At 47.4% G+C, this 250,671-nt stretch overlaps 1 protein-coding gene and 1 long non-coding RNA gene across 5 annotated transcripts; both read right to left on the minus strand.

Moving 5' to 3' along the window:
* Positions 1-71,375: 71,375 nt before the first annotated feature.
* LOC142310103 (uncharacterized) lies at positions 71,376-76,969 on the minus strand. Its single transcript, XR_012754084.1, has 3 exons — positions 76,734-76,969; positions 72,135-72,221; positions 71,376-71,978 (listed from the first exon to the last, which is right to left on the minus strand). It is a non-coding gene; the product is annotated as an uncharacterized LOC142310103 (long non-coding RNA).
* Positions 76,970-89,617: 12,648 nt separating this feature from the next.
* On the minus strand, positions 89,618-236,188 carry RALGAPB (Ral GTPase activating protein non-catalytic subunit beta). Of its 4 annotated transcripts, none has more exons than XM_075349916.1 (30): positions 235,986-236,188; positions 235,567-235,769; positions 215,415-215,578; positions 213,984-214,170; positions 212,791-212,922; positions 212,389-212,570; positions 180,439-180,587; positions 178,094-178,310; positions 174,774-174,809; positions 169,326-169,527; positions 163,859-164,026; positions 162,951-163,065; positions 162,722-162,866; positions 161,016-161,080; positions 141,865-141,991; positions 132,039-132,160; positions 130,731-130,913; positions 129,770-129,924; positions 128,855-129,042; positions 128,614-128,720; positions 114,233-114,385; positions 111,022-111,231; positions 110,762-110,920; positions 110,484-110,646; positions 109,779-109,901; positions 109,558-109,691; positions 101,512-101,620; positions 101,184-101,262; positions 100,952-101,100; positions 89,618-93,331 (listed from the first exon to the last, which is right to left on the minus strand). In XM_075349916.1, exons 1-30 carry the CDS (start codon positions 236,169-236,171, stop codon positions 93,138-93,140), a joined length of 4,506 nt encoding a protein of 1,501 aa, XP_075206031.1. In that variant the 5' UTR covers positions 236,172-236,188; the 3' UTR covers positions 89,618-93,137. The 4 variants fall into 4 exon arrangements, with proteins under 4 accessions (XP_075206031.1, XP_075206030.1, XP_075206033.1 ...); XM_075349915.1 differs by having other exon boundaries at positions 132,039-132,172; XM_075349918.1 differs by lacking the exon at positions 174,774-174,809.
* Positions 236,189-250,671: the final 14,483 nt, after the last annotated feature.

Raw genomic sequence — 250,671 nt, forward strand, 5'->3', positions numbered from 1 at the left:
GCCTGGGCGTCCACGGATGACAACAGTGGTGGATGATCGCCGCATACTTTCTTTGGTGAAGAAGAACCCGTTCACAACATCAACTGAAGTCCAGAACACTCTCAGTGAAGTAGGTGTATCTGTCTCTAAGTCAACAGTAAAGAGAAGACTCCATGAAAGTAAATACAAAGGGTTCACATCTAGATGCAAACCATTCATCAATTCCATAAATAGACAGGCCAGAGTTAAATTTGCTGAAAAACACCTCATGAATCCAGCTCAGTTCTGGAAAAGTATTCTATGGACAGATGAGACAAAGATCAACCTGTACCAGAATGATGGGAAGAAAAAAGTTTGGAGAAGAAAGGGAACGGCACATGATCCAAGGCACACCACATCCTCTGTAAAACATGGTGGAGGCAACGTGATGGCATGGGCATGCATGGCTTTCAATGGCACTGGGTCACTTGTGTTTATTGATGACATAACAGCAGACAAGAGTAGCCGGATGAATTCTGAAGTGTACCGGGATATACTTTCAGCCCAGATTCAGCCAAATGCCGCAAAGGTGATCGGACGGCGCTTCATTGCACAGATGGACAATGACCCCAAGCATACAGCCAAAGCTACCCAGGAGTTCATGAGTGCAAAAAAGTGGAACATTCTGCAATGGCCAAGTCAATCACCAGATCTTAACCCAATTGAGCATGCATTTCACTTGCTCAAATCCAGACTTAAGACGGAAAGACCCACAAACAAGCAAGACCTGAAGGCTGCGGCTGTAAAGGCCTGGCAAAGCATTAAGAAGGAGGAAACCCAGCGTTTGGTGATGTCCATGGGTTCCAGACTTAAGGCAGTGATTGTTTCCAAAGGATTTGCAACAAAATATTGAAAATAAAAATATTTTGTTTGGGTTTGGTTTATTTGTCCAATTACTTTTGACCTCCTAAAATGTAGAGTGTTTGTAAAGAAATGTGTACAATTCCTACAATTTCTATCAGATATTTTTGTTCAAACCTTCAAATTAAACGTTACAATCTGCACTTGAATTCTGTTGTAGAGGTTTCATTTCAAATCCAATGTGGTGGCATGCAGAGCCCAACTCGCGAAAATTGTGTCACTGTCCAAATATTTCTGGACCTAACTGTATCACACTCACACACAGACACAGACATATAGAATACACATACAAATTAAACGGACATATAAAAAAAAACAAACGTGGGCTCCGCTGTATTTATACCGTCCAGCCGCGGTAAACACACAGCCTGGTATTCTCAGGCTGGGGAGGGCGATGGCCAGGGTTAATGCCCCCCCGCCCCTGCAGCCGAGAATATTATCCCGCAGCTGCCCTGGGACTGTCGCATCCATTATGCAGCAGTCCCGGAGTGTCCCCGGCTCTTCCAGATTGCCGTGATGCGGTGGCAATCAGGGTAATAATGAGTTAAATGGCAGTGGACTGCTGCCATTTAAGTCCGAGTTTAATCATGGCAGCGTCTATGAGACAGCTTTCATGATTAACCTGTAAGTAAAGTGAATAAACACACACTGAAAAATCCTTTACTTTAAATAAAAGACAAAAAGCCCCTCTTTCACCCCTTTATTACACCCCCCAAACACACAGCTCCGGCATAATCCACGGAGGTCCCACGATGCTTGCATCCAGCCGCATCTGACACACTACTGAATGCAGCCTCGCAACGAGCCTGCAGGGGTAATTGCAGGTCATTTCCCATGGTCGGTAATGTGCTCACAGGGACTCTATCTATTGATTGATCTGTCCTCTATCTATCCCTCTATCTATCCATCTATATCTATCCATTATCTATTTATTTATCTATCTATCCCTCTATCCATCTATCTATCTATCTATCTCCTATCTATCCATCCCTCTATCTATCTATTTATCTATCTATCCATTATCTATGTATCTATCTCTATCTATCTATCCTTCTATCTATCTATCTAATCTATCTATCTATCTATCCATTATCTATTTATTTATTTATCTATCCATTATCTATCTATCCCTCTATCCATCTATCTATCTATCCCTCTATCCATTATCTATTTATTTATCTATCCATTATCTATCTATCCCTCTATCCATTATCTATCTATCCCTCTATCCATCTATCTATCTATCTATCTATCCCCCTATCACTCTATCCATCTATCTATCCATCGCTCTATCTATCTATCCATTATCTATCTCTATCTATCTATCTATTTATCTATCTATCCTTCTATCTATCTATCCTATTTATCTATCTATCTATCCATTATCTATTTATTTATCTATCCATTATCTATCTATCCCTCTATCCATCTATCTACCCCTCTATCCATCTATCTATCCATCGCTCTATCTATCTATCCATTATCTATTTATTTATCTATCCATTATCTATCTCTATCTATCTATCTATCTATCCTTCTATCTATCTATATCCTATCTATCCTTCTATCTATCCTTCTATCTATCTATCTATCTATCCATTATCTATCTATTTCTCTATCTATCTATATCAGAAGGAAATGACCTTTTTTCTTTTTTTCTCTTTTTCAACATGCTTTATTTATATAAAAAACGCAGTGACCAACCTGCGGAAAAACCGCGGCAAAAACGCGGCAAAAAAACGTGGTAAAAAACACGTGCATTTTCCCCGCGGTTTTGGTGCGGTTTTTTACCGCCGGTGCGTTAATCTTCAACTTCCAGAAGTTTCTGAAGAATTTTTCTTGAGAAAAATCACTTTTTTAGTGCGCACATAGCCTTAGATAACTACCTTCTGGGTCAATTATCATTTTCCGTGCTTCAAATCTTATTAAGTCTCTTATAATGAGAGCCACACCTGATTTTTCTTTTTATTTGAAGATAGGATTGTTGGGAATGATTTATGTTCAAATTTGGGTGTTTTTTCTAGGGCGAATTTTATTTCCTGTAGTCCAATTATATCTGCATTGAATTTTTGGATGTCCCTCCATATGAGAAACCTTTTTTGTGGCGAGTTTAACCCATTGACATTGATAGTCAGGAATTTTGTGGTCATCTTGGTGGTTGATAGCTTTTTTTTGGGGCTTTTTCTCTTGGTGAGGTCTAGACATTTGATATTCCTCCTGCTGGGGATACTTTTTGTCATGTTATTGATCATGTCAGGTGAACTTGAGGTAACTATTTTAAACATAAACATGGGGTGTAGTTACAAGGTAGATATATTGTGGGAGATATATTACAACAAATTTCTCCTTGTGGGCTAGTGTTTTCTGCCTATTAGGGTGGTCCCGATTCAGATAAGGGACTTGAGTGAGGGTGCACAGATCTCTTGGAATCAAATCTTTTCCTTCCCAGCTTGGGGATGCAATTTTCAAGTCTTTGAGCAATTTCAGCCCCTCTTCCGGCTCTTCGATTGATATGGTTTTTTGCTTAAATGTGAAGATCAGATTATTGTTTGGATGGCCTCAGCGGTATAAGATGTCATTTTTCCTCAGAGCATCCGTGATTGGCTTATAATCTCTTCTCCTTTTCAAAGTCTACTTTGAAAGGTCAATAAATACTTTTAAGTTCTCGTAGGGGGATGGTAAAGTTTTGTTGTTTCGTAAAAAATCCATTAATTTTTCTTTTGTTCTATAGAACGTAAATCTCGCAATGACGTCACTGGGGAGAATGTCGGTTTTGGGAGCCTGTGAACGCGTTCAAATGAATACTCCAATTCTGGGAGGGAGGGTAAAGCTTTTTCACTATGTTCTTTACATATGTCATAAGGTTTGTGTTTTTGATCTTTTCTGGTATTCCTCGAAATTTTAAGTTACTTCTTCTGTCTGTATATTCTCTATCTATCCATTTATTTCTTAGGAGTTTTACCTCCTCTTTTAGCTTGTCTTGTTCTGTTTGTAAGTTCTTTGTGTCCTTTGAGAGTTCCTCCACTTCCCTTTCAGTTTTCTCCGATCTTGAGGCTATCATTGGCACAGAGGTTTTCATGTCATCTAAGTCAGTTTTAAGTGATTTGTTGTAAGCTCTGAAGAGGTTGGGGAAGAATTCCCGGTCCAGTGGCTGGCCAACATTGTAGTTCACCATGAATTCTTCATCGTTTGAATCTCTTCAGGCTTCTTTTTTGACTGGGCTCAAATTGGAAGAATTGCTCCTCTCTGAGTCTGTGTCATCAGGTAGATTTATGTCTTGGGCAGGGTTGTGCTTGTTTTCTATTTCTTTTCTTTTCTTCTTTGTTAACTGGTTGCAAGAAATCTATGAGACTTTGTATTTATATGTTGAGTTCTTGCTGTTGTGTTAGGAGTCTTGGTGGTGGATGTCCCAGATAGATAAAAGAGGGAGGAGACCCAGGCTGTAATGGCTCTTTAGGGCTGCATCATGGGTTCAGGCCTCCTTGTAAGTATTTAGATGAGTCCTAAGAAGTCCCAAGTAGGGAGAAAGTGCTCTCTGTGCACTCCTGCGGTCTGTCCTGTTGCTTTTGTAGGGAGATGAGCCTTTAAAAAGGCTAAAATCCCTGTTGCTGGTGATTAGAAGCAAGAGCACCAAGTCCCTGTATCTTCACATGGGGAAGCAGGCCACGCCTCAGTTTTCTTTATTTTCATGACTCTGAAAACTGTAGATTCACATTGAAGGCAACAAAACTATGAATTAACACGTGTGGAGTGAAATACTTAACAAAAAAGTGTGAAACAACTGAAAATATCTTATATTCTAGGTTCTTCAAAGTAGCCACCTTTTGCTTTGATTACTGCTTTGCACACTCTTGGCATTCTCTTGATGAGCTTCAAGAGGTAGTCACCGGAAATGGTTTTAACTTTACAGGTGTGCCCTGTTAGGTTTAATAAGTGGGATTTCTTGCCTTATAAATGGGGCAGGGACCATCAGTTGTGTCGTGCAGAAGTCTTGTGGATACACAGCTGATAGTCCTACTGAATAGACTGTTAGCTGCTTTTTTCTTGCCATAATACAAATTCTAAGTAAAGAAAAACAAGTGACCATCATTACTTTAAAAAATGAAGGTCAGTCAGTCCGAAAAATTAGGAAAACTTTGAAAGTGTCCCCAGTGCAGTGGCAAAAACCATCAAACGCTACAAAGAAACTGACTCACATGAGGACTGCCCCAGGAAAGGAAGACCAAGAGACACCTCTGCTGCGGAGGATAAGTTTATCTGAGTCACTAGCCTCAGAAATCGCAGGTTAACAGCAGCTCAGATTAGAGACCAGGTCAATGCCACACAGAGTTCTAGCAGCAGACATCTCTAGAACAACTGTTAAGAGGAGACTTTGTGCAGCAGGCCTTCATGGTAAAATAGCTGCTAGGAAACCACTGCTAAGGACAGGCAACAAGCAGAAGAGACTTGTTTGGGCTAAAGAACACAATGAATGGACAAATCTGTGCTTTGGTCTGATGAGTGCAAATTTGAGATCTTTGGATCCAACCACCGTGTCTTTGTGCGACACAGAAAAAGTGAACGGATGGACTCTACATGCCTGGTTCCCACTGTGAGGCATAGAGGAGGAGGTGTGATGGTGTGGGAGTGCTTTGCTGGTGACACTGTTGGGGATTTATTCAAAATTGAAGGCATACTGAACCAGCATGGCCACCATAGCATCTTGCAGCGGCATGATATTCCATCCGGTTTGCGTTTAGTTGGACCCTGATTTATTTTTCAACAGGACAATGACTCAAAACACACCTCCAGGCTGTGTAAGGGCTATTTGACTAAGAAGGAGAGTGATGGGGAGCTACGCCAGATGACCTGTCCTCCACAGTTACCAGACCTGAACCCAATCGAGATGGTTTGGGGTGAGCTGGACCACAGAGTGAAGGCAAAAGGGCCAACAAGTGCTAAGCATCTCTGGAAACTCCTTCAAGACTGTTTGGAAGACCATTTCCGGTGACTACCCCTTGAAGCTCATCAAGAGAATGCCAAGAGTGTGCAAAGCAGTAATCAAACAAAAAGGTGGCTACTTTGAAGAACCTAGAATATAAGACATATTTTCAGTTGTTTCACACTTTTTTGTTAAGTATTTCATTCCACATGTGTTAATTCATAGTTTTGATGCCTTCAATGTGAATCTACAATTTTCAGAGTCATGAAAATAAATAAAACTCTTTGAATGAGAAGGTGTGTCCAAACTTTTGGTCTGTACTGTATATCACACCAACACATTAGTTTTACCATATCGTGAACACGGTGAATAAAATACCTCCAAAACAATCGTGCAATCATACTTTTGTTTGCAATTTTTCCGCACTTGGAATTTGTTTGCCATTTTCCAGTACAGTATATGGTAAAACTTATGGTTTCATTGAAAGTACAACTCGTCCCTCAAAAAAAAGCCCTCACGTGGCAAAATTGATGAAAATTAAAAAAGGTATGGCTCTGAGAAGAAGGGGAGCAAAAAAAATAAAATATGAAAAAAAGGAAAATCGGCCGGGGTTGAAGGGGTTAAAAAAGGTCTAGAATGCAAAGGCGGCAAGAAACACAAAGCATAAAAAGCCTCTAAGGGGAGTACTTTCTGGAAAAAAGGAATAAAGTTCATGGTTGTAGTATTCCAATCTGTGACGTAAGTAACTTAGGGGACCGTTCACCAAATTTTTCATGTTGAACTCGACACGCAATGTAATAAGTGCTGCAATGCAGAATAAAACATTTTGTTAATATTTTTTTACTTTTGCTTTTCCATTACGGAGATATTCGTGATCAATGTATTTGGCACCTAAACATCTGAATTCTGTTTTAATATGATCCATACTAGATATGATGGATACAGCACGATCCATTTGACATCCATTTTTTCTCCATTGACTTATGTCTGGTGAAAAGTCTAATTTACGTCAGGTGTTTTCACTGGTTAAAATACTGTAGCATGTTAGATCGATCTTATTCTCACCTACATATCCATTTAGCTTTTCCGAAAAACTGGACCATATTTTTATTTCATGTGATAGTTTTTTTCATTGGCTTGTATGCTGCGTGTCTGTTTTTTTAATTATCTGTTTGTCATCTGTTATTCATGTACACACAAAAAAAAAATCAGTAGGAGACCCAAGAGGGGGTTTCCAAAGCCTGTCATAGCAACCAGACTAGAAAAATTGAAGAGCACAGATGGTACCCGTGTGCTGTTCGTTGTCTTTGCATACCTATTTACTTGAATGGGCTAGATTGGTTTGCATATCATACCTGAGGAAAACATGACTTTGCATGAAAAATTGAACATTAATAACCCTACAGACTATACTATGTCCATGTGTTGTCTGTGAGGACCACTGACAACACACAAACAGTAACTTTACAATCTGGCTATGAGACCTCAACATCACTAATCCTATAGTAAGTAAAAAGAAATACAGAAATACCGAGAAAAATTCTTTATTTGGAATAAAATACAAAACCACCCTCTTTCACCACTTTATTAATCCTCAAAAACACCCCTGCAGGTCCGACGTAATCCACACCAGGTCCCACGATGGTCCTGGCTCTGCTACATCTGAGCCTGGAGAGACTGAAAATATGTCTGATCTCTTCAGGCTCCAGGAAACGCTGAAAAGAAGAACCTGTCTGGCAGCAATTATGTCACTCAGTTCATCGGAGGTCATACCCGGGTTCCCATGGTATGACCTCTGGTGACCTAAAGCACTCTGGCTTCAAGTGCGGGGCCATGCCCAGCACCCAGTCATCCCTTTAACACTGACAGTGCCAGCCAAGGGTTGGGGAGTGCAGCTAACAGCCCCCTGCCGGCAGTGTCACTGTTAAAGTGCGGGGCTGTCCTGCACTCCCCGGACTGCATTGTCAGTGTTGATGGGCTGGCGAGGTGTAGTGCACAGCCCCACACTTTAACAGTGACAGTGGTGGCAGGGGGGTGAGGGCCAGTTGCTATCAGCGGTGACATAACTCAGGGAAGGATGACCATGGGAACCTTTCTGCTGTGATCGCAACTTACCTGAATGATGTCACCGCTGAGCGCGGCTCATTCTCTGCCTGCAGTTACAGCATTCGGTGATGTTCCATGATCACGCTCTGTGACTTCAGATATGTAGCAGAACTGAATCGCCATGGGACCTTTTGTGGATTACATCGGACCTGCAGAGGTGTTTTGGGGATAATAAAGTGGTGAAAGAGGGTGTTTTTTTGTATTTTATTCCAAATAAAGGGTTTTTTCAGTGTTTGTGTTTTTTTACTTTAACTTACAGATTATTGATGGAGGTGTCTCATAGACCCTTTCCCATCACTAATCTAGGGATTAGTAGCACCTGTGGGCTGTTATTAACCCCTGCTATTACTCCAATCGCCACTGCATCAAGGCAATTGGGAAGAGTCGGGTATAGCGCCGAGCTTGTCCCATCTAATGGATGGGACAATATCGGGCAGCTACAGGTTGCTGTTTTTAGGCTGAGATGCGGCCTAATAACCATAGGCCTCCCTAGTCTGAGAATACCAGCCCCACCGGTCGGGCTTTATCATGGCTGGGTATCAAAATGGGGGGCGGGCCGGACACCTTTTTTTAAAAATTATTTATTTAAATAGTTTAAAAAAAGCCGCATGCGGTTCGTCTTATTTTGATACACAGCCAAGATAAGCGCGTGCCTGAGCGCTGCAGCCAGTAGCCATGGGCTTTATCTGTGCTGGGTATCATATTATGGTAAGGATCCAATGCCATTTTTTTATTTATTTTTACTGCACGATCTAGACATACACAGTGCCTGCGAGTAGAAGTGTCAGACATGCTGTCACTCAGTGTGGGAGTGCATCTGACTGCAACCAATCACAGGTGCCGTGGGCAGGGAAAGCAATGCATAATTAATTATCGGCTCTGGAAGTGAATGCGTGACCTGGAAGGCGTATACAGCTATGACATGGAGCCTCGGTGAGTATAGCGCTCACTGCCATTCACGCATCCCTTCCACCATGATTTTTAATTGCCAGATTTTGGTCCCCATAGACTTTTATGGGGACCAGATTCTGGACCAAAACTGGATTTAAACAACAAATTAACAGGGGCCTGCCAGTCCCAGTTACAGTGCCTTGCGAAAGTATTCCGCCCCCTTGATTTTTTTCAACGTTCTCCCACATTTCAGGCTTTAAACATAAAGATAAAAATTTTAATTTTATGTGAAAAATCAACAACAAGTGGGACACAATTGTGAAGTTGAACAAAATTTATTGCTTATTTTATACGTTTTAAAAAATAAAAAACTGAAAAGTGGGGCGTGCAATATTATTCGTCCCCTTTAAGTTAATACTTTGTAGCGCAACCTTATGCTGCGATTACAGCTGCAAGTTGCCTGGAGTATGTATCGAGACACTGAAATTCTTGCCCATTTTTACTTTCTTTTCTTTGCAAATAGCTCGAGCTCAGTGAGGTTGGATGGAGAGCGTTTGTGAACAGTAGTTTTCAGCTCTTTCCACAGATTCTCGATTGGATTCAGGTCTGGACTGTGACTTGGACATTCTAACACCTGGATACGTTTAATTGTGAACCATTCCATTGTAGATTTTTCTTTGTTTTGTATCATTGTCTTGTTGGAAGACAAATCTCCGTTCCAGTCTCAGTTCTTTTGCAGACTCCAACAGGTTTTCTTCAAGAATGGTCCTGCATTTGGCTCCATCCATTTTCCCATCAATTTTAACCATCTTCCCTGTCCTTGCTGAAGAAAAGCAGATCCAAACCATGATGCTGCCACCACCATGTTTGACAGTGGGGATGGTGTGTTCAGGGTGATGAGCTGTGTTGCTTTTATGCCAAACATATTGTTTGGCATTGTGCCCAAAAAGTTTGATTTTGGTTTCATCTGACCAAAGCACCATCTTCCACATGTTTGGTGTGTCTCCCAGGTGGCTTGTGGCAAACTTTAAACAACACTTTTTATGGATATCTTTGAGAAATGCCTTTCGTCTTGCCCCTCTTCCATAAAGGCCAGATTTGTGCAGTGTATGACTGATTGTTGTCCTATGGACAGACTCACCCACCTCAGCTGTAGATCTCTGGAGTTCATCCAGAGTGATCATGGGCCTCTTGGCTGCATCTGTGATCACTCTTCTCCTTGTTTGAGATGAAAGTTTTGATTGACGGCCGGGTCATGGTCGATTTGCAGTGGTATGATACTCCTTCCATTTCAATATGATCGCTTGCACAGTGCTTCTTGGGATGTTTAAAGTTTTGGAATTCTTTTTGTAACCAAATCCAGCTTTAAACTTGTCCACAACAGTATCATGGACCTACATGTTGTGTCCCTTGGTCTTCATGATGCTCTATGTCAGGGGTCTCAAACACGCGGCCCGCATGCGGCCCCCAGGCCCGTGCCCCTGTTCACTATCGCGGCAGGTGCAGGGGCCGCAGCCACTGTCTGCACTTTATGTCAGATGAATGTGGTGCTGGTGCTGCGCTCTCGCGCCGGCAATACAATCATCTGACATAAATCACTGACAGTGACACTGCACCTGCCGCGATAGTGAACAGGGGCACAGGCCTGGGGGGCGCACGAACTACCCTGAGGGGCCGCATGAAGCAGATGTGAGGCAGCAGAGAGAGCGCGGGACAGGTGAGAAGAATGGTTTGTATGTGTGTGTGTGTGTGTGTGTGTGTTGGACGTTAACCCCTTAGCGACCTATGACGTACTGGGTACGTCATGGCTCCCTGGTACTTAAGGACCCATGACATAACCAGTACGTCATGGCGAAATCGCAGCCCCGGTGGCTGCGATCGCTGCAAATACCTTAGATTCAGGGAGGAGGGGACCTAAGGAGGGCTGGTGTCTCCTCCCCGGACCTACGGAGGCTGTGATTGGCTGAGCGGCGTTCGTCAGCCAATCACAGCCACTAATGTTTCAGACATTGAAAATCGCTGAAACATTGAAATCCAGCCAAGATCAGGGCAGCTGTAGCCCTGATCATTGGCTGGAGCTGGGTGACCTGTGTTTCACCCGCCCCCAGCTCTGATTGGAGAGACCGGCCTTGTGACCGATCTCTCCAATCACTGTGGATCTGGGACGCAGACCACTCCCCTCAGCTTCACTCCGGCGTCTGTGAAAGGTGAGGGGAGCTGCTGACCCATTACTACAGGATGGGGACAAAGTGCACACATTACTATGAGATGGGGACATTACTATAGGATTGGGACATTACAAGGATGGGCACAATACTATTGGATGGGGACATTATTCCTATAGTATGGGGACATTACCATAGGATAGGGACTAGGATGGGCACATTACTATAGGATAGGGACTAGGATGGGCACATGAATATATAATGGGGACAAGGCTGGGGACATTACTATAGGATGGGGACTAGGATGGGCACAGTACTATAGGATGGGGACATTACTGCAGGATGGGGACAAGGTGGGCACATTACTGTAGGATAGGGATATTACTACAAGGGGACAAGGATGGGAAACATTACTATAGAATAGGGATAATGCTGGGGGGACATTACTATAGGGTGGGGACAAGGTTGGCACATTACTAAAGGATGGGCACATTACTATAGAATGGGGACAGTACTATAGGATGGGGACTGGTGGAGGAAGGTTGAACTAGATGGACCTAGGTCTTTTTTCAACCTTAGTAACTATGTAACTATGACATTGCTACAAGGGGACAAGGATGGGGAACATTACTATAAGATGGGGGACAAGGATGGACACATTACTATAGATTGGGGACATTACTATAGGATGGGGACAAGGATGAACACATTACTGTACTACAAAATGGGGACAAGGATGGGGAACATTACTTTAGAATGGGGACAAGGACGAGCCCATTACTGTGGGATGGTGACTAGAATGGGGCACGATACTACAAGGGGACAAGGATGAGCACATTACTGTGGGTTGGGGCATGATACTACAAGGGGACAAGGATGAGCACATTACTGTGGGATGGGGCACAATACTACAAGGGGACAAGGATGGGCACATTACAACAAGATGGGGAACATTACTAAAAGATGTTGGTCAAAATTTCTATATAGTGCTAATTGTAAGACTATTAGTTACAAGAAAGGAATAAAATGTAAAAAAAAAAAATGTTTATATTTGAACAAAGAATGTGCACGTTTGCTATAATGAACAAGTGAAAATGTTCAAAATCAGTGATCCCAAGGTGTGTAAAAAAAAAATATATATATATATATATATATATATATATTATATATAGTACCAATAAAAATGTCACTTTGTCCTGCAAAGAATGCGGCCCCCCAAATTATTTTTTTTCCTCTGTGCGGCCCATACACTCAGCCGAGTTTGAGACCCCTGCTCTATGTGCTTTAAACAGAACACTGAGACTATCACAGAGCAGGTGCATTTATATGGAGACTTGATTACACACAGGTGGATTATATTTATCATCATCAGTCATTTAGGACAACATTGAATCATTCAGAGATCCTCAATGGATCTTCTTCTGGAGTGAGTTTGCTGCATTGAAAGTAAAGGGGACGAATAATATTGCACGCCCCAATTTTCAGTTTTTTATTTTTTAAAAGAGTTTAAAATAAGCAATACATTTCGTTCAACTTCACAATTGTGTCCCACTTGTTGATTCTTCACCATAAAATTTAAATTTTTATCTTTATGTTTGAAGCCTGAAATGTGGGAGAAGGTTGAAAAAATCAAGGGGGCCCCGAATACTTTCGCAAGGCACTGTATCTGCGAGTCCGCTCATCTCTAGCCATAACACAGTATACAGAGCTGAACTACTTTCTGTGCACTGCTGCACTGTGAAACAGCTGATCAGCTGGGGTGCTGGGATTTGGACCACCTCTGATCTAATATTGATGACCTATCCTAAAGTCATGGAAAACTGTCCTCTCACTATACTGCCCACTCTCTATACTAGGTCTATCATCACACTCCTCATCCTCGGCATACTGTCCTCTCCTTACTGTGCTCTTACACTGTCCCTCCAGGCTACCTTCTTTTTATTCTTCTTTCCTGCACTCTAACCAGTCTCTATTCTGTGGCCCCTCACTCTTTTCTCTGCCCATATAGTCTCCTCACACTATTCCTCTCAATAGTCTCCTCACACATTTCCTCTCTCATACTGTCTCCTCTTACATCCCCTCTGCTAACCATGGTGTCTATTCAATTATTTACCCCTTGCTCTCGATACTGTCTCTTCACAAATCCTCTATTCCCCATACTGTGTCTGCACCCATTCCACCCCCTTGCTCACCTTACTATATATGCATACTTCTCCACTCGCTCTTCATACTGTGCCCTTTGTTAAAATCCCCCTCCACTCACCATACTGTGCTCACACCAATCCTTTGCCCCTCGCTCCCCATGCACTTATACATTGCCTCTCTCTTTTCTCCTCATACTGTTTTCTCATACATCCCCCTGCTCCCCATTCTGTGTTTGCACCCATCCCCCCTCGCTTCCCATACTGTATCTGTTTATTAATAGGTTATTTAGTTAAACATGGATAATTAAATAAATAATTAAAAATCAAAAAAATAGTTTAAAAGATTAGAATAATGATCTAAAACTCATGGCCTAATTATTGGATGAAGTCCTTTGAACATTAGCTGGTGACTATACCCAACCTAGTAAACATCACAATAGAATTTCTGATCAGCAGATGGGAAGGCAGAGAGCAGGGCTATGGTCTTTCTGGTCTTTTTGCAGCGGCCAGAACAAGACAAAAACGGGCTAATTAGAATGAATTCTTCTTGTCACTGGCCCGAGCTGACCAATTTGGATGATGAATCATCTTCTCATTCAGAACGGTAGAACATTGTGAATACATATTCGATCACCATCTCACTAGCGATGCCTCCTTTATGGCCATTATAGAGTGTGATATCCCCAAAAATGTCCCCACTCAGATACACAATGAGTATGGTTTTCTCACTGTGACACACCTGCCCCCAACACTTTCACCCCACATGTACAGTATGATGTTTCCACAGTACCACCAACACAGCCCCCAACTCAGTTTGGGGCCCTCATAGTCCCCCACATCAACTCACACAGTATAATGACCCCTGCAGCCACCTACTCAGTATATGGGCCTCCACAGCCCCTGACACTGTATGGGAGCCTCACTCACAGAATGAAGCCCCCACAGTCCCTAACACTGTATAATAGCACCCACAGCCACCTACTCAGTATAGTAACACAGATCAGCCTCCCACTCAATAGATTGCCATACACAGCTCCCCACTCAGTATAAAGGCTCACTTAGTGTCATTACTGGTACCATGTATGATCAGCACATCAGGACTTGACCAAAGATTGCTTAACTTTTTCATTTCAGTATATACTCCTGTCCATTGCAAACTGAAAACAAATATGATGCTTAAATTTGCTGATAGTCTCTAATTTTCAAGATCCAGAGGAGGTTGTAATTACTTATGACACCTTTCATGCAGGTTTATAGAAAAATGCCGTCTTTATTATTTGTTCATCATTATTGTATTGTTAGTAGCTAGTCTATTACATCATCTATTTAGTCTATGGAGCCTTCAGCATTCTATCATCTTAGGGTGACCAATCAAAACGCCAACTCAGCTCCGATGACATCCTAATTACAGTTGCATAACCTACTTTTATAAATGCTTTCTGTTTAAGTTATACAGATTTAGGATTTCTTAGCTTAGTTTCTTATCCTATTGACATATTTCTATATGTTTTTTTCAGATATGCCTCATTCTTGCATTAACAAAGAATATAGCTTTTGCTACGTATGCAGAGAAGTCACTTTTACATTACACAGGCGAAACTTGACCACCATGAAAAAGAAGACCTACAACCTGTATTTTGGCTGCAGAATAGATCAGGACAAGAGTTGTGCCCCACTCATTTGCTGCAATAGATGTGCATCACATCTTACCCTTTGATTGCATGGGAAGAGGCAATTTATGCCTTTAGCAGACCCAATGATCTGGAGACAGCTAACCAATCACCCTACCAATTGCTATTTGTGCATGGTGCCCCCATTAGGAAAGGAGTTTCAAGGAAGAAGTGTACATTATAGTATCCAAACATTCCATCTGCAATGCGCCCAGTACCACATACAAGAAAATTGCTGGTTCCAAAAGCACCAGAAATATTTTCAGTCGCGTCAAGAGAGGAAGAAGAGGGTGCTTGGTGTCATGAAGTATCTTCCTCTCATGACCCAGTCTTTCTGTCAGCAACCTTAGCTGAACCACACTTTATATCACAACTTGAACTGAAGGAACTTGTTAGAGATTTGGATCTGCCCAAGAGTAAAGGCCACTTTACACGCAACGACATCGCTAATGAGATGTCGTTAGGGTCACGGAATTCGTGACGCACATCCGGCCTCGTTAGCGACGTCGTTGCGCGTGAAACGCAGGAACGACCGTTAACGATCAAAAATACTCACCATATCGTTGATCGTTGACACGTTGTTCTAATCTCAAATATCGTTGCTGCTGCAGGTACGATGCTGTTCGTTGTTCCGGCGGCAGCACACATCGCTATGTGTGACATCGCAAGAACGAGGAACAACATCGTACCTGTGGCCGCCACCAATGTGGAAGGAAGGAGGTGGGCGGGATGTTACGACCGCTCATCTCCGCCCCTCTGCTTCTATTGGGCGGCCGCTTTGTGATGGCACTGTGACACCGCACGAACCGCCCCCTTAGAAAGGAGGCGGTACGCCGGCCAAAGCGACGTCGCTAGGCAGGTAAGTATGTGTGACGGGTGTTAGTTATGTTGTGCGCCACGGGCAGCGATTTGTCCGTGACGCACAACCGACGGGGGCGGGTGCTTTCACGAGCGACATTGCTAGCGATGTCATTGTGTGTAAAGTGGCCTTAAGGCTGAGCTCTTGGGTCCCAGGGTACAGCAGTGGAATCTCCTAACGGACGTTGTTCGGATTTCTTTGTTCAGCAAACATGATAAAGATCTGGTCCAATTCTTCTTCATGGAAGGTGATCTTAACGCATGCAACATCAACAGTTTAATGGAAGCTCTGAAGATGTCATAATCCAGAGAAATGGAGACTCTTCATTAACTTGTCCAAAACAAGCCTAAAAGACGTCTTGCTGCATAATTTCAATGTGCTACCTTCAATTCCAGTTAGTTATGCACTCCACATGAAAGACACTTATGACAATATGAATCAGCAGTTGAGGTGCCGGAACCAATATTTGTGGCTGCTCTGTGCTGACATCAAAGGTGGGTGCTCTCTTCCTTGTTCTCCAGGGTGGATACACAAAGTACTGCTGCTTCCTATGTGAGTGGGATAGTCATGCAAGGGACCGGAGGCCTGCTGCTAACATTTTTGACAGATAAACATGAAGAAGGTTTATCAGTGAATATCCTATCCATGAGAATTTTGAAGCCTGTAAGTCCTTGGTGAGACCGTTCCAACTATTATAACCATATTATTTAAAGAAATGGTATATGTGTAATGGCGGTCGTTTACACCAGTTATCTACACATTAGATAATATTGGAGGTATAGAGTGGAGGGCGGTTCCCTGTACATGTGACCTCCAGTATAGTACTGTGGTGACATAATAGTGACCCAGTCTAGATAGTGTTTTGTGCACTGTACCCAAACCAGGGTCCATTTGAGCTTGGTGACCACTGCTTTGGGTATTCTCATTTTATACTCACGTTTTTAAGAGGTTTACTCGTTTTAAATGAGCACCATTAAAAGTTATATTTTATGTTTAGTGTGTGGTTGCACAATGTCCACACATCTTGCTATTTAAATAAGCATATCAAATTAAGGAAAAGTTCACACAGTGCGTTTTTGTGCGTTTTTCGGGTGTGTTTTTGCTCAGAAAACTGCATGAATTTGCTTCCCCAGCAAAGTCTATGAGTTTTCATTTTTGCTGTCTGCACACAGCGTTTTTTTTAGCTGCGTTTTTGTGGGCACCACAAAAACGCAGCATGTCAATTATTTTTGTGTTTTTCACTGCGTTTTCCACCCATTGAGTTCAATGAGATGTTCAAAAACGCAATGAAAGCCGCAAATTGCAAATATAGCTGCATTTTAGTGCGTTTTTATGACTAAAAACGCAGCTATAAACGCAAGGGGTGGGTAGTAAAGTGACATGTACAGGAAGAGGATTCCTTCTGTCAGTAAACACAGAAGCATGAATCCTCCCGGTACCGCCACCGCTGCTTCCATTTCCCGCCCGGTGCTATGTCCGTTCCCGTGCAGGAGGTGGAAGCGGCTGCTAAATCAAAAGTGAACAGTAGAAAAATCTCATACTCACCTGTCTGCAGACTCCCGGTGCCATGCTCCCAGCTCCTCTTCCCGGGACCGCCACCCCCGCTCTGGCTGTGTGCCGGCTCCCAGGCACGTACGATAGCTGCAGGACCTGGCGGTGATCACCTGATGCGGTCACATGACGCATCAGCTGATCGTAAGTCTCGCGGTGACGGATTCCCTGGCGCTTGCAGTCAGTTCATGACAGCTGCAGACAGGCCGGGGGGATCTCCGGAGTTCAGGTGAGAGCACACGAGATTAGCCCGGGATGTCTGCAGCTGTCATGAACTGAACCGCAAGTGCCGGGGAATCAGTCACTCGGCGCTCGCTGTAAAGTCCAGGCAGTGCAGGTACCTGAATCCAGGCCTGGCATTACTGGAGATTCCTCCGGTAGCCAGTCCAACGCTGCACAGACATGTGTAGTTTTGTTTTGTTTTTTTTGTTTTTTGCACTGATGCATCAGCTGATTGTATAAACGGCTTTTATACAATCAGCTGCTGTGTCGTGTGATTCAGGCCTTGAACCTGACACATCATCTGATCGCTTTGCCTTCCAGCAAACTGATCAGATGATATTGGATCCGGATTGGACAGCGCTGGACCCTTGACCCAGGATTACTGCGGAGGGGGGTTCTTTATTTCAATAAAGATGGAGTCACTAATTGTGTTGTGTTTTATTTCTAATAAAAATATTTTTCTGTGTGTTGTGGTTTTTTTTTATCTTTACTAGAAATTCATGGTGGCCATGTCTAATATTGGCGTGACACCATGAATTTTGGGCTTAGGGCCAGCTGATAATATACAGCTAGCCCTAACCCCATTATTACCCAGCGAGCCACCCGGCATCAGGGCAGCTGGAAGAGTTGGATACAGCGCCAGAAGATGGCGCGTCTATGAAAGCGCCATTTTCTGGGGTGGCTGAGGACTGCAATTCGCAACGGGGGTGCCCAGAAAGCATGGGCACCCTGCATTGTGGATTCCAATCCCCAGCTGCCTAGTTGTACCTGGCTGGACACAAAAATTGGGCAAAGCCCACGTCATTTTTCTGTAATTATTTCATGAAATTCATGAAATAATTATAAAAAAAAAGGGCTTACCTATATTTTTGGTTCCCAGCCGGGTACAAATAGGCAGCTGGGGGTTGGGGGCAGCCAGTAGCTGCCTGCTGTACCCGGCTAGCATACAAAAATATGGCGAAGCCCACGTCATTTTTTTGGGGGGCAAAGAAATCCTGCATACAGTCCTGGAAGAAGGATGGTGAGCCTTGTAGTTCTGCAGCTGCTGTCTGCTCTCCTGCATACACTAGTGAATGGAGCATGCTGAGCCTTGTAGTTCTGCTCCCCCTGTCTCTCCCTCCAGCATACAGTCCTGGAAGGAGGATGGTGAGCCTTGTAGTTCTGCAGCTGCTGTCTGCTCTCCTGCATACACTAGTGAATGGAGCATGCTGAGCCTTGTAGTTCTGCTCCCCCTGTCTCTCCCTCCAGCATACAGTCCTGGATGCAGCATGGTGAGCCTTGTAGTTCTGCAGCTACTGGTTGCTCTCCTGCATACACTAGTGAATGGAACATGCTGAGCCTTGTAGTTCTGCTCCCCCTGACTCCCCCTCCAGCATACAGTCCTGGATGGAGCATGCTGAGCCTTGTAGTTCTGCAGCTATCTGCTCTCCTGCATACACTAGTGGAGAATGAAGAACATATTGAAGAAGGAAATGACATCAGACCTTTTTCTTTCTTTTTTTTTTCAACAGTCTTTAATGGCAATGTTCACGGATAAAAAACGCATAAAAACGCAGTGAGCAAAAACGCAGCAAAATGCAGCAAAAAACGCGGTAAAAACGCATGCAGTTTTGCCGCGGGTGCGTTTTTGTGCGTTTTTTTGCGGCAAAAAATGCACAAAAACGCAGCGTCAAAAAAACGCAGTGTGTGAACTTAGCCTAACAAAAAACTTTGTAAAAGCAATGGATAAAAATGCAAAAGCAGTCAAGTATTTCACTGATAAACTTCCAAGGTTGAGAAAAGCAAAGATAAAAGGAGTCTTTATTGGACCTCAGATTTGTAAGCTTCTTTAAAGGCCCCTTTACACACTGAGACTTTCTAGCGATCCCACCAGCGATCCCACCAGCGATCCCAACCTGGCCGGGATCACTACAAAGTCTCTGGTGAGCTGTCAAACAGGCAAACCTGGCCAACGACGCAACAGCGATCTGGACCTGCAGAACGACCTAGCTAGTCTTTGGGGACGTTGTAAAGCAGCTTTTTGAAAGGGAAGTCGCTAACAAAGTCGCTGTAAAGTCCTTATACACACTGAGACTTTGCTGCACAGCGGGAAACAAAGGACCAAAGAATGGTCCTGAAGGATTTGTAGCGATCAGCAACTTCACAGCAAGGGCCAGGTCGCTGATGTGTTTCACACACTGCAATGTCGCTGGGGAGGTCGCTATTGCGTCACAAAACCGGTGACGTTACAGCGATGTCGTTTGCGATGTTGCAGTGTGTAAAGCCACCTTAAGATAGGGAGTTTCTCTGTTTTTTTGCAGGCTGCATTCGCATTAGTAACTACTTTTTTGAGAAACTCAAGAACAGATAACTATAAAGAGTTGGTGAAAAATCTCTTCAAAACATATAACGATCTTGGCGTTAAAGATTTATTTCTACATCTAGATTGTTTTCCACTAAATTGCAGAGCTATGAGCAATAAGCACAAAAAAAAAGTTGTGTGCGGACAGCAAAAATGAAAACTCATAGACTTTGCTGGGGAAGCAAAGTCATGCAGCTTTGAGGCCAAAAACGCACCCGAAAAACGCGCAGAAACACCGCGAAAAACGCATTGTGTGCACATAACCTTAGAGATTTCACCAAGGCTATAAGAATGATGAAAATAAAAAAAAAGTGCTGAATAAAATGTAGGTGGTTTTATTCTACGCGTTTCGAAGTGTGTCCTCACTTCTTCATTAGGAAACCTGGCAATGAATCAGTGAATTTCCTGATGAAGAAGTAAGGACATACTTTGAAACGTGTAGAATAAAACCACCTACTTTGTATTCAGTGCTTTTGGATTTTTGTCATTCTTACAGCGCGTAGAAACGTTCAATTTTTATTTGGTTCCTGATTATCCCTGGCTTTTGAGCGTGTGGACTCTACAGCAACTGCATTAGGGTAAGTTCACACAGTGCGTTTTTCACAGTGTTTTTGCGCAGTTTTCGGGTGCGTTTTTGCTCAGAAAACTGCATGACTTTGCTTCCCCAGCAAAGTCTATGAGTTTTCATTTTTGCTGTCTGCACACAGCGTTTTTTTTCAGCTGCGTTTTTGTGGTGCCACAAAAACGCAGCATGTCAATTATTCCCACGTTTTTCACTGCGCTTTTCATCCATTGAGTGCAATGGGATGTTGAAAGACGCAATGAGAAATGCAAATAGGTGCGTTTTAGTGCGTTTCTAAGACCAAAAACGCAGCTATAAATGCAGGAGGTGGGTAGTAAAGTGACATGTACAGGAAGAGGATTCCTTCTGTCAGTAAACACAGAGGCGTGAATCCTCCCGGTACCGTCATCGCCGCTTCCACCTCCCGTCCTGTGCATGTCAGCTGCCGTGCGGCGTCATGTACGGGCGGGAGGTGGAAGTGGCTGCGAAAACAAAAGTGAACAGCAGAAAAAAAAGTCATACTCACCTGTCTGCAGGGTCCCGGTGCCATGCCCGCTCCCAGCTCCTCCTCCCAGTACCGCCGCTCCGGGTGTGTGCAGTCTCCCTGGGTACATATGCCTGCAGGATGCAGGACCTGGCGATGGATCACCTGATGCAGTCACCTGACGCGTCAGCTGATCGTACGTCTCGGGCTGACGCCAGCGGCCGGCCGGTTTAACCTATCAGCGGATGCGTCAGGAGACTTCATCCCTGATTACCGGCAGCTCCTGCAGCGATCGGACGGGATCAAACTCCGCTCCAGGAGCTGCCGGTAATCAGCACATAAGTGAGTTTTGCACCGATGCATCTGCTGATTGTATAAACGGCTTTTATACAATCAGCTGCTGTGTGATGTGATTCAGGCCCTTGAACCTGACACATCATCTGATCGCTTTGCCTTCCAGCAAACCGATCAGATGATATTGGATCTGGATTGGACGACGCGGGACCCTTGACCCAGGATTACTGTGGAGGGGGTTCTTTATTTCAATAAAGATGGAGTCACTAATTGTGTTGTGTTTTATTTCTAATAAAAATATTTTTCTGTGTGTTGTGGTTTTTTTTATCTTTACCTGAAATTCATGGTGGCCATGCCTAATATTGGCGTGACACCATGAATTTTGGGCTTAGGGCCAGCTGATAATATACAGCTCGCCCTAACCCCATTATTACTCAGTGAGCCACCCGACATCAGGGCAGCTGGCAGAGTTGGATACAGCGCCAGAAGATGGCGCTTCTATGAAAGCGCCATTTTCTGGGGTGGCTACGGACTGCAATTCGCAGCGGGGGTGCCCAGAAAGCATGGGCACCCTGCACTGTGGATTCCAATCCCCAGCTGCCTAGTTGTACCTGGCTGGACATAAAAATTAGGCGAAGCTCACGTCATTTTGTTTTTAATTATTTCATGAAATTCATGAAATAATTAAAAAAAAAAGGGCTTCTCTATATTTTTGGTTCCCAGCCGGGTACAAATAGGCAGCTGGGGGTTGGGGGCAGCTCGTACCTGCCTGCTGTACCCCACGTCATTTTTTTTGTTTGGGGGGGCAAAGAAATCCTGCATACAGTCCTGGAAGGAGGATGCTGAGCCTTGTAGTTCAACAGCTGCTGTCTGCTCTCCTGCATACACTATTGGATGGAGGATGCTGAGCCTTGTAGTTCGACAGCTGCTGTCTGCTCTCCTGCATACACTATTGGATGGAGGATGCTGAGCCTTGTAGGTCTGCTCCCCCTGACTCTCCCTCCAGCATACAGTCCTGGATGGAGCATGCTGAGCCTTGTAGTTATGCAGCTGCTGTCTGCTCTCCTGCATACACTATTGGATGGAGTATGCTGAGCCTTGTAGTTCTGCAGCTGTCTGCTCTCCTGCATACACTAGTGGAGAATGAAGAACATATTGAAGAAGGAAATGACATCAGACCTTTTTTTTTGTTCACTGATAAAAAACGCATAAAGACGCAGTGAGCAAAAACGCAGCAAAACGCAACAAAAAACGCACAAAGGTTTTTTTACGTTTTTTGACGCGGGTGCGTTTTTGTACGTTTTTTGACGCAAAAAACGCACAAAAACGCAGCGTCAAAAAAACGCAGTGTGTGAACCTATCCTTATATGTCTAAATACTGTTTATGTGTCTCACAAACTTACAAGGTGAGCATAATAACTTTATCACCTTTCACATGTTTTTGCGTAATACCCTATTGCACTTTCTATCCTTAGCTCTTATCTAATATCCCCCCACAGCTCCTCTATGTAATATTGCCCCCACAGCTCCTCTCCATTTATTACCCCCACATAGCTACTCTCAGTAATATTCCCCCTACACAGTTCCGCTACGTCGATTACCCCCACATAACTTCTCTTCATAATAAACCCCACACACAGCTCCTCTCCATAACATTCTGCCCCACACAGCCCCTCTCCATCTATTAACCCCCACACAGCTCCTCATCATAATATCCCCCCAATCAGTTCCTCCCCAAAATGACCCCCACCTGGTTCCTCTCTATCATATTCCCCTCCATACAGCTGCTCTCCATAATATTCTCCCCACACATCTCCTTTCCATAATTTCCTCCCCTACACAGCTCCTATTCATATTATTTCCCACATAGCTCCTCTCCATAATTTCCCCCACATAGCTGTTCTCCATAATATTCTCCACATGCAGTTCCTTTCCATAATTCCCCCTTACACAGGTCCTTTTCATAATTCCTCCCTCACACACAGCTCCTCTTTATATTTCCCACCAACACACAGCTTCTCTCCATAATATTACTCCCCCCCTCACACTCTGCAAACTGTGCCTCCTTCACAATCTTTTCCCCTGTTGCTCCATAATGTGGCCTCACAATAGGATATTTAATCTTTGGCTTCTCCTGGAATGCATACTTTTTCTGTCACGTCTTTGCTCCATTTGTGCTGGGGGGTTGACAACAGTAGCAGTGTGATGAGGTCACAGCGTGGAATGATGACCTCATCATGCTGCTGCACGTCTAGACAGGGGATAATAAGCAGTGCTCTGGTCTCCCCCAGTCTCGGCACCAAAGTGTTTAACTTTATTCATATCTGAGAGACTCAAATACAGTTTAATAGATTTGATTTTGAGCAGCTCCAGGGCTATCGGGTGCTCGGTCCCGGGAGGTGTACTGCTGGGAGATGTCACTGGGTGGCCGTTGCCTGGTTCCGTGACCCTGGGGGCCGCTTAAAGGGGGTTATATACAGGTGAATATTTATTAAAGTTTTTGTCGTGACGCCACTTGCGGGTTGCGGTTATGGAGAGGGAACCGCCGCTGCACAGTCTCTCACCGCTGGGGCTGGTGTTAATGGCAGCCTGGATGTTGCGGCCCTCCGCTAGTAGGGCCTGGCCCCAGGTGGGAGGTGATAGAGTTTAGGCGCGGAAAGAAGGTAGAACACACAAGGGATTGCAGTGTAACTGGTTTCTTTAGTCACAGCGTTGTTATGGCTGGTATCCCGAGGAATGAAAGAAGTAAGGCTAAGCAACACCGTAATAGAAGGTGCTCTGGAGAAAGTTCAAAATATAGTAATAACTCCGGCACTCAAAGAGAATTATAATGTAACTAGAAGGTGGCCCGATTCTACGCATCGGGTATTCTAGAATTTACGTATTGTGTAGTTCATGTATGATTTTTGTTATATATATATATAGAGAGAGATGTTGTTGTGTGTAGTTACCAAGTGTTTGTGTAGGCGCTGTACATGTTCTGGGTGTTGTCTGGGTGTGGCGGGGGGTGAGAGCGGTGTTGTATGTGTGTTGCGTGTGTTGCGTTGTTTGTGGAGCGCTGTGTGTCTGTAGCGTTGTGTGTGTGTTGCGCGGTTTGTGTGTGTGTGGTGTGTTTTGGGGGGAGGTATGCTTTGTGCAATGTGTGTGTTGTGCGGTATGTGCGTATATTTGTGTGTGCCGCGGTGTTTGTGTGTTGGGTGTTGTGTGTGTGCAGCGTTGTCTGTGTGTGTGGGTGTCTGTGTAGGGCAGTTGTTTGTGGTTCCCAGTGTGTGTGTGTGTGTGTGGTGTGTTGTGCAGTGCGCGCGCGCGTGTGTGTGTGTGTGTGTGTGTGTGTGCATCAGCCTCTCTTCTCTCAGCCTACCTCTCCCAGCCTCCCTCCTCCCAGCCTCCCTCAGCATCAGCCTCCCTCTCCCAGCCTCCCCAAGCATCAGCCTCTCTCCTTCCAGCCTCCCCCAGCATCAGCCTCCGCCAGCATCAGCCTCTCTCCTTCCAGCCTCCTCCAGCATCAGCCTCTCTCTCCCAGCCTTCCCCAGGATCAGCCTCTCTCCTCCCAGCCTCCGTCCTCCCAGCCTTCCCCAGCATCAGCTTTCCCCTCCCAGCCTCCCTCAGCATCAGCCTTCCCCAGCATCAGCCTCTCTCCTCCAGGCCTCAGCCTCTCTCCTTCCAGCCTCCCCCAGCATCAGCCTCTCTCCTTCCAGCCTCCCTCAGCATCAGCCTCCCCTTCCCAGCCTTCCCCAGGATCAGCCTCTCTCCTCCCAGCCTCCTTCCTCCCAGCCTCCCCCTCCCAGCCTCCCTCAGCATCAGCCTTCCGCTCCCAGTCTCCCCCAGCATCAGCCTCCCCAAGCATCAGCCTCCACCAGCATTAGCCTCTCTCCTTCCAGCCTCCCCCAGCATCAGCCTCCCCAAGCATCAGCCTCCACCAGCATCAGCCTCCCTCGTCCCAGCCTCCCCCAGCATCAGCCTCCCCCTCCCAGCCTCCCCCAGCATCAGTCTCTCTCCTCCCAGCATCAGCCTCTCTCATCCCAGCATCAGCCTCTCTCCTCCCAGCATCAGCCTCTCCTCTCTGTCCCCAGCATCAGCCTCTCTCCTCCCAGCCTTCTCCAGCATCAGCCTCTCTCCTCCCAGCCTCCCCCAGCATCAGCCTCCCCCAGCATCAGCCTCTCTTCTTCCAGCCTCCCCCAGCATCAGCCTCTCTCCTTCCAGCCTCCCCCAGCATCAGCCTCCCTCTCCCAGCCTTCCCCAGGATCAGCCTCTCTCCTCCCAGCCTCCGTCCTCCCAGCCTTCCCCAGCATCAGCTTTCCCCTCCCAGCCTCCCTCAGCATCAGCCTTCCCCAGCATCAGCCTCTCTCCTCCCAGCTTCAGCCTCTCTCCTTCCAGCCTCCCCCAGCATCAGCCTCTCTCTTTCCAGCCTCCCTCAGCATCAGCCTCCCCTTCCCAGCCTTCCCCAGGATCAGCCTCTCTCCTCCCAGCCTCCTTCCTCCCAGCCTCCCCCTCCCAGCCTCCTTCAGCATCAGCCTTCCCCTCCCAGTCTCCCCCAGCATCAGCCTCCCTCTCCCAGCCTTCCCCATGATCAGCCTCTCTGCTCCCAGCCTCCTCCAGCACGCCGTGCTCCTCTGCCGACACTCACACACCCGATCGCATCCACTCACACACACCCGATCGCATCCACTCACACACACCCGATCGCATCCACTCACACACACCCGATCGCATCCACTCACACACACCCGATCGCATCCACTCACACACACCCGATCGCATCCACTCACACACACCCGATCGCATACACTCACACACACAGACACTGACGATCTCGCACATACGCGCTGATACTCACAACATCCGGAGATACCACATGCCTCTGGCCATGTGATCCTCCGTCAGGTCCTGGAAGGTCACAACAGCACAGTATCGAGGCCGAGAAGCAAGCGATATCGCCGGATGCTGTGAGTATGTGGATGCGATGTGAGGTGTGTGTGAGGTGTGTGTGAGGTGTGTGTGAGGTGTGTGTGAGGTGTGTGTGTGAAAGTGAGTGTGATCTGATGTGTGTGTATGTTTGTGTGTGTGCTGTTATGTGTGTGCGTGTGGATCTTCCGCCGCAGCAAGACCTTGATGCGCTTGTAACCATGCGAGCATGGTTACCAACGTATCCACACCACTCCCGTGCGAGCGGGGGCCGGGGGGGGGTGGGGGTGGGGGGGGGAGTACAGTACTCACCTCCCTGACAGCCGTGTCAGTTCGGGGAATGCGCGGGGGGAGGGAGGGGGGGGGAGTACAGTACTCACCTCCGTGACAGCCGTGTCAGTTCGGGGAATGCGCGGGGGGAGGGAGGGGGCGGGGCCAGAGCTAGCGTGCAGTGCGTGAGGGGGGCGGGGCGTGGCGTGGCCGAATTGCCAATGCCTGCAGGGTGCCGGGGCGAGAGGCCAATCTGTGGGGGGGGGCGGAGTCTGGGCGAGCGGCTGGCCAATCCGTGTGGGGGCGCAGCCTGGGCGAGCGGCCAATCGGTGTGGGGGGGCGGGGCCATGGCGAGCCCAGCGGCCAATCAGCTTTGTGTCACCGTAAGGACACAATTTTGGAGCATGACAGACAGATAGACAGACAGACAGACAGACAGACAGACAGACAGACAGACAGACAGAATAAGGCAATTATATATATAGATAGTTCTTTTATTCAGAGAAAATATATTATCTTTTTTTCTTTTTTCAAAAAGAGCAAACAAAACGTTTCGGCTATTTGCCTTCTTCGGTTAAATATGGCTCTACATAACAGAGAAACAAATATCAATATCGAGAATATAAACACACCAAAGTACTATAAAAATAATACATGATACCATCACGGTAAGTAAATCGTGTCACATACATATAGACAATCGATCAAGAATTAGACATACAGTTAGGTCCAGAAATATTTGGACAGTGACACAAGTTTTGTTATTTTAGCTGTTTACAAAAACATGTTCAGAAATACAATTATATATATAACTAGAAGGTGGCCCGATTCTACGCATCGGGTATTCTAGAATTTACGTATTGTGTAGTTCATGTATGATTTTTGTTATATATATATATATATATATATATATATAGATGTTGTTGTGTGTAGTTACCAAGTGTTTGTGTAGGGGCTGTACATGTTCTGGGTGTTGTCTGGGTGTGACGGGGGGTGAGAGCGGTGTTGTATGTGTGTTGCGTGTGTTGCGTTGTTTGTGGAGCGCTGTGTGTCTGTAGCGTTGTGTGTGTGTTGCGCGGTTTGTGTGTGTGTGGTGTGTTTTGGGGAGAGGTATGTTTTGTGCAATGTGTGTGTTGTGCGGTATGTGCGTATATTTGTGTGTGCCGCGGTGTTTGTGTGTTGGGTGCTGTGTGTGCGCAGCGTTGTCTGTGTGTGTGGGTGTCTGTGTAGGGCAGTTGTTTGTGGTTCCCAGTGTGTGTGTGTGTGTGTGTGGTGTGTGGTGTGTTGTGCAGTGCGCGCGCGCGTGTGTGTGTGTGTGTGTGTTTTGGGGGGAGGTGCGCACTCCCAAACGTGCTCCATCCCCCATGCAGCGCACTCCCCATCGTGCTCCATCCCCCATGCAGCGCACTCCCCATCGTGCTCCATCCCCTATGCTGCGCACCCCCCATCGTGCTCCATCTCCCATGCTGCGCACTCCCAAACGTGCTCCATCCACCATGCTGCGCACTCCCAAACGTGCTCCATCCGCCATGCTGCGCACTCCCAAACGTGCTCCATCCGCCATACTCCGCACTCCCCATCGTGCTCCATCCCCCATGCAGTGCACTCCCCATCGTGCTCCATCCCCTATGCTGCGCACCCCCCATCGTGCTCCATCTCCCATGCTGCGCACTCCCAAACGTGCTCCACCCGCCATGCTGCGCACTCCCAAACGTGCTCCATCCCCCATGCTGTGAACTCCCCATCGTGCTCCATCCCCGATGCTGCGCACCCCCCCATCATGCTCCATCCCCGATGCTGCACACCCCCCATCGTGCTCCATCCCCCATGCTGCACCAGCATCAGCCTCTCTGCCCCCAGCATCAGCTTCTCTGCCCCCAGCATCAGCCTCTCTCCTCCCAGCATCAGCCTCTCTCCTCCCAGCATCAGCCTCTCTCATCCTAGCATCAGCCTCTCTCCTCCCAGCATCAGCCTCTCCTCTCTGTCCCCAGCATCAGCCTCTCTCCTCCCAGCCTTCCCCAGCATCAGCCTCTCTCCTCCCAGCCTCCCTCCTCCCACCCTCCCCCAGCATCAGCCTCCCTCTCCCAGCCTCCTCCAGCATCAGCCTCCCCCAGCATCAGCCTCTCTTCTCTCAGCCTACCTCTCCCAGCCTCCCTCCTCCCAGCCTCCCTCAGCATCAGCCTCCCTCTCCCAGCCTCCCCAAGCATCAGCCTCCACCAGCATCAGACTCTCTCCTTCCAGCCTCCCCCAGCATCAGCCTCCGCCAGCATCAGCCTCTCTCCTTCCAGCCTCCTCCAGCATCAGCCTCTCTCTCCCAGCCTTCCCCAGGATCAGCCTCTCTCCTCCCAGCCTCCGTCCTCCCAGCCTTCCCCAGCATCAGCTTTCCCCTCCCAGCCTCCCTCAGCATCAGCCTTCCCCAGCATCAGCCTCTCTCCTCCCAGCCTCAGCCTCTCTCCTTCCAGCCTCCCCCAGCATCAGCCTCCCCTTCCCAGCCTTCCCCAGGATCAGCCTCTCTCCTCCCAGCCTCCTTCCTCCCAGCCTCCCTCAGCATCAGCCTTCCCCTCCCAGTCTCCCCCAGCATCAGCCTCCCTCTCCCAGCCTTCCCCATGATCAGCCTCTCTGCTCCCAGCCTCCTCCAGCACGCCGTGCTCCTCTGCCGACACTCACACACCCGATCGCATCCACTCACACACACCCGATCGCATCCACTCACACACACCCGATCGCATCCACTCACACACACCCGATCGCATCCACTCACACACACCCGATCGCATCCACTCACACACACCCGACCGATCGCATACACTCACACACAACCGATCGCATACACTCACACACACAAACACTGACGATATCGCACATACGCGCTCACAGTCACAACATCCGGAGATACCACATGCTTCTGGCCATGTGATCCTCCGGCAGGTCCTGGAAGCTCACAGCACAGTATCGAGGCCGAGAAGCAAGCGATATCGCCGGATGCTGTGAGTGTGTGGATGCGATGTGTGTGTGAGGTGTGTGTGAGGTGTGTGTGAGGTGTGTGTGAGGTGTTTGTGAGAGTGAGTGCGATCTGATGTGTGTGTGTATGCGTGTGTGTGTGCTGTTATGTTTGTGCGTGTGGAAGTCCCGCCGCTGCAGGACCTTGATTTACTGGTAACTATGCAAGCATGGTTACCAGCGCAATACGTCCCCCGCTCGCACGGGAGACAACACCAGCATACGGCGGCGGCGTACGCTGATGTGGGCTCCCGTTGGTGAGGGGGGAAAGGGGGGGGGAGTACAGTACTCACCTGGGATTCGTGGCTCCGTGACCGTGTCAGTTCGGGCAATGCGGGGGGGGGGGGGGCGAGAGCTAACGTCTATTGCGTGAGGGGGGCGGGGCGTGGCGTGGGCGAGTTGCCAATGCCTGCAGGGTGCCGGGGCGAGAGGCCAATCTGTGGGGGGGGCAGAGCCTGGGCGAGCGGCTGGCCAATCCGTGTGGGGGCGCAGCCGGGGCGAGAGGCCAATCCGTGTGGGGGGGCGGGGCCATGGCGAACCCAGCGGCCAATCAGTTTTGTGTCACCGTAAGGACATGTCACGGTGACACAATGTCACCGTGACACAATTTTGGAGCATGACAGACAGACAGACAGAATAAGGCAATTATATATATAGATATGGGCTGAAAGTGCACACTCCCAGCTGCAATATGAGAGTTTTCACATCCAAATCGGAGAAAGGGTTTAGGAATCATAGCTCTGTAATGCATAGCCTCCTCTTTTTCAAGGGACCAAAAGTAATTGGACAAGGGACTCTAAGGGCTACAATTAACTCTGAAGGCGTCTCCCTCGTTAACCTGTAATCAATGAAGTAGTTAAAAGGTCTGGGGTTGATTACAGGTGTGTGGTTTTGCATTTGGAAGCTGTTGCTGTGACCAGACAACATGCGGTCTAAGGAACTCTCAATTGAGGTGAAGCAGAACATCCTGAGGCTGAAAAAACAGAAAAAATCCATCAGAGAGATAGCAGACATGCTTGGAGTAGCAAAATCAACAGTCGGGTACATTCTGAGAAAAAAGGAATTGACTGGTGAGCTTGGGAACTCAAAAAGGCCTGGGCGTCCACGGATGACAACAGTGGTGGATGATCGCCGCATACTTTCTTTGGTGAAGAAGAACCCATTCACAACATCAACTGAAGTCCAGAACACTCTCAGTGAAGTAGGTGTATCTGTCTCTAAGTCAACAGTAAAGAGAAGACTCCATGAAAGTAAATACAATGGGTTCACATCTAGATGCAAACCATTCATCAATTCCATAAATAGACAGGCCAGAGTTAAATTTGCTGAAAAACACCTCATGAAGCCAGCTCAGTTCTGGAAAAGTATTCTATGGACAGATGAGACAAAGATCAACCTGTACCAGAATGATGGGAAGAAAAAAGTTTGGAGAAGAAAGGGAACGGCACATGATCCAAGGCACACCACATCCTCTGTAAAACATGGTGGAGGCAACGTGATGGCATGGGCATGCATGGCTTTCAATGGCACTGGGTCACTTGTGTTTATTGATGACATAACAGCAGACAAGAGTAGCCGGATGAATTCTGAAGTGTACTGGGATATACTTTCAGCCCAGATTCAGCCAAATGCCGCAAAGTTGATCGGACGGCGCTTCATAGTACAGATGGACAATGACCCCAAGCATACAGCCAAAGCTACCCAGGAGTTCATGAGTGCTAAAAAGTGGAACATTCTGCAATGGCCAAGTCAATCACCAGATCTTAACCCAATTGAGCATGCATTTCACTTGCTCAAATCCAGACTTAAGACGGAAAGACCCACAAACAAGCAAGACCTGAAGGCTGCAGCTGTAAAGGCCTGGCAAAGCATTAAGAAGGAGGAAACCCAGCGTTTGGTGATGTCCATGGGTTCTAGACTTAAGGCAGTGATTGCCTCCAAAGGATTCGCAACAAAATATTGAAAATAAAAATATTTTGTTTGGGTTTGGTTTATTTGTCCAATTACTTTTGACCTCCTAAAATGTGGAGTGTTTGTAAAGAAATGTGTACAATTCCTACAATTTCTATCAGATATTTTTGTTCAAACCTTAAAATTAAACGTTACAATCTGCACTTGAATTTTGTTGTAGAGGTTTCATTTCAAATCCAATGTGGTGGCATGCAGAGCCCAACTCGCGAAAATTGTGTCACTGTCCAAATATTTCTGGACCTAAGTGTACATGAAAAGGTATACATATACACGTGTATACACATATATATGTATACACACACATATATATATATATGACAATTTTTTCTTTTTAGATTTATTCATTTGTCCATTACCTCTGGCAATGAGGGGTACAATTTGGACTCACAACACTGTTATCTTGATCTTATGATCGAAGCATAATCATCTATATAAAAATAGAATACATATGTATAATTAGTAATTATGCTAAAGACAATTATTTGTCAGGGAACCACAAAATAAAATAAAGAATAAAAAAGTGTGTCATTGAAAGACTATGAGCACTGCTGTCAATCATGTAAACTCTCATCATAAACACCATATGCATAAATAGAGACACATACCTCTATGACTCTGGCATATAACACACAACTGTATGACAAATCGCCCAGAAATTACAGGGGACATCCGGTCATAAAATGAAAGATCTAATGTGAAAAATCAAGGGTGCTGTTAGGAGTGAATGAGCACTTTAAGTGGAAAAACAAACAGTGAAAAGGTATAGTTACCATAAAGAGTTATAGGAGTATAATGGGCTGTAAAGGAACAACAAGAGATGAGGAATTTCTATCAAGAAAACATCAGACAGAACGCACCCATAAGATCCATTCGTTACCTGCTTTACCGGTGATCAGGAGAGGAGTGAGAGAAAGAGTAACCCTGCACGGGTTTAAATAGCAATAGGAGGCGGGTAAAAGAATCTACTTCCTCGTTGTGGAACGCAAGCGGTGCAGGAGGTGAAACGCAAGCTGCGCATGCGCATTAGAATCAGGAACAGCGCGTATGCGCAGTGTGATCACAAAGAGAATAGTGACGCAGACAGCTCTGGAAAAGCCGCTCCCGAGATTCAGCGGGTCTGGAAGAAACATTAATAGCTTGTCAGGGAACCGGAAGAGAATACTATACTATAGGATAATTATAGTCCACAACCATGACTATTAATATTGGATAAATCTTATATCAATACATTTAATAAATAAATTGATCAGATAGTCAATAACTCAGAGGCACAACACATTGTATTATATGGAGCCAACCATACTGATACTTGTATAGGGGGGCATGGACAAATACATGAACATATACAATCAAGTGCCATCACATAACATATATATATATATATATATATATATATATATATATATATGCACCTCTAAATATACATGCATTCAATAAAGAGTATAGAACCAAAATACATTAAAATGTAAGATATAGACCAATATGATGTCTCTTCAGAGACATAGATGTATAAAAAATTGAATTATACTGACAAGTCATATTCCCACCGAATATTTAACCGAAGAAGGCAAATAGCTGAAACGTTTTGTTTGCTCTTTTTGAAAAAAGAAAAAAAGATAATATATTTTCTCTGAATAAAAGAACTATTATATTATAATTCTCTTTGAGTGCCGGAGTTTACTTATTAAGGTATCCCGAGGAAGGCTGGTCCTCACTACTGGTCCCCTTAGTCCCAGTGCCGGTGTGGTAACCTGGTGACTTCTTTCCCCTGCACCTGTCTCAAGTTAGTGGGTCCCTGTGGCTTGGAGCGTCCGTATGGCGGGCAGTTTGAACCCTGTAGGGTGGGTGTTCTGGTCCGGTCCCTGGTTCTCCCATCACTGCTGGTGCCCCCGGACTTTACGGTCAGTGAGGTCCTGGATGGTCCCCTCACTGTGCAGATTTTATCAGGTCTGCCTGGAGCATTTGCCTGACCTAGGGCTCTGTACCACGTTGGTGCTATGGTTTCGGGAGTACTCCACCGTACTCCACCAGCAGTCACACGCCTGTGCCCTCAGGTCACCGTTACACACTCCCGTCAGTACGGTTACGTCCGTCTCTTCTCACTTCCACCTACTGACTGTCTGACCCCTTCTCCCTAGTTGTCATCTAGTGGAATAGTTCGGCTCCACCCCTAGGTGGCCATCCATTGGATCCAACTCTAGTCTGTCACCAGTCTTTTGGAATGGGGAAATACAGGGATTATATATGTGTTTTGGTGTTACTGTCACTGGTCTTCTGGAATCCTGGAGGTAGGCCCTGTGTGACGCCCTGGCAAAACCAGGTAGTCACACAGTGAGGCCCCCGCACAACACCTTCCCACACAGGGTTACATACAGCCGACCTGAAACCCTAGCTACCCCCCCTTAGGGTAGGACAGACACACCAGTGGGCCGGACCAGGCGGATGAGAAATGCCCACCTAGGGGTCTAGAGAACCCCGGGGCGGAAGAGTCAGTTAAGTTAAGTGAAGTTCAAGTGGAGTGGAGGTTCAAGTTAAAGCCAGAGTGGAAAGTCGTCGGGGTTGGAGCCCCGGTGTGCTGGCTAGCTGGCAGACGGTGGTCCGTATCTAACAGGAGACAGGAAGACGGCTGCCGGAGATCCGAGGTGGACCGGGACAGGGTTGGACCCGCCAGTACGGACACCGGAGAACCGACCCAGAGGGGGTACTTGGACCCTGAAGCCAGGACCAGAACCAATGGCCTAGCTAATTAACCAATTGAGGGCAGGATTTTAGATCCTGTCCCAACCAAAGTCCCAAAAGCAGACAACCACCCACCGAGAGGGATAGGGCATCCGCCAGGGCTCGGTAGATCACAAGGGTCAGCGTCAGCGGGCAAGGCTCCCAACAAAAAGGACCAGGAGCGGACTTCCGTGTTTCACACCGGGAAGTCCAACACAGAAAACACTGAGTGCAGAGGAAAGTGAGACAGATCATCAGCCCGGGTGTGGGATCAGTACACCCGACCATGGCGGGCGGCCACCAGCACCTTGGTTTACCACTGCACTTGTGTGATTTATTCAACCGTGAGTAACCTAACATTCCCCGGTCTGACCGGTTGCGCCGGCCCCTTCAATCACCATCCCGGCATAGAGACACTTGGCCCCGGGGCATTCATCCCTACCCACGGAGGGGGTTAACATCCAGCTGCCATCCCATCGCTCCCGGGAGCCCCACAACAACAGCGGTGGTGCCATACTTCACCACACACCGTGGGTGGCATCACAAACAGTTTACGGCAAATTTCGTACAAATACGTCCCCTTTTATTTGAAGTGTCTGCGCACCCCCGGGTCCGCTACAATCCCTCGAGCTACACTGCGGATCCGGATCCGAGCAGCCCGGCTGCTGGCACGGGGGCGGCACACCTGCATCTTTGACAGGATGCAGTACCTTGTAGCTCCTGATGGGTTCAGGGGCACTACAATTTCATGAGGTCAAAATAATTGAGAAATGGGTCATTTCATAACTGAACCTGGGGTTTATTAAGGGGAGATATGCCGTTACCAATATCCGAAAGACAATTCTAGTGGTAGACGCGGTTAGACTGGGTCTCACTGAGGGAGGGGCTAGACCTGCCCTAGTTACACTTGACGCAGAAAAAGCGTTTGATAATGTAAATTGGAGGTGGTTAGACAGGGTAATGGAGGCCATAGGGATTGTAGGCAAGATGAGACTTTACATTAGAAACCTTTATGCCAACTCGGGAGCTAGGGTACACACTCCGGGCTTTCTATCAGACGTGTTCCCTTTGATGAAGGGAACAAGACAGGGTTGCCCATTATCTCCTCTTTTATTCAACCTGGCAATCGAGCCGTTGTCAAGAATACTACAGGGACAAAATAGCTTTAAAGGAATCAAGATAAGGGGTTCAGAAGTAAAGACAGCGCTTTTTGCTGATGACATCATACTTTATATGGGGGACCCCGGTGCGGATTTGCCACAGACTCTTGCCTTGATTGAAAAATTTGGCTCATTCTCCGGTTTCAAACTGAACAAAAAAATGTGCGAGATCATGTTCCTAAAGGGGCATCATGGGACAATGGGGGGACAAATAAGGTATGGCTGTCTATGTGGAATTCCTATAGCACAATCTTCAATTAAATACCTGGGAGTGCATATAGGAAGATCGGTGGAAACAATCTATAACTTGAACTATGGACCGCTAATCAGGAAAATTATGGTTCAATTAAAGGGATGGAAAGGTCTGCCACTTCCATTACTGGCAAGATGCCACCTGATAAAAATGATGAGCTTTCCTAGGCTGCTGTATCCCTTCCAGACAATCCCGCTATTGCTAAAACTAAAGGATGTGAATAAGCTCAACTCCGCGTATACAGAATTTCTGTGGAGGGGAAGGAAACCCAGAATAAAGCTGCGTACGCTGATGAAGTCAACAGAGGAGGGAGGTCTAAACTTTCCAGATGTCCAAGGGTATAATCTTGTATGTATCATGAGGCATGTAATTGATTGGGTGAGAGGAACGAGTAGGCACACAGATCATGCGATGGAAACTAAATATGCGTCACCGTGGGATCTGACGTCCATTCTGCACTCCCCACTATCCAGGGTTGAAGGGCACATAAGGAACTCAATTATATTCCGAGACACCATGCTAACATGGAAGTCGGTAAGGAAAAAACTGGGGCTCTCATGGAGAGTGTCCAAGTACTTGAACCCCTGGGCATTCCCAAATTTTCCCCTGGGACGAGAAAACAAGTTATTTACTAGATGGAAAGAGAGGGGAGTCAGTAGAATGATAGATGTCATGAATGTGGAGGACAGGAGGTGGATGACAGGTCGGGAAGTGTTGGATAAGTACAACCTTAATAGCTCAGATATCATCCAATATGAACAATTGAAACATGGAATAATAGGAGACCTTGTTGTGGTTGGAAGAGAGCTGAACAGAAGTTTGATTGATGAATTACTGGAATGTGATGTAACAATTATAAATGTCTCTAAAATTTATCGATCGCTAAGGGGGGTGCTTATTTCACGGGAGGATAGTCGGACTTTAACAGCGTGGGGGAAACAATTGGGAAGGGAAGAAGTGATGGATGATATACTGAGAGGATGGGTACAAGTGCGGAAACATATTACCAATGAGAGATGGAGAGACACTCAATTCAGAATTCTACATAGGGCCATTATGGGTTTCAACATACCAGGTAGGGATAGGTGGTGTCCCAAGTGTCAAAAAGAGAAAACGGATATGCTGCATGGGCTATGGGAATGTGAGACAATCGCTAGGTTCTGGAACCAAGCCAGACTATTTGCCCAGTCAACATGGGGAATTTTCAGCAAACTAGACTTAATGGTATGGATTTTCCACTCCTTTGAGGGAGGAGTAGGAGGAGGACCGAGCACGCAGGAAAAGAGGAAATACGCAATAACGCATGACATAGCCATGATAGCTAAGCGTTGCATCTTAAAACACTGGATTCAAAGGGAGGGCCCATCCATAAAGGAGGTTATGGGCGAACTACACAACCTTCTGAAGTGGGAAAAACTAGAAGCGGAGAGGGATAAAGATGGGTTGACAGCCAGGTTTTTTGTGAGATGGAGACATTTTATTGAAAGCCAATTCACACAGGGAGAAGTAATTAACCTGATGGCACCTTTTGTTCACTCGGAGTGGTATATCCTGAGCGATATCCAGGACAGCCTGGGTAAACTGAGAATCACCTAGGAGGGGGCTCTGGCGGGAGGGGGAGACGAGACGGTTGGGAATACCAAGGCACGCTAGCAAAATTGAAATCATTCAGGGACGACACAGAGATTTAACGAATTGTATTGCATATGTTATATTATATTTCATTACCTCTGTTTTGGTTTAATGTTACTGTATACTATCTTAAATCGAACAGCAACATGGAACTCAAAATTGGGGTATCACCCACCTCTATGTCACATTTTGTCAGACGAATGTTCTTCTTTTGCAATGATACTTGTCATGTTTTTACAAATTTGAAAAATCAATAAAAAACGTTTTGAAAAGAAAATATTTAAAACAGTGATAATCGACCCATGTTCTAATTCATAGAATTAACAGTGTTAACTGATATTAGTCACAAATGAAATCAGGCAAATGTTTCGTGCAAGGTGATCCATTCTGGTCTGCATCTGGGGCCAAGTCCTGAAATCTTTTCCACTGATGAAGAGAGAGAAAAAAATGAGTCTTTTATGTCATTCTTTTTTCCTTCAACATACTTGGCCTTTAACCATATATTTAACTTAAGACATCAGAAAACTAAATGTCTCCATATCTTGACTATCAAATCACATCTAAAAGATAAATGATACCAAAAACAACTCCTTTGTTGTCAGAGAGAATTTTTAATCCTGGTTTCTCTCCAAATCTCCACTGACCATTTGCTCGATGTAGCCACAACTACCTGCTCCATCCGTAAATACCTGCATGGAATCTGCTACCTGAATCATGTCAACAACCAAGACTATTAAATTTAGACAAAAATTGCAACCAATCAACTATATCTTCTTTAAAAGCTGTAGTCAATCTAATATGCAATATTAAGGATTTGATCAACCTAGTTGAAAAAAATCTCTTTGAAAAAAACCCTACCCATTGGTATATTTCTCAAAGCAAATTTCAATACCCTATGTAAAAAAATGGAAAATGCCTCAAAATAATAATAAGAGAATGAAAAACTCAAGACATTGATAAAAATAAAGTTTTCCCTCAAGTTGAAATCCCAAAGAATTACATTTACAGGGGTGAAGAGGCAAAAACCTAAAGGCAGATTTAAAGGGAACCTGTCACCAGATTTGGTGGTGATAAGCTGCGGCCGCAATGGAGGCCTCACTGTGAACGACGTTGGACGCATTATGCACGAGGCTTGGCAGGAGGACGTAGATTGCAGAAGATGGAGGAGGCGCCGGACAGGAGAGCAGCGACACCCATCAGACCAATCCGCCTCCTAGGTGAGTATTATAAAAGTGTTTTTTTACGTTATACAGAGCGGCCTGGGCTCTTATATACAGAATTCTGGAATACTGTATATAAGGGCTCACTGGTGGTGGCCGCAGCTTATAGGGGCCAAATATGGTGACAGGTTCCCTTTAAATGTCAGCTTTGGCTAGTAAAGCCCTTTACCAAAATGTCTCAGGATTGACAGCACTTGATCAAAAGGTGTGTATTCCACAGAGGCCATAGATTTGTCAACTATGTCATTTAAGGATGTCTTTTGGTGAATACAATAGGTGGTGTAGTAGTCTAAAATCACTACCTTTCTTCTAAAGGTGAAAATTTAATATTGACAAATGTTAGAACACTAAAAGGACCTGCGATTCTTCCATATTCCAACTCGTGTAGTAACTTGTCCTTGACAATATTCTTATATAACTGCACTGCCTTCAAATTGTCTGACAAGCATTAGCTCTGCCCTTTAAATTCTGGAATAAAAAAAACCCCGTCATTAAACCCATCAAAAATTAATTTTAGCTTTCTCCTTGTCTGGGAACTGCACGGGCCAAGGACGCATTTGTGACGCCCTGGCTTATCAGGCCGTCACAGGGTGTTTCACAATTTTCCTTTCCGTGCAGCATCCATCTCTCCTTTGGTTCCAGGTGTCACCCAGTGATGTGCTAAGACCAGCATGCAAATCTCAGTCACACAAACACCAGTGGGGAGGTCCAGGAGAGAAGGGGCTGCCCACCTTAGAGTCAGGCAGACTGGGTGGGAGTTTCTCCCTGTTTCCCAGGCCTACAGCCCACGGCTCCGCATCCCTTCACTACCGAGCCCCGGGACACCTTCTCCCTGCCCACAGAGAGGTTAACATCACAAGCTGCCATCCCATTGCTCCTGGGTGCTCCCCCAAATGCAGCAGCGGTGGTATCCCACATTACCATGACACATGGGTGGCGTTGTGGCGCCCTGGCCTAGCCAGGTCGTCACAGATAACATACAAACACCCCCCCCATTAGACAGGGACACCAGCCAAACAAAAACCCTTGTTGCCTCCCTCCAGTGTCTGATGTCCACACCAGGTGGGGTGGAGCCAAGTGGTTGGCCACACCCACCGAGGAGTTCACAGGCCTGGAGGCGGGAAAAGTGACAGATAGAGTTTGGAATTTGAAGTGAGAGGAGTGAGCACTTGGGTGTCTGGGTTTGTGGCCCAGGCACTGACAGCAAGGTTGGCAGACGGTGGTGGCTGTCTGCAGGAGTGGTGGAGCAACGCGGAACCGTAGGACCGGGGTCGGGCGATGGCCCGCCGGTACTGACCGGGGAGCGAAGTGAAGCCAGCACACACAGGCAGGGCCATCGGACCCCGACCAGGCTTGGAGCCGCCGACAATAGTCAGATCCGAATGTGACTGGAACCCCAGGGGTTTCACAACAGCAAAAGTCCCGATTGAAGGCAACAGCCCACACCATGAGGGTATACAGCTACCGCCTAAGGCTAGAGACCCAAGGGCCAGCGCCTGCGGGCAAACGGGCTCCTCCGGTACCCATACACCGGGGAGCGGACTACCGTTGGGAATCCATAGTAGTCAGAAGGAGAACATCAAGGTGCAGGGAAAGACAGCCGCCATCACCTGTCCGGGGAGAGACACTGCAGCCGGCTGCAGGACCCGTCCATCCAGCCGTTTGGTTTACCGAGGACTTTGTACCTTTCTTGCTGAGTGAGTACACCCGTGCCATCCGGCACCGCGCCGCGCTGTCCCTGCACCTCACCGACCCAGCTTCCCCGTCGCATCATCGGGCCCCGGGACCACCGACCCCTACCCACGGAGGGGAAAACAACATCCCAGCTGCTCCCTACCATCACTCCCGGGATCCCCGTCACCAGCAGCGGTGGTGCCCATCTTCACCACGACCCGTGGGTGGTGTCACGGACTAAATCCCCCAAACCAACCACCCCTTTCACTCACGGGCGAGGAGCGCCACTCGAGTCCCCGTATCCGGCCCACCGTTCGAGCCATCGAGCAGCCATCGCAGCAGCGCCGGACCCGAGCGTTAGCGAGCACAGCGTAGTGGCGTCCTCCCCGCCCGCGACAACATCACGAACTGTAAATATACCGTCCCCTGTACATATCCCCCCTTTATTGAGTGGCCGCATGACCCCCGGGTCCGGAGACCCCTCGAGCCACTGTGGATCCAGATCCGAGCAGCCCGGCTGCTGGCACGGGGGTGGCACACCTCACATTTTTATTAGTCTCGCTGGCGTCCATGCTTTTTTGTAATGGTTCTCTAGCTGATTGCACTGATTGGCTTTTTTGTAACATCTACATATGGGATGAATGCCCCACAAAAGGAGCAGCCCTCATGCTTGTACGGACAGTTACTCATCCACTTACATGAAGATTTATTAAATGGAAAGCTAATACTTTTTTTGAGACCACTTTCTTGATAGTATCAAGTTGAGCCATAAACTCACGTCTTTTACCCAACACTTTAAGGATGGGTGAACCACAAACTTTTGCCTGATTATTTCATCATAATTGTACCAAGCCACATCATCAAAGTTGTGGTATGCTTCAAGTACAATAACTACAAGCTGAAACAATCCAAAGCATATTCTGTGTATTTTTCACCAAGCACAGCCCAATCTTTAACATAAATTTCCCCTACACCAGTTATCAAGAAAGGGTAAGCTTACCCTACAAATAAAAGTACTGACAGGGTTAACAACTACTGAAGCTGAACTCTGAAATTTAACCCAAACCCCAGCAGGTGAACTAGGCTCCCTAGCTTTAGCAAAGAGTTCAGACATTAACTGAATAAATACAAGTATTAAATATGAATTACTAGCCGGAACATTTAAATTAGACATGGACAGTTTCAACCCTCCGAGTCACTTCACTGCTCCTTCCTGGCGATCCCACGCTGTGATAATCCTCTTCAGTGCTACAAGACTCTGCAGGAGGTGAATGTTGGTGCTCTCAACCACCTAAAAGTGCTGCCTCCACCTAACCAACTCCTTCATTTGCTGACGCCACTAGGCACGATGCTGTAGATCATGCCCTCTGTTCCTGAACTATCTTGGCAGGGGAAGCTACTGATCCACACCGGAGCTGTCCCTCAGGTGAAACAGACAATCCCCTTCATACTGCATGCTTCATGCTGCACTTCCACTCTGCCATCTACAGGCATGTGACCGATCAGGTCCTCATCTCTGTCTAACTTCCTGTTAGGGCCTAATTCTCTTCCAGGAAAATCGCAGCTAAGAGGAAGAGGATGAGCTGGATCAACAACTCGCTGTTCTGAGAGGAGGCAGAGAGTTGTTGATTCGGCTCCTCCTCTTCCTCTTAGCTGGAATTGTATAATTCATCTCCATTCTCTGCTCCACCTCCTCAGGGCTCTGCTTTCTCCAATTTTGCTTCATCTTTACACCGACAGATAGGGGGCGAGATGAGGAAGTGGTGTGAGAGTGGGAGACGCTGAAAGTTCGGTCGGTTAGGTATGAGGAGATCCAAGATAGGGCCAAGTCTGTGATGCCCAGAGATGAGAGAATCTGTAGTAGGAGGGAATGGTCTACTATGTCGAAGGCAGAGGACCGGTCCAGGAGGAAGAGGAGGATAGAGTAGTGTTGCTTGGCTTTGGCGGTTAGTAGATCATTGGTGACTTTGGTTAGGACAGTTTCAGTAGAGTGATGTGGTCGGAAGCCAGATTGTAGCTGGTCAAAGAGGGAGCAGGAGGAGAGGTATGAGGACAGTTCAAGATGGACATGCTGTTCCAGTAGTTTTGAAGCATAGTGGAGAAGGGATATGGGGCGATAGTTTGACACAGAGGATAGGTCAAGGGAGGGCTTTTTGAGGATTGGTGTAATGGAGGCATGTTTAAAGCATGAGGGGAATACACCTCTTGTTAGTGATAGGTTGAAGAGATGGGTTAGGGCTGGGATGAGGACTGCGGTGATGTTGGGGATGAGGTGCGATGGGAGCAGGTCCAGTGCACAGATGGTTAGATGTGGTCTTGAGAGTAGAGTGGAAAGTGTGAGGGGGGCAGCTGATTTGAGAGCTGCAGAGATTGTAGTGTTGTATAAAGTTGCAGCAGCATCTGCATCGTGTAAAAATGCAATGTCTGTGAGAGGGAGAAGGGACTGAGAAATTGTGTGTAAATCAAGGTGTTTGATATTTCTGCGAGGGTGTGAAAGTTTGTGGAGGGGGGGTTGCGTACTTGGAGAAGAAAGGGAAGAGAATGTGATTAGGTTGTGGTCAGACAGGGGGAGAGGTGAGTTAGACCTTGGAGTAACCCTCGACTCTGCTCTATCCTTCAAGCCACACATCCAAGCCCTCTTCACCTCATGCAGACTACAACTCAAAAATATCTCCCGGATCCGTGCTTTCTTTAACCAAGAATCAGCAAAAACATTAGTACATACCCTCATCATCTACCGCCTCGACCACTGCAACCTCCTGCTCTCTGGCCTCCCTTCCAACACTCTTGCACCCCTCCAATCTATCCTAAACTCTGCGGCCCGCTTAATCCACCTCTCCCCTCGCTATTCCTCAGCCTCGCCAGTCTGCCAATTCCTTCACTGGCTTCCCATCGCCCAATGATTCCAGTTCAAAACATTAACCATGACATACAAAGCCATGCACAACCTGTCTCCTCCCTACATCTGTGACCTAGTTTCCCGGTACCTACCTGTACGCAACCTCAGATCCTCACAAGATCTCCTTTTCTAATCCTCTCTTATGTCCTCTTCCCACAATCGCGTACAAGATTTCTCCCGTGCCTCCCCCATACTCTGTAATGCTCTATCTCAGCATATCAGACTCTCCCCTACCATGGAAAGCTTCAAGAGGAACCTCAAGACCCACCTCTTCCAACAAGCCTACAACCTACAATATAATGGATTAAATTTCGGTCTGGTTGAGCGCTAGTGAAATAGTTAGTATTTTTTCTAAAAAAATATATATTTTTTATTTATTTTTTAAATTTTTCTTCAAAGAACCCCTTCAAAAAACCCCTTCAAAAATCCTCCAAAAAGAATTTCTCTAAAATTCTTCCAAAAATTCTCTCAAAATTTTTTTCAAAAACGCGTTGTATAAAACAGGAGTTATCCTTTTTATTACTATTATTAATAAAGCAAATCACCTACAAAGACTGGCAGCTCATTCACTAGCGCTCAACCAGACCGAAATTTAATCCATTACAACCTACAATAGGCCTCAGTCCAGTACATCACTGCGCAACCAGCTCTGTCCTCACCTATTGTACCATCACCCATTCCCTGTAGACTGTGAGCCCTCGCGGGCAGGGTCCTCTCTCCTCCTATACCAGTCTGTCTTGTACTGTTAATGATTGTTGTACGTATACCCTTTTTCACTTGTAAAGCGCCATGGAATAAATGGCGCTATAATAATAAATAATAATAATAATCTTTTTCCAGTGAGTCTTCATCTTCCATCACCTCTGAAGCTGCAGCTGGGACCGACTACTCTAGGCACCTCTAGCCAATCTTCATTGCCGGCAGACTCCGCTCAATAGACTAGTTGCTTCAGAAGGTCTTCCAAGGCGCTAGTTTTCTTACAACTGCTGCAACAAGTCGAAACTGAGTTGTTTTTTTATGGAGGAATTCTTCCCACCGCTGGCCTCAGCTGCCCAATCTCAATAGAACACCATATCCCTGGTCAAGGGAGGAAATAAATCCAGAACATGCTTGTGAAGCTGCACAGCTGACCCATAGATGATCTTCATATGGGACGTACCACTGACATATAATAGAGGAAACAAAGGAAGGAGAAGGATAGTCTATTATACTCAACTAACCAGAACATTCAAGAGGAGGCATATCATCCCACAAAATATTCATAAGGGTCTGTGCGACTGTGTCCCCGAGCTAAAATGCTCCAGGGCTCTTGGCGTTACATGAATAATAATGGTACTATGGCTTGTTTTTTGGCACATGGTATCTACTGTCTTGCATAGAACTGTATGTAAATGTACAGCATTATTCGCACACAGAGACTTGGTATGGGGTGCAAACAGTGAAGCAGATGCATATATACATATACAGTATATGTGTATTCATTAGATCTAAGTAAGCTGTGGAGGGTGAGCCAATGTTTCCATAGCTAGCATACAATACAGAATAGTCTTAGCTTTATTGTATAGCCATGCACATGTGTGAGGGAAGTCTCAGCCTGGATGGACGTCGTCTGGTTGCTTGGTTACCAGATCCGTGTATTCCTTGCACGTGGTGCTGGTTGTTATGGAAACGCCTCCCCTGGTATCTTGATACTCAGCAGGTCTATGGCGCTTTGCCTCTGGCTTCTGTAGGAAGAAAAGCAAGAAGGAGGGGAGGAGAAACAGAGGCAATCACTGAGAAAAAGACAGACTTTTACAATATAAACCAGGCTATGTCCTTCTCTGACCGCAGTCACAGTGGCCCTTATGTATTTTATCAAGATTTCATTATAGACATAGACTCCAGTGTTATTGGGCAGGTTTTAGTTCACTTTACTTTGAAAAGTTTCATTTTCTTTGTATAGGAATTGTATTCAGTCTGTTCCAGAAACCCCGAGTAATTTTATCTAAATAGTCCTTCGCCATAAAGGGAACTTTTATGTCCCTAAATGATATTAACCTGCAGATACAGTGGGGAAAATACATATTTGATACACTGTCGGTTTTGCAAGTTTTCCCACAAAGATTGGAGAAGTCTGTAATTCTTATCGTAGGTACTCTTCAACTGTGACAGACAGAATACCCCCCAAAATCCAGAATATCACATGGTTGATTATTAAATAATTAATTTGCATTTTATTTAATGAAATAAGTATTATATATAAGAGAAAAATAGAACTTAATATTTGGTACAGAAACCTTTGTTTAAAATTACAGAGGTCAAACATTTCCTGTAGTTCTTGACCATGTTTGCACACACTGCAGCAGGGATTTTGGCCCACTCCTCCATGCAGATCTTCTCCAGATCTTTCAGGTCTCGGGCTGTCGCTGGGCAACATTGAGTTTCAGCTCCTTTCAAGGATTTTCTATTGGGTTCAGGTCTGGAGAATGTCTAGGCCACTCTAGAACCTTGAAATGTTTCTTACAGAGCCACTCCTTTGTTTCCCTGGTTGTCTGTTTTGGGTTATTGTCATGCTGGAAGACCCAGTCATGACCCATCACCAATGTTCTTATTGAGGGAAGGAGGTTGTTGCCAAAATCTCGCAATACATGACCCAACCATCCTCCCTTCAATATGCAGCAGTCGTCCTGTCCCCTTTTCAGGAAAGCACCCCCCCCAAAGTATGATGTTTCCACCACCATGCTCTACGGTTGGGATGGTGTTCTTAGGGTTGTAATCATCCTTCTTCTTCCTCCAAACACAGTGGAGTTGATACCAAAAAGTTCTGGTCTTATGGTCTCATCTGACCACGTGACCTTCTTCCATGTTGCCTCTGGATCATCCTTATGGTCATTGGTGAACTTCAATGAACTTCAAATGGGCCTGGACATATGCTGGTGTGAGCAGGAGAAATTTGTGTGCCCTGCAGAATTTTAAGCTATGACTGTGTAGTGTGTTACTAGTGGTAATCTTTGAGACTGTGAGTCCAGCTCTCTTCAGGTCATTGACCAGGTCCTGCTGTGTAGTTCTGGGCTGATTCCTGATCTTTCTCAGAATCCTAATTACCCCACGAGGGGAGATCTTGCATGGAACCCCAGACCAAGAAAAAGTGACAGTCATCTTGTGTTTTTTCCCCCAATTTTTAATAATTGCTCCAATAGTTATTGCCTTTTCACCTAGCTGTTTGCCTATTTTCCTGTAGCCCATCCCAGCCTTGTGAAGGCCTACAATTTTGTCCCCGATATCCTTAGACAGCTCTTTGGTCTTGGCTATGGTGGAGAAGGATTTCAGTCATAGAGGTGTTCCTGGCGTGGTACAGTCAATGCTAAGTACACTGTGAGCTGCAGCTGTAAGCATTCCTTAGCATTTTGATTGACAGCTTGGTCTGCAGTGCATCTGTGCAGAGCAAGCTGTCAATCAAAATGCATGGGTGTGCTTACAGTCACCACTCAAAATGCTGTGATCAGTGACTGTAGCTGGGCATACCTCTATGATTGAAAGCTGGCAGCACCTGTGAGGCATAAATTTAATTTTGACCTGGTAGTCGTGCTTTAAGTAAGGTGACCAGACTGCATTGTAACACTGTTAACCACTGAATTACCCTATATCTGCAGGCTAATAGTATTTGGTAATGTAGCGCCCCACGAGGCAGGTGGTTAACCTACTCATTGTGGGTCGGGTCAGGCGATGTCATGGGTGGCCTTGCCTGGTTCCGTTGCCCCGAGGCGTACAGCAAATGAAGGGAAAGTGGGGTGGTTGGGAAAGTTTGTTGTGACGCCACCTGTGGTATGTGGCCAGAGATTTCTTGCTGGGGCAGGTGGTATGGCAGGCGGGATAGTGTCGCTCCCCACAGGCGGAGCAGGCCTTGGGTGGATGATCAGAGTGTTAATGGCGGTCAGCGCCTAAGAGTGAGGCGGCGACGCCGGTAAGGACAAGCCGACACAGTCTCTGCGGGTTCAAGGTTTTTTTACTCACAACCCCAGTGGCCAGCCCGGTGATACCGGACACTGCCGTGATGGGCTTAGGTCGATCCTGGATTCGTGGTGCGGTAGTCTGTGGGCCCTTCCTTGCTGCGCTTTGTAATGCGGGTCCCTGTGGCTTGAAGCACTTAAAGTCCCTTCCATACTAGGTAGAGTACTGTTCCCTATGCCAGTAGTGTGGATCTCCTTGAGTCTGACCATGATCGAGGCCCCGGAATCCTAGGTGCCACTTGGCTCTGGAAATTTTTGTGGTCAGAAAAGCATAGAAGCTCTCTGTCTGGCAGAGTCTGGTGATGCAACATAGAACTGCACCACCCTAAGGTGCTGCACCCTGAACTGCACTGGTCCCAGGGTAACTGACACGGCATCCTCCACAGCGACCGTTAAACTCCTATGTCCCAAAGGAGCTAAGGAGCTACTGGGAAAGATGTCCGCTCACTGACACTCCTGCTGGAGAACTCCATATATTTCTGTGTGTTTCATTCCTAACTCTCCCTGGTGGCCGCTCCCCCCCCCAGGTCTTAAGCTAGCGGATTGGGGCCCCAGTTCTGATGATATCCTGTAAATGCCACACTATTAGAGACCCTTTTAGTACCCGACCCTAGCCCAGTCCCCAGTGTGGAAAAGGGCAACCTGTGTGTGTATGTGGTTGTGTATGATGAAACCGGCATTGACCTTCCTTGGATCCATGATCAGTACTACACCCCAAGTGGAGTGCAGTACCCTGTGGTGACCAGAGCCTCAGGGGCGCCACAGTAACATGACAGGATCCCTTTAAAAGGATTATCCATTACTTAGATAATGATGACATACAATAACCATGGGATAGGTTGTTATTAGTGATGAGTGAATACTAAATATTCGGATTCTGGTTATTCATACTGAATACCTAGTACTTTTCCAGTATTCGTCTCAAATAACGAACCTAATGCAAGTCAATGGGATACCTGAGCATTTTTCTTAATGAATACTGGAAGAGTACTAAGTATTCGGTACGAATAACCCAGACCCAAATATTTAGCATTCATCACTAGTTATTATTATCAGGTTTCACATGCGGCACCTACACCAATCAGCTCTTTGCAGCTACCCCATTGGCTGGACATATACAGAGTGCAGAGGCAAGAGTGCACAGCTTTGTACACTGTATAGTGACCATTCTTGGGTACTGGACTTTAACTCCCATTTATTTCAATAGGAACTGTTATCATCAATATACCCATTAATATAATAAGATCATTTTTAGAAAGGTTATTGCAGTGTATTGTCAAGAGCATTTTACTCCACAATCTCAACTTTTACTATAAGCAACAGAGCCTTGGACTGGAGTGACAGCATATATGCTTGACTTCTGCTCTATTAAAACTCCTGTTCACTGACGTAGTGGAGTAAGGGATGACGTGAGGTACAGGTCCCCCATTCTAGCTATCAGTGGGAGCCCAAGCTGTAAAACGTTGCAGACACACGCACACTGATTATAATACCGATCCCCTGGCACTGCTGTATATACTGATAGACCACAGCTGCATTTTTTCTTACATTTTTATTGTGACTTGTGAAGAATTTATACATTATTTCTCTCTGTTAGTTGCTGTTGTTGGTGTTCAATGGTGATATGTCGTGGGTATGTCATGCTCAGAGATATACAGTAGCGACGAAAAGTTTTGCATTTTTATTAAAAGTACTAGCTGTACTATCCAGCTTCGCCCGGGTTAATAACTGCTGTTAACAAAATAGAATGTATTAACAAAAATGTATTCTGCACACAAAAACCACAAAACAAATAGATAAAAATGTAATTATTAAATTGTTGCCTATATTAACCAATCAGAGCTCAGATTAATTAACTGTAGCAAAATATAAGCTAAGCTGTGATTGGTTGCTATTGGCAGCCTGTTAAATCTCCAGGCAACAGAAAGCCCTCCCCCCTGACAGTATATATTAGCTCACACATACACATAATAGACAGGTCATGTGACTGACAGCTGTCGTATTTCCTATATGGCACATTTGTTGTTCTTGTAGTTTGGCTGCTTATTAATCAGATTTTTATTTTTGAAGGATAATACCAGACTTGTGTGTGTTTAGAGCGATTATGTGGCGAGGTTGGTGTATGTGTGGTGAGATGTGTGCTGAGGGTGGTATATGTGTTCAAGCACGTGGTAGTGTGTGGCACATTTTGTGTGTGTTCATATCCCCAAGTGTGGTGAGTATCCCATGTCAGGGCCCCACCTTAGCAACTGTACGGTATATACTCTTTGGCGCCATCGCTCTAATTCTTTAAGTGCCCCTTGTTCACATTTGGCAGCTGTCAATTTGCCCCCAACACTTTTCGTTTCACTTTTTCCCCATTATGTAGATAGGGGCAAAATTAATTGGTAAATTGGAGTGCGCGGGGTTAAAATTTCGCCTCACAACATAGCACCCAGCGCTGCCCGGGATAGTAACTGTCTCTCTGTTTCTCTCCCATTCTCTGTCTGTCTCCCCCTCGGTATATATCTCTCTGTCTCTCTCTATCTGTTTGTCTGTCTCTTGCCCTGTCTATCTCTTTCTCCATCTGTCTCAATATCTTTCTCCGTCTGTCACTTTCCCTGTCTGTCACTTTCCCTGTCTGTCACTTTCCCTGTCTGTCACTTTCCCTGTGTGTCTGTCACTTTCCCTGTGTGTCTGTCTCTTTGTCTGTGTTTGTCTCTTTGTCTGTGTCTATCTCTTACCCTGTCTACCTCTGTTTCTTACTGTCTGTGTCTGCCTCTTTCCCTGTCTGTGTCTGTCTCTTTCCCTGTCTGTGTCTGTCTCTTTCCCTGTCTGCATTGTGACACGCCAACATACCATATAAGGGCTTGGCTGCGCATTCTTCTGAAGTTCTGGCTGCACTGTGGCTCCCAGCTCCATTCGCTTTAATGGAGGCAGATTTTTTGGCGAATAACTGTAAAGCGCGGGGTTAAAATTTCCCCTCGAAACATAGCACGCTCTCGGGGTCCATATGTGTGAGTGTGCAAAATTTTGTGGCTGTAGCTGCGACGGTGCGGATGCCAATCCCGGACACACACACACACACACACACACACACACACAGCTTTATATATTAGATGATTACTTCTGTCTGCTTGTTGTGATGCCATTCTGTGATGAATAGAAAGTGCATGAAGTTGTCATCATACAAGTTCTTAATTTTAACCAAAATGCTTTTGAATACAGGTATGGTCATTTAATTAAAGAAAACTGACTGCCAAAAGTTTTACATATATTATGTATTGATCACAACATTGAGAGTAATTCATTCTTTACAATGCCATAACTTAGTATTTTGTAGCATAACCTCTTGCCTAGTTGCCAACTGCTGCCGAGAGATGAGACATGGAACCTCCACGCCTTAGCTGACAATGTATGTATTTTGCCTTAGGGCGGCGTTACACGATACGATATATCGTGCGATATGTCGTCGGGGTCATGGAATTCGTGACGCACATCCGGCATCATTAGAGATGTCGTACCGTGTGACACCTCCGAACGACTGTGAACGAGCAAAAATACTCACCTTATTGTTGCTCGTTGGCATGTCGTTCATTTCCATAATGTCGTTCCTCCTTCTGCGCTCCGCTTGTTCGTCATTCCCGTGGCAGCACACATCGCTACGTGTGACACCCCGGGAACGACAAACACAGCTTACCTGCGTCCCGCCGGCAATGCGGAAGGAAGGAGGTGGGCGGGATGTTACGTACCGCTCATCTCCGCCCCTCCGCTTCTATTGGCCGGCCGCTGTGTGACGTCGCTGTGACGCCGAACATCCCTTCCCCTTCAGGAAGAGGATGTTCGCCGCCCACAGCGACGTCGTTAGGAAGGTAAGTATGTGTGACGGGGGTTTAACGACTTTGTGCGACATGGGCAATAAATTGCCCGTGACGCACAAACGACGGGGGCGGGTGCGATCGCTCATGCGATCGTACGATATATCGTCTCGTGTAACGCCGCCCTTACACTCATACCTAGTGCACCACGCTGATGGGGCATTGAAGTCACTGGGGTATTCAAGACATCTTGAGGGATTTCGCTCCATTCCATTCACACATTTGCAAACAATTCATCTTTATTGCTATGGGTACAGGCTCCAAATCGTTGCACTAACTCAACCCAAAGGTACTCTATAGGGCAAATCAGGTGATTGGCTTGGCCATTGCTACAGGCAAACATTTTTCTTTGCTAATCAATTTTTGTCTAAATAGGATGCGTGCTTAGGATCATTATCTTGCTGGAATTTCCAGCACTTGTCTACTTTGGTTTTACCATGTGGCAGCATTACATTCTCCAGTATATCCTTGCACTTAGTAGCATTCAGAATTCCATCAGTTCTATGCAGAGGGTCAATGACAGATGCAGAAAAGCGGCCCCAAACCATGACATTGCCACCACCATGTTTCACTGTAGGTGTGTGGTACCTTACATCTTTACATTTTCAAATTGGGCGGTGTATATATAGTGCTTGCCATCACTATCAAACAGATTGAACTTGGATTCATCCGACCATAACACCTTAGACCAATCTGTCTCTTTCCATTGGCTGTGTTCTTTGGCAAACTCAAGTCGGATCTTCCGGTTCTTTGCACAGATGAAAGGCTTCTTGACTGGAACTCGTGCATTCAAGCTTAGCTGTTGCACCACAGTTTGGCGTCCCAATTTAACCCCATATTGTTCTTTCATTTTGTGGGAAATCTGTACAGTATTTTTAAGGACGTCAGATACAGGCTTTTTCCTAATAATGTGATCAACTTTGGAGGACGTTTTCCATGGTCGTCCACTTCTAGGTTTGTCGGCTGTTCGATAACTTTCTTTTTCTTCCTTTGCTATCCCTGACATTTGACTCTGAGAACAGTTGAATTCCATAGGTACCTTTTTGACTTTTGCCTGACTTCACTCTCAGAATAATGAGTTTCTTGACATCTGGTGATAGATTTGGCTTTGTTTTTGCCATGTTTTAGCCGAAAAACACACAACCAAAAAAATAAATACATTATAGGCAAAATTAGATTACCCATGACAAAAAAGGCAAAACATTTGTTCCAACAAATGCGGAAAACAAACACATACAGGGATAAAACAAGGTCAAACACAATTTTCATCCTTAGAGCCGACAACCGTTTGCTTCTGGTTTACTAAAATCACCAGGAAAATGGCATCACAACAACGAGACAAAAGAAATCCCACCTTTAACAAAAAGCAAAATTTTTGGTCGCAACTGTACATATTGTTTTGAAATTCTTTTTTGCTTTTGGAAATGTATGAATATTCCTGTCTCACACTTCTAGTACTAATTTGACAATATCAGACTGTGTAAGAATTAATACAATTGACATGGGCTATGTTAAAATCCTAAAACCCAGCTGTCAATGTGTTCTACATTTTCAAGAAGAATAACAGAGAAATGACAGAATGCATAGTTCTAAATAAAAATATTCTATTTTGTTGTAATTAAAGGAACTTGCTGAAGTCACGAGAACAGGACTAGTCGAAATATTAAACTGAAAACATTAGCAAGTCCATTTTTAAAGCTGGTCTTACACTAAAGGGTGCTTTACACGCTGCGACATCGCTAGCGATCGCACCCGCCCCCGTCGTTTGTGCATCACGGGCAAATCGTTGCCCATGGCGAACAATATCGCTAGGACGCGTCACATATACTTACCTTCCTAGCGACGTCGCTGTGAGCGGTAAACAACCTCTTTTTTAAGGGGGAGGTTCGTGCGCCGTCACAGCGATGTCACACAGCGGCCCGCCAATAGAAGCGGAGGGGCAGACACCAGCCACATTAACGACATGCCCACCTCGTTGCCAGAGGACGTAGGAACGCTGTTGTTCGTCGTTGCAGGGGTGTCACACGTAGCGATGTGTGCTGCCTCAGGAACGACGAACAACCTGCGTCCAGCACCAGCAACGATATTTAGAAAATGAACAACGTGTCAACGATCAACGATTAGGTGAGTATTTTTGATCGTTAGCGGTCGCTCGTAGGTGTCACACGCAACAACGTCGCTAACAAGGCCGGATGTGCGTCACGAATTCCGTGATCCCAGCAATATCTCGTTAGCGATGTCGTTGCGTGTAGAGCGGCCTTAACAGTTTTACAAAGCCCTGTAGTGAACCACTTCTTTTTCTCAGGTAGTGTATGTGCTGGTAAAGCTGAAAGATAAGTACAGACACTTTCAGATCTCTTTTTCCCTTGTTCTATGACCAAATGTCACGCTTGCTGGGAAAGACAAGCGTGGCGGGAACGTTCAGATTTACGTGTGTCTAACATGCAACAAAACAACTAACAAAAGGGACACCGGGGGGACACAATAACAGTGGGTCTGGAACTAGTGAGAGTGGATGGTGGGACACCTCCTGTCCTTACCTGCAGCTATCCTTAGGCGGGCTTTGCACACTACGACATCGCAGGTGCGATGTCGGTGGGGTCAAATCGAAAGTGACGCACATCCGGCGTCGCAGTCGATATCGTAGTGTGCAAATCCTTTTTGATACGATTAACGAGCTCAAAAGCGTCGTTATCGTATCATCGGTGTAGGGTCCGACATTTCCATAATGCCGGTGCAGCTACGGTACAATGTAGTTCCTCGTTCCTGCGGCCGCACACATCGCTGTGTGTGAAGCCGCAAGAGCGAGCAACATCTCCTACCTGCGTCCAGGCTGCTATGCGGAAGGAAGGAGGTGGGCGGGATGTTAAATCCTGCTCATCTCCGCCCCTCCGCTGCTATTGGCCGCCTGATGTGTAACGTCGCTGTGACGCCGCACGACCCGCCCCCTTAGAAAGGAGGCGGGTCGCCGGCCAGAGCGACGTCGCAGGCCAGGTGAGTGCATGTGAAGCTGCCGTAGCGATAATGTTCGCTACGGCAGCTATCACAAGATATTGCTGCTGCGACGGGGGCGGGGACTATCTCGCTCGACATCGCAGCATCGGCTTGCGATGTCGCAGCGTGCAAAGTACCCCTAACTCTCATAGCCAGGCCTTATACAGTCTCCACAACTATCACCAAACAGGACACTGAGACCCTGAGATGAGCCTGCAGGTGTGATAACTAGTGGAGGGAAGGTGAGGTACTCTAGACCCCACTGAAGGCCATCATAAGAGAAGGTAGAATTGTGACACGCACTCTTATATAAAAGTCATTGCTTTATTATAAATGCGTAATAGGTGAGCGGGTCTAAGACCAGATGCTGGTACTCTGGAGGGCGACAGCTGTTTCGCGCTGTTGCGCTTCTATGGGACCTATAGAAGCGCAGCAGCGTGAACCGGTTGTTGTCCTCCGGAGTACCAGCATCTGGTCTCGGATCCGCTCACCTATTATACATTTATAATAAAGCAAGGACTTTTATAGTACAGCATGTAGCACGATTCTACCTTCTCTTATGATGATCTTTGCTGGACTGGTTTCCTTCTGGTGAGCACCATTGTACAGAGCCTTGGTGGTTATTGTCGCTCCTCCTTTCCCCCACAGTATTGAATCAGGTAACCTGGTGGTACGGTATCGCATCTGTTTTTTTTTGTTTGACACTAGACCCCACTGCTGCACTAACCAAACACAAGGCAAGGTAAGACAAACAGGGGGATAAGCAACAAAAGGATAAAGCCTGAAAGCAGGAAAGGAAACTTCCTCTGCAGAACCTTCCTCCAAGGTGGCCAAAGGCCAAATGACTTTGTATTTTCAGCAGGGACTGCTGGGTAACACCATTATTTAAACCTGAAGGGCGTGAATACAAAGTAAGTGCAGCTGAAACTCAGCAAGGAACTGCTTGGAAAAGTTGCAAGAGAAAAACTGGCATTTAACCATTTCAGTACTAAGAGAAACGAAACCCATTTAAATGTAGAGAGGCTCAAGACCAAAGACTGTGACTGGTCTCTAAAAACAGGGAGACAAACGGGACACCAAAGCTGTGTTTCTATTGATGAGGTAGAGACCCTCTTTCTAGACCCTGTCTATCCGGTTTTGAACAGACCCCATAGGGCATATCTGTTGTTTGTAATTAATGATTTTGCCTACCACCACACCTAAACAAATCTGATTTTGTAAAGGCGTGTGGACTTTTTCAATTTCTTGAACTTTAATATAAATGGTCTCTTTATTTTTATAATACGTGTTTTAATTGCCCACTCTAGATACCAAACATCCCATAGCCAAAACTACCGTTGTTGCCATATATTTTCTACCTGTCATAAACTTTTGTGTAGCAACTTCACAACTTAGAATTTTAGGTTTTATTCATGTACTTTCCAATTTGGTTGAGCGTTATCCTATCCGATCCTATCCCAATATGTAGTAGGAGTAAAAATAATATTAGAAAATGCCTCCAATTAAACCAATTAGAAATGTAGTATAGTTCTCCTGATAAGCTATGTGGCTTTCCTCATGTGCAGGGCATTGCAGCTTAGGTATCCATGAATACAACTATTAATATAGTGACAGTCAGTTGCTCCTGGTCATAACAAACTAAGCAACTTCAATGCCCTGCACATAAGGTAAGCGACATAGCTAATCAAGGGAACAATACTACATTTCTAATTAGAGGAATTTGCTAATATTATTTTTAATATTATACCTACTACATATTGCGATAGTATCCTGGAGATAGTAATACCTGTTTGAGGTTTTTGCAACTGTTTTATTAATCACACAGCATACTGCTGGCAATTACGGCAATTACTTTCTGTGCATATACTTACATAACCACTTCTTTATTTATGGTTAGACATTTCTTGTAAAGGGTAGGAGAATTTGAAACCAAGCATTGTTTCATGGTTCGCCTCCCTGTCCACATGGCTAGGGGGCGGAGCCTTCTCCAGGGCCTCACTTCCGGAGCCTGGATGCCTTAAAAGCTGACATTTCCAGTGACCCAGCGCCGGCTATACTGTCAGGCTGCCAGCAGGGGGAGCTGGAGTCCTGCAGGGAAAGACACTACACAGAGCTGAATGAGCAAGGAGGGGAACTCCCAGTGTGTGCTGATACAGTGTCTGCCAGCATCAACCGGACAGCTGAAGCTGTGGGGCATGCGGGTGGATGGTCAGATGGGTCCGGGTCATACACAGTACGGGCAGCAGGAAGACCGGGGGAACTAGCAATGGAGGAGTCAAGATCAGGCCGAGGTCGGTACCAGAGGAAACAACATAGTGGGGAGGTAGGAGAGGGGGGGAACAATCGGGACTAATGTGGGAAGGAAGGAGGTGGGACAGAGGAATTGTAGAACAACTAGGGGACAGAACACAGATAGAGGCTTAGGGCACAGAGAGGGAATGGATCAGGATCACACTTACAGGGACCAGCACTCACAGGCAAAGCAGCGCTAAGCTTATAGCCGGCACTGGTTCACTGGAAATGTCATCTTTTAAGGCATCCAGGCTCCGGAAGTGAGGCCCGGGAGAAGGCTTCGCCCCCTAGCCATGTGGACGGGGAGGCGAACCATGACACATTGGTTACGTTTGTTAAATTAAATTAAATATTACACTTTTGTCCAGAATGTATACTAAAGCCCAATATGGCACATGCTACAGATGTGGCAGTGTGATAAAAAAAACTAACATCATGGAGAAGGATGTGGTTGCTGCTGGCAGCATCTCTGACACCATTGGTAGTAATGGCAGCAACCACCCCAGAAGTAGTAGTACAAATACAACACGCATTTGGCTTTCTTTGCAAACTCTGGCAAGTGCAATGGCGAATAGGAAGTGTAGGGCATAGCAGAGTTTATGTCCCATCCCTAAACTCAATCACAGAATGATGATGTAGCCTCTGACAGCAACACTATGAGCTAGAGTCAGTGATCTGCTCAGTCCACCTTCTCCGTTGCCATAATGTTTAGTGTTGTGTAGAGTAAACTTTTCAATCTGTGCATGATACCTGTTTCTGTTCTATCCCAGAGTCCAATAACCTGCAGAACCCTGGCGGCTAAGAGTGGCTTTACACGCTGCGACATCACTAGCCAATGCTAGCGATGGCGAGCGTGATAGCACCCGCCCCTATCGTTACGCCGATATTTGGTGATCGCTGCCACAGCGAACATTATCGCTACGGCAGCGTCACACGCACTTACCTGGTCGGTGTCGTCGCTGTGACTGCCGAACAATCCCTCCCTCAAGGGGGAGGGACGTTCGGCATCACAGCGACGTCACTAAGCGGCCGGCCAATCAAAGCGGAGGGGCGGAGATGAGTGGGACGAACATCCCGCCCACCTTCTTCCTTCCTCATTGCGGGCGGGAGGCAGGTAAGGAAAGGTTCCCCATTCCTGCGGCGTCACACGTAGTGATGTGTGCTGCCGCAGGGACGAGGAACAACTTCGCTCAAGCGACAGAAGCGATAATTGGGAGCGGACTGCCATGTCAGCGAGGAGCGATTTTGGACGTTTTTGCAACGATCCAAAATCGCTCCTAGGAGTCACACACAACGAGATCGCTACAGCGGCCGGATGTGCGTCACAACATCCGTGACCCCAACGAGATCGCTGTAGCGATCTCGTAGCGTGTAAAGCCCGCTTTAGGAACATACTACACCAGAATAATTTCTTCCAGTTGATATTTTGAAAGACATGTACTGTCAGCCTTTGTTTTTTGGAAGACATGGTGCCGGAGGAGATGGACAACATAAATCTAATGCCAATCTGTGTTGAAGGCTCTGCAAGCCGAGGTAGTAGGGACACTGTTCTTGATAGTAGAACTTTAAGCCAGGGGTGGGAATCAAGCAGTGGCAAGGCGTGCTGGCCATTTCACACTCAGAGGAACCTGTCAGCCGAATCATAGATGATGATAAAGATTACTCTGATTTGGACAAAACCAGGAAACCAGACAGGTGTGACGAGTAGTTGAGGTCATCAGAGGCGGAGGGGACTAGCATCCATGACATACCTTGCTGGCACATTGCGTTAAAAGAATCCTCTAAGCAAATAAAGGATATTTTTTCCAGCTTCAGAAAGGGAGTCATAATTGGATTACTCCCAAGAAAAGCTCTATTACCTGCTCTGTGAATCAATGAGCAAACACCTACCACCAGCACAAAGTACCAGAATACCTCTCTGCAATCTATACAGACACGACGTTTCCCCTGCATTAGGGCCACAACATATAGCTCAGGTGGCAGCAGTAGCAGCAGCACCTACAGTGGATTTGACATGATGGAACAGATGTTTTTTCTGCCATTATGACAACCTAGCATACTTCAGCAAACAGCCAGGTTAATTCGCACCTAGACTATGGTCTTTCTGAGGCAGATATCCTAAAGTCCTGATTCCATGGATTTCTGCATCAACAAATTGGACCAGTGGCAAGAACTAGCCCAGTTTGCTGTGGAAGTACTGTCATGGCCAGCCTCAAATGTTATGTCAGAGAGGGTATTCAGGGCAGCTGGTGGAATTGTCGCACCGAAGCAGGCCAGGTTATCTGCCACAAGCAGTGGAAAATGTAATTTTGTTAAATTGAATCAGGCATGAATCAGTGCAGACTTTCATGCACCAACAGGTGACGACAATGAATAAATCGTCTGTACAACTTCTCTGCCTTCCTTTCCATAGACTGTCATCTACATTGTTCTGCTGTCTCCAGTGCCGATGGACCAAACTCTTCTGGGCATCTACTCAATATTCATCATGTCATCTATACTGTAGTATTGCTACAACTGGGTGCTGCCATTGCTGGCCCTAAACTGCCATGCATATGCTTGCATGCCTCATGTTAAAGGGAACCTGTCAGATCCAATATGCACCCAGAACCACGAGCAGTTCTGGGTGCATATTGCTAATCCCTGCCTAACCGTCCCTCTATACGCTAGCATAGATAAAGGGATCTTTAGAAAAAGTATTTCTCATTTCTTCTTTTATCATATGCTAATGAGGCGCAAGGGCGTTACTTCCCCCAACTTGTCTGCCCTCTTAGCATGGTAGCGCACTCACAGGGGCGTTCTAACATGCTACTCAATGCAGCATCACCAGCAGTGACGCGTGTACCTGTGTCCGCTGCCTCCGCTGTTCAGAAGTCCCCGGCACTTCCGGTCATGTGCACTAGACCTTGCTGAAGCCGGGACACGTACACCCGGCTTCATACTGCGCATGACAGTTGTATTTTCACTTTTTGTGTTGTGTGCAACAGACAGCATACTGAACCTATAATGATCTATTGAGAAGTTAAGGATTAATACATTTTCATCACTAAAAGTTCAGAGCCACCATCAGTGCATTCATGCATCATTAGTGATGAGCAAACCCGTGGAAATTCAGATCGGCGAATTCAGCTGGACTTATTATAAAGTTCGGTTTGGGACCCAAACTTGAGCTGAACCCCAATGGAAGTCATTAATTGGGAAGTTCGGGTCTCCGCCCACATGCAGCCAGCCATAAACAGAACACGTCCAAGGTAGGGTGGGCGTGGGATTTCCATTTTATTTTTGTGCACACTACATCCGATCACACTATTATTACCCCCTGTATGAGCCTTTCAAACACTGAAAGTGGCTCGGACTGGCTGAGTACCGAGCGTACACAAGCACAGCAGTGCTCGCATGAGTGTTTTTCATATGTAAAGCATCCAAACTCTGAACCCAAACTCTGTTTATTTTTGTAAAGTCTGTGATTGGCATGAACACCAAACCGCAGGTTCATCCATCTCTATACATCATCAAAACCACCATTTGTACATGAATAAATCAGTAGATCTATCAGTACATGAATATAGCACCAATACCATCATAAGTACAAAAATACAACACCAAAACCATCATCATTTACATTAATACAGCACCAGAGCAAACATCAATACATGAATATAGCATCAATACCAGCATCAGTATGTGACTATAGCAGCAGAATAATCAACACTATATGAATGCTGCATCAGAACCACTATCAACACAAGACTGATAGTCTACAGCCTCAAAAAAAAACACCATAGCCGCAGCTAATGAATATAAAGGGGTACAATAGTATACAGACTTAAATTTTAACCTTTAATAATATATTTAAAAGGTCAGGAGACCAACAAACAAAACAAACCTTTAACAGTGAAGGTGAGGTGATGAGGGAAAAATCATAATAATAATAAAAATAATAACAAAATGCCATGGTAGGGAATAGACTCACACTGATAAGCCCTGAGTATATCCTACCTAGCAATGGAGGGTATGACGCCCTAGGGTTTTGGTGCCCCATTCACCGATGGTAAACCCTACCAATCCCTGAATCACCCTACACTACACTAAATAGTGCACCAACCAAAAATAAGATGAAAACAAAAGTTAAATAATAAAAGGCTAGACGAGTACAGCTAAGCATCAATATGCCATACGTATAACGTAGTCGTTACTCATCTGGTAAGGAGGTCCAGTAGTCGAGTTCCTCAAAATGTCTTCCCAACGTGTTTCCCCCTGTAGGGTCCACAGGGTTCATCATGGGACATATTGAAGTAGATGTCTAGGATGGCAGATATCACATCCAAGGAACAACCAGGATCAGGCTGCTTGAGGGTAATAATCCATAGCTTCAGCAATAGCAATCACATACTGTACTACTGACATTATTGCTCCTTCATGCTGTCAGTAAACATGGCACCAAAATGATGAGACTCTGTTCTAAATATTTATATCACAATAATTTGTGCGTAATGCTATTGTTCCTGAGAGCAGAAGCAGGAGTGGCCATTTGAACACCCAAATTTCAACTGCAACTTCAACATTCGAGATAGCACTGCTTATCACAGTTTAAGCTTTAGATGCCGCAGTCAACAGCAACATGAGCATCTAAGGTGCTTAGCAGAGGGAGGGAGTTACATGTATCCAGCAATGCGATTGAGGGTTTTGATGGGTCTTGATAGCAGCCCCTCAAAAGTCCCTGAGTCTGTCAAGGGTTGAAGCCTTTTGACCATGACAGAGGCATTGTATAATAGTTTGTCTGTCAGTTTTAAAATGCTAAGTATTTTAAAAGTGATTAAAATGTTACAGCTTTTTCTTCTAGTGATTAGTTAAATAAGGCACTCTCTAAGTCCAAGGGGCTATTGTGATAGTCTCACACTTTCCAACAGGCAAGTGTTTTTTATCAACCTACAGCCCACCTATGTATGTGACATCTGGTATGAAGAATAGTATACTGGGTTGGAATCTAGGCAGGAAAGATCACGTGCCAAGAGATCAATTGCATATGGGTCTGGTCCCTGAGGGTGTGTATAAAATGTATATGTTTGTATTTATGGCTGCCATCTAAGGCTATCTGCACACGCTGCGTTTTTTGATGCTGCGTTTTTGTGCGTTTTTGACCTCTAAAAGCGCACAAAAACGCACCCGCGGCAAAAAAAACCACGATTTGGTGCGTTTTTGATCTCTGCGTTTTTCTGTGTTTTTCCAATGCATTGCATGGGGGGAAAACGCAGAAAAAGGCATGAAAGAATTGACATGTCCATTTTTTTTTTAAGCTCAAAAACGCAGCTTAAAAAAAAAGTTGTGTGCGGACAGCAAAAATGAAAACTCATAGACTTTGCTGGGGAAGCAAAGTCATGCAGTTTTGAGGCTAAAAACGCACCCGAAAAACGTGCAAAAATGCCGCGAAACATGCACTGTGTGAACTTACCCTAACAGCAAGTCACCTTTAGATTAGGTGATTAGATAAGATAGGTAGTGGAAGGGAGAAATGGCAGATGGCATGAAGGAGAAAAGGAGTGAAGGCTCGAAAGGGGACCGGTAGAGAATAGGGTTCAAGTGTGAGAAGACATGGTCTCCATGCTAGTGCTAGTCAAGGAACCCTGAGGTAACCTCGAGAAGTCGGGAGCGTATGGCTATCCCCGACGGGCTAAGAGAGCTGTCAGATCTTAGAATCAGATGAAGGTGAACGGAATTAGGGGGGAGGAGACACAGGCCCCAGAGCTTGAGGTCAAACAATACCCCACACATCACTGATACATCAGCAGCACTGTCCCCATTCCACAAATTCGCCTATCTGTATGTCTTCAGAGTGTGGGAGGAAACTGGAGTACCTGAAGGAAACCCTTGCAAACAAGGGGAGAACATAAAAACTCCTTGCAGATGTTGTCCTTATGGGATTTGAACCCAGGACCCCAGCGCTGCAAGACTGCAGTGCTAATCACTGAGCCACCGTGCCACCCAAGGATGGAAAGGAAGGCCACGTCTGTCATAATGGTGTGAGGAATAAAAGTGAACATTTCTGGTTGGCGAAGTGAAGTCTGGTTTTGCATACATTACTGTCTATGACGACTGACAGCGGGGTGATGGACACCAGCTTAAAGAAACCTGTCAGTGTCAGGCACCCAACCCAAAGTCACATCCACACACAGAGTCTCCTTTGGAAGGAGTCTGGCATCTTCCTTCAAGTGTTGCTGTGAGCTGGATCGTTTCCCGCACAATCTAACAAAACAGGCTCAGAGAAAGATGCCAAAGAGTAAAGGACTACTGGCTGTGAAAACAAAGATGGCAGGACATAGCCTGGGACAGGAACAAGCTCCACCCATCGTGGGTAGTACAGTGGAAAAAGAGCGCAAAGTTGGACCCTGTGTGCTAGAAGGCTGGGGATTAAGAAACGCTATGTGTTAAGTGGTGCCTGTCTCCGGTGGCTGTACTGAAGAGAGAGAGCCCACCCTTCCCAGAAAGCTGATGTGGAAAGGGCAATGGCTCTGAAAAAATGGGCGGAGGAGCGAGAAGAGGTGCCACCCTGAAGAGTGCAGCCCAGAAGATAGAGACTCTCCCAAAAGCACCGATCAACACCATTTCCGAATTGACTACAGAAGGAGACTGTGCTTCAAGTAAGGCATGAGAAGGAAGCCATCTTCACTATGGCTGAAGCACCAATGTTGGAGGAAGCGACCGTTGCGGAGTTGGCCAATCCTTGACAGTAGAGATCGGAAAGCCCAAGTGCAGCGACTGGTGGATGAACTGCCAGGTCACAGTCTTGCGAAGGCTGAATGCATAGTGCCAGGAATGAATGAAGTGCGACCTGGATTAGTCGCCGACGGCAAGGTACTAGAGGTTAGCCAAGTCTGGAGAGGTGGCTTATGTTGACTAGCTGCATGGCCACGGGTACATCCTGGAGATCCGGGCACAGGATTGGGTATTCGTTGAGTGAAAGGCAGTGGTACAAGGACACTTGCTTTGGCCGAATAGCTTCTTTGCAGAAGGTCTCTACATGGCCTTCTTGAAGTTGGAGAGTTCTGGGAGTTATTTGAGGCTGCTGTAATGCAGGGAGCATTCACTTTCAAAGCCTCGAGTTCCACTTTCATAGCACCAGTGCACTGGGAGCACCGCCAGCAGAGAAGTAGGAAATATGGCCAGGACCATCGTGAAAGAGGTCGACAGTGGAAAATTAAATCTATGAACTGCCCCCCAGTTGTGCTTGTTGCACCAAAAGGTACGATACTGTTCTGTGTTTCTTGGTGGTGTGATGGGTCATGTAATCCGACCCCTTTTAATTTGGCCATGAGGGACCAAAGTTTTTGGTTGTTATCCCCTCTACAAGTTGTTTTGCGCACCTTGCACCCCCTATGCTGGAATGTGGAATGCTGAGTGGTGAGAGAACTGCCTGGACTTTGCTATGCCCTTGTGCTTTGCCCCATGGACCTTCCCTCTACCCAGAGCTCCTGGGCTATGCTGTACAACAATGGACTCGCATCGACAGAGAGGAGAGGAGGAGGAAGGAAACTTCGGACCCTGCAAGTTGGGTCTAGAATTGTTATGCATCCTGTCAGGGATTGGGAGGTGTGTGAACTGTGCCACGGACGGCACTGAAGGACTGTTGCTTACGGGCAACTGTTTGTTTTAAAGGTGCGCCCTCATCTGGTAGCTGGATGAGTGAAATGAATTCTGGTCTCTAACTATAATTAAAAAATGTGGACTTTTAACATAACACTTTCTTTACTGTTTTATATATGTACATATTAAAGTTTATGGTTGGGGACGACCATATTTAAGTGGGGAGGTGTGTAGTAAAGGGCTGCACCCACCATGTACTTGTAACATGTTTTATAGACCGTTGAATATTATAAGATGTGTATGTTTGTATCTATATCTGCCATCTAGTGGCGAGTCGCCTTTACATTAGATGATTAGGTCAGATAGAGTTAAGGTAGTGGAAGGCAGGAGTGGCAGATGGTGAGAAAGAGAAAAGGAGGGAAGGTTCGAGAGGAGACCAGTAGAGAATAGAGTTCAAGTGTGAGAAGATGTGGTCTCAGGGCCAGCAGGGAGCCCTGAGGCAATGTAACCTTGAGAGGTCCAGAGCCTATGGCTCACTCCAACGAGCTTAGAGAGTTGTCTAACTGGAGAGCTGTCAGGGCCCAGAATTGGATGAAGGTGAACGGAGTTAGGGGGAAGGTGACACAGACCCTGGAGCTTGAGGACAAGATCTAAGATAGCGGGGGGGAGGGGGGTTGGCTGTGGGAAGAAACACGTCACGAAGCAGTAACACACATGGAAAGGAAGGAAGGAAAGGAAGGCCATGTCTGTCATAGTGGTGTGAAGAATCAAAGTAAATGATTCTGGTTGGCTAAGCGAACTCTTGTATGCGTTACTGTCTACGATGATGACTGCCAGCGGGGTCATGGACACTGACCTGAAGAAACCAGTAAGTGTCTTGCACTGCACCTGAAGTCACATCTGCACACAGAATCTCCTTGGCAAAGGAGTGCAGGGCAGGCACCTTCCTTCAGGGGCACAAAGTATCTTCCACTGCATTAAAAGACACCAGTATTATAAATGATACATAGTAGATGGGGGTGAGCCCTATTATAAATTTTGCTTTGTGGTCAACTCAAAAAAGCTTAAAGTTATGCCTCTGGATCCATATAACGCACATTAATGTTTCAGACCTTCTGGCCCTTAAACCTCGCACATGGGTAATTTCTTTTCAGGGTGATAGCTGCTTATGGGAATGCTGGGTGTCGGATCCCACCATACTGATGTGACCTATCCATATCCATGTAAAACCCCTTTAAGAAATGAAGAAGCAATGCTACATGGATTTGCTGATGATTACTAAAATGTCTTTAGAGAGTGCTAAAGTGTCTTTCAGAGGAGTGTGGGTGGATGAACCCGTCCACATGTGACAGCTCTGTTCTCCCTGTTTAGAAGGAATAACATTTGGTCTGCACATTGTGAAGAGTATGTGTTTGTGTATATGTATATGTATGTGTATATATATATATATATATATATATATATATATATATACCTACCTTAGTGGCAGTACACATATATTCATATGCAACACATCTTTGTATGACAAGCAATTACTTTTTTGTGTACAAAGGTGATTAGCGATAGGAGGAGAATCCAAATTCAATACTTCTTGAGTCCCTGCTTGTTCCCAATAAATACTTTGGCACATGAAAAGCTCCCTGGCATTACACCATGGCAGATTTGCCCTTTCTATGTGTCTGTTATTATGCAGTGTGCATAGCTCTCCTTGTAATGATTTGCTGCAGCTGCATATGGCAAGCAGAGATGCTGCGTAGAGAGGTGAGCTAAGATTCTACATGCAGAGGACGTAGCTGTGCCATCTGTTCTCCACTGACTCACCTTTCACTGCACATAGGAATCCACAAGAGGGCGATGTTTGACCAGCTGTAGCTATATCTTGCCCAGAACTACCGCCTCTGGTCAGCAGGTGCATCTCTTCACAAGGCAGACAACCCAACCCCACATGAATATTATTATAAAGAATTAGCTTTTTTTTTATTACCCTCAATATGTATTGTTATATGAGGATAGCGGGTGTTTAACACTTTAAGCTTCGTTCACTTTTGTACATTTTTCTCTGCATATTTTTTGGCAACAATGGAGCTTATGGGGAGGTGAATATTCCACATTATTAATATATCTACCCATCCTACACTTTCCATCATCCCATGGCTTATCCTTCTTTGAGTTCCAATTTCAATATTGGAGTGTTTATACCCTGATGCTGATTCAGGAAACCAAACCCATCGCAACTACACGCTCATGGGAATTAGCCCATAGACTGTAATGAAACTGGTAATGTTGGTATATTTACAAGGATTTTCTAATGTTCTTTCTTGTGGAGCACAAAGATCCCAAATTTCAACTTCCTGCTGCTTGGGTGATGATGGGAGGACTTAGGACTCTGAATGATTGACAGTTGGAGCCAACAACTCAACCATGCCGCCATTTGATCTCTCGGATGCTAGTATCAGATGAAGCTCTGGATCACATCTGGCAAGCGCCCTCCCTGGCATAGCATACTCCAGTGTTGGACTAGCATAGCAGGGCACTGGATAATCCCCTGGTGGGTCCTACCCTTGCTTCTGTATATTTGGAGCAGAGACACTTTGTCTGAAGGTTAGAGCATCATTTAACCCGTTCAACTCAGGGCGGTTTCCGTTTTCGCTCCCCTTCTTCCGAGAGCTGTAACTATTTTATTTTTCTGTCAATCTTGCCATATAAGGGCTTACTTCTTGTTGTACTTTTGAATGAAATCATTAGTTTGACCATATAATGCACTGGAAAACAGGAAAAAAATTCAAAGTGCGGTGAAATTGCAAAAAAAGCGCAATTGCACAATAGTTTTTGAGGTTTTTCATTAACTCTGTTCACTATATGGTAAAACTGATGTGTCGGTGTGATGCCTCACGTTGATACAAGTTTGTAAATACTAAACATGTATAGGTTTTCTTTTATCTACGGGGTTAAAAAAAAGTCAGAAATTTGTCGAGAAAAAGAGTAGCGCTTTTGGCGCCATTTTCCGAGACCTGAAGCGTTCTAATTTTTTTTGGATCTGGGGCTCAGTGATGGCTTATTTTTTGTGTCTGGAGCTGACAGTTTTAATTATACCATTTTTATGCAGATGCTACATTTGATCGCCTGTTATTGAATTTTTTAAAAAATGTTGTATTTTCAAAAAACGTAATATTGGCGTCTGGATTTATTTTCTCGCTACGCCGTGTACCAAGCAGATTAATTTTATATCTTGATAGTTTGGGCATTTCTGAACTCAGCGAATGTGGGGGTGATTTCAACTTTTATGTTTTTTTTATTTTTTTCATATTTTTAAAAACTTTGTTTGTATTTTTTTTTATTGTTTTACATTTTTTATTTACTTTACTAGTCCCCTTAGGGGACTTTATTTTTACAGTGTCTGAGAGCCTGTGCAACTCTCCTGATCAGAGCAGCATCGCTCTGATCAGGAGAAATGCTGCTTTCCTCTGTCAGCTCTCACAGGAAGTGAGTCATGGTAGAGTCAGATGTCATCAGCTGACCCCGCGCTACCATGGCAACACCAAGGCGCCCTGTGATCACGTCACGTGCGATTTCTGCCGCATCCATTTAAATCACGCTATCAATATTTGACAGCGCGATCTAAAGGGTTAACAGGTGCGGGTGAATCTCTGATCCACCTACGCCTGTTAGCCACACATGTCTGCTGATCTGATCAGCAGACTTGTGCAGGGATTACCACGGACTTGCCATCGGTAACCGTAGGGAGGCAATCAAGGACGTACAGTTACATCCTTGGTTGTAAAGGGTTTAAACTAGTACTGGCATCTATATTAAGTTCTGCAGTTCAATCTTAATAAAACTCCCTGTGCGACCTTAACACCTCCTTCCTGCCTTCCCTCTCACACACACTTTTGTCTTCCTTGCTTTAAAGGCAGACAGTGGGAGGGGATCTGCAGGCTGCAGTTTTACTGAGTGGAGTCTTTTTCCTGGCACTTTGCAACTCAGCTGGAAATAAACTTTTGTTTGTGTTTATTTATTGGGGATATGTATTTATTGTGTGAGATGATGGGAAACATGCCGCCCCATTTATGTTAACAATCTTTTTACAGCTTTTGTAATGTTTTCATACCAATATATGTGGCATTGTACTGTTTGGACATTGCAGTACTAATCACTGACCACTATAGGTCACGGTCTCCCTTTTGCCCTTATGTAGACTCTGGTTTGAAACTTTTTAGGCTATGTGCCCATGCATAAAAGATCGTGCGGATTTTTCTGCAGCAATATCTGCAGTATCTCCCAGAAAATCGCACCAAAACTTTGGTGCATTTTTGGTGCCTTTTTGGTGCGTTTTTAGAGCTTTTTTGCTGCGAAATTTGGCGCGGAATTTGTGCGGATTTTTACCATTGTACATATGCACCAAGAACGCAGGAATACCACCCTGTGGGAACAGACCTGCGCATTTGTTGCAGATTTATTGCGGATTTTTGACCTTACATTCACTTGCATTGGCAAAATCCACAGGTAAATCCGTATAAATAATTGACATGCTGCAGATTTTTCTGCAAGGAAATCCGCACTATTTCCGCAGCGGGATTTTGGAGAAAACCGCGGCAAATTCAGCGACAAATCCGCAGCGTGGGCACAGGGCCTTAAGACCCCCCCCCCCCCCCAAAAAAAACCAAAAAACTGACCAGCATCTCCAAATAGAATAAAGCAAATGTGAACAGGTGCAAGCTGCTATGGTTACATTATACACAAAAAAAGAATACAGCAGCACTCTGTAAGCTAACATAGATGTAAACATATACTATATGAAATTTTAACTACATTAATGCTATATGGAATATACTTTGAAAAATGGTACGTAACGCATAAATTGACCAATTCATGTGAGCACCTTCACCATGGCAAGGTGACCTTTCTTTGATGGCACCCTGACCTAATATCATGCCTCTTCTGGGCTAATAGCCTACAAATATATGGGAAGGTAGGATCCAGCACTAATTAAAAATACCCTTCGGCTGATGGGTGTTGAGCACAACCAGATAAGGAGGCAGTCAACAGCTCCAACAATACACTAAAAAAACCTATCCAGCACCTTCAAACAGAATAAAGCAAGTGTGAACAGGTGCCTCCCGTATTATTTTGTCTGTGTATTATGAATAAGTGAATAAGAAATATAAAAACTATTTCTCTTGTTGATAGAAATGTGTTATGGTAAGCAGACTTTGGTCTGCTGATCTAGACTGCATTTTGACAGCCACAGCCTATATAAAGAAAAACTCCACGTGAAGATACCATAAAAAAAATATATCTCTATTTCAGTATTAGGGATAAAAATATTATGAAAAAATAGAGAAGAAAAAACAGGCTAAAACCCTATGCGGTACTATATATGTGAAATACATGATTAAATTTACATATCATCTCTGCATATAATTTGCTTAGAAATATACATAAGGTAAGTACACAAATAATAACAGGTGTATAATAAATAATCAATAATACAGCGAACGGCTGGAAAACGTATTCAAGAAATTAACAATTAAATGGCAAAAAAATTCATGCCCATCCAAATAGAATAGTTTCTAATAAGGGTTTCACATTTAAAGGATGAACAGTAGGGGGCAGTAAAATCAACTGTTTATTTGAATGGGGTAGTAAAAATAGAGACTGCTAAAAACATAACATTGAGGCCTAAATAGACCCAGCAATCTAAGCAAACAATAAGATAATCACCGTAAGGACCCCCTGACACGCGTTTCGCCATCTCGCTTTCTCATAAGGGGCGTAACCAAAGGTGTAAGTAGCAGGCCTTTTAAATAGGAAACAGCCAATCGACTGTCTCCTATGGTGTGCGTTGCCGGATGTAGTGCTCACGTGCTCAGTGTCATGCAAAGAACTGGCTCAGCGTCTAGTGTACAGGAGACACGACTCCCCAGTGACGTGCCCGGGACATGTCACTGGAAGAGGGGAAGCGATGTTTTCCAGACACCAAGGACGATTACCATGGCAGCATGATGCGAGGTGCATGTGAGAGACCACCATGAACAGGAACGTGGAAGGAAACAATCACCTAGTACCAGCAGACCCAACCTAGGTGCCAAACACACCTTCCCCAGCCCTGATCCAGGCAGGGTACCTTCCAGCTGGAGCATTATTGCATCATTTACTAAAGTACAAAGGTAAAAACATGACGTTGCAGGACTGGCCAGAAAGGGTATGGATACCATTAAAAAGTGCAACTTGATCTCAGAGTTGATAGTGTTGAATACTCTAGATGGTAATGTTAGACCAAGTGGTATGACCCGAGTGCAAGAGGGATACTCTGGAAACAGTACCCCCCAAATGGACAATACGCTTCAGTTACATCACCCTCTCCACCCCTATACCAGCTGAGAAAGCGGTCTGTAGTTTTCACGAGATGGAAGGCCGGTCTGGGCCCATAATACACGAAGTCTCTGAAGTATGTGGTTTAGGCTATGAAAGCAGAAATGAGAGACTTTTGGGTGGAAGTGTCTCAGTTGAGGGCGAGACTGCTCCGGCCTCTGGGGCTGGCCTTGGAGTTCCACACACCTCCATCTGTCACAACTTGGATGCGGGGGCTGACCAAACATGTCTGAAGTTTGGAGACCTACGGGGCCCCTCAGCAGGTGTTGTCGACATTGCCACATCACCAGGGATTGCGACACTAGGACTAACCCCAAAATGGTTACACCTGCTTTAAATTACCAATGGCTGCAGTAGCTGGGCATTCTGCAGTGGCTTCCGATTCACAATGTCCTCAATGTGGAGTACACAATCTATATTAATGTAGGCTGATTTTGAAGGGCAGAAGGTGAGGAGTATGGTGGACACTGGGTTTGAATGCACCATCATGCCACAAGATGTCTTCGAGAACCACTTCAGCCAGATGATGGAACCCAAGATGGGAGTATTATTTGTCTCATGGCTACTAACAATGGCCAGCTGCTCGTGAAGGGAATAGTGTGGTAAAGGCTAAAGAGGTTATCCACTACTTTTACATTGATAGCCTCTCCTTAGGATAGGTCATAAATGGCTGATCGGCCGGGTTTCAACACCCCGCACCCCTTGCCGATCAATTGTTCTGCGTGCTGGCATGGCAGTAGGTGTCTGGAAACACTCCAGTTCCAGAGCTGCCCCATCTACTGATTGTGGCTGCAGCCAAGTACTGCCCATCCTCCTCCCATTCAAATCAATAAGTACCCAGCCACGGCTCCTATTAGTTAACAGGGCAGCTCCTAAACTGAGAATTTCTGGATGCCTGCTGCCTCCGCCAGCACTGGAAACAACTGATCTACAGAGGGTGCCAGGTGTCAGATGCCGGCCGATCAGACATTGATGATCTGTCCTAAGGGTAGGTCATCAATGTGAAAGTAGTGGACAACCTCTTTAAGGTATGTGGCCAAGACATCTGCAAGAAAGGAGCTGTTTTTGGTGGATCATCCCTCTGGGAGGGGAATGGATATGACTTTAGGGATGAATATATTATAGGACCTGGGCCATCATTCATTCGCTAAGGAAGGGCCACGGTATTGGCAATGCACTACAACCCACTGGCTGACCAAAGGGTCCTTTGGCAGATGGTGAGGAGCTGCAGCTTTCAGAAAAGCACTTTGTTCGGCCGTCCCTAGGTCTGGTCAAGATTCCCCCTTGTATACCAGTGGTGATGGCTCAGAAGAGAGAACAACTCCTGATGCTGCCTGTTTGGGTTTGTTGGAAACTGAGTGGGCTAGAGGTGCTGATTGAGCCAATATCATATGGAGACACCGAGACAAGACCCGTGGTGGCCCATGCCATAGCCACCCTGAAGGACAAGTGTGCCCATATGCTGCTGTATTGTGTTGGACAGCGAAGTCACCTTACCATGGAGTACGTTGCTGCCCGAAGTCTATGTGCATGATGGAGCTTAAAAGAATAAGGTTCAGCCTCCAATCCGACCAGAAATTAGCTTGAACGTATAGCATTGGTGTGGCCAGGAGAGAGACCCCGACTGCTAAATGGAACAGACAAATTATAACGGACCAGATGGGGTCAAATCGGGGGACCCTTACAGCCGAAACTTCTAGAAGATACCCCATGGGAATTTCAGGAAGTTTTCTCATGTCATGGTTCAGATATTGGATGCTCTCCTACCATCGAGCATGAGATCCCGACCGGGGACACTCCGCCAATCTGGGAACACTTCCCCAATCCGGGAACGCTACCATTAGATTCCCCCGAAAGTGTACCAAGAAATTAAAAACATGTTGGACAATCAGATCATACGAGATAGTCATAGTCCTTGGGCAGCATCAGTGGTCTTGGTATGGAAGAAAGATGGATCTCTCCAATTCTGTGTCGACTACTGAAAATTAAATGCTCACATAGTACAGGATGCCTCTCCTCTTGCCTGGATCGAAGAATCGATATACGTCCTGGGTCGCGCCAAGTACTTCTCAACCCTCGACCTGGCTAACTGGTGCTGGTAACTGAAAAAAACAAGGCAAAGACAACATTCATCATCTCGATGGGACTCTACGAGTTCAACAGAATGCTGTTCAGTCTTTCTAATGCAACCGGAACATTTCAGTGGCTAATGGAACATTGCCTGGGTGACCTGAATTTTTGAGTCGTTGTTGATTTACCTGGATGAAGTAGTGGCGCTCGGACCATCGTTTAAGGGCCATCTGCAGAGACTATGGCAGGTCTTCCAACTACTCCAATGTCATGGGCTGAAAACAAAGAGAAAGAAATGCCAATTGTTCTGAGACCGTATAAAATACCTGGGTCATGTGGTGATTACTGACGGGGTATAACCAGCCACCAGCAAGGTGGAGGCAATGCAGAAGTGGCCCTAGCCAAGAACATTGAGAGAGTTATTTTTTTTTTTTTTTTTTACATTTTATCCCTTTCTTGTAACTAATAGTGTTACAATTATCACTATATAGAAATTTTGGCCAACATCTTTTAGTAATGTTCCCTATCCTATAGTAATGTGTCCATCTTGTCCCCATCCTATAGTAATGACCCCAGCCTTGTCCCTATTCTAATGTCCCCATCCAATAGTATTATGCCCATCCTTATAATGTCCCCATCTTTTAGTAATGTGCCCACCTTGTCCCTATTCTATAGTAAGGTGCCCACCTTCTCCCCATCCTATAGACATGTGCCTACCTTGTCCCCATCCTATAGTCATGTGCCCACCTTGTCCCCGACCTATAGACATGTGCCCACCTTGTCCCTATTCTATAGACATGTGCCCACCTTGTCCCTATTCTATAGACATGTGCTCACCTTGTCCCCATCCTATAGACATGTGCCCACCTTGTCCCTATGCTATAGACATGTGCCCACCTTGTCCCCATCCTATAGACATGTGCCCACCTTGTCCCTATTCTATAGACATGTGCCCACCTTGTCCCCATCCTATAGACATGTGCCCACCTTGTCCCTATTCTATAGACATGTGCCCACCTTGTCCCCATCCTATAGACATGTGGCCACCTTGTCCCCATCCTATAGTAATGTGCCCACCTTGTCCCTATTCTATAGTAATGTGCCCACCTTGTCCCCATCCTATAGACATGTGCCCACCTTGTCCCTATTCTATAGTCATGTGCCCACTTTGTCCCCATCCTATAGACATGTGCCCACCTTGTCCCCCTCCTATAGACATGTGCCCACCTTGTCCCTATTCTATAGACATGTGCCCACCTTGTCCCTATTCTATAGTCATGTGCCCAGCTTGTCCCTATTCTATAGACATGTGCCCACCTTGTCCCTATTCTATAGTCATGTGCCCAGCTTGTCCCTATTCTATAGACATGTGCCCACCTTGTCCCTATTCTATAGACATGTGCCAACCTTGTCCCCATCCTATAGTCATGTGCCCACCTTGTCCCTATTCTATAGTAATGTGCCCACCTTGTCCCTATTATATAGTCATGTGCCCACTTTGTCCCCATCCTATAGACATGTGCCCACCTTGTCCCTATTCTATAGTCATGTGCCCACCTTGTCCCCATCCTATAGTCATGTGCCCACTTTGTCCCCATCCTATAGACATGTGCCCACTTTGTCCCTATTCTATAGTAATGTCCCCATCCTGTAGTAAGTGGGGGGGGGGGGGCAGTGGCGGCGGCGGGTGAAAGGGGGCGCTATAATTTACCGATCGCTCTCGGCTTCCTTCCACCCACAGACTCTGGAGTGAAGCTGAGGGGGCGGTCTCCGGCCCCAGATCCACAGTGATTGGACAGATCGGTCACAAGGCCGGTCTCTCCAATCAGAGCTGGGGGCGGGTGAAACAGAGGTCACCCAGCTCCTGCTAATGATCGGTGCTACAGCTGCACTGATCAGGGATGGATTTCAATGTTACAGCCATTTTCAATGGCTGTAACATTACAGTGGCTGTGATTGGCTGACGAACGCCGCACAGCCAATCACAGCCTCCGTAGGTCCGGGGAGGAGACACCACCCCTCTTGAGGTCCCCTCCTCCCCGAATCTAAGGTATTTGCTATTGGCAATGCAAACGGCGATCGCAGCCACCGGGGCCGCGATTTCGCCATGACGTACTGGGTATGTCATGGGTCCTTAAGTACCTGGGAGCCATAACATACCCAGTACGTCATAGGTCGCTAAGGGGTTAATGTGCCGTCCTTCACATACACAAAAAATAAACAAACACCATTCTTCTCACCTGTCTCGCGATCCCTCGGATCCTCATCTCTGCTTCTTGCTGTCTGCAGGCCGTGCCCCGGTGACTATCGCGGCCGGTGCAGGGACTGCAGCCACTAGCAGCAATTCTGTCAGATGAATGTTTTGCCGGCGCTGCGCGCGCACAGTCCTTGCCTCTGAGAGCGCAGCGCCGGCAAAACACTCATCTAACAAAGTGCAGACAGTGCCTGCGGCCCCTGCATCGGCCACGATAGTGACCAGGGGCACGGGCCTGGGGGCCGCACGAAGCAGCCTGACGGGCCGCATGCGGCCCGCGGGCCGCGTGTTTGAGACCCCTGGTCTAGGTGCAGCGTTGTCCCAAGTACAAGATGGACATAAAAGAATCATCATCTATATAAGTCGCTCCCTAAGGGAGCCAGAATATAATCCCAAGAACTACAGCTCTTTCAAGTAAGAACTCCTTTGGTCTGGACTTCGAGTTCCAATGGGGCCACCTGCCAGGAATATTGATGATGATCTGGAGGACATGGAGACTCCTGACCTCAGGCAATTACCTGTCTTCAGGACATGGTACACTCAAGTGGGGTGGCCTCTGGGAATGACTACAGTGCTTGGAAAAACTCTTGCAGACTGGGAACGGGCTCAGATTGAAAATGAAGATGTAAGGCTTGTAAAACACTGGGTTCAGGCCAAAATTTGGCCCAGACAGAAGAACAGGTAGTTCTGTCCTCAGAGGGAGAAAAACTGTTGTGCCAATGTCATAAACTGAGCGTGATAAAAGGTCTCTTGTCTTGTAAGGTTTATCTACACTCAGAATTGCAGTACCAACAGCAGATGGTACGGTAATTCCCATGATGTTAGATCCAGCGGTCATCCGACACAACCGAGAGAGAGGGGATCATTTAGGGTATAAGAAGACATATAAGTGGTTCCAAATAATGGTGTACTGCCCAAAGTTAGAAAAGATGGTGAATGAAATGTGTCAAAAATGCCAAGTAAGAGTGTGGAACAGCGGGCTCCTGTTCAAACCATCCGGACGCCCACACTGCTGGAGTGATAATAGACTATGTGCAAATAAGTTACTCCAGTTCACTGCACTCCTGTATAGTGATGAATGAGAACTTTACCAATTATGCCATGGCAGTACCCACCACGGACCAGACGACAGTATTGGCTGCCGAGGTGGTATGGCGCCACTTTATTCGGGTATTTGGGTGCCCACGGAGCATCCATTTTGATCAGGGGGGATGCTTCAAGGGCACCTTTAATGAAAGAACTCTATTGTCTGTATGGGATCGAATAGTCCAAGACAACACCCTATCTTCCGCAAGGCAGTAGTGAGTGTGAACGCTTCAACCACACCATTTGTCAGACACTGGGGACTGTGGAAGATAGCCAGAAAGTAGGATGGTCTGAATACCTTCCTTAGCCTATGTGGGCATATAACAATTGAGTGCACAGCACAACAGGTTACTCGCCACACATGCTAATGTTTGGGAGGACAGGTAGGGAAGTTGAGGATTTACTCATGCTTAACCCCATTGCTGACTCTCCCCGGACAACTACTGTGTTGGCCTAGGTGCACCGACGGCAGTTGAGAACGGTGCAAAGGGTGGTGGGTGACCTTTTGAGATACTTTGTATACCATGACCTGAGACCAGTGCAGAAGGACGTGTTTGCCCCGGGGTGAAAGAGTACTGGTTAGGGCCATGAGATGGTCCGGGAAATTAGATGACTGGTGGGAAACCCCGTGCATGAGGTGGAACTTGTGGGAACTGGGGGGGTCCGAAAAGAAATCTCTATCTTAACATGCTTCGACAGGTTCAATTTGAGGAACCTATGGCTGCAGAGACAGTGCCTAACCATGAGTCACGGAGAGCAGACTCACTCTTTGGTGGGCTGTACCCGCTTACTTGTAGACTGAAAGCCCGGACATCATGCTATTGGTCTCCCCCCCAGAGGTTGTTGTACAACACATGGCTCCCTTCAGAGCTACTGCACAGGGTGAGTTGAAATAACTGGTGCTGCGAAGAGCCACTAAGGCCACAGAGAGTGTACCCTCACAGCTCTATGCGCAGGTCAAGTTCATTTGGGGAGGTATGTTGGAGACACCAACGTTAGTGGGGTGGCATGTGAGATGATGGGAAATATTCCGCACCATTAAGGTTAATCTTTTTACAGCTTCTGTTGTGTTTTCATGTTTTTCAATGTATATGGCAGTGTACTCCTTAGACAGACAGACACACACACACACACACAACAGAGCAGCATGTGGTAGTTGACGCAGGTGATGTCAGTGAATAGGCCATGTGTGTGTGATGACCGATAACAGAGAGCAACAGCATGCACCCTTGTGGTCGACACAGAAACATCAGTGGCCCCAGTGCTGCTGTACCTGCTTCAGCAGATCTTCCACCTCCTGCTGCATGGGAAGCCTTTTCTGAGACACCACTGCCAGCTTCTTTACAGGGAATGTGTCACCCTTTTAAAGGGAACCAATCACTAGGATTTTCATATGCAAGATAAAGCCAGTGCTATACTGGCACTATAAGGCAGGTTCTATACATACCTGTAGTGGTCAGCTCGGATGTTCAGATTTTGATATCCAAGAAAGTAAAGTTTATAAAATGAGCAGCTTCTTGAGAGGCAGTTGCAGTGGACCAGTTAATATATTCATAGTTATGCTAATTCTAACAGAGGGAGGGGATAAGTATTATACAAACGATTCACTTTGTTGCAGGACCTGTGTTAGGTCATACCAATGTGACCTGTTATCCAGCTTTGGTGGCTGAGGCCCCGCCCCTTCAGGTCACATGTGTATGACCTCACACAGGTCCTGCAACAGACAAAGTGAATAGTTTGTATAATACTTATGCTATTTCTAACAGGGGAGGGGATAACTATGAATATATTAGTATGTAGAGAATTAGCCTGATAGTGCTAGTATAGCACTGGCTTTAGCTTATAAACGAAAATCCTGGTGATTGATTCCCTTTAAGTTTTATAAGTTATTAATATGGGCATACAGGTAGCATAGAGGTGAAATTAGCCAAACCTGCATGCCTCCTGGGTGATGGGGTTGTTTCAGAAAAATCAACTTTTATATGAAGGGCTGTTAAAAAGCTTTGGCATCTTTTTTCGTTTCTATGGTAACAAATGTTACATCACATGAAAGCCTTATGTGTCTAAGGCCCCCTTCACACGTCCGTGAAACACGTGCGTGTTTGGTCCGTTTCCGTATATGCCGGAGACACGGCCAAACGTGCACCAATGTTAATCTATGATTGTGGTCACACGTCCGTTATTTCATTATGTCCGTGTGTGCGTGTCCGTGATCCGTATGTGTGTGCGTTTTGCACGGATGCATGTCCGTTATCTGCACGGAGCACGCACACGTGGACACAATGAAAGTCTATGGGTATGTGCACACACGTTAGTAAACACGTATGCATCTACCTATAGTCCGTGTCCGTTTGGTGTTTTTATTTCTAGTGATGTCGGCTATTCTTTCTATTTCTGTGTATGTCGGTCAATCTCCCTGAGTCCGTCGGTCGGTCTCTCTGTCGGTCTCTCTGTCTGTCTTTCCCTCTCTCACAGTCTGTCGGTCAGTTTCCCCCCCTCTCTCATACTTACCGTTCCCCGATCTCCGGCGCAGCGCTGCACGGCATTCACACTGCTGCGGCGGCTTTTACTATTTTGAAAAAGCCGGCCGCTCATTAAACAATCTCCTATTCCCTGCTTTCCCCGCCCACCGGCGCCTATGATTGGTTGCAGTGAGACACGCCCCCACGCTGAGTGACAGGTGTCACACTGCACCCAATCACAGCAGCCGGTGGGCGTGTCTATACTGTGCAGTAAAATAAATAAATAAATAATTATAAAAAAACGGCGTGCGGTCCCCCCCAATTTTAATGCCAGCCAGATAAAGCCATACGGCTGAAGGCTGGTATTCTCAGGATGGGGAGCTCCACGTTATGGGGAGCCCCCCACCCTAACAATATCAGTCAGCAGCCGCCCAGAATTGCCGCATACATTAGATGCGACAGTTCTGGGGCTGTACCCGGCTCTTCCCGATTTGCCCTGGTGCGTTGGCAAATCGGGGTAATAAGGAATTATTGGCAGCCCATAGCTGCCAATAAGTCCTAGATTAATCATGTCAGGCGTCTATGAGACACCCTCCATGATTAATCTGTAAATTACAGTAAATAAACACACACACCAGAAAAAAATCCTTTATTAGAAATAAAAAACACACACATATACCCTGGTTCACCACTTTAATCAGCCCCAAAAAGCCCTCCATTTCCGGCGTACTCCACAGTCCTCCAGCGTCGCATCCAGCGCTGCTGCATGGAGGTGACAGGAGCTGCAGAAGACACCGCCGCTCCGGTCACCTCCACGCAGCTAATGAAGACAGCCGGCGATCAGCTGAGCTGTCACTGAGGTTACCCGCGGCCACCGCTGGATCCAGCAGTGACAGCGGGTAACCTCAGTGACAGCTCAGCTGATCGCCGGCTGTCTTCATTAGCTGCGTGGAGGTGACCGGAGCGGCGGTGTCTTCTGCAGCTCCTGTCACCTCCATGCAGCAGCGCTGGATGCGACGCTGGAGGACTGTGGAGTACGCCGGACATGGAGGGCTTTTTGGGGCTGATTAAAGTGGTGAACCAGGGTATATGTGTGTGTTTTATTTCTAATAAAGGATTTTTTCTGGTGTGTGTGTGTGTTTATTTACTGTAATTTACAGATTAATCATGGAGGGTGTCTCATAGACGCCTCACATGATTAATCTAGGACTTATTGGTAGCTATGGGCTGCCAATAACTCCTTATTACCCCGATTTGCCAAAGCACCAGGGCAAATCGGGAAGAGCCGGGTACAGCCCCAGAACTGTCGCATATAATGTATGCGGCAATTCTGGGCGGCTGCTGACTGATATTGTTAGGGTGGAGGGCTCCCCATAACGTGGAGCTCCCCATCCTGAGAATACCAGCCTTCAGCCGTATGGCTTTATCTGGCTGGCATTAAAATTGGGGGGGACCGCACGCCGTTTTTTTTAATTATTTATTTATTTTACTGCACAGTATAGACACGCCCACCGACTGCTGTGATTGGGTGCAGTGTGACACCTGTCACTCAGCGTGGGGGCGTGTCTCACTGCAACCAATCATAGGCGCCGGTGGGCGGGGAAAGCAGGGAATAGGAGATTGTTTAATGAGCGGCCGGCTTTTTAAAAATAGTAAAAGCCGCCGCAGCAGTGTGAATGCCGTGCAGCGCCGGGGATCGGTGAGTATATGAGAGAGGGGGGGGACACTTCAGTCACTCGGGGGATTAGTGGTCACCGGTGAATCCTTCACAGGTGACCGCTAATCAGTACTCGACACAGACAGAGCCGCGGTATGAGGATGAAGTCGGGTGAAATTCACCCGAGTTCATTCTCATCGCGCAACTCTGTCTGCTGTCAGCCGACATTTATAAACGACATTGTGCATCACACACACGGACATTCCACACGGACATTCCACGTACACATACACGTTAATTCCACACGCACACACGGACGTTCTGCACACAAACACGGCTAGCATACGCAATTCACACAGGTGCCACACGGACCATAAAAACGGACACAAAAACGGGACACGGACCCGAATAACGGCCCGTAACACACGTGCGTGTTTTTCACGGACGTGTGAAGGGGGCCTAATACACATTTTCAAAATGTTGTTTGTCTTGCTAATGCAACAGTGTTCTACGCACGCGGGAAAACAAAATGGTGGAGTCTAAAGGCCCAGTCACACTAAACAACTTACCAGCGATCCCAACAACGATCCAACCTGATAGGGATCGCTGGTAAGTTGCTAGGAGGTTGCTGGTGAGATGTCACACTGCGACGCTCCAGCGATCCCACCAGCAACCTGACCTGGCAGGGATCGCTGGAGCGTGGCTACACGAGTTGCTGGTGAGCTGTCACCAGCAACCAGTGTCCCAGCCCCCAGCGCCGCGTGGAAGATGCTGCTCCTGGTAACTAAGGTAAATATCGGGTAACCAACCCGATATTTACCTTGGTTACCAGCGCACGCAGCTACACGTGCAGACAGCAGGGAGCAGCGCACACCGCTTAGCGCTGGCTCCCTGCTCTCCTAGTTACAGCACACATCGGGTTAATTACCCGATGTGTACTGCAGCTAAATGTGCACAGAGCAGGGAGCAGCGCACAATGCTTAGCGCTGGCTCCCTGCTCTCCTAGCTACAGTACACATCGGGTTAATTACCGATGTGTACTCTGCTACACGTGCAAGAAGCAGGAGCCGGCACTGACAGTGAGAGCGGAGGAGGCTGGTAACGAAGGTAAATATCGGGTAACCAAGGACAGGGCTTCTTGGTTACCCGATGTTTACCGTGGTTACCAGTGTCCGCAGAAGCCGGCTCCTGCTGCCTGCACATTTCGTTGTTGCTGTCGCTGTCACACACAGCGATCTGTGCTTCACAGCGGGACAGCAACAACTAAAAAATGGCCCAGGACATTCAGCAACGACCTCACAGCAGGGGCCAGGTTGTTTATGGATGTCACACTAAGCAACATCACTAGCAACATCGCTGTTACGTCACAAAAGCTGTTCGTTAGCAGCGATGTTGCTAGCGATGTTGCTTAGTGTGACGGGGCCTTTATGCGATATTCACAGCAACTGAGATCAGAGGAGTGATAAAATTCTTGTTTCCGCAAGGAAAGTCCACAAAGGATATTCATGGTGATAGGTCGCAGACATTAGGGATCAATGTCTTTCATATTCAACAGTTAAGGTTGCCAAATTAAAATGGGCCACTTCAGCACCAATGATGAAGAACGTCCTGGACATCCGAGAGTGGTGGTTGTTCCAGAGATAGTCGATGCTGTACCCAACCTTATACTGGAGAATCGACGAATTTCAGCTAAAGCAATAGCAGACATCATGAGGATTTCCCGTGAACGTGTTTGTGTCATTTTCCATGAATATTTGGACATGAGTAAGCTATCTGCAAAGTGGGTCCCCGAAAATTTGACATCAGATCAGAGAAGCATGCGAGTGAAAACTTCCCGGCTCATTTGTCTGTGTTTCAGGACTGATAAGAACTTCCTGGATGGACTGGTCACTATGGGTGAGACCTGGATTTATTTGTATGTCCCTGAAAACAAGGAGCAGCCCAAACAATGAAGGCACAGTGGTTCTCCTCGTCCAAAGAAGTTCAGGGTGCAAAAATTAGCCCTAAAGTGATGGTATCTGTATTTTGAGATCAGGATGGCATGCTGCTAGTGAAATACCTGCAAAAGGGTTCCACCATCAATTCAAGGTATTCAATTGGTCCAAAAGTTCAATGTAAGGCAGCTCTGAAGGCCAAAAGGCGCTGTCCAAAGGACTCTTGTTCCTGCAAGACAACGCCTCTGCTCGCACTGAACAAGTGACCACAGCAAAGAAGGGAATTTTGTTTACTTACCGTAAATTCCTTTTCTTCTAGCTCTAATTGGGAGACCCAGACAATTGGGTGTATAGCTACTGCCTCCGGAGGCCACACAAAGTATTACACTTAAAAGTGTAAGGCCCCTCCCCTTCTGCCTATACACCCCCCGTGGGATCACGGGCTCCTCAGTTTTAGTGCAAAAGCAAGAAGGAGGAAAGCCAATAAACTGGTTTAAGCAAATTGAATCCGAGGGAATATCGGAGAACTGAAACCATTCAACATGAACAACATGTGTATACAAAAAAACAGGGGCGGGTGCTGGGTCTCCCAATTAGAGCTAGAAGAAAAGGAATTTACGGTAAGTAAACAAAATTCCCTTCTTCTTTGTCGCTCTATTGGGAGACCCAGACAATTGGGATGTCCAAAAGCAATCCCTGGGTGGGTAAAATAATACCTCGTAATAGAGCCGTAAAACGGCCCCTTTCTACAGGTGGGCAACCGCCGCCTGAAGGACTCGTCTGCCTATGCTGGCATCCGCCGAAGCATAGGTATGCACCTGACAGTGTTTCGTGAAAGTGTGGAGGCTGGACCAGGTAGCCGCCTGACACACAAGCTGAGCCGTAGCCTGGTGCCTCAAGCCCAGGACGCATCCACCTCTCTGGTAGAATGGACCTTCAGCCCTGAGGGAACCGTAAGCCCAGCAGAACGATAAGCTAGAGAATTGGTTCCTTGAACCACCGAGCCAGTCTTGATTTGGAAGCCTGCAACCCTTTACGCTGGCTAGCGACAAGGACAAGAGTGCTTCCGAGCGGCGCAGGGACGCCGTACGATCGATGAAGAGTCTGAGTGCTCTCACCAGATCTAATCAAGTGCAAATCCTTTTCACATTGGTGAACTGGATGAAGACAAACAGAGGGTACGGATACCCTGATTGAGATGAAAGGGGGGATTCCACCTTAGGGAGAAATTCCGGAACCGGACGCAGAACCCCTTGACTTGGTGAGACACCGGGAAGGGGACTTTGCACGACAATGCTGCCCCGACAGATACTCTCCGAAGTGAAGTGACTGCCCCTAGGAAAACCACTTTCTGCGAAAGGTGTGAGAGAGAAAAATCCCTCATAGGCTCGAATGGTGGCTTCTGCAGAACCATCAGCACCCTGTTCAAATCACAGGGTTCTAACAGTCGTTTGTAAGGAAGGACTAAGCGGCAAACCCCCTGCAGGAACGTGCGTACCTGAGGTAGTCTTGCTAGGCGCTTCTGAAAAAAATACAGAGAGCGCTGAGATTTGTCCCTTAAGGGAACCGAGCGACAAACCTTTTTCCAACCGAATTGCAGGAAGGAAAGAAGTAGGCAAGGCAATTGGCCAGGGAGAAACTCCCTGAGCAGAGGACCAAGATAAGAATATCTTCCACGTTCTGTGGTAGATCTTGGCAGATGTGTGTTTTCTGGCCTGTCTCATAGTGGTAATAACCCCTTGAGATAACCCTGCAGATGCTAGGATCCAGGACTCAATGGCCACACAGTCAGGTTGAGGGTCGTAGAATTCAGAAGGAAAAAACGACCCTTGGGACAGCAAGTCTGGTCGGTCTGATAGTTCCCCCGGTTGGGGAAAACCACTTTCTGCCTACCGTGAGATGCCACAGATCCGGGTACCACGACCTCGTTGGCCATTTTGGAGCGACGAGGATGGCGCGGCGGCAGTCGGACCTGATCTTGCGTAACACTCTGGGCAACAATGCCAGAGGAGGGAACGCATAAGGGAGTTGAAACTGCGACCAATCCTGAACGAAGGCGTCTGCCGCCAGAGCTCTGTGATCGTGAGACCGCGCCATGAATGCCGGGACCTTGTTGTTGTGCTGAGACGCCATTAGGTCGACGCCCGGCATCCCCCAGCGGCAACAGATCTCCTGAAACACGTCCGAGTGAAGGGACCATTCCCCTGCATCCATGCCCTGGCGACTGAGAAAGTCTGCTTCCCAGTTTTCTACGCTCGGGATGTGAACTGCGGATATGGTGGGTGCTGTGGCTTCCACCCACAGCAGAATCTGCCGGACTTCCTGGAAGGCTTGCCGACTGCGTGTCCCACCTTGGTGGTCGATGTAAGCCACCGCTGTGGAGTTGTCCGACTGAATTCGGATCTGCCTGCCTTCCAGCCACTGCTGGAACGCTTTTAGGGCAAGATACACTGCCCTGATCTCCAGAACATTGATCTGAAGTGAGGACTCTTGCTGAGTCCACGTACCCTGAGCCCTGTGGTGGAGAAAGATCGCTCCCCACCCTGACAGACTCGCGTCCGTCGTGACCACCGCCCAGGACGGGGTTAGGCAAGACTTCCCTTTCGATAATGAGGTGGGAAGAAGCCACCACCGAAGGGAAGCTTTGGTTGCTTGAGAGAGGGAGACGTTCCTGTCCAGGGACGTCGGCATCCTGTCCCACTTGCGTAGGATGTCCCATTGAAGAGGACGCAGGTGAAACTGCGCGAAAGGGACTGCCTCCATTGCTGCCACCATCTTCCCCAGGAAGTGCATGAGGCGCCTCAAGGGGTGTGACCGACCTTGAAGGAGTGATTGTACCCCTGTCTGTAGTGAACGCTGTTTGTCCAGCAGAAGCTTCACTATCGCTGGAAGAGTAAGAAACTCCATGCCAAGATATGTCAGCGATTGGACCGGTGTCAGATTTGACTTTGGAAAATTGATGATCCACCTGAAACTCTGTAGAATCTCCAGAGTAACGTTGAGGCTGTGTTGGCATGCCTCTTGAGAGGGTGCCTTGACCAGCAGATCGTCTAAGTAGGGTATCACTGAGTGACCCTGAGAGTGGAGGACCGCAACTACTGTAGCCATGACCTTGGTGAAAACCCTTGGGGCTGTCGCCAGGCCGAACGGCAGTGCCGCGAACTGAAGGTGTTCGTCTCCTATGGCGAAGCGCAAGAAGCGCTGATGCTCAGGAGCAATTGGTACGTGGAGATAAGCATCCTGATATCGATCGATGCTAGGAAATCTCCTTGGGACATTGAGGCGATGACGGAGCGGAGGGATTCCATCCGGAACCGCCTGGTCCTTACGTGTTTGTTGACGAGTTTTAGGTCCAAAACAGGACAGAAGGACCTGTCCTTCTTTGGAACCACAAACAGGTTGGAGTAGAAACCGAGACCCTGTTGCTGAAGAGGACCCGGGACCACCACTCTTTCTGCCTTCAGAATGCCCACCGCCTGCAGCAGAGCCTTGGCTCGCTCGGGAGGCGGAGATGTTCTGAAGAATCGAGTCGGAGGACGAGAGCTGAACTCTATCCTGTAACCGTGAGACAAAATGTCTCTCACCCAACGGTCTTTTACTTGTGGCAGCCAGGTGTCGCAAAAGCGGGAGAGCCTGCCACCGACCGAGGATGCGGTGTGAGGAGGCCGTAAGTCATGAGGAAGCCGCCTTGGTAGCGGCGCCTCCGGCGGTCTTTCTAGGGCGTGATTTAGACCGCTACGTGTCGGAGTTCCTCTGATCCTTCTGAGGCCTTTTGGACGAGGAGAATTGGACCTGCCTGCGCCCCGCAAGGACCGAAACCTCGACTGTCCCCTCCTCTGTTGGGGTATGATCGGTTTAGCCTGAGGAAAGGATGTATCCTTTCCCTTGGATTGTTTGATGATTTCATCCAGTCGCTCACCAAACAAGCGGTCGCCCGAGAATGGCAAACTGGTTAGGCTTGGAAGCAGAATCTGCCTTCCATTCCCACAACCACAAGGCTCTGCGTATTACCACTGAATTGTCGGACGCAACCGCCTTCCGGCTCGCCGAGTCCAGGACAGCATTAATGGCGTATGACGCAAACGCTGACGTTTGAGACGTTAAAGACGCAGCCTGCGACGCAGACATACGTGTGACTGCCTCAATTTGCGCTTGAGCCGCTGAGACCGCTTGGAGTGCCCAGACGGCTGCGAAAGCTGGAGCAAAGACACGGCAATAGCTTCATAGATGGATTTCAACCAGAGCTCCATCTGTCTGTCAGTGGCATCTTTGAGTGAAGCCATATCTTCCACTGCAACTAAGGATTTAGCCGCTGGAGATAGGAGGTCCACATCGGAACACTGAACCCAGCCCTTGACAACGTCAAAAGGGAAGAGATAACGTGTATCCTTAAGGCGTTTTGAAAAAAACGATATCTGGACAAGCCTGGTGGTTCTGGACTGCCTCCCTGAAGTCAGAGTGATCCAGAAAGCGTACTCAATGTACGCTTGGGGAACCTGAAACGGAACTTCTCCTGCTGAGAAGCTGGCTCCTCAGGCGTAGGAGCTGAGGGAGAAATAACCAACATATGATTGATGGACGCCGTAAGATCGTTCACTACGGTGTCACAATCAGGTGTATCCAGGTAGAGAACGTTCTCAGGATCAGAATCCTGATCAGATACCTCCGCCTTATCATAGAGAGAGTCCCCATGCTGAGACCCTGAATGATGCGGTGACGTCGAGGGATGCTCCCAGCGAGGTCGCTTAGGGGGTCTGGGACTGCGGTCCGAGTCAGACCCCTCACCCTGGGATCCCTGAGACACTCCAGGAGCCCCTTGTTGTACCAACTGGGGGGGGGGGGGCCAGGGGCAATGAATCAACAGAGCCCATGGTCTGAGGGACCGGTCTGGACTGCAAGGCTTCTAGCATGTTAGCCATAGTCTCAGAAAGTCTGAAGTAAATACTGCAAACTCCGTCCCCATCACCTGGACCATTAGCAGAGACTCCGGCTGAGTAAGTTCCACAAGGGCCGTGCATTGCATACAATTGGGGTCCGTGGAACCTGCCGGCAGTATAGCCGTACATGCTGTACAGGCTGCATAGAAAAACCTGTGCTTCTGCACCCTTGTTTTTCACAGACGATATGCTGCTATCTCCCCCTATATAGCCAAAATACAAAAGTGCGACCGAACAGTGCAATGTATAGCGTACAAGCATATATCTATATGTGCATTTCGGCACTAGTGGGGTCAGCACCACAGGTGCTGCTTACCGCCCGGTCACAGCGGTTGTGTGACCACCAGAATCCCTGCCAGGGTCTTCCCAAACTTGTCTCTTTTCTCAGTCACAGAAAAAACTGACATGAATGGCTGCCGGCGTCCTGTGTAGAGGAGGAGGCCGTGGGCGTGCCCCAGAAAGTGCGGGAATCCGGTTTCACACTGTGTACAGTGAGAGGGGTGGAGTATGCAAAGCATGCTCCATCTCTCAGCGCTGCCGTGCTGTGCAGCGTCACGCCCTTACCCTGACTGGCAGGCCAGTGGGCGGTAACGAAGTGAGAGTAGGCCGCAAAAGCCGGGGACTAGAGTGATAAGCGCGGCCCGGCATATAAGCCCTGGTCGGCGCGGAAGTCCCCGGCGCACCACAAGTCCCAGCCGCGCCTGGGATAAAAATGGCAGCGGCGGTTAGCGCGGCAGTCCCTCAATACACTAACACACCCAGCACGCTGTAGTGTGCGATGGCACCAGTGCGGGCAGCGCCGCCATCCCTGGCGCACTAACACACCCAGCAGTGCTGCCGTGTGTCTGTGCGCGGTCCCCTTTATGGGGACACAGAGTACCTCAACGTAGCAGGGCCATGTCCCTGAGGATACTCAGCTCCATGTCCAGCAGATTCCCAGGGGCTGTGGATGGAGCACGGCCTCAGTGCCTGGAGACCGATAAGATCCCACTTCACCCAGAGCCCTAAGGGGATGGGGAAGGAAAGCAGCATGTGGGCTCCAGCCTCCGTACCCGCAATGGGTACCTCAACCTTAACAAACACCGCCGACAAAAGTGGGGTGAGAAGGGAGCATGCTGGGGGCCCTAGTATGGGCCCTCTTTTCTTCCATCCGACATAGTCAGCAGCTGCTGCTGACTAAACAGTGGAGCTATGCGTGGATGTCTGACCTCCTTCGCACAAAGCATGAAAACTGAGGAGCCCGTGATCCCACGGGGGGTGTATAGGCAGAAGGGGAGGGGCCTTACACTTTTAAGTGTAATACTTTGTGTGGCCTCCGGAGGCAGTAGCTATACACCCAATTGTCTGGGTCTCCCAATAGAGCGACAAAGAAACTAGGCTTCCAGCTGGTTGACCACCCACCTTATTCACCAGATCTAGTTCCCTCCGACTATATTATCTGTTTCCAAACATGAACAAACACCTCAAGGGTGTTTCACACCATTTCTGATGCCATGGCTGGTACGGATGTCTGGTTTGAGGCACAACCGAAATCCTTCTTTTTCTAGGCTTACAGAACTTGGAATACCGACGTAAGAAGTGTGTTGACATCAGTGGAGAGTATGTGGAATAAATGTAAAGTTTCATCATCCTATCTCATGTCTTTCTGGGTAAAGCCAAAGACTTCTTAACAGCCCCTCATATCTATCATCTTCCGGGCTATGGGGCGTGCGCTACCTGGAAGACTGCCCCCGTTCTTCATTATACAGGATTCTTCCTCCCCTTCTTTTTAGTATGCCTGTGATGTCAGGTGCGTGGCTGGAAATCCCAAGCCTGCAGTCTTCTCCCTGCACTGTGAAGTCATTGTGACGCTCTTCAAAAATGAAGACTGTGCCCTTCTGAGGGCAATCTTCAATTCTGATGTGTGCAGGTGCCGTGGAGCCACTGCGACTTCACAGTGCAGGAGAGAAATGGCAGACACAATGCGCAGGCGTGGGATTTCCGGCCGCGCACCTGGCGTCACAGGAACTCTGAAGAGAAGGGGAGGAAGAATCCTGTATAATAAAGACCGGGGTCAGTGTTATCTTCCGGGCAGCACACGCCCCATAGTCCGGAAGATAGAAAATATAGGATAATTTTTCCAAAATGATCCATCACCCAGAAGGCATACAGGTAGGGCTAATTTCACCTCTATGCTACTTGTATGCCCATACTAATAACACAAAAAAAAAAACAAAAAAACAAACATAACTCAAAAAGGGTGATAGATTCCATTTAAACACACAGAATCGTGCAGCCTCCATAGTGACCCCACGCTCTCTGCTGCAGAAGCCAAACACCTGCATCCCGCAACCCCTGCCCTGCACTCCAGTACGTCGGTGAGAAGCCTCCATACAGGTGTAGCCATTTTCAGGTCACGCGATGTCCGCATGCTGCTGACATCCCTCACCATGACATGTGGTGTGGGTGGTGCGGTTGCTTGGCTCTCCCCTCCCTCACCATGAAGCCAGGCGGGAGGAGGTGACAGTTGGCTCGTACGCAGTGCTATGTTGGCATGAACATAATAGCACTACGCACGTGTCGGCTCAGCTTCAAACAGGACACATTCAGTGTTATATAGTGAATAGAAGAATATCAGTTACACTTGATAAAGATCTAGTTGTCCATAGCAACCAATCAGAGCTCAGCTTTCATTTTACCTCAGCAGCTTCAATGCTGAAAGCTGCACTCTGGATGCTAAAGGCAACCAGAATGATCTTACTGTGATTTACTGTGAATCAATATTCATAAATGAGGCCTCAGTTACTTCTGTAGTGTATAGGCAACTAGAACGATCTTACTGTGAGTCAATACTCATAAATGAGGCCCCAGTTACTTCTTCAGTGTATAGGCAACCAGAATAATCTTACTGTGAGGCAATATTCGTAAATGAGGCCCCAGTTACTTCTGTAGTGTATAGGCAACAAGAACGATCTTACTGTGAGTCAATACTCATAAATGAGGCCTCAGTTACTTCTTCAGTGTATAGGCAACCAGAATAATCTTACTGTGAGGCAATATTCGTAAATGAGGCCCCAGTTACTTCTGTAGTGTATAGGCAACTAGAACGATCTTACTGTGAGAGTCAATACTCATACATGAGGCCTCAGTTACTTCTGCAGTGGCTAACTTTTTTTTTTTTTTAATAAATAAAACAAGAATAGGCCCTTTGACCATTCAAGCGATTCGATCCCAGCTTTGGCCAATGAAACAGTTCGATCCCAGCTTTGGCCAATGAAACGGTTTGATCCCAACTTCAGACAGAAGGACTCGTGCGGCATGATATAGTGAATACAGGCGTAAAATAAAACACACATATGGAATTCTTTAAATAATAATAATTGCCTTTAAAATTTATTTGACTAAATGTGTTACATTCAATATCAGATGTGTATTCCTTTCAGTGAAAGGCGACTGGCATAAAACAAAAACCATGTTTCGTGGCTTAACAGGAAAAGGTTAAAGGAAATTTGCTAAACAGAGTCATACCTTTCTATTTACAGCTCTGTGCCGTCGGCCTATATACAGAATAAAATACAGTAACTGGGAACAAAGCCTCAGTGTCCATGACTTACGAGAACTTGGATAAAATGTGCACGCACTTTGAATCGGCAGATGCAAGCCAAGTGACTACGTGTTCCCAAAGAAAGTTATATTTCATTAAAAAAAAAAGTGAATACAAATAAGAGCTTCAGAGTGCAAACAGGGCGCTGTCTAATCTGCTACATGGAAGCCAGATAACAATTAGATCAGTGAAGTTCAGACATAGAAGAGGAATCTGTACAAGTCATACCATGACAGTACACCCCACACAAAGGCAAGAATTCAAGTGATAGTATAGATCAAAGAAAACAATATTTGCAAGATATAACAGAATTACAATATGTACACTTAAAAGATGCCCTAATCGTAGACTATTGGAGAGGAACCAGCCCCTCCGACCTGCAAAGTAGCAATTCTACCCGGACTTTTCAGAGTCCTGGGTAAAGTGAATGTTATTTGTGGAACTGTCAGGATTAGTAGCCAAGTGACGGAGGTCGCACGTTACAGATGGCAGTGGAGAGGAGTGTATGGCGTAGAAGATGGCGCAGTAGTGTGGGACGCAGGATGAATCAGACTATAGTCACAATTCTTATTGCCATGAACAGGATCCTCAAACAGCAGAACATTTCATTATAAAGAAAATAACTATAGTAAAATTCCCTTCTAGACTTTGTAAACGATGAAAGTATTGGGAAGTTTCAGATGAAGGACGATCCAGTAACAAGCATTGCTGAAGTGAGGGCCGTAACTAAGCCAGGGGGCGAAAAACAGTTCTCATGTAAGCCAATTTATTCACTGTAACCCAGCCCTCACCCCTAAATAAAAAACACTCTGCTGATCATTTTCTTAATATATCTCTAGATCGCGTTCAGCCACCTACACCTGAACACAGACATGTTATTGAGCTCATACAGTATGCCCTATATAGGGAACCAGGAACCAGATTTGGCCACTATAAGCTGCGGCCAGCACCACTAAGGTCTTATATACAGCATTGTAGAGTACTGTATATAAAAGCCCAGGCTGATCTGTATAATGTAAAAAAAAAGAGCTTTTACTATACTCATGAAGGGGGCGGTCCAGTACAATGGGCGTAGCTGCTCTCTGGTCCGGCACTTCCTCTCTGCGGCGATCTCCATCCTCCTCTAACAAAGCCCAGTGTGGATGAGGTGTCCTACGCCATCCACACAGGCCAACATTGCGGTCATGCTCAGGGCAGATCAAAGTTTTGTAGTGCGCATGCGCTGGCGGTCTTTAACCTTTCCTCATGCCTGTGCATTACAGAACTTTGATCTGCCCTCAGTAGGAGAGATCAAAGTGGGCCTGCGCAGAACCGCAATACTGACCTGTGTGGATGACCTAGACGCCTCATCCATACTGGACTGGGTAGAAGGAGGACGGCAATCGCCGCAGAGAGGAGCCACTGGACTGGAGAGCAGCGACTCTCATCGGACCGATCTGCCCTGTAAGGAAGTATGATAAAAGTGTTTTTTACGTTATATAGAGCGGCCTGGGCTCTTATATACAGTATTCTAGAATGCTATATATAAAGAGCCCACTGGTGGTGGCCGCAGCTTATAGGAGCCAAATGTGGTGACAGGCTCCCTTTAATAAATATATCTCCCATATATGATGAACTTGCTTTAAAATCAATGTCATAATGCTGAAATATTAAGAACTGGACTCTTGTTATTAAGGAAACTTTCACTAAACATTTACGGCCCCATCTGAGAACAGCATGATGTAGAGATAACATGATTCCAGTGATGTGTCACTTACTGTACTCCTTGCTGCAGTTTTAATAAACAGTTTTATCAACAATCAGAGAATTGGTAGATCTGCAGCCGATGTCCGTATAACCCCACTTACAACACTGATTGACAGCTTTCTGCGTATGCACAGTGTAATCAATGGCGGGGCGAGGTTGGACTATCTGGTAGCAGTTTTACTAGTCACCTACTTCTAATCCCCTACTGATAAAACAGTGATTACACTAAAATGCCCAGTAAGTGACCTCGCTGGAATCATCAGGGTCTTTGCCCCTTCAGTATGCTGCTCTCGGAATAAATAACAAAAGCTCCTGACAGATTCCCTTTAATGGGATTATACAGACATTCTGACACAGATTTTCCAACCAGCCTCATCTGGTGTGGAAGATGGGCTTATGTACACAATATGTTTGGAACAGACCCCCTTAAAGTCTGTGTATATGCGGGGGATGCAGAGTTCTGTTTCCAAAAAATAGCTCTCCCATGGAGCTCCAAGATATATTAAGACATACAAGCTCAGAGTTTAGTTTTTAATTTAGTTTTAGTAAAGTTCAGGCTTGAAAATTCGCCGACTACACGAATACAACTTTGCATCCCTAGAATTGTAATGTAACCAACTATGGCTCCAATATCATTGGTTCCATTGACTTTATCAGTCTATACTAAAGACAGAAAGAAGTCTTCACACAGGACGGATGCCTTCATGTGAGGAAATAAATAGTTTGGGTATAAAATCCCGCTACTAAGGCTTTATTATGGAGGACATTGTCTCTCCGGAACATATAAAAAAAGAGAAAGAAAAATAAAAATCACACACATACAGCAAAGTTGTGGTGTCAGCCAGATGTGTAGATAAGCCCATATCTGATATGGCTATCTTCCGTAGGTGCAGCCTAGCCATCTGAGTGAATGGCTAATGTGCCGAAAACCTAAGCTTTAGAGAATGCAATGGGTTTAAAGCCCCTAGGGAAGGAAATGGGTCAACAAGTCTGAAAACATCAGCTATATTGGATTAAAGGAGATGTAGGGTGCCTACTGGCTGAGAACACCTCACTCGTTAATGCTTTTGGTGGAGAATTAAGGTTTGCATACATAATGGAGGTTCCCTCCTAACCTCAACATAAGGTCTTCTTCCGAATTGCCACATTACTAGCACACAGGAATATTTACGGACGACAGTGGCTCTGTTAGTGGGATGTATAAATGTATATGGCTAAACCCTTCACACGCTGCCCACAGCCTTCTTCGCTCACGTCTTTCAGCTCACACACTTGAGCCGGATTTCTGACATGTTTGCTATTTCTTGCATTGAGGATCCCTTAATGAAATAAATCTACTAGAGGCGGCCAGTGAATCATTAGCCTGCACCGCACTTGAATATAATCCTATGGAAATCCCTCATGCCACAGACCCTCCTCACGCACACATTCAGTGCATCAGCTCTTATTTTTTGGTTTCCAGACCTTGCCACATTGGCTTTTTTAAACACAGTCATTGGCCCCTAGACCCCACGGAGTGGGTGAATTTTGGTTTAAGGAGTGCAGCTCTTCAGGCCAACTTCATGGAAGAGAGAGGTGTAGAACTCGGGCTCGAGTTGTCGGTTTCTGTACTTGTTGACTATTTCTGTGATTTTCTGCTTTCGTCGCACGTGAGGTGTATTGTAGGAGTCACTTTCCAATCTCTTTCTCCTGCAGATGTTGATCACGGTTTGCCGTACTAAAAAGCCTAAAAAGAAGGGGAAAAAAAACCCCATGAATGCTGTGTCACTTAAAAGAATTTTCCCACTAACAAAGTTCATTTTAATCAATTCAATAGATCTGGGAATAATAAGTTACACAATTGGATGCCATAAAAAAAAAAAAATATTCCTGTGCTGAGATAATCTTATATATGTGTCCCTGCTGTGTACTGTGTAATGGCTGTGTCTGACTGTACAGGGACATGGTCTGATCATACCACTGTTCCTGGGCATGGGAGGACGTAAAAGAGTATAAAGACATTACAGCACAGGATTGCAAATAATTCTTTCTTGGGGGTAAAACATTCCTTAAAAACATGCAGGGAAATGTTTTACCTCACAAAAAGAATCAGCTGTGACTCCATGCTGTGCTACTACCTGTATACTCTCTTGCTTCCTCCCCTGTCTAGGAGCTGTGGTAAGATCAGACAATGTCCATGCATGGTCAGACACAGCCATTACACAGTACACAACAGGGACACATATATAAGATTATCTCAGCACAGGAACATTTTTTTTTTTTTTTAAACTCGTTTTATTGAAAGTTAAGTAAAACATTACATTAAAGAATAAATCAGCAAATTGTACAGTGAGACAGAGTACATGTAAACTGGTTGGTCATCAGGATAATAAAGTAACAACAATCAAATCAACGTCCATTACTTTCAGCATATCCATAGAGCATCAAACATAGCAAAGGTGTTAGCTCGCGAGACACATCCAACTTAAGGCAAAAAACCCATATTGTCAAGGAGAGTGCAACCCAAGTTTCGGGGAACTTGTGGTACCCTGATATAGTGTATCATGAATCACATGTGTCTCCTCTCTGCCTACCGGGGCACTACTGGCTAATATTGCGATAATACCGATTGTAGGTTATCAGCAAGAGAACCAGGAGATCCACCAGTCAAGGGCGACCTCATCCATCTACCCCAAATTTTGTCAAATTTAGTTGAAGAGCCTCTTGTCTTATAAACAAATTGTTCGGACGGGATTATAGCATTTACCAATGCAATCCAAGAGGCTCTAGTTGGGGGATGAGTGCTCATCCAATTTAGTATAATGCCCTTCCGGGCCAGAAAAAGGACCTTCTTTATTAATAGATTCTCATGTTGGGACCAGGAGTGTACATCTACCACCCCAAATAGACACAGGACTGGGCACATAGCAACCGCTTTTTGAAATATGGCGGAAAGAGTCATTGCAATCTCACTCCAATAGGAGAGAATGACCCGGCAATCCCATATCATGTGCCAGAAATCAGCACCGTCTCTCCCGCATCTCGGACAACCCATCCCCACCGAATTACTCAGCTTTTTCATTTTGTTCAGTCTCTGGGGAGTAATATAACTTTGGTGTATTATATATAATTGGATCAGTCTATTGTTAACAGCAGGAGAGACCAACGTGTGGGATTCGACAATGTCGTCCCACACTACATCATCAATTTCAGGGATCCTGGCACTCCACCTCTCATGGACAGAAAGAGGATTATTCATGGCCTTGGCCCGAATGAGGGAGGAGTATAGTTTAGACATAAGACCACCAGGGCCTTGTGATCTAATAATTCCAATGACTGGGAAGGAAGAGAATCTAACCCCACGGCCAGAGAACTGAGCTCGAAAGGCGTGCCTAATCTGGAGATACTGAAACCCATGAGATTCCGGCAAGTCGAATTCTGTCCGCAGTTGTGCAAAGGGGCGGAGTTCACCATCCCGGACCAGTGATCCCAGGGAGATTATTCCGCGATTCCTCCATTCACCAAACCCCGGCAACCCACAAAAATGTGGAAGGTCCAAGTTATCCCATAAGGGCGTCTCAGTTGGTACATCATAAAATCCAAATACGGCTTTAGCCTCTTTCCAGATCCTGGCCCCCAATTTGTGTATCGGGAGGACACGACCCTCAGGGGCCCTCCTGTGATCCATCAGTAATGGCCACAGGAGATCCACACCTGTGAACTCTGCCAGGAGTCCCTCCGGAGAACCCCCAACCCGGGGAAGTGTCCATGGACCCAAATATTTCAATTGTCCGGCCAGATAGTAAATATAAAGATCAGGAAGGGCCAAACCCCCCATATCCTTGGGTCTTTGTAATTTGGCCAATTGGACCCTTGATCTGGACGAGCCCCAGACAAAGGTAATCATTAAAGATTCCAGGGACCGGAAGAAAGAGCGAGGAATCTGTACAAATACATGCTGGGTAATATAGAGACACTTTGGTTGCACTATCATTTTAAGGAGGTTAATCCTTCCCGCCACTGATAGTGGGAGTTGGCTCCATCTATTAAATTTCTCCCCGAAGTACGCTAGTAAGGGGGCTATATTTCTCGCTATCATCTCCGCAGGGCTTCCCGCCAGTATAATTCCGAGATATTTGAAATGATCCACCACCGGAACCCTGCATATGTGGTCGTGCACCAGATCCTCTCTGTTCCGAGACAGAAAGAGGAGGTACGATTTTGACCAGTTTATTGACAGACCGGAGAACTCCCCAAATCGATCAATCAATTGCACGGCTCTAGGAATGGAGGAATCCGGATCAGATGCAAACAGTAACAAGTCGTCTGCGTACAAAGATAACCGTTCATCTCCCTTACTATGTCTCACCCCCCGGTAGACTGGGTCCGCTCGAATGCGCACCGCCAGCGGTTCCATGGCAAGAGCGAACAGGAGAGGGGATAGGGGACATCCCTGTCTGGTTCCCCTCCCCAAAGGGAAAGTATCCGACACACCACCACCCACCTGAATGTTAGCAGATGGAGCTTTATATATGATCTCAATCCATCTGATAAATTCGTTGCCGAAACCAAATGCCCGCAGTACCTCCAGCAGGTATGGCCATTCTATAGAGTCGAAGGCTTTGGCTGCATCCAGGGAGACCAGAGCCCAATCCTCCTCTAACTTGGTGCCCATCTGCAAGACCACCTGCGCCCTCCTCAGATTATCCGAGGTACTCCTACCCGGGATGAATCCTGACTGATCCTCATGTACTATAGAGGAGACCACTTTATTGAGTCTAGTTGCTAGAATTTTGGTAAGAATTTTGTAATCAGAGTTCAACAAAGATCGGTCTGTACGAGCCACAATCCAATGGGTCCTTATCTGGTTTCAATAGCAGGACAATGGTTGCCTCATAAAAGGAATCAGGCAACCGTCCCTTGCGGAACGAGGCTTCAACCGCTTCCAGGAGGGCTGGGGCCAGCTCCCCCTGATATTTGTCAAAGATCTCAATCGGGAGTCCGTCTGGCCCAGACGCCTTACCCTTATTGAGGGTCTTCATCGCCTCCACCATCTCTTCCATAGTAATGGGCTCATCCAAGGCCGATCTCTGAGCCAAAGTCAACCTGGGAACTCCAGATCTCGTAAGTACTCAGCAATCTCCTCCCTTGACACGGTCAGCCTGGACTCATACAGGTTCCTATAGAAGTCCAAAAAAACCTCCAATATACCATTGACGGAAGTAACTATTCCGCCACGAGGGTCTCTGATCTTGAGGACAGCAGGTGAGCTATTGGATTGACGCACCAGGAACGCCAGTAAGCTACTGGATTGGTTCCCTTGCTCAAAATACCTCTGGCTCGTGAAGAATACATGTCTCTTAGCCTTGTCTTGCAGATACAATAGATATTTCCTCCCAGCCTGAAGCCACTGAGATCTATTTTCCTCAGAGGGGTCCGAGGTGAATCTATGTTCAAGCACTCTATTTTGGGTGGCCAGTTCCTCCTCCTCCCTGGCCGCCTGTTTCTTGATATAGGAAATAGAGGAGTGGCAGCATCCCCTCAGATACGCCTTAAGCGCGTCCCAATAAGCCGAGTGATTCTCTTCCGTGTATGCCCCAAGCTGATCAGGGATCCTGTCATTGACACCAAAGAGTGACAGCCACCAAGGGTTAATTTTCCTTGACAATTTATGAGATTTACATCCTTCCCATTTAATGCCTACAAATACCGGAGAGTGATCTGATACTGATCTGGGCAAATGACAGACCGATTGTATATGGGCACAGACTCTTTCATTTCCACAGATGTAATCAATTCGAGATAATGAGTTTTTCCCTGGAGTATAACATGTATATTCTCTCAGTGCTGGGTTAAAAAACCGCCACATATCGTACCATCCCACTTCCTGTAAGAATATACTCAATCTAGTTTGTATCGTGGGGGAGATCGGGACCTGTCGGGTGTTGAATCTGTCCAGTCCCGTGTTATTAATCAAATTGAAATCCCCCATACAGAGCACTAAGGCTTGTGGGAATTGTGAGGCAAACTTAGCCGCCTCATATAGAATCGAGATTCCCGTTGCAGGGGGGATGTATACGGCTAAGACCACTATCATAACCCCATCGATGTGAGCCTGGATAAACACATACCTCCCATCAGTATCCTTTAAAATTTTACCCGGGTCCCACCGCAGTGCTTTGTGGACTAGCACCGATACTCCCCTAGAATATGATGAATGAACAGAGTGAGCTGACCATTGAACCCAAGGCTTTTGAAGCACTCTAGTGGTATCCAACAACAAATGGGTCTCTTGTAAGCACACAATCTGAGCTTTGGATCTTTTGATATGAGCAAATACTGCCGCCCGTTTCCTGGATGTGCCCAGTCCTCTAGCATTCCATGTCATCAAGCTTAAAGCCATTGAGAGATGCCACTTGCTGAATTGCTAGAAAAATATCAAAAACTTAAACAGTAGAACTTGGGTAAACGTACCCTTAAATACAAATTGTCGGTTGCGCACACACAACCGACAAGAACTGGTCCAGTAGTGCGACCAGGAAACATTTTCCATAGCAACGACTAGGGTGAACCAACGTGGCTAGATGGTGTACTTGGTATGGGGGTGTCCTCAAACAAGGACTTGAGCTTCTCCTGCAGTCCAATAAATGAATTACCCTGCAGCTTAGCCTTTAATCGTGCATGAGTGAAGGGACCAAGAGTAGATGGGAAAGAAGTAAGAGAGAGAGAGAGAAGAGGATAGAGAGAGAGAAGAAGAGGAGGAAGAGAGAAGGAGAGAGAGAAAGAGAGAAAAAAGAAAAAAAAAAAAAAAAAAGGGGGAGGAAGAGAGAGGTAAGGAGGAAGAAAGAGAAATAGGGTAGAAGAGAGAAAGAGAAAGGGGAGAGATTAGAATAAGAGATAAAGCGGGGGCAAGAGAAGGAATATAGAGATATGAGAAGGAGAAAAAGTGGGGGGACTGAGGGGAAAGGAGAAAAAGAACAATGAGGAAGTAGGGGGGCGAGGTGAAGGGGAATGAGGGATAAGCTGATAGGGGGTTAGAGGGGGAGAAGAGGTGGGAGTGTGAAGGAGATAGAAGAAGGATTGGCAGGTAATCTTAGACTGTAGGATATTATGACATATGGTAACCTCAGAAACTTAATATAGCATTAATAGAGCAAAATTCAACATTATGAACTGAAGTGCATTGCCAAATACTGCGAGCCCAAAGTAGAGTTCCAATTTGGATCCAAAAATGTATAGGATAAAACAAGATCGCATGAAGGAGTTCAGGGCGTCGCAACAGCGGTCTGACCCATGTCCCGTCTGGTGTCACCACGGTCCGGTCCCATCAGCGACGAGTAATCCGGAGCACAGACTGGGCTAAGCAATGATCCCGGAGAACGCAGCAGCCGTCCCATACGCAGGCGTGGCCCCAAGCCACCCGCCTTCGACGAGGGCCAAACCCGGAGGCCGGATCATTGGGAAACCAATAATGGACACATCCGGAAACTCTCATGCCTCCGGGAAGGCCACAGGCGCACCTGCGCCTCCAGATGAGATCATTAGCTTCTCAGCTAACAGGGACCATAAGATCAGGACGCGAACGCAATTGCGGTCCCGCTCCACTCACATGCCAGGAGGGATGAATCAAACAAGAATCTTTTACGCCTTCAGAATCGAGGGACGCCGAGTACCTGCATAGGATGATCCTGAAGCGATCTCAACAGTGATTTCAAACACAACGTCCCAAGGATTGGAGTCGCATCACCGACCTTGCTCCGAAGAGGATGAAATAAGTGAATCAGAACCGCGACGCCATCACAACCGCGACCCATCAGGCAGCGCCCATGACCGTGACGCATCAGCGTTTCCTCTTCAATGTGTTGATCCAGTCATCCGCTTCCGCAGGAGAAGTAAAGAACAGGGATCGCTCTTGATGGACCACTCTAAGACGGGCTGGGAAGATCATGGAGTAAGCAATTTGATGCTCTCTGAGGCGTTTTTTCACCTGAATGAAGGATGCCCTCGGTTTCTGGAGCGACGCAGAGAAATCAGGGAAGATCAATATGGTGGCGTTGTTGTGTAAAATCGGGCCCTTGCGCCGCGCCGCACCAAGGATCGCATCTCTATCTCTGCTGCTCAACAGTCGGGCCAGGAGAGGTCTAGGCTGCGCTCCCGGAGGAGGAGGCCTGGCCGGTACCCGGTAAGCTCTTTCTATAGCGAATGCCGCTGACAGCGTCGCATCAGGGAAAGTTTCAGAGAGCCACTTTTCCATGAACTTACATGGGTCGCTCCCTTCTGCCCTCTCCGGCATCCCCAGAATTCTCAAATTATTGCGACGCAGGCGATTTTCCAGATCATCAGCCCTCTGCGCCCAGTTGTTTGCCGCGCTTTCCAGAGAGGACAGTCTGCCCGGCGTCGCTCTTGCGTTCGTCTTCCAGCGTGGAGATCCGCTGCTCGGTCTCCTTTACCCGCTCTCTCAGGTTTTGCAAGTCCAGCCGGAGGAAACCCACATCGATCTTAACCTCCTCGATTTTACCCGTCAGCGACACTTTTGAATCCTGGATCGCTGCAAGTAACTGCGACGTAACCTGCTGTAAAGGTTAGCTCCTGCGATTCCTTGGATCCGGCCTCCACGCTCTCCTCCTCCTCCGCCTCGCTGGATTCCCGCTCTGCCTGCTTGCCGGTGCCATCTTGCTGGGAGTCCCGAGCAAACTTCTTCAGCTTCTCAGCCGCCGCTGCGCTGCGACCTCTGCTCATGATACCGATCCGAATGCTCACCGCACCACAGGTAATCCAGAGGTGTATTTAGGCACCAATTTCGGCAGGATTAATAGTATATATCAGCGTTGGACTGCGGAGCTGCTCTCAGATGCGACCGCTCATGCTGCCTGCTGGCCACACCCCCCTCCAGGAACATTTTTTTAATTCACATCCAATTGTGGAAATTATTATTATTCCTAGTTCTACTAATTAAAATGAACTTAGTTAATGGGAAAAACCCTTTTAAAAGGGCCTAGAAAAACATTTTAATCATTGCTTCGGTGAATTAAGAAGGAAGTGACTTTGCAAATTACTGTTTCATCTCCAGCTCCCTCCTATACAGCCATATGTATCTCGATGGTAACCGGTTACAAACAAACCCTTTGCGGTTTAATCCTACTCTCACTCCCTCCCATTGCTCCTTTTTCCTCTGCCTAATATTTAGGTAGGATAGTAAGATGCAGGATACAAATGGGGGAGAGTTCAATCGGATCAGACTACTATAATTTGTTTCTTGTCGGTTACCATGGAGACAAAGATTTGTTTAGCATTAAGAGAAGATTACTTCACCCTAAACTATTCTCTATGGTGGGAATTTAGGTAAACCCTCGAACCTCCCACTTACCGAGTGCTCTCCGGCTCACCACCATGCCATCCACCAATGGGATAACCATATTGAATTTTCCAGACGCCCCATGTACTTTCACACGGAACAAGCCTGTATACAAGGGGTGTATGAATATCACAGGAACCTCCTTCTCAGGTGTGCTGTTCCTAAAGAAGGATAAAGGGATACATAAGACATTGGAAATAAGTCAGTGACAGAACAGAAAGCCGAGGCCAGGTGGACGTGTTACCGGATGGACGTGTTGCTGTTCGTAGTAGTCTCTATACCAGTGCTGGTCTCTGCCGTTAGGTCTGACAGCGGGAAGTTTTCTGGCAGACACATAGAACATAATTTTTGTCATTTGGAAGTAGCTGACATTTGGTGTCACTATGAAACTATAGAATATGAAAGAAAATTGAGGCATATCCCACTGAAGGTAGCAGAAAAATCAATTACTGTAAATAGGACTTTACAAAAGCAAGAAGGACAAATCAAAAAGCAAAGATAACATTCAGCTAAGATACTCAGCAATGAGCAAAACTGATAGAAAAGAGGAATAAGCTAGGTCCAAAACGTACCCAAGTCATCATATTGCTCCAGCCACACAACAGCCACCTTCGTCTCCGGCCCCAGAGGGGGGAGTGTTCGCCCGTGTGGAGCTTTCTTCGTCCTAGATGTAGGACTGAGCTGGAGAAATAAAAAAAGAATCAACAGTTTTGAAAAAAAGAGAATTTTGTTTACTTACCGTAAATTCTTTTTCTTATAGTTCCGTAATGGGAGACCCAGACCATGGGTGTATAGCTTCTGCCTCCGGAGGACACACAAAGTACTACACTAAAAAGTGTAGCTCCTCCCTCCGAGCATATACACCCCCTGGATAACCAATTATAGCCAGTTTAGTGCAAAAGCTGAAGGAGGACAGCCACCCACAAGTAGAAATAGAGCAAGAACCGGAACAACCGGAGACTCTGTCTACAACAACAGCCGGTGAAAACACACGGAACAAGAAAACTGCCAACAGGCAACAGGGAGGGTGCTGGGTCTCCCATTACGGAACTATAAGAAAAAGAATTTACGGTAAGTAAACAAAATTCTCTTTTTCTTTATCGTTCCTTATGGGAGACCCAGACCATGGGACGTCTCAAAGCAGTCCATGGGTGGGAATAAACAGAAAACTGAGAAGTAGGCGAAACCTAACTTCACAAATGGGCGACAGCCGCCTGAAGGATGCGTCTGCCCAAGCTCGCATCTGCCGAAGCATGAGCATGCACTTGGTAGTGCTTTGAAAAGGTATGCAGACTAGACCAAGTGGCAGCCTGACAGACCTGCTGAGCCGTAGCCTGGTGCCTGAAAGCCCAAGAGGCACCGACAGCTCTGGTCGAGTGTGCCTTGATCCCCGGCGGGGGAGGCACCTGAGTACTCTGGTAGGCATCAGAAATGGCCGACCTAATCCAACGAGCTAGGGTCGGCTTAGAAGCCGAGAGGCCCTTACGCCGACCTGAGGTCAGCACAAAAAGAGAGGTGCACCGCCTAAGAGCAGCGGTGCGAGACACATAGATCCGGAGCGCCCGCACCAGATCCAGAGTATGCAACGCTTTTTCAAAGCGATGAACAGGAGCCGGACAAAAGGAAGGCAGGGAAATATCCTGGTTAAGGTGGAAAGGAGATACCACCTTAGGAAGAAAGTCCGGAGTCTGACGGAGAACCACCTTGTCTTGATGAAAAACCAAAAAAAGGTGACTCCGAAGAGAGAGCAGCCAAATCAGAGACTCTCCTGAGGGAAGTTATGGCCACTAGAAAGACCACTTTCTGTGACAGACGGGACAAAGAAACCTCCCTAAGTGGCTCAAAAGGGGGTTTCTGCAAGGCCGTGAGGACCAGATTAAGGTCCCAGGGATCCAAAGGCCGCCGGTAAGGCGGAATGATATGAGATGCGCCCTGCATGAAGGTGGGCACCTGAGCCAGCCGGGCGATACGCCGCTGGAACAATACTGACAGAGCCGAGACCTGTCCCTTGAGGGAATTGAGGGATAGTCCTAGCTGCAGACTGGACTGTAGAAAGGACAGGAGGGTCGGCAGAGAAAAAGGCCAAGGAGCATGGCCAGAAGAGCGACACCAGGACAGGAAAATCTTCCAAGTCCTGTGATAGATTTTGGCCGAGGAAGACTTACGGGCCCGAGTCATAGTGGAAATGACTTCAGGAGGGATACCAGAAGTCGTCAAGATCCAGGACTCAAGAGCCACGCCGTCAATCTGAGAGCCGCAGAATTCTGGCGGAAAAACGGACCTTGTGAGAGAAGGTCTGGACGGTCCGGAAGATGCCACGGCACCTCTACGGACAGATGGAGCAGGTCTGGGAACCAAGCTCGCCTGGGCCAGTCTGGAGCAATGAGGATGACCCGACGGCCCTCCATTCTGATCTTGCGCAGGACTCTGGGCAAGAGAGCTAGAGGGGGAAACACGTAAGACAGACGAAACTGGGACCAATCCTGAACCAGAGCGTCCGCTGCAATGGCCTGGGGATCGTGGGAGCGAGCCACGTAAACCGGAACCTTGTTGTTGTGCCGGGATGCCATTAGATCCACTTCCGGAGTGCCCCACTTGCGGCAGATTGTCCGAAACACTGCCGGATGCAGAGCCCACTCGCCGCTGTCCACGGTTTGGCGGCTGAGATAATTTGCCTCCCAGTTTTCCACGCCTGGGATGTGGACTGCGGATATGGAGGACTTGGGAGTCCTCCGTCCACTGAAGGATGCGTTGAACCTCCAACATTGCCAGGCGGCTGCGTGTCCCGCCCTGGTGATTGATGTAGGCAACCGCAGTCACGTTGTCTGACTGGACTCGAATGTGCTTGCCCGCCAACAGATGGTGAAAGGCTAAGAGAGCTAGAAGCACAGCTCTGATTTCCAGCACATTGATCGAGAGGGCTGATTCGGACTGAGTCCAAGTGCCCTGCGCTCTGTGGTGGAGATATACTGCTCCCCAGCCGGTTAGACTGGCGTCCGTGGTGAGGATCACCCAGGACGGGGCCAGGAAGCAGCGTCCCTGAGACAGAGAGAGGGGCCGAAGCCACCACTGAAGGGAGCCCCTGGTTTGTAGCGACAGAGCTACCAACCTGTGCAAGGAGTAAGTCCGCTTGTGCCAACAGCGGAGAATGTCCAGCTGCAGAGGACGCAGATGGAACTGGGCAAAGGGAACCGCTTCCATTGACGCCACCATCTGACCCAGCACCTGCATTAGGTTCCTGATGGAGTGACGGCGAGACCTCAGCAAAGAGCGCACCGCCAGATGAAGGGACTGCTGTTTGACTAAGGGCAGCTTTACAAGTGCCGGCAAAGTCTCGAACTGCATCCCCAGGTACGTAAGACTCTGGGTCGGAGTCAGAGTGGACTTGGGTAGATTGACAAGCCACCCGAACTGGACTAGAGTGGCGAGAGTGAGCGAGACACTCCGCTGACAGTCTGCACTGGATGAAGCCTTGACCAGAAGGTCGTCCAGGTAAGGAATCACTGCCAACCCCTGGAGGTGCAGAACCGCAACCACTGCTGCCATGACTTTGGTGAATACTCGAGGGGCCGTGGCTAACCCGAAGGGGAGAGCCACGAATTGGAAATGTTCCTCTCCGATTGCAAAACGTAGCCAACGCTGGTGTGAAACTGCAATTGGCACATGCAGATAGGCATCTCTGATGTCAATGGATGCCAGGAAATCCCCTTGGGTCATTGAGGCAATGACTGATCGCAGAGATTCCATTCGAAAGTGCCGCACCTGAACATGCTTGTTGAGAAGCTTGAGATCCAGGATGGGCCGGAAGGAACCGTCCTTCTTGGGGACTAGGAAGAGATTTGAGTAGAAACCTCTGAACCGTTCCCGGGCGGGAACCGGTACAATTACTCCGTTGGCCTGCAAGGATGCCACGGCCTGAGAGAAGGCGGCGGCCTTGGAGCAGGGGGGAGTGGACAGAAAAAAATCTGTTTGGCGGGCTGGAAGAGAATTCTATCCTGTAGCCGTGGGAGATGATATCCCGCACCCACTGATCTGAGACGTGTTGAAACCACACGTCGCCAAAGTGGGAGAGCCTGCCACCGACCAAGGACGTTGCTGGCGCGGCCAGATAGTCAAGAGGAGGCTGCCTTAGTGGCAGCGGCTCCTGCGGCCTTTTGAGGACACGGCCTCGTGCGCCAGCTGGGTTTTCGGTCCTTGGCTGAGTTAGTGGACGAGGCCGAGGGCTTAGAGGATGACCAGTTAGAGGAACGAAAGGAACAAAACCTCGACTGGTTCCTGCCCTGGACAGGTTTCCTGGTTTTAGTTTGTGGCAAGGAAGTACTCTTCCCGCCAGTAGCCTCCTTAATAATTTCATCCAGTTGTTCGCCGAACAGCCGGGGCCCAGCAAATGGGAGCCCAGCAAGGTACTTCTTGGAAGAAGCGTCTGCTTTCCACTCTGGAAGCCACAAGATCCTGCGGATAGCGAGGGAATTAGCCGAAGCCACCGCCGTGCGGTGAGAAGCCTCCAGAATGGCAGACATGGCATAGGATGAAAAGGCTGAAGCCCGGGAAGTTAAGGCAACCATTTCAGGCATAGAGTCCCTGGTGAGGGAATGCATCTCCTCCAGAGAAGCAGAGACGGCTTTAAGAGCCCACACTGCTGCAAAAGATGGGGAGAACGAGGCCCCTGCCGCTTCATATACAGATTTGGCCAGAAGGTCAACCTGGCGGTCAGTGGAATCCTTAAGTGAGGTGCCATCAGCCACAGATACAACTGTCCGGGCTGAGATTCTAGACACCGGAGGGTCTACCTTTGGTGAATGAGCCAACTCCTTGACCACCTCTGGTGGAAAGGGAAAACGATCAGAACTACGCTTTGGGAAGCGTTTGTCATGACAGGCCCTGGGCTTGGTCACAGTGGCCTGAAAACTGGAGTGGTTAAAGAACACACTCCTTGCTCTCTTAGGTGAGGTAAACTGGTGTTTTTCTACCAGAGAGGGTTGTTCCTCCGATACTGGTGGATTGAGGTCCAGTACAGAATTAATGGACGCAATCAAATCACTAACATCTGCATCACCCTCGGTGAGATCAATGGGGCACATGGAGGTAGCGTCCGAGCCCACAGTAAAAGCATCCTCCTCGTCCTGCGATTCAGCTCGTGAATCAGAGCCGCGGGACGAGGAAGGAGAGGAGCCCCTGCGTCTCCTTTTAGGAGGACGGGGTCTGGGACCAGATGAAGAATCCTCTGCGAGCTCTGCTGAGCGAGCCATAGCAGCAGGGGCACCCTGTGAAGGGGGCTGATGCATGCTCAGCAGAGTCCGGGACAGCTGTCCCATGGAGTCAGCAAAGGACTGGGAGATAGACTTAGAGAAGGATTCTACCCAAGCCGGGGGTTCAGCCACCGGAGCCGGAGGGACCACTGGGGATGAGACCTCAGGCTGAGGCACCACCATGTTAGAGCAGGCATCACAATGTGGATATGTGCTCGGTTTAGGCAGTACGAGCTTACATGCAGTGCATATAGAGTACAGCCTTGCAGCCTTGCTCCTTGTGTGAGACATGCTGCTGAAGTGGGGGTTCTGAGCTAGAATGGCCCCTAGAGAGTATATAAGCAGGTCCACAACCGGAGGTTGTGGCTTACCAGACCGTTTTGTGTGCCCTCCAGATCCCACAGGCCGGACCCCCAGAAAGATGCTGCAGCCAGCTCCGATCAGTGTGAGAACGCTGATAAAATGGAGCCAGAGCAAGGAGAGGGGGCGGGGCCAACTAAAAGAGCGGGAACTGGAGGGCAAAGGAGGTATACAGGGGAGGGAATCTTTCCTCAGAGAGGAGTGTCCCTTCCCTGTGCTGAACAGTCGCTGGGCGGAGCCGCACTGTCCCTCTGCATGATTGGCATGCAGGGGCAGTGAAAACGAAAGTAGGCCTCAGGCGAAGCCGGGGCCTAAATTTAACAATGCGGCCGGCTAGCAGGCACCATCGGCGCGGTTCTCCGGTGAAAACCAGAGAACCGGCCGGAAATGTCAGCATAGTTACACAGCACACTCTCCCCAACAATAAAGTACAAGGGACCCCTCAATAACCACGTCTCATATACTTAGCTTGTGAGACGCAGGGCCAGGTCCCTGAGGGATGAGTGCTCCGTCCGGCAGGATCCAAAAGGGGCTGCGGATGGAGACCGGTCTCCTGCAAGGCAGGAAGAACCGTGCTGGCTCCCACTTCAAGCCAGAGCCCTAGGGGATGGTGAAGGAGCATGGCATGAAGGGCTCCAGCCCTGAAATCAACCTTAACAACACCGCCGACACAGTGGGGTGAGAAGGGACATGCCGGGAGTCCAGGCTTGGACCCGCTTTTCTTCAAACTCTTTTCCAAAAAATCAAAATCAGATGAGAATGCAAGTGTGTGTGTGCCTCCTGAACACAAAGCATTGAACTGGCTATAATTGGTTATCCAGGGGGTGTATATGCTCGGAGGGAGGAGCTACACTTTTTAGTGTAGTACTTTGTGTGTCCTCCGGAGGCAGAAGCTATACACCCATGGTCTGGGTCTCCCATAAGGAACGATGAAGAAAAGGAGTTTCCTATATTTACAAACAGTGGAACCTATGAGCAACCCGGTGTACGAGTATTTCGCTATACGAGCAAAGCTTGCTGTAAATTTGTAACTCCGTTTACGAGCATGCTTTGCTGTACGAGCAAATACTCATAGCACAGACTTCTGGTTCCGTTCTTTCACCGCGCTCTGACCCGTTCTTGCAATCCGCACAAACACGCACATATTATGCTCACTTTAACTTTCGTTCCATCGCCGGCCTCTTGGTTCTTGTAGTTCGCCAGTACGGGATGTGTATCAGGTAACCATCATTACGATGGAGGAACTTTCGCTGTCAGCCACTACTCAAAGGCAAGCGCGCTGGCCAATCAGAGGCAAGCGGCTCCTGCCTTTGACATCAGCACTCTGGCAGCGTAAGGTCCGGCATCGGTCGCGATGGTCACCGGATACACATCGTGTACCGGCGACTGCAAGTCCCAGGAGGCCGGCGAGGGAACGGAAGGTAAGGTGAGCGTAATATGTGTATGCGCGTGTGTTTGTGCATGTGTGGAATGGCACAATAGGGGACCAGGATGGGACACTGAACAAGTTGTAGAACGAATTGTCTGCATTCCAATGATTTCCTATGGGAAATTTTGCTTTGCTAGACGAGTAACTTGGTTTACAAGGACACTGCCAAAACGGATTGTTCTCTTAAACCAAGGTTCCACTGTACTCCTAATACAAATAAAAGTTTTCAATGAAGAAAAACAAAGTACTTTACTACAGCCCTGTACAATTCTAACTTCAGCACAAGACGGCAGTAATCAATTGGTCAGATCACTATTCAATCTAGAGGACGGCTAATAGATTAATCACTTCTTATTCTCGCAAAAAACTTTACAGTGTTCAGGGAAATTCCAGAAGTGTCACTGGATAAGATGTTGGTTAGCTATGCCCTGGCCAATCATCCAGCCATGGGACTGTTCGTACAAACCATCCCACTAGCAAGATGACAAAAAAACATCAAAAAACAACAAGAACAAAAAAATCGCAGTGGGCTTGCCCAAAGTGGCAAATAATTGGCCCAATTCAACTCAATATGCCATTAACTCATATTTCTGACTAACTTCAGCTGACAATTTTCTGCGTGATGTACCACATTTTGTGTCCTGGCGACGCGTATAATCGTCAAGTGATTGTTGTCTGGTAGGCAGTTCTGACTAATATTTAGGTTAAAGCTGTGGTCTCTGACCTAAAAAGTATTATCTACGTACCTATCAATCTATCTAACCTACACCCCCCCTAACTACTTTTGTAATTATCTTTATTATAGAGTTCCCTACACTTCTGCATATTTATCTAATCCCTAAATGTGTTTGTTTTTTACTGCACTTCTTGTGATGCTTCTTTTGAGAGGAGTCTCAAATGTGACGTCACAGGAGGCTGGGGCTGCAGTTACGTTCTAGTTACTTGCATTGTCGCCCTCTGAGAATGTCCTGGATGATGGGCAATGGACACTGTGGCCGAGACGTCGGCACTGGGTGGTGGTGGATGCAGTGACACCACCAATGCTGCCCGGTGCTAGAAATAGTGCAAGACAATAGCGTAGCCACCTGGTAATTCTTTGTTTATGGGCGGTGCTAAAGGTTGTGGGGTGTCACTCACTGTGGAAGTAGTGGCTGAGTGATAACATGCCAGCGCTGCACTAACCTCGGTAACAGAATCCATCACCCATAATTCAGGACATCCTCAGTAGGCAGCGATGCAAGAAAATAGTAAGTATCTGCAGTGCCACTCCCTGGGGACATCCTTTTCCAGGAGTGGTGATGAACGTTGTTGGGTCTGACTGCAGCCAGACTCCCCTCAAACGAAATGTCACAAGAAGTGCAGTAAAAAACACCTTTATGGGTTAGATAGATTAGGAGTTGTATAATAAAGATAATTACAAAAGTGGTTAGGGAGTAAAGATAGAAAAAAAAACCCAAAACATTTTAGGTGTTGGACCACCCCTTTAAAATGTATGAACTGCTCAGCACCCATTTTCTTAAAGTTGATTTCTTAAGGTGGGCTTGTGATTACTTGAATACTGATTTGACATAAGATCTCACCCTTTGTGTAGAATTCAAACTTTCTGTATGGTTCGGAAACAGTTCCAATGTCAATGGTTGCTTTAATATTCCAGGCAGAAGATCCATGTTGGAGTCACCTTCCTGATCAGATACATTACTTTCTGACGTGTCTGCTGTTAGGAGGAAGTGTAATGGTGAAAATGAACAATTAATAAGTCATCGAGAAAAGTCATCACCAAATACAACTGAGCAGAACTTACTCTGAGCCTCCACGGCTGATGGTACAACAAAAGCGATTTCTGTCAGGGCATCGGCATAATAAAGGACCTTCTTCTCCCCATTAAATATGCTTCCTCCAGTATCCTCAGCGGTCACCGTTTCCTCTAGAGAAATAAAAGTGGCGATCATGCTTTAATCATTTGAATAGGGTGGAGCTGCAGTACCTGGCCACTGTTGGAAGTGATGGAGATGCTATGTTCCAGCAGCATCTGAGAACCTACGGCCACCCAGTAACAGCTGATCGGTCGGAGTGCCGCGTGGCGCTCCCCCACTGATCAGATACTGAGCCAATAACTGAACAGCATTTTTTAAATCTTGTCATTTTGGAGGTATTAATTCTGGAATGCTTCAACATATCCCAGTGATTCTGAGATGTTTTTTGTGTGTGACAGATTGTACTTTATGTTGGGGGTAAACTTGCGTCTATATGTTGCTCAGTTTTATTTTTATGAAAAAATCTGAAATTTGTTAGAAGTTTTGAAATTAGTAATTTTCAAATGATAGGCCATCAACATTAATAAGTAGTGGCCAATCCCTTTAAGTCTGGTCAGAGACATACAAACTGGACTGACAGAAAATCTACACATACTATTAATATCTACCCTTAAAGTGTTAATGATTTTAGAGATATTCATGATCAGTTGGCATGCAATGAACCCGGGGTCAGCTTGTGATTACAAATGTACCTTGACCTTGCTCATTTTCTCCTATGCAATTAATCGACCAGCTTGTGGACACGTGCCCTGTCCAACCTGGATGAGTCCCAACATCAACAGGCCAGCCCAGGGAAAGCAGAAACTCCAAGAAGTGGGGCTGAACATTACTAGAAGACTCTACATTCTTCAAGATCTGTAAAATAGACGTCACCAATGGTTAGAAATACTATAAATCCTTCGTAGGAGCAATGCTGAACCAGACTATTGCCCTATAGGACTGATCAGAGGAAAAACATGTATCCTCTTACCTCCTGACTTGTTTTTTGGCCAGCCTTCATGTAGAATATAAAAACTGTATCAAAGGGACGACAAGGAAGTAAATCCAAGTATCCAATATCGTCAAAGAAACCAGTGATGTGCGAGTCAAGTGCAATAAGGTGAGGAGGTAGACGGCTATTTACTGTCTCCTGAAGAAGAACAAAAGTTACAATACATTCAGAATGACGTACACAGGTCTGGATAGAAGACTAAACAACAGAGATCCTCATTTCTAGAATTATTCTTTTACTTTCAGTGCTTCAAGGGAGAGGAACCCAAAATGTGATAATAGCAGGCGAGCGGTCTGGAATTCCTGTGCCGGAGGGGGAGGCTTGCACTCCGTTACAGGATCAGGGTAACTTTTCTTCTTAAACTCCTCTTCCTTCACATGATCCAGCCCAGTCTCATACGCAATCTGTTTGGCCATTCCAAGCTTCAACTTCTCATGCCTCAACTCCAACTTTGAAGATAAAACATTATGGCAATCTTTAACCAATTTTATTCAAATTCTTTTCCATCAACACAAACGTAGAATATTAAAAGCTCTACCAATTCTGTGAAAGGGGTTTTCTTATCTTGTTGAACCAGATCGTACCACTTCCCTCCTTGCCAGGGAGTGGTGCGCTCCTGATTGAGCAACAGCTATGACCAGTGGCATCATCATTCCGCTGGCCCAAACTGCACATTTTCCTATGAAGCCATCAGAGGTAGCTTTGTCCATGCAACATTGGAGTAGTTCAGGATCAATGAAGCTGATCTGATCCAGCCAGCTTCAGAGCAGTGCATATAATCTCTATAGAAAAGAGCTTGTAAGCACTGTGCTCCTTACCTAAGAGACTGGCCACCTTTAATAAACCGTAGAGGTCGGCTTTAAAGGGAACCTGTCACCACTTTTTCAGCCTATAAGCTGTGGCAACCACCACCGGGCTCTTATATACAACATTCTAACATGCTGTATATAAGAGCCCTGGCCGCTGTGTAGAACATAAAAAACACTTTATAATACTCACCTAACAGTCGCGCTGCGGTGGAGTTGGGTCAGATGGGCGCCTCCGTTGGCCGATGTCGGTGCCGCCTCTTTCGGCCATCTTTGTCTTCCTACTTCAGTAGCTGGGGTGCATGACGCGTCTATGTCATCCACACTCGCCGGCATTGAGGACCTGAGCAGGCGCACTTTGATCTGCCCTGTGCAGGACAGATCAAAGTATTGTAGTGCGCCTGCTAGGGACCGGCGAGTGTGTATGACGTAGGATGCGTCATGCACACAGGCTTGAGAATAAGGACGAAGATGACTGAAAGAGGCGGCGCTGGCAATGGACAACGGAGGCGCCCATTTGGCCGAACTCCACCGCAGCGCGACCGTTAGTTAAGTATTAAAGTGTTTTTTTTATGTTCTCACAGTGGCCAGGGCTCTTATATATAGCATGTTAGAATGCTGGATATAACAATATAAGAACCCGGTGGTGGTGGCCACAGATTATAGGCTGAAAAAGTGGTGACAGGTTCCCTTTAACCTAGACAATGAAGTGAAAACAATATAACTTAAGTACATCGCCAGCGTGTTGTTTTTTTTTTTTAATTTCCTGGCTGGAGTGGTGTTTTAACCCCTTCAGCCCCGGGGCACTTTCCGTTTTTGCGTTTTTGTTTTTTGCTCCCCTTGTTCCGAGAGCCGTAACTTTTTTATTTTTCTGTCAATCTTGCCATATGAGGGCTTGTTTTTTGCGGGACAAGTTGTACTTTTAAATGAAACCATACGTTTTACCATATGGTGTACTGGAAAACAGCAAAAAAATTCCAAATGCAGAAAAATTGCAAAAAAAGTGTGATGGCACAATAGTTTTTGAGATGTTTTATTCACGGTGTTCACTATATGGTAAAACTGATATGTGGGTATGATGCCTGAGGTCGGTGCGAGTTTGTAGACACCAAACATGTATAGGTTTACTTGTAAAAGTGGCGCACGTTTTGCGCCATTTTCCGAAAAACGTAGCGTTATTTTTTGGGATCTATGGCTCAGTGACTGCTTATTTTTTGCGTCTCGAGCGGACGTTTATAATGGTACCATTTTTGCGCAGATGCTACGTTTTGATCGCCTCTTATTGCATTTTGCGTAAAACTTGCGGCGACCAAAAAACTAATTTTGGCATTTGGAACTTTAATTTTCAATGGGGGGAAAGTGGGGTGATTTGAACTTTTAGGTTTTTTTTTTTATTTTTTAAAACTTTTTTTACTTTTTTTTTATTTTACTAGTCCCCCTAGGGGGCTATAGCGATCAGCAATCCGATCGCTATTATTCATCTGTTGATCACAGCTATACAGCTGTAAACAGCAGATACAGTCACTTTCTTTTTCCCTCTGTTCCATGCCGAGGGAAAACGAAAGTGAAACATCATAGCTGCAGGCGTCATCACATGACCCTAGGCTACGATGGCAACCACCGATAGTCACGTGATCACGCACGTGACTTCCGGTGGGGGCGGCGGTAAATAAAAAACATGGCCGAGCGCATTTAGATCTTGCTGCCAGACTTTGGCAGCAAGATTTAAGGGGTTAATGGCCGCGGGTGGAAGCGATTCCCCCCGAGGCTAGCAGGCACACGTCAGCTGTTGAAAACAGCTGATATGTGTGCCGACCGCCGCCGCCTGCCCGCGGCAGGGGGCAGGGCTTAATGGGACACGCTCCATAACGGATATATCCGTCCATGGTCGTGAAGGGGTTAAATGTAAGTCCACTGTCGCCGTCCACATCTTCCATCATTGCCACCTTGGTCATTCCCTGGCGATTTGTGACCTGCCGGCTGCTCCAGTGTTGTTTCTTGGAGCACGCTGGAGGTCACAAATAAATAAAACTCTACGAGAGCCTCGTTCTGGCTCTCAGAGTTGCACCGAGTGATTGTTATGTAACTTCTGGCTAGTCAAACGTTATGGGGACAAGATGGCGCTGCAGGTCTGGAGCTGCGCTAAAAAAAACTATGAAAAAAACAAAAAAGGTAAATATAAAATGGGGCGGGGGGCTTACATGTAAAGTGCCACTCCAACGTTGAAAAAACCCCCAAAACACTGGAATGATGCTTTAAAACTCAAAATTACAAAGTTGCTTGTTGAAATTGAAATGTGAAACTATTATCCATTTATGATGATGAGACAAGGGGGAAAAGAGGGCTTTTCCATAAAGGCTTATGTATATGGCTGTTACGTTGTACTAGGGAGCCGCAGGAACGCAGCGTGCCACCATATCATGCCCTGGTAGCTATAGAAGAACAATTCTTTAACACGTACACCTGTGAACGCCACGGTATTTTTCAGTTAGATCTCCGACAAAATCAGACATGAAAAATAAACTTAATCCCTAAAGCAGCTCAATACAATCCAGATCCATATTACACGCAAAGCATGAGGCATAAGGGGAGTAGTCTCCAATCTTGTTTAACAGAATACAGCTTAGAAATAAAAAAGCATTACCTCTTCAGTAACAATTTCATGCAGGTCAGGAATACTAAGATCTGCTTTAACAAAAGGGATCTTATCCACCTCTTCCGGAAATGGACGATGCTTTACACTGTACTTGATGCCCACATCATTCTTAGGTTCTGGTCTGCTTTCAGGGATGAACATCTGTAAACAGAGGACAGAGCTTAGTAACTGGTCGTCATTTACTGGTACAGATTGATGACCTGACCCCTTTCATACTGTAGGGGTAAAAAAGAGAATTTTGTTACTTACCGTAAATTCTTTTTCTTATAGTTCCGTCATGGGGGACCCAGACCATGGGTGTATAGCTTCTGCCTCCGGAGGACACACAAAGTACTACACTCAAACGTGTAGCTCCTCCCTCCTAGCATATACACCCCCTGGTAGCCAGTCCTAGCCAGTTTAGTGCAAAAGCTGAAGGAGGACATCCAGCCACAAGTAGAGACAGAGCAAAACCCGGAACAACCGGAACCTCTGTCTACAACAACAGCCGGTGATAACACGCGGAACAAGAAACCTGCCAACAGGCAACAGGGAGGGTGCTGGGTCTCCCATGTCGGAACTATAAGAAAAAGAATTTACGGTAAGTAACAAAATTCTCTTTTTCTTCATCGTTCCTTATGGGAGATCCAGACCATGGGACGTTCTAAAGCAGTCCATGGGTGGGAATAAACAGAAAAACTGAGAAGTAGGCGAAACCTAACTTCACAAATGGGCGACAGCCGCCTGAAGGATGCGTCTGCCCAAGCTCGCATCTGCCGAAGCAAGAGCATGCACTTGGTAGTGCTTCGAAAAGGTATGCAGACTAGTCCAAGTGGCAGTCTGACAGACCTGCTGAGCCGTAGCCTGGGCCTGAAAGCCTAAGAGGGACCGACAGCTCTGGTCAAGTGTGCCTTGATCCCCGGCGGGAGAGGCACTTGAGTACACTGGTAGGTATCGGAAATGGCCGACCTAAACCAACGAGCCAGGGTCGGCTTAAATGCCGAGAGGCCCTTACGCTGACCAGCGGTCAGCACAAAGGAGAGGTGCACCGCCTAAGAACAGCGGTGCGAGACACATAGATCCGGAGCGCCCGCACCAGATCCAGAGTATGCAACGCCCTTTCAAAGCGATGAACAGGAGCCGGACAAAAGGAAGGCAGGGAAAATGCCCCGGTTAAGGTGGAAGCAGCAACCACCTTAGGGAGAAAGTCCGGAGTCGGACGGAGAACCACCTTGTCTTGATGAAGGGAGGACTCCGAAGAGAGTGCAGCCAAAACAGAGACTCTCTTGAGGGAAGTTATGGCCACTAGAAAGACGACTTTCTGTGAAAGACTAAACAAAGAAACCTCCCTAAGAGGCTCAAAGGGGGGTTTCTGGAAGCCGTGAGGACCGAATTAAGGTCCCAGGGCTCCAAAGGCCGCCGGTAAGGCGGAATGATGTGAGATGCGCCCTGCATGAAGGAGCGCACCTGGACCAGCCGGGCGATACGCCGCTGGCACAACACTGACAGAGCCGAGACCTGTCCCTTAAGGGAATTGAGGGATAGTCCTAGCTGCAGACCGGACTGTAGAAGGGACAGGAGGGTCGGCAAGGCCAAAAGGCCAAAGGATACTTCCGAGCTCGAGTCATAGTGGAGATGACTTCAGGAGGGATACCAGAAGTCGTCAAGATCCATGACTCAAACGCCACGCCGTCAATCTGAGAGCCGCAGGTTCTGGCGGAAAGACGGACCTCGTGAGAGAAGGTCTGGACAGTCCGGGAGATGCTATGGCATCTCTACGGACAGACGGAGCAGGTCAGGGTACCAAGCTTGCCTGGGTCAGTCTGGAGTAATGAGAATGACCCGACGGCCCTCCTTTCTGATCTTGCGCAGGACTCTGGGCAAGAACTAGAGAGTGAAACACGTAAGACAGACGAAGCTGGGACCAAACTTGAACCAGTGTGTCTGCCGCAAAAACCTGAGGATCGTGGAGCCACGGTTTGACGGCTGAGACAATCTGCCTCCCAGTTTTCCACGTCTGGGATGTGGGCTGCGGACATGGTGGACTAGGAGTCCTCCGTCCACTGAAGAATGCGATGAACCTCCAACATTGCCAGGCGGCTGAGCGTCCCGCCCTGGAGGTTGATGTAGGCAAACGCTGTAGCGTTGTCTGACTGGACTCGAATGTGCCCGGCCGCCAACAGATGGCGAAAGGCTTAGAGAGCTAGAAACACAGCTCTGATTTCCAGCACGTTGATCCAGAGGGCTAATTCGGACAGAGTCCAAGTGCCCTGCGCTCCATGGTGGAGATATACTGCTCCCCAGCCGGATAGACTAGCATCTTGGTGAGGATCACCCGGGACGGAGCCAGGAAGGAGCGTCCCTGAGACAGAGGGGCCGAAGCCACCACTGAAACGAGCCCCTGGTCTGTGGCGAAGCCACCACCCCGTGGAAGGAGGAAGTCCGCTTGTTCCAACAGCGGAAAATATCCAGCCGCAGAGGACGCAGATGGAACTGGGCAAGGGAATTGCTTCCATTGACACCACCATCTGATCCAGCACCTGTATTAGGTGCCTGATGGAACAACGTCGACCGCCAGCGGAGGGACTGCTGTTTGACTAAGGGCAGCTTCACAAGTGCCGACAGAGTCTCGAATTGCGTCCCTGGGAATATGAACTTCTGGGTCGAAGTCAGAGTGGGCTTGGACAGAATGACAAACCACCCGAATTGGTTAGAGTGGCGAGAGTGAGCGAGGCACTCCGCTAACAGTTTGCACTGGATGAAGCCCAGACTAGAAGGCTGTCCAGGACAAAAGGATCACTGCCAACCCCTAGAGGTGTAGGACCGCAATCACAGCTGCCCCGACCTTGAGAATACTCGAGGGGCCGTGGCTAACCCCAAGGGAAGAGCCACGAATTGGACCACCCTGATTGCAAAACGTAGCCAACGCTGGTGTGAAACTGCGATTGGCACATGCAGATAGGCATCTCTGATGTCGATGGATGCTAGGGAATCTCCTTGGGTCATTGATTGATCGCAGAGACTCCATGCGAAAATGCCGCACCTGAACATGCTTGAGAAGCTTGAGATCCAGGTCGGAAGGCATCGCCCTCTTCGGGTACTAGGAATAGATTTAAGCAGAAATCTCAGAACCGTTCCCAGTCGGGAACCGGTACAATTACTCCAGTGGCCTGCAAGAATGCCACAGCCTGTGAGAAGGCGGCGGCCTTGGAGCAGGGGGGAGTTGCAGAAAAAATCTGTTTGGCGGGCTGGATAGAATTCTATCCTGTAGCCGTGGGAGATGGTATCTCGCACCCACTGATCGGAGACGTATTAAAACCATACGTCGCCAAAGTGGGAGAGCCTGCCACCGACCAAGGACGTTGCTGGCGTGGCCAGATAGCCAGGAGGAGGCTGACTTAGTGGCAGCATCTCCTGCGGTCTTCTCGTGCGCCATTTGGGTTTACGATCCTTGGCTGAGCCAGTGGACGAGGCCGAGGGCTTAGAGAACGATCAGATGGAGGAACGAAAACTCGACTGATTCCTGCCCTGGACAGGTTTCCTGGTTTAGGTTTGTTGCATGGAAGAACTCTTCCCGCCAAGAGCTTCCTTAATAATTTCATCCAGTTGTTCCCGAATAGTCTGGTCCCAGCAAAAGAAGCATCCGCCCTCCACTTCCGAAGCCACAGGAGCTTGCGGATAGCGAGGAAATTAGCCGAGGCCACCGCAGTGCGGTGAGAGTCTCCAGCATGGCAGACATGGCATAGGATGAAAAGACTGAAGTCTGGAAGTTAAGGCAACCATTTCGGGCAAAGAGTCCCTGTGAGGGAATGCATCTCCTGTAGAGAAGCAGAGATGGCTTCGAAAGCCGCACTGCTGCAAGAGCTGGGGAGAACGAGGCCCTTGCCGCCTCCATACAGATTTGGCCAGAAGGACAACCTGGCGGACAGCAAAGCCGTAAGTGAGGAGCCATCAGCCACTGATACAACGGTCCGGGCTGAGAGTCTAAACACCGGAGGGACCACCTTTGGTGAATGAGCCCACTCCTTGACCACCTCTGGTGGAAAGGGAAAACTGCCATCAGAACCACGCTTTGGGAAGCGTTTGCCAGAGCAGACCCTGGGCTTGGTCACAGTGGCCTGAAAACTGGAGTGGTTAAGGAACACACTCCTTGTTCTCTTAGGCAAGGTAAACTGGTGCCTTTTTGCTAGAGAGGGTTGCTCCTCTGATACTGGCGGATTGAGGTCCAGTACAGAATTAATGTACAGTGGGATCCTTAGAGAGGTGCCGTCAGCCACTGATACAACTATCCGGGCTGAAATACTAGACACCGGAGGGACCACCCTTGGTGAATGAGCCCACTCCTTGACCACCTGTGGTGGAAGGGGGAAACAGTCATCAGAACCACGCTTTGGGAGCGTCTGTCAGGACAGGCTCTGGGCTTGGTCTAGTGGGCTGAAAACTGGAGTGGTTAAGGAACACACTCCTTGTTCTCTTTAAGGTATACTGATGCCTTTCTGCCAGAGGGGGATACTCCACTGATACAGGCGGATTGAGGTCCAGTACAAATATAATGGACGCAATCAAATCATTAGCATCTGCATCACCTTTGGACAGATCAATGGTACATTAAGTAGCGTCCGAGCCCCCAGTAAAGACATCCTCCTCATCCATTGAGTCAGCTCGTGAATCAGAGCTGCGGGACGGGGAAGGACAGGGGACCCTGCGTCTCCATTTTAGGAGGACGGGGACTGAGACCAGATGAAGAGTCCTCTGAGAGCTTGCTGAGCGAGCTGTAGCAGCAGAAGCGCCCTGAGAAGGGGGCTAATGCATGCTCAGCACCACCAGAGCAGCTGGAGGGACCACTGATGATCCTCCAGGCTGAGGGACCACTGTGTTCATGTGCTCAGTACAGGCAGTACGAGTCTACATGCAGTGCATATTAAGAACAGCCTTGCAGCCTTGCTCTGATGTGAGACATGCTGCAGAAGTGGGGGCTCTGTGAGGGAATGCATCTCCAGAATGACCCCCAACAGAGTATATAAACAGAGAATATAAGCAGCTGCACAACTGGAGGTTGTGGCTTGCCAGACCGTTTAACATACATTTCTGTGCCCTCCAGTCCCCCAGCCCAGGCCCCCATTTGTCACAATGTGGTATCTCTGTGCCTATGCAGACATTGAGAACGCTGAGAAAATGGCGACCGGAGCGAGGAGAGGGGGCGGGGCCTACTCTGAGAGCGGGCAAATGAGGTATACAGGGGAGGGAATCTTTCCTCAGTGAGGAGTGTCCGTTCCCTGTGCTGCACAGCCGCTGGGCGGAGCCACACTGTCCCTCTGCATAACTAATATGCAGGGGCAGTGAAACCGAAACTAGGCCTCAGGCGAAGCCGGGGCCTAGATTTAAACATGCGGCCAGCGTGCAGGCACCATCGGCGCGGTTCTCCAGTGAAAACTGGAGAACCGGCCGGAAATGTTACCACAGTCATATAACACACTCCCCCCAATAAATAAAGTACAAGGGACCCCTGGAAAGACCACTTTCTGTGGTAAAGATGTCTCAATACTTAGCTTTTGAGATGCAGGGCCATGTCCCTGGGGGGGGGGTTAAACGCTCCGTCCGGCAGAATCCTGAACAGGGCTGCGGATGGAGACCGGTCTCCTGCAAAGCAGTGAGAACCGTGATGGCTCCCACTTCAAGCCAGAGCCCCAGGGGATGGTGAAGGAGCACGGCATGTGAAGGCTCCAGCCTTGTAAAATCAACCTTAACAGCACCGCCGACACAGTGGGGTGAGAAGGGACATGCCGGGAGTCCAGATTGGACCCGCTTTTCTTCCAAATCTTTGAAATCCAAAAAATCAAAAATCAAAAATCAGAGAATGCATGTGTGTGTGACCTCCTGAACACAAAGCATTGAAACTGGCTAGGACTGGCTACCAGGGGGTGTATATGCTAGGAGGGAGGAGCTACACGTTTGAGTGTAGTACTTTGTGTGTCCTCCGGAGGCAGAAGCTATACACCCATGGTCTGGGTCTCCCATAAGGAACGATGAAGAAATAGCCAATTGTAACATGGAAATATCAACTAATACTGCCCTTAAAGGGTCATGATCATTTCAATAACCTGCATATAAGAATAGTATAGGTGAATTAAAAAAAAACAAAAAAAAAAACACATTGTAATACATGTTATCAGAGAAATTAGCATTTTTATCCATTTAAGATCCCGTTCTCCTCCTGCTTCCTGAACTCATCAGAAATTTAGCCAAAATCGATCTTGGCCAGGAGAAAACGGACTGCAAGGGATCAGGGACGGCTACCTAGGAGAGTTCTGCTGCATTCCAGTGAGGGTGTGCAGTGAATGAGAGACATCACAGCTGTTAAGTGGGCTTTACACACAGCGACATTGCTAGCGATGTCACTGGTGAAAGCCCCCGCCCCGTCGGTTGTGCGTCACGGGCAAATCGACGCCCATGGCGCACAACATCGCTAACAGCCTTCACATGTACTTATCTGCCTAACGACGTCGCTGTGGCCGGTGAACCGCCTTCTTTCAAAGGGGGCGGCTCGTGCTGCGTCACTAAGCGGCCGCCCAATAGAAGCGGAGGGGCGGAGATGAACGGGATGAACATCCCGCCCACCTCCTTCCTTCATCATTGCGGGCGGCCGCAGGTAAGGAGATGTTTCTCGTTCCTGCGGTGTCACACATAGCGATGTGTGCTGCCGCAGGAACTACGAACAACCTGCGTCCTGCAGCAGCAACGACATTTGGGATTAGAACGACGTGTCATCGATCAACGATTAGGTGAGTAATTTTGATGGTCATCGGTTGTTCGTGCGTTTCCCATGCAACAACGTCGCTAACGAGGCCGGATGTGCATCACGAATTCCGTGACCCAAACGACATCTCGTTAGTGATGTTGTTGCGTGTAAAGCCCCCTTCAGTCTCCACCCACGGACAACTGAAAATTAAAGAAGGAACTTGTAGAGCGGAAACTAGGAAAAATGCAGGCTGCCAGATATAGAATAGCCTTAATGTTATCATGAACATGCACATCTGGGTACTCAAGGTTCTCTTTTGACACATACTTGTGTCTGTTGAAAATAACGTGGTATTTTGTTTTTGTCCCCCCCCCCCCCCCCCCCAAAATCCGACATTAAATTTTTCTGCTCAGCATTACTACTGTAAATGGTCTCTACCATAAGTTGGAATGTGACAATTTTTTATGGTGATGAAGCATTAGGATTTCCTTCCAATGAAGCAGTGAAGTTCACACCAAATCATGTAAAAATAGCTCCTTAAGGGAACCTGTCACCATTTTTTTTGCCCTATAAGCTGCGGCCACCACCACCGGGCTCTTATATACAGCATTCTAACATGCTGTATATAAGAGCCCAGGCTGCTGTGTAAAACATAAAAAACACTTTATAATACTTACCCAACGGTCGTGCGGTGGGCTATATGGGAGTCTCCGTTCTCTGGTGCCGGCGTTGCCTGTTTCAGCCACCTTTGTCCTTCTGAAGCCTGTGTGCATGACGCGTGTACGTCGTACACACTCGCTGAGCCTGCACATGCGCACTACAATACTTTGATCTGTCCTGCTCAGGACCTGAATGCCGGCGAGTGTGGATGACGTAGTATGCGTCATGAACAAGAACAAAGATGGCCAAAAGAGGCGGCGCCGGCACCGGACAACGGAGACACCCATATGGCCCACCGCACAACTGTTAGGTAAGTATTATAAAGTGTTTTTTATGTTCTCACAGCGGCCTGAGCTCTTATATACAGCATGTTAGAATGCTGTATATAAGAGCCCAGTAGTGGTGGCCGCAGCTTATAGGCCAAAAGAAGGGAATTTTGTTTACTTACCGTAAATTCCTTTTCTTCTAGCTCCAATTGGGAGACCCAGACAATTGGGTGTATAGGCTATGCCTCCGGAGGCCGCACAAAGTATTACACTAAAAGTGTAAAGCCCCTCCCCTTCTGCCTATACACCCCCCGTGCTCCCACGGGCTCCTCAGTTTTGGTGCAAAAGCAAGAAGGAGGAAAAGAATTATAAACTGGTTTAAAGTAAAATCAATCCGAAGGAATATCGGAGAACTGAAACCATTCAACATGAACAACATGTGTACACACAAAAAAACAGGGGCGGGTGCTGGGTCTCCCAATTGGAGCTAGAAGAAAAGGAATTTACGGTAAGTAAACAAAATTCCCTTCTTCTTTGTCGCTCCATTGGGAGACCCAGACAATTGGGACGTCCAAAAGCAGTCCCTGGGTGGGTAAAATAATACCTCGTGATAGAGCCGTAAAACGGCCCCTTCCTACAGGTGGGCAACCGCCGCCTGAAGGACTCGTCTACCTAGGCTGGCATCCGCCGAAGCATAGGTATGCACCTGATAGTGTTTCGTGAAAGTGTGCAGGCTCGACCAGGTAGCCGCCTGACACACCTGCTGAGCCGTAGCCTGGTGCCTCAAAGCCCAGGACGCACCCACGGCTCTGGTAGAATGGGCCTTCAGCCCTGAGGGAACCGGAAGCCCAGCAGAACGGTAAGCTTCGAGAATTGGTTCCTTGATCCACCGAGCCAGGGTTGATTTGGAAGCCTGTGACCCTTTACGCTGGCCAGCGACAAGGACAAAGAGTGCATCCGAGCGGCGCAGGGGCGCCGTCCGAGAAATGTAGAGCCTGAGTGCTCTCACCAGATCTAACAAGTGCAAATCCTTTTCACATTGGTGAACCGGATGAGGACAAAAAGAAGGTAAGGAGATATCCTGATTGAGATGAAAGGGGGATACCACTTTAGGGAGAAATTCCGGAACCGGACGCAGAACCACCTTGTCCTGGTGAAACACCAGGAAAGGGGCTTTGCATGACAGCGCTGCTAGCTCAGACACTCTCCGAAGTGAAGTGACTGCTACTAGAAAAACCACTTTCTGCGAAAGGCGTGAGAGAGAAATATCTCTCATTGGCTCGAATGGTGGTTTCTGAAGAACCATCAGCACCCTGTTCAGATCCCAGGGTTCTAACGGCCGCTTGTAAGGAGGAACGATGTGACAAACCCCCTGCAGGAACGTGCGTACCTGTGGAAGTCTGGCTAGGCGCTTCTGGAAAAACACAGAGCGCTGAGACTTGTCCCTTAAGGGAGCCGAGCGACAAACCCTTTTCCAGTCCAGATTGAAGGAAGGACAGAAAAGTGGGCAAGGCAAAAGGCCAGGGAGAAAAACCCCGAGCAGAGCACCACGACAGGAAAATTTTCCACGTCCTGTGGTAGATCTTGGCGGACGTTGGTTTCCTAGCCTGTCTCATAGTGGCAATGACGTCTTGAGATAACCCTGAAGACGCTAGGATCCAGGACTCAATGGCCACACAGTCAGGTTGAGGGCCGCAGAATTCAGATGGAAAAACGGCCCTTGAGATAGCAAGTCTGGTCGGTCTGGTAGTGCCCACGGTTGGCCGACCGTGAGATGCCACAGATCCGGGTACCACGACCGCCTCGGCCAGTCTGGAGCGACGAGGATGACGCGGCGGCAGTCGGCCCTGATCTTGCGTAACACTCTGGGCAACAGTGCCAACGGAGGAAACAAATAAGGGAGCTGAAACTGCGACCAATCCTGAACTAAGGCGTCTGTCGCCAGAGCTCTGGGATCTAGAGACCGTGCCATGAACGTCGGTACCTTGTTGTTGTGCCGGGACGCCATGAGGTCGACGTCCGGCACCCCCCAGCGGCAACAGATCTCCTGAAACACGTCCGGGTGAAAGGACCATCCCCCTGCGTCCATGCCCTGGCGACTGAGATAATCTGCTTCCCAGTTTTCCACGCCTGGGATGTGAACTGCAGAGATGGTGGAGGCCGTGGCTTCCACCCACATCAAAATCCGCCGGACTTCCTGGAAGGCTTGCCGACTGCGTGTGCCGCCTTGGTGGTTGATGTATGCCACCGCTGTGGAATTGTCCGACTGAATTCGGATCTGCTTGCCTTCCAGCCACTGCTGGAACGCTTTCAGGGCAAGATACACTGCCCGTATTTCCAGAACATTGATCTGAAGCGAGGACTCTTGCTGGGTCCACGTACCCTGAGCCCTGTGGTGGAGAAAAACCGCTCCCCACCCTGACAGACTCGCGTCCGTCGTGACCACCTCCCAGGATGGGGGTAGGAAGGATTTCCCCTTCGATAATGAAGTGGGAAGAAGCCACCACCGAAGGGAAGCTTTGGTCGCCTGAGAGAGGGAGACGTTCCTGTCGAGGGACGTCGGCTTCCTGTCCCATTTGCGTAGGATGTCCCATTGAAGAGGACGCAGGTGAAACTGCGCGAAAGGGACTGCCTCCATTGCTGCCACCATCTTCCCCAGGAAGTGCATGAGGCGCCTCAAGGGGTGTGACTGGCCTTGAAGGAGAGATTGTACCCCTTTCTGTAGTGACCGCTGCTTGATCAGCGGAAGCTTCACTATCGCTGAGAGGGTATGAAACTCCATGCCAAGGTATGTCAGCGATTGGGCCGGTGTCAGATTTGACTTTGGAAAATTGATGATCCACCCGAAACTCTGGAGAGTCTCCAGGGTAGCGTCGAGGCTGTGTTGGCATGCCTCTTGAGAGGGTGCCTTGATCAACAGATCGTCCAAGTACGGGATCACCGAGTGACCCTGAGAGTGGAGGACCGCTACTACAGTAGCCATAACCTTGGTGAAAACCCGTGGGGCTGTTGCCAAGCCGAACGGCAGTGCCACGAACTGCAGGTGTTCGTTTTCTATGGCGAAGCGCAAGAAGCGCTGGTGCTCTGGAGCAATCGGTACGTGGAGATAAGCATCTTTGATATCGATCGATGCAAGGAAATCTCCTTGGGACATTGAGGCGATGACGGAGCGGAGGGATTCCATCCGGAACCGCCTGGTCTTTACGTGTTTGTTGAGAAGTTTCAGGTCCAGGACAGGACGGAAAGACCCGTCCTTCTTTGGGACCACAAACAAGTTGGAGTAAAAACCGTGGCCCTGTTGCTGAAGAGGAACAGGGACCACCACTCCTTCTGCCTTCAGAGTGCCCAGCGCCTGCAGAAGAGCCTCGGCTCGCTCGGGAGGCGGGGATGACCTGAAGAATCGAGTCGGGGGACGAGAGGTGAACTCTATCTTGTAACCGTGAGACAGAATGTCTCTCACCCAACGGTCTTTTACCCGTGGCAGCCAGGTGTCGCAAAAGCGGGAGAGCCTGCCACCGACCGAGGATGCGGAGTGAGGAGGCCGAAAGTCATGAGGAGGCCGCTTTGGTAGCGGCACCTCCGGTGGTCTTTTTAGGACGTGACTTAGACCGCCATGCATCAGAGTTCCTTTGATCTTTCTGAGGCCTTTTGGACGAGGAGAATTGGGACCTGCCCGCGCCCCGAAAGGACCGAAACCTCGACTGCCCCCTCCTCTGTTGGGGTATGTTCGGTTTGGGCTGGGGTAAGGATGTATCCTTTCCCTTGGATTGTTTGATGATTTCATCCAAACGCTCGCCAAACAATCGGTCGCCAGAAATTGGCAAACTGGTTAAGCGCTTTTTGGAAGCAGAATCTGCCTTCCATTCCCGTAGCCACAAGGCCCTGCGTAGTACCACCGAATTGGCGGCTGCAACCGCCGTACGGCTCGCAGAGTCCAGGACAGCATTAATAGCGTAAGACGCAAATGCCGACGTCTGAGTGGTTATGGACGCCACCTGTGGCGCGGACGTGCGTGTGGCTGCGTCAATTTGCGCTTGACCTGCTGAGATAGCTTGTAGCGCCCATACGGCTGCGAATGCTGGGGCAAAAGAAGCGCCGATAGCTTCATAGATGGATTTCAACCAGAGCTCCATCTGCCTGTCAGTGGCATCTTTGAGTGACGCCCCATCTTCCACTGCAAGTATGGATCTAGCTGCCAGTCTGGAGATTGGAGGATCCACTTTGGGACACTGAGCCCAACTTTTGACCACGTCAGGGGGAAAGGGATAACGTGTATCCTTAAGGCGCTTAGAAAAACGCTTATCTGGACAAGCATGGTGATTCTGGACTGCCTCTCTGAAATCAGAGTGGTCCAGAAACATACTCGGTGTACGCTTGGGAAACCTGAAACGGAATTTCTCCTGCTGAGAAGCCGACTCCTCCGCCGGAGGAGCTGAGGGAGAAATATCCAACATACGATTGATGGGCGCAATAAGGTCGTTCACTATGGCGTCCCCGTCAGGAGTATCAAGATTGAGAGCGGCCTCAGGATCAGAATCCTGATCAACTGTCTCCGCTTCATCAACCAGAGATTCCCCCCTCTGAGACCCTGCACAATATGATGATGTCGAGGGAAATTCTAAGCGAGCTCGCTTAGTCGGCCTGGGGCTGGGGTCTGTGTCAGAACCCTCAGCCTGGGACCCATGAGATACCCCGGGAGGACATTGTTGGTCCAACTGAGGTGGGCCAGGGAACAAAGATTCAACAGAGTCCCTGTGCTGAGATACCGGCCTGGACTGCAAGGCTTCTAGTATCTTAGCCATAGTCTCAGAGAGTTTTGCAAACTCCGTCCCCGTCACCTGGACAGTGTCAGCAGGTGGCTCCCCCTGGGCCCCTCTTAGCAGAGGCTCTGGCTGAGTAAGTGCCACAGGGGCCGAACAGTGCACACAATGAGGGTCAGTGGAACCTGCCGGTAGCGGGGTCGTACATGCGGCGCAGGCAGCATAAAAAGCCTGTGTTTTGGCACCCCTGCCTTTTGTGGGCGCCATCCTATTATCTTCCCTGAGCAACACAATAGGGTATATAGCCAGAAATCAACTGTGCACCATACAGTGTAAAATATATATACCATAAACATATAATGTTACACTACTGCACAATGGGGCTAGCACCACAGGTGCTGCTTACCACCCGCTTAAAGCGGTTGTGAGGCCACCAGAGTCCCTGCCTGGGTCTCCCAGACTTTGTCCCCCTCTGCAGCGTCCGAGGAGCTGACAGGAATGGCTGCCGGCGTCCTGAGGAGAGGAGGGAGCCGTGGGCGTGACCCAGAAAGTGCGGGAACTGGTGCCCGCACTGTGCACAGTGAGAGGGGTGGAGTATGCAAAGCATGCTCCAGCCCTCAGTGCTGCTCGTTCTGTGCAGCGTCCTGCCCTTCCCCTGCCTGTCAGGGCTGGGGGTGGGAAGAAAGGAAACTAGGCCGCAAAAAGCCGGGGACTCTAGTAATAAACGCGGCCGCCGTAAAAGCGCGGCCGGCGTGGAAGTCCCCGGCGCACTACAAGTCCCAGCCGCGCCGCGGTGTTTAAATGGCAGCGGCGGTCAGTGCGGCAGTCCCTATACATAAACACACTCAGCAACGCTGAGTGTGTAATGGCACATATTAACCCGGTCAGCGCCGCGGTCCCCGGTGCACTAGCACACCCAGCAAAGCTGGAGTGTTGCTGTGCGCTGTCCCCACAGGGATACAGAGTACCTCCAAGTAGCAGGGCCATGTCCCTGAACGATACCCGGCTCCTATCCAGCAGGCTCCACAGGAGTTGTGGATGAAGCACGGTCTCAGTGCCTGGAGACCGATAGGATCCCACTTCACCCAGAGCCCTGAGGGGGATGGGGAAGGAAAACAGCATGTGGGCTCCAGCCTCCGTACCCGCAATGGATACCTCAACCTTAACCACACCGCCGACAAGAGTGGGGTGAGAAGGGAGCATGCTGGGGGCCCTATATGGGCCCACTTTTCTTCCATCCGATTTAGTCAGCAGCTGCTGCTGACCAATCTGTGGAGCTGTGCGTGCATGTCTGCCTCCTTCGCACAAAGCAAAAAACTGAGGAGCCCGTGGGAGCACGGGGGGTGTATAGGCAGAAGGGGAGCGGCTTTACACTTTTAGTGTAATACTTTGTGCGGCCTCCGGAGGCATAGCCTATACACCCAATTGTCTGGGTCTCCCAATGGAGCGACAAAGAAAAGTGGTGACAGGTTCCCTTTAATCTATTTTCAAGCCACACTAACCCCAAAGCATATATAGTGAGGTAGAAGTGGTCTCCTGGGATTAACTAAGCCAAGGGTGGTCCTCACACTGCTAGGTGTCATAGAAATGAGAACGACAGGCATTGCAACACATTAAAAGTCACCAAATTCTTATGTGAAGTCCATCTGTATGCAATGGTGGTGATTAGCATGGATGAAGCACGATAGTGACTTATGTGGACATCACGTTTTATGTAGTGTATTCCACCAGTAATGAAACACCCTCCAAGATATAGTCTTTATTAATAAAATCTGGCTAAAAAAATATAAAAAATAAAAGTGATTCTAAGTGATTGAAGGATGACTCATTTCTGCATTTTTGGCAAACCTTTTCCTTAACCTTTTTCATAACTGAGGTTCAAGGCTTCCAATTGCTTCCAACAGACTTGACATGACCGTTTTCCAGGTTACTTAAAAAATTGATATGCAGACTGCAAATACTCACTCTCTGATTGGCTCTTGCTGTTCGCGGTAGGTGACAGAGCTGCATGGCCCATGCATGGCGGCCTGACATGCCTCTGATTAGTACAGTGATGGACGGACTTGGGTTGCCTAAATAAAAGCACAAGATTCATAATTCTGCTCAGCTTGGAGATGTTTGTTGTCATAGATTATACAGAATGCAAGCTATGTAATATGTCTTGGGTAGACTAGACCACACAAATAACCCCCCCAAAATGGCTTACTCTGCTCATTCCCAAGCGGCTGCTCCAGCATGGCCAGTATGACGCTGTTATCCAGCACAAAGTAACGGAAGCTGTACTTGCTGACAGTGGGCAGTCGGGAGTAAGTGATCAGCGTGGTCTCATTCACTAGGCTGCATGGAGACGCAGGGCCACTTGGAGGTGGGAACGCCCCAAGAAGCTGCATAATACTTGACAAAATAAAAAACAGAGGTCCATGTAAGTGTTCAGCATTTATCTGACAGTATAAAGCGTTCCATCCTACCATGACATCCATTAGTAAGGGCGCTATACGTACCAGAGATGCATCAGTGTTTCCATCTTCAACTGTGCTGGATGTATGATGACATTTTAATATGATGGAATAAAGCTACAAGAATTTTATCAGTGCAAATGGATTTATTTTTACCATGGTGTCTACAGAAGGTGAGACAACCACATTCATGAGATGTCAATAGGCTTTATTCTACCAAAGAAGCAAATATTCCAATATTCTGCATGCAGATTTTGTATGCATGCCTATTGGTTTCCATGGTTACAGACTATAACCCCTGTGTAGTCCGATCCCGCTGTCATATTCCTGCCTGTCTCCTAGTTCTTACTAACCTAACATATAAAAACGATGTACGAGACAGGTGGAAACAAGACTGCAAGGTCAGAGTATACAGTTTGTTTGTAGTCTGTTACCATGGAAACATGTAGGCAACGATTCACCATTTTTGTTGTTTTTTTAAGTCACTTTTCCTTTTTTGACTTGAGGTATTTGCTGCCGATTATTGCGCCAAATTCATCAAAATGGCAAACTATAACATTAGCTAGCCCAGTGTGGACAGAAAATCCATTGAACTATGATAGAAAGACACGGGCCTGTACCAACATGTCTAACATGACCTTCTCTACAAGAGTGGCGCTCATTACCATGTTAATGTGGCCTCTGCGGCATCCTTTACTCTCATAGAGGCCGGGTTGTGCTCTTTGTCCCCTTTGAAGCGCACTTCTTGCAGCTCTGGGTTTTTTGACTTGCTGCCAGATATCCCCAGCTCCACAATCTCAAGCACCTCTTTCAGGCAGTCCTAAGAACAAGAAAAGTCCAGTTGTCGATATCGGAGAATCTCTTCCAGTATGAGAAATAGCAACGATCGCATCTACATACAACTCAATAGCTTACACACATAGTCATAGGAAAAACAAAGTACACCCTCCTTAATGTCTATGGTCTTACATAGGTCTTAAAATTAGGCAAGAAGGATCTAAAATGGACAACAAATTACAGTGTCATTACCAAAAACTAAGATAAAACTGCTGGAAGCAGTATGTGAAAAATTAAGTACACCCCATGGATCAATAGCTTGGAGAACCACCTAAACATCCATAACTTGAAGTAATCGTTTCTGTAAGACTTTATTGGTCTCACATCATTCTGGACGAATTGTGTCGAACTCTTTACAACGTTGTTTAAGTCTATAGAGGTTTTTGGGATTTCTAGACCTTCTACAAACTAGATTCCTTAATATTTGGTCTCGATATGTGATACCATAGAGTTAAAAGGGTGTACTTCTGGTAGAAAGGCAGCATTTACTAATAAACACTTTTTTAGTAATAATGAGAAGTGTACACTGAATAGAAGAGGTAAAAGTGGAGACGACAAAACCTAAATACGGTGAGATCGGCGCTATATACAGTACAGGACTTGACTGTAAAGGAGTCGGTGGTGTTGATCAGAGCTGGACTGTGGTTTGCCAGAGATTAGAAAGGGTGGTTTTTATGGAGCAAAACTAATACCAGACACGAGCCTTGTACCGTAGGGGCGCAGATCCAAAATTATAACTTAGGTAACCCTTTAATAAAAGCAGATCTGTGCAGGGATCGATCAGGTCACCTTTTCATTTAGCATATCGGGATGCTCTGTGAGCCAGACGCACAGGCACTGAAATGCGGCAACGATCATAGAGTGCAGGTCTCTGGAGTGGTGTGGAGCCGGACGGGAGCACTGGTACACAATGTATGTGCAGACCGAGCTCACCGCTCTCTTCCTATCAGCAGAGTCTATGCCGACCTTTACCTGGGGAAAGAAGAAAGGATGAGCAAGTACCACTAAGTAATGGCACCAAATGTACCTAAAGGTTCTAAGAGATCTGCACTTAATGGCATCAGATGGGCAGCCCAAAGCACATACATCCCGCAGGCCATTCAGAAGCTTATCTATTACATATACCCCACCGTGCAGACCCTTATTTGTCTGGAAATCTATATATTGCTGTGGCCACATCCTTCATGTGGAAACCAGCCAGATCAGTGATGGGGATCGGATCCTTCAACAATGGACGTCATGTACAAAACTAATGCCTGGAGAAACCAATCACATATCAACTCTCAGTGCAGGTCTAGGGGGCTGAGATAAAGCGATAGCGACTCCAATTCTTCCTTTATTAGTTTTCATACACGAGGTGCAATATATAGCCCTGCATGTATCAAACCATCTTTTATTACGGACTCATTCTCCATTTATTCATAGATTTCCAACAGATGACCTAAACAGCACAGGGTTCAAAGAAAAGATTCTCCTATAACTTTATGTCTTGGAAAATACAAGGTATGTGAGGAAAATGGAGGTCTTCATTAAGATTACATGCCCTGACAGGGGCTTAAACCCCAACAAAGGCTCCACGGACCTTTTTTGATTTGCATACTTCCCAGGGGGCAATGCACCTAGGATTTCACTGTGTTGAGCGCCTTTGCTGGCTGCCGGCAGTGTTTTCTCTGGCTGGTCTCCCCGAGATCAGTGATTGTTTTGTCTTACTACAAGTAGTCATGGCAGACCAATTATATTCTTAAAATAAAAAGAATACCTAAAATACAATAGGGGGTTGCTTACGATGACAACAATCCCTGTGGTCACTATAAGTTATCATATCCCTAAAACCCACAATGTAAAGACAGACCGGTTTCACACATCCAAGTTTTGCAATCTTGAGTTGCATGGTCTGGCCTTGGTTCTCCTGCCTTACAGGTATGTACGAAGCTACAGAGTTTGGGTCAGGAGACACATGGCCAAGCCATGCAACGTAGTCAGAGTATGAACTGCAGAACGCAAATGTGTGAAACCAGCCTAAGGAAATTATAAACTTTACACTGCACACATCACATCTGCCTGGATTATGCTCTACACAAGAAAGGAGCTACTGACCTTGGCGAGACCAGACAGTAGCTCCAGGGCCGCCAACGAGATGCTCATGTCTGGCCTCCACTGCGAGTTGAGTCTCTGAGTCACCAAGTGGATGCTGCGCATGAGCAGACCGGCAGCTGTATCTGTATGAAGAGCTAGGATGTAACCGCAGAACCAATGCAAAGCAGGGGAGGGAAAACAACCGCTCGTTAGTAACGGGAAGCGGACAGCCCAGGAGCAGGGCACAGCCACAGGGCACAAAGACAAGTAAAACTGGCTGCCATTAATAGTTCCACTCCCTTATGATCATTACGTGGCACACAAAAAGGTGTTAATAAAAATCAGTCCAAAATCAACGGACATGTTAATTCATAGCAGATTCACAAGAACTATAACCAAATTTAATTTCTAAATGTTGGTCTCACCAAAAATGAAGAGTCTTGGAGTTCAAGTGAGTGGGGCTGACTACACTTCCCTGCACTGCCGGGTGGCTGAGAGCACATGGTAAAACACTGCAGTGCTCCTATACACTCAGATTTGGATTGTGCTGTACCCAATTTGTTTTCCCTTTTGGCTAATAGAAACTATCAATGAATACAATGGACTCATAAAATTGTGTTTGGTTTATACTCTAAATTCTGGTGTTATGGCTTATAGGAGAGAGGACACCTGTCTTCATACTGTACTGCTCCTACATGGAGCAGCAAAAACTGATGACCGATGAAGGAAAATTAATTGTATTACAGAAATGTGATCCAATCGAAAAGGGACAAAGAAAAATTAAAGGGAACCTATCGCATAAAAAAACACTATTTACCTGCTGGCTTACAGGAAGAATGGCTACAGGGTCAAAATAAAGCTATATTTTCCCTGCAGCCACTGACTTAGGCCCGTTTCACACGTCAGTGAAAAACACTGACGTTCTTCACTGACGTGTAAAACACGCACATGTCCCTCCGTGTTTCGTGATTCACGGCACACGTGGGTTGTCCATGTGCAATCCGTGATTGCATATGGACATTACTCACCTGCCTTCACTGCTGCTGTCCATGGTGCTGAAGTCTCTGGCTCTGCAGCGTCCGCCCACTGCTCTCAGTACCTACTTCCTGGTCGGCAGTTCCTGCTTTCATGAATATTTATGAGCCAGGCAGGAGCTGCCGAGAGCAGAGCAGGCACAGCGAATCGCAGGCAAGGTAAGTTGAACATTTTTAATATTTAATGTCCGTGATTTTTTTGTACGTGTTTCACTGATCACACACGGATCGCACCATAGTGTGGTCCGTGGGTCATCAGTGATGCCAGACAAAAACTGACATGTCTCCGTGCAGAATCACGGCCAAGGGTGCACACTGCACGGAGACACGTTCAGTGAAAAATCACTGGTGTGTGAGCAGACCCTTTCATTAGCATGGGTCTGCGTATGTCAGTGATTCTGGTACGTATAAAAAAAAAGCACAAACTTATCAGAATCACTGACGTGTGAAAGGGGCCTTAGAGTCATTTGGGGCTGTTACAGTCCTTGCCAACTTGACTTTTTATTTTTTTCTGGACAGGTTATAACAATAATAAAAAAATCGCAGACATATGATATTTTTTTACAGCCACTTTGTAAAACAATAAATTGTAAGCCAATAATTCTCCTAGAAAGACATCAGCTACATTCACTGTAAATTGTAAAATGATGATAATTACAGTCAAAATAATCTGTATGAATTATTTCAGCTTCCCCAAAAAAAGAGAAAAAAAAAAAATCACAAATGCCTTAATTTTTTTTATTTATGGACAGGGCAAAAAAGTGCCCTATTTTTACAGAAAGTTCTGGACAGTTGGTAATTGTTCACTACATAATGAGCATTCCCTCTGCACATATGGTATAGAGTGGGCTCTCAGAATGCAGGGGAGCGATTACAGCACAATCACTGTATAGTGAGCGGTTATTGTATCTACTCCCTGCACCGCCACAATGACTGGAAGCGAGAGGCTGCAGGAGAGAACAAAACTAGAAGCGAGCGGCTGCAGGGGAGAACAAAACTGGAAGCGAGAGGCTACAGGGAGAGAACAAAACTGGAAGCGAGAGGCTGCAGGGAGAACAAAACTGGAAGCGAGAGGCTGTAGGGAGAACAAAACTGGAAGAGAGCGGCTGCAGGGGAGAACAAAACTGAAAGAGCAGCTGCAGGGGAGAACAAAACTGAAAGAGAGCAGCTGCAGGGGAGAACAAAACTGAAAGAGAGCAGCTGCAGGGGAGAACAAAACTGAAAGAGCAGCTGCAGGGGAGAACAAAACTGAAAGAGAGCAGCTGCAGGGGAGAACAAAACTGGAAGAGAGCGGCTGCAGGGGAGAAAAAAACTGGAAGAGAGCGGCTGCAGGGGAGAACAAAACTGGAAGAGAGCGACTGCAGGGGAGAACAAAACTGAAAGAGAGCAGCTGCAGGGGAGAACAAAACTGAAAGAGCAGCTGCAGGGGAAAACAAAACTGGAAGAGAGCAGCTGCAGGGGAGTACAAAACTGGAAGAGAGCGGCTGCAGGGGAGAACAAAACTGGAAGAGAGCGGCTGCAGGGAAGAACAAAACTGGAAGAGAGCGGCTGCAGGGGAGAACAAAACTGGAAGAGAGCGGCTGCAGGGGAGAACAAAACTGGAAGAGAGCAGCTGCAGGGGAGAACAAAACTGGAAGAGAGCGGCTGCAGGGGAGAACAAAACTGGAAGAGAGCGGCTGCAGGGGAGAACAAAACTGGAAGAGAGCGGCTGCAGGGGAGAACAAAACTGGAAGAAAATGGCTGCAGAGAAAAAAAAATTACTTTTACCCTTACAGCGCCTCCAGTAAAGGCATGATTTAAAAGCCAATTGCTTGTAGCCTGCTGTGTTTTTGTACCAAACAGGTTCCCTTTAATTGCCTTTCTTCATACTGAACTCATTAACCAGCCAATTTTTTTTATGTGCAACCACAGAGTTGACATCCTTCATGATCATGTAATATCAAAATAATAATCATCAGCATATTCATCTTAAAAAGCATTTTAATCTGCTGTGAATTAACAGAGGCACATTCAATGATGGATATCCATGCAGCATACATTTTGATAACATACAGGAAAAGTATGGATTAAACAGTGTTGTCCATTGTTGGCCCGTGATTGTTAGTTGTGGGTTTTTATCTGAAGTATTGTGCGGATTTAAGTGTAATGAAGAGAGAATTAAATGATTTACAATTAAGATAGCTGGCTGGATGAGTACCTGGATATCCTATGGTAAAAACAGTAAAGAGAACCAAGGTTATTTAATCCTCTTGGAGTTCCGCTAATGTAACTAATAACCGATAATCGTCACGTAAAGCACTTATCTAGTGAAGATCAGGAGTCAGACAGAGGAACGTCAAACTGGGACATCTAGAAGATGTAAAGGAGTCCTATCAAAGTACACCAGATCTAGACGGACCATTAATGGCACCTGCAAGTAAGGCCACTGGGCGCTTTCTTAGGAATTGATCTATTATCCTCAGAAGTGTCCTCCTTATTGCATTTCATCTTCGCCACTGGGTAACACATGCATGCTATTGTCAGACTATGTGACATTCGTCCGGGGCTACGTCTTCTGGATCCCGTTGACCTGCTCCTCTTCCTCTCTTGCACGTGATGTCAGGATCAGATCAATTTTACTAATTTATGTTATTTTGGTCTTTTACGCTTTGTACTCTATTTGTTGCTTACTGGCTTTGTACACCTCTTTTGGTCTAATTATTCCCGAGTTACACACGCAGAGTCTTGGATGCTTATTTTTTCTGTAGTATCAACTCCCCATCATCGTTTAGTTGACCTACTAATTTGCCAGTCATTTTTATGGGGCCTATTCTGCTGACTAGTCTTCTCTTTAGGTGTTTTTTTTTTAATGATTTTATGTATTTGATGAATAAAGTTTAGTCTGTTTATATTTTTGGCTACACTGCATTTTTTATTGGTTTGCACTTGTCACTGCATAGTTGTACCAGTTTATGCAGTCTACTGTTGGGAAACCTATTTATACTGTCCATACATGCTTTAAATAGTGGATGAAACTGACATTAATGTGTTCGCCGGCCTTTTATTGTCATTTACTGAAAAACATTGAGCAAACAATGGTCAGACTTGTTAGATTTCAACATGTCTAATCATACTGAAGTGTCTGGCAGTGACCAGTCCTCCTCTTTCCATGGAAATAATAATGAGACATCATCAGGGAGATTGTGTGACACCGTCATAGATGTGCGTATAGCCTTAGATCTGTATCAGCTAATAAAGAAGTCTTCTCCCAAGCTGCACCGCTCAGCCATGTATGATCATTCAGATAGTAGATGGCTGCTGTGCATAGCCCTTAAAGCTTGGGGAGAATGGGGACTGTATAGCAGACAAGTAGTCCACATACTCACTTGTCCTATACAAGTCTATCCGATCAATGCTTGTGTTTTGCCTACAATGAAGAGGCGTCTATGTTCTCCGTGGTCAAAATACATCATTATTTCTAAACACTGATTTAGCATAGAGCCAAGAATCCATTTACAGACAGGACATCGACACCAAACAAAGCACATGACAATGCACGCATGACAATTTTGCAAACGGATGCATAACATCATGCTAATTCAAAGTTTCCCACAATGCCATGTGATCTTATGTATATCAAGTAACTACAATAATGAATGTAAGAAAAGGGGAAAAAAAATGACATTTAAAGGAGTGTTACAAGATCAGAAAAGCATGGCTTTCTACCACAAACAGCACCATATGCCCGATGTGCTGCAGTAAATGAAGCACAGCTGTAACACCAAACATAGCCCATGCCAGGAGAGGGGCTCTTCGTAGAAGCAAGCAGCCATGTTTTTACAATCCTTTGCAACCTTTTAAAGGGAATCTGTCAGCTGGTTTTAGCTATGTAACCTGAAGACAACATGCTGTAAGAGTTAAAACCGAGAATTCAGCACTGCGTCTCTTATCACAAAGTGTGTTTTTGTTTACCTGCAATGTTACTGTAGTTTACCCCCAGCCAAATTTTCATATTTTTTTTTTGCTCCCCTTCATCCAAGAACTCTAAAGACCGCTTTACACGCTACGATTTATCCGACGATATGTCGTCGGGGTCACGGTTTCCGTGATGCACATCCGTCATCGTTAGCGACGTTGTTCCGTGTGACACCTACGTGCGACTCTGAACGATCACAAATAGGTTGAAAATCGTTGATCGTTGACACATCGTTCAGTTTCAAAAGATTGTTCGTCGTTTGGATCGCAGTAGACATATTGCTACGTTTGACACTCTGCCAACGACGAACAACATCCACACGACCGCCTTGGTCAAACAATATATCGCTGATCGCTGTTGCGTCGTTTATGAGATGTATAAGTGTGACCGCAAATAAACGACCTATGTGCGATCTCGGCAAATCGTAACAACGATCTGGGTGTGTCACATCGTTTAAGAGATCGTCAGATAAATCGTAGCGTGTGAAGCGGCCTTAACCTTTTTATTTTTCCGTCAATCTCGCCATATGAGGCGAGTTGTACTTTTAATTGAAACTAAGTTTTACCATTTAGTGTGCTGGAAAATGGCAAAAAAATTATAAGTGCGGAAAAAGTGCAAAAAAAGTGAAATTGCATGATTGTTTTTGAGATATTGTATTCACAGTGTTCGCTATATGGTAAAAGTGATGTTTCGGGGTGATGCCTCAGGTCAGTACAAGTTCATAGACACCAAACTTGTTTAGTATTCCTTTTATCTAAGGGGTTAAAAAAAATCAGAAGTGTGTCCCAAAAATGTGGCGTTTTGCGCCATTTTCCGTGACCCGTAGCGTTCTCATTTTTCAGGATCTATGGCTCAGTGACTGCTTATTTTTCATGCCTCGAGCTGATGTTTTTTAATTGTACCTTTTTTGCACAGATGCTACGTTTTAATCGCCTATTATTGCATTTTGCGCAAAATTTGTGGCGACCAAAAAAACGTAATTTTGGAGTTTGGATTTTTTTTGCCGCTACCCCGTTTATCGATGAGATCAAATACATCTGACACATGATAATTCTCACATATGGAGACTCCAAGCACAATAGAAATTCAAGAAAAATTGAGTCATATTCCAAAGTTTATAAATTTTATTTGATATAATTAATAGTTACACACATTAAAAGCGGTCAAAAAAGGGGGAAGGGGGAAAGACAAAGTGCAAGTAGTAGGGCAGCAATCACCACAGAGCAAAGTCACTGGCAGGCACTATATCAATTTATGTGCAGACGGCAGCATGTACATGTAGCAACAGCGTTTAAGCAACTACAAAGAGTACACCACCGTGGCTGTAGTAGACCGCGGGCAGAGGAGGACAATCCCGTAAGTATACAAGTAAAAGCCCACCAGCAATGCTTTACTTCTATTTCATTGTATGACTGCAGCATGTCACTGACTATACAGCGGTCTTCTTCATCACCGCGATGCTGGGACTGTACCACAGGGCACGAGTTAACCCGCAATTGGAGTGATCCGTCACCTGTATACTGATAAACCCTGCCAGCCCTTGGAAAGGAAAGGGAAACATCCCCCCTACATTGGTATGTGGCACGTGGACGGATTTTGAGCACTGTGTATATCTGGCACTTGGATTTAATTATGATAATGCAGTGGGTGCTCTCAATTGTCTGTGTGTCATGACCTTGGTGCTGGTGGGCTTTTACTTGTATACTTACGGGGTTGTCCTCCTCTGCCCGCGGTCTACTACAGCCACGGTGGTGTACTCTTTGTAGTTGCTTAAACGCTGTTGCTACATGTACATGCTGTCGTCTGCACATAAATTGATATAGTGCCTGCCAGTGACTTTGCTCTGTGGTGACTGCTGCTCTACTACTTGCACTTTGTCTTTCCCCCTTTCCCCTTCCCCCTTTTTTGACCGCTTTTAATGTGTGTAACTATTAATTATATCAAATAAAATTTATAAACTTTGGAATATGACTCCATTTTTCTTGAATTTCTACCCCGTTTATCGATCAGATTAATTGATTTTATATTTTGATAAATCGGGCATTTCTGAACGCGGATATAACAAATGTGTATATTTTTTTAACCCTTTAATCTTCAATGGGGTGATAGAGGAATAATTGAACTTTAAGGTTAATTTCACTTTTTTTTTTAATTTTGTTAGTCCCCCTAGGGGACTATAAGGATCAGTAGTCTGATCGCTCATTTACTTCTGCTGATCACAACTACACAGCTGAGAACAGCAGAATTACTGACCTCTAGTAATCTGTAGTCCTTCGCCGGGTGAAACAGGTAGTGAGTCATGTGAGCTACAGGAGTCATCATATGACCCTGTGCTACCATGACAACCATTGGCTCACAGTGATCACGCCACTGCGACGCCGATGGAGCCAGGTGAGTAAAGATTTACCACGACCGGCATTTAAATGGCGCTGTGACATTTTCACAGCGCCATTTAACGTGTGCACGGGCGGAACGCAGTTCCACTCGTGCCTGCAAGGCACACGTCAGCTGTACAAATCAGTTGACGTGTGCGGATCCCCACCGGCTGCCGGCAGCAGCCAAGTGGGGAATACACTATGGTAGTTTAGGACGTAATATTACTGCGATTACCAACTTCCATCTATGGATATGTGCACTGAAAGCCTGCTGTGGGTGGGGGCAGCTTGTTAAGCTCTGCTACATGCTACATCTAAAATCTTAGATTATGTTAGAATAGCTGCATCCAGTAATCCAAGTGAAACATCGTTGGATTCAGAGTCTCCTTGCCTACATAATGCTGCTCTCAGATGAGGTAGCAAAAACCAGCTGACAGATTCCCTTTAAAAGGGAACCTGTCATGTCAAAGACCGTTATTAACCTGCAGATGTAGGGTTAAAATGAGGTTAATAGCGTTCTAAAGTTGCCCAGCCGACACACTGAAAGCCTGGCTACCGGGAGAAAATTAACTTTATTCTTCTTGGGCAGCACGGTGGCTCAGTGGTTAGCACTGCAGTCTTGCAGCACTGGGGTCCTGGCTTCAAATCCCATCAAGGACAACATCTGCAATGAGTTTGTATGTTCTCCCCGTGTTAGTGTGGAGCCCCGGGTCTCCGGTTTCCTTCCACACTCCAAAAAAATATACTCATAGGGAACCTAGATTGTGAGCCCCAATGGTGACAGTGTTGCCATTGTAGGTAAAGCGCTGTGGAATGAACAGCGCTATATAAATGAATAAATATATAGATTCTTGGCAGCCTCTGACTTTCAGTCACAGGAGCGCGAGCTTCAGTAACCGCTAAGCATACAGTGAGCAGCAGCTGTAACCACACCACAGTACTGACTGACAGCCGGTTCAGCATTGTATCAGTACAAAGTCAGCTATCAGTCAGTGTTGGGGTGTGGTTACAGCTGTTGCTCACTGTATACCGCGTGGTGACTGAAGCTTGTGCCTCTATGACTGAATGTTCGAGGCTGCCAAGAAGAATAAAGTTAATTTCCTTCCAGCAGTCAGGCTTTCAGTGCGTCGGCCAGGCACCGATTGAGCGATGATTTAAACTACCCCAGCCGTGCCTCTATGACTGAAAGCCTGAGGAGGACTGCTGGGAGAAAGTAAGTTAATTTCCCACTAGTAGTTGGGCCTTCAGTGTGGCACACGGGCAGTTTTAGAACGCTATTAATATGCAGATTAACTGTATATCTGCAGGTTACCAGGGCTGTGGAGTCGGAGTCGGAGTCGTGGAGTCGGAGTCGGAGCTCATTTTGGTGGAGTCGGAGTCGGAGTCGGAGTCGGTATAAAATGCACCGACTCCGACTCCTAAAATATATAATAAATTGGGGACAGGAGTGCAATGCAGAATGTGCTGAATATTTTACTAAATAACAACATTTAGTATAATGCTTATATTTAAGTGAAAAATTTATTGTAGTACAATGTGAAAATCAGACATTTAATTGTTTTTATGATACAATAATCAAGATATTTGGATAGAACATAAAATATTTATTGGAATACAACTTTAGAACACAAAAAAACTAATAAATTGTAAATATGTAATATATATATAATATATATATATATATATACAGTGTATATACACACACACAAGATATATATGTAATCTACTGTATATTACATAGTGTATTACATATTTACAATTTATTACAGTTTTTTGTGTTCTAAAGTTGTATTCCAATAAATATATTTTATGTTCTATCCAAATATCTTGATTATTGTATCATAAAAATTATTAAATGTCTGATGTTCACATACACATATTCATGTACTACAATAAATTTTTCACCTAACTATAAGCAATATATGTAGGAGTCGGAGTCGGAGCCGGAGTCGGAGCCGGAGCCGGAGTCGGAGTCGGTGCAAGAGAATTTGAGGAGTCGGAGTCGGAGTCGAAGGTTTGGCTTACCGACTCCACAGCCCTGCAGGTTACTAGTGTTTTTTTGACAAGTCCTCTCTAGTGATGAGCGAGCACTACCATGCTCCGGTCTCGTAACGACCAGTTGGATGCTTGGACAGGCTCGACTCATCTACAGAGTATAATAGAAGTTAATGGGGAACTCAAGCATTTTTTCGGAAAAATGCTTGAGTTCTCCATTAACTTCCATTATACTCTGTACACGAGTTGAGCCTGTCCGAGCATCCAACTGCTCGTTACGAGACCTGAGCATGGTAGTGCTCGCTCATCACTAGTTCCCTTTAAGCTCTTCATTCGACATACAGAGCAACTTCACTTTTAGAATATGTTTTAAAATAATAAAAAATGTTCCAAATTTTGCAGAATGCAAGTCATGCGATTTACTATCTGCAGAACGTGCAGATGTATTGAATAATCGTGGCTAAAAAAATAAATAAATCTTTTCTTACCATAGTCCCTCAGCAGGGCCTGGGCTGGCCTCTCACTGTCCGGGGTAGTGGGCTCGGTGCTGCCTCCGCTGGCTGTACTGATGCCGCTGTTTGTTCGGCTGTGACTTTTCATCACATTATTCTCAATCTATATCACACAGAGTTAAATACATATATACATGAATGTACAGAACTAATATGTCTATATATAACTCATTATGCACTATATGTACTATCGGGAGACCTACAAATGACACCTACAGGAAGCTTGGACTATGCTAGTGCTATATAAGCAATAGGAAAAAAAACGGATTTTTGTGTACTCACCGTAAAATCGTTTTCTCTTAGCCATCAATGGGGGACACAGGACCATGGGTGTTATGCTGCCTATCCATAGGAGGACACTAAGTAGATGCAAAAGCATAGCTCCTCCTCTGCAGTATACACACCCTGGCCGGGCCAGGCAAGCTCAGTTTTAGTACACAAGCAGTAGGAGAAAAACCAGTAAAAACTTCAACAGAGGAACATTAGAAAAAAAAAAAAAGAGTCATAACCAAATAAGGTACTGAGAGAACCAAGGCCCAACAGGGCAACAGGGTGGGTGCTGTGTCCACCAATGATGGCTAAGAGAAAACGATTTCACGGTGAGTACACAAAAATCCGTTTTTCTCTGACGCCTCATTGGGGGACACAGGACCATGGGACGTCCTAAAGCAGTCCATGGGTGGGAAAAAGAAAAACAAGACAACACAACCCAAGGACTAAGAACCAGTCGCAGACAGCCTGGAGCGCCTACTGAGAGAGGTGCTCTACTGCCGTTTGGAGAATTTTCCTACCCAGATTTGTCTCAGTTGAAACCTGGGTATGGACTCTGTAATGCTTTGAAAACATATGTAGGCTAGACCAGGTCGCAGCCTTACACACCTGTTCCACTGAAGCCTGATGCCGAATGGTCCACGAAGCGCCAACTGCTCGCGTGGAATGAGCCCGCAGCCCACTAGGAATGGGCTTGAGTTGCAAGCGGTAGACTTCCTGGATCGCAGAGCGAATCCAGCGAGCCAGAGTCGCCTTTGAAGCTGCCTGTCCCTTCTTAGGCCCCTCAGGAATGACAAACAAAGAGTCCGTTTTCCTAAAGGGGGCTGTCCTGGATATGTAATATCTGAGAGCTCTGACGAGGTGTAACGAATGCAGAGACCTTTCCATCCTATGAACTGGGTGTGGACAAAAGGAAGGCAGAACAATGTCCTCGTTCAAATGAAACGGGGTAAGAACCTTTGGAAGGAAATCCGGAAGGGGGCGCAGAACCACCTTGTCCTGGTGAAAAATCAGAAAAGGCTCGCAGCAAGAGAGTGGTGCTAGCTCCGAAACCCGTCTGATGGACGTATTTGCCACCAGGAATGTTACATTCCAGGACAGAAAAGCAAGGGAGAATTCCTTGAGAGGTTCAAAGGGAGACCTCTGGAGACCGTCCAGAACGAGGTTGAGGTCCCATGGGTCCAGCGGCTGTTTGTACGGGGATACTAGATGGGAAATGCCCTGGAGGAAGGTCTTTACTTGCGGTTTTTGAGCCAGGCGGCATTGGTAGAAGATTGAGAGCGCTGAGACCTGCCCTTTAAGGGAACGGAGAGCCAACCCCGCTTGCAAGCCAGACTGTAGAAAGTCGAGAATTCTGGGGATGGCCAGAGGCATAGGCTAGACGTTAGTTTTCCCTGCACCATGAGAGGAAGATTTTCCACGTACGGTGGTAAATGCGGGATGAAGCAGGCTTTCGGGCGCTGATCATGGTGGAAATAACCGCGGGGAAGAATCCCGCTCTTGTTAATACCCAGGTCTCAATGGCCATGCCGTCAGCTTCAGGGCTCTAGAGTTCTGATGGGAAATGGGCCCTTGGGTCAGCAAGTCTGGGATGTCTGGAAGGCGCCACAGTGCGTCTGTGAGCATTTGTACTAATTCGGCGTACCAGGTGCGCCTGGGCCAGTCCGGTGCTATCAGTATCACCGGGACTCCCTCTGCCTTGATCTTCCCGATTACTCGCGGCAGCAGGGGTAGAGATGGAAATATGTAAGGCAGGCAGAAGTGGTGCCAGGAGCAGACTAGAGCATCCGCGCCGATGGACTGCGGGTCGCGTGACCTGGCTATGAATGCGGGTACCTTTGCATTCAACCTTGAGGCCAATAGGTCCACATCTGGTGTGCCCCAGCGAGTGCAGATGTGTAGAAACACATCTGGGTGGAGAGACCATTCTCCGGCGGCCAGGCCTTGGCGACTTAGAAAGTCTGCTGCCCAGTTCTTTACCCCCGGTATGTGTACCGCTGATATCACTGATCCCGTCGATTCGGCCTAGCTGAGGATCTTGTGGGCCTCGAGATAAGCCGCTTTGCTGCGGGTGCCCCCCTGCCGATTGATATAGGCTACAGCTGTCGCATTGTCCGAATGGACTCGAATCTGACGACCCGCTAGCAGAGGGCAGAACGCTCTGAGCGCGAGGAAGATCGCGCGGAGTTCCAGGATGTTTATGGGTAGGGAAGACTCCTGGGGCGTCCAACGTCCTTGAGCAGTGTGGTGCCGGTACACTGCTCCGCAGCCTAGGAGGCTGGCGTCCGTGGTCAGGACCAGCCAGTTCACTGAGAGAAAAGATCTCCCCTTCGATAGGGATGAGGACCGAAGCCACCAGCGGAGTGCGTACGTGACTGAAGGCGTCAGGTGAAAATGTCTGTCCAGGGAGAAGGGGCTCTTGTTCCAGGCCGCTAGAAGGGCTAGCTGCAGTGGGCGGAGGTGCAGTTGAGCAAAGGGTACTGCTTCCATAGCCGCCACCATCCTGCCGAGCATTTTTATGCTGAATCGAATGGAGCGAGACGGAGGACGTAGAAGGCAGCATACCGCTCGTTGAAGAGCGATCGCCTTGTCCTGAGGGAGAAGGATCAAGCCCCGACGGGTGTCCAGGGACATGCCCAGGAAGGTGATGGATCGTGATGAGATCGGGGATGATTTGTCTAGATTCACTAGCCACCCTAAGCGGGATAGGGTGTCCACAGTGATCTGTACGCTGGTTGAGCAGTCGCGGAAGGAGGGGGCCTTGATGAAGAGGTCATCCAAGTAAGGGAGAACGACTACTCCCCTGGCGTGAAGGACGCTCATGGCGGCCGCCATGACTTTGGTGAAGACCCTTGGTGCGGTGGCAAGGCCAAATAGTAGAGCTACGAATTGAAAGTGGGAGTCCTGAATTGCGAAGCGTAGGAACTTTTGGTGATCTGGGGCGATGGGTATGTGCAGGTACGCATCCTTGATGTCTATGGAGGCGAGGAATTCCCCTTCGACCATGGATGCAATAATGGACCTTAGGGACTCCATTCTGAATCTCCGTACGTGCACATGTTTGTTTAGGTGTTTGAGGTCCAGGATGGGTCGAACTGACCCATCCTTTTTGGGGACCACAAAGAGGTTGGAATAAAAGAAGGGAATTTTGTTTACTTACCGTAAATTCCTTTTCTTCTAGCTCCTATTGGGAGACCCAGACAATTGGGGTGTATAGCTACTGCCTCCGGAGGCCACACAAAGTATTACACTTTAAAAAGTGTAACCCCTCCCCTCTGCCTATACACCCTCCCGTGCATCACGGGCCCATCAGTTTTGGTGCCAAAGCAGGAAGGAGGAAACTTATAAATTGGTCTAAGGTAAATTCAATCCGAAGGATGTTCGGAGAACTGAAACCATGAACCAAAAGAACAATTCAACATGAACAACATGTGTACACAAAAGAACAAACAGCCCGAAGGGAACAGGGGCGGGTGCTGGGTCTCCCAATAGGAGCTAGAAGAAAAGGAATTTACGGTAAGTAAACAAAATTCCCTTCTTCTTTGTCGCTCCATTGGGAGACCCAGACAATTGGGACGTCCAAAAGCAGTCCCTGGGTGGGTAAAAGAATACCTCGATAAAAAGAGCCGTAAAACGGCCCCCTCTTACAGGTGGGCAACCGCCGCCTGAAGGACTCGCCTACCTAGGCTGGCATCTGCCGAAGCATAGGCATGCACCTGATAGTGTTTCGTGAAGGTGTGCAGACTCGACCAGGTAGCCGCCTGACACACCTGCTGAGCCGTAGCCTGGTGCCGCAATGCCCAGGACGCACCTACGGCTCTGGTAGAATGGGCTTTCAGCCCTGAAGGAATCGGAAGCCCAGACGAACGATAGGCTTCAAAAATCGGTTCCTTGATCCACCGAGCCAAGGTAGACTTGGAAGCCTGCGACCCCTTACGCTGGCCAGCGACAAGGACAAAGAGCGCATCAGAGCGGCGCAGGGGCGCCGTGCGAGACACGTAGATCCGGAGTGCTCTCACTAGATCTAACAAATGCAAATCCTTTTCACATTGGTGAACTGGATGAGGGCAAAATGAAGGTAAGGAGATATCCTGATTGAGATGAAAAGTGGACACCACCTTAGGGAGAAAGTCCGGGACCGGACGCAGAACCACCTATCCTGGTGAAATACCAGGAAAGGGCCTTTGCATGACAGCGCTGCAAGCTCTGACACTCTACGGAGTGAAGTAACCGCCACTAGAAATGCCACCTTCTGCGAAAGACGTGATAGAGAGACATCCCGCAGCGGCTCAAAAGGTGGTTTTTGAAGAGCCCGTAGAACCATATTGAGATCCCAGGGTTCCAGCGGACGCTTGTAAGGTGGGACTATGTGGCAAACTCCCTGCAGGAACGTGCGGACCTGCGGAAGCCTGGCTAGACGCTTTTGAAAAAACACGGAAAGCGCCGAGACTTGACCTTAGAGAGAGCCGAGAGACAAACCCTTGTCCAATCCCGATTGAAGGAAGGAAAGAAACCTGGGTAAGGCAAACGGCCAGGGGATAAACCCCCTCTCAGAGCACCAGGCTAAGAAGATCCTCCAAGTTCTGTGATAGATCTTGGCTGACGTTGGCTTCCTGGCCTGTCTCATAGTGGCAATGACATCTTGAGACAACCCTGAGGACGCTAAGAGCCAGGACTCAATGGCCACACAGTCAGGTTGAGGGCCGCAGAATTCAGATGGAAAAATGGCCCTTGAGATAGCAAGTCTGGTCGGTCTGGAAGCGCCCACGGTTGCCCCACCGTGAGATGCCACAGATCCGGGTACCACGACCGCCTCGGCCAATCTGGAGCGACGAGGATGGCGCGGCGGCAGTCGGACCTGATCTTGCGCAACACTCTGGGCAGCATTGCCAGAGGAGGGAATACATAAGGCAGTTGAAACTGCGACCAATCCTGAACTAAGGCGTCCGCCGCCAGAGCTCTGTGGTCCTGAGACCGTGCCATGAATGCCGGGACCTTGTTGTTGTGCCGAGACGCCATGATATCGACGTCCGGCGTTCCCCAGCGGCAACAGATCTCTTGAAACACGTCCGGGTGGAGAGACCATTCCCCCGCGTCCATGCCCTGGCGACTGAGGAAGTCTGCTTCCCAGTTTTCTACGCCCGGAATGTGAACCCCGGAGATGGTGGAGGCTGTGGCCTCCGCCCACAGCAGAATCCGCCGGACTTCTTGGAAGGCTTGACGACTGCGAGTGCCGCCCTGGTGGTTGATGTACGCAACCGCCGTGGCGTTGTCCGACTGTATGCGGATCTGCCTGCCCTCGAGCCACCGATGGAACACCTTGAGGGCTAGATACACTGCCCTTATCTCCAGAACATTGATCTGAAGGGAGGACTCTGTCGGAGTCCAGGTTCCCTGAGCCTTGTGGTGGAGAAAAACCGCTCCCCATCCTGACAGGCTCGCGTCCGTCGTGACCACAGCCCAGGATGGAGGCAGAAAGGATTTTCCTTTCGACAGAGAAGTGGGGAGAAGCCACCACTGAAGAGAGGTCTTGGCTTCCAGAGAGAGAGACGTTCCTGTCCAAGGACATTGGCCTCTTGTCCCATTTGCGGAGAATGTCCCATTGGAGTGGACGCAGATGAAATTGTGCAAATGGAACTGCCTCCATTGCTGCCACCATCTTCCCCAGGAAGTGCATGAGGCGCCTCAAGGGGTGCGACTGTGCCTGAAGAAGGGATTGCACCCCTGTCTACAGCGACCGCTGTTTGTCCAGCGGCAGCTTGACCATCGCTGAGAGAGTATGAAACTCCATTCCGAGGTACGTCAGTGACTGGGTCGGAGACAATTTTGACTTTGGAAAATTGATGATCCACCTGAACCTCTGGAGAGTCTCCAGAGCAACGGTCAGACTGTGTTGACAAGCCACCCGTGAGGGTGCCTTGACTAGGAGATCGTCTAGGTAAGGGATCACCGAGTGGCCCTGAGAGTGAAGGATCGCTACGACGGATGCCATGACCTTGGTGAAGACCCGTGGGGCTGTTGCCAGGCCGAAAGGCAGTGCCACAAACTGAAGGTGTTCGTCCCCGATGGCGAAACGCAGGAAGCGTTGATGCTCTTGAGCGATCGGCACATGGAGATAGGCATCTTTGATGTCGATTGATGCTAGGAAGTCTCCTTGGGACATCGAAGCGATGACAGATCGGAGGGATTCCATGCGAAACCTCCTGGTTGTCACATGTCTGTTGAGCAATTTTAGGTCCAAAACGGGACGGAATGAGCCGTCCTTTTTTGGCACCACGAACAGATTGGAGTAAAAACCGCGACCGCGTTCCTGAAGGGGAACGGGGATCACAACTCCTTCTGTTTTCAGAGTGTCCACCACCTGAAAAAGCGCAACGGTCCGCTCGGGGGGCGGAGATGTTCTGAAAAAAACGAGTCGGAGGACGAGAGCTGAACTCTATCCTGTAACCGTGAGACAGAATGTCCCTCACCCATCGGTCTTGGACATGTGGCCACCAGGCGTCGCAAAAGCGGGAGAGACTGCCACCGACCGAGGATGCGGTTTGGGGCGGCCGAAAGTCATGAGGAGGCCGCCTTGGAGACGGTGCCTCCAGCGGTCTTTGGAGGACGTGACTTAGACCGCCATGCAGAAGAGTTCCTCTGGCTCTTCTGTGGTCTGTTGGACGAGGAGGGTTGGGATCTGGCTGAGGGCCGAAAGGACCGAAACCTCGCTTGAACTTTCCGTTGCTGAGGTCTGTTTGGTTTCGGTTGGGGTAAGGACGAGTCCTTTCCCTTGGATTGCTTAATAATTTCATCCAATCGCTCGCCAAACAGTCGGTCGCCAGAAAAAGGCAAACCGGTCAAGAACTTTTTGGAAGCAGAGTCTGCCTTCCATTCGCGTAGCCACATGGCCCTGCGGACTGCCACAGAATTGGCGGATGCTACCCCTGTACGGCTAGCCGAGTCCAGGACAGCATTCATGGCGTAGGATGCAAATACTGACGCTGAGAAGTCAAAGATGTTACTTGTGGCGCTGCGGTATGGGTGACCGCATTAATCTCAGACAGACAAGCTGAGATAGCCTGGAGTGCCCACACTGCTGCAAAGGCTGGGGCAAAAGATGCGCCTATGGCTTCATAGATGGATTTCAGTAGGAGCTCTATCTGCCTGTCCGTGGCATCCTTGAGCGATGCACCGTCAGCCACTGCTACTACGGATCTAGCCGCCAGTCTAGAGACTGGAGGATCCACCTTGGGACACTGAGCCCAACCCTTAACCACGTCAGCGGGGAAGGGGTAAGGTGTGTCATTAAGGCGTTTAGTAAAGCGCTTGTCCGGGAAAGCAAGGTGCTTCTGGACAGCATCTCTAAAGTTAGAGTGATCGAAGAAAGCACTCAGTGTACGTTTAGGAAACCTAAACTGGTGTTTCTCCTATTGTGAAGCCGAATCCTCTGTAGGCGGAGTTGGGGGAGACAGATCTAGCACCTGGTTGATGGACGCTATAAGATCATTTACTATGGCGTCCCCTTCAGGTGTATCCAGATTGAGAGCAACGTCAGGGTCAGAGTCCTGAGCTGCGACCTCCGCCTCCTCCTCTAGAGAATCCTCAAGCTGAGACCCCGAACTGCGTGAAGAAGTCGGGGAAGATTCTAAGCGAGCCCGCTTAGCTGGTCTGGGACTGCGGTCCGTGCCGGAGTCCTGCACGTAATAACTAGAGGCCACACCAGAAACACGCTTAGTCGCAGACCGAGAGGGGCCTGGGGGTGATCCCGCAGTGCCCGGGGCCTGTGTAAGGGCCGGTCTGGACTGCAAAACCTCTAGAAACTTAGCAGACCATTTATCCATAGACTGAGTCATGGAATGAGAAAGCGACTCAGAGTTTGTCAGCTAAAACAGCAAACTCTGTCCCTGCCATCTGGACAGGGGGGGCCAGCGGTTCTACCTGGGCCGAGGGACCCCCTAGTGCCTCAGGCTCCGGCTGAGCGAGTGCCACAGGGGCCGAGCATGGCTCACAGTGAGGGTAGGTGGAACCTGCAGGTAACATAGCCGCACAAGAGGTACAGGTAGCAAAATAACCCTGTGCCTTGGCCCCCTTGCTCCTTGTGAACGACATGCTGTTGTCTCCCAGGAGCGTGATCACTGAGGGTATATAGCCACAAGTTAACAATACAGCTGAACCGGAAAAGTATACAAATATAATGTATCTATATACAGTTCAGCACCCTAGGGGGACCAGCACCGGTAACCGGTGTGGCTTACCAACCGCTCCAGCGGTGTGTGGCCACCAGATTCCCTGCCTCGGGTCTCCCAGAGCTGCAGCCAGACGTCCTCCACCGGCAGGATGTGTTAAAACATGGCTGTCGGCGTTCACAGGGGAGGAGGGAGCCGTGGGCGGACTTACAAAAGTGCGGGAATCTGGTGCCCCATAAGGATTAGTGAGGGGGGAGGAGGACAGCTATGTGTGCTCCAGCCCTTACTGTCGGCGTCAGCCCGACCGTCCCGCCCTTGCCCCTGACTGGCAGGCCCGTGGGCGGGCGTTTAATGTACTAGGCCGCAAAAGCCGGGGACTAAAGTAGAAACCGCGGCCGGCAAGCAGGCATGGTCGGCGCGGTAGTCCCGGACAAAAAACCAACACTGCAGGCGCTGCAGCATCTGAGGCCCAGGTGCTCCATGCACCGTCCCAAAGGGGACACAGAGTACCTGTAGTTGCAGGGCCTTGTCCCTGACGATACTCAGTCTCCTGTCCGGCAGATACCAGCAGGGGCTGCGGAGGGAGCCCGGTCCCAGTGCCTGGATGACCGGTTAGGATCCCACTTCACCCAGAGCCCCTAAGGGATGGGGAAGGAAAGCGGCATGTGGGCTCCAGCCTCTGTACCCGCAATGGGTACCTCAACCTTAACAACACCGCCGACTCAGTGGGGTGAGAAGGGAGCATGCCGGGGGCCCTGTTAAGGGCCCTCTTTTCTTCCATCCGAAATAGTCAGCAGCTGCTGCTGACTAAAATGTGGAGCATTGTGTGCATGTGTGCCTCCTTCAACACAAAGCTAAAAACTGATGGGCCCGTGATGCACGGGAGGGTGTATAGGCAGAGGGGAGGGGTTACACTTTTTAAAGTGTAATACTTTGTGTGGCCTCCGGAGGCAGTAGCTATACACCCCAATTGTCTGGGTCTCCCAATGGAGCGACAAAGAAAAACCCTGAACTTCTCGTCGTCTGGGACAGGTATTTTCACTCCTGCTGTTTGGAGCGAGTGGATTGCTGAGAAAAAAGCTTTGCGTCGTTTTCGAGTCTTTGCGGGGTTTGAGAGAAAGAACTGACTCGGGGGGGTCGGGTCCGAAATTCTATGTGGTAACCGGAAGACACAAGGTCTCGCACCGATTTGTCGTCTGAGGCGACAGCCCAGATGTGTTGAAAGAGCCGCAGTCGACCTCCTACAATGAGTGTGTCTTCCGGGGCGCCGAAGGAGTCATGAGGGGGGAAAATGCCGTGGCCGAGTCTCCCTAGTCCTGTACTGTTTCGGTCTACGCTGCCATGACGAAGTGGGTTTCGGGGAGAGCTGAGGTCGGTCCCTGCGTAATCCGCGGCTGGTGGCGGGGACAGCACGGGATGTCGACCAACCAAATGAGTTCTGAAAGGAGCGGAACGAGGACTGTGGACGTCTGGTGAAGGACATCCTGGACTTCAGCTGGGGGAGGGAGGTACTCTTTCCTCCCATGGCGTCAGAAATGAGCTTGTCCAGACGTTCGACAAACAATCGGTCTGGAAAAAAGGGAAGGCCCGTGAGAGACTTCTTGGAGGCAGAGTCCGCTCGCCATTGTCAGAGCCAGAGAGCTCTACGGATGGCAATGGTATTTGAAGCGGCAAACGCTGCGCAGGTAGCAGCGTCCATGGAGGCCTGCATGAGGTACTCTGCCGCAGCAGTAAATTGGAGCTGTTACCTCTGTGAAGGTATGAGTGAACTGGGATTCCTCAAGCAAAGTGTTAAGGGATTCTGCCCAGACCGAGATCGCCTTTGCGACCCACACAGAGGCAAAGGAGGGCGAGAGGGAGAAACCCGCAGCCTCAAAAGCAGAGCGGGCGAGGTGCTCCACCTGTCTGTCGGGTCCTTGATGGAGGAACCATCGGGTAAAGACAGGAGCGTCTTTGTGGTAAGGCGGGAGACCGGGGGGTCGACCGAGGGCGGATCGGCCCAGCCCTTAGGGGCAGGTGAGGCAAAAGGGTACCGGGACTCCATGAGTTTTCGGTTACCGAAGCGCCTGTCAGGCTTCTCCCTTTGCTTTGTGATGATATCCTGAAACTCTGGGTGATCAGCGAAAACCTTTTGGGGTTTCCTTGCCCTCTTAAAGGAGACCGCATGGTCAGTGGTAGTGGATGGGGGATCCTCCGCATGCAGAGTTTGGTTGTTTGCTGCTATAAGGGAGTCTATTGCAGTTTGATCATCTGGGGAGGATGAAACCAAGGAATCCTCCTGGTACAAACAGCATTCTCCCTCCTCCAGCTCTTCAGAAGCCGTGGAGCATGTGGGAGAGCCTGCCCTGTGTGCTCCCGAGGGAAAGTCATGGGGGCCATGAGAGAGTGCTGGAGACACCCGGCCGTGTGCTCTTTTCCTGATCCCTGCAACCGGTGAAGCATGTGCCTGGATTACCTCAGAAGGATCCTCCATAGGGGTATCCTCAGGCTGCGTTCCGTCCAGGGGCCCAGAAGGGTGTGGAGGACGACATTGCATAGCCAGAACCAGGTTCTGTGACAGTTTTTCCATGGGATTGAGACAGAAACTGTGCCCATTCCGGTGGGCTGGGAGCTCTAGGCTCTGGGCTGACTGTTGCGGCGGTGGTGGCAGGGGGATCTTGGGGGGCTATAGGGGCACAGGACTCACAGAGAGAAGAGGTGTGTTTTCGTGGTAGCTCAGCGTGGCAGGCAGTGCAGGCTGAATAATAGACTATGTGGGCCTTAGCACTCTTAGTGCCCTTAGAATTCTGCATGTCCCTAATAGGAGTATGCCAGGAGGGGGAGCAATGCTCAGCAGAGCTACAAGTGAAGCAAGCACCTCACCAGAATCAGCTGATGGCTCTGTCCTCAGGAAGGAGTAAGTTCTGTGGAGATCTTCGCACGCTTTCCTGGGGGGGGGCGGGGCTTATCGCGGCCGCGGGGCTTAGCGCTAAAAGAGCGTGAAGAAGAAGTCATGCCCCCCCTGCTGTGGGTAGTAAAAAACGGCGGGAAGGGAGATTCTGATAGTTTTCCTCCCTGTCCCTCTAGTCAGCACACAGCTTGTCACTGGTGGTTATCTCTGCCGGCTTTTCTGCTAGAGCAAACAAACAGAGCAAATAAACAGCGTGAATTTTTGAGCTCTGGGCCCTCCCCCTGCCACCGGTAAATTATCTGTGCAGGACTTTCTGCAAACAGCGAGGGACTTCCCCCTCCTCCAGCCAGTAAGCTAGAGAAAATTTAACACTGTTTTCAGGATCCCTGGGGCTCTCCTCCTTGCAATCAGCAAGGGACTCTCTCATAAATACTGTAAATTCAGCAGTCCTGGGAGCCTTCCCTGCACCGTCTTTTCTCTCTTTGTTTGGGAAACCAGTCAGGGGGGATCTCACCTTAAACACTGCTTCAGTCCAGGCAGTGGAAATAGCAGAGTCAGCTTGCTGTGTCCGGTCACACAGGTGCCATGTTCAACTCAGAGCCTGCAAAGAGGGGCTGAGGAATTGTGCCTCTGCCCTGGGCTCTGGAAAATCGGTGTCTGTGGAACCCGTCGTCCAGCCCAGGATCCAGCGTCGCAGGAGGGGGTACGTGGAGGCGACACTCCACATTCCCGCCCGTTGATGGTAGTGGAAGATCGGTCCCAAAAGGAAACCGTCGCCCTCAAAAAATAACAAACCTTGAAAGGAAGTGCCTCCTACAGACACTAAGGTAAAACTGAGGCTGCCTGGCCCGGCCAGCGGGTGTATACTGCAGAGGAGGAGCTATGCTTTTGCATCTACTTAGTGTCCTCCTATGGATAGGCAGCATAACACCCATGGTCCTGTGTCCCCCAATGAGGCGTCAGAGAAACATTTCATAGTAGAGTTGAATACAATACAATCTGACCTGACTTAATAGTGCCTTAGTCCACTTTCTGCATGCGGACACCCAGACGTAGTAGACTGTGTCTGGATGTCCACCTGCATAAAGCGCATACGCCTGAAACCGTAGCAAGACAGAGCACACGCTTACTCCGTCTGTTCTATTATAGTCAATGGCCCAGTCTGCGTATGCGTCTGAAACACGTTTTGCGGGGAGGGGTGGGCTTGGGGGATTCAGACAGATGCCCCGACGGGGCCACTGAACGTAGGTGAAAACGCAATGTGACAGCAGCCTTACTAATACCATAGTAGAAGAGCATTGCAATAAAAAAGGGAATTTTGTTTACTTACCGTAAATTCCTTTTCTTCTAGCTCCTATTGGGAGACCCAGACAATTGGGTGTATAGCTTCTGCCTCTGGAGGCCACACAAAGTATTACACTTTTAAAAAAGTGTAACCCCTCCCCTCTGCCTATACACCCTCCCGTGGACCACGGGCTCCTCAGTTTTGGTGCAAAAGCAGGAAGGAGAAAACTTATAAATTGGTCTAGGGTAAATTCAATCCGAAGGATGTTCGGAGAACTGAAGACCATGAACCAAAAGAACAAATCAACATCAACAACATGTGTACACACAAGAACAACCAGCCCGAAGGGCACAGGGGTGGGTGCTGGGTCTCCCAATAGGAGCTAGAAGAAAAGGAATTTACGGTAAACAAAATTCCCTTTTTCTTTGTCGCTCCATTGGGAGACCCAGACAATTGGGACGTCCAAGAGCAGTCCCTGGGTGGGTAAAACAGTACCTCATTAAAAATAGCCGAAACCGGCCCCCTCTTACAGGTGGGCAACCGCCGCCTGGAGGACTCGCCTACCTAGACTGGCGTCTGCCGAAGCATAGGTATGCACTTGATAGTGCTTCGTGAAAGTGTGCAGACTAGACCACGTAGCTGCCTGACACACCTGCTGAGCAGTCGCCCGGTGCCGCAATGCCCAGGACGCACCTACGGCTCTGGTAGAATGGGCTTTCAACCCTGAAGGGAGCGGAAGCCCAGAAGTACGGTAGGCCTCTAGAATCGGTTCCTTGATCCACCGAGCCAAGGCAGACTTGGAGGCCTGAGAGCCCTTACGCTGGCCAGCGACAAGGACAAAGAGCCCGTCTGAACGGCGCAGGGGCGCCGTGCGAGCCACGTAGAACCGGAGTGCTCTCACAAGATCCAAAGAGTGCAAATACTTTTCACACTGGTGAATTGGATTAGGGCAAAAGGAAGGCAAGGAGATATCCTGATTTAGATGAAAAGGGGATACCACCTTAGGGAGAAATTCCGGGACAGGACGCAGAACCACCTTATCCTGGTGGAAAACCAGGAAGGGAGCTTTGCATGACAGCGCTGCAAGCTCAGACACTCTCCGAAGTGATGTGACTGCCACCAGGAAGGCCACCTTCTGAGAAAGACGGGAGAGAGAGACATCCCGCAGGGGCTCAAAAGGCGGCTTTTGAAGAGCCGTCAGGACCCTGTTAAGATCCCAAGGTTCCAACGGACGTTTGTAAGGTGGGACCATGTGGCAAACCCCCTGCAGGAACGTGAGGACCTGCGGAAGCCTAGCTAGACGCTTTTGAAAAAACACGGAGAGCGCCGATACTTGGCCCTTGAGAGAGCAGAGGGACAACCCCTTGTCCATTCCCGATTGTAGGAATGAAAGGAATGTTGGTAAGGCAAACGGCCATGGAAGAAAACAGTTATCAGAGCACCAGGATAAGAAGATTTGCCAAGACCTGTAATAGATCTTGGCGGACGTTGGCTTCCTGGCTTGTCTCATGGTGGCAATGACATCCTGAGATAACCCTGAAGACGCTAGGAGCCAGGACTCAATGGCCACACAGTCAGGTTGAGGGCCACAGAATTCAGATGGAAAAACGGCCCTTGTGACAGCAAGTCTGGGCGGTCTGGAAGTGCCCACGGTTGACCCACCGTGAGATGCCACAGATCCGGGTACCACGACCGCCTCGGCCAGTCTGGAGCGACGAGAATGGCGCGACGGCAGTCGGACCGGATCTTGCATAGTACCCTGGGCAGCATTGCCAGAGGGGGAAACACATATGGCAGTCGAAACTGCGACCAATCCTGGACCAAAGCGTCCGCTGCCAGAGCTTTGTGATCCTGAGACCGCGCCATGAAGGCCGGGACCATGTTGTTGTGTCGTGACGCCATGAGATCGACGTCCGGCGTTCCCCAGCGGCGACAGATCTCTCGAAACACGTCTGGGTGAAGAGACCATTCCCCCGCGTCCATGCCCTGACGACTGAGAAAATCTGCTTCCCAGTTTTCTACGCCCGGGATGTGAACTGCGGAGATGGTAGAGCCTGTGACTTCCACCCACTGCAGAATCCGCCGGACTTCCTGGAAGGCTTGACGACTGCGAGTGCCGCCTTGGTGGTTGATGTAGGCGACAGCAGTGGCGTTGTCCGACTGGATTCGGATCTGCCTGCCCTCCAGCCACCGATGGAAAGCCAATAGGGCTAGATATACTGCCCTTATCTCCAGGATATTGATCTGAAGGGACGATTCTATTGGAGTCCAGGTTCCTTGAGCCCTGTGGTGGAGAAAAAACGCTCCCCAACCTGACAGGCTCGCGTCTGTGGTGACCACGGCCCAGGTTGGGGGTAGGAAGGATTTTCCCCGAGACAGAGATGTGGGTAGGAGCCACCACTGAAGTGATGTTTTGGTTGCAAGGGAGAGAGAGATGTTCTTGTCGAGGGAAGCCGAACTCTTGTCCCATTTGCGAAGAATTTCCCATTGGAGTGGCCGTAGATGGAATTGCGCGAACGGCACTGCCTCCATAGCTGCCACCATCTTCCCCAGGAAGTGCATAAGGCGCCTTAAGGGGTGTGACTGACTCCGAAGAAGTGATTGCACCCCCGCCTGCAGAGAAAGCTGTTTGTCGCGCGGTAGCTTGACTAATGCTTGCTGGGTATGAAACTCCATCCCGAGGTAAGTCAGTGATTGGGTCGGCGTCAACTTGGATTTCGGGAAATTGACAATCCACCCGAACTGCTGGAGAGTCGCCAGAGTGACAGTAAGACTTCGTTGACACGTCACCCGAGAAGGGGCCCTGACTAGGAGATCGTCCAAGTAGGGGATCACCGAGTGGCCCTGAGAGTGCAAGACCACCACGACGGATGCCATGACATTGGTGAAAACCCGTGGGGCTGTCGCCAGGCCGAAGGGCAATGCGACGAACTGGAGGTGTTCGTCAACCGCAGGAAACGTTGATGTTCGGGTGCGATCGGCACATGGAGATAAGCATCCTTGATGTTGATCGATGCTAGGAAGTCTCCTTGTGACATCGAAGCGATGACTGAGCGGAGAGATTCCATCCGAAACCGTCTGGTTCTCACAAGTCTGTTGAGCAGCTTGAGGTCCAGAACGGGACGGAATGACCCGTCCTTTTTTGGCACCACGAACAAGTTGGAGTAGAATCCGTGACCACGTTCCTGAAGGGGAACGGGAATCACAACTCCTTCCATCTTCAGAGCGTCCACTGCCTGAAAAAGTGCGTCGGCCTGTGCAGGGGGTGGGAGGTTCTGAAGAAACGAGCCGCAGGACGAGAGCTGAACTCTATCCTGTAACCATGAGACAGGATGTCTCTCACCCAACGGTCTTGAACGTGTGGCCACCAGGCGTCGCCAAAGCGGGAGAGCCTGCCACCGACCGAGGATGTGGGTAGGTGAGGCCGAGAGTCATGAGGAGGCCGTCTTGGAGGCAGTGCCTCCTGCGGCCTTTTGGGGGCGTGACTTGGACCGCCACGCATAGGAGTTCCTCTGGGCTTGCTCCGGCCGGTTGGATGAAGAAGTTTGGGGCTTGGCGGAGGGACGAAAGGACCGAAACCTCGATTGGATTTTTCTCTGCTGAGGTCTCTTAGGTTTGGACTGTGGTAAGGAGGAGTCCTTTCCCGAGGATTCCTTAATAATCTCATCCAGCCGTTCGCCAAATAAACGTTCGCCAGAAAAGGGCAAACCAGTTAAGAACCTTTTGGAAGCAGAGTCTGCTTTCCATTCGCGCAGCCACATGGCCCTGCGGACAGCCACGGAGTTAGCGGATGCCACGGCCGTACGGCTAGCGGAGTCCAGGACGGCGTTCATGGCGTAGGACGAAAATGCTGATGCCTGAGAGGTCAAGGAAGAAACATGCGGAGCAGAATTCCGCGTGACAGCATTAATCTCAGACAGACATGCCGAGATTGCTTGGAGAGCCCACACGGCCGCAAAGGCCGGGGCGAAAGATGCGCCCGTGGCCTCATAAATAGACTTCACCAAGAGCTCTATCTGTCTGTCAGTGGCATCCTTCAGGGACGAGCCATCGGCAACAGACACAACGGACCTAGCAGCCAATCTAGAGACTGGCGGATCCACCTTGGGTGAGTGTGCCCAGCCCTTAACGACTTCAGGTGGAAAGGGATAACGTGTGTCAGAGTGCCTTTTAGCAAAACGCTTGTCCGGGACCGCTCTGGACAGCGTCCCTGAAGTTAGAGTGATCAAAAAAACGTATTGCGCGTACGTTTGGGGAATCGAAATTGGTGTTTCTCCTGCTGAGAAGCTGACTCCTCTACAGGTGGAGGCGGGGGAGAGAGATCCAACACCTGGTTGATGGACGAGATAAGATCATTTACTAAGGCGTCCCCCTCAGGTGTATCAAGGTTGAGGGCGAAGTCAGGGTCAGAGCCCTGAGCTCCCACGTCCGCCTCGTCATCCTGAGAGTCCTCAAGCTGAGATCCAGAGCAGCGTGAGGAGGCCGGGGAAGAGTCCCAGCGAGGCCGCTTAGCCGGTCTGGGACTGCGATCCGGGCAGGAGTCCTCCGCCTGGGACCTAGGGGCTATCCTGGGAGCGCGCTGCGGCGCGGACCGAGAAGGCCCTGGAGGAGACAAACTAACAGGGGCCGGGGCCTGTGAAGAGCCCGGTCTGGACTGCAATGCCTCAAGGAGCTTAGATGACCATTTGTCCATAGACTGTGCAATGGATTGAGAAAGTGACAGAGTTTCTCAGCGAAAGAGGCCAATGACAGTGACTCTGTCCCTGCAGCCTGCTCAGGAGGAGCAGGGGGATCTACATGAGCCGAGGGGCCCACAAGTGCCCTAGGCTCCGGCTGAGCAAGCGTGGCAGGAGTCGAGCATTGATCACAGTGAGGGTAGGTGGATCCCGCAGGCAACATAGCCCCACAAGAGGTACAGGCTGCGAAAAAAACCTGTGCCTTAGGGGCTTTGCTCCTTGTGGACGACATGCTGTAAGCAATAAGTGTCCTTTAGGAGAGCGACCACTGAGGGTATATGGGAAAGGGTTATACAGCCGTTCCGAATATATATATATATATATATCACGGCACCCTAGGGGAACCAGCACCGGGTGACCGGTGTGGCTTACCAACCGCTGGTGTCCTCCAGATTCCCTGTCGTGGGTCCCCCGGAGCTGTAGAGCTGTGCAGCTGCAGCATACACCGGCAGAATGCCAAACATGGCCGCCGGAGCTCTCAAGGGGGGAGTGGAGCCATGGGCGGCGCCGGCAAAAGGCGGGAATCTGGAGGCCCCATAGTGGTCAATGAGAGGGGAAGGGAGACATGCAAAAATGCTCCAGCCCTCTGTCGGTAATCCCGCCCTTACCCCTGACAAGCAGGCCCGGGGGCGGGATTTTTCGCGACTAGGCCGCAATGAAGCCAGGGACAAAATTTAAGGCCGTGCCAGACAAGCAGGCACGGTCGGCGCAGAAGTCCGATGAAAAAACAACGGACGGCGCTACTGGGGAGAAAGGTGACCTCTCTCCCCGTACCGTCCCCCCATGGGGACACAGAGTACCTTGAAGGTACAGGGCCCGGTCCCTGGGGATGAAAACGCTCCGGTCCAGCAGGTACCACCAGGGGCTGCGGATGGAGCACGGTCTCAGCAGGTGAATGACCGGTGAGGCTCCCACTTCTCCCAGAGCCGCATAAGGGATGGTGAAAGAGACGGAATGTGGCTCCAGCCTTTGTACCCGCAATGGGTACCTCAACCTTAACAACACCGACGACATAGTGGGGTGAGAAGGGAGCATGCCGGGGACCCCATAGGGGACCTCTTTTCTTCCATCCGTCATACTATGTATGAGAAATCTTTTTTTTTTTTTTTTTCTATGAGTGGATGTGTGCCTCCTTCCACACAAAGCATAAAACTGAGGAGCCCGTGGTCCACGGGAGGGTGTATAGGCAGAGGGGAGGGGTTACACTTTTTTAAAAGTGTAATACTTTGTGTGGCCTCCAGAGGCAGAAGCTATACACCCAATTGTCTGGGTCTCCCAATGGAGCGACAAAGAAAGAGGTATTCCCATCTCCTGGATTCTATCCCAATATATAGCAGGTATAATAATAATAATAATAATAATAATAATAATAATATTAGCAAATTCCTCTAATTAGAAATGTAGTATAGTTCTGCTGATTCACTATGTCGACTCGTTACCTCATGTGCAGGGCATTGCAGGACCTTAGGTATCCATGGTTACAACTACAAGCAACTAACTATGACTATATGCGTGGTCATAACAATGGATACCCAAGGTCCTGCAATGCCCTGAACAGGAGGTAAGCGACATAGTGAATCAGAAGAACTATACTACATTTCTAATTGGAAGTATTTGCTAATTTTATTACACCTACTATGTACTGGGATAGGATCTTGGATATGGGAATAAGCCTTTAAGGTTAGTGATAATCAAATCATATCTACACTTGAAGCCTGTAACACACTTGTAAGTAACCTCTTATCTAAAAAGTGGTGTCAAAGCCAAAGTGACCTTACCGTCTCCACCTGGTTTCCTGTAGCTTCCAGAAAGGCAGAGTCTTGGACAATGTTCAGCATTGCACCTAAAACACAAAGTCCACCTTTACACCATAGTACATTGCATTTCCTTGACATTTGCTTACCTTTGCTTGTAGGGCATGGAAAATAATCCATACATGCCAAAACTACATACTAATTTTTCCCAGAATAACAATAAGGTGCACATGCAGGGGCACTAGATTAAGGAAACATCTCTCCAACATTTCTGGGGAAGAGACCCTGGCAGCCAGCACAGATTATAGCCTACTGCTGGGGAGAATTCACTTATTCCTGAATACAGTGAGGCCCGAAATCCACACTAAGTCTTCCCAACCTATGTGCTAAACAAGTGGTTAAAGCCCAGCATGTGTTCCCACATTGCAAAATCACTGTAAAAAGCATTAGTTTGCTGCAATTGTCAAAAATATAAAGGTTTTGTATGATTTCACTACATAAAAAGGTAAAAGGGCATCGCTTTTAAAGCAATTTTGGAACGTTGTGGCCAAACAATGTCCTTTAACATGTAATTTTGCAATGCATTGTAATTCTTAATGCTTCATAACTAGTGATGGGCAAGCGCTAAAATGCTCGCTATTTGATCAAGCTGGTCAGATGCTCAGATGGGCTCAAGACGGGTAACGACTAACAGAAGTGAGTGATTGGCCAGTTCGAGTCTCCGCTCACATACAGCTAGCCATAAGCAGAGCATTTCTGGAGGGATGGAGGGCAGGTTTATTGTTGGTCACACTACGTCCAAGAACGTTGTTTTAGCCCCCGGGAGAGCCAGAGACTATGATTGTCTCCCTGGGGTGCCTGCACACATCATACAGTGAAGCAAGCCTGTGCGTTGTGGCCGTTATTTCACGGATGAAATATCTAAGCACCCGTGATACTCGACCGAGCGCCACAAGTACCCGAGCATGCTTATGCTCGATCGAGTAATAAGTAGTGGTGAGCACGATCACTCATCACTATTCACAGCCCACTGGACGAATGCCAACTTGCTGATAAGGCAGGGGCTGCAGAAATGCCCATTCTGAAGGGGGCCATCTCTGCTCATTCTCCATATGACTACAGGTGATCGCTGACACCAATACTCTTCTTTCTCAGACAGTTTCAGAGAACAAACGCCTCCACTTGCGATTGGGCATTTCAGAGCCCTGTTCTTGAGATTAGTGGGGGTTCCCATTGTTAGGACACCTCCGATCTGCAGATTATGCTCTCCAATGGATAATTTGGGAACAACCCTTTACCAGGGTACTGCAATCTTGATCCCATAGAAACTACTCATATACTTATTTGCAACTGTTATTGTTTTGCTGCTGCGTTTCCCAAATATCCAGGTAGTTCAATCCCATCTACTCACCCTTGTATATCTAATAATTGCATCGGTTATGCCCACCGTAATCAGGGGTGTGATGTCTAACCAACAATCACTTGCTGGCTACCTAACAAAAGGGGTTTGTATGGCCCAAGGGCAAGTTTAGAAGCCAAGGTACAAGGAGCAACATGGGAGTAAGAAAAGAGTTTAGAGGGATGCAACAGGTATGTTATTAATAGAAAGATTTGTGGGACACAACTGAAAAAGGAGAGAGGTGAAGACCCTTTTAAATAGATAGGAGCATTTCTGAGCATTATATACTGTTTATGTCTTATCCTAGCAAAAATTTCCAGGAAAACTGTACCTAGGATCATCTGTGTGTTGTTGGGATCGGTCTCTGTCTGTAACGCCCCAATCAGGATATTAACAAGCCTCAGTTTCAGTGATAGGAAGGTAACTGGTTTGTCGCTGCCGGTGTCATCATTGCTGAACTTTCCTTCCAACAAGACCTATAGAGGTAAGAGAAATTAATAAAGTGACAGGAATAGGCGACACCAGCATAAAAGAGGTCAGCACTAAAGCCTGCAAATCACCTCCGACTTCACAATCCCAAAGTGGTGCGGCAATGGCAGCAGTGACAGCAGGATGTGGATGCTGGAACGTCTGAGCTCCGTGGGGTTTACATAGCTTTTGAACTTTGACAGCTCCCTACAATAAAAAGCAAATAATCATGGCGCATGCAACAGAGAATTGACTGAAAAGTGTCTGATTTGGCCACTAGGGGGAGTTGCTCGTATTGTCTAGTTTAAAATCAGCCCTTCATATTATACAGAGCTCTGTGGGGGTCTGTCGGAATAATCATCCGCTTGATAACAAATATATCAATAGGGAGCGGGCATTCCTGGATCTGTGCATTTTAAATTGGGTGAAGTTAAAAACCTTCTGCACCACTGCTAATACGCTCCATGCTCAGCTCATCATTGGTCTTGGAACCCTTCTTCAGGAAAATATCAGGGCTCACTGTTGTCAAGAGTAAGACCACTATGGCTAGTGATCGACTGTAGGGCTCATTGTTCTCAAGAGTATGACCACTATGGCCAGTGATCGACTGTAGGGCTTAGCTGGCATTGCTGGTGCAGCACTGGAGCAGAGATGGTTTAATCATGTAAGTAATGCTTTGTACCTTAGATTGTTGCATCCCTCCCACTGGTTATTTTTCTGAATCATGGATAACCCCTTTAATAGTCAAGAAGAAATAATACTATGAGGACCGCATGCTGTCTTTTTCTTTGACGATGTATCCATTTTACCTTTGCACTAAGAAACTTGCATCCTGACTTTTGTGTGTGAGGGCAACAGAAGATTCCACATTTTTTTGCAGTCATTACAATAGTTAACAGATAAGTTGTCCAGTTTTGCACTTCAAGCAAGTAGGACCGGGATACACTGACATTTTAGATGACATTATCAGCCCCTTCTTTACTTCAAGAGATAAACAAACCTGTCTGGTAAAATAATTTCCAGCGCAGAAATGAAGTATGGAACCACCACATTGATCCCTTTCAGGTCACAGCAGAACAGGGGAGGAGAGTTCAGGATTATGCTGGCAAGTACTGGATGGCAGATAAAGTCTCCTATCTGTAAACCTTGGACGAGCACCATGTAAAACCTAAGAGAAGAAAAATGAACACCATGAAAACCTGGTGTTTGGAACTCTGTCTCTTCATGTCACAGTGCAAATTGCAAATCATGCCTGTACGGTCTTACTCTTAATACATTATTTTTTAATATTCACAGACTCCACAATAACAGGGTCTATACCACATGTCTGGTGCATAGCAAATCTATTGCCAATATACAAAAAGGCAACAAAATCTGAGCCTGGTAGTTAAGTTTAACCTCAACTGTGGGTAAAATCCTTGAGCGTTTCGTAGGAAATAATATCCTTGAGTATCTCAAGAAAAATGACCTCATGATCCAGTATCAACATGGGTTTATGAGGGAGCGGTCCTGTCAAATTAATCTCATCAGCTTCTAGGAGGATGCATGTTCCAAATTGGACAAGGGGAATGAAATGGATGTTGTCTATATGGACTTTTTAAAGAGCATTTGATGCAGTGCCACACAAAAAAAGTAACACAATGGGACTTGGGAAAAATATGCATAACAAGGTTAACAAATGTCTAAGGGATAGGAAACAAAGGGTGATTATTAATGAAACACACTCACACTGGGTCACAGTTAACAGTGGATAGCATAGGGGTCAGTATTGGGCCCTCTATTTTTTTAAAAAATGTTTAATAATGTGCTTGTAAGGGTTAATCAGAGTAGAATTTCAATATCTGCAAATGATACTAAACTTTGTAGGGTACTTAACACAGAGGATGATAATTTAATATTACAGAAGAATTTATGTAAGCTGGAGGCTTGTGCTGAGAAATGACAATGAAAGTTTTAAGTAAATGTAAGGTCACACACTTGGGCAGAGAAATAAAAATGTATACTTATTATGTACTTAATTGAAAAAACACTGGGAAAAATTGTGACTGAGAAAGACTTGTGTGTATGGGTGGACAGCAAATTCAACTTTAAAATAATGGGATGCATTAACACTAGAAGTCCCAGAGAGGGGTCATTTAACATTTCTACCTTTGATTGAGCTCGAAATTTGTGACTTCTAGTGTTAAAAAGAGGCATAGATGCTCATGAGAATTACATAGTTTTACCTTTATACAAGTAACTACTGTGACCACTTACAATACTGTGTTCAATTTTAGTCTCCAATGTATAAGGACATAGCTGAACTACAGTGGATGCAGAGAAGAGCAACCAAGGTTATTAAAAGTAATGGGAGAACTGCAGTACCAAGATAGGTTATTAAGCTTGGGGTTATTCAGTATATAAAAACCATGGCCTAGGAGCGATCTTATTACAATGTACAAATATATGACAGGACAAATAGAGATCTTTCTAATTCTCTTTTTACTTGACTACACTGGGTACGGAAAGTATTCAGCCCCCATTAAAATTTTCACTGTTTCATTGCAGCCTTTTAGTAAATTCAAAAAAAATTCATTTTTTTCTCATTAATGTACACTCTAAATAAATGGCGCTATAATAATAAATAATAATAATAATAATACTCTGCATCCCATCTTGACAGAAAAACTGAAATATCACATGGTCATAAGTATTCAGACCCTTTGCTCAGACACTCCTATTTAAGTCACATGCTGTCCATTTCCTTGTTGTCCTCTTTGAGATGGTTCTACTCCTTCATTGGAGTCCAGCTGTGTGTAATTAAACTGATAGGACTTGATTTGGAAAGGCACACACCTGGCTATACGAGTATAATACCTCACAGCTCACAGTGCATATCAGACCAAATGAGAATCATGAGGTTAAAAGGAACTGCCCAAGGAGCTCAGAGACAGAATTGTGGCAAGGAACAGATCTGGCCAAAGATACAAAAAAATTTATGCAGTACTCAAGGTCCCTAAGAACACAGTGGCCTCCATAATCCTTAAATGGAAGAAGTTTGGGACCACCAGAACTCTTCCTAGACCTGGTCATCCAGCCAAAATCACTGTGACTGAGCTCCAGAGATGCAGTAGGGAGATGGAAGAACGTTCCACAGTCAACGATCACTGCAGTCCTCTACCAGTCAGGCCTTTATGGCAGAGTGGCCCGACAGAAGCCTATCGTGAGTGCAAGACATACTTTATGAAAGCCCGCATAGAGTTTGCAAAAAAAAAAAAACCAACAACAAACAAACACACATGAAGGACTCCCAGACTATGAACAATAAGATTCTCTGGGGTCTGATGAGACGAAGATAGAACTTTCTGGTGATTATTCTAACTGGTATGTGTGGAGAAAACCAGGCACTGCTCATCACGTGCCCAATACAATCCCAACAGTGAAACATGGTGGTGACAGCATCATGCAATGGGGGTGTTTTTCAGCTGCAGGGACAGGAAGACTGGTTGCAATTGAAGGAAAGATGAATGCGGCCAAGTACAGAGATATCCTGGAAGAAAACCTCTTCTAGAGTGCTCTGGACCTCAGACTTGGCTGAAGGTTCCCCTTCCAACAAGGCAATGACCCTAACCACACAACTAAAATAACAAAGGAGTGGCTTCAAAACAACTCTGTGACCATTCTTGACTGGCCCAGCCAAAGCCCTGACCTAAACCCAATTGAGCCTCTCTGGAGACCTGAAAATTTCTGTCCACCATCCAACCTGATGGAGCTGGAGAGGATCTGCAAGGAAGAATGGCAGAGGATCCCCAAATCCAGGTGTGGAAAACTTGTTGCATCATGCTCCAGAAGACTCATGGTTGTACTAGCTCAAAAGGGTGCTTCTACTCAATACTGAGCAAAGGGTCTGAATACTTCTGACCATGTGATTTATTTCAGTTTTTCTTGTTGTTCAAAGAAGAAGAAAAAAGCCACGGTATAAAGAGCGCTGCTCACAAGGGAGATAGGAGATAACATAACGAAGATTTATTTGAGCTACAACGCGTTTCAGGGATACAATAAAACAATAATTTCCCTCTTCCTCAGGTAGCATAAAGATAAAAGCGTAGCAGACACATATATATATATATATATATATATATATATATATATATATACAATGAAAGGATAAGATAATGCACAGACCCTCCCTCAGTGTTGGTCCCAATTAAGAATTCATTACCCCATACGCAGATAACCCTCATTCATCAATTCCAAAAATAGACAGGCCAGAGTTAAATTTGCTGAAAAACACCTCATGAAGCCAGCACAGTTCTGGAAAAGTATTCTATGGACAGATGAGACAAAGATCAACCTGTACCAGAATGATGGGAAGAAAAAAGTTTGGAGAAGAAAGGGAACGGCACATGATCCAAGGCACACCACATCCTCTGTAAAACATGGTGGAGGTAACATGATGGCATGGGCATGCATGGCTTTCAATGGCACTGGGTCACTTGTGTTTATTGATGACATAACAGCAGACAAGAGTAGCCGGATGAATTCTGAAGTGTACCGGGATATACATTCAGCCCAGATTCAGCCAAATGCCGCAAAGTTGATCGGACGGCGCTTCATAGTACAGATGGACAATGACCCCAAGCATACAGCCAAAGCTACCCAGGAGTTCATGAGTGTAAAAAAGTGGAACATTCTGCAATGGCCAAGTCAATCACCAGATCTTAACCCAATTGAGCATGCATTTCACTTGCTCAAATCCAGACTTAAGACGGAAAGACCCACAAACAAGCAAGACCTGAAGGCTGCGGCTGTAAAGGCCTGGCAAAGCATTAAGAAGGAGGAAACCCAGCGTTTGGTGATGTCCATGGGTTCCAGACTTAAGGCAGTGATTGCCTCCAAAGGATTCGCAACAAAATATTGAAAATAAAAATATTTTGTTTGGGTTTGGTTTATTTGTCCAATTACTTTTGACCTCCTAAAATGTGGAGTGTTTGTAAAGAAATGTGTACAATTCCTACAATTTCTATCAGATATTTTTGTTCAAACCTTCAAATTAAACGTTACAATCTGCACTTGAATTCTGTTGTAGAGGTTTCATTTCAAATCCAATGTGGTGGCATGCAGAGCCCAACTCGCGAAAATTGTGTCACTGTCCAAATATTTCTGGACCTAACTGTATATAATACATATACACGTATATAATACATATACACATATATATAGATATATGTATTATATATATATATATATATATATATATATATATATATATATATATATATATATATATATCTATCTATATCTATATCTATCTATCTATATCTATATCTATATCTATATCTATATCTATATCTATATATATATATATATATATATATATATATATATATATATATATATTGCCTGCGCACACATCACCAGCGGTCACACTGCTCAGTCCTGTGAGACTGGCACTGGGCATGCGTGGGGATGGCTGGAGCAGTGGGCGGTGCATCAGCTATGGAAAAAAGCGATGGGGGGGCGGCATACAGGACCAGGAGGCAGAATAACGGACGCCAGAGAGCCCGCCCCCGTGTCACATTTACAGTATCTGAATACAAAAAGGTACCACTTTATAAAGTCTTTATTTTGGTCTCACATGGGGCACAATAATAACAGGGACCTTTCTAGAATGCAGCCCAGGAGCTGCAGAGGGGGAATCTTTTAGGTTTTGGGAGAAATTTCTGCTGACAGGTTCCCTTTAAACATCAGATTAGCCTGGCTCTGTTACCGGTGGGAACGGAATTCCTCTTATCTGATCCAGGAATGAGACGCCGACCCAAACAGGAGGATTGCAGGAGCTCTGAGCACCAGCAGCGGTGAAATCAAAGGCTGCTGTGTGATCATCCCCAGCAGGATCCGTGTCGGCCAGCCAAGGGGTAACCTGGATCTGTCAGTGCTAACAGACAGTGTTGTACCTGTAGTACAACACTCATAGGTGAGTGCAATTGTGTCATTATTCACCGCATAAAGTTTACTCTTACACAGAGGAGCGCCCTCTTCTCTCTTTTTTTCTTTCATAGTTTTTCTTGTTGAATATATTTGCAAAAATTTCTACATTTGTTTTTTTTCTGTCAGGATGGATGGGGTGCAGAGTGCACATTAATGAGAAAAAACAAATGAACTTTTTTGAATTTACCAAATGGCTGCAATGAAAGAAAGAGTGAAAAATTTAAAGGGGTTCGAATACTTTCCATACCCACTGTACCTCTCTGGGTGCGCTAGGCTTTGAATAGAGTGGCACCTCAAAAGTGTAAATCTGTATATATATGGTATATTTTTTATTTTGGGAAGATACAATTAATATTCCACAAAAATAGCAGTGTGAGACGATTACAGAAATAAGTCAGAGAGGTTGTTACATCCATGAAGCAATCCGCCAACTTCCACTATCCCATAGCATTTAGTAAATAATGGAGAAAAGGGACAGTCCGTGGTACACACATTACCTAGATAGATAGGCAGATAAGATCTCCTCCCCTGTCTTCTTGCTGCAGAAGATCCGACATAAGGTGCCGCATGCTTCAGCCCGTCCGGCCTCATAGTTTTCTGGGAATTCATTTGCGTCAAACACTGTGCTCGACCCCATAGTGTCTGTGGACAACTGGGAACCTTTGCGCCGTAACTCCACAGTGGCCTGGGTAGCTATTGCTGTGGACAATGAGTAAAGGAGAGGGTTTGATGAACTCTGTTACTATATACAATTCATGCTCAGGCTCATGGGAAATAAGGACACAAAGATTTAACAGAACGACAAAAGCCGTTAGGATAGCACTATGCTCCTGACTAGTACAAGCCAACAGACAAAACATATATCGCTACACACATACTGCATCTAACCAAACAGCAAAACAACAATCTAAGTATACAGCATGTAACACGTGTGGCACATGGTCTACCAAGACAAACATTCCTGTGATGAGAGGAACCAGCTCCTTAAGACCCACTGAACCTTGGTCTACCATGCTTGGATGTAGGAGGCAATCTGACAGTGTCTCTCCACTATGCAATTAGACTGTCAGAAAGAGACCTACTCATTTGTGGTCTTTCCTGTCCTGCACAATGCATAGGATATGATCAGAGCCACCATTTCTATGACCACAGAGGGAAAAACTGCTAATAATGGTGGCCCTGGTGGACTCAGGCTGTCTATTTTATGACGACTGTGGGACCCCCTATTTGTTGCGAAGCCACCCTTGTAACCTGTGGCGGATCCTGTGCCCATAAACTAAATATTCCATATGTTCTCACTTGAGCGGGACATGTCTTGGCCCTCTAAATGTACTGACTGTCAAGTAATATGGCTAATAGGAGAGTTGGAGTTCTGGCCTGTTCCGTTAGGATTTTATACAAAAAGATTAACAAATGCTGGTTCTAACAAAGTTTGGCGTTTCAGTGTTTTTAGATTTTTTAGTCAGATGTGTCTATAATTACTGAAGAACAATTATAAGCATTTTATAAATTCTTTAACATTTATAGACAAATACATCACGTTTATACAAAATACATTTGCAGTAAATACAGGGATGGACCGCAGAGGACTGGGGTAGAGTTATTTTCCCAGATGAAGGCTCTTTCAGACACTGTTTGGGATATTTGGACGAATGATTAATCAGAAATAAAAAGGTGAGTACTACTACAAGTCCTGAGTCATGCCAACTATAAAGCATCTTGAGACCATTGTGGGGTTACTTTTCAAGGGAATGGGCTCACAGTTTTGCCTATAAACACTGCCATGAATAAAGATTGGTATCTAAAAATCCTTCAAGAACAAAGTCTCCCAACGCAACCAGGAGAAATATGGTAATGAACAATGTTCCCAGTGAAGAAAACATTGACATTTTGGGCCCATGGCCTGGGAAACTCCACAGATCTCAATCCCATTGAGAACCTATGATCAACCTTAAAAAAGTGGGTGGACAAACACAAAAAGCCTGATTAGACACAACTGGGATGTCAACAGTCTGGATTTGGCCCAGAAGATGCAATCCAGCCTGTCCGGACAAAGGGCAAAAATCTCGGGGGGGAGGGTACGAAGGTAAATATGGAGTTGAAGTACTTGTCAAGAAAAGTTAACATGTCTATAATTTTACTGCAGTAACCGGAGAAAAATCTGACTAAAAGATCTAAAAACAGTGAAGCAACAAACTTTATGAAAACCAAAATTTGCATCAGTTTCAAAACTTTTGGGCACGACAGTATATAAACATGGCACACTCGCCATAGTCATCTTCATAATCAATTGTTAGGAAATTAAAATGGTTTTATGGAAAGTTGGTAGTCAAAAATAACAGAACTGCATTTCTGTTCATTAAATGGCTATAGATGCCAAAACAAGGTCTCCAAATTTTTAGTGACCCAACTCCGTAGGACTCCTTGAAGATCAACTTAGAGTTCAAGGGTCTACACAATACCACTTAATGGGCATTATATCTGAAGGAATTAATTGAAATACAGATATAGACGAGTTAATGTAGATACATCTAGATATTGAAGTATCTTCTAAATACAGAGGTGTCTTGTGTTTAACAAGACCGGCTATACTGTCAATCTACCACTGTTTTAGGATAGGAATACCTATTGTTGGGGGGATGCTCAAAGACCTGTCTTCTCTAAAGGGTATTTTGGTAAGAAATTACTAGTGATGATCGATTACCTCAAATATTCGGCTTCACGAATATTTGCCGAATAGGTCGCCGCTATTCGCGAATATTCGATGCGCAATGTAAGTCTTTGGGAATCCCGAATAACAACTATTCGGGCTTCCCATAGACTTTCATTGCGCATCGAATATTCGCATAGTGACGACCTATTCGTTGGAAATTCGCAAAGCCGAATATTTGAGGTATTCGATCATCCCTAGTTATTACCCATCCACACAATCCAAGCATAGCGGCTCCCACTGAATGCCACATTGGACAAATTTATACCCTGTTTGAATGCAGTGTAAGTGTACTTGGCCATCTCTGACAGACCCATAAAGGAGTATGAAGAGAAAAGGAGGGCGCACTGCCAAAAATAGTAAATAACGGGTGCTCACCCGTGCAGTAAAGAAGCCATAATCATGAAGGGAAGAAAGGTACTGCACATAAACGGGGAGCACATCCAAATAATTATATATATATATATATATATATGAAAAGAAAAAAAGTACCGGTGGCGGTATCGGGAGGATTCACGCTTCTTACCAACACAAGGAATCCTCTTCCTGTACACGTCACTGTAATACCACCCCTTGCGTTTATAGCTGCGTTTTTAGTCATAGAAACGCAGCTATATTTGCAATTTGCATTTTTCATTGCGTTTTGGAACATCTCATTGAACTCAATGGGTGAAAAACGCAGGAATAATTGGCATACTGCGTTTTTGTGGGCACCACAAAACCGCAGCTAAAAAAAAAAAAAAAAACACTGTGTGCGGACAGCAAAAATGAAAACTCAGACTTGGTGAAGCAAAGTCATGCAGTTTTCTGAAAAAAAACGCACCCGAAAAACGCCTAGTGCGCACATAGCCCAAGGCTGTGCACACTGCATTTTTATGGTTTTTTTTAGTGCAGTTTTATCACAAAACTGCAAGAAACACCTGATGTCAGCAAAGTCACTGAGAATTATGAAGTGCTGTGCACATTGCTTATTTTCTCCTTGCAGATTTGGTGCAGATGATGTACACCATGTCAATTATTTCAGTATTTTTCACCAATTGAAAAATGCATAAAAAAATGAGGCAATACCAAGCGTTATGGCACTGTTTTTCCTGCCAAGAGATGCAGAAATTTCTGCAATCCAATACTCAATGTGCGCACATAGCCTAATGGTCTTGTGATGCATGTCCGTCTCATATCAATGAAGTAGTAGGCACCTCAGCCATCCAGAAGCCTGGAAGGTGAGTGATAACAGGTTTAATATGGTTCTATCCGCACAGATAGCCCACTTTCTAATGGGTGCAGTCATCATGATCACCTGATCCCTCAAGATTTGGCTTTTGGGACAACAGGAATTATTGTCATGTCTGAATTCATAGAGGGGGTCTCAAGTAAAGTACCCCTCACGGATATCCATTTGCCCAAACAAGGCCTACAGACTAGAATTGTCTTAAAGCAAATACATGCAATGATAAGAAATGTTAACTAGTTAAAGGGTTTTTCCCAAATTCACAAGTGAGCCTCCATTCATAGAATAGTGAATATCATGCAGATTGCCATTGTCCAACGCCAGGGACCTCTAGTAATCCGGAGAATAGGGCTCTGCTACATTCATGATCTATAGGACTGCCAAAAATAGCACAGCATTGTACTCCACATTTTGCGGATGTACCACAGACAATGACTAAAGCCATAGGTTGAATCTGGGCAGCTCTCCTCCATTCAGATGGGTCTCTACTGAACCTGGGCACCTGTCCTCCATTCAGATGGGACACTACTGAACCTGGGCACCTCTCCTCCATTCAGATGGGTCTCTACTGAACCTGGGCACCTGTCCTCCATTCAGATGGGTCTCTACTGAACCTGGGCACCTGTCCTCCATTCAGATGGGTCTCTACTGAACCTGGGCACCTCTCCTCCATTCAAATGGAGCTCTACTGAACCTGGGCACCTCTCCTCCATTCAAATGGAGTTCTACTGAACCTGGGCACCTCTCCTCCATTCAAATGGAGCTCTACTGAACCTGGGCACCTCTCCTCCATTCAAATGGAGTTCTACTGAACCTGGGCACCTCTCCTCCATTCAGATGGCGCTCTACTGAACCTGGGAACCTCTCCTCCATTCAGATGTGGTTCTAGTGAACCTGGGCACCTGTCCTCCATTCAGATGAGGCTCTAGTGAACCTGGGCACCTGTCCTCCATTCAGATGTGGTTCTAGTGAACCTGGGCACCTGTCCTCCATTCAGATGAGGCTCTAGTGAACCTGGGCACCTGTCCTCCATTCAGATGTGGCTCTAGTGAACCTGGGCACCTGTCCTCCATTCAGATGGGACACTACTGAACCTGGGCACCTGTCCTCCATTCAGATGGGGCTCTAGTGAACCTGGGAACCTTTCCTCCATTGAAACGGTGCTCTACTGAACAGGGGCACCTCTCCTCCATTCAGACAGGGCTCTACTGACAGGGGCACCCTCTCCTCCATTTAGATGGTTCTCTAATGTACAGGGGCACCTCTCCTTCAGTCAGACTGAGCTCTACAGTTCTCAGGATTGCTGGGGGTCACAGTGGTCAATTATCCCCTATCCTCCCCAAAACTTGTACTTTTGAAAGAACCCCTTTAACGAAAGGCAATGACTGAAGATTTACATCGCAATTTATTTTATGGGAGGATTGTCCTCGAGTCAGAGTAAGTAGAATCACGACTTTTTCTGAACATTCCCCTATATTTCCCCCAAACCATGCATGTTATAACGGTTATCAGAGGACATGCCTTCTGGGACTTTGAAGAAATCTTTATGCATTTTTTTCCCATGAGCCTCTGCTGTTTTAGATGCAAGTTACACCAACAAAACTACACTAAAATATCTAATGAAAGAAAAAAAAAAATCTACATGCACAATATCAAAACAGTACATTCAGAAAGAATAAACCAAAGGAATGCGAAATGAAAACCTCGGTTAGTGCAAAATCCTCGACTTAATGGAGATGAATGAAATGGGGAAGATTGAAGAACAGGTTCCCCTGAACTAACAATCGTCCCCATTCAGGCTGAAAGGACGGAGGGAATGACACATTTCTCCCCACAGTGCAACATAGAAGATGAGGAAAACAGAGGAAGGGGAAAAAGAAAGAAATGAAAAGCAACAAGACCACAAGTATGTTAGGAGGAGACGGAGGGAATGCGAGCGGTTATGAGGAAACTGAAGAGAGAAGTCAGATGATTGCAATTGAGGAGAAGCTACAGATTCCTACTTACAAGATTTATAAGAAAGGAGAATTTGGATATAAGATGCTGCAAGATAACAGAAATAAAATGGAAAGAAATCAAAGGACAGAAGTAGTTACAAGAAAGTACTTTAAAATATGGCAAAAAGTTCAATAAAAAAAAAAGAAAGAAAAGAAATTGTTTTTTTTTTTTTTTAAATTGGTCTAAAAAGAAAGAAAAAAAGGGAAATAGGAAAAATCAGATGAGGGGGTTTGTGTAACAGTGAGGTGTGAGTCTGGGAAAACATCGTGTACAACAATGGGGAACGAATGATGGTGTGTCACTTATAGGGTAGAACTGATCCAATGAAATGAATCTCACCCGGCCCGGTCATATCCACACAGTAGGAAGGCCTCACCTACTACACCCGCTGTTACATCAGTTATCTGCTGTATAGATCCTTTTAGGTGTTTTAGTGAGATGCTTTATAGAATATTTTTATACTGGTGACAAACCATACGAGAGGGAGTCCGTACACTGAAGCTCAGAGAGGTGCGGTTGGTATTGACCCAGACAAAGTCTACGAACCGGTCTTCCGCTTACCGCCTTAAGACACAAGCACCTGGCCCTCCACCAATCAAAACCCATGTTTAATCTTCTGAAAGCGCAGATACACTTCAGGCCATGTGCACACTGAGTATTTGATGAGTTTTTTTACCTCAGTATTTGTAAGCCAATACCAGGAGTGGGTGATAAATACAGACGTAGGGACGTGTTTCTATTATACTTTTCCTCTGATTGTCCCACTCCTGGTTTTGGCTACAAATACTGAGGTAAAATACTCACCAAATACTCAGTGTGCGCATGTGGCCTTAAAGCAACAGTCCAGCTTGGTGGCGCTTTACACCTAAGTCCCCTGTCTAATATTAACCCTCTGGTGTTTTCCCCATTTTTTGGAATCACTCTGGTCTGGCGACGCCATCAGTCAGAAGTTATGTTACAAACTCTCAATGCAAGTCGATGACAGCCAGAACGAGGCACCCATAAATTTGTGACCTCTGGTGCGCTCCATCAAACACTGGAGCAGCGGGCAGGTCAGAAATTGCTGAAGACGGATGGGAACAAAGCTGAAAACAGATGAAGACATTGGTATTAGTACTTCTGGCAGTATGCACAGGTGCCAAGTCCTGCTGAAAAATGACATTGCCATCTCTAAAAAGCTTGTTGGCAGAAGAAAGCATGAAGTGCTCTAAAATTTCCTGGTAGACGGGTGTGCTGATTTTGGTCTTGATAAAACACAGTGGCCCTACACCAGCAGATGACATGGCTCCCCAAACCATCACTGATTGTGAAAACCTCACACTAGACCTCAAGCAGCTTGGATTGTGGCCTCTCCACTCTTCCTCCAGACTCTGGGACCACGATTTGCAAATTTACATTCATCTGAAAACAACACCTTGGATCACTGAGCAACGTCCAGTTGTTTATCTCTTTGGCTCAGGTAAGACACTTCTGGCGTTGTCTATTGGTCATGAGTGGCTTGACACAAGGAATGTGACAGTTATAGCCCATGGCCTGGATACGTTTGTCTGTGGTGGCTCACTGCTGCTGGAGTCAGTGGAAGCACTGACTCCAGCAGCAGTCCACTCCTTGTGAATCTCCAACAAATTTTTGAATGGCCTTTTCTTAACAATCCTATCAAGGCTGCTGTTATCCAAGCTGCTTGTGCACCTTTTTCTACCACACTTTTTCCTTCCACTCAACTTTCCATTATTATGCTTGGATACAGCACTCTGGACAGCCAGCTTCTTTAGCAATGACCTTTTGTGGCTTACCCTCCTTGAGGAGTGTGTCAATGACTGTCTTCTGGACATCTGTCAAGTCAGCAGTCTTCCCCATGATTGTGTAGCCTACAGAACCAGACTAAGGGACCACTTTAAACATTTAGGAAGCCTTTACAGGTGTTTTGTGGTAATTATTCTAATTTTCTGAGATAATAACTTTTAGGTTTTTATTGGCTATAAACCATAATCAACAATAACAAAAATAAACACTTGAAATAGATCACTGCTTGTAATGACTAATTAATATATGTGCTTCCCTTTTTGTATTGTATTACTGAAATAAATTAACTTTTTGAGGATATTCTAATTTATTGAGATGCACTTGTAGATTTAAAGCACCAATTCTGGCGTGAAATAAAAAAACAAAACACTGAAGTGTATGGTTTAAAGTTGGTGCTCTCAAAGAACCTATGATCTCAGCACAGGCCAGTTCTGGCAGCCACCACTAAGGGGCTTATGTTATGCTATTTTATGATGGAGCTACATGAATAATAAAAATAAGCCGCAAGCTCCCCCTAGTGGCCAAAACTGGCAAATAACACTTAAAAAAAAAAGTAGATGCAAGTACAAAGATTAAAAGTTATCCACCGTACAGATTATTGGAGATAATTTACTGATTGCTAGGATCTCAGTCAATCTTCTGCAGAGCCCCATCTGATTGGAGCGGGGGTCTACTGTGCACACTTCTGCTCCCTCCACTATCTTTGGGAAATTGCTTAGCCATCTCCACCAGTCCCACAGATAATAAAAGGAGTAGAGCTGCTCATGCACCAGCTATGTCTACTCATTCAGTCGGGGCTCTGCAGCGCCATATTCTCAGGATTGGTGGGGGTCCTAGCAATCAGACCCTATAATTTGACATGAATGCATTCTATGCATGCGGGTCAGAAAAAAAAGCTCTGACTGGTATAACAATATGTTAGTAAACAATCAGCCCTGATGATTTGGACTTTTAGAACTTATGATGGGTCTGCCCCTTTAACACTAGAAGTCCCAGAGAGGGGTCATTTAACATTTCTACCATTGGAACCCTATGGAGCTTGACATTTCTGGGACTTCGAGTGTTAAATATGCTCTTAATTTTTGTACATTTTCACCAGTGGTATGTGCAAAGTCATAAAAATGAATATGCAGTTAATTTTCTTTCAATAAAAAAACAAAAAAAAAAAACCAACAAAACCTAAAACCCCCTCTTGTTTATTCTCCCTATAATAACGAGTACCCCACTTTATTCATCTCTTAAAAACGTCACTGTCAGTTGCGTTAGCAGGTAGTGAGGCTGCACCCTGAGCTCTGAGGAGACGGGGACTGTGTGAGGACCTTCCCTTTAAGTTGTGGTGCATGGATATAACCGAGAAGGGTAAATTAGGATTCATTTCATTTCTGCAAGTAAGATGAAGAAGTTCACTGATGCATCTTCGGCCCACCCATCCCACACCTGCCCTTGGAGCCAAGAATAATCTTGCAGGTAGGAATAATGGAAATTCTCAGATGAAATATAGTGGTGAGAATGGTGGGAGCACTTACCCGTCATACTGCTGTCACGGTTAACTCCGTTCTGCAGCTTGCAGTGGACAAGGGCGGCATCAAACAGCCAAGACCCAAACAGGTTCAAGATGCTGTTGACTTTGGGTCTTGTGGGGGCTGGTAACGGACGAGGCTCAGAGTTCGTCTGGTTTGGACTGGACAGCGGGGAGGTGGAAGATGCTTGCTGCTGAACTTTGGAGCTGTGCGTTGTGTTCACCTGAAGCCGAAAGAATGGAAGGTTAATAAAATTCTAGGAACAAATGTCTTCACATAGATGGACACTCTTATCTAATAGACCTGCAATCCTTATGTCAGGACTGTGGGAATCGGAGTCAGTGTTGTTAAATGCGCACCACCTTCGGCTAAATTATTCATATTGCCGGACTAATTTTGCGGCATGGACGGTCGGATGATTGGCTAATTACACAGTTCTTCCTTTTTATTGAGGCTCGAAAAGGGATTGTGCCATCAGAAAATGACCTGCTGTTAAAATCAGCTTTTTATGTAATAATATATATATATTCTCTCTCTCACTCACTCACTCTCTCACTCACTCAGTACATACATACTCAGCTTTAAATAATTTTATATATACTTTACAGTGTGTGTGTGTATATATATAATATATATATATATATATATATATATATATATATATATATATATATATATATACACACACATACATATACATATATACATACACACACATTTATATATATACACACACACACATACATATATTATATATATATATTACACACATACACACACAGTAAAATATATATAAAATTATTTAAAGCTGAGTATGTATGTACTGAGTGAGTGAGTTAGTGAGTGAGTGAGTGAGTGAGTGAGTGAGTGAGTGAGTGAGTGAGTGAGTGAGTGAGTGAGAGAGAGAGAGAGAGTGTGTGTGTGTGTGTGTGCGTCCGCTAAAGGAATCCGCACCGTCGCATTTACAATCACAAAATTTTGCACAGACACCCCATGGGAATGTCATAGACTATGTTTTGACAAGAACATTTAACTCCGCGCTTTACAGGTACTCTCCAAAAAACAAGCCTCCATTAAAGTGAATGGAGCTGCGAGCTACCTGCTATTAATAAGAGCTATGGTTGGTTGCTATAGGAATAAAGGACATTCATAGTAGAAGAAGCTTATGTGTGAGGTAATATGAGGTCGGTGGAGAGACGGGGAAAGCGAGAGACGGGGAAAGCGACAGAGACACAGAGATAGAGAGAGACACACAATGATCGAGAGAGGCAGAGACTGATACAGAGACAGACAGAGATAGACACAGACAGACACACAGAGACAGACTGGGAAAGAGACAGACAGAGACAGACAGACAGAGACAGACAGTTACTATCCCGGGCAACGCCCGGGTACTACACTACAGCTAGTATATATTATATATATTTAAACAATCATTTTCTGATGACAACCTATATTTTCAAGGTAATTGTCAATTTAAAAGTCATATCACAAGGTGTGATCCCTGCAGAGCCAGATGCTGGGCAGTAATCTCTATAATAAGAGTGCTGAGGGACTATGATGAACTGTGTCCCCTTTGTCCTTAAAGAACAGTGTACAATATGGTCTTTTGGACAAATATAGCCTACAAGCAGTGTTGAATGCTGTCATACAGGACAGTTCTCTTTCAAGTGATCATAACGAACTTGAGGTGACCATCCACTAGATACAAGTAGGAGAATGGTAGAGCGATCACTAATTGAATGATTACCTGGAAAACAATTATTCCGCAGATCCAGGCACACATAGTCCATGTTGGCCATTAGCCACTCCAACTGGCCAGATATATTCAATGATACCGGGCAAAGGACAAATTATCAATCTGGAAAAATACTTTCACAGAAAGATTGCTCATGGACAGGCAACCATTGGATTCAAGATTTTAATGGCCTGTCATCAAACGACTGAAAATAATCCCTCATTGTTACAGCTCACCTCACAAATGATCAATTAGGTTGAAAAGATCTGTTTTAATCAACTTTAGAATGGTGTACACAGCTTTAATGCCTTGAGTCCTCCTTGGACATTTGCAAACCCCAAACATCCAATCAATCTTACATTGCAGTACCCTTCTGACTGACGCATCATACAAACAATCCTACCTTGCAGTGCCCTTCTGATAACGTTCATTCATTTTTTGGATGGATGTTCTGACTACCTTTGTACTTCTATTTAGTGGATTCACAGCCAGCACCACCCTGGATCACACAATGTGAAGCTGCCGGTGTTAGGGCTGGGATTACACAGGACTTGAATATACTTACATAGAGGATAAACATTATGAACAACACATCGATGACAATACCACTTACAGAACTGGCTTTCATGGTGGTTTTGTTCACTGTGACAGTGCGGTGCCTCCGGCTATGTGGAGGGGTCGTGTTGCTTGCCGTCGTCTGAGGCATACTGAGCCTGTTGACTGGAGTTGGTGGAGCACTGTCAGCCCTGGGGCGAGAGATGCCTGGGGGAGAAATAAGTCACTACTGAAACAACTATATATGTATTGACTACTAAGAATAAAGAGGGCCTGATACCAAGTCCAAAGTGGCCAGATTTTGTTCTACATTTTAATCCTTCTGCTCCCCTGGGTAAAATATTTGTTTATTTTGGTTCTAAAGGATATGGGCCTTTTTATTTAGTGTTAATTTGTAAGGCTTTTACCAAGGTGGAAGTGCATATATGGTAACAATCCAGAGAAGCATTAAGACACATTATAAGGCTCTGTGCGCACTAAAAAAAAAAAATGGAATTTCTTAAGAAAATTCCACAGGCTCTGAAAGATTTCCGCACCCGCGGAAAAAAAACAAAACAAAAAAAAAACCGCACCGACATCCGCATGCGTTTTGGTGCGTTTTTTCCGCGGGTTGGTATATGTGTTTTAATGCATTTAATGCAATAAAGCACATTGAAAAAAAAAAAAGAAAAAAAAAAAGTCATTTCCTTCTGATATAGATAGAGAAATAGAGAGATAATGGATAGCTAGAGGGATAGATAGATAAATAGATGATAGATAGATAATCAATAGATTATCTATTGATTGATAGAGGACAGATCAGAGACCCTGTGAGGACACTGCAGTTCTCACGGTCGGTAGTGTGTTCACATCACCGACCGTGAGAAATGACCTGTGGTTACCTCCTGCAGTCTCGTTACGAGGCTGCATTCTGTACAGTGTGTCAGTCACGGCTGGATGCAAGTGACGTGGGACCTCGGTGGATTACGCCGGAGCTGTGTGTTTGGGGGGTGTAATAAAGGGGTGAAAGAGGGGCTTTTTTGTCTTTTATTTAAAATAAAGGATTTTTCGGTGTGTGTTTATTCACTTTACTTACGGATTTATCATGAAAGCTGTCTCATGGACGCTGCCATGATTAAGCCTGGCCTTAAATGGCAGCGATCCGCTGCAATTTAACTCCTTATTACCTGGATTGCCACCGCATCACGGCAATCTGGAAGAGCCGGGGACACTCCGGGACTGTCGCATAATGGATGCGACAGTCCCGGGGCAGCTGCGGGCTGATCTTCTCGGCTGCGGGGGAGGGGGGGGGGGGACTTAATGGCCCTCGCCCTCCCCAGCCTGACAATACCGGGCCGCCGCTGTGTGCTTCCATCACCTAGGCGGTGAAAATACAGTGGAGCCCGCGTTTTTTGTTTTTTTTTATTTTTATATGTACGTTTGATTTCTATGTGTATTCTACTGTATATGTCTGTGTGTGAGTGCGATGTGTGGGTTTACTATGTCTGTATCCAATATGTGTGTTTACTCTCTGCACAGCTTCCTCTTCCGGTCATAATGACATCACTTCCCTGCAAAACTAAGGGCAGTGATGAACATTATGTCAAGAAAACGCGAAATAACGTAGGGAATAACGCAGGAAAAAGCAATGAACCGCACAGAACTTGTTACCTGCGTTATACTCTGCGGATTTCACGATTACATTACAGTCAGTGGAGTGAATAACGCAGTTATCTGCGGAAAAGAAGTGACATGCAATTGTTTTTGCTGCGGGAATCCCGCAGCAAAACATGCAGCTGTCAAAATCCGCCTAGTGCGCACAGCATTCTTTATTCCCATAGGAATGGCATTTAAAATCTTAAAGGCTGAGAATACAGAAATAGCATTTCAGAAGTATAAAGATATCAATAGGAAATGTAAAAAAGAAATCAAACAAGCAAAACTAGCCACTGAAACAAAAATCGCCAATGACATTAAAATAAATCCCAAAATCTTTTATAAATACATTAATGCCAAAAGGAAAACAAAGGATAGTATCGGCCCCTTAAAATATAATAACAAGTTAGTTATAGAGGACAAACAAAAGACTGAGATATTAAATAGGCATTTCTCATCTGTATTCACCAAGGAACTGACTGTACCAGGGATCATTCAACAAGTGAAAAATCAAAGTTCACCACCTGATATAATTAATTTAACACAAGATGAAGTACGCCTACGTCTGAGTAAATTAAACATTGACAAATCCCCAGGGCCAGATGGCATTCATCCACGAATATTGAGGGAATTTAGCTCCGTAATCGACAGACCGCTGTATCTCATCTTTTTAGACTCACTTGTAACAGGGTTGGTGCCTCAGGATTGGAGGATTGCTGATGTGGTACCGATATTTAAGAAAGGTAAGAGCGTAGATCCAGGCAACTACCGTCCAGTAAGCCTGACATCAGTAGTATGCAAAGTTTTTGAGGGCATTTTAAGGGATGACATGCAAAAATATATTGCAGAAAATAATATGATAACTGACAAACAGCATGGATTCATGAAAGATAAGTCGTGTCTAACCAACCTGTTGGGGTTCTATGAGGGGGTAAGTTCAAACCTGGATATTGCTAATGCAGCTGATGTGATTTATTTGGACTTTGCAAAGGAATTTGATACTGTACCACATAATAGCCTTATACTAAAGCTCCAGAAGCAAGGACTAGGGGACACAATATGCAACTGGGTAAGGAATTGGCTAAAAGATAGGAAACAAAGAGTAGTCATAAATGGTACATTCTCTAAATGGGCTATAGTCAGCAGTGGGGTGCCGCAGGGATCTGTGCTTGGACAGATTCTTTTTAATCTCTTTATTAATGACCTTGTGGATGGGATTGATAGTACAGTGTCAGTCTTTGCCGATGACACCAAACTATGTAGGATATTAAAAACTGACCTGGATAGTACAATATTACAAAAAGATCTGGATAAGATGTCAGAATGGGCAGATACTTGGCAAATGAGATTTAATGTTGATAAATGTAAAGTAATGCACCTAGGACGGAGTAATCCTATAGCTGCGTATACATTAAATGGAAGTAAACTCGGGACTACAGAACAGGAGAAGGACTTGGGTATTCTCATTACAAATAAGCTGAGCAGCAGCACTCAATGTCAAGCAGCAGCTGCAAAAGCAAACAAGATTTTAGGGTCTATAAAAAGAGAGATTAGATCCCGTGATCCCAACGTATTGTTGCTCCTCTATAAATCACTTGTAAGGCCACATCTGGAATACGGGATCCAGTTTTGGGCTCCACATTTTAAAAAGGACATTCAGAAGTTAGAGTCAGTTCAAAGGCGGGCAACTAGACTATTACAAGGAATGGAAGGCCTCCCATATGATGACAGGTTGAAAAAGTTAGATATGTTTAGCTTAGAAAAAAGACGTCTCAGAGGAGATCTCATTTATATGTATAAATACATGTGTGGTCAATATAAAGGACTGGCACATGACTTATTTCTTCCAAAGACAGTACTAAGGACCAGGGAGCACTCACTGCGAGTGGAAGAAAAGCGATTCCAACAGCTAAATAGGAAAGGGTTCTTTACAGTTAGAGCAGTCAGACTGTGGAATGCCCTACCACAAGAGGTAGTAATGGCAGATACTATAACAGCTTTTAAAAAAGGGCTAAACTGAAAAATAAGGAGCGCTGATAGTGTAATACCAACAGATCAGTGAGGTAGATCAGGAAAAATACACTCACCTGAAAAGGTTGTGAGATAGTCACAACCACTGATAGAGCATAGGATGAAGGCGTCTGCTGCAGCCCCACAAGGATGTGCATAGAAATCAGAGTGAAGAGGGGGTTAATGCCGCGCATCAGCCAAAATGAAGATGTAGCACGTTGATGTTATAAACGTATTCTTTTATTCCATCGGTCTACGCGTTTCGAGGATACACCTCTTCTTCAGGACCAGTGCATCAACATAGTTACTATGTTGATGCACTGGTCCTGAAGAAGAGGTGTATCCTCGAAACGCGTAGACCGATGGAATAAAAGAATACGTTTATAACATCAACGTGCTACATCTTCATTTTGGCTGATGCGCGGCATTAACCCCCTCTTCACTCTGATTTGTATTTAAAAAAGGGCTGGATGATTTCCTCAGTACACACAACATTGTTGGTTATAAATGACTTAGTGAGTAGTGACTAAATGTAGAACTGGTGGAGGAAGGTTGAACTAGATGGACCTAGGTCTTTTTTCAACCTAAGTAACTATGTAACTATGTAAGGATTTGCTGGTGAATCACTGCAGAGATGTTATGAACATTTTCTGCAACGAAACATGCAGCAAAACCGCGGGAAATCCGCGGCAAAAACCGGTAAATCCGCACAGGGCCTTAGGGTATGTGCACGCACACAGCGCTTTTTTTATCCTGCGTTTTTGGTTGCAAAACCCAAAAAAAGCGCACCGGAAAAAAAAAACGCATGCATTTTTACCGCATTTTTGATCACTGCGTTTTGCTGTATTTTTCCAAATGCATTGCATGGGTGAAAAATGCAGTAAAAAGCAGGAAAGAATTGACATGTCCATTTTTTTTTAGCTCAAAATCGCAGCAATAAAAAAAAGTTGTGTGCGGACAGCAAAAATGAAAAGTTATAGACTTTGATGGAGAAGCAAAGTTATGCAGTTTTGAGCCCAAAAACGCACTGTGCGCACATAGCCTTACAGAATCATGTGAGCCATGCCCCTTTGTCAATTCCATCTCAAACTGTGTGGCATAGGAATAGAAAAAAATAAACCAAAGAAAACACAAAAAAAAAACCAAACAACATTATACTCAGAGGAGCAGAGGGGATAAAATTAGAGAAAACATTGGACACTTATGACTGGGGACGAAGGGAATTTTGTTACTTACCGTAAATTCCTTTTCTTCTAGCTCTTATTGGGAGACCCAGACGATTGGGGTATAGCTACTGCCCTCTGGAGGCCACACAAAGCACTACATCAAAAGTGCAAGGCCCCTCCCCCTCTGGCTATACCCCCCCCGTGGTATCACGGGTTCTCCAGTTTTAGTGCCAAAGCAAGAAGGAGGAAGCCAATAACTGGTTTAAACAAATTAACTCCGAATAACATCGGAGAACTGAAAAACCGTTCAACATGAACAACATGTGTACCCGCAAACAACAAAAAAACATCCCGAAGGACAACAGGGCGGGTGCTGGGTCTCCCAATAAGAGCTAGAAGAAAAGGAATTTACGGTAAGTAACAAAATTCCCTTCTTCTTCAGCGCTCTATTGGGAGACCCAGACGATTGGGACGTCCAAAAGCTGTCCCTGGGTGGGTAAAGAAATACCTCATGTTAGAGCTGCAAAACAGCCCTCCCCTACGGGGGTGTCACTGCCGCCTGCAGGACTCTTCTACCTAAGCTGGCATCCGCCGAAGCATAGGTATGCACCTGATAATGCTTGGTGAAAGTGTGCAGACTGGACCAGGTAGCTGCCTGGCACACCTGTTGAGCCGAAGCCTGGTGACGTAATGCCCAGGACGCACCCACGGCTCTGGTTGAGTGGGCTTTTAGCCCTGAAGGAACCGGAAGCCCCGCAGAACGGTAGGCCTCTAGAATTGGTTCTTTGATCCATCGAGCCAGGGTGGCTTTAGAAGCCTGCAACCCCTTGCGCGGACCAGCGACAAGGACAAAAAGTGCATCGGCACGGCGCATGGGCGCCGTGCGGGAAATGTAGATTCTGAGTGCTCTCACCAGATCTAGCAAACGTAAGTCCTTTTCATACCGGTGAACCGGATGAGGACAAAAAGAAGGCAAGGATATATCCTGATTAAGATGAAAAGAGGATACGACCTTAGGGAGAAACTCCGGAATAGGGCGCAGCACTACCTTGTCCTGGTGGAACACCAGGAAGGGAGCCTTGGATGACAGAGCTGCCAGCTCAGACACTCGCCGAAGCGATGTGATCGCAACAAGAAACGCCACTTTCTGTGACAGCCGAGAAAAGGAAACTTCCTTCAGAGGCTCGAAGGGCGGCTTCTGGAGAGCAACTAGTACCCTGTTCAGATCCCATGGATCTAACGGCCGCTTGTACGGGGGCACAATATGACAGACCCCCTGCAGGAACGTGCGCACCTTAGAAAGACGTGCTAGACGCTTCTGAAAAAACACGGATAGTGCCGAAACTTGCCCTTTAAGGGAGCTGAGCGACAAGCCCTTTTCTAACCCCGATTGCAGGAAGGAAAGAAACTTGGGCAATGCAAATGGCCAGGGAGACACTCCCTGAGCAGAGCACCAGGATAAGAAAATCTTCCACGTTCTGTGGTAGATCTTAGCCGAATTCGACTTTCTAGCTTGTCTCATTGTGGCAACGACTCCTTGAGATAATCCTGCAGATGCTAGGATCCAGGACTCAATGGCCACACAGTCAGGTTCAGGGCCGCAGAATTCTGATGGAAAAACGGCCCTTGGGACAGTAAGTCTGGTCGGTCTGGCAGTGACCACGGTCGACCGATCGTGAGATGCCACAGATCCGGATACCACGACCTCCTCGGCCAGTCTGGAGCGACGAGTATGATGCGGCTGCACTCGGATCTGATCTTGCGTAGCACTCTGGGCAAGAGCGCCAGAGGCGGAAACACGTATGGGAGCTGAAACTGCGACCAATCTTGAACCAAGGCGTCTGCCGCCAGAGCTCTTTGATCGCGCGACCTCGCCATGAATGCCGGGACCTTGTTGTTGTGCCGGGATGCCATTAGGTCGACGTCCGGCACTCCCCAGCGGCGACAGATTTCCTGAAACACGTCCGGGTGAAGGGACCATTCCCCTGCGTCCATGCCCTGGCGACTGAGGAAGTCTGCTTCCCAGTTTTCTACGCCTGGGATGTGAACCGCGGATATGGTGGATGCTCTGTCCTCCACCCACATTAGAATGCGCCTGACTTCTTGGAAGGCTTGCCGACTGCGCGTCCCTCCTTGGTGGTTGATGTATGCCACCGCTGTGGAGTTGTCCGATTGGATTCGGATCTGCTTTCCTTCCAGCCACTGTTGGAAGGCCAGTAGAGCAAGATACACTGCTCTGATCTCCAGAACATTGATCTGAAGGGTGGACTCCTGCGGAGTCCACGTCCCCTGAGCCCTGTGGTGGAGAAATACTGCTCCCCACCCTGACAGACTCGCATCTGTCGTGACTACTGCCCAGGATGGGGGCAGGAAGGATCTTCCCTGAGACAATGAGGTGGGAAGGAGCCACCATTGTAGGGAGTCCTTGGCCGTCTGGGAAAGCGAGACTTTCCTGTCCAGGGACGTTGACTTCCCGTCCCATTGGCGGAGAATGTCCCATTGAAGTGGGCGCAGATGAAACTGCGCAAAGGGAACTGCTTCCATGGCTGCCACCATCTTCCCTAGGAAATGCATGAGGCGCCGCAAGGGATGCAACTGGCCCTGCAGGAGAGATTGCACCCCTGTCTGTAGTGACCGCTGCTTGTTCAGCGGAAGCTTCACTATCGCTGCTAGAGTATGAAACTCCATGCCAAGATACGTTATTGATTGAGTCGGTGATAGGATCGACTTTGGAAAGTTGATGATCCATCCGAAAGACTGTAGGGTCTCCAGCGTAGCATTCAGGCTGTGCTGACATGCCTCTTGAGAGGGAGCTTTGACCAATAAATCGTCTAGGTAAGGGATCACCGAGTGTCCCTGAGAGTGCAAGACTGCTACCACCGCCGCCATGACCTTGGTGAAGACCCGTGGGGCTGTCGCCAGACCAAATGGCAGAGCTACGAACTGAAAATGGTCGTTTCCTATCACAAAACGTAGAAAACGTTGATGTTCTGTAGCAATTGGCACGTGGAGATAAGCATCTTTGATGTCTATTGAGGCAAGGAAGTCTCCTCTGGACATTGAGGCAATGACAGAACGCAGGGTTTCCATCCGGAACTTCCTGGCGTGCACATGTTTGTTGAGCCGTTTTAGGTCCAGAACAGGACGGAACGAGCCGTCCTTTTTTGGAACCACAAACAGATTGGAGTAAAACCCTAGCCCTTGTTCCTGAGGAGGGACTGGGATCACCACTCCTTCCGCTCTTAGGGAGTCCACCGCCTGCAGCAGAGCATCTGCTCGGTCTGGATGTGGGGAGGTTCTGAAGAACCGAGCTGGAGGACGAGAATTGAACTCGATTCTGTACCCGCGAGACAAAATGTCCGTCACCCACCGGTCTTTGACCTGTGACATCCAAATGCCGGAAAAGCGGGAGAGCCTGCCCCCGACCGGCGATGCGGAGGGAGGGGGCTGGAAGTCATGAGGTAGCCGCTTTGGAAGCGGTACCTCCATTTGCTTTCTTGGGGCGCGTGTGAGCCCGCCACGAATCTGAGTTTCTTTGCGTCCTCTGAGTCCCTTTGGACGAGGTAAATGGTGTCTTGCCCGAACCTCGAAAGGACTGAAACCTCTGCTGCCACTTTTTCTGCTGAGGTTTGGTTGTTCTGGGTTGTGGTAAAGAGGAGTCTTTACCCTTGGACTGCTTAATGATATCAGCCAATGGCTCGCCAAACAGTCTCTCTCTAGATAAAGGCAAACTGGTTAAACATTTTTTGGAACCAGCATCTGCTTTCCAGTCCTTTAACCACAAGGCTCTGCGCAAAACTACCGAATTGGCGGACGCCATTGAGGTGCGACTGGTAGATTCTAGGACCGCATTGATAGCGTAAGACGCAAACGCCGACATCTGCGTGGTAAGGTGCGCCACTTGCGGCACTGCTGGATGTATGATAGCATCCACTTTTGCTAAGCCAGCTGAAATAGCCTGGAGTGCCCATACGGCTGCGAATGCCGGAGCAAACGACGCGCCGATAGCTTCATAGACAGATTTTAACCAAAGGTCCATCTGTCTGTCATTGGCATCTTTAAGTGAAGCGCCATCCTCCACTGCAACTATGGACCTAGCTGCGAGTTTGGAAATCGGGGGGTCTACCTTTGGACACTGTGTCCAGCGCTTGACCACCTCAGGGGGGAAAGGGAAACGCGTATCTTTAGATCGTTTAGAGAAACGCCTTTCTGGGTGAGCGTCGTGCTTCTGGATTGATTCTCTGAAGTCAGCGTGATCCAACAAAGCACTCAATTTACGCTTGGGATAAAGGAAACGAAACTTCTCCTGCTCCGCAGCCGCCTCTTCTGCTGAAGGGGCTGGGGGAGAAATATCCAACAGCCTATTGATGGCTGAGATAAGGTCGTTTACCATGGCATCCCCATCAGGGGTATCCAGGTTGAGAGGGGTTCCAGGAATGGATTCCTGATCACTCTCATCAGACACATCACAGAGAGACTGATTGCGCTGAGACCCTGAGCAGTGTGATGACGTCGAGGGTCTTTCCCAGCGAGCTCGTTTAGGGTGGCTGGGGCTATCATCTGAGTCATAATCCTCGGCCTGTGAAGCCGGGGACCCCCCTGTGGGCTGGATTAATTCCAAGTGAGGGGGACCTGAGGACAGAGGCCTCGCCGTGCCCAAAGACTGAGCCCCATGCATAGATTGCAAGGTTTCAAGGATTTTTGCCATAGACACAGACATATTATCAGCAAAAACTGCAAAGTCTGTCCCTGTCACTGGGGCAGAACTTACAAGCGTCTCAGCCTGGGTCACTACCTCTCCTGACTCCGGCTGGCGAAGCAGCACCGGGTCGGAGCATTGTACACAATGGGGGTCATCGGAGCCTGCTGGTAGATTAGCCCCACATGCAGCACACGCAGTATACACAGCCCTAGCCTTGGCAGCCTTGCGTTTTGAGGATGGCATGTTGTTGCTTCCACAGAGGGATCTGGGAGATGCAGCCAGAAGCGACCTCACAGTGCAAGAAATACAATATCTCTATATCCTACACAGTACACCGATACACCGTGAGGCACTAGAGGGACCAGCACAGAAAAATCGCTTACCGCCCGCTTAAAAAGCGGGTGTGTGGTCGCCAGATAGCCCCTAGTCCAGGTCTCCCAGAGCCTTGCGTCCTTCCTCCAGCCAGACTGCATGTAATGGCTGCCGGCGTCCTGAGAGAGAAGGGGGGCGGGCCCTGGGCGTTCCTGGCTAAGAGCGGGAAGCCTGCTTCCCTCTGTGCCTAGTGTGAGGGCTGGAGCATGTAAATCAGGCTCCAGCCCTCGTCGCTGCTAGCGAACAGCGTCTCTCCCCTACCCTGAATGACAGGGTGGGGGCGGGAACGAATCGGAGCTGCCGGCGTCCTAGGCCCAAAAAGCCGGGGACTCAATTTATAACCGCCGCCGCCGTAAAAGCGCGGACGGCGGATCCCCGGCGCACCACAAGTCACAGCAGCGCCGCCCGGTCCAGAGGGGGTCGGCGCTGCGTTCCCATACACAAAAAATCCCCCAGTAATCTGTAGGGACACTAACTCCAACGTTGCGGTCCCCGGCGCACTACAACACCCAGCCAGCCCGGAGTGTGTCTGTGCCTGCCGGGGACACAGAGTACCTGTATGATGCAGGGCCTGTCCCTGATCGTACTCCTGCTCCGTCTCCATCAGGTTCTAATGGGTCTGTGGATGGAGCCCGGCGTCAGAGCTGAGAGGCCGGCAGGATCCCACTTCCACAGAGCCCTACCAGGGGATGTGGAAGGAAAACAGCATGTCAGGCTCCAGCCCTGTACCAGCAATAGGTACCTCAACCTTACAACACCATACAGGGGTGAGAAGGGAGCATGCTGGGGACACTATATGTGTCCTCTTTTCTTCCATCCGAAATAGTCAGCAGCTACTGCTGACTAAAATCTGTGGAGCTATGCATGGAATGTCTGACCTCCTTCGCACACAAAGCTAAAACTGGAGAACCCGTGATACCACGGGGGGGGTATAGCCAGAGGGGGAGGGGCCTTGCACTTTTGATGTAGTGCTTTGTGTGGCCTCCAGAGGGCAGTAGCTATACCCCAATCGTCTGGGTCTCCCAATAGAGCGCTGAAGAAAGAGTCTTTAATCTTATCGTTAGGTTAATAGCCTTTATCCACCATGTAATTTAGGGCTATGATTCCAGATGGTGAAATATGATCAGGAACATACAGAGAAGGATCCATGGGATTTATGGCAGTAAGACTCCCACCGATCACTAGGATCTACCATCACTTACCATTCCGGGAGTACCTGCTTATGGTTGGGGGTTTCATATGGTCTGCGCATGAGGTCATCACCTGCATCGCAGGCAATATAGGAAAACTCACAGCTTAAAACAGATTTCTACAACATTTAATAGCCAAGTAAGACGTTGGATAGCTTTAGAAACACTTGAGTAATGTAAGCAGACTCACTTCCATCGTGCCTTATACACATACATACCTTTATTTTTGGAACTCAGACAACGGAGCACACTTGGGACACAGTCACTATTCTTGGTGTGGCAAAGATCTGATTCACCAGACCTAGAAAATTGCAATTCGCCCCAAGTAGCTGTTAAAGGGAATCCATCACCAGATTTTGCTACCTCATCTGAGAGCAGCACGCTGTAAGGGCAGAGATCTGAATTCCAGTGATGGCTCACTTTCTGGGCTGCTTGTTGTAGTTATGATACAATCACTGTTATCTGCTGCAGATCTACCAGTTCAGTGAATGCTGAGCTGTGTATAACCCACCAATCATTGGCAGCTTTCTGCCCATGCACAGTGTACACAAAAAACTGCCAATCAGTGGTGTGGGCGGGGTTGGGCCCCTTTCACACATCAGTTTTTTGCCATCAGTCACAATCCGTCGAATTTTGGAAAAAAAACAAAAAACGGACTGGCGACTGAGGCTGCTGGTTACGTTTTTTTTCTCTTGTATTAGCGACGGATGGCCTCACATTTCATCCGTCGTTTGACGAATCTGTCAAAAAATGTTTTGTATGTCGAAAAAAACAGACAGCGACGGACCCGTCGCTTGGTAGAATGGAAGCCTATGGGCGCGGGATCCGTCGTCATCTGTCAAATGATGGAATTCGGCGACAGATTCCGTTTTTTTTTAACTGAGCATGCTCCATTATTTAGCCACCAGCTAGTTGGATCCATCGAGAAACGGATCCATCGCATCAGTTTTTCCACAATCTGCAACGCATCCATCGAGAAAACTGATTGTGACAGATGGGAAAAAAACTGATGTGTGAAAGGAGCCTTATACACAGCACACGAATATGGAGGACTACATGGCAGCAGGTTTACAAATCCTCTAGTGATAACCTCCTTCTGTTAAAACAGTGAATATATGAAACCTGCAGCAGACAGCTGTGTAAGTGACAGACTGCTGGAATCAGGGTCTTTGTCTACAATATGCTGCTTTCAGATTAAGTGACCAAAAAACAAACAAAAACTGGAGACAGCTTCCCTTTAAACTTTGAGAATACATTCCTAAAAGCATTTTTTTTCACCTCATGCAGTTTTCTTAATTTTACTAGATCTGTCACAGCAACTGACAATACCATTTTGGTTTATTATTTAATAGATGTCTTAGATCTGATGAGACAGGTGTGCTTACTTTCCAAAACCCTTGCTAGAACGGCTGTATAATCCTTGAAATCCCATGAAAGTTTAAATCAATTTCCACTTAGCCTGATAGCTCCTCAGTGTCCCTCCTACCTGCTGCGGAGATCCTCCTCAGCACAAGCTAAAGCTGGGCAGTCAGACTGGTTGGCCAAAAACTGAATATACTGACTCCTGAATAGGGCTGAGCAGACCCGGACTGTAAAACTCCGGATCCGCGTGGTTTCACAGTTGCCCAGGCCCAGGATTCCGGCTGTTTGATCCGAATCTCGAAAAATAAAAAAATAAAAGGAAACGAAGGGAATTTTGTTTACTTACCGTAAATTCCTTTTCTTCTAGCTCCTATTGGGAGACCCAGACAATTGGGTGTATAGCTACTGCCTCCGGAGGCCACACAAAGTATTACACTTTAAAAAGTGTAACCCCTCCCCTCTGCCTATACACCCTCCCGTGCATCACGGGCCCATCAGTTTTGGTGCCAAAGCAGGAAGGAGGAAACTTATAAATTGGTCTAAGGTAAATTCAATCCGAAGGATGTTCGGAGAACTGAAACCATGAACCAAAAGAACAATTCAACATGAACAACATGTGTACACAAAAGAACAAACAGCCCGAAGGGAACAGGGGCGGGTGCTGGGTCTCCCAATAGGAGCTAGAAGAAAAGGAATTTACGGTAAGTAAACAAAATTCCCTTCTTTGTCGCTCCATTGGGAGACCCAGACAATTGGGACGTCCAAAAGCAGTCCCTGGGTGGGTAAAAGAATACCTCGATAAAAAGAGCCGAAACAACGGCCCCCTCTTACAGGTGGGCAACCGCCGCCTGAAGGACTCGCCTACCTAGGCTGGCATCTGCCGAAGCATAGGCATGCACCTGATAGTGTTTCGTGAAAGTGTGCAGACTCGACCAGGTAGCCGCCTGACACACCTGCTGAGCCGTAGCCTGGTGCCGCAATGCCCAGGACGCACCCACGGCTCTGGTAGAGTGGGCTTTCAGCCCTGAAGGAATCGGAAGCCCAGAAGAACGGTAGGCTTCAAGAATCGGTTCCTTGATCCACCGAGCCAAGGTTGACTTGGAAGCCTGCGACCCCTTACGCTGGCCAGCGACAAGGACAAAGAGCGCATCAGAGCGGCGCATTGGCGCCGTGCGAGACACGTAGATCCGGAGTGCTCTCACTAGATCTAACAAATGCAAATCCTTTTCATATTGGTGAATTGGATGAGAGCAAAATGAAGGTAAGGAGATATCCTTATTGAGATGAAAAGTGGACACCACCTTAGGGAGAAAGTCCGGGACCGGACGCAGAACCACCTTATCCTGGTGAAATACCAGGAAAAGGCCTTTACATGACAGCGCTGCAAGCTCTGACACTCTACGGAGTGAAGTAACCGCCACTAGAAATGCCACCCTCTGCGAAAGACGCGTAGAACCATGTTGAGATCCCAGGGTTCCAGCGGACGCTTGTAAGGTGGGACTATGTGGCAAACTCCCTGCAGGAACGTGCGGACCTGCGGAAGCCTGGCTAGACGCTTTTGAAAAAACACGGAAAGCGCCGAGACTTGACCTTAGAGAGAGCCGAGAGACAACCCTTGTCCAATCCCGATTGAAGGAAGGAAAGAAAACTGGGTAAGGCAAACGGCCAGGGGGTAAACCCCCTCTCAGAGCACCAGGCTAAGACGATCTTCCAAGTTCTGTGACAGATCTTGGCTGACGTTGGTTTCCTGGCCTGTCTCATAGTGGCCACACAGTCAGGTTGAGGGCCGCAGAATTCATATGGAAAAATGGCCCTTGAGATAGCAAGTCTGGTCGGTCTGGGAGCGCCCACGGTTGCCCCACCGTGAGATGCCACAGATCGGGGTACCACGACCGCCTCGGCCAATCTGGAGCGACGAGAATGGCGCGGCGGCAGTCGGACCTGATCTTGCGCAACACTCTGGGCAGCATTGCCAGAGGAGGGAATACATAAGGCAGTTGAAACTGCGACCAATCCTGAACTAAGGCGTCCGCCGCCAGAGCTCTGTGGTCCTGAGACCGTGCCATGAATGCCGGGACCTTGTTGTTGTGCCGAGACGCCATGAGATCGGCGTCCGGCGTTCCCTAGCGGCAACAGATCTCTTGAAACACGTCCGGGTGGAGAGACCATTCCCTCGCGTCCATGCCCTGGCGACTGAGGAAGTCTGCTTCCCAGTTTTCTACGCCCGGAATGTGAACCGCGGAGATGGTGGAGGCTGTGGCCTCCGCCCTCAGCAGAATCCGCCGGACTTCTTGGAAGGCTTGACGACTGCGAGTGCCGCCCTGGTGGTTGAAGTACGCAACCGCCGTGGCGTTGTCCGACTGTATGCGGATCTGCCTGCCCTCGATCCACCGATGGAATGCCTTGAGGGCTAGATACACTGCCCTTATCTCCAGAACATTGATCTGAAGGGAGGACTCTGTCAGAGTCCAGGTTCCCTGAGCCTTGTGGTGGAGAAAAACCGTTCCCCATCCTGACAGTCTCGCGTCCGTCGTGACCACAGCCCAGGATGGGGGCAGAAAGGATTTTCCTTTCGACAGAGAAGTGGGGAGAAGCCACCACTGAAGTGAGGTCTCGGCTTCCAGAGACAGAGAGACGTTCCTGTTTAAGGACGTCGGCCTCTTGTCTCATTTGCTGAGAATGTCCCATTGGAGAGGATGCGCAAATGGAACTGCCTCCATTGCTGCCACCATCTTCCCCAGGAAGTGCATGAGGCGCCTCAAGGGGTGCGACTGGGCCCGAAGAAGGGATTGCACCCCTGTCTGCAGCGACCGCTGTTTGTCCAGCGGTAGCTTGACCATCGCTGAGAGAGTATGAACCTCCATCCCGAGGTACGTCAGTGACTGGGTCGGAGACAATTTTTAACTTTGGAAAATTGATGATCCACCCGAAACCTCTGGAGAGTCTCCAGAGCAACGGTCAGACTGTGTTAACAAGCCACCCAAGAGGGTGCCTTGACTAGGAGATCGTCTGGGTAAGGGATCACCGAGTGGCCCTGAGAGTGTAGGATCGCTACGACGGATGCCATGACCTTGGTGAAGACCCGTGGGTCTGTCGCCAGGCCGAAAGGCAGTGCCACAAACTGAAGGTGTTCGTCCCCGATGGCGAAACGCAGGAAGCGTTGATGCTCTTGAGCGATCTGCCATGGAGATAAGCATCTCCTGGTTGTCACATGTTTGTTGAGCAATTTGAGGTCCAAAACGGAACGGAATGAGCCGTCCTTTTTTGGCACCACGAACAGATTGGAGTAAAAACCGCGACCGCGTTCCTGTGGGGAACGGGGATCACCACTCCTTCTGTTGTCAGAGTGTCCACCACCTGAAAAGCGCAACGGTCCGTTCGGGGGGCGGAGATGTTCTGAAAAAAACGAGTCGGAGGACGAGAGCTGAACTCTATCCTGAAACCGTGAGACAGAATGTCTCTCACCCATCGGTCTTGGACATGTGGCCACCAGGCGTCGCAAAAGCGGGAGAGGCTGCCACCGACCGAGGATGCGGTTTGGGGCGGCCGAAAGTCATGAGGAGGCCGCCTTGGAGACGGTGCCTCCGGTGGTCTTTGGAGGACGTGACTTAGACCGCCGTGGAGAAGAGTTCCTCTGGCTCTTCTGTGGCCTGTTGGACGAGGAGGGCTGGGACGCTTGAGAAGCCAAGGACACAACCTGCGGGGCAGAGATACGTGCGACCGCATTAATCTCAGCCAGAGAGGCTGAGATAGCTTGGAGAGCCCTCACGGCTGTGAAGGCCGGAGCAAAAGATGGATTTCATCATAAGCTTTATTTGCCTGTCAGTGGCAACCATGAGAGATGAACCATCTGCCACTAATACTACGGATCTAGCCGCCAGTCTGGAGACTGGAGGATCCACCCTGTGACACTGAGCCCAACCCTTAACTACGTCAGGGGGGAAAAGGGTAACTTGTGTCATTAAGGCGCTTAGTAAAGCGCTTGTCCGGAAAGTTCTGTGCTTCTGGACAGCCTCTCTGAATTTAGAGTGATCGAAAAAAACGCACTCCGTGTACATTTGGGAAACCTAAACTGGTGTTTCTCCCGCTGTGAAGCCGACTCCTCCATAGGAGAAGATGGGGAAGAGAGGTCTAGCACCTGGTTGACGGACGCTATAAGGTCATCTACTATGGCGTCCCCTTCAGGTGTATCCAGATTGAGCGCAACGTTAGGTTCAGAGCCCTGAGCTGCGACCTCCGCTCCATCCTTAACTACGACAGTGAAGTCGTGGAAGGTTCCCAGCGAGCCCGGTTAGCCTGTGTGAGGCCGCGGTCCGTGTCGGAGTTCTCACCGTGGGATCTGGGTGTTACCCCAGGAGCCCCTTGTTGTACCGACCCAGAGGGGCCTGGGGGCGATGAACTCACAGCTCCCTGGCCCTGTGTTACCGGTCTGGACTGCAAAGCTTCCAGCTTAGCAGCCCCTCTGTTCATAGACTGGGCCATGGAATGACTCAGAGAGTTGCCCAGTCAAACGTGCAAACTCTGTCCCTGCCATCTGTGCCGTGGAAACCGGTGGTACCACCTGAGCCGAGGGTCCCACCCGTGCCGGAGGCTCCTGCTGAGTGAGTGCCCCAGGGGCCAAGAATTTGCAATGATAGGTGTGCTGATGTCACCTCTTAGCAATCAGCAAGGGTATATAGCCAAAAGTAAATAGTGCAGCCGAACAGAGAAATCATATACCATATAAACACATATATATATATATATATATATAGACACACTTCGGCACCCGACTGGGAAACCGGTGCCCCACAGTGCACAGTGAGGGGGGAGGAGGATACCAAGTATGCTCCAGCCCTCACTGCCGACGTCCCGTCGGCCGTCCCGTCGTTACCCCTGACTGGCAGGCCCGGGAACGGGGAGTATATGGTACTAGGCCGCAAGAGCCGGGGACTAAAGTTAAAACCGCGGCCGGCAAACAGGCGCGGTCGGCGCGGTAGTCCCGGTCTCACAAACCACACAGCCACCGCTGCGGCGTTTGTAACCCAGGTGCTGTATGCAGCGTCCCCCAAAGGGGACACAGAGTACCTTATGGATGCAGGGCTCTGTCCCTGATGATGTCCTGTCTCCTGTCCGTCAGAATCCCCCAGGGGCTGCGGATGGAGCCCGGTCCCAGTGCATGGCGACCGGTTAGGAACCCCCTCTCCCAGAGCTGCAGTGCTGCCGAACAGTGAGCACAATCTGAGATCTCCACCGGCAGAATCATCCCATATAACAATGGCTGCCGGCGTTCCGAGGGGAGGAGGGAGCAGAGGGCGGAACCACAAAAGTGCGGGAATCTGCGCCCCATAGTGAACAGTGAGGGGGGAGGAGGACAGCGAAGTGTGCTCCAGCCCTCACCGTCGGCGTCATACCGACCGTCCCGCCCTTCCCCCTGACTGGCAGGCCCAGGGGCGGGAGTTTAACACACTAGGCCGCAAAAGCCGGGGACTAAAGTAAAAACCGCGGCCGGCAAACAGGCACGGTCGGCGCGGTAGTCCCGGTCAAAAAAAAATCACACCGCAGTCGCTGCAGCGTCTGAGGCTAAGGTGCTTCATGCACCGTCCCAAAGGGGACACAGAGTACCTGTAGATGCAGGGCCATGTCCCTGACGATACTCAATCTCCTGTCCGGCAGATACCACCAGGGGCTGCGGAGGGAGCCCGGTCCCAGTGGCTGGATGACCAGTTAGGATCCCACTTCACCCAGAGCCCCTAAGGGATGGGGAAGGAAAACGGCATGTGGCTCCTGCCTGTGTACCCGCAATGGGTACCTCAACCTTAACAGCACCGCCGACTCAGTGGGGTGAGAAGGGAGCATGCCGGGGGCCCTGTTAGGGGCCCTCTTTTCTTCCATCCGATATAATCAGCAGCTGCTGCTGACTAAAATGTGGAGCATTGTGTGAGTGTCAGCCTCCTTCAACACAAAGCAAAAAACTGATGGGCCCGTGATGCACGGGAGGGTGTATAGGCAGAGGGGAGGGGTTACACTTTTTAAAGTGTAATACTTTGTGTGGCCTCCGGAGGCAGTAGCTATACACCCAATTGTCTGGGTCTCCCAATGGAGCGACAAAGAAATAAAGAAATAAGAAAGAAGCAAGTGCTTCATACTTACTCAGCCTCCAGCCGGCTGTACGCTGCTCCTGCTGCCTCCTTGTGCCGCTCATTTCACATGCACGGCTTTCCCCGCCCACCGGCCGGCCTGGGGTCTGTGATTGGTTGCAGTCAGACGCGCCCCCAGCCTGTGTGATGTGTCTCCCTACATCTAGTCACCGCTAATTGCAGTGCATTCATTCTCTAGAGCGCACAGAGCTGTCATGCTGCTCTACGGCTGCTCGCTGTGATGTTCAGATGTAGCAGAACTGGAATCATCGTGGGACCTTGTGTGGATTACGTTGGACCTGCAGGGTATGTTGGGGTTAATAAAGTGGTGACAGACGGCAGGTTTTTTTGTCTATTATTTCAAATAAAGGATTTTTTCTGTGTTTACTGTCACTTAAAGGTTTGTGGTGCAGGTGTCTCAGACGCCTGACATCACTAACTTAGGGTTAAGTAGCAGCTGTGCGCTATTAGCCCCTTATTACCCCAATTGCCACCGCATCAGGGTATTCGGCAAGAGCAGGTAAAGCTCCAGGCTTGTGACATCAATGGATGCGGCAATTCCGGGCAGCTGCAGGCCGATATTCCCCAGCCTGACAATACCAGCCCCCAGCTGGCTTTATCTTGGCTGGGTATCAAAATTAGGGGGACAGCACATCCTTTTTGTTTTTTTTAATAAAAAAATAAAAAAAAAAAAAAATCCGCATGCGGTTCCTGTTCTTTTGATACACTGCCAAAATTAGCACAGGGCTGGGGCTGTAGCCATGTGGGGGGGATGGGGACAGGACCCTGCTCCAATTGTTTTATTTATTTTTATACCATGATACAGATGGCAGATGCTACAATGTACCGACTCCTTCCAGGTATGACGTCATTTCAACACGCCCCCTATCACAAGACAGGGGCGTATTCAAAATGCTGACCGACATTTTCAGCCAGAAGAAACTTTATTTGACTGGTTTCAGACGTCCGTGTTTAATCAGGTACCAGTCACACGAATGGTTATGGTCACAGGTGTGTCACATGTGACAACCGCGTTTGCATACGTGTAGCAGGTACCGGAGAAAACACGTGCCTGTGAAATAAAAAGATTTTCCATATTTACCGGCTTTCTTTGGATCTGCTGCCTCCCGCTCCTGACCGCCGCTCATTATATTCATCGATTATTCACCACATTCAGGACCTGGAAGCCAGAGCATCGCGGGGACAGCACTGGATACAGCACCGCTTAAGACAGCATCACGAGGACAGGTGAGTATTCTGCAAGCACAGTGACGTCCAGGAGGTCATCGGAGTTCCCAATGAACTCTGATGACATCCTGATGAACCCCCCGCGACACTCACGCTACAGCTCCACGGGTTCATCAATGTTCATTGGGAACTGTGATGAGTCCCCGATGCTGTCCCCGCGATGCTCCAGGTTCTCACTAGACACAGACACACACACACACACACACACACACACACACACACACACACTATGTATACACACATAGCAGACACACATGGATACACCGAGCACATACACACACAGTGCACATACATGTATACACTGAACACGAACGAACACACACACACACACACACACACACACACACACACACACACAGCGATGCGGTCCCCGACACTGAAGTCCCCAGCGCTGTCCCCGCTTCCAGCTCCACAAGGCACTGAATATTCAGTGAATATAATGAGCGTCGATAAGGAGCGGGAGCAGCATCGCTGGAAACGGCAGCACTGATGTCACGCGGATCACATCAGTGTGCGTTCAGTGTGACACCCGTGCTGCCGGAGAAAAAAATGGACAAGCTTTCGTGTGTGCATGCGGGGCCACGAGGAGGGAGGGGGGGGGGGTGTCACACGGTCTGTGTGAAACATTAAGAGTAAATAATAACATGGGTACGTGTGACATCAGTTTTAAAAATGGATGTCACACGTACCTGAAACACGGACGCCTGAAACCGGCCTTATTCTATGTCCACGTGGGCATGGAGCTGTTTATAACAGAAGTGGGCGTCTGCAGGTGAGACCCCAGAAAGGGGGTGAGAAGTCCCACATCGCATGATTATGGTGAATGAGAGAAGGCATCACCTCACCCACCAACCAAGCCAGTCACGCCCACTAACCTGGAATGAGCCCATACATTCTAAGCGCATGGTATATGCTAGAGTATATAGGCTCCTTAAGTTACACTGCCGTTACAACCCACCAGTGGGCCTGGCGCCTGTGATTGGACACAGTCAGCTGACATGTTGACACACAGGGTGGGGACGCGTCTTCCTGCGGGATAGGAAGTGAATGCAAGGCCTGGGAGCAGCATACAGCAATGCCAGAGCCTTGGTAAGTCCACCGCTTACGCTCCCATATATCTATCCTTTAGGCTATGTGCGCACGTAGTCTTCTGTCCTTGCAGAAATTTCTGCAGCGATTTGAACAGCACACGTGTGCTTCAAATCGCTGCAGAAAGAGTCCGTAATGAAAAAAAAAAAAAGCCGATTTCATGCGCTCTGAGTGCAGTCCCTCCTAAAGACAGAGCGGGGGCTGCATGCAGAGCGCAGGATAGAAGTGACATGTCACTACTTAGAATGCGCGCTTCGGGCAGCAGCCGAATCGCTGCACTCTTATACGCCACGTGCGCATGTCTCCTGCATAATCTTCATAGATTATGCAGGGGACGCAGAACGCATGCAGTTACGCTGCGGTGCAGATCGCAGCGTAACTGCATGCAATTACGCAACGTGCGCACATAGCCTTATTCTACCATTTTTAATCTATGAATTCTGATCCCCATAGACTTAAAGGGAACCTCTCAGTTGCAATATGCACCCAGAGCCACGAGCAGTTCTGGGTGCATATTTGCTAATCCCTGCCTAACCGTCCCTGTATACACTAGCATAGATAAAGGGTACTTTAGAAAAAGTATTTCTAAAGATCTTAGATCGTATGCTAATGAGTGAGGGCAGTAGTCCCCTGGGCGTTAGTTCCCCGGCCAGTAGCCCCCATTAGCATGTTAGCACGCCTACAGGGGTGTACTAACATGCTAATGAATATGCAGCGTCACAGGATGATATCACTCACCTCTCTGCTGTCATCGCTTCAGACGATGGAATTCGGCTCAGTGCGCATGACCCCGGAGTTTGGGTCATGTGCACTACTTCAGTTTGAAGCCAGGACGCGTATACGAGCCGAATTCCCCCATCGGGTGGTGACTGCGGCAGAGAGGTGAGTGAGATCATCCACTGACACTACACATTCATTAGCATGTTAGCACGCCCACAGGGGCATATTAACATACTAATGCAGACGACTGGGCGGGGAACTAACGCCCTTAGGACTAGTCCCCTCACTCATTAGTATACAATAAAATATCTTTAGATTTACTTTTTCTAAAGATCCCTTTATCTAGGCTCGTGTATACAGGGACTGTTAGGCAGGGATTAGCAATATGCACCCAGAACTGCTCGTGGTTCTGGGTGCATATTGCATCTGATAGGTTCCCTTTAAATGAGGGCCGGAATTTCGAGTTTTTTTTTTTTTTTTTTTTATAAAGTGAGCAGGTTTTTTGCGAGTCCACCAAGCTCTACTCCTGAACTCTCACTCTATAGCTGGACCATAAAGAGACTATAATAGAGAAAAGACTTTTCTTGATATCAGAACTCTACAGCAATCCAGATGTGGATTTATACAGTATGGACACCAGTTTCATAAGTCGTTAGAGTCTGGTGACAGATCCTTTTTAAAGCCAATGGGTGAACATTAGCTGAAGTACCACATTAAATCTGCTTTATAGGAGTAGACCACTACTTTTTGGTAGTTTAAACAATTACCCTATGGTAGGATAAAAATAAATAAAGGAACACGTACTCAAATACCAGATTTTCCCTGCTGCCAGGTACCCCGCTAGTGTCAGGGTGCCAGGTGACTGATGCAGCCAGTCCGTCATCTTCCATCAGGTCTGACGGAAAACAACCACTGCAGGCAATTGGCTAAAGCAGTCACATGAAGACCGATGGGGAACACGTTATAGGGTTACCTTAAAGGGGTGATTCACCCATTTTTTTTATTTTCTGTAGGAGTTCTACTTACCTTTCTAGGCGTTTTCTCCATTGTCTTCTGTTTCCAGTTCTGGCACTGAGCGGCGCTATCCTGCACGCTCAGTGCCTGTCACATGACCCCCTGGAGCTGTGGCCGCCGGCATCCTCTGACGTCCCGGCATTTCCGGGCTCTCAAACAAGACGGGTACGTCAGAGGAGGCTGGCACCACTCAGATTGAGTGACAGGACTGTGGGCGGTAACTACCGCACATCACAGCCCAGCATCGAGGGGAGGAGCCGGAGGACGTCACTGTGGAGCCGGCGTCCTGCAGATGGTGAGGCACGGGGCGCCAGTGTGCAGTACAGGAGGGGGGGGGGGTTCTTCAGCTGAATCCCCCCCTGCACGTAAGTATCTGATCACACTCTCCACCCGCCCGTTCTGCTGCGATGTCAGGAGAGCATCCAGTGTCGGGCAGTGTGATCATCTGCTCCTCCCAGCAGCAAGACACTGACAGGCATGTCACCGCTGTGCTCTGCCACCTGTCCTGCTGCATGGGACCAACTGACTGCACTCTGTCACCTGCACCACAAGTCACAGAGTGGAGACAGTTGGTGTGGTGACAGAGCACCTCTGCCCCCCCCCCCCCCGTTCTTTCCCCACTCTTTTCTCTCCCCCCACTCTTCTCCCCCTCCCCTCTTCCCCCTCTTCTCTGCCCCCCTCTTATCCCTCTCTCCTCTACCCTCTCTTTTCCCTCGCTCTCTTCCCCCCGCGCTCTCTTTTCCACCCCCCCGCGCTCTCTTTTCCACCCCCCCGCGCTCTCTTTTCCACCCCCCCGCGCTCTCTTTTCCTCCCCCCCGCGCTCTCTTTTCCTCCCCCCCGCGCTCTCTTTTCCTCCCCCCCGCGCTCTCTTTTCCTCCCCCCCGCGCTCTCTTTTCCTCCCCCCCGCGCTCTCTTTTCCTCCCCCCCGCGCTCTCTTTTCCTCCCCCCCCGCGCTCTCTTTTCCTCCCCCCCCGCGCTCTCTTTTCCTCCCCCCCTCACTCTCTCTCTTTTCCCTCGCTCTCTCCTGGCATGGTCAGTACAGAAATCTCTCCATCGTGGAGGGGTGAGAGGGAGTAATAAACATGGAGTCCCTACTGTGTCTGTGTATTTATTTCTAATAAAGTATTTTTCTCTGTGTGGTCTTTTTTTTTTTTTTTTTTTTAAACCCTTTATTGGAGATTCTTAATGGCCAGGTCAAACTTGGCCTGACATTAAGAATCTCGGGCTTTATACCAGCTGGTAAAACATAGCTGGTATTAACCCCTTATTACCCAGCGTGCCACCTGCCACCAGGGCCACTGGAAGAGTTGGATACAGCGCCAGAAGATGGCGCTTCTATGAAAGCGCCATTTTCTTGGGCGGCTGTGGACTGCAATTCGCAGCGGGGGGCCCAGAAAGTTTGGGCACCCTTCACTGCGGATTCCAATCCCCAGCTGCCTAGTTGTACCTGGCTGGACTCAAAAATTCGGCGAAGCCCATGTCAGTTTTTTTTTTAATTATTTCATGAAATTCATGAAATAAAAAAAAAGGGCTTCTCTATATTTTTGGTTTCCAGCCGGGTACAAATAGGCAGCTGGGGGTTGGGGGCAGCCCGTAGCTGCCTGCTGTACCTGGCTAGCATACAAAAATATGGCGAAGCCCACGTCATTTTTTTTTAAAAAGGTTTTCAGGCAAAAACCTTTATAAAAAAAAAAAAAAATGCTTCCCTGGATTTCTATTGCCAGTGAAAGTAACACCAAGCAGCGGGGGTTAGCAGCCAGTAGCTGCTTGGGTTACCCTTAGCAATAGAAAATGCAGCGGGAGCCCACAAACAATGTGATTTTTTGTTTGTTTTTTTAAGTGAATTTTTAAAAAAAAAAAAACAAAAAACCTTAATGGGCTTCGCCCATCGAGCACCAGAGCATTTTACTGCTCAATTCATCCCAAGTAATCAGATGACTGCAGTGTCTGCCAATTACTTGTTCTGTGTCCCCCTGCATCCATTGCAGCGTGTACGGGCTGTGAGGTCAGCGGAGTTTTGAACGCACTGGAGTCAGCTGATCTGAACGCAGCTGAACTCAAGCCTGCACACGCTGCGATGGATGCAGGGGGACATAGAACAAGTAAGGTCTAAGCCACACGGCGAGAAACACAGTGCGAGTGGAGTGCGATAAAACATCGCATTCCACTCGGACCAATATTAGCCTGTGTGTCAGCACACATGAGCGATTATTTTCTCCGCCCTAATTGGACCGAGAAAACAATCGCAGCATGCTACAACTGTAATGCAAGACTCTCTCTTTTACCCATTCAAGTGTATGTGGTGAGAGAAAAATCGCACTGCACTTGCGGTACATCGGTGGACTACGGAGGAGAGAGGGAGAGAAATCCCTCCCACCCCTCCTCAGTGCTGGCCCACCCCTCGAGTGCCGGTCCGCCCCCGCTGCTGAGGTCTGCTCGCACAGTCGGACCTCAGTCGCAGGGACACACGCATGACACTCAGCTCTGCTGTACGGAGCGTGAGCCGAGTGTAATGCGAGGGGATCGCAGTAATCCCCGTGTGGCCCCAGCCTGATCGGCTGACACTTGAGTCAGCTGATCTGAACTCAGCTGAACTCCTGTACACACAGCCCGCACACGGTCACATGTGATCGGCAGCAGGCAGCGACTGCTGTTAAGGCTACATTCACATGACCGTTCCGTTTTTGCGGGCCACAAAAAACGGTCCTTTTGTTTCACGGATGCATCCTAGTGGCATCCGTGTGACATCTGCGTGCCTTCCGGGTTTTTTTGCGGACCGCAAAAAACGGAAGCAGCAAGAAAGATAAATAGATGAGTAGATATAGAGATAGATAGATAGATATAGAGACAGAGGGATAGAGGGATGAATGAATGAATGAATGAATGAATGAATGAATAGAGGGCTGGATAGATAGATAGATAACAAAAACATATATAATGTCCTACCCCCCTGCATATTCTAAGCTGGCACCCTTTTGTGACTTTCATGTGGCACTAAGGTGCTTAGTCTTGTATTTAGCCAAAAAATAAATAAAAAAAAAAAAATGACATGCGGTCCCCCTATCTTTTGTAACCAGCTAGGGTAAAGCAAACGGCTGCAGCCTGCAAACCACAGCTGGCAGCTTCACCTTGGCTGGTAATCCAAAACAGAGGCCTCCCCACACTGTTATTTTAAATTAACTAAATAATTTAAAACAAAAAACACGGGGTCCCCCGAAATTGGATCACCAGCCAAGGTAAAGCGGACAGCTGTGGTCTGGTATTCTCAGACTAGGGAGGTTCACCGTTATTGGACACTCCCCAGCCTAAAAATAGCAGGCTGCAGCCGCCCCAGAAGTAGCGCATCCATTAGATGTGCCAGTCCTGGTGCTTCGCGCCAGCTCATCCCGTTGCCCTGGTGCGGTGGCAAACGGGGTAATATATGGGGTTAATACCAGATGTGTAATGTCACCTGGCATCAAGCCCTGGAGTTAGTGATGTCAGGCGTGTATCAGATACCCGACATCACGAACCCAGGCAGTAATATAAAAAAAAAAAAAAAAAAAAAAAAAAAAATAGACAACAAACACATTTTTATTTGAAAAAACACTCCCCAACACATTCCCTCTTTCACCAATTGATTAGAAAGAAAAACAAATCCAGGTCTGGTGTAATACAAGGGGGTCCCACGATGATCCATACCATAGTCAATGTCCCAGTCAATGAAGAACAGAATGTTCCCTATTTGCTGGGAGAGCCGTGCAGTGACCTGAGCTAACATCAATAGGTCAGCCCAGGTTCACTGCAGGGCATGACGAGTGCTGCTATCAGGAGGTTAGCGAGGTATATTACCTGCGATGATCGCTGAACACCTGACAGCAGCGCTGTCACCGAGTTCAATGACCGCCACCTTCACAAACAAAGTATCGCGAGCGGCCCGTGACGTTACCACTAGTCACAGTCTCGGGTCGACAGCGAGAGGTGATGTGACAAGCGGCGGGCATAGAAGGCAGTGACGACCGCTGACGTCAGGAGTGCAGGACTTCATCACCGTATGTAATGAACTTACTAACCTTCTGACGGTAGTGCTCGTCATTCCCGCGGCTGCTGACACTGCAGTGCGGGCCGCTGCTGACACTGCTGAGCGGGCAGCTGCGGGGCTGGAGCGGGACACTGACTGCACGGGCACCCAACGGAAGTCACATGGAAGTGCTTCCGTGTTGCTTCCGGGAATTTTGCGGACCCATTGACTTGTATTGAGTCACGGTCCGTTATTACGGAACAGAATAGGACATGTTCCATAATAACGGAGTGGACATACGACATCCGATGTGTTTTTTTTTGTAGGATCGGATGCACATGGAAGTGCTACCATGTACCATCCAATCCTACACAAAAGACATTGAAAATATGGTCCTGTCTGTGGCTCCGCAAAAAAACAGGAACTGACCAGGACAAACAGAACGGTCATGTGAATGAGCCCACCTGCAGCCATTGCAGCGTGTGCGGGCTGTGAGATCAGGAGTCGCCGGCCGATAAATTCTGTGTCCCGCTGCAGAAGGATCCGGTAAAATAACGGTTGCATGCGCTGCACATTTAATCCACAGGATCCGGTCATATGCGGTTTGTGGATGATACGGACGACACACATACTAGGCAAGAGGGAAAAAAGCAATCTCATCACCCCATCACTTTTTTTTCCCCAATTATTTTTTTCACATGTTGCGCCGGCTAATAATCATAATTTCTGTGTACACACACACACAAAAACACAAACACTCACAAAAACACAAACACACACAAACACACACAAACACTCGCACACTCACGCACAAACACTCACGCACAAACACACACACTCACACACAAACACACACACACAAACACACTCACACACAAACACACTCACACACAAACACACTCACACACAAACACACTCACACACAAACACACTCACACACTCACACACTCACACACTCACACACTCACACACTCACACACTCACACACTCACACACTCACACACTCACACACTCACACACTCACACACAAACACACTCACACACAAACACACTCACACACAAACACACTCACACACAAACACACTCACACACAAACACACTCACACACAAACACACTCACACACAAACACACTCACACACAAACACACTCACACACAAACACACTCACACACAAACACACTCACACACAAACACACTCACACACAAACACACTCACACACAAACACACTCACACACAAACACACTCACACACACACACACACACTTTCTTCCCCTGGTTGTGTGCAGAGCTGGCAGATGTCTCTGTGTGATTTCTCTCATCCACACAGGGAAGAGGCAGGGAGGAGGCTTTGTGTGGAGAGCTGAGGGGGGTGTGTTAGATAAGCTAGACACCGCCCTAGAGCCACAAAGAATTCTGGAACTTGTAGGAACTGAACACAGGAAGTCAGAGGAGAGATTAACCCCATCAGAGCTGGAGCCAGCAATGAGCATGTGCTGCTAGTGCACAATAAAACCTAATTTTGCTGAAAAAACATAATAGATGTGTTGAGGGGCACATATTAGCAAGATTTATCAGAGAAATAAAAAAACAGTTTTGGTAACTGGACAACTTCTTTAACTCTCACTTTTTAAACTAATAAAAAGTAGTGGAAAAGCCCTTTAAAAGGGAACCTGTCACCTAGAATATGCGTTCTGACCTATCAGCAGACGCATGTGTGCCCTACTTACACCTCCCTACCCATCCCTGTGTTATAAAATTGTATAATATGAAAGTAATAAAAAACATTTTATTACCTTCATATTTCCTATGTAAATAGCAGGGAATATGGTCACAGGGGCGGCGCCTTGCCCTATGGACGTCTGCATACTTTCCGTGGTATCACGCCCCTGTGGGCGTGATACCATGTAGTCACATGAGCGATGTCACCGTCACTCATTTTATCCTGCGCGCATTGTGGAAGGCTTCGTTTCTGGGTGTTCACGCGCCGGCTTCAGAGCGCGTCTGAAACTAACAAGGAGAACCCAGAAGAGAAGCCCGCCGCAATAGTAAGTGTAAACGTGCGCAGGATAGAATGAGCGACAGTGACGTTGCTCATGTGACTCCATGGTATCACACCCACAGGGGCGTGATACCACGGAAAGTATGCATACGTCCATAGGGCAAGGCGCTGCCCCTGTGACCATATTCCCTGCTATTTACATAGGAAATATGAAGGTAATAAAATGTTTATTACTTTCATATTATACAATTTTACAACACAAGGATGGGTAGGGAGGTGTAATTAGGGCACACACGCGTCTGCTGATAGGTCAGAACGCATATTCTAGGTGACAGGTTCCCTTTCAGTTAATGATCCCATTTGCTCTACGTGTGGAATCTCAGTTTACTTATAGCGAGTTCACAATGGCCATAAACGTGTTGCCCCTCACTATGAATGAGCTGAGAGCATCCCAATCAGCAAAGACATCACAGATGAGCATTTAATTGTACATTTATTGATTAATAGAGACATATATCACCATCACCGAAGGCACCAGATCATTTTAAAATAATTTAAGGGTTGAGTAATACCAAAAAAAAAAAAAAAACATGCTGTAAGATTGGGGCCCTTTAGAAAAATTGGTCTTGGGCTGTGCACCGTAGTCAACAAGTGAGCATTGTTTGTGTCAATTCTGTGCTGCATCCTAGCAAAAGAAAAACAATAGTTGGTCGCAGGAGCCAAAGACATAAGCACAGAGGGAAGCTACTCAAGACAGAATTATGTAAAGGGTAATAGAAAAATTAGAAAACATGGCTGCGTTCATTGAAAACCAGTACCACACTTGTCCACTGCTTGTGTGTTCTATTGCAACAAGGAGTGGTGCTGCACTACCAAACACAACCCATGCATGGGGGTAGGGCTGTTTTTGAAAGACAACCACCATGTTTTTCTACACCCTTTAGGATAAACCCCCCCAAGGTGCTCCATTCATCTGAATGTTGTACTCTAAAGGCCCCGTCACACTAAGCAACATCGCTAGCAACATCGCTGCTAACGAACAACTTTTGTGACGTTGCTAGCGATGTTGCTGTGTGTGACATCCAGCAACAATCTGGCCCCTGCTGTGAGGTCGTTGGTTGTTACTGAATGTCCTGGGCCATTTTTTAGTTGTTGCTGTCCCGCTGTGAAGCACAGATCGCTGTGTGTGACAGCAAGACAGCAACAACTAAATGTGCAGGCAGCAGGAGCCGGCTTCTGCGGAGGCTGGTAACCAATGTAAACATCGGGTAACCAAGAAGCCCTGTCCTTGGTTACCCGATATTTACCTTTGTTACTAGCCTCCGCCGCTCTCACTGTCAGTGCCGGCTCCTGCTCTGTGCACATGTAGCTGCAGCACACATCGGGTTAATTAACCCGATGTGTGCTGTAGCTAGGAGAGCAGGGAGCCAGCGCTAAGCATTGTGCGCTGCTCCCTGCTCTGTGCACATTTAGCTGCAGCACACATCGGGTAATTAACCCGATGTGTGCTGTAACTAGGAGAGCAGGGAGCCAGCGCTCAGTGTGCGCTGCTCCCTGCTCTCTGCACGTGTAGCTGCGTGCACTGGTAACCAAGGTAAATATCGGGTTGGTTACCCGATATTTACCTTAGTTACCAAGCGCAGCATCTTCCACGCGGCGCTGGGGGCTGGTCACTGGTTGCTGGTGAGCTCACCCGCAACTCGTGTAGCGACGCTCCAGCGATCCCTGCCAGGTCAGGTTGCTGGTGGGATCGCTGGAGCGTCGCAGTGTGACATCTCACCAGCAACCTCCTAGCAACTTACCAGCGATCCCTATCGTTGTTGGGATCGCTGGTAAGTTGCTTAGTGTGACTGGACCTTTAGATGAATGGCCAATTTACAAGGCACCACAGATAAAAGATTGTGCACGGCTGTGAATTACAGATTAGGAGCAGGTTAATACCGGAAGCCAATAGTGATTTGATAAACTTCATGACACACTGGAGGCTATGCCCATCTTCTTAAAGGGAATTTGTCACCAGGTTTTTGCCACCTAATCTGAGAGCAGCATAATGTAGGGACAGAGACGCTGATTCTAGCGATGTGTCACTTACTGAGCTGCTTAGTATAGTTTTGATAAAATCACTGACAAATCAGCTGTAGATTATCATTAGAGGACTAGTTGGCGTGCTGTCAGAGAGTCCAGCATATTCATGAGCTCTGTATAACTCCACCCCCACCATTGATTGGAAGCTTTCTGTTCATAATGTAAATGGATAACTGGTGTGGGCGGGGTTATAAAGATCTACATTCAAATAACGGACAGATCTGCAGCAAAGAAAACATTGATTTTTATCAAAATAACACCAAGCAGCCCAGTAAATGACACATCGCTAGAATCAGGGTCTCTGTCTCCACATTATGCTGCTCTCAGATGGGGCAGCAAAAACTTGGTGACAGATTCCCTTTAAGTAATGGCATCTAACATAGAAATACTTTGATTCATGTGGGTCAATCTTCCTGTACTGTCACTGATCATGATCTGCGTCTCCTACTTTTTTTTTTTTTAAAGGACTGCAACCAAGGTTTAATTCAAGTGAAGTTACAAGAAAAGCTTGAAAGCTAAAAAGGTGCGAAATATGAGCAAATTCACAAGTACCCAGCACACTATTATTGTTCCAAATTGAACAGTGTGGGGTAACAGGAGAATACCTAAAGCATAGATTCATGTACGGATAGGCTAATTCGGCAAGGTGTCATACACAGAATTTCTAATGACCGGGTGCTATCTTGTCTTGACACAAGCAATGTGACTTGTCGAGCTCGGGCAGCATTCTGTCACATGGTGATTAGTATTTCTACCTCCAATCATTAGTTATAAACCACCAATACCAGATTTGTGAACCAAACTAAACACATGTAATTGAGGAGGTTTGGATACCATATTTTGTTAATCTTTCCAACCCAATGTTCTTAAAGACTGCAACTCCTGAAGAAGAAACATACAAGTTTACCACCATTTTTATATAAAAGCATTTCCTAATAATAAAAAAGAAAAAACAACAATCGAGCAGCCAATGGACTGGTGTATCATACTGGGCCTACTGCAAAGAAATATGCTTTGCTTAGCCCATCTCACAGAACCTGTTAGCCTCATATGTTTTATCCAAAAAGATACAAATAGTGCTGGGTTGCAATCAAAGGGAACTGAACCGATAAAAAGCAAATGAAAAAAAATTAGAAAAAAAATAAAAATAAAATAAAAATAAAATAAAAATAAAATAAAAATCACACGCTAGGTTCTGTTTTGGAAGTGGTGTTTCATTTCACCAAAAACACTGTTACCATGTACTAAGGCGTCATGTATGGGATAGGTGAACGGCAATAGACTTAAAAGCATTACCTAAGAACGCATCCACTAGGCAGCTGACCCCCCGCATGGCACGGAAGAAGATCTGCGGCAGCTGCTTGAGACAGGAGTACTGGTTGAGCTCCTGGGTCGGCACCCCGCTCACATTTAGGAACTGTTCCTGAAACTTTGGAGTTGTGCCGATAATACTTGGGTTACTTAGGTCCACAGGGTTACTAAAGACGAAAGAACAGATGAAAATATGACAAAATCTTAGGGGGTTTCCATGTTTAAAAAAACCTCCCCAAAACCTATGTACTGAGCAAACAGCTTGTTTATGGCGTCAGTAGACATCCCACCATTCTGACACTTCTACAAGGTCACTGACCCATCATAGTGTGGTTGGGTAATACAGGTCTGAAGAAGAACTATACATTGAGTTTAGTGATGGCGCACCTCAGCATGTGGAGAAATCGGAACCAGGTTTGCGTCACGCATTCATTATCCATTTCTGTGGGGATTAAGCTGGCATCTTCCTCTGGAACTTTGAATGGGGGAAATGAAGGCCCGTATGTGAATCGTAGCAATCTAAAGGAAACCAACAAACATAGGTTGAATCAATAAGAAAACACAATTCTATACTTTGTATTCACTCCCATTTCAGTACTAATGCGCTTAATTGGTGAATTAGAAGGAATGTATAGTAAGAAAAAAATGTACTTGTCCCCACGATACAGGAGATTTCTGGCTCTGATCGCCTTGGACACACAATACTGAGGACTCTCGGCCAGATCTCAGTTGCCGCCTCCTGCATTTGGCCAGAATAGCAGAGGTAATTGTCCACGTGTGACTGCAGGAGGCGGCAGAGCAGGCAGTTACATCAGAGACGAGGGGAGCGTGACCTTGTGACAACTTCTGCACAGTTTTCTAACATGCGACAAGATCCACCATTGGAAAGACATTGTACAAGCATCTTGGAAACTTCAATTTGGGTGACTACAGTGTAAAAATTAATAATCCTGACATTTAAAAGGGAACCAATCAGCAGAATGTTCCTATATAACCTAAAGCCAGTGCTATACTTGCACTATCAGGCTGATTCTACACATACCTTTAGTTGTCAGCTAAGATGTAGGTTTTGAAACACAAGCAAGTAGTTTGTAAAATGAGCAGCTTTTTGAATGACAGCTGGGGTGGCTATTCATAGCGATTCCCGTCCCCCTGCCTATCCATCCTCCCCCTTTTATGCCAATTCTATTATAGAATCGTTTTACTAACTGACTAGAAGGACCTGTGCTGATGTCATACCCATGTGACCAGAAGGGGCAGAGCCTCAGCCAACATAGCTGATACCAGGAAGCAACATTATTTTTCTGTTTGCTATCAGCTGATTGGCAGCTGCTGTCATTCAAATAGCTGCTCATTTTACAAACCTTACCTGCTTGTGTTTCAAAACCAATACATCCTAGCTGACAACTAAAGGTATGTATAGAATCAGTCTGATAGCACCAGTATAGCACTGGCTATAGGTTATATAGGAAAATCCTTGTGATTGGTTCTCTTTAAAACAATTCACTCCTCTTGATGAGCCATCATAAAAATAAAACCTCATTCCATATCATGCATCTCCTATTTCACAGTTTCCTCACCTAGATGTTAGGGCACAGATTGCTTTACTCCACTGTTCTACCACAGCTGGATGGTGTCTCCAGTTGGCCACCATTTCTTTGGCTGTCTTCCAGTAGGGTGGTGTTGGGAAGCAGCGAGTACAAGCCAAGAGCCAGACTTCAAACAGAACTCCAATTAACTTGTCTGCCAAATTTTCTGCAATACCACCTGGGAAAGCAAGAAGATTTGAAACGGTGTGCACTGGTTAACAAAAATGTAAGGGGTTTAAACCCCCTGTGACTGCAGACTTGTGAATCCTCACATTGTATGCACTGTGTGCTGTGAGGATTCTCAGGTGTAAGAGACGGGAATGGAGGTCACTTGGCTGTCAGTATGCAATATGCAGACTCCCGGCCACATTCTGAGTAGAGGGGTACTGAGTGAGGCCGCAGCCATCTAGTCACATTCTGCCCAGGAATGCATGCGATGTGAGGATTCACAAGTCTGCAGTTACATAGAGTGACTGTAGAACTGTGCATTTAAACAAAAAAAAAACTAACCTTGTTAAAGCTAAGCAAAGCCTCCTTAGTAAAGACCATAAAAATAGCACAAAAAGTCCCATATCTCACATCTGTATGAGGTTTTCAAGTTAAAACCGGCATACTTATTGGCGCAATAAAATAAAAACTGACCACTTTTGAAAGGGTTAAAGATCCTTTTTTTTTCATTTTGATGTAACAGTATCTCCATCAGACTGTCATTTACAGTGTTTGCACTTTTATACAAGAGGTAGGTACGTCCATGTAGTATAGTCTCCTATTTTCCTTTCTGTAGACTCCATCTTAGTTATTTTGATCCTGTAGGTTTAGCTATAAATCTAATGATGCACATGTGCAGCTACTGCCTGTACCATCTCAACCTGTTTAGATATTATGATTAGCCTATTTTTTTTTATATTTCCCTAAATAAGTCATTCCAAAAAAATTCAGCCCAGAGGCGGAGCTGTAATCTCCTACATTATAACTGATGTGACAGAAGCTGTGCAGTCACCATTAGTATCTGTGATGGGAGTTTCTGTCCTCCCATGAGGAGAACTTCAGTCGTACAGTCCAGGTAATTTCATCATACCAGAACTTCTATTCACCCCCTTCAGGGAACATTAAGATGTTGCCATGAGATCACAAGAACTGACGTATTTCATGACACACACACACACACACACACACACACACACATAACAAATATTAACAAACACGATCACTACGGCAGCATTGCTCTTATACAAGTTACATGATAAAAACTGTCTGAAATAGACAATTTTTGGACATTTCCGAAAGCCCTAATTTGTAAAATATTTCTCCACATTATTAGAAATCTAGATACGACTAAGAAACAGTTGAATAACAACGATAAAAGTGAGTGCAGCCACCGATTTGCACCTTAGTAAGCAACAAGATGGTGCCATGACTAACCTGAGACAGTTGGAGCAGCAAGGAGCGTGTCATTGATTTGTAGAAGAAAAAGCAGGAGAACCTCCCAGGTTTCCCGGGCCATATTGGTAGAGTCTCGTGCCAACTTCTGGACAGAACGCAAGACCTGCAGGCACAGCCGAATCTGGCTGACTATCTGTTCCTGTCTGCAAGTAAAACAATAGAAAAAAATAAATATAAAAACTTAAAACAAAAATGTACAGAGTTCAATTTCCTAGCTGCATGATAAAACTCTACAGATATCATTGCATGTATAAACTCTATAGTCGGGAAATCAATATATTGCAGCCACCTTGGTTGGCCCTGCCTTTTTACTGATGTAGGATGGAGCAGCTCTATTGATGACGGACTGTGGGTCAGACATGCGACAGTACTACTCATGCCTTAGTGGAAGTCATTTTGGACTTGAGGAGAACAGAACACAGACCGAAGAGACAGAAGGAATAGCAGCAGAACAGTGCCGTTAGAATAGTGACTATACTTTACAAACGTATAGTCACATTTACCATGCCGGAGTGGAGGGTCACTAAGTACTGCACTGGCTGCTGACTATCTGCCATCCTTTGATGGATGCCATTATAAAAAGACAATGATCTCCACTTCACTATAACTATTATGGTGGATTAGTAGAATATTAATTAAAGAAAAATAAATCTAAACTGACACAACAGACAACGCCTCCGATCCAAAAGCCGATAACTCCTACAAAGGCTGCCGATTGTCGCAAGAAGGTGCAGGGTTGGCTGACTTCCACCACAGCGGCCTCTACAGTTTATGTGAGGTATTACGTGCACTGTAGGTAATAAAGTGCACACTGGGTCCAAGGTTTAATAAATGGATCTCTCTTAGGTAGGTCGTGAAAAATGGACCCTTTCTATGTAAGGAAATAGTTGACACAAGCCCTATACATGTGCAGCACCTCTATATATATTAGCTGCTTCACACACTAATGCACAACTTGAAATGCATGTTTTATAATTGAGACCAAGAGGTCTGTAAGCGCTAGATATGGAAAACATTTTCTCAAGGCCCTGTGCGCACGCTGCGTTTTTACCCGTGGTTTTCTTGTGCGGTTTTGCTGCAGAAATTTCTTGAGAAATGTTTGTAGCCTTTCTGCAGACATTCCCCAGCAAAACCGATGGGAAAAAAAGAAGGGAATTTTGTTTACTTACCGTAAATTCCTTTTCTTCTAGCTCCAATTGGGAGACCCAGACAATTGGGTGTATAGCTATTGCCTCTGGAGGCCACACAAAGTATTACACTTAAAAGTGTAAGGCCCCTCCCCTTCTGGCTATACACCCCCAGTGGGATCACTGGCTCACCAGTTTTAGTGCCAAAGCAAGAAGGAGGAAAGCCAATAACTGGTTTAAAGACCAATTCAATCCGAGGAAACATCGGAGAACTGAACCATACCACATGAACAACATGTGTACCCGAAAAAACAGAAAAACCCCGAAAAAACAGGGCGGGTGCTGGGTCTCCCAATTGGAGCTAGAAGAAAAGGAATTTACGGTAAGTAAACAAAATTCCCTTCTTCTTTGTCGCTCCATTGGGAGACCCAGACAATTGGGATGTCCAAAAGCAATCCCTGGGTGGGTAAAAGAATACCTCATGATAGGGCCGTCAAACGGCCCTCTCCTACAGGTGGCCAACCGCCGCCTGAATGACTTATCTACCTAGGCTGGCGTCTGCCGAAGCGTAGGTATGCATCTGATAATGCTTGGTAAAAGTAAGTAGACTCGACCAGGTGGGTGCCTGACACACCTGCTGAGCCGTAGCCTGGTGCCGTAATGCCCAGGATGCACCCACGGCTCTGGTAGAATGGGCCTTCGGCCTTGAGAGAACCAGAAGCCCAGTAGAACTGTAGGTTTCAAGAATTGGTTCCTCGAGCCCCCGAGCAAGGGTGGATCTGGAAGCTTGCGACTGTTTACGCCGACCAGCGACAAGGACAAAGAGTGCATCCGGGTGGCGCAGGAGCGCCATGCGGGAAGTAGAACCTGAGTGCTCTCACCAGAACCAACAGATGCAAATCTTTCTGAAATTGATGGACTGGACGAGGACACAAAGAAGGTGAGGTGATATCCTGATTGATATGAAAATGGGATACCACCTTAGGGAGAAATTCCGGAACCGGACGCAGAACTACCCTGTCCTGGTGAAGGACCAGGAAGGGAGTTTGTATGAGAGCGTTGCTAGCTCGGAAACTCTCCTAAGAGACGAGACCGTTACTAGAAGGCCACTTCCCGTGAAAAACGGGAAGGGAGACATCCTTCAAAGGCTCGAAAGGCGGCATCTGGAGAGCAATTAGAACCTTGTTCAGATCTCAGGGCTCTAACGGCCGCTTGTACGGAGTGCTGAGAAGACAAACTCCCCGTAGGAACGTGCGTACCTGAGGAAGTCGTCGTTTCTGAAAAAATACAGATAGCGCTGAGACTTGTCCCTAAAGGGAACTGAGCGACAACCCATTTTCCTACCTAGATTGCAGGAAGGAAGGAAACATAGACGATGCAACCGGCCAGGGAGAAACACCCTGCGCCGAGCACCGAGATAAGAACATCTTCCACGTCCTGTGGTCAATCTTGGCGGACGTTGGTATGCTAGCCTGTCTCATGGTGGCAACCACGTCCTGAGGTAATCCTGACGACACTAGGTTCCAGGACTCAATGCCACACCATCCGGTTGAGGGCCGTAGAATTCAAATGGAAGAATGGCCCTTGAGACAGCCAGTCTGATTGGTCTGGTAGTGCCCCCGGTTAGCCTACCGTGAGGCACCACAGAACCGAGTACCACAACATCCTCGGCCAATTTGTAGCGACGAGGATGGCGCGGCCGCAGTCGGTCTTGATCTAGCGCAGTACTCTGGGCAACAATGCCAGAGGTGGCACCTAAGGTAGCTGGAACTGCGACCAATGCTGAACTACGGCGTTTGCCGCCAGAGCTCGATGATTGTGAAACCGTGCCATGAAGCTGGCACATTGTTGTTGTGCCGTGACGCCATTAGATCGACGTCCGGCCTCTGTCAGCGGCGCCAGATCTCCTGAAACCCGTCCGGGTGAGGAGACCATACTCTTTCGGCCACACCTCAGCGACTTAGGAAGTCAGCTTCCTAGTTTCCACACTTGGGATGTGAATTGTGGATATGGTGGATGCCGTGTCTTCCACCCACATCAGAACCTGCCGGACTTCCTGGAAGGCTTGCCGGTTGCGCGTTCTTCCTTGGTGGTTGATGTATGCCACCGCTGTGGAGCTGTCCGACTGAAGTCGGATATGCTTGCTTTCCAGCCGCTGTTGGAAGGATTGTAGGGCAAGATACACTGCTCTGTGTTCAAGAACATTGATCTGAAAAGTGGACTCTTGCTGAGTCCACGTACCCTGAGCGCTGTAGTGGAGAAAAACTGCTCCCCACCCTGATAGACTCGCGTCTGTCGTAACTATCGCCCAGGACGGGGATAGGAAGGACCTTCCTTTTGACCAAGAGGTGAGAAGAAGCCACCACCGTAGAGATTCCTTGGCCGCCTGAGAAAGAACGACGACTCTGTTGAGGGACGTCGACTCCTCGTCCCATTGGCGGAGAATGTCCCATTGTAGTGGACGCAGTAAAACTGCGCGAAAGGAACTGCCTCCATTGCTACCATCTTACGTAGGAAGTGCATGAGGCGTCTCAATGTGTGCGACTGGTTCTTAAAGAAGAGCTTGCAGCCCGTAGTGAATGCTGTTTGTCTAGCGGCAGCTTCACTATCGCTGAGAGAGTAAGAAACTCTATGCCTAGATATGTTATCGATAGGGTCGGGGTCGGATCTGACTTTAAAAAGTTGATGATCCACCCAAAACTCTAGAGAGTCTCCAGCGCAACGTTCGGGCAGTGTTGGCATGTTTCCTAAGAGAGTGCCTTGACAAGTAGATCGTCTAAATACGGGACCACAGAGTGACCCTGAGAGTGCAGGACTGTGACTACTGCTGCCCTGACCTTGGCGAAGACCAGTTGGACTGTCGCTAGCCGGAAGGTAGAGCTACGAACAGAGGGTGTTCGTCTCCTATAACGAAGCGTAGAAACGCTAGTGCTCTGGATCAATCGGCACGTGTGGATAAGCATCCTTGATGCCTAATGATGCTAGGAAATATCCTTGGGACCTTGAGGCGATGACATGGCGGAGGGATTCCATCCGGAACCGCCTGGTGTCCACGAGCTTGCTGAGCATTTTTAGATCCAGAACGGGACGGAACGGCCCGTTGTTATAGGTACCGCAAAGAATTTGGGGTAAAAACCGTGACCTTGTTCCTGAAGAGGAACGGGGGTCATCACTCTTTCTGCCTATAGAGTGCACCCTGTTTGCAGAAGAGCAGCGGCCCGGCCGGGAGGTGGAGAAATTCTGAAGAATCGAGTTGGAGGACGAGAAGTGAGCTCTATCCTGTACCCGTGAGACAGAATGTCTCACACTCAATGGTCATTGACCTATGGCAGCTAAATATCGCCAAGGCGGGAGAGCCTGCTACCGACCGAGGCCGCAAGTCATGAGGAAGCCGCCTTGGAAGCGGGTTTTCAGACTGTCGCTTTTTTGGGCGAGACTGAGCCCGCTAAGAATCTTAGCTCCTCTGATCCTTTTGAGTCCACATTGGACGAGGAAAAATGGGACCTGCCCGAGCCTCGAAAAGGCCGAAAACCCCGACTGCCTCTTGCTCTGTTGGGGTTTGTTGTGTCCGGGCTGAGGAAAGGATGAATCCTTACCCCTGGACTGTTTGATGGTTACATCCAACGCTCACCAAACAGTCGGTCAGCAGAAAAAGGCAACTGGTTAGGCAACCTTTTTTGGAAGCAGAATCTGCCTTCCATTCACTTAACGAGCAGACCAGGCTCTGCTTAAAAACACGGAGTAGCGGAGGCTACCGCCGCACGGTTCGCAGAGTCCAGGACAACCTGAATCGCGTAAGAAACAAATGCAGACATTTGAGAGGTTAAGGATGCCACCTGCGGCACAGATGTACGTGTAACCGTGTCAATCTGTGTAAGACAAGCTGAAATAGCTTGGAGTGCCCCAAGGGAGAGAATGCCGGAGCCAACGGTGCGCCGACAGCCTCATAGATGGCTTTCGACCAGAGATCCATCTGTCTGTCAGTGGCATCTTTGAGTTTGCAGTTCCATCTCCCACTGCAACTATGGATCTAGCTACAAGCCTGGAGATTGGAGGATGCCGCTCGGGACATTGGGTCCAGTCCTTGACCAAGTCAGGGGACAGGGATAACGTGTATCCTAAGCCGTTTGGAGAAGCGCATATCTGGATAAGCGTGGTGTTCCTGGACTGCCTCTCTGAAGGCAGAGTGGTCCAGAAAAATACGTGAAGCTGACTCCTCCACTGGAGGAGCTGTGAGAAATAACCCACATTCTATAGATGGACGCTATAAGATTATTTACTATGGCGTCACAATCAGGTGTATCCAGATTGAGAGCGGTCTCAGGATCAGAATCCTGAGCCGCTACTTCCGCCTCATTACACAGCGAGTCCTTCTGTTAGGACCCTGATGAAACCGAGGCCGCTCATAGCGAGCCCACTTAGGCTGTCTGGGACTGACGTCCGTGCAGAGCCGTGACTCTGGGATGCGTGTGACATTCCCGGAGCTGTTAGTTATTCACACTGAGGGGGGCCATGGATCAATGATTCAACAGTGCCCATATTGTGAGAGACATGTCCGGACTGCTAGGCTTCTAGTATCATAGCCATAGTCTCAGAAAAACTGTCAGTAAATACTGCAGACACCGTCCTCATCCCCTGGCCATTAGTGCATACAATGGGAGTCTATGTATCTGCCGGCCGTATAGCCGTACATGCTGTACCAGCTGTATAGAAAAACATGTGGTTCTGCACCTTTGTTTTACACAGAGAATATGCTGATAACTCCTCCGCATAATCCAGGAGGGTATATACAACGTGCGACCAAACAGTGCAATGTATATAGTACAAGCATATCTATAAGTGCACTTCTGCACTAGTGGGGTTAGCACCACAGGTGCTGCTTAACGCCTGTTGCAGCGATTGTGTGACTATCAGAATGCCAGGGTCTTCCACACTTGTCTCTGTATCGTACAGAAACTGACACTAATGGCTGCCGGTGTCCTTGTAGAGAAGGAAGCCGTGGGCGTGCCTGAGAAAGTGCGGGAATCCGGATTCACAGTGCACACAGTGAGAGGGGTGGAGTATGCAAAACATACTCCAGCTCTCAGCTCTGCTCTATGCAGCGTCACGCCCCTACCCTGACTGTCAGGGCTGTGGGCGGGAACGAAGGGAGACTAGGCCCAGAAGCCGGGGACTCGAGTTAACAGCGCGGCCGCCGTAAAAGCGCGGGCCGCGCTGAAGTCCCCGGCGCACCACAAGTGCCAGCCGCGCCGCAGTTCCAGCGGCCGGCGCGACCGATTCATAGAAGTGGCCAGCGTCCCGCCCCTCTCCTGACTGGCAGGTCTGGGGGCGGGAACGAACGGAAGCAGGCCGCAAAAGCCGGGGACTCTAGTTATCAGCGCGGCCGCCGTAAAAGCGCAGGCCGCGCTGAAGTCCCCGGCGCACTACAAGTGCCAGCCGCGCCGCAGTCCCAGCGGCCGGCGCGACCAATTCCCATAAGTGAGCCTGCTTCAGCAAAGCTGAATGAGGCCATGGCACAGGCGCCGCAGCGCTGATGTCCCCCGGCGCACTACAACACCCAGCATGCTGCGGTGTGAGCGCCAAATGCACGGGGACACAGAGTACCTTGAGGAAGCAGGGCCATGTCCCTGATGTACTCCGCTCCATCCAGCATCTTCTCCAGGGGCTGTAGATGGAGCACGGTCTCAGTGCCTGGAGACCGGTAAATCCCACTTCACCCAGAGCCCTGTAAAAAGGGATGGGGAAGGAATCAGCATGTGGGCTCCTGCCGCCGTACCCGCAATGGGTACCTCAACCTTACAAACACCTCCGACATACAGTGGGGTGAGAAGGGAGCATGCTGGGGACACTATATGTGTCCTCTTTTCTTCCATCCGACATAGTCAGCAGCTGCTGCTGACTAAAAAGTGGAGCTATGCGTGGATGTGTTGCCTCCTTCGCACAAAGCACAAAACTGGTGAGCCAGTGATCCCACTGGGGGTGTATAGCCAGAAGGGGAGGGGCCTTACACTTTTAAGTGTAATACTTTGTGTGGCCTCCAGAGGCAATAGCTATACACCCAATTGTCTGGGTCTCCCAATGGAGCGACAAAGAAAATAGCTGTGCGCACACTGCGTTTTTTTCTCAAGAACATTTTCTGCAGAATTTCTTGAGAAAAAGAATGAGCATGTCACTTCTTTTCTGCAGGTACCTGCGTTTTTTTGCCATAGATAATGGTAAAAAAAACCCCGCAGGGACCAATCTGTGGAAAAAAATGCATCAAAAAACGCGGTAAAAACACGTGTTTTTCTGTGCGTTATTGGTGCATTTTTTGAACGCAAGTGCGCTAATCTTTCAGACTCAAGATATTTCTTGAAAAAAATCCTTTTTCTAGTGCGCACATTTTTCTAGTAAGTACATTTGAGAACTAAGCTAAATTAGGAACTTTAGTTTGGGCCAATGCCGCGGCTATAAATGTCTGATACAAGGGGCATGTAACAATCCCTGCGGATGTAAACTGTTTATATTCCCCATGATAATGTACAGGGCGCCAGGAGGGCAGCGCAGTAATCCTAGTCCAAACAGTTATTACTGTACCAAGCAGCTCCAAAGACTCAGGTTTTCCACTCATCTCTCAATGCAAAACGTCCACGCCATTTCCAAACAGCAATGTTCCACACGTATAAAGTGATGAAATGCTTAGAGTCCCTTCCCCAGTTATCCCACAAGTGCCGACATTTCGGTATGGGCATCAGAATCCTCTTGTATGCACAGATCCTGGAAGTCTCCGATTGCCATTAATTACGGAGGGGCGCCAGATACAATAACATATACAGAAGAGCATGAAAAAGCTGCATGGAAAGTAAAGCAAGTCACAATCCAGAAAGATGTCTGTATATAGAGGTTACAGTGAAGCCCCTACTATAAACCGGGAGCTGCACAGATCAGGGATAGCTTTCTAACTTGACAATATCCATTAAAATGTCAAACTGCACAATCTGCAACTTGTGGTAACTTACTTTACAGCACTGGTGTCCTAGGGTCAAATCCACCAAGGACAACATCTGCAAGGATATTGTATGATCTCCCTGGGTTTCCTTCTAAGAAGCCGGATGTTATCCTTTCAAGGAACCGACACAGCACCGAGAGTGGTGACTGTAAGCATGCCTCGCCATTGATTGACGGCAGTCTCTTAAAGGATGAGTGAGCAGTCAGTCAAGATGACAGGATGTGCTGATAGCTGCTGCGCACTGTAAAGTGATCGATTACTATAGCCACATGGGAAACTTGCATGAATGAAAGCTGGCGGCTTCTGGTAGGGCTAAAGTTTCATTTTTCCAGGGTGCCGCACACTGTCAGGATTCTCTGGTATTGGCTGCCATCGGAGCGAGCGGCAATATGTAATGCATTTTGCATACTTCCAGCCACATTCAGACTAGACGTGGGCAGCCTCCCTCAATATAAAGGAAATGAATGAAGCCGAGCATGTCTAGTTGGAATGTGGCTGGAAGTATGCATACCCCATACTTGTGGTCACCTGCATGCTCGCTCTCACTGCCAATACTAGAGAATCCTGACAGCATGCGGTGCGCAAACTATAAGAATCGAGAAATTTACGGTTACAGAGTGACTGCAGGATGTTTATCAAAACGGAAAACTCCTTTAGGCCACGTGCACATGTTGAGCGTTTGGTGAGCCTTTTCACCTCAGTATTTGTAAACCAAAACCTAAAAATAAAAAAGTACAGAAGTGGTGCCCGTGCTTCTATTAAACGTTTCCTCAAATTGTTCCACTCCTGGTTTTGGCTATAAAGACTGAGGGTAAAAACTTACCAAATTTTGCCAGGTCCATCACTACCAGTATAAGGCCAGCCTGGCCTACTGGCAATACTACAACCCATGAGTCATTTTTGGAGCACTTAAGTAATCTCACTCAGTAAGTAGTGACTGCAGTAAGAAATTATCAGTATTAAGTATAGGGAATATCGACGTGACACAATTAATCAAAAATGACTCAACCTTCTTGCATAACGGATTTACTGTCGGTCCCACACACTTCACATGCCAGTCATTGCCGCCTTATTGTCACTTCACTCTCTGACAGAGCACTATGTATAAAATGGGTCCATAAAAGCTGTGATATACAAGAGATGTCCATAGATCACACGTAAAGTACAAGGGTTGGCACTTTTGTTGATTAACTGAATACACGTTAAAAGATCAGCATTCTAAAACGTCCTCTTCTGTGTCTGAAGAAAAAAAAAAATCCACTTGTCTGATCCTCATCACAACCTTCACATCATGCCCATACCCAGTTGCAGGAGGGCATCCGAACAAGACCAGGCACCATAAAGCTGCAGCCACACAAATGCTGACCCATGCTACACATGGTGAAATACGTAATTACTTTCCGGTAATGTGTTTTTTCCGAACCCATGATGGCACCACGAGAGAGAGGATCCGCTCATCAAGGACCAGAAACCTTCAGGATAAAAAGGGGCGGTCCTCTCCTCGCCTCAGTTGATTACAGAGCATGAGAGGACCTCCGAAAAAAAACAACAGGTTAATATAAGGCCACCACCAGAATATGTGGTATATGGAAAAAAGGAAGGTGACCCAACCAACAACCACCAGTGCAGGGAGGGAAAATAAGGGTGCCGTCATGGGTTCGGAAAAAACACATTACTGGTAAGTAATTACGTATTTTTTCCACACCATATAACGACACCATGAGAGAACTACAGCGAAAAGAGTTAGGGAGGGACCACAGCCTGTAGAACACGCCTCCCAAAGGTGAGGTCGGAGAAAGAAAGAGCCAACCTATAATGCTTATAAAAAAAGGTCGAGAGCGACGACCACGTGGCAGCTTTACAGATTTGTGCAATGGAAACATCTGCCCGTTCCGCCCAAGAAGATGTTATAGCCCTTGTGGAATGGGCTTTCAGACCCACAGGAACGTCAGCACCCCTAGCCGTGTAAGCTAACGCAATGGCGTCCCTAATCCACCTGGCCAGCATGGACTTCGAACTCTTAACCCCCTTTTGAGGTCCCTGGAAAGAGACAAACAGGGACTTGTCCTTCCTCCAGGAACTGGTGACAAGAAGATACTGGATGAGACAACGACGCACATCTAGACAATGCCATCGCCTTTCCTCAGCACGTGTCGGGTTATCGCAAAAGGAAGGCAGCACAATTTCCTGGGACGTATAAAACCGAGACACCACCTTGGGGAGGTATGCAGGGTCAGGGCGCAACACTACTCTATTGTCCAGTATTTGAGTGTAAGGAGGGTCGATAGAAAGGGCCTGAATGTCGCTGATCCTACGGGCCGAAGTCAGAGCTATCAGGAGGACCGTCTTAAGGGAGAGACATTTAACAGAGATGGCGTCAATGGGTTCAAATGGAGGACCCGTCAGGGCTGCTAAGACCAGGTTAAGGTCCCAAGGAGGAAGGGAGATGACACGTTTAGGACGCTGACGCGAACTGGCCCTGATAAACCTAGCCACCCAAGGGTTCCCTGCGACATCATAATTGTAGAGCGCTGCTAATGCGGAGATCTGGACCTTGAGTGTGCTAACCGCCAACCCTTTGTCCAACCCACTCTGCAGAAATTCCAAGATGGGACCTATGGGAACCTCCCCTGTCACACTAGCCCCTGATGAAGATAAAAACTTTCTCCAAGTCCTACAGTAGATCTTGGTGGTCACAGGTTTTCTACAACATAATAGCGTGGAAACTAAATTGTGGGAAAACCCCTTACTGATCAGTAATGCCCTCTCAAATTCCATGCAGTCATGTACAATTTGACTGTGGGAGGATGGGACACTGGTCCCTGGGACAGGAGACCCGGAACCTCCGGGAGGACCCATGGGTCGGTAAGGGATATCTGAACCAGCCAAAAAAACCATGGTCGCTTTGGCACGAAGGGAGCAATCAGAATGACTCTGGCCTTGTCGTCTCTGATTTTCTTCAGGACCGAGGGGAGAATAACCAGCAGGGCGTGGGGGGGAATGCATATGCTAGGAGAAAGTCCCACTTGGTCGACAGGGCGTCCACTGCGTATGGATGTTCCTTGGGATTCAGAGAACAGAATTGAGGAATCTTCCTGTTCTGTTTGGTGGAAAAAAGGTCGATGACCGGGGTCCCCCACCTGGCCGTGATGAGGTCGAAGACTGACTGGTTGAGTGCCCACTCCCCCTGGTGCAGGCGAGTGCGGCTCAGAAAATCCGCTGCGAGGTGGTCTTTCCCCCTGATGTCAACGGCTGTTAGGGACAGAAGGTGAGTTTCTGCTAGTAACAGGATCCTGTTGGCTATAGTCATAAGGGACCTGGATCTTGTGCCCCCCTGAGGGTTCAGATAAGCTACAGTCACCTGATTGTCCGACAACACTGGGCTATGGTGACCTGTCAGTGAAGGGAGAAGACCGGTCAGTGCCCGTTCCACAGCCAGCAGCTGTCTGATATTGGAGGAGGAAGCCGCCTCCCGGGGCGACCAGAGACCTTAAATCGAACAGTCCAGCAGGTGAGCCCCCCCATCCGGACACACTGGCATCCGTGGTCACAATTCGGGACACCGGGACAGACCATGGGACTCCCCTTGTGAGGTTTGCAGGAACCAGCCACCAGTGAAGGGAGGTGATGGAGCTGGGACGCAGAGTAATCTGACTGTTCAACCTGTCTCCCAGAATCGTCTAATTTTCTAAAATGTCCCAATGGAGGGCCCTGGTATGCCCTTGGGCCCATAGGACTGCGAGGAGAGTGGACGTCAGTGAGTCCAGGAGAGACACAGCCCTTCGCAGGGACATGCGCGGAACTGACATCGCCTGTTGCACCAGAGTGCGAACCTTCTCCACTTTGGAAGGTGGGAGACAACACTCCTGTAGGAGAGAGTCCAAAGTAAGTCCCAAAAAGACTTGCACCGTGGCTGGAAGCAACCTCGACTTCTCCAAGTTCAAAATCCAGCCTAGACGTTCCAGTTTTGAGCAGACAGTCTGAAGGACAGTAGTACAATGGTTTGCCGAATTCCCTACCACGAGGAAGTCGTTGAAATATGGAATAATGAGAATCTTGTCCTCTCGTAGGTGGGCTGAGATTTACAGGACGAGTTTCGTGTAGATTCTGGGCGCAATCGCCAGGCCGAATGGTAAGGCCCTGAACTGCAGATGTCGCACTGACCCATCTACAAGCACCGCCACTCTGAGATATTTCTGGAAATGATGAGCGATGGGGACGTGATAATACGATCCAGGAAAGCCATATGACAACCTGGGTAGAGATACTTTATCGTGGACTTCATCGATTCCATCTTGAAGGACAAGATTTGCAGGTGGCTGTTTAGACCTTTGAGGTTTATGATGACACGAAAGGTGCCGTCCGGTTTCCAGACCAGAAAAAGAGGGGAGTAAAAACCTTCTCCCATTTCTGCCAATGGGACGTTCGTCAGGACCACCTAGCACAATAGGGTCTTCACTTTCCCCTCCAAAGCATGTTGTTCGCTCGGGGAAGCCCTCGTGTATGTCAAAAGAAAACGCCTGGGAGGAAGACTGCAGAATGGAAACGTCAGACCTGATTGGATGATGTTGAGAATCCACGAACTTGAAGAAATGCGTTCCCAGGCTGGAAGAAAGTAGGTCAATCTCCCCCCAACCTGGGGAAGGGAGTCATTGGAAAGACTTCTTGGATTGGGAAGAGCCCTTGAACAAGAAACCCTTATCTTCATCCTTCCAATCTGACCAGGTATTTCTACTCCTGGGGGAGAACTTACGGGTGTACTGCTTTTTACGAAAGGACCGCTTGAAGGAGGGAAAGGATGGGGCTGGAAAGTTCTTTCTTTTGTCTCCAGCCTTCTCAAGAACATTGTCCAGAACTGACCCGAAAAGAAACTCGCCCTGACAGGGAATGGAACACAGCTTAGATTTAACCTGTAGATCCCCCGGGCAACATTTTAACCATAAGGCCCGACGTGCCGCATTAGAAAGGGCCGCTATTTTAGCCGCTAGTCTAGTGAAATCTGCAGATGCATCCGAGATGAAAGCAGGGAAGCACTGGTGGACTTCAGCCTGTCAGATGAACAGGATGCAGAACCAGAAGACCCACATTCCCCCTCAGACTGACTGGATGGCGAGGCAGAGGAGGCATGTCTATGTCGCTTACGAGGAGGCTCTTTCAAGGACTGCAGAGAGCTTTGAACTTCGGACTGGATAATGGAGCGAAGATCATTCGCAAACCCAGGTGTCTCATCCGAAATGGTCTGCTGGATACAGTCCTTGCAGAACCGTTTGGACCAGGACTGAGCTAGTCCCCGGTTACAGAGGGCGCATTCCCTGTTATTCGACTCGGAAGTACATTTCCGTGGCTTTTTCACCTAGGTGCGACAGGGACGGGGGTGACGGGGGGGGGGGGGGGTGAGACACAATACCAGGCGAACAATGAAACAACAAGTACACATGCCCGAAGATCACTCACGCACAAGAAGATGAAGGGCCGGTACCGGTTCTGGGGAGTAGCTTTCATCACCAAAGACTTCCCTCTGGAGGCGACCTTGCCATCAGACGCTTCTCGGGCCTACTTACTGGACCGGGTACCACGCTTACTGGACAAGCTGGCATCCGAACCAGAGTCATTCCTGCGACGCTCAGGCTGTTTCTCAACCTTCTTGCTGGCAGGGGGGGGGATGAGGACTCACGCACTGAGTGACGTTCCTGCTCACGGTGCCCATCTTTGTCCATGGCTGCATGCAGAGAGGATTGGAGCACTGCCATAGCTCAGAGGCTCCGTTTTTATTTTAAGCGCGGCTCTCCTGGTTCTCCCCCGCGCCTCCTGACCCACTTCCGGGTATGACGTCACCGCCGACGTCAGCGCAGGTTACTTGCGGGCGCCGCGCATGCGCAACGCCCGCTAAGACACGCCCCACAAGATGGCGCCGGCGTACAGCACTCGCGACCGCGAACAGCTCCACCGCCCTGGAAAGACCGGCAAGCTGCCGCACTTACCTGCCGCTGGGTGCCCGCTCCCGCTCAGGGTCGCAACCCATGGCGCCTCCAGGAACCCGAGCGGAGTGAGGCAGGACCCGTGCCGCCGCCAGAACCGCCCACCGGGACCAGGTAAGAACTTGTGTAGAAATCCACGGCCCTCCAGGGCCGAATCCTGAGGTATCCGTCAAGGACAGGAAACCAACTGAGGCGAGGAGAGGACCGCCCCTTTTTATCCTGAAGGTTTTCTGTCCTTGATGGGCGGATCCTCTCTCTCGTGGTGCCGTCAAAGGGTGAGGGAAAAATTGAAGTTTATCAGAATAGCAGCAGTTTTCAGTATATTTTAGGTTAGTCTTGAAACCCTTGAGAATTCCTATAATTTCAAATTTTTCTTTTAGATGTTATTTGCATGTTACGGTTCTTGAGGTTGGCATATCAGATCGCTTGCAGTTGAGATAGTTCAATAGGTCATTTACAATAAAGCGGTCAGAGTAACTTCAATACTAAAGTTTCTTTGGAGAACATCTAACTCGCTTTGCCTTTAAAGCGGTATTCGGATTATGCTGATTAAAGGGGTAGTCTACTTATACGATATTACTGAACTACCCATGGCATTTCAGATCAGTGTGTGTCCTACACTCAGCACCCTTCACTAACCAGCTGTTATCAGTTTCTGTAGTAGCCGGATGTAAACTGTATGGAGTGGAATAGCACAGCTCTACCGTCGAGTTTTTTCAATTTTCAAGTTAAAGTCTGATAGAAAAAAAATTATCATAAAATTTGTAGGTTCAGAGTTTTTAAATCGTTTAGTTGAATGTGTGGTTACTGAAGTACAATGATAAGAATTTCATAATTTTTTTTTTTTTTTTTTAAAGAGGAGCTTTCACCACATCTTATGCGATAACCTGACAATATCATGATGTTGTTGCTGGAGATCTGAATAAGTCGTATTTTCTTTTTATATTTCTCATCTCTATTGTAGAGATATTAGATTGTTAACTTTATATGCCAATATTCACGATAACGAAAAGGACGTTAGAGACAAAACACAGAGCTGCTTATCTTCCCTTGAACAGCAATCACCGGCAGGTAGATTTGAGTGACCTGGTTAGACAAGTCTTACCATATCACAAAGAGAAAGTTTGTTCTGATGTTCTCTGGTGGCATTTTCAACATCTCTTAGGGTACCGTTTCACTAAACGACGTACCAGCGATTTTGACCACGATATGACCTGGTCAGGATCGCTGGTGCATAGCTACATGGTCGCTGGTGAGCTGTCAATCAGGCAGATCACACCAGCGACCAGCCACTCTGCGCTTGGTAACCAGGGTAGATATCGGGTAGCTAAGCAAAGCGCTTTGCTTGGTTACCCAATATTTACCCTGGTTACCAGCGTACACCGCTTAGCGCTGGCTCCCTGCACACGTAGCCAAGGTAAATATCAGGTTACTAAGCAATATAGAGAGACGAGTCTCTGCTAATGCCCCCTTGGTTATAGTGGAAATTACCATATTGGGTGCCAAAAATGTTACTAACTAATATTTCCAACAAAGATCTGAGAACTAAAATGATTGTATACATATGAACATCTGAATAAAACAAAGACTATTACAGTGTTAACCCTTATTTGTTAAGGCTTGGCATGCTAGATATCAGTTTCTGGGCCAAATCTTGACTGACAAAACATTCTTGTCTAATCAGTGCATGGAGAATTTCCTAATTTCTTTGTTTTTGTTGGTCTACCCTGTGGGCGTGATACCATGGATTTACATTAGTGACGTCACGTCTGCTCCTTCAAAAACGCTTTTTGGACCCGATAGGTTCCCTTTAAAGACAAATTAGATATTACTCTTTATTTATGGCAGTGTTCTAGGCAAAACGTTGTGAGCGAGTCCAATTCCATGGATGAAAAGCAGCCCCAAACCTAAATGGACTCAGAATGCTTTATGTTGGCATTACACAGGACTCAAGGTAGTACTCCCCATTTCTTCTCTGGACAATCATTCATCCAGATGTCTCAAACAGTCTGAAGGGGACTACATCAGAGAAAGTAAACTTATCCAGGTCTCTTCAGAACAATCCCTGTACTTTCCACAGAATGGCAATCAATTGTTCATGTTTTGTGACCACATTGCTATCCTTCTTGACACTAGCCTGGCCTTACAAAGTATTCCCATCACTGTGTGCACATACACTGACAGCTGACATTCCCAAGCAAGCTCTGAAGTAGTATTGAACAGATCCTATAGCTGAATCCTCTTTAGGTATTGGTCCGCCACTTGCTAGACTGTCTTTGATGCTTTTAAGCCTTGTTCAAAGCACTGGACTTTCTCTCTTTGAATTTCTTGATGATCCAATTTGATTAGATTGATTGGGTGATTTAAGGGCAATGTCCTTGCCTATAAAGCCCTTTTGATGCAAAACAATGATAATTGCACAAGATTTCTTAGAGATAACAATGGTTAACGGAATATGAATGAAACAAGCAGTCTGCTTTTATAATTCCCATCAGCACAGAGTCATATTGGGGGCCATGTCCTTGTAACATTGTCTCTTGCGCTAACAAGAATATCATTGAAATTATGTAAGTGGACCATTGTGGTAGGGCTGAAATTCTGTGCAAATGGGGCTTTTGTGATTAAGTAAATGTTCATGGCAAGGAATATTGTAATTTTTAAAATTCATCTGCTCATGCTTCATAATCAAGAGTTAAAGCAAATTGCCACAATATAAACTGAAGCAGCAAACTTTATTAAAACCCCAAAATATAAATCAATCTGAAAACTTTTGGCCATGACTGTATATTGTGTTTAGAGCGGCTCCTGGGTACTGCAAGTCAGCTTTTATCTGAACAGAAGACTTAAGCCTGCTTTACACGCTGCAATTAATCGTGCGATCGCATTTGCGATTGCACCCGTTCCCATCGTTTGTGCGGCACGGGCAATTTGTTGCCTGTGTCGCACAATGTTGTAACCCCCCGTCACGCGTCACAGCGACGTCACACAGCGGCCGGCCAATAGAAGCGGAGGGGCGGAGTTGAGCAGGACGTAACATCCCGCCCACCTCCTTCCTTCCGCATTACAGGCAGGACGCAGGTAAGCTGCGGTTCATCATTCCTGGGGTGTCACACGGAGCGATGTGTGCTGCCACGGGAACATTGAACAACCGGACGTTCGATTTTATGAAAATGAGCGACGTGTCAACGAGCAACGATAAGGTGAGTATTTCTGCTCGTTAACACTCGCTCGTAGCTGTCACACGCTACGATATGTCATACGATGCCGGATGTGCGTCACTTACGACGTGACTCCGACGACATATCGTATGATATATCGTAGAGTGTAAAGCCTGCTTTACACATGTGGTGTCTTGAAGTTTTGTTAAGTCACTGGAATACCCCTTTAATGGACATACTAATATTAAGGAAAAGGGTATCAAATTGTGATAACTAGATTCAATTATACCCAAACTTACGTATACAGTATATCATAATGCAAACCTATAGAATTTATATAGGGTAGACTGTCCACTTGTAACATTCACAACAGTATTTCTTTTGTGTTTTTTGTGCATTAGAACAAAAATGTGAGTATATTTCCTGCCTTCTAAGGACATAGTCTTCTGATGTCGCAAAATGGAAATGTACTTGCCTATGAACAGACAGGAATTCCTGCCTGCGGGAGCAGACGTCTACTAAAGTGCTGCATCCTTCATTGTTTCAGCACCAGCCTCTCCCAACAACATTATCTGGGAAGTAAGCTTCAGATGGGTATAGAATATTAAATGTCTCATCTTTTTAATCTTTGTTACATTATATACATTGGCATAACGGAGAAAAAACAAAACAAAAACTATTCTATATAAATGCGATATGTTTAGCATTTAGAAGATCATATCTGGTTTTTGTGGACCTTTTGTGACGGGGCATAACTATAATACAGGTTGCAATCGCACCCAGGCATTGGAGCCCAAGAAGCCCAAATGACACTTTGGCCCACTTTAGAGTACCAGTACAATCAGACCATGATAGTTGGGGTCCTGTAGGAAATTTTGCACTAAAGAGCTTAAAGGGAACCTGTCACCAGATTTGGGGCCTATAAGCTGCGGCCACCACCACCGGGCTCTTATATACAGCATTCTAACATGTTGTATATAAGAGCTCAGGCCGCTGTGTAGAGCGTACAAATCACTTTATAATACTTACCTAAAACGGTCGGTTCGGTGCAAATGGGTCATATGGGTGTCTCCGTTCTCCGGGTGCGGCGCTTCTTCTTTCAACCGTCTTAGGCTACTTTCACACATCCGGTTTGAGCCGTGCGGCTCAATACGGCTGTGAAACCTATGCAACGGATGCGGTGAAAACACCGCATCCTTTGCATAAGTTTTTACATGCGGCCGGTCCGTTTTTTTCCGGTTGCGGCACGCTACTGAGCATACGCAGTGGAAGAAACCGCATGCGGCGGCCGAATGCGTTTTTTCCGCATCGCGCAGCATCCGGCGTCCATAGGCATGCATTGAAAAATGCGCCGCAGCGGCCGGATGCGGTTTTTTTTGCCGGAGCAAAAAACGTTGCAGGCAACGTTCCATCCGGCCGCGGCATCGGCTTAATCTGCCGCATGCGGCAAAAACCGGACCGAACGCAAGACCATGCGGCACAATACGGCACTAATGCAAGTCTATGCAAAAAAAACCGCAACCGGCGGCAAAAAAAAAACGGTTGCGGTTTTTCTGCAGAGCGCCGTATTGTGCCGCAGAGCAAAAACAGGATGTGTGAAAGTAGCCTTAGTCCTCCTTCTTTTGAAGCTGCAGTGCATGACGCGTCCTACATCATACACACTCGCCAGCATTGAGGTACCGCTCATGTGCACTACAATACTTTGATCTTCTCTGCTCAGGGCAGATCAAAGTGCACCTGTGCAGGACCGCAATGCTGACCTGTGTGCATGACGTAGGACGCGTCATGCACCCAGGTCTCAGAAGAAGGAGGACAAATATGGTCGAAAGAGGAGGCGCCGAACCCGGAGAATGGGAGACACCCATCTGACCCATCTGCACCAAACTGACCGGTTTATGTGGGTATTATAAAGTAATTTTTATGTTCTACACTACGGCCTGGGCTCTTATATACAACATGTTAGAATGCTATATATATAAGAGCCCAGTGGTGGTTGCCGCAGCTAATAGGCCCCAAATCTGCCGACAGGTTCCCTTTAAAAGATTCCAACTACACCACTGGTTTTGTGTGATATCAGTTTTTACAACAAAACAACAAAGCAGAATATGCTTTGACCCCCCCCACCCCCCAAAAAAAAGAGAGGATAGCCACTAACAACCTCTAATATATAGCCCCAGGGTGTCCCTTTTTTGCTCTGAGCAATGTGTCTCCCAACACTGATCTCGTGACATAATGTTGCATGACAGCTCCAGCCATCATATTTCCATCCGAGGGGAAGAAACTTCTTCTATTCAGCCATAATAGTGAAGACTACGGCGAATATGCAACTTTGTATATTTCAGTACAGCAGCGGGGCAGACAGAGCTGTGAGCGGAAAAGTGGCGCTGGTGCAGCAGGCAAGTATTTTTTCACTTTGTGCAGAACCTTGGGCCTATAAAGAAGGGATTGACCAGTAGGGAATAGCTCATTTAACAGGATGGAGGCACAAATATGTGTGAATAACTGAAGGGAACTTGTCAGCTTTCTAAAGCTTTTAATGTGTCTGGCTTTCACTTCTGGTCATCGGAGCACTGTAGCGAGCGGTTAGTCACTGCTCACAATAGAGTGAGCGCGGCTGTAATCACTCCGCGGCATACTGATTTAAGGCCTGCCCCTCAGCGCATGTGTGCAGGCTATTCCTATATCAGCAGCTACACAGCGCTTACTTTGGAGGAGAAAGGGTCCGTTTAAACTGTGGATCAGTGTGATGACCATTTTGAAATGAGAAATACTGTAATCTGAAATTGCACATTGACTGGTCAGGTTAATGCAAAGTATATAAATAAATAGAGATTCATAGTAGGGCTTTCCAACTGAGCTGGTTACATGCGGTGTTCTCACCTTGGTACGAAGACATTCTGTAGGTGCTTGAGAATGATCTGAATGTACTTGTTTGGTTCCCGGATGACAGGCTGAGGAATGGTATCTTTAGGAGTAACCAGGGCCATGATCCAGTCAGTGTACACATCCACAGAGTATTTCACCGTGTCTCCCTCTAGTGGTAACGTGAGGCCATAACAGATCACCTCCATGGTCCATTTCACCTGGAATGTAGAATCACAACATACTGGTAGATTATTCACAGGTCATTAAGAAGACGTTATGTCTGAAAACCCTGTATGCATGAAGAAAGAATAGGCACGGCTTTTCTGTAGTGCTTTTCATCTATCTGAAAACACAAGTCTATATTCCCACACACCCATACCTATACCACCAAGGTCCCAGCACTCAGCTCTTCCCTGGCACATGCATGTTCTCACCTGTTTATCAGTTTTCAGTATGCTCTCGTTTCCAGCAGTGGAGGGGGCATTGAGTGCCTGTCCCAGTGGACGGACCACAGCATTTGCCACGTCTCGGCCCACATTTTCAGGATAGCTGTGCAATACACTGGTGTGACCCTGATCGTTCTTTATAACAAGGTGCAGCGTCCGCCACTCCGAGTACATGATGAACGTGTCTCTAGTCCCTCTGCGACAGGTGAAAAACAACATCGTCAATCCAAAAAGGGCAAGTTCAAAAGACACAAACATCAAATGTACAGTCCCTGACAGACGTTCTGTCACTTATCCATGTTATGTAAATAAAAGCTTATAATCTGATTTTAAATTCATCCATTGGTTTTATAAATTACTCTTTTGAAAGCTGAAACCCTCCCAAATTTGGTTTAGGTTATGAAAATAAAGTTGCTGCAAAGCTGAAATATTGATCATTTAATGAACACAGAAAGGTCAGATTTTGGCAAGACAAAAGTTTTGTCGCCTACAGAAAGTAATGTGAAATTCAAACAAATAATTAACTTCTAATACAAATATATGTTGCATAACATTGGTGAATGAAGTTGTGGTGCTATTAGAGCCATATTTAATATTTTGTGGGACTTCCATGACTTGAAGGACTGCATCCATGCGGTTCAACAATGAAAATTTATTGATGAAGTCATCAGGAATAGCAAAGAATGCAGTCTTATATGCCTCCCAGAGTTCATCTAGATTCTTTGGTTTTGTCTTCCAAGCTTCCTCTTTCATCCTACCCCAAACATTCTCATTGATATTCATGTTTGGTGACTGGGCTGGCCAGTCCTTGAGCACCTTGATCTTCTTTGCCAGGAGGAACTTTGTAGAGATGGATGTATGAGCTGGAGCACCATCCTGCTGCAGAATTTGACTCCTTTTACAATTGGGAATGTAAGAGGTAGCTAATACTTCTTAATATTTTAGGCTATTGATATTGCCTTCCACCTTGCAAATATTTCACACCCTCCCATACTGAATATGACCCCAGACTATGATCTTTCCACCATCAAACTTAACTGTTTTCTGGGTGTATTTTGGATCCATACGGGCAACAGTAGGACTGCAGTAGTATTTGCGGTGGCTGTGGTGTAATTCAACTGAAGATTCATCAGAGAAATCCACCTTCTGCCACTTTTCCAGCGTCCATCTGTTTAGCAGGCTGTGGGACTTGGCAAATGCCACACGTTTTTTTAATTGCCTTTTGTTTAGTGCTGGCTTCTGGGTGCTTATTTGACCATGAAGGCCATTTCAAGACAGAATCCTACAAAACTGTTCTAGTTGACACAGGGACTTGAGGTGACCAGGCCTGTTGGAGCTCTGCTGCAGTGGAAGAGGGACTGGCTTTGGATTTTCTAACCAACAAACGTTCCTCCTAAGCAGTTGTCTTCCGGGGTCTGCTGGGCTTGGGCTTGTCAAAAACATCTCCAGTCTCTTCACATCTATTTTTAATTCTTTGTACTTGCAGCCGAGACACATTAAAAGTGCCAGCCACCTCTGCAGTGGATCTGGTCTTCAGCCTCTTGATAATCAAGGCTTTGGTCGCAGGGTGAATTTTTGGCATGTTGTCAGAGGTCAAGTTGCAGTTCAAGTGAAGGTCTAGGGTGCTGGGTTTCTTTTTATGCACACCCACTAATTAACCGATCATTTAGTGAGCACAGGTGAGGATGTAAACGTGGATTGGGTGCATGTATATGACAAAGGCGCCAAAACTTTTGTCTTGCCAAAATCTGACCTTTCTGTGTTCATGAAATGATCAATATTTCAGCAACTTTATTTTCATAACCTAAACCAAATTTGGGAGGGTTTCAGCTTTCAAAAGAGTAATTTATGAAACCAATGGATGAATTTAAAATCAGGGTATAAGATTTTATATACAGTCATGGCCAAAAGTTTTGAGAATGACACCAAAATTATATTTTCACATGATCTGTTGCCCTCTGGTTTTTAATGCAGCAAGTCAATATTTGCAGTGTTGACCCTTCTTCAGGACCTCTGCAATTCTCTCTGGCATGCTCTCAATCAACTTCTGGATCAAATCCTGACTGATAGCTGTCTATTCTTGCATAAGCAATGCTTGCATTTTGCCAGAATTTGTTGGTTTTTGTTTGTCCACCCCGTCTCTTGATGATTGCCCACAAGTTCTCAATGGGATTAAGATCTGGGGAGTTTCCAGGCCATGGTCCCAAAATCTCTATGTTTTGTTCCATGAGCCATTTAGTGATCACCTTTGCTTTATGGCAAGGTGCTCCATCATGCTGGAAAAGGCATTGTTGGGCGCCAAACTGCTCTTGGACAGTTGGGAGAAGTTGCTCTTGGAGGACATTCTGGTACCATTCTTTAGTCATGGCTGTGTTTTTAGGCAAGACTGTGAGTGAGCCGATTCCCTTGGCTGAGAAGCAACCCCACACATGAATCATTTCAGGATGCTTAACAGTTGGCATGAGACAAGACTGGTGGTAGCGCTCACCTCTTTTTCTCCTAATAAGCTGTTTTCCAAATGTCCCAAACAAATCGAAAAGGGGATTCATCTGAGAAAATGACTTTACCCCAGTCCTCAGCAGTCCACTCCCTGTACCTTTTGTAGAATATCAGTCGGTCCCTGATGTTTTTTCTGGAGAGAAGTGGCTTCTTTGCTGCCCTCCTTGAAACCAGGCCTTGCTCAAGTAGTCTCCGCCTCACAGTGCATGCAGAAGCACTCACACCAGCCTGCTGCCATTGCTGCTATAGCTCGGCACTGCTGGTAGTCCAATCCCGCAGCTGAAACAGTTTTAAGATACGGTCCTGGCGTTTGCTGGTTCTTCTTGGGCGCCCAGGAGCCTTTTTGGCAACAATAGAAGCTCTCTCCTTGAAGTTCTTGATGATGCAATAGATTGTTGACTGAGGTGCAATCTTTGTAGCTGCGATACTCTTCCCTGTTAGGCCATTTTTGTGCAGAGCAATGATGGCTGCACATGTTTCTTTAGAGATAACCATGGTTAACTGAAGAGAATCAATGATACCAAGCACCAGCCTCCTTTTAAAGTGTCCAGTGGTGTCATTCTTACTTAATCATGACTGATTGATCGCCAGCCCTGTGCTCATCAACACCCACACCTGTGTTAATGGAGCAATCACTAAAACAATGTTAGCTGCTCCTTTTAAGGCAGGAATGCAATGATGTTGAAATGTGTTTTGGGGGTTGAAGTTCATTTTCTTAGCCAATATTGACTTTGCAAGTAATTGCTGTTAAGCTGATCACTCTTTATGACATTCTGGAGTATATGCAAATTGCCATTAGAAAAACTTAAGCAGTAGACTTTGTAAAAATTAATATTTCTAGCATTCTCAAAACTTTTGGCCATGACTGTACATAACTGTAATTGTGTTACCATGACAACTACCAAAATCATGTGATCATGTCACGTGACTTCCGGTATCTACTTGAGAGTACCAATCTACCGCAATCGCCGTTAATATGGCGCTGTTAGAAACTGACAGCGCTATTTAAGGGTTTAACAGGTTCGGGTGGATAGCGATTCCACTCGTAGCTTCTAGGCACGTCAGTTGCATAAATGAGCTGACATGTGCGCGGATCCCCACCTACAGCAGCAGGTGGGGATTAACGCTGACCACTAGGACAGAACTTTACTGCCCAAGGTCATTAAGGTGTTAAAGGGAACCAGTCACCAGTATTTTTGTATATAACCGAAAGCCAGTGCTATACTGGCACTATCAGGCTGATTCTATACATACCTTTAGTAGTCAACTCGGATGTGTAAGCTTTGAAATCCAAGAAAGTAAAGTTTATAAAATCGGCAGCTTCTTGAGTGACAGTAGCTGAGGAGCAGATAGTATCTGGGGGGGTACTGATAGTTATCCCCTCCCCTGTTAGAATTAGCACAAGTATTATACCATCAATTCACTTTTTCCCTTGCAGGATCTGTGTGAGGTCACACCCAAGTGACCAAAAGGGGCCTCAGCCAACAGAAAAATGTTGCTTCCCGATACCAGCTTTGTTGGCTGAGGCCCCGCCCCTTGTGGTCACATGGGTTTGACCTAAATCACAGGTCCTGCTAGGTTGATTGTATAATACAAATGCTAATTCTAACTGTGGGAGGGGATAACTATGAATTCCCCCCCAGATATTATCTGATCCTCAGCTGCTGTCACTCAAGAAGCTGCTGATTTTATAAACTTTACTTTCTTGGATTTCAAAACCTAAACATCCGAGCTGACCACTAAAGGTATGTATAGAATCAGCCTGATCGTGCCAGTATAGCACTGGCTTTAGGTTATATAGGAAAATCCTGGTGATTGGTTCCCTTTAAGTTCTCTGCAGGCAGTCACCAGAACACCATGTATTATGAAATTGTATGGGCTATACCACTGATGTTCTCCACAGGGGGATGATAGAAGCTGCTATCACATCTAATTATGATGACTGCACAGCTCCTGGTCATACAGTTATAATGTAGGAGAACACAGTTCAGCCTCCAGTTATAATACATTTGCTTATGAACGAGAATATAGAGGGAAGGGTAATGACAATGTTAGCACAGCAAACAGATATAGTACTGGCTCTACCTGGTCATACAACAGCATTTCTAAGTGAAATATGACTGACAAACAGGTGGGGGTGGGGAGAGCATGGATGGAAAAACACAAAACACTGATGTATGCTGTGACATGCTCTCTGAAGTCCATAAGACCTAGTGACATAGAAAAATGAATGTCACAAATGTGAATGACCAAAAGTAATAAAAGGCTAGGATTATGCAGCCAAGGACTAAAGGCTGCTTTACACGTATGAATTTCAATTTATCGTGCGTTCGCATTTGCGATCGCACCCGCCCCCATCGTTTGTGCGATACGGGCAATTTGTTGCCCATGTCGCACAAACTCTGTAACCCCCGTCACACGTACTTACCTCCTGAACGACCTCGCTGTGGGCGGCGAACATCCTCCTCCAGAAGGGGGAGGGAAGTTCGGCGTCACAACGACGTCACACAGCGGCCGGCCAATAGCAGCGGAGATGAGCGGGACGTAACATCCCGCCCACCTCCTTCCTTCAGCATTGCCGGCGGGACGCAGGTAAGCTACGGTTCATCGCTCCCGGGGTGTCAAACGGAGCAATGTGTGCTGCCTCGGGAACGATGAATAACCAGAGCACAGAAGGACGTTCAATTTTTTGCAAATGAGCGATGTGTCAACGAGCAACGATAAGGGGAGTATTTTTGCTCGTTCACAGTCGCTCATTTGTGTTACACGCTATGATATGTCAAATGCGGCCGGATGTGCATCACTAACGACGTGACCCCGACGACATATCATTAGATATATTGTAGCGTGTAAAGCGGCCTTAAAGGGGTGGTCCACCCATTTTTTTTTTTTCCCCCAATGATTTTCACTTACCATTGTCTGCATCTTCTTCAATAGCCTCTATTTCCATTTCTGGCACTGAGCGGCGCTATCCTGCACGCTCAGTGCCAGTCACATGACCGCCTGGAGCTGTGGCCGCCGGTATCCTCTGACGTCCCGGCATTTCCGGGCTCTCAAACAAGACGGGTACGTCACAGGATGCCGGCGCCACTCACAGTGACTGACAGGGCTGTGGGCGGTGACTACCGCACGTCACAGCACAGCATCGAGGGGAGGAGCCGGAGAACTTTACTGTGGAGCGGTGAAAGCAGACGCTTACCAGCATTCAGCTGTGGCAGGTACGGGCTCCAGTCTGGAGTACAGGGGGGGTTTCCTCCACTGAAATCCCCCCTGTCACGCAAGTATCTGATCACACTGTCCACCCGCCCGCTGTGCTCAGCTGTCAGGAGAGCGGGCGGTGTCGGCATTGTGATCATATACTCCCACCAGCAGCACAGCTGCATGGGACCAATCTGCTCCACTCTGTCACCTGCACTACAAGTTCCAGAGTGGAGACAGTGACATGCTCTGCTCTGACACATAATGTGTAGTGATGAGCGAGTACTAAAAAGCTCGGGTGCTCGAAGCTCGGGCCGAGCCTCCCAAGATACTCGTGTACTCGGCCCGAGCACCGAGCCCAATGTTATCCTATGGGAGACCCGAGTATTTTTGTGAAATGACCCCCCGGCAGCATGGAGAAACCCTAAAAATGTCACAAAAGTCTCAGAAGAGTGCTCAAATGACATGGCATCAGCATGGGGAAGACCCCTTGAAGCATTTATCACTCAAAAGTCACAGATGTGAACAATTTTGTCCGAGTTTTACGCCATTTTTACGGACTCACCAGAAAACCTTCCAAAATGACACCAAAATGAATTTTCATGGCGGAAATGTTAAGGGCACATACCCAATAGTGAGATAGAGCTGGTGTATGTTACTTTTTGAGATTAATACATGAAAGATTTTACATGAAAACCTTGTGTGGCACTCCGATGTCCAAAACGCACGTTTTGTGCTTTTTACTAGTGATGTCGGTCATTTTTTTTTTTTTATTCTATCTCCCTCAGTCCGTCGGTCTGTCTCTCTCTGTCTTGTCTGTCCCCCTCTCACAGTCTGTCGGTCAGTTCCCCCCCTCTCTCTTACTTACCGTTCCCCGATCACTGCCGCGGCGCTGCACAGCTGTTCAAACTCCGGTGGCTTTTCCTCTTTTGAAAAAGCCGGCCGCTCATTAATCAATCTCCTATTCCCTGCTGTCCTGCTTTTCGGCGCCTATGATTGGTTGCAGTGAGACACGCTCCCACACTGAGTGACAGCTGTCTCACTGCAACCAATCACAGCAGCCGGTGTGTGTATACTGTGCAGTGAAATAAATAATTAAATAATTAAAAAAAACGGCATGCGGTCCCCCCAATTTTAATACCAGCCAGATAAAGCCATACGGCTGAAGGCTGGTATTCTCAGGATGGGGAGCTCCACGTTATGGGGAGCCCCCCACCCTAACAATATCAGTCAGCAGCCGCCCAGAATTGCCGCATACATTAGATGCGACAGTTCTGGGGCTGTACCCGGCTCTTCCCGATTTACCCTGGTGCGTTGGCAAATCGGGGTAATAAGGAGTTAATGGCAGCCCATAGCTGCCACTAAATCCTAGATTAATCATGTCAGGCGTCTCCCCGAGATTCCTTCCATGATTAATCTGTAAATTACAGTTAAAAAACACACACACCCGAAAAATCCTTTATTAGAAATAAAAAACACTAACAAAGTCCCTCATTACCAATTTATTAACCCCGACAAACCCTCCATGTCCGGCGTACTCCACAGTCCTCCAGCGTCGCGTCCAGCTCTGCTGCATGGAAGTGACAGGAGCTGCAGAAGACACCGCCGCTCCGGTCACCTCCACGCAGCTAATGAGATGAGTAGCGCGATCAGCTGAGCTGTCACTGAGGTTACCTGGATCCAGCGGTGGATGCAGCGGTGGCCGCGGGTAACCTCAGTGACAGCTCAGCTGATCGCGCTACTCACCGCCGCTCCAGTCAGCTCCATGCACCAACTGAGGTGAGTAGAGCGATCAGCTGCTGTCACTGAGGTTAATCGCGGCACCGCTGGATCCAGCGGTGGCCGGGAGTTACCTGACTGACAGCAGCTGATCGCGCTATTCCCTTCATTAGCTGCGTGGAGGTGACCGGCGGCTTTTACTATTTTGAAAAAGCCGGCCGCTCATTAAACAATCTCCTATTCCCTGCTTTCCCCGCCCACCGGTGCCTATGATTGGTTGCAGTGAGACACGCCCCCACGCTGAGTGACAGGTGTCACACTGCACCCAATCACAGCAGCCGGTGGGCGTGTCTATACTGTGCAGTAAAATAAATTAATAAATAATTAAAAAAAAACGGCGTGCGGTCCCCCCCATTTTAATGCCAGCCAGATAAAGCCATACGGCTGAAGGCTGGTATTCTCAGGATGGGGAGCTCCACGTTATGGGGAGCCCCCCAGCCTAACAATATCAGTCAGCAGCCGCCCAGAATTGCCGCATACATTATATGCGACAGTTCTGGGGCTGTACCCGGCTCTTCCCGATTTGCCCTGGTGCTTTGGCAAATCGGGGTAATAAGGAGTTAATGGCAGCCCATAGCTGCCACTAAATCCTAGATTAATCATGTCAGGCGTCTATGAGACACCCTCCATGATTAATCTGTAAGTTATAGTAAATAAACACACACACCCGAAAAATCCTTTATTAGAAATAAAAAACACACACACATTCCCTGGTTCACCACTTTAATCAGCCCCAAAAAGCCCTCCATGTCCGGCGTCATCCAGGATGTTCCAGCGTCGCATCCTGCGCTGCTGCATAGAGGTGACCGGAGCTGCAGAAGACACCGCCGCTCCGGTCACTTCCACGCAGCAAATGAGGTGAGTAGCGCGATCAGCTGAGCTGTCACTGAGGTTACCCGCCGTCACTGGATCCAGTGACAGCGGGTAACCTCAGTGACAGCTCAGCTGATCGCACGGCTGTCTTCATTAGCTGCGTGGAGGTGACCGGAGCGGCGGTGTCTTCTGCAGCTCCTGTCACTTCCATGCAGCAGAGCTGGACGCGACGCCGGAGTCCGTGGAGTACGCCGGACATGGAGGGTTTGTCGGGGTTAATAAATTGGTAATGAGGGACTTTGTTAGTGTTTTTTATTTCTAATAAAGGATTTTTCGGATGTGTGTGTTTTTTAACTGTAATTTACAGATTAATCATGGAAGGAATCTCGGGGAGACGCCTGACATGATTAATCTAGGATTTAGTGGCAGCTATGGGCTGCCATTAACTCCTTATTACCCCGATTTGCCAACGCACCAGGGTAAATCGGGAAGAGCCGGGTACAGTCCCAGAACTGTCGCATATAATGTATGCGGCAATTCTGGGCAGCTGTTGGCTGATATTGTTAGGGTGGGGGGCTCCCCATAACGTGGAGCTCCCCATCCTGAGAATACCAGCCTTCAGCCGTATGGCTTTATCTGGCTGGTTTTAAAAATGGGGGGAACCGCACGCCGTTTTTTTTAATTATTTAATAAATAATTAAAATTAATAATTAAAATTAATAAATAATTAAAAAAAACGGCGTGCGGTTCCCCCCATTTTTAAAACCAGCCAGATAAAGCCATACGGCTGAAGGCTGGTATTCTCAGGATGGGGAGCTCCACGTTATGGGGAGCCCCCCACCCTAACAATATCAGCCAACAGCCGCCCAGAATTGCCGCATACATTATATGCGACAGTTCTGGGGCTGTACCCGGCTCTTCCCGATTTGCCCTGGTGCGTTGGCAAATCGGGGTAATAAGGAGTTATTGGCAGCCCATAGCTGCCAATAAGTCCTAGATTAATCATGTCAGGCGTCTATGAGACACCCTCCATGATTAATCTGTAAGTTACAGTAAATAAACACACACACACCAGAAAAAATCCTTTATTAGAAATAAAAACACACACATATACCCTGGTTCACCACTTTAATCAGCCCGAAAAAGCCCTCCATGTCCGGCGTAATCCAGGATGATCCAGCGTCGCATCCAGCGCTGCTGCATAGAGGTGACCGGAGCTGCAGCACACACAGCCGCTCCGGTCACCTCCACACAGCAAATGAACACAGCCGCGCGATCAGCTGCTGTCACTGAGGTTACCCGCGGCCACCGGTGGATGCAGCGGTGACAGCGGGTAACCTCAGTGACAGCAGCTGATCGCGCGGCTGTGTTCATTTGCTGTGTGGAGGTGACCGGAGCGGCGGTGTCTTCTGCAGCTCCGGTCACCTCCATGCAGCAGCGCTGGATGCGACGCTGGATCATCCTGGATTACGCCGGACAAGGAGGGCTTTTTCGGGCTGATTAAAGTGGTGAACCAGGGTATATGTGTGTGTTTTTTATTTCTAATAAAGGATTTTTTCTGGTGTGTGTGTTTATTTACTGTAACTTACAGATTAATCATGGAGGGTGTCTCATAGACGCATGACATGATTAATCTAGGACTTATTGGCAGCTATGGGCTTCCAATAACTCCTTATTACCCCGATTTGCCAACGCACCAGGGTAAATCGGGAAGAGCCGGGTACAGCCCCAGAATTGTCGCATATAATGTATGCGGCAATTCTGGCCAGCTGCTGACTGATATTGTTAGGGTGGGGGGCTCCCCATAACGTGGGGCTCCCCATCCTGAGAATACCAGCCTTCAGCTGTATGGCTTTATCTGGCTGGTATTAAAATTGGGGGGAACCGCACGCCGGTTTTTTAATTATTTATTTATTTATTTTACTGCACAGTATAGACACGCCCACCGGCTGCTGTGATTGGGTGCAGTGTGACACCTGTCACTCAGCGTGGGGGCGTGTCTCACTGCAACCAATCATAGGCGCCTGTGGGCGTGGAAAGCAGGGAATATGAGATGGCTGTGTACAGAGCACAGCGCGCCGGCCGGTATAAAGGCTCGGTCACGCTGTGCAGGCCGGCCAATCACTGCAATTCCACAACTAACAGGGCTGTGGCATTGCAGTGGTCTGCCAGCCAATCCCTGCATGAGGGCTGGCTCTCAAAAGAGCGCCAACATGCAGGGATGAAGACCACGAGTAAAGCACGAGTATTGCAAAATTACTCGGTACCCGCCGAGCAGCCCGAGTACAGTGATACTCGTGCGAGTACCGAGTAGTAACAAGCATGCTCGCTCATCACTAATAATGTGCTGCATGTCACTATCTGTCTCCACTATGGGACTTGTAGTGCAGGTGACCGGATGATACATGTCACTGTCTCCACTCTGTGATTTCTGCTGCATACTACCAACTGTATACACTCTCACCTGCACAACAAGTCCCACAGTGGAGACAGTGACATGCAGCACACTATGTGTCAGAGCAGAGCATGTCACTGTCTCCACTGTGGGACTTGTAGTGCAGGTGAGAGTGTATACAGTTGGTACTATGCAGCAGAAATCACAGAGTGGGGCAGTTAGTGACGTGTATCATCCGGTCACCTGCACTACAAGTCCCATAGTGGAGACAGATAGTGACATGCAGCACAGAAAGACCAAAGGATAAAAGCTCTATTACCATGATTAGGCAGTGCACACAGGAAGGAGGGGAGGGAACTGTTGTGGTGGAGATCTGAGGGGAGGGAACAGTCAGAATGGGTTGGGAGATAGATTGCTAGTTACTGCAAAGGATTATGGAAGTTGTAGTAACTGAACACAGGAAGTTAAGAGAGAGATTAACTCCATCAGAGCTGGAGCCAGAAATGAAGATGTTATGCTAGACCATGATAAAAGATAATATTGGTAAAATAACGTGATAGATGTGTTTAGAGGCACATAATAGCAAGATTTATAAAAAAAAAAAAAAACAGTTTTGGTAACTGGACAACTTCTTTAATTCCTCAGTCAGATGTGCGGTTCATTACAATTTTGCACAGATAGAGTACACGTCCTATGCAGTTTCTGGGGATAGTCACATGTCTGTATTTTTGCAGGCCATATGCAAAATTAAAATTCAAGCAGACGTGTCCATTTTGATCTGAGTCAAGGATCAAAATCACTCAATTTTTATTTTGTCAACATATTCCGCAGCGCTTTACAATTCACACAATATCAGACTTTACAGAGTAACACATTCAACAGTTTCTCCGACTGCTAAATCTACACCAAAAATTGAGGCGTGTTCATCAGACATGCAGGCTAATGAAACACTAGGCAGAAACTTCTGGATCATGTCATATGAATATTGGAGGCAATGGGAACAACAAAATAAACACTCAGAGAGCCATGTAATTAAAGAGGTCCTGACACCAGGTCAACACTGAAAAGCAAAATACAGAACCAACAATTACAAATACCTAAACCAATAATTACCATGATCGAGGACCCAAACAATGAAATAAAATGGAAAACAAGTAGTAGATACAAACTTTATAACAACATATGGAAGATCATGACAAACTGGGAGAAAGACCTGAACTTTACTCAAAATTCAAGAAAAGGGAAAAAAAAAAAAATCTGTAAAACAATATGTAAAAGACAACAGTCACCCTTGTGCTGGAGGGAATGCCCAAACGAAGGAGACAGCAAACATAGAATTTTGGAAACGTCCCTCAAAGAAACATGGAAGAAAGTGGAACAACTGACAACAGAAGAAAATAGCTATAGTGTCTCACATACGTGGGGCTACTGAGTCTTTGGCTTTACCCAGAAAGAAATGAGTAGGATGATGGAACATTAAATTTATTCCACATACTCTCCACTGATATCACCACACTTCTTACATCGGTATACCAAGTTCTGTAAGTCTACAATAAGAAGGATTTCGGTTGTGCCTCGAACCAGGCATCTATAGCAACCATGTCATCAGAATGGTGTGAAATTTGGTACCCTTGAAGTGTTTCTTCAGGTTTGGAAACAGGATGATAGTCAGAGGGAGCTAGATCTGGTGAATAAGGTGGATGGTCAACCAGCTGGAAGCCCAGCTCTGACAGTTTTGCCTTGGTCGCTTGTGCAGTTTGAGCAGAGACGTTGTCTTGCAGAAACAAGATTCCTCTGGACAGCTTGCCGTGCCTTTTGGCTTCAGAGCTGCAATCACTTGGTCCAAAGGTTCAATGTAATACCGTGCATTGATGGTGGAACCCTTTTGAAGGTAGTACACTAGCATCACTCCCTCCTTATCTCAGAACACAGATGCCATCACCTTAGTGGCTGATTTTTGCACCCTGAACTTCTTTGGTTGAAATGTACCACTGTGCCTCCACTCTTGACTGCTCCTTGTTTTCAGGGTCACACAAATAAATCCAGGTCTCATCCATAGTGACCAGTCGATCCAGGATGTCCTTATCAGTCTGGAAACGCTGACAAAATTCCCCAGAACCAAAATAATCCTGTCTGCCCTGCTTCCAAGGAAAGATGTACAGAGTGGTCCATGACACCCTACAGAGGCAATACAAGCGAACCCTCAAGGAGAAAAAACAAAAGCACATCTCCCACAAACTGCAGCAGCTCGAAGACTCCCTCCAGGATAACTCATTCTGGGAGACATGGAGCCATATCGGTACAAGTCCCAAGCAAAGTACCCTCCACATTCAAAATGGCAACATCTGGCACAGCTACTTCAAGGGCCTCTACAAGAATATCCCAGAAGACGACCTAACCCCAGAACAAGAGCATATAATGACTAAACTGAGGGACATGGAGGAGACAATCAAGGACTTTCAAAATCCTCTGGACATACCAATCAGTGTGCTGGAAATAAAAGACAGAATCAAACTGCTAAAATCTAAGAAGGCCGCGGGCAGTGACGGCATCCTGCCAGAGATGATCAAATACAGTTCCCCAGATATTCATGCAGCACTGGCTAAACTATTCACCCACGTCCTGAGTGCCGGCTACTTCCCTCAAAGCTGGAATCAAGGTCTCATAACGCCCATCTACAAGGATGGAGACCGATATGACCCAGCAAACTACAGAGGGATCTGTGTCAACAGCATTCTGGGAAAACTGTTTAACAGCATCATTAATAAAAGGATTATCGCCTTCCTCACCCAGGGTGACGTCCTCAGCAGAAGCCAAGCTGGGTTCATGCCAAACCACCGCACCACGGACCACATTTTACACCCTGCAAAGCCTCATCAAGACCCACGTCCACGACAAAAAACAGGGGAAAATATTTGCATGTTTCGTGGACTTCAAAAAGGCCTTTGACTCAGTGTGGCATCCAGGCCTGTTCCTGAAACTCCTGGAGAGCGGAATAGGTGGCAGGACCTACGACGTGATCAAGAGCTCATACACTGAGAACCGGTGCAGCGTGAAGGTGAACGGAAAGAGGACGGCTTTCTTCCGACAGGGCCGTGGGGTCAGACAGGGCTGCAGCCTGAGTCCAACTCTATTCAACATCTATATAAATGGACTAGCAACAGCTCTAGAGTCCTCCCCCACTCCAGGCCTCAGTCTGCATGACCGAGAGGTGAAGTTTCCTGCTGTACGCAGATGACCTCCTGCTACTCTCCCCAACTGAAAGAGGCCTCCAAGATAGCCTGGCAGTACTGGAAACATTCAGCACCACATGGGCGCTTCCCATCAACCAAAAGAAGACCAAAGTCATGGTGTTTCAGAAGAGGAACCAGAACAAAATAAACACTCCCTCCTTCACATTAAATGGCTCCACGCTGGAGAACACCAGCAGCTACACCTACCTCGGTCTGGAGCTAAGCAATAACGGGAGCCTCAAGCAAGCAGCAGAAGCCCTGAAAGGAAAAGCATGCAGAACCTTCTATGCCATCAGAAGACAACTGTACCACCTCAAACCACCTGTGAGAGTCTGGCTCAAGATATTTGACAGCGTCATCACCCCTATACTGCTATATGGCAGCGAGGTATGGGGCCCAGTACCTACCCAGACCACACAAAGTGGGATTCCAGCCCTACCGAAGTCTTCCACATGGAGTTCTGTAAATATCTCCTCCAAGTCCATCGCAGCACCTCAAACATAGCCTGTAGGGCAGAGCTGGGCCGATTCCCCTTATGGTTCACTATACACAAGAGGGCGCTATCACACCAGGCACACACACAGAACAGCAACCCCAGCTCCTACCATCATAAAGCCCTGCTGAGCCGGAGCCCAGAGCAAGCCAGGAACCCCGGCAGCCAGTCCAGCCAAAGTCAGCAACACCCCCCTGACAAAAGCCCAAATAAAAGATCTCAGAGAGCTGCAAGATGCAATACATAGAGGACTGGAAGAGTGAA

This window comes from Anomaloglossus baeobatrachus, chromosome 5 (genome assembly GCF_048569485.1).
Source record: "Anomaloglossus baeobatrachus isolate aAnoBae1 chromosome 5, aAnoBae1.hap1, whole genome shotgun sequence".
Taxonomy (NCBI): Eukaryota; Metazoa; Chordata; class Amphibia; order Anura; family Aromobatidae; genus Anomaloglossus; species Anomaloglossus baeobatrachus.

What these genes read in the sequence shown, in the direction of transcription:
- RALGAPB (XM_075349915.1), bottom strand. Translation starts at nt 236,171, where the DNA reads ATGTACTCGGAGTGGCGGACGCTGCACCTTGTTATAAAGAACGATCAG. An exon ending in ATCTGTGCCCTAACATCTAG is followed by an intron (nt 212,923 to 213,983) that starts GTGAGGAAACTG and finishes GGTTTCCTTTAG; the next exon opens with ATTGCTACGATTCACATACG. An exon ending in GTTTGAATTCTACACAAAGG is followed by an intron (nt 101,621 to 109,557) that starts GTGAGATCTTAT and finishes TTATTTCTCCAG; the next exon opens with CTCAGTCCTACATCTAGGAC.